The 224,683-nt window shown below is 32.9% G+C and overlaps 3 protein-coding genes across 6 annotated transcripts; 1 reads left to right on the forward strand and 2 right to left on the reverse strand.

The window, feature by feature from the left end:
• Positions 1 to 19,476: 19,476 nt before the first annotated feature.
• On the reverse strand, positions 19,477 to 76,098 carry LOC145286037 (uncharacterized). Of its 4 annotated transcripts, none has more exons than XM_080134661.1 (3): positions 75,905 to 76,098; positions 28,120 to 28,837; positions 19,477 to 20,485 (listed from the first exon to the last, which is right to left on the reverse strand). In XM_080134661.1, exons 1-3 carry the CDS (start codon positions 76,070 to 76,072, stop codon positions 19,491 to 19,493), a joined length of 1,881 nt encoding a protein of 626 aa, XP_079990787.1. In that variant the 5' UTR covers positions 76,073 to 76,098; the 3' UTR covers positions 19,477 to 19,490. The 4 variants fall into 4 exon arrangements, with proteins under 4 accessions (XP_079990787.1, XP_079990790.1, XP_079990789.1 ...); XM_080134664.1 differs by lacking the exon at positions 75,905 to 76,098 and adding an exon at positions 75,433 to 75,600; XM_080134663.1 differs by lacking the exon at positions 75,905 to 76,098 and adding an exon at positions 75,047 to 75,185.
• LOC145286039 (2-oxoglutarate and iron-dependent oxygenase JMJD4-like) lies at positions 75,054 to 122,936 on the forward strand. Its single transcript, XM_080134665.1, has 7 exons — positions 75,054 to 75,312; positions 90,913 to 91,078; positions 104,499 to 104,633; positions 106,288 to 106,373; positions 114,163 to 114,338; positions 118,716 to 118,859; positions 122,477 to 122,936. The coding sequence occupies exons 1-7, from the start codon at positions 75,054 to 75,056 to the stop codon at positions 122,852 to 122,854; spliced, it is 1,344 nt and encodes a 447-aa protein (XP_079990791.1). The 3' UTR covers positions 122,855 to 122,936.
• A 6,216-nt stretch (positions 122,937 to 129,152) lies between these two features.
• Positions 129,153 to 184,410, reverse strand: LOC145286036 (importin subunit beta-1-like). The gene is made up of 25 exons (XM_080134660.1): positions 184,135 to 184,410; positions 183,824 to 183,882; positions 178,249 to 178,431; positions 177,914 to 178,114; positions 177,315 to 177,391; positions 177,107 to 177,182; positions 172,378 to 172,437; positions 168,648 to 168,737; positions 168,042 to 168,152; positions 167,821 to 167,922; positions 163,172 to 163,186; positions 162,667 to 162,835; positions 161,786 to 162,030; positions 160,310 to 160,443; positions 159,458 to 159,533; positions 152,577 to 152,648; positions 152,297 to 152,368; positions 148,388 to 148,535; positions 135,801 to 135,883; positions 135,551 to 135,658; positions 135,242 to 135,385; positions 134,992 to 135,097; positions 134,383 to 134,497; positions 131,638 to 131,799; positions 129,153 to 131,412 (listed from the first exon to the last, which is right to left on the reverse strand). Coding segments are annotated over exons 1-25 (2,649 nt in total). The 5' UTR covers positions 184,175 to 184,410; the 3' UTR covers positions 129,153 to 131,411.
• Between the last annotated feature and the right edge of the window lie 40,273 nt (positions 184,411 to 224,683).

Raw genomic sequence — 224,683 nt, forward strand, 5'->3', positions numbered from 1 at the left:
CTATTATGACTCCTTAAAATTCATTGTCTTGGGCTCAAATCAAGTTATTAAGTTAGACCCATGTCCAAGGAGCCTATATATAAAATTTCAAGTGTTTAAACCCAAAATTCTCGGAGGAGTTTGGTAGAGTTCTCAGAGGTCAAATCGTTGAACTTTGACCCCTTAATCGCCAAATTTCTGCCCGAAAACCGATCACATAGATTTACCAAAATCTCAGTACCCTGTATATCAAATTTCTAGTCTGTAGACTAAAAATTGCAGAGTTACTGCGTAGGGAAATGTACACAGACCGACACACAGACAGACAGATAGATAGGTAGAAAGATTGATAGATTAAACAAAAATATATATGTACTAGCATTTCAGCCTTGCGTTGCCCGGGTGTTTGGATGTGGATGTTGAGCAAAGTGGTAGTAGGAAGGCAGGCTCGAACCTGTACCTCAAAGGAGGAAAAGAACGGGGTAAAACCTAATGTTTATGCTGTTACGACCACCGCCAAACCGGAAGCGACATTTTTCAAAATTAAGGCTAAACAATCTAAAGGAGAGTATAACTTTCAAAAATATTGGCGAAAAAAGTGACCCCCCCCCAGTTTAAGGTGAAGATATTAATGTTTTTAGCCAATTTTTCGATATTTGTCATCTGAAAGGTTGAACTTCAAAACGATACTGATCTTGTAAAAATCCGTCGCCTCTGTCAAAAGTTTTAGACAGACATGCAAATATAAATACATACATTTATATATTGGTAACTAAAAATTTTCAACCCAAACTGATGAAAAAGCTTGCCCTATCTCTGAATACCCTTTATGTAAAATTTCAAATATTTAGACCAGAAAGTGTCTGAGTAATTTGGAAGAGACCGCAGAGGTCAATTTTTTTACACTTTGACCCCTATTATGACCCCTTAAAATTTATTGTTTTGGGCTCAAATCAAGTTATTAAGTTAGATCCATGTCCAAGGAACCTATATATAAAATTTCAAGTGCGTACACCCAAAATTGTCGGAGGAGTTTAATCGCCAAATTTCTGGCCAAAAACCTATCACATCGATTTTCCCAAATCTCAGTACCCTGTATATCAAATTTTGAGTCTGTAGACTAAAAATTGACAGAGTTATTGCGTAGGGAAATGTACACACACACACACACACACACGTTCACTTTTATATATATATATATATATATATATATATATATAGATAGATAGATAGATAGATAGATAGATATACATATAGATAGATAGATAGATAGATAGATAGATAGATAGATAGATTAAACAAAAATACATACGTATACATAAATATATATGGAAACAATTTTGTGTTTACTATAAGCTTTTTTCGCAAATATTATGCAAGTATAAGTCATGTAGAATATCTGCATGAATATAACTACACGTAATCTATTATATATATAAAAGTGAACATGTGTGTGTGTGTGTGTGTGTGTGTGTGTGTGTGTGTACATTTCCCTACGCAATAACTCTGTCAATTTTAAGTGTACAGACTCGAAATTTGATATACAGGGTACTGAGATTTGGGAACATCTTTGTAATCAGTTTTCGGCCGGAAATTTGGCTGTTAAGGGGTCAAAGTTCAACGATTTGATCTTTGAGAAATCTACCAAACTCCTCCGACAATGTTGGGTCTAAACACTTGAAATTTTAGATATAGGTTCCTTGGACATGGATCTAACTTAATAACTTGATTTGAGCCCAAAACAATAAATATTAAGGAGTCATAATAGGGGTCAAAGTTTAAAAAATTGACCATTTTTCTTTTGCTCAACATACACCTCCAAACACCCGGGCAACGCCAGGCTGAAATGCTAGTAGTTAACTAAAGATGATCATCCCATAAGAAAACCGAAAAAAAACTAATAGGGAATTAATTAAAATGACTGTTAAAAAGAATATGGAAATTAGCTAAATCTTTTGCTAGTTAATGCATTTCCACGAGCCATAAATAAGAGAAAAACGAATTTATAGGAGCATAGATATTATATATATGTATGTTTTATGGTTGTACAGATTCGTTTCCAAAATGTAAATCCATTGAAACTCATGTGATTATTAAAGAGTGCTACACGAAGGATAGAGCTGGTCTATAATCTGTTTATTTGGCAAGCATTATTGGTTACATATGTGCATAAATGTTTCAGTGGAATATCAATTCAAAGAAATCACCTCATCAGACTAAAAAAAATTTGATTTGATGAGGTGATTTCTTTGAACTGAGATTCCACTTAAACATGTATGCAAATATGTAACCAATAATGTTTGTATAATAAACTATACATATATATATATATATATATATATATATATATATATATATATATATATATGTATATATATATATGTATATGTGTATATGTATGTATACATATACGTATATGTAAATGTATGTATATATACATGTATATACATACACATATACATGCATATATATATATACATATACATACATGTACACACATACATACATATGCACATATATATATACATACACACATATATACATATACATACATGTACACACATACATACATACATACATATGCATACATATGCACATATATATATACATACACATATATATATACATATACATGCATATATATACATGTACACACATACATACATATGCATACATACATATGCACATATATATATATACATACATACATATATATATATATACACATATATAAATATATACATAAATATATACACAGATATATATACTTCCGCCACAACAACCAAATTGTTCAGAAATCCAAACAGATGATTTGATTATAGTGGTGATGGCTTTATGTAGAATCAACAACACTTTTTTGCTATTAATGCTAATCCTTGTCGGTGCAGATTACTGCCACCTTTTCTCCCAATGAATTAATGCACCTCCAAATACTAGCCTGGACATTTCTACGACTCAGCGTGGTACATACATATATATACATACATTATATATATATATATATATATATATATATATATATATATTTATATATACACACACACACATATATATATATATATATATATATATAGATATATATATATGTATATATCTTATATAGATACTGTTATATTGGTAGAGAGGCTGGTTGATATCGGTTGATAAATTAAGAAATAATCATAACGGAATGAGAAATAGTTTTTTATTTTATCTCTTAGGGAACGCCTACGGCGAACGGTGAATTTAAATTCAAATATAAATATGAAAGTATGCACACACCCCCGCCTTTGGCGAGCGTGAATTTAAATTCAATAAAAAAATAAATAAATAAATAATAACAAATAAATAAACACACTAGCGTTCGAGGCGTACACATACACCCCTCCCTCTCTCTGAAAATGCAATTCGCGAGAGAGCCCACTGTCAGCAAAGCTGATGAAAAGGGAAAGGGAGAGAAAGAAAAAGTGAAATCGACACAGACGAATAAAGAAAGCAGTTTTTGAACTGAGCGTTTTGTCAACGGTGAAAAACGATAGCGTTCGTATAAAAAAATTGAGAGGCAAGAAAAAAAGATAGAAAAGAAAAAAAGACTGGAGAGCAGTGAACGTTGTCAACTGGACCGGTTGTTTTGTTTATGTTTGAGCGAATTATGAATCAAAAAAAAAAAAAACTCGCTATGGTGCTCAGGAATGCCCAAAGCGCAGCGTAAACAGATTTCCCTGAAATAAACAGGAATTGAATTCTTTCGGCTGAGAATGGACATCATGGAAAGTTCATGGCGGAGATATTAAAGATGAATAAGAAGAGGGTTGCAATGAACAAAAATATCGTCATATCTGTTAATGTAGACATTGGTTACCTCCCTTGCTTCAGTTACATGGTTACCTCCCTTGCTTGTGGTGATATAAATAGGAGTCGGCCATCTTGGTTTAGGCAGTTCGTTCGTACAGTTTAGACAGACTACAAGTGTCTCAACAAATGGTAGCAGAGATATCCCTCTGTGTGCGACAAAACGAAAAAAAAAAAAAAAAAAAAAAAAAAAAAATTTTTTTTTTGTACAGCTTGTCTGTAGCACTAGACAGATCGGATATCGGATATGGCAACTTCGAACAAACAACCTCCATTGTTGGAGGGGGAGGATGTTTACGAGAACTGGAAACAAGACGTTGAAATGTGGTCGTTGTTCACGGATCTTTCTGAGGAAAAAAAAGGGCCAGCAGTGTTTTTGACGCTACCACCGAATATTAGAGAATGTGTCCGTGAATTGCCAACAAGTGACATCGGCGGACGAGATGGCTTGAAGATCTTAATAAAGAAACTGGATGACATATATTTAAAGGATGAACACACGCGCGCTTACATGACTTTTAAGGAATTTTACACTTATAAAAGACCGTCAGGTACCAGTATAAATGACTTTCTTGTTCGTTATGAGTTTTTGTACCAAAGATTAAAAAAATTCCACATTATTCTACCGGAAGGAGTGCAAGCTTTTCTTGTTTTGAACGCGGTTAACATATCGGAAGAGAACGAAAAATTAGCGCGGACAACGTGTTCTGTTTTGACGTATCAAAACATGAAGGAATCGATAAAGAAAGTATTTGGTGACATTTATCGTGATGAAAATGTACCGGCAGTGAAATCAGAGCCCGAAATCGTCAACTATAATTATTCTAAACCGGGTAACAACAAAAGGCGTTTTCGTCGAGGACAATCTAATCCATGTGACCGAAGTGGAAACGTGTTGTTGTGTTACAAATGTCAGTCTCCGAACCATCTAATTAGAGAGTGTCCTAGAAATACGCCCAGGTTTACGGAAGCGACAGAACAAATACACATTACGTTGTTCATTCAAGAAAATATTTATTTGAACAGTACAAATGAAAAAATCTCAAATCTTGTAAAGGAAACATTTGGAATGGCAGTCTTGGATTCTGCTTGTACTCGCACACTGGCTGGCGAAGTGTGGCTTGATGTTTATTTAGATACTTTAAATGAAAGTGACCTGCAACTAGTGAAGTATACGAACTCAGACCGGAGTTTTTGTTTTGGTGATGGAGTGGCTGTCACAGCAATTAAAGTTGCTAAATTTCCGGTTACACTCGGAGGTATAAGAGTTTATATCGAAGCAGATATTGTGAAAAACGACTTGCCTCTTCTATTAAGTCAAAAATCAATGAAGACAGCAGGAATAGTGCTAGATTTCCGGAAAGATATATGCTGGATTTTTGATAAATGTATTGAACTAAAGACCACAACTTCAGGGCACTATTGTCTCCCCTTAACAAATAAGTTGTTGGATCATAGTGGTACTAAGAACATTGTATTACATGTTCAGAATTTTGGTCAGTGTTCTTTCACAGAAAAAAAAAAAAAAGCAGAAAAACTTCATCGACAGTTTGCTCATGCCTCGAAGGAAAAACTTGTTTCCTTGGTTAAAAAAAGTGGCAAATTCAATGACAAGGAATTTATAAAGGCGATTGAGGAGGTTTGTGAAAACTGTCAAATTTGCCTTAGATTTAAAAAAGCTCCACTGTGACCGGTTGTGGGATTGCCTCTTGGCAATAGATTTAATCACACAGTTTGCATGGATTTGAAAGAGTTCATCCACAATGAGGTGTGGATACTACATCTCATTGATGCCGCTACCAGGTATTCAGCGGCAACATTGATCAAAACAAAGAAGAAGGAGGAGATCATCAAAAACATCTTTATGATGTGGATTACCTATTTCGGATCTCCTGTTCGTTTTCTGAGTGATAATGGGGGTGAATTCAACAACGAACACTATAGACAGATGAATGAAAAACTCAACATAGAGACCTGTACTACTGCCGCAGAAAGTCCATTCAGCAACGGTACTGTAGAACGTCATAATTTGATAGTTGCTGAGGCAATGAAAAAAACAATTGACGATGAGAAGTGTGAACCTGAAATTGCCTTGGCATGGGCTATTTGTGCAAAAAATGCCCTCCTCAATTACTCTGGACACAGTCCAAATGAACTTGTATTCGGTTTCAATGTAAATACACCCTCAATTCTGACAGACCAGTTACCTGCTATGGAGTCCTCTACTACAAGTGACATGGTGAGAAAAAATTTAAATGCTCTCCATAGTGCAAGGAGAAACTTTTTGGAAGCTGAGTCCAGTGAGAGAATTAGGAGAGCTCTCAGGTCTAATGTCAGAACTTATGCTGATGAAGATTATGCTACCGGAGACCAAATCTATTATCGGAGGCAGGGTTTTAAAGGATGGCGTGGTCCAGCAAAAGTGTTAGGCAGAGAAGGCCAGTTTGTCTTAATCAGACATGGCGGAGCATTTTATAGGATGCATCCGTGCCAATTGATGAAAGTGAATAAAAACAACGAAAAAAGAACAAAAAAAGCTGAAATGCTGGGAAACACTACAGAAGGGAAGAATGAATACCTTTCAGTTGAGGAGGAGGAGTTGCAGAATCAAGTGGTAGAAAGTGAAGATATAGACAGAGAAGAAGTTGTTGATAGTTCTACCAGTTTAAGAGATAAGACTGAAAAACCTGGCCGAAATAAGACCATAACTTATAAAATAAATGGAAGTGAGGAGTGGAAGAAAGGAAAGGTTATGTCAGTACAGCCTAAATCAACTGGCAAATATAGTCATTGGATCAATATAGAACCTGAGGATGAAAACGAGGATCAAGTTTGTATCAACTGGAATCATATTGATCATTGGAGAGAAGTGCCCCAATATACTGAACAGGAAAATGTAGTCCTGCTCACCGCTGAACAAGAGCAGTCGAAAGCTGTAATGGATGCCAAGCATAAAGAAATAAAAAACATGAACACCTATGAAGTATTTGAATGTGTGCCATACACAGGTCAAAAAACAATATCCACAAGATGGGTGATTACTGAAAAATTCAAGGATAATCAGAAAACAATGAAAGCTCGCCTTGTAGCACGAGGCTATGAAGAAAATAGTAATTTGAAAACGGACTCCCCAACATGTAGCCGTGAAGCTATGCGAATGGTCATGCTAACCGCATCAATAAAGAATTGGATGCTACAGACCATAGATTTTACCTCAGCCTTTTTGCAAGGTGGTATTTTAGAGAGAGATGTGTACCTGAGGCCACCATCTGATGTTTGTCCTAAATCTCAAGTGTGGAAATTAAAAAGATGCATCTATGGATTGAATGATGCTCCACGGGCATGGTACAAGAGAGTTACTCAGGCTTTGATTGAATTAAAAGGAGTAGCAAGTGCTTATGATAATGCATTGTTTTTGTGGCATGATATTAAAGGAAATTTGACTGGAATTCTTGCTATGCACGTGGATGATTTTGTTTTCTGTGGAAACACAGAGTTTGAAAGGGATGTGATTGCAACATTGAAAGAAAAATTTAAGGTGGGATCTCATGAAAGTGGAACATTCAAATATGTTGGACTGAATGTTAATCAACAGGAAAATGGGATCACTGTAGAACAAGATCTATATGTATCTTCCATATCTCCAATAGAAATAAGCAAAGGGAGGATACTGAGGAAAAATGATGAACTGAATGAAGAAGAAAAGCATGAGTTGAAGAGACTTGCAGGTCAGATGATGTGGGTTTCAACTCAAACACGCCCTGATATAGCTTTTGATGTGTGTAAAATGGGCAACACTGGAAAGCATCCCAAAGTAAAAGCCTTATTTGAGGCGAATAAAGCCTTATCAAAATTGAAATCCAAGAAGGGTTCTATAACATTTCCAAAATTGGGAAAGCCCTCAGATTTACACATTTTGTGTTATACTGATGCCTCTTATGCCAGTCTGGAAGATGGATCTTCACAGGGTGGTTTTGTTGTCTTTATTGGAGGAAGTACTGACAAAATGGCCCCCATGTGTTGGGCGTCAAAGAAATTGGACAGAGTGACAAAAAGCCCATTGGCCTCAGAGACTCTTGCTCTGAATGAGGGAGCTGATGCTGGTGTTTTGACTGCGGTTATGATACAAGAGGTATTTCAGTTATCTAAATTGCCAGACGTTCTCTGCAAGACAGATAATGCATCACTTGTGGAGACATTGAATTCCAACAATCTGGTAAGCGATCGACGATTGAGAATAGATGTAGCAAGGCTGAAGGAAATGAAGAGTAGAGGGGAGATACAGATAGAATGGATCAAGGGTTGTGATCAGGTCTCTGATTGTTTGACCAAGGCAGGAGCTTCGTCTGAGCTTCTAAGGGACTTGTTAAATCAGAAATAAATTATTCACTTGAGGACAGCAGCAATGTTAATGTAGACATTGGTTACCTCCCTTGCTTCAGTTACATGGTTACCTCCCTTGCTTGTGGTGATATAAATAGGAGTCGGTCATCTTGGTTTAGGCAGTTCGTTTGTACAGTTTAGACAGACTACAAGTGTCTCAACAATATCGACGGGCGTCCCCATCCAAGAAGAAACCAAACAGAAAAAATCTCGCGAATGATGAACTTTGCGGAGACATTATGAAACACGAAAGTCCAATTGGATAAAGTTAAGTGACTATTATGATTTCCCCATCCCAATATCCCCGCTCCTTGTCCTTGGCCGAACTGTCATACCATAATGGAAATGGTATATACATTTTCTCTTATATTATTTTTTTTTGTCCCCTTGTTTTCTTTTCCTTCTTTTATGTTTTTTTTATCATCCGACCTCACCTCAACCTACTGCGGTGTGATATTAAATTTAAGAATGTTTAATAAAATTTGTGTTTTAAGATTCTAGCGTTGTGTCATTCTTGCTTTGAGTTTGAATCGTTCGAAACAAAATGTGCTAATGAGAACCTCAGACAACGTGTCAAATAGGTCACAAATCGTGGCCGACGTTTTACTTGTCATTATTTTATTTTTATTTTTATATTGTGTTACGGACAACGTAGGGTGAAGCCATGGTGATTCTTACCAGGGGACATCCACCCCGACTCAGCTTCATACCGGTCCGTAACAATACACATATATATATGTATATATATATATATATATATATATATATATATATATATATGTATATATATAAATATATACATATATATATATATATGTATATATATAAATATATACATATATATATATATATATATATATATATATAGATAGATAGATAGATACATATATGTGTATATATATACGCATTTATATATACATATATATGTATACATACATATATGTTTATAGTTTATTTATATATATATATATATATATATATATATATATATATACATATATGTTCATAGTTTATTTATATATATATATAAACTATGAACATATATGTATATATACATATATGTTCATAGTTTATATATATATATATATATATACATATATGTTCATAGTTTATTTATATATATATACATATATGTTCATAGTTTATTTATATATATATATATATATATATATATATATATATACATATATGTTCATAGTTTATTTATATATATATATATATGTTCATAGTTTATTTATATATATATATACATATATGTTCATAGTTTATATATATATATATACATATATGTTCATAGTTTATATATATATATATAAACACACACACATATATATGCTCTGTAATTACATTGATATAAATAAATATATATATGCTCTGTAATTACATTGAGCTTCTTAAATAAGGATTGGTATATATAAAAAGGAAATATAAGTGAATAAAGAATATTTTCACAGAAATATATATATATATATATATATATATATATATATATATATATATAAACATACATATATATAAACATATTCAGCCACTCTGATGAGTTGTAGACAACGAAACGCATGTCAGTGGATAATTATATTTTAAAAGCAATATATATGCCGTTCCCCATTTGAGGGTGCCAAATTGGTCAAAGGGAAACTTATTCCCAACATTTAGGAAAAAATGCACTTTCGTATCAATAATTGAATTCATTCAAAACGTATCGCAAAAACAAAAACAAACAAAATAACATCAACATAAATTGCGATATATCCAAACAGTCATGCGAGATTGTGCAGTGGTAAGAGTTTTCACTTTTTTTTAGATTTTTGAATCTCACTAGATTCAGCCACTCTGATGAGTCATAGATGACAAAACATATGTCAGTGGATAATTATATTTTCAAAGCAATATGTATATATATATGTAAAAACCTGCAATCTTACAAGTTAAGAATAACTGCAACCAGTAAAGAAGACTTCATGCAGACTAGACACTCATGAGGCACAATCAGTTTGAGCTCTATGCTGACTTGCTTAACAATAGCAGCAGCTAATAGTAGTAATAGTAGTAGCACTTTCACAGCAAGATCAAGAGATTCTATGAAAATAGCAAGATGACAATAACAGCTCATGCTGTAATCGTCCAACCAAAGATGTCAACTCCCATCATATAAACAGCCGTTTTTCATGACTATCATCACTCTAACTAGTATTTTGGTGTGATTTCTAATCATTAACACAATTACCTCCTGCAGACTGTCTACTGTGAGCCACAAACTACGAGTTGTATTTATTGCAGAAAATAAAAACACCCATTTTATATCTTACTTGTTTTTGTTATTGTTGATACGTTCATTCTATTTTACTTGCTAACGCAGGTCATGGTAGACCAGATGACACATTCTTCATTATCGCAGCTCATGTTACAATCAATCCCACGAGTAGAAGCACATTTTTTGGCATGAAAATTACTTTGCACCATATTCACAGATAGAGAATGAGTTTATATAGTGATGGTGGTGGGAGGTAGAGTTTTACTTCTTACTCTGGAACAGACCATGCTGACCTTAACATAAGTTGAATGATTGTTTTACTTGGGCGTCAAGGTTAATACTGCAAAAAATATGGAAGGAGTGAGGTACAAATTCATTAAAGGATTTTCCCAAGATGTTTTTCATCAGTTCTGATTAGTAATCATTGTCAACTTTATTAGAACTGATACATTATCATAATCCTTCACTCTACGTTTATTACTAACTATAGTATTATGGATTTTTAATCTTTCAAACATTTTCTATAATTATAACTATATTTTCTCAATATGCTTTGTTGAACATAATTTTAGTTTTGTTTCAACAATGAACTCCTGCAGTCTCTTCACTATAATTGTCTCTAGTTTGTTTAATGTGTCTCAACAAACTATTATCAGAAATTGGAATGAAAATTTAATGTAAAAAAACAGACATTTGTAAAGAATTTTTTTTTTTTCAAATATTTAAAATAACAAGTGATTTTGGTAAATCAGGATTGTAGATAGAAGAATTGAGAATATGTTATATTGGTGAAACGACCAAAATTTACCTGTAAGAGATATGTAAATCAGGAAAATATATTTTATACTGTTGAGGATACACTGCAGAAGAATTAATGGACACTGTTTTGACACGATCGAGATACCAGTCCAACAGGTAATTTCTCAAATGCAAACATTAAAAGTGAAAAAGAAAAAGTAAAAAAGAAAACACAGCGACTTCATAGAAGTCAATATCAAAAGAAAAATTTATTGGCTCTTTACTGAATACAGGCTTTAAAAAGGGAGAGGGGTTGCGGTATAAGCTGATATACCTATTTCTGGAATAGTGAGCTTACCCAGAAACTATAAATATAGTTACATCAAACACGTTATGGGATAAAAAAAAAATTGTGGCAGTTATGGCCCCGGAATCATGATGTGTATTTCTGTAACATATTTTTGTTAATACAATTTTTGTTAACTATACCACTGTGTTTTGATTGATTATTACCAACCTGCAAGGCAAGTTACAAACAAAATAAAGTAAAATATTCTTTTTTTTTTTAATTTTCTTATCATTCTGTTCTAGCTGGGGATGGAGCAACCTACTAGATGCCAAATATTCACCCACTATCTCATACATTCACTGAGAGGTCTTTTTAAGATTCTAACCATCCCTTTAAGTTCAATTGTTTGTATTTCTCTTGCACTGAGTTCACCTCGTATATTTTCAGGTAGTTTTTAAAATTCTTTTTCAAGAGTCCAGTTGCTCCTATGATTACTGAAATGATGGAAATCTTCCTACGATTCCAGTTTCTTTTTATGTTGTACATAAGACTTTGATATTTCCTTATCTTTTCCTTCTTAGCTCTGTTTAACCCAGCATCATTGGGAAAACTAACTTCTACTAAGGTTGCTCCTTTATCTTTCTTGTCCCATGTCACTATATCAGGTTTTATGGCTCTGTTTTCTTGATACATAACTGTAGTGATTGCATGGCCAAAATGAATGGTGTATGACTTATTTCCAACTGTTCTTTCTGGTAAACATGTTCCCAGGACTTGCTGTTGCTTCCAATATTCAAGTTTTTCCAGATTGTCAATTGGAGATATTTACACACTCCATTGTATCACATTGCATAGTCGCCATCCCCAATAGAACCTTGTAGCTGGATATCAAGTGGTTCTTCCTGTTTATAGATGTGCAGCATGGACGCAAACTTCACAAATACAAAATTGATGCAATAATTGGATTTTTATTTTAATCGATAAAAGTTGTATTTTATTTTCTTAAAGGACTTCATTTTTTAATTGTATCTCCAGACAGAGTTACCACAAATATAGATTTTAAAAACTTTTATTTAAATCAATGGATTACTGTTAACTATGTGTGCTTCTTACAATTCATGGTCAGCTGAATAAAATAAATCACAAAAATATACATTAAATTTAAGTTGTGAGATGATGCTTGGTTATTCATATTATTTGGATTCTTCGTACTACTCTTCTCATCTTGTCATTTTCACAACGTTTCGGTCACAGGTGTATTGTGTCAAACTTGTGAATCTTTCTGTCAAACTCAGGAATTTGTATGGAAACGTTTATTTAATCCACAATGGTAGCATGTCCTTGTTCCATCAGTCATGGCTGATTAGAAACGCATTTATATTTTTGGTCACCCACAAACCTTTAACCTTGAGAAGAAGGTCACTTTTACAACTGAATTTCTCCAAGTATTCTAACCACTGTGGGCAATTGTAGTATGAATTTTAGGAGCCTAAAACCAATTTTGTTTCTAGATGTAAATATCACTATTTATTACTACATACATACATACGTACGTACATACATATTGAGACTAAAGAAGCTTTGAAGAAAAAATATAAAAATAAAGAATAAAATTTAAATTCATGGAAAACAAAATAAATTTAACCTATATAATATAATAATATAAGAGATATAAGAGTTTTGAATTTTAGAAATTAAACTTTGCCCAAAACTTGTTGGCACTGAAAGGAAATTCCTCCAATTGCCATTAATTTTAATAATATCAATAAATAATTATAACAACTTCTTTTATTTTATCTTAGTCATCATTGAGGCATGGTGGAGGAAGAGAGAGATGACTTCATTTAGTTTTAAGTCCTTGCTTGATAATCTCATTTTATACATTGTTTTGAACTTGTTTCAAGTGAATGTTTCACTTACAAAATCTTCCTTAATTTTATTGATGACTAGCGGGGGTACCCAGCGTTGCCCGGGTGTTTCGACGTGTGTATGTAGGAGAGGGTGACCCTGTTTTAATATTAAAAAAAAACATGATGTTAAAAAAAGTTGGAAAAACCAAAACAAAGCAAAAAGGTGTGAAAGAGGAAAAAAAGTTTAGGTAGGAAGCTAGGCTCGAACCCGAAGCATCGAGGCTAAGGCGGAAAAAAAAAAAAGCCTGACATGTTACCCCTACGTCAAAGAGACATACAATTGAGAACGGATAAAATTAAACCTTTAAAAACACTTGCAGGTGGTTTAAACTAACGTCAATGTTTTCTAGGTCAAACATGACGTCATTGTCATAGTAGCAGGAGGATAGAAAATGAAGGAACGATTTTTTCAGCACCCTTCCTTGTAGAAAAGGATCCAGTTAAGGGTGAAGGAATTAATGTTTTTGGCCAATTTTTTTTATATTTGTCGTCCAAGATGTTGGGCTTCAAAATGATACCAATCTCGTGAAAATCCGTCGCCTCTGTCGAAAGTTTTTGCAAGATATACAAACACGCATACATACAGCCATACATACATACATACATACATACATACATATATACATACATACACACATTTTCGCTTTTATATATATAGACTAGCAGAGGTACCCGGCGTTGCCAGGGTGTTTAGAGGTGTGTGTGTTGGGCGTGGGGGGGGGGGTAAAAACAAAAGTATAAGCAAAGTAACAACCCTGTTTAAATATTACATATGTAAAAAAACACAATGTTAAAACTTCTTTAAAAAAATCGTTGCCTGGGTGTTTGTATTGGGGGGAGGGGCTTAAAAAAAACAGTTTTGGTAAGTAGTTAAGATGGATGAGGCAAAGGTGGAAAATAAAGTGGGCAAAAAACCTGACACGTTACCTGCTCAGCCAGCAAGAAAGAGTAACTGAAACACATTTGAATTTATTTAAGTATTAAAAACAGAATTGACACGTGCCCGCAATAAAAGTTAACTCTGCTACTTCTATTCGACCTCATTAATGAGGTCGAATAGAAGTAGCGGAATTAACTTTTACTGCGGGGGCAGCTTTTGGGTTTGTTTACCCAACTTTGGCTGGTTGTTTCCCCAAGATGTTGGGGAGGGGGAAACCAGCTCCCCATAAAAAGGGGATTGTCTAGATTGAATAGCAATTGCCTGATATAAGGAGTTTGCCCCCCCCCATTGATCAAAGCTGATTGCTTCTGGACGTTCCTCGGTGCGATTGCCGGGAACAGGGCCTTAGCTTTGAATTAGTTTCGGTTTTATACAAAAAAGCTGAACGAACACAAGACAGGCTGAAATAGCAAGAATTTTGTAAAAATTGACATAAATAAATCTAGACGCAACACGCGTTTGCAAATCGTACATATTATGATCTAGGGGATATATAAACACTTCTAAGCATTAGTATACCCCCCCCCTGGGACCGTCGGCGAAAAAAGCCTTTTCGAGACATATAGAAATGCGCACGCGCCCCTTTTATATATATAGACTAGCAGGAGGGTACCCGGCGTTGCCCGGGTGTTTGGAGGTGTGTATGGTTTTGGGTAAATCAAAGCTCCGAGGGGGGGGGGTAAATAAAAAAAAAAATTTTGGTAGGTGAGTATGAGGATCAAACCCGAACCCTTTAGGCGAAATCGGAAATTAAAGTGTGAAAAAAAAGCCTGCGACGTTAACCATCGGCCCACCGCGAGATACTAACGGAAACACGTTTGAATTTATTTAATTACTTAGATTTGGCAGGTGCACGTTTTAATGACTTAATGAGGTCAACTCTGACTGCAGGATAGTATTTCATTTACTGCGGAAAGCTTTTTTATTTTTGTTTCCCCAAGATGTTGGTGGGGGGGGGGACCAGCTCCCCTTGTCCAATTTGAATAGCAATTGTTTGATATAAGGAAAATATTTCCACACTGATCAAATCCGATTGCTTTCAAACATTTCCGCCGATAGATGGAAAATATCGCCAGAATTCGTGTCGCTTTTATTATAGGAAAAAGACTAATCCACATGCGGTGAGCAACAAATGTTGAATATTTATCTTCCCGAAGTCGAGCAAATTAAATAGACAGGCGAGCTCCGTTGTTAATTCGGAGATATAATTTCTATGTGATATAAAAAGTTTTAAGAAGTTGCGAGCCGACCGACTGCTTCTCTGAAAAAAGCCTTTCTTGGACATACACAAAAAGCGAACATACATACATTTTCGCTTTAATATATATAGAAGATGTCACTCCACATGTGATTCTTACTTATACTCTCTTTCTCACATGGTTTGTAAACCTGATCCTCTGACTTCAACAGACAAACATTTGTTACAATTATTCTCCATATACAACATCTCATAAATATGGTGTCATTAATATCTTCCAAATTAAAATCTAAGCTAGATACATGTTCAAAATCTAATTTTAAATTAGTCTTGTTTCTTTTTTCTTCTATAAAAACAATAATGTAATGAATCTGACCTGTTTGAACTGGGATAAAATATCTGTAAGAATTTCTTATGCTATAAGCTGATATTAATATGGCAAGATGTGTGCGCATTCCGACCACTCTGTTGTATCAGTTAAGATAAAAACAAAATGTAATAAGTCCTCAGACGTACCTCTCCATCGTACAGTATATCGATACTCTATGGCTGACTGGGATAGCTTCTGTACATTTATATCAGATCTACCTCATACCCTTGAAAAATTCCAGCAAAAACCTAACAGCCAGCCATGGTTCTCTCTAGAATGTGCTGCTGCCACTGTGCACAAAAATCACTTTTTCCATTGCTTTCAACGTAATAGAAGTATTGAAACTAAAGCCACTTTCAGGACTGCCGGCATCCACTGTAAAAAAGTAATAAAGATAGCGAGAGACTTGTACGTTCAGTCCGTCAAGTCCAAAGTAGCTGAGCAACGGCTTGCTTCCCACCAGTTTTGGCAAATAGCAAACAAGATCCTGAACAGAAGCATGTGCTCTATCCCAACTATCATCTCGTCAGCATCAGACAAAGCCAAAAACTTTGCAGCTAATTCTACCCTATACGACCAAGGCCGCCAACTACCAGTATTTCCTCCTGTATCAGAAAACATGCTCTCGCTCCTAAACAAGGTTCAAAAGAGAGTCGCCAATCTGATAGGCCCTGAACTGGCATCTAAGCTTCAGCCTCTGTCCCATCGACGAAACGTTGCATCCCTCTGCCTGTTCTACAAGTATTTTAATGGTGAATTCTCTGATGAACTGCAGACACTTGTGCCCCCACAACGTAGACACCCTCGACAAACGCGACAGGCAGCTAAATCCAACCCCCACACAGTAGAGATCCCTAGATGTAAAAGATCTTTCTACTCCAGTAGTTTCTTCCCCAGAACCGCTAGACTCTGGAATTCCATTCCAGGTTCCTGCTTCCCTAACTGTACTGACATGCAGAAGTTCAAGTGTAACGTGAACCGACATCTTGCTGCCCAAATCCCAACATAGTGCCCCAGTAGTTGCTGCCTCTGATAATAGCCCCCTACACCAAAGTGGCAATGTGCCTTGTTTGGGGTGAAAATGTAATAAAAAAAAAAAAATTTTTTTTTTAAATATCTGTACATGATGATGCTAAGCTAATCAAAAACCTTTATTCCAGTAAAGCAACTGGCCCTGACAGCATTCCAATTATAGTGCTGAAAAAAGATTCAATGAGAACTAGCTCCCATACTTACAAAGCTGTTTAAACGTTGTCTTAAGGAAAATTGTTTCCCAACATCTTGGAAAATCTCATCAGTATGCCCTGTATTAAAGAATTCAGGTGATCGGTCATTTCCCTCTTAGTCCAGGCCATTAAGTCTTCTATGCGCCATGAGTAAGTTGCTGGAATCTGTGTTAAATAGAGAAGTCATCAACCATCTCAGCAAAAATAACGTTCTTAGTGACATGCAATATGGTTTTCGTTCTGCTAGATCTTCAGCAGATGTGCTTACTGTTATATCTCATAGGATTAGCAAATCTCGATGCAGGCTTCCTTTCTAGGGCAATTGCTCTTGACATATCGAAGGCCTTCAATAGGGTATGGCATAAAGGTCTACTTCACAAGATTTCCAGCTGGAAATGTCTTCTCAATTATTAAATCATTGCTCTCTAATAGGTTCATAAGAGTAGTGGTTGATGGGTAGAAATCAGAAGCTCACAGCATTAATGCCGGAGTCCCTCAGGAGTCCATCCTGGGTCTAACTCTCTTCCTGATTTACATTAATAGTTTCCCAAATCACATCCTAAGATCAATTGTATACATTTATGCTGACAACACTACCATTTATGGCGATACTTCAAAGGTCGTAAATGACCAAGTTCTCTCTGATTCTCTCTTCTCTTATCTTGAGCAGGTCGTACAATGGGGAAAAAGTGGCTGTTTAATTTTAATGCATCTAAAATCAAGCTTCCATCTTTACATCATCAACGCTCTTATCCCCATCTGACATCAATTGAAATGAATGTCTCTCATCTTGAGGAGGCTTCATATTTTGACAAGCTTCTGGGCTTGACCTTTACTCCTGATTTGAAATGGAATACGTACATCAAATCCATTGCCAAGTGCCAAGGTCACTGGAAAAATGGTGGGATCCTTCTATCGATCCAGTAGATATCTCACTGCTGATGAAATTCTCTACCTATATAAGAGCCAGGTACGTCCAAAGATGGAATACTGTTGCCACTGCTTTGATAGAGTTCAAAATAGACTTTGTAGTCTAGTAGGGGACCCTTTTCTTTTCCTTGCAACCTCTTTCCCACAGAAGAGAAGTTACGAGTCTGTCTCTTCATTATCTTATTTTCATGACAAGTGAGCTCCAATCTATGGTCCCACCTCACCAAACTTTCATGCAAAAACACTTGTCTAGTTGAAACCACTATCAATAATTTCCCTCACTCTTAATCGGTGCCTAAATCTAAACATAGATTCCATAAACAAAACTTCTTTCTTAGAACTGCACACCTGTGAAACTCTTTCGTTTCCCTGCTTTCCAACTGACTACAATATGGTCATCTTCAAGTCCAACATAAACAAGTTCTTGATGAGCCATCCCCTTAAGTAATCCAATTTACCAAATTTCTACTACTAATGATTACTACGATATTATCCTATTAACTACTGTACACTTTAACTCTTATCAAGGCCCAGAGGCCACTCGAGGATAAATGGTGATGCCTATGTAAGAAATAAAAATACATATATATGTATTCTTAAGTTGTTATTTACTGCTAAAAGTAGCAACAGTTATACGTTAAATCTATTGCTGTTGTTGTTACCTTATTAACACAGGAACAATGCATTTCATTAGTTTTCAAAACAAATCTGAAAACTCCAAATGTATATTTCTCCTTCACTTGATTAGAGAGTTGAGTTTTATGTGAGAATAAGCCGATCAAAATATAAGTGTTTTTTCAGAATCGGCAATGTGACTAATTAGTTGAGACAGGAGTTTTTTCCACCGTTAGTTGTGTTTAAAAATGTCATGGTAAAAATTTGAAAATGAGTATCAATAATAATAGTTTTAAGAGAAATTTTACAATTGTTAAATTTTTAACCAAATGCATTTTGTATCTTTTCCATGAAAAAAAAAAAAACTGCTTATGTAACTTGAAACAAGATCAGACATTTTCAAAGAAATTCAATGATGATATTCTTTTCTTATTAGATGTTTGGCAATAATATTGTGGGTTCTGCGTTTATGTAGAGCATCCATAAGCATCAAAGAGAACATTTAACTTTATCATTAAAATTATGAGGACTCCAATGATGGTAATTATTAGAGTGCTTGAGTGTCAAGAATGAAAAAGAATAAGAGTGAAAAAGGTTTTGAACTTTTGCAATAATTGCCAAATGTAAATAGCAGGAATATGTTGGAGGAAAAAAGTTCCAGAAAAAGCAATCTAACAACTGGACAAATATTGAAGTCTCCAACCCAACACCACTCACACATTCATGTAACAAAAAAAAGCACATTTGAACAGCAAAAAATGTATGATTCTTTCAAACATGTCAAGCAAACTGAATAATTACAAAAACTTGTAAAGGATTTAAAACTTTTAATAACAACCTGAAAAAATGGCTTCAATTTTAAATTTTTCTTTTAAATAAATAATGCAAATGCCATTTTGAAAGTAGGCAATATCAGAATGATCAGTTGAAATTCTTTCAGACGATTTGCAATCTTTTGATTTTTCCATCTTGAAAATTTGTTCCATTATTTCATCACAGTCTGTTTGATTATAATTTTTTGCCTGAGTTAATAGAATAGTTGCAAACTTTTCTTCATGTGATGTTAAATCATCTATTTCAGTTTGAACATTGTCTTCCTTTTTACAGTCCTCTTTATTTTCTACTCTAAAAGCCCCAATAGAAAAATGAGATTCATTATCATCATCATCATCACCACCACCACCACCACCGCTGCCGTCACTAATATCAGCAGCAGCAGCAGCAGCAGCAGCAGCAGCAGCATCGGTAGTTGACATAACTTGCGAGTTCATTAGGTTTTCATTGGATAATTTTTGTTCAATCTTTTTTGTGTAATCTGCTTCTTTTTCTTTACTGACAGAATGTGATTTGCCAGATGAGTGAGCTGCAACATTTCCTTGGTCCATCCCCATTCCTGGTTTAATCTGTGATAATCTCAACAACAACTGTGCTTCAACTTTGTCCAAACATGATTGATGCAACTCATCATCGTCAGTATAGCCACTCGACATCAATACTGAATCATTTGACTCCTGTTCTTCTCGTGTATCTTTTCCAACAACTTTGTAAATATTTTCCTTGTTTCTTTTCTTACATTTTTCCGTTTCAAATTTGCGATAAAGTGTCATTTGCTGAGAGTCTAGTTCAACACAACAAAACAGAAAATTTGGGGTTACAAGAATTTTTGTGACTTGCAGAACAAAAACTTTACCACAAGAGCTTTGCACATGATCCTGAGAATGAAAGTCAATAGAACCAGGAAATCTACCCTTGGAACAATTCATTACCGTACAAAATAAAGATTCCTTTAGAATACTATCAAAATGATTTTCTGATGCATACTCTGAAATAAAAAATAAAGAATAAAATAACTTATTTGACATAGAAATTCTGCATAAGATGAAATGATACGAATTGGAATATTTTAGTCTTTTGATATGGATTGAAAAAAGTGATGAGAAGTTACAAATTTTCACTTTTCCATTGTTTAATCATCCAAGATAATTTTATTTTGCATCTTTTGATACATGCATCTTTTGCATATGTGATAAAATGACACAGCTTTTGATTAATAGCATATTAACACATGTGATAAAATGACACAGCTTTTAATTAATAGCATATTAACACATGTAATAAAATGGCACAGCTTTTGATTAACAGAATATTAACACATGAAATAAAATGGCACAGCTTTTGATTAATAGCATATTAACACATGTGATAAAATGGCACAGCTTTTGATTAACAGCATATTAACATGTCTGATAAAATGACAGCTTTTGATTAACAGCATATTAACAGGCTGATAAAATGACACAGCTTTTGATTGATAGCATATTGAGATAAAATGGCACAGCTTTTGATTAATAGCATATTAACACATGTAATAAAATGGCACAGCTTTTGACTAACAGCATATTAACACATGTAATAAAATGGCACAGATTTTGATTAACAGCATATTAACACATGTGATAAATGACACAGCTTTTTATTAACAGCATATTAACACATGTGATAAATGACACAGCTTTTGATTAACAGCATATTAACACATGTCATAAAATGACACAGCTTTTGATTTATAGCATATTAACACATGTGATAGAATGGCACAGCTTTTCAAAATTCAAAAATTTACCTATTGTAAAGATATATTAGATGCTATTTCATCTAAAGTTGGAAGAAAACATAAGTTTATACCTTTTCCCAATCATATAAGCAGTGGCATTTCTAGCTATTCAGAAAGGTGGAGAGAAATTGGAGGCGTGAGACTGAAAACTATGTATGTTGAAGGGAGAGGTAAACTGTAAACACGCATGATGAGAATATGTTTATTTTTATACTTCTCTACATTAAATGAGGAAAGGGGTATTTAATCCAATGAGTAGCTGAAATTCCCTCCAACAGAAAATTTTCTCACTATCTACAATAAAAACTTCTGTAGCTACAATTACTTTCAATAATTTCTCTTTCTCCTTTTGTGTACCTAAAACTACACGCAACATTTTTCATTAGCAAAGTTTATTCCCTAGAACTACTCGTCTGTGGAACACTACTTTATGGGGTCAGTTCCCAGTAGACTACATTTTCAAATCCGATGTAAACAAATTCTTGTTGAACCATCCTCTTAAATAATCAAATTTGAAGCAGTTACAACTATCATAACTATTTCTCTCCATATTGTCTTACAGTCCAACTGACAAACTCATTCAACTTTATTTTCAAACAGTCTTTATAAGGAGTGACTTATTAGTACAAATAAAAAATGAAAGTGCATAAGTGAACATAACAGAATTGACAGGAAATGAACTCGACTAATTTTACAGTCAACATCAAAAATCAAGAATGTTACTCAAACTATGGTTTGAAATAATTACAAAACTATTATATCACTCATTACAAAATTATTGTAACAACAATTGTAACAATCATTACAAAACCGTTGTAACAATTATTGCAACAATCATTACAAAAGACTTGTAACAATTATTGTAATAATTATTAAAAAATTATTGTAAGAATAATTACAAAACCATTTTTATCTGATCTACAGTCTATGTCAGATGAGATAACACTCTCCTAGTCATGTCCTCTTACTGCTACCAGAACTCAATAGGAGAAATATTAAATATAAAAAATTCAGCAGCTAAATATGAAACAAAACTTTCTTTTTTTATAATAATATACTAGCGAGACCTGTGAGAATTCCTCAGCGGCATCTTCCATATGCGAGCGTTCAGCATGAATAAAGACACCATCATATTATTCTAGCCCATTTGTTAAACTGTATCGCCACTTCCTTATTACGATACTAACTTTGATATATTGTCTGGGTTGATTATTTCATTACAAACACACCAATCAATTCACTTACATTTCATCATCTTTCATAATTCTTGGATATGTTACTAATTTCGACAATCATTTGTTTAAATTTTGACTGGGATTATTCCCCCCCCCCGTTTTCTAAAATAACTTTGATACATTGTCTGTGCTGATTATTTCATTACAAACACACCAATCAATTAACTCCCATTTCATCATTTTTCATACTTCTTGGATACGTTACTGATTTTGACAATCATTGGTCATAATTTAAACCCACATTATTGGCCCTCCTTACTGAAATAATAAATTGATATATTATCTAGGCTGAATATTACATTACAAATAGACCAATCAATTAAATCACATTTCATCATTTTTCATAATTCTTGGATATGGTACTAATTTCGACGATCATTTTTCATAATTTTAACCCACATTATTGTCTCCCGCCACTTACTAAAATAATTACTTTGATATATTGTCTGGGCTGATTATGTAATTACGAACACAGCAACCAATAAACTAACATTTCATCATTTTTCATAATTCTTGGATATGTTACTAATTTCAACAATAATTTTCATAATTTGAACCCACATTATCGACCCTCCCATTATTAAAACAGAGTTTGATATATTGTCTGGGTTGATAATTCTATTCTGTGATTAGGCAACCATTACTTCAACATGAATTTCTGAGTGTAGTATCAGTCTCAGTATTCCAGTGACTTTAATCCTCCTCTCCTTAAGAAGAATTTTTGCAATTACTGTCCTCATGGACATTAAGGACGAAAAAACTCAGAATTACTTGATATATTTACATGATTTTTTTTTGAAATATTACAAATTAGCTCATAGCATGCACTGATTCATTTACCTGATTTTTTAAATCAGCAGTATATCCATGTGATTTTTAGAATATGACATCTTATGTCAATGTAGTACATGATAAATATATTATATGCATGTTTTTCAATAGAAGATAATGACGTCATCACCGGAAGTAAACACATCAGACTATCATCCCCTCTACTCAAAAAGAAGGAGGAGTTTATGCCTGGGATCTCATTGAACACTCACCAAATCCATTAACTCACATTTAGTATAATCTATATATTAATACGATAGCGTGTGTGTTCTTAAATCTCAACCAATCAAATTTGTCAGAAAGCGTGACACACAAAAGAACCCACACGCTATCGTATTAATATATAAATTACTTCTCAAAACGTTTATATTATTTTATATATTCATACATTCTAATAATTATTCTGTTTCTTTTTTGTTTTGTTTTTTACTATATTTTATCAAAAATATTCCACAAACATCATTATTGTTAACTTGCCTTAAGATATCCTCAATATAGTGGATTGTATTGACATTAATTATTTTCTATCATTTCACAAAAAGAATTCCTTTTTTGGCTGTTCATCTACTTGTATATACTTCTGTCCTCTGAAATGTCTGGTTTGAGAAACAGAGACTCTCTCTCTCTCTGTGTGTGTGTGTGTGTGTGTGTGTGTGTGTGTGTGTGTGTGTGTGTGTCTAGGTCTCATAAAAATAAAATACGATTTTGCAAAAAAATGTTTCCATAAATAATTTGACATTTTTAGTTTATTTTTTGTTTTTAAATGGGTAACCATTTTTATTAATATCTACTGTGAAGCACAAACAGATTGTTTAAACAATACTGTTGAAAAGTTTAACATCACTCTGTACTCTGCGTACCTCAACCCTTGCTATTTTCCTCTTGGGTCGAGGTGTTAACTCGGCTTAAACTGAACTCAGGAGTAATTGGTCATATGCTCCCTGAGTGTCTGCAGTATGTTTATCTGGTCAGTTGGGTTGGATCTGCCCTCTGCCACATTGCGTTATTTTATCATAAAGCAGATTTAACTTCGACTGAGGTGTAGGTATTGTCATCTTCTAATCTTTAATTCTATCACCAATGCCTATAGCCAAGCGGCTATAGGCATTGGTGATAGAATTAAAGATTAGAAGATGACAATAACAAGAAGCAGTATTTTTCAAAAGCTGAACGACAATGAGTGAATTTTGATATGTTTATATAAAAAATTTTCATATGTTTATATAAAAAATTTTCATATGTTTATATAAAAAATTTTCATATGTTTATATAAAAGATTTTGATATGTTTATATAAAAGATTTTGATATGTTTATATAAAATATTTTCATATGTTTATATAAAAAATAATTGTATGTTTATATAAAGAATTTTCATGTTTATATAAAAAATTTTCATATGTTTGTATAAAAAATTTTCATATGTTTATATAAAAAATAATTTTATGTTTATATAAAAAATTTTCATGTTTATATAAAAAATTTTCATATGTTTATATAAAAAATAATTTTATGTTTATATAAAAAATTTTGATATGTTTATATAATAAATTTTCATATGTTTGTATAAAAAATTTTCATATTTTTATATAAAAAATAATTTTATGTATAAATATTTATATAAATAAAGAATTTTGATATGTTTATATAAAAAATTTTCATGTTTATATAAACAATTTTAATATGTTTATATAAATAATTTTAATATGTTTATATAAAAAATTATGATACGTTTATATAAAAAATAATTTTGTTATGTTCATATAAAGAATTTTGATATGTTTATATAAACAATTTTGATATGTTTCTATAAAAAATTTTGGCATGTGTGTTTTAAAACATAAAGCACTTAGGAAACAGTTAAGGCTGATAACTCTGACATGTAACTCTCAACTTCTCTTTTCTCTTGATGTCAATCGCCTCTCACCACTGCAGCTTGCTAACTCCACTCACTGTCTGATCCTTCTCGCGGCTCACAAAGAAAGACTGTTAATTTGGCAAAATCTGTCATGATTATATAACGAATCGATCGGTCAATCAGTTTGCCTTTCAATGTTACATACAGTTACCATGCGTTGTCTAATTATTAACATTTTTCGACCACTGCAACCTGTGACAATTTGCACATATCCTATGTTGAGTACTGCTGACATTGTTTCTAATCTTTTGCTTGTAAACCTTTTTAAAATTTCATTCCTTTTGTTGATTTAATGAAAACATCTTTAGAATTGTAATAAAACTTCTGGGGCTTATCAACTACTTAATTCCATAGTTTCCGGTTCTACTATATTATTCTGTACTGCCTCTGTTGCTATTCCTGTATCAGGGCGATATTTGGTTGCAATCCCTTCCTTGGGCGTTTTTTTGGGGGTGGGGAGGTGGTATGCCAACCTCTGTCACAAAAGGCAATACATATTCATGAAGATACATTATATTTAAATGACATTGTATTTTTCCTTTATATACATTTCCAACTTTTTTAATTTCATTGGAATTTTATGTCCAGTAAATAACTGTATTGTATCATAATATTTGGTTTTACATCTGTTTTACATACTCACATGCATTCAGTGACTTTTAGAAATGTATTTCCAAACTAACCCATCACTGCTTTCTGTGGTCTTTTCCTGCTAGCTAACCCTACTATCTCAGATGTTCTACATCTACTAAACCGAGTTCGCTTTCAATGTGACCATACCAACAAAGTCTCCTGTTCTGGATACATCTCCCTCTATTGTGTACATTTAATCTCCCTCTAAGATTGTCTAAGACTTACATTACAGATCCATTCTCATATCATTTCTATCCATGCAATACATGTCTTCAACCCTTACTAACAAGGTTTCATTTCCATACATAATCACATTATGTGGAAATGTCTGACAGACTCTTCTCTTAATTGACAGTGGTAATACTTTGCTGGTTAGTAATGACAGATATTCCCTGTTCATCTATTCCTGATTCTTGTAATCATACTAGCACCAGCTCCTTTCCATACTCAAATGCTATCACCATGGTAACAAAACTTTTGAACAACGTAAATTCATTGTTTTAAACCTTGTGCACACAAACTGGTTATCATCTCCCAAACTGCCCGTTATGTCATTCATGTACCTATTGCTTACAGGTACTTCAAAAAAATTAGTTACGCCTAACCCCCTTCCCACAAACCGAGCAGAGAAACTTTCATGTTTATTAAGGCTTTCTAACACTCATCATTACACTGATTTCTCAGACGTTTACCCTCCATAGCATTCTTTCAAGTCTTTAAATCTGTCATGAAATGTATATTTTAACACAATTTTGAGAATTTCTTTTCATTATTTTTTTCAGTAAAACATGATTAAAAAAATATATATTTTAGGTTCATTTTTTATGCGACTCTTATTTTGGATGCTTCACTCATCCAAATACTGAAATAATGAGCATTCTGTGTTGTCATATTCTCACAGAGAAAATTATAATGTTGAAATCTATAATATTCTTATAGCAAACAAAAAATTAATTGTTTTTTAATGATATTCTAAAAATTTATTATTATTGGAGCAGCCATTTCAGAAATTAACCGATTTAAATACTAATGAAGTGTTTTTAGTGATAAGATTGTAAAAAAAAAAAAAAAAATGAAGAAATTGTACATTACATTTTTTAATAATTAACTAAAACTAACTTATTATTTTTAATAATTAACTAAAATTAACTTATTGCTCAAAAGTCATTTTAATTTCATTTTTTTATTTGTACAATTTTTTTTTAAATAGGATTTTGAAAGATAAATTTAATTATAGTATCATTTGCTCATTAAACTATTAAATAAACCAAATTGTTATAAAACTATAAGTAATTTTATCATGTTTATTTTGTTTTAATTTTTGCTTATAAAATTACGGGATGTAAATGGTTCCAAAACTTTCAATCAATTAATAATTGAAGATTTCACAAGAGTTTTTAAAGTAGAAATAACATTTTACTCAATAGTTAAAATGCTTTCAAATTTTGAAAGCACAGAATAATTTTTTTCAACTATTAAGAAAAGATTAATATAGCAGATTTCTTTATGATGAAACCAAAATGCATTCTGGTGGATTTAATTTTGTAATATTTCTTTTTAAATACGATTTTCAAATTTTTATTTCATTTATGCTATTACATTTTGTATTTCAATCAATATTCAATTAATAAAAAAATTCAATTCAAAGTTACATTTGTGCGAGAAATACACACATGAATAAATTATATTTCTGAATTTTTGAGATGACCATTGATTATTTATATTATTCGGATTCTTCATATTACTGTTCTCATCTTGAGTGTTATTTTCACAACGTTTCGCTTGATGTAGCCTCTGACCTTCTTCAGGTCTACTGAACTCAGGAATCTTGAACGGAACTTTTTATTTAATCCATGGGAGTAACATGCTCTTGTTCTGTCAGCCATGACTGGGTAGAAATTTTAAAGTAATTCACAATTTTATTTTGAGTATTGTCGTCCGCACTGAGGATTGGACTTTCTACCTCCAGAAGAGTGTAACTTTTACAACTGAATTTTAACAAGTACTTTATACTTGTGGACAAGATACCCCTGAAGAAGGTCAGAGGTTACATCGATTGAAACATTGTGAAAATAACATTGATGATAAGAGTAGTCCGAAGAATCCAAATAATGAACTTATATTTTTATCAATATAGAAATGAGCTCATTACTGTCTGCATATTTGATGCACACATGTTGGTAACGACAAGGATGGCATCAATCAAAAACAAAAGAAAGATACAAACCTTTTTGCTTATTATCCAATTTCTGCTCTTCAAGATGAAGTTTTGATATTTCAACCTTTAACTGTGGAAAATATTTTAAGCAGTCTTGAAAATGTTGAACAGCCAGTGCTGTTAATGCTTTTGCATCCCGATGACCAATAAACCAAGCATAAAACTCAGGAATTATATCTTGGAAGAGTTTTAACTTTATTCTTAAAGACTTCAATGGCACATTGTGTTTTCCATGTTTCTCAAGCTGAACCGGATCAAATCGCCATGGTGTTTGGGGTATTACGAGAATGGTTACATAAGAATATTTTAAAGCAATCTGAAAATAAAATTTAGCTTCAGCCTCAGTGATATTAGTGTTATCAATTATCACCAAGGGACAGTTCATTTCACAGCATTTTTCTGCAAGTTTCATGGAATATTGATGAGCATAATAACGTCTTTCTACTGACCATATGTACTGACCATTCTCTATAAAATAGTCATCTGCTGAACAGATAACTGCATTTTGGTAGATCTTTACAATCTTCTTGACAAGAGTACTTTTACCTGAACCCGGGATTCCTCTCATAATTAACATGACACGGAATTGCTTCTTGATAGAATCAATTGTTTTATTATTCTCCAAAAAAGGAAACAGAAATATCTTTCCTTGTATAGGTTTCTTTGCCTGCTTCTGAAATTTCTTTTTCTTTCCTCTTCTGTGACCCATTTTTGACAAGGGAGATATCTGAATGAAAAAGAATATTATTATCTATAACAATTGCCTTTTTTAGTTGCAAGTTATGTTAAAACATCAATAAAGTGCTCGATTGTAAGAATTCACAAGCTGGAATACAAATCATTTGTTCAAAAACTATATATTCCACAGATTTACTGTGACTTCATTAACACATGTAGGCTTTTACTGTTTAGAAAAGTTCCTTAGGACCTATCTTAATTCTTCAAATGATTCACAGAAAGAAGAAAATTTGAAAAAAGAAAAAAAAAAGAAGAGGTGGCGATGATCATCACTTTTATCATCTAGTGTTTTGTTTTAAGCTTTTGCAGGAAGTACCATGTTTATCATGGATGTTTACATGGTTATTTGGAGCTTAATTATCATTTATTATTATTTAATTACAACTTAATATTCCTAATCACAGAGATTGCATGTTTATCCCTCTTTATAGTGTATTCATATTTAGAGGTTATAGTTTGAACTGTTATTTATAGATCAGTCTGTGCTATATCTATATATCTTTTATTGGATTGTGTTTGTTTGAAACAAAAGGGGTTATTATATTAGAGCTTATTACTTTAGGGTGCATTTTTTTCTATGGTTTGAAGGTTATGCTTGATATTCAATAAAAGAGGGGAATTATTCTTTTCAGTATAGAACACTGGTCTAAAGAGTTATTAAATCAAGTGGATGGATCATTATAGGTTTGCTATCTCCATAATGTTTAAGTTGTGATTCCTGTATGAGATCATGTGGGTCATTGTATTTTATTTAATTCTATAAATTTTGGTCTAATTACGTCTATGTATATATTTATCAGCAGGTCTGTGTGTATTGGTATTTGACTTAATTATTGGTCATATATATCTTTTTATTTTGTTTAAGGGATCTAGATAAATATATTTTCAGATATCTATGTAATAAGATTTCTTTTTATATATTTAAATACTTAAAAATTAGAATATAGTTAAGAGCACATTAATTTATGTTATTTGTGATTAGTTGGAATTGTGGAGATGAGAATGTAAGTTAAGGTGAGGGTATATATATATATATATATATATATATATATATATATATATATATATATATACTTTTTTATTTGTTTTACATAAGCATTAATATATCATTACACATTCATGAGCATGTTTCGGTCAGCAGGTTACAAGTAACGAGACCTCTTCAGGCAATATTGCTTATATAAAAGTTAACTCCATAATCATTATTTCCTTCACACAATGATGCCCCCCCCCCACCCCAAGGGAACTGTATATATATATTTATTGATATAGACAAATTTACATGATCGTAACACTGGACATGCTAATGTTTCAAACAGATGGTTGGTTAAAACCACAAGTCCTCATCAGGCGGCTTGAAAAAGTTTGTCTTCCACAGAATAAAACAGTTTTATGATGTATGGAAATGAAAACGAATGTTAAAATGATGATGATGATGATGATGATGATGATGATGATGATGATGGGTTGATAATAAATGAAAAAATTAGTTATGATTAAATAAAAAAAATAAAAAAATATCTTTTATATGAAAAAGTTTATAAATTCCTTTTGAACACTTGTAATATTTTTTATAATTAATATTGCTCTGGAATAAATGATGACACTTCCCCGATCATGTATACTCTTGATCGCAACCCTGAACCTCAGATTAACATTTTCATTTATTTTTTTAATTTGCATCATTTCAAGGCCTACATAAATCAAGAGAAACACTGTATCTGATGTTTATAGATAGTTGGCACAAACACAGTCCTCACAATATTATTGTAAAATCCCTAATAGAAAATGCATGACAGCATTGGATTTTTGAAAAAGTTGTTTGGTTTTGGTAGAGAACTTTTTTTTTAATTGCATCCCGAACAGAGAGATGGAGAAACAAATAAATCACAGCTTACTTTCTTGTTGGATTAGAATATTTTTTTAGTAACAAAAATCTATTTTAAGTGAGTAAATTTATCAACCACTTTTAAGCTTTTCACACTTTATTTGTTGATCTCGGATAATCCTAATGTTTGCTGATTTCTAATGATTTTAGATGATCCTAATCCTCTTAAAAGAATTAATGGAAATCGTCTATAAAAGATGATTAAAATTAAAGATTAACAAAATATGAGTTGTCTCCCCCTGCAATAATCACAACATGAATAGTTCTTCTCCGTTATTGTACCGTACCTATTTACAATGCCTCCCCACGGGACAGAGTTAGACACCAGGGTCGTTTTTTAACGTGGAGAAAAGGTACAAAAATAAAAATTGTCTCAGTCGTGAAGGATTTCTCCTCCACCGAAAGAGAACAAGAAAATGAAGTGCAGCATCTGAAGAACAGATACTACACTTTGATCTTGCCCAAAAGGCCAATGAACATATTCAACAAAGAAAAAAAGAAAACTAAGTTTAAAAAAAAAAAAAAAAAAAAAAAACAGTTCGAATCGTAACAAAAGAGAGGTAACTCTTTTCTGAAAATCTTTGGCCAATTTAGCAAAACTTAATTTTTGCTAATTGTCTTCAAAAACTGCTTTTATTAATAATTAATTTTCTACTTTATCGTTTTTCATAATTTCTGGATATGTTAATTACTGTGACATGACAATTAAGTGGATCCCATTGAATTTCAATTTTCGAATTTCGCTACAATAATGGAGAAGAACCCTTCTAATTTTGTTGAAGATAGTTTCATTCAATTAGTTATTAGATAATTTGTGGCTGATGAATTGTTAAATTTGTTTGATTATAATGCGTGAATTGTTTGAGGAAGTGTGTGTGTAGTAGGTTATCTTGTTTCCTAAATTGTTATGTTCTCTTTTATAGGTCGAAAGTTACATCTAAGAAATCTGTTTTCACTTTTTATGTCTTTATCGAATCTTTTTTGTTTGAAAATCTTTACAATTTCTTTTCTATTTTTATTTGGTTTGGGTCTGTTAAAACGTTAAAAAGTATAATTAGAATGTTATTCTTTTTAACCTTTTCTATTTACTCTTAAGAAAATATACTGAATGTTACATAAAAGAACTAAACGAGTTTTAGTATTGTAAAAATAAAATAAAAATATAAAACTATTTTTTTTATTTTTCTTCACTGTTAATATTTTAAACTGTTATTTTGTCAAGAATTTGTTGTTTCAGTTTCCAAACACAATTAGTGAAAATTAAGTTTTGCTAAATTGACCAAAGATTTTCAGTTTTCAGAAAAGATTTACCTCCCTTTTGTTACAATTATAACTCTTGGGTCTCTTTTTTTTTCTTTCTTTTTTTTTTTTTTGCAAAACTCAATTTTCACTAATTGTCTTCGAAAAATATTAATAAACAAAGAACCACTTGAAGCATATAAGTAAAACTGTTGATTAATTTGAGGTTAAAATTAATGAATGTTACTAAAAAAATTGTATTGATTTACAATGTGAAGGTCATTTTCAGAACCCTGGAGGACAAACTAAAATTTTCCTGGGTTCATAAATACGATTCATGTAAATAATCATTAAATTTAACTTTTTGTGAATTTTGAGTAAAAATTAAAAAAAAGATTTTTGCAATTTTCATCAATTTGAGTGAAATATTTTTTTTTTCATGGAGTTTGATTTCATGGAGATTGATTTGTGCGAATAAAATGAGCCAAAAATATCAATTAATGATTACTTACAATGGATGCAGAATAGAAAATCTGATTTGATCCAGAATAAACTGAAAATCATCCGAAATAGAAAATAAAATGAGTTTTGGAGGTGTCTGGAGTAACTAATACTCCCAAATTCATTCCAACCGAGATTATTTTGTGAGAAGGGGAAGCGGTAATCTTGAGTCACTCATGCTTTCATGTCCATTCTGACCCAGATAGTTTTTTTTTGTGGGGAGGAGGGGGATCTTGGATAACATGCTTCCAGGTTCATTCTGATCTAGATCGCTTTAGGGAGGATCAAGCTGCCCATACACTCAGGTACATTCTTTCACAATTTGTGTCATATAGGTGACTTGATATACACTAAAGCTGGCCTTATTTTCTATTTGAGGTGATTTTCAGCCTTCTTGGGATAAATCTGCCAGATTCCCAGCTATCGGTTAAATAACATCTATAGTTTACAAACTATCTATTTACATAATTTATACCAACAAAACAAATTAATCTACAAATCATTCAGCTAACATATAAAATTATCTTGGCCAATTTTTAAAGTTAGACCCAAATACCAATGGATTTGACAAAGTGATACTGGATTCTAACTATTTTCTAATTACTTTACAGACTAATAAGTCTCCTGTGCATCATGAGTAAGTTGCTGGAATCTGTATTAAATGAAGAAGTAGTCAACCACCACAACAAAAATAATCTCCTTAGTGACATGCTACAGCAGATGTGCTAACGGTTGTATCTCAGGATTATCTTTGATAGGGTATGGCATAAAGGTCTACTTCACAAGATCTCCAACTGTGGTATAGCTGGAAATGTCTTCTCAATTATTAAATCATAGGTTCATCAAAGATAGGTTCATGAGAGTTGATGGGCAGAAAATCAAAGATAGGTTCATGAGAGTTGATGGGCAGAAATCAGAAGCTCACAGTATTAATGTTGAAGTCCCTCAGGAGTCCATCCTGGGTCCAACTCTCTTCCTGATCTACATCAATGATTTCCCAAATCACATCCTAAGATCAATTGTATACATTTATGCTGACAACACTACCATTTATGGCAAAATTTAAAAGGTTATAAACGACCAAGTTCTCTCTGATTCTCTCTTCTCTGATCTTGAGCACATAGTACAATCGGGGAAAGAGGTGGCTGGTTAATTTTAATGCATCTAAAACCAAGCTTCCATCTTTACATCATCAACATTCTGATCCCCGTCTAGCATCAATTGAAATAAATGGCTCTCGTCTTGTGGAGGCTCCATGTTTTGACAAGGTTTTGGGTCTGACCTTTACTCCTGATCTGAAATGGAACACATACATCAAATCTGTTGCCAAGGTCGCTGGAAAAATGATGGGATCATTCTATTGCTCCAGTAGATATCTCACTCCTGATGCAATTCTCTACCTATATAAGAGCCAAGTACGTCCAAGGATGGAGTACTGTTGCCACATCACAAAAGAGATGTTGCGAGCCTGACTCTGCTTTATCGCTATTTTCATGATATGTGCTCGTCTGAGCTCCAATCTATGGTCTTCCCTCACCAAACTTTCGCAAAAAACACTCATCTAGCTGAAAACACTCTCAATAATTTCCCCCACTCTTTATCTGTGCCTAAAGCTAAACATAGATTCCATGAACAAAGCTTTTTTCTTAGAACTGCACATTTGGGGAATTCTCTTCTGTTTTGCTGCTTTTTAGCTGACTACAATATGGTTGTCTTCAAGTTCAATGTGAACAAATTCTTATTGAGCCGTTCCCTTAAGTAATCCAATTTACCAAATTTTCACTACCAACGATTACATTGACTATTATATACTCATTAACTCTTATCCTTGAGTAGCCTCCAAGCCTTGATAAATAGTAACTCCTTTGTGACTTCTTTTGTTCTTCCACTATTTTATTAACCCAAATATAATTTTGTTTACTTACATTTTTTTCTGATAATAATTACACCAGCTAGGAATTTTGTTAGATTAATACCATTCTCTGCTTGTGCCCTAACTAGCACTGGCTGCTTAAGAAAAAATGTGTTTGTAAACTACTTAGTATATTGTCTCCATTAAATGTTGCAAAGGATTTTGGTTTACACACTTGGTACTTTTCATAGCAAGATTATTCTTATGGTTAACCTATTTAAAATGTTTTCTTTTGATTATATTAAAACAATAAATGTTCACTTTTTAAATTATTTCATTAAAATACTTTGTTTATATACAATACATTTAATAACATACAATTTACTTTTAAACTTTCACAATAAATCGTTCGACCCCTGAGGCACTCTCGCATTAATGTTATGCTGAAACGTCCATCAATGACAATCTGGGTAGTCCTATTATCTAAGAAGGATTTAATTATATTTAGTATTTATTCAGTTATACCATATGATTTAATTTTCATTAGCAGCCATTCATGTCAAAGACCTTGGATATATTGAGGGTTGCAGCTCTGGCTTCATCCACCTTATCCAGTGCACAATATATGCATTCAGAGATGACTGTTAAAATATCTGCAGTAGAACAGCATTGTCTAAATCTGTATTGTTTGTCAGAAGATTAGCTTATGCAAGGTAGTGGATTAGTGTTCAATTGAGGTTTCAAAGTTTTTAACGAAGATGGGGAGGAGACTGATAGAGCGATAATCGAGAAAATCAGTCCTTTCGCCAGAATTCTTGTACTCTGGTACCACAGAAGACATCTTCCAGCTATTAAGGAAGCAAGATTCAGCAAGGCATTTGTTCTAGAGTTTGGAAAGTACAAGGGATAGCTCAGTTGAGTATTTCTTAACAGGCCCACACACCTTCAAGGTGTCTGTTTTATGACATCACAATCATGAGGTGACTTTCATATTATCAATTGTGGCTTCCATCCACATAGGAAATTTGGGAGTTGTTTGTTGGTTCTAGGGTGGAGTTGTTTGTTGGTTCTAGGGTGGAGTTGTTTGTTGGTTCTAGGGTGGAGTTGGAGGTGAATCGCCGAGCAAGCAGTTCCGCCTTTTTGGTTGCCATGGTTGTTGGATAGTGGCAGAATTAGATTGCCCTTTATTCACTATATACCATTATAAATTTTCAGAAATCACGAGTTCCTATCTTCTGCGATTCTATGCGTTCCCTGGTTATTTCATCATGCCTTCTTTTGGCTGTGACTTTTTCTCTCTTACAACGTTTTCTAGCATCTATAAATTTTTGCTTATTCGACTTATGATATACGAACTGGCAGAGTGCATGCTGTCTTTGTGCAATGGCAGCAGCACAATTTGTAATGAACCATGGGGGTGAGTGGGGCTTGCTATAATACTTCCGTGTGGGAACATGTGCTTTAATGCCCACTTTGCACCATTCAGTTGTCTCATTGACACATTGTTCAGCAGGGAGAAAAAAGATATTGGTCCATGAGGCATCTCTGTTTTCTGGTGGCTTCCCAGTCAGCCCTTCTGTAGTACTTTGCCGTTTTGAGCAATGGCTCTTCACTTTGGGGTTGGGATTTAAGTGCGACATCTACTGATATCACTAGGTGGTCTGCATTCCCGAGTGGACTGTGGACATTGATTACACAATCCTCAGGTACTGTGGTAAGGAATGAGTCTAGAAGTGAAGCTTGCTGCTGGTCACTATCTGAGAGGTTGGGAACATGGCTGTCTGTGTGAGGGAATGGGCTATAAAGAAGCTATAAGTAGAGCGTTTAGCTGCATCTGTGCACCCTGAGAAATCAAGCCAATTTTTTAAAGTCACCAAACACGTGTATTTGAGTGTTACTATCTAAGGAGAATGCTGCATTTATACTATCAGAGACATGACCGATTAGGGTACAATCCTGACGAGGGAGAACAGTAGAGAAAACATAACTAACGCAGTGATGAAAGTCGAAAACACATAAAGGCTTGGTCATCTGATTCCAGATGTTGCTCTCCAGTTAAGGAGAGAATGCTTTGAAAATAGACTCCAAGTCCATGCATATATCTATCAGAGTCCTTATGGCAGAGAGGGAGGTATCCTGTCATGTTAAAGTAGTTAGAGGGGATTAAGGAGTATAAGTTTGTTTCACTTAATGCTAAGATATCTGAGGAGTTTACTAAGACGTAAGATTCTACATCATCTAGATTACTTCTAAACCCATGGATATTTGTGAATGCGAGCCTCAAGGGAGGAGGTGAATTAGTTTTGTTTGGGTGGTGGTCTGGTATTTGTTAGGGGTGTCATTTTATTTCATTATGCTTTGTTTCAGGTTAGGGAAAGAGTGATGGGCAACATGGGCCAGTTTTGATGTCAACTATACACGCAAGAGGTCCATTAGTCGAGTCCTGCCAAAGAAGTTGTGGCCTCGTGAAAGCCCACAAGAGATAGCAGCAGGGTCCCTTTCCATGCGTGCGATGGCATTACAACTATCCTGATAGTATACAACTGATGATAGAGCATCCACTATGTGCTACCAAAGAATTAGGGCTCCTGTGCTGTCAGTTGGAAACAGCAGCCAGACAAATTGCCAATCTGGTACCCTCAACGTCCAAGACAAGACCAGCTCAGACCAGTCGAGTGAGCACAAGTGGCATGCAAGCAAACCCAATTTACTCAATTTGTGAAAGAAAGAAAAAATTTGGTGATAGGGGAATGGCATTCAGGACACAAGACCAAGCAGGGTGGCTCCAGTGGGTCCCTGTTATAGTACCTCTGACTAATAAACAAAAAAGTGAAAGCCGGCAATAAGCAATGCCTATCTACTCCTTAAGCAATTTAGGTTTGCAAACCGAAGATTTTATTCGAGTCACCAGCTTTAGGAAGGTTATCGACCATGACTGAAGGGGTCTTTCTCCCCCAGTTTTAATATCAGAGTTTTCTTTCTCCTAGATGGCTAACCTGACAAGATCTATGGGTCCATCACTCCAAGAGGGGTAAACATGTGCCTGGTTTCTACATCAGGTATTTCTACACCCTCCGCATTGATGAGAATATTAAGTATCATACTTTAATAAAGTTTTGCTCTATTCTAATTAAATAAGCATAGAATTAGACAGAGTTTCCTCAAACATTAAGAAACCGTGTATGCAGTAGGTATGATGAGAAAACTAATCTATTTTACTAATTAATTTGTTTTACAATAAATGAATAAAATATTAATTGTATTTAATTGGAAGAATAATTTTCGATTTTTTTTTCTCAAATTAATTTCAAAACATACAAAATCATTTTCCAAAAGTAATGAATGCTAGAAAGCAGATGCACATTTTTCAATTTCTCTGTTGTATAAATACATTGCTAACAAGTTTGACTTGTGAGGCGGAAATTTGGAAACAAAAAGTTTAAGTGAGTGGATAGCATGGAATATTGAAAAAAAAAAATAAATAAATAAATAAGAAAAGAAAAATTAGTCATGTTTACCGGTTCAGAAATTGAATTTTAAGCAATGCATTTTTTTTTATGGCGACGACCAGTTTTAGGGTGGGTGGGTAGACAGCAAACTTACTTTTTATATCTATCAGACTAGTTCATATTGAAAGCTTAAATCTTTTTAATTATACTTCCGTCACATTACAAATATCTTAAAATTTGTTTATTTTAATATCAATATTTTTCAATTCATACAACATTTTGAAAAAGGAGACAAATTACGTGTCATTTTTTATTGTGGCTGTTTGCAGGCTGCCTTTATGGTATAACCTCTCCTGCAAAGAGATTGTAGCGTCTACCCCGGAACTAATTCTGACAGTGACATTGAACATTCACCGTTTCTGGAGAGCTCCAAAAAAAAGACAAAAAAAGCCGTGGCAGTGGGTCGACCGAGATCAGCCCAGTTATATGTAAAGACACCACGGATCCGTATACAGATTTGCTGCGAGGTTTCCCGGAATTAACTCGTCCTACATTTAACGGTGACAAAGTTAAACATGATGTCACTCATCATATCCAAACAAGGGGACCGCCTGTGAGCGCGCGTCCGCGCAGACTTAAACCCGATCGTTTAAGGGCGGCTAAACAAGAAGTTCAGCACATGTTGGATTTAGGCATTATTCGACCCTCTAATAGCAACTGGTCATCGCCACTCCACATGGTGCCAAAAAAATCAGTTGGCGAATGGCGTCCTTGTGGGGATTACCGCGCACTTAACAGTCGCACTACTCCGGACAATTACCCTATTCCGCACCTGCAAGACTTTTCTAACTCGTTTCACGGAAAAACAGTGTTCTCCAAAATCGACCTTGTTCGCGCATACAACCAGATTCCCCTACACCCAGAGGATGTTTCTAAGATTGCGATCACAACTCCTTTCGGCCTTTTCGAATTCTTACGCATGCCCTTTGGATTACGTAATGCAGGGCAATTTTTTCAACGCTTTATCGACGCAGTTTTGCGAAGACTACCGTTCATCTATGCATATATCGACGATTTCCTCGTGGCAAGTGCAACAGAACGTGAACACTTACAGCATCCGCAGCAGTTATTTCACAGATTGACAGATTATGGCGTTATTATTAACCCCCAAAAATGCGAGTTTGGAGTTTTTTCACTTTCGTTTCTCGGCCATTTAATCGACAAAGAAGGTATCCGTCCCCTTCCAGAGAAAGTCCAATCTATAGTCGATTACCAAGCTCCCACTTCACTTCGTAAACTTTGAGAGTTCCTCGGTTTAATTAATTTTTATCGACGTTTCGTGCCCCATTGTGCTGAAATCGTGCAGCCATTAACCGACATACTCAGAAATAAAAACAAAAAAAATTAAACGATTACATTAAGCGAAACGGAATTACGTTCCTTCGATAAGGTCAAGCAGGCATTAACAGAAGCGACAATGTTGGTTTTTCCCCGTCCAGATGCACCCTTAGCTTTATCCGTCGATGCATCCGACGTTGGCATTGGAGGTGCACTGCAACAATTAGTAGATAATACTTGGCAACCACTAGCTTTTTTCTAAAGGCGTCTTCAGCACGCTGAAACCAAATACAGCACTTTCAGCAGGGAACTTTTGGCCGCATACTGCGCAGTTAAACATTTTCGTTACATGTTGGAAGGATCCACTTTCATGCTTTTTACGGATCACAAGCCGTTATCGCATGCTTTACTTGCCAAGCCCGAAAAACATTCACCCAGGGAAGCTCACCATTTGAATTTCATATCACAATTTACTGCGGATATCAAGTATAACGGAAGGAGAACGTAGTTGCCGATGCATTGTCAAGAATGCACATCGATGCCATTCAAGCGATTGACGAGATCGACCTCCACCAGATCGCCATCGATCAACGGGATGACAAAGAACTAAATCGCTTACATCACTCCGAAAATCTAACTTTCAAGCAAGTCCCAGTACCTTGTTTCAACGAGACGATATGGTGCGATGTTTCGAACGGTCATGAACGCCCCTATGTACCCCTTAAGCATAGGCGAGCTGTCTTCTTTCAATTACACAACTTGTCACATCCTGGCATTCGTTCCACGCAGAAGCTGGTGACTTCTCGTTTCATCTGGACAGCCATTAACCGAGACGTTCGCGAATGGACCAAGAGTTGCGTCCCTTGCCAGAAATCGAAAGTACAGAGGCATATTAAAAGTCCCCTTGCTACCTTCGCAACCCCTGAGGCACGATTTCAACACGTTCACATAGATTTAGTGGGTCCACTCCCACATTCGAGAAACTGTACATACTTATTGACTTGCATCGACAGATTCTCTAGATGGCCTGAAGCCATCCCCATCGCAGATATTTCCACAGAAACTGTTGCCCGAGCCCTGGTTACACATTGGATATCGCGTTATGGTGTGCCTCACACCATCACAACCCATAGGGGCAGACAATTCGATTCCTATCTTTTTTCTGAGTTGTCTCGCCTACTGGGAAGCAAACACATAAGGACTACCTCGTACCACCCGGCGGCAAACGGCATGATTGAGCGTCTGCACCGTCAGTTGAAAGCAGCTATTAGAGCACATTCCGACCCTAACAAGTGGACAGAGTACCTCCCCTTCATTCTATTAGGCATCAGATGCACCATAAAAGCAGATATTGGCTTTATGCCTGCCGAAATGATTTACGGAACACAACGCTGACTCTCCCTGGACAGATGGTCGCACCGACCACTCCTACACGCATGCCTGACCCAACAAGTTATACCTCTCGTGTGAGGGAATACTTGGCGAAACCTTTTAACGTTGCCCCGAGAACACAGAACACACGCACTCACATCCCCAAAGACATACAATCGTGGACTCATGTGTTTGTTCGGAGCGATGGAGGCACAGCTCGACAGCAAACACCGTATTCCGGTCCCTTTAAGGTATTGAAACGCTACTCAAAGTTCTTCGTTATCGACATTGACGGAAGACGAGATTCAGTCAGTGTTGATCGCCTGAAGAAAGCTATTCTGGATGACGATGTGCTAGCACGCAAACGGACACAAAACACTGCAGTTCAGAACGGAAACTTCGATTCACCAGTAATTACAACTTCTACCAGATCGGGCAGATCAGTGCAACGTCCTCACCGATTTGCTGTGTATACCCAGTGACTTTTCCACTTTCTTTTGTTCGACATACTGTCTAGTAGGGGGGTATGTAGCGTCTACCCCGAAACTAATTCTGACAGTGAAATTGAACATTCACCGTTTCCGGAGAGCTCCAAAAAAAAGCCGTGGCGCTAAATTCGAGGAGTCTCTCATTCTCTTTTTGCTCGCGAACATCAGAGGAGTAAGACGTGTTACTGCCACACTCTGTCGCTCATGCGTGACACACCCTGTGCCGGTTCCAATGGTGAAACCACACAAAAAAAAAGAAAAACATTCTTCGTATTTATTCACTCTGCTCCTTACCCGAACGGCTTTTCTAAAGAAAATTAATTTATCGTTTCTTTCCAACTTAATGCCAAAAACATTTGACCAGTCAGGAAGGATTTCTTCTTTTTTTTTCGGACTCAAAATAAACACGAGTGTGATACACCAGGGCAAATAAATTTACACCTCTTATAACAAGCCAAGTCTGATTATTTGTTTTTAATTAATTTTTCTAAATATTTGTTTTCTTATTAATGTTTTTGAAAAATTAATTTTAAGTGAGCTGTTTGTTGTTTTGCCCAGCGAGCACCTCACTTCAAGATCTTACTCTTTCTCTATATTAAAACAATTATAAAATCACTTCACATTATTTACCCTTTTAATTTTTTTTTTACAAGGGCTAATCTTTTTTTCCCTTTTAATAAAGAATACAACAGCATAAAATAAAAGGACATTTTAAAATCATATTTAAGCAAAATAATTTAATAACTAAATTAACTTAACCAGAATGCTTTTTGGTTTACAAGCCCGATATTTTCTGCTAATTGTTGAAAAAAAATCCTTTGAAATTTTGAAGTTTTTTTTATAAACATTTCAACTGTTGAATACAAAACAGTTTCTGGCTTTTAAATTTTAAATTCTCAGAAAATCAAAATGTATTAAGTTAAATTATTAAATTCATGCGACAACTTCACATGTGTGTATTTTTGGTATCAACATAATTTTGATAATTATACATCAAATTATTTTTTGTATTATTGAAATAAAAATGCAATAAAATAATTTAATTACAAAATTAAAATTACTAAAATACATTTCATAAATAAATCAACCATTTTAATATTTTGTCAACACTTAAAAAAATAAGAATTAATTACTTTTGTGATCTTTCGAAATTTATAAGGAATTTGAAAGTATTTAAACTGTTGAATAATCATTTAAACTGGCTTTAAAGTCCTTAGCAAATGATCACATATTAAAAGATTGAAAATTTTGGAAGTTACACATTAATAATCTAATAGTAATGTGCTAATAATTAAATTTACTTTCAAAATCTGATTTAAAAAAAGCAACACAAAACTGTAAGTAAAAAGATTCCCGGGCAACACCAGGTAAGTACAACTAGTAAATTATTAAAATTTCGATAAAATAAAAAATAAATGAATAAAATTTTAATAATATAAAATCCGTTGTATTTTATTTTGTGACTAATTTTTTATCAAGCGCTTTATTTTCCTTATTCTGTCTTTGTTTAACCAAGCAAGTAATGATATGTGGGGTAGGGTGGGATAAGTTGATCAGTGCTTAAGTTGGCCTATCCCTGGTATCTAGGCAACAGGACACCTGTGTTGTCCACAAAATCTGCAACCATCCTTCATTGTTATTTATGATATTTATTTGCATATGATAATGTGTTTGTCAAATAAATTTCTGAAACGTTGGTGTATGTTTTATTAGTGTATGTTTTCTTGGACACGCAGAGCAGTCGTATATATGCCAAGCGTGTGAAGGTTGGCAAATAAGAAATGGGGTCAGTAAAAAAAAAAACTACAGCGCATGCTGCAATTTGAGTCAGTGTTTAACTTGACCCTTCATTTTTCTTTGCCTGCGGCCAAGATAAGCACATGATAACGGGCAAAGTTTTTTTTTCTACAGGTCATTTATGATGACAGCAAATTTACGAGGTCTAAAAACATGTAACATACACGTTGATGATTTGCCAACTTATTAAAACATGTCAACAATTTAATATCAATCTGAACTGCATAACTAGGCAAATAAAAGTGGTGGCTGTGGAGTAAAGTGTGCCTTTGTGTCAAAGTCATTTTTGTAACAGGCCAAAAGAAATAACATTTAGGATCTTTTACACAAGGCAAAATTTCCAGTGAGTCAGCAAACATACTTTTATCTAAAAACACTTCACTCTCGTTGATCCAATAAAATTTCATTCTGAAAGAGGATTCTGTTGCGGACCAGAATATAATAATCCTAACTCGCTACAAAAGAAAATAATGAAATGAATGGAAGGAAGGAAACAAAACTCAATTGCTGAATAAATAAACATGTTGTTTATTTTCTGTTGAAAATAAATGGTTTAGGTGGAACACGTGTTCAGTTCAGTTGTTGACGACTACGTGCGTGGAAAAAAGAGGAATAAAGTAGGGGAAAGAGAAAGGGCAGTCCCGCATGTAGAAAAAGAAAGAGAGAAGAGGTTGACCTCAATAAAGCCGTGCGTGCATGGTAGCAGTCGTCCATGTGGAAGTGTCTTTAGACCACAAGCTGTGGACGCGAACTTGTCTGGTTGACGAATCAAGGCAAAAGGGAAGAAAGAGGAAGTTGAACCTTGTTGTTGGCTTTTATACTGGGGTCAGTGTTCTGACTGCGCATGTCTGGATTTCCTTTAAAGGGAAGTGACGTTGCGTATGTGTGCGTACATGTGTGTATGTTAGCGTGTGTGTATGCACGTGAATGTGAGTATATGTACGTGAACGTGAATATATGTACATGTGTGTGTGTGCATGTGTGCGTGCGTACATGTAGGTGTGTGTATGTGAGGAAAAAAACATGTTCGAACAATTCTAACCCACCAAATTTATTTCACCTGAGTTTCTATATTATATCATAAACTAGATGAACCCATGTACTGGCGTTGCCTGGTAGAAAACTGGCACAATCCAGAAGAGATTTGGTGAGCAAATTAAACTAACTTGTAAACAAATTATGATTACCTGGTGCATCATCATATGTAATCACATAAAATACTGACTGTGGATAAATGGCTATAAAATTTTTAATACATAAAGATATCATTTATTGAAAATTTCAAAGCTGAAATAAATGTATGGTTTGTTAAGTTAATCAGAGTATGTAATCTTTAAAAAAATAAATGAAAGTTATTGATGGAATTGTTGTATTAGAGCACTCAAAAACAAATGAAAATAAGAGTAAAACCCTCCACACGAATATTAATATATTAATCTAACTTTATTTAACAGTTCAGCAACATAGGAACACAAGAATGTAAGATAGATTGGTTTGACACATGTTAAAGAAAAGGAATTGAGTCCAGATCTTTTAATCTCAAATGGTATTATTTTGCCTCCTGCCAAGTGATGGCATGAGTTAGGGAAAGCAGCAACATGTTTCATATTGCGTGCAAAATAAACTTTGCTTGGAAAAAGCTAAAAGGTGCCCATATGCAGCGTTCTACTCGTCCCATGTGCTTCTACTAATCATGTTAGTACAGAAGAAAATAGATTTTATTATTTGTGACATTTTATTTTATTGGATTATTTAGTAATATACTGACTGCAAAAATAGATGCAGTGTGATGACCAATAAAAGCATTAATATTACTACGGAGAAAAAAAGGCAAAAAACCCTAGTGTTTTGATGTGATGTTTTGAATATAATAAACTAGTTATGACCAAAGTTTCATTTCATTCAGACAAAACACTAAGAAATGGGGGCCTAATTAGAGTTGGGGCCCGTTTTTTGCGGGGGTCATCCTGTAGTAATAATAACGCAAGATATGGATTTTTTTTTTATTATTACTACTAGTGTTAATTATGTTCATATGGATGACTTCTATATCTCCTATGAATTGAATTTCTTCCCTTTATTTTCACGCACACAAACATAGAAGACTATTATGTTTAATTACTCATTATTTTTGATTCTCTTTTTCCCTTTTGTGATAAACTAAAACTGTATATTGATTTCAAAAAGAAAAAAAAGGAACCATAAAGAGAGTAATTATTTGCTTTGCATTATCATAAAAATAAAAGAAGAAATAATAAAACACAACAATTTGCGATTGTTTATTTTGTAGCTAAAATGAATGTTAATAGATGAAAATAATTGAATCAATCTATTCATACTCATTAGGACATTGTTGTTGTGGTCATTGACATTTAAACAAACAACTAGTTTATTACACCTGCTTCTTGAATAGTGTTCGTACAATACCTTTATCCATTTCTATCTTTGTTCAGCTTCTACTGCTTTATAGCACAAATAAAATAGTTGCAGAATTTTGTAGAAAAAATGTGCAACTTATTATTTGCATGAGAAAGTAAAAATCTCTTATGAATATATTGTTTTTATTGGCCCAAAATATTAGAAATTGTATTTTTAAGATAAAATCATTTATTTTAAACTGATGCTGAATAGCCTTGGTCTTCTTTTTTGCGGATTATCAAAAAAATGTGATGATTATTAAGTGTTATGTTTTGTTAACTTCTTTAAATTTATAAAACATACAAACAGTTCAACAAAATTGTTTTGTTAATTTCTTTAAATTTAATAAATATATATTAAGTTTAAAAAATATGTTTTGTTAATTTCTTTAAATTTATAAAACATACAAACAGTTCAACAAAATTGTTTTGTTAATTTCTTTAAATTTAATAAATATATATTTAGTTTAAAAAAATGTTTTGTTAATTTCTTTAAATTTAATAAATATATATTAAGTTTAAAAAATATGTTTTGTTAATTTCTTTAAATTTAATAAATATATATTAAGTTTAAAAAATATGTTTACTTAATTTCTTTAAATTTAATAAATATATATTAAGTTTAAAAAATATGTTTAGTTAATTTCTTTAAATTTAATAAATATATATTAAGTTAAAAAATATGTTTAGTTAATTTCCTTCGATATACAAAACATAACTGCAGTTAAATGATCATGTTCCATTATTTTTTTTATTTATAAAACATATCCAGTTAAAAAAATTGTTTTGTTAATTTATGATTATATATTTATAATTTAACTTATAACCTGTAAAAACATTGTTTTGTAAATTTCTTTAAATTTATAAAACATATATCCAGTTTTCAAAAATTTTCTTATTAATTTTTTAAAATTTGTAAAACATATATACAGCTAAAAATATGTTTTAATCATTTATTTACATTTATAAAACATGTATCAAGTTTAAAAATTATGTTCTGTGAATTTTTTTTATATTAATTAAGTATATATCCAGTTAAAAATATTATTTTTTGTTAATTTTTTTTTAATTTATAAAACATATATCCAGGTTTAAAAATTTTGTCATATTATGTTTTTGAATTTATAAAACATGTAACCATTTTCAAAAAATGTTTTATACATTTCTTAAAATTTATACAACATATATCAAATTAAAAAAAATTATTTTTTTAATGTTTTAAATTTATAAAATATACAACCAGTTTTAAAAAAATGGTTTGTTAATTTCTTTTTCATTTATTAAGCATATAACCAGGTTCAAAAATGTGTCATTAATGTTTTAATTTATAAAGCATATAACCAGGCTAAAACATGTTTTGTTAATTTTTTTTCATTCATAAAACATATAACTTGTTTTAGAAACATGTTTTGTTACTTTTTTTAATTTATAAAACATATATCTAGTTAAAAAATTATGTTTTGTTAATTTTTTGAACTTATAAACATATAACCAGTTTAAAAAATGTTTTGTTAATGTTTTTATTTATAAAACATATATCCAGTTAAAAATTGTTGTTTATTTTTTTAAATTTATAAAACATATATCCAGTTAAAAATTGTTGTTTATTTTTTTAAATTTATAAAACATATATACAGATAAAAATTATGTTAGTTTTTAAATCTATAAAACATATATACAGATAAAAATTATGTTGCTTATTTTTTAAATCTATAAAACATATATACAGATAAAAATTATGTTTTGTTTATTTTTTAAATTTATAAAACCTATATTAAGATAAAAATTATGTTTTGTTTTTTAAATCTATAAAACATATATACAGATAAAAATTATGTTATGTTTATTTTTTAAATTTATAAAACCTATATTAAGATAAAAATTATGTTTTGTTTTTTAAATCTATAAAACATATATACAGATAAAAATTATGTTATGTTTATTTTTTAAATCTATAAAACATATCTACAGATAAAAATTATGTTTTTTTTTTAAATCTATAAAACATATATACAGATAAAAATTATGTTTTGTTTATTTTTTAAATCTATAAAACATATATACAGATAAAAATTATGTTTTGTTTTTTAAATCTATAAAACATATATACAGATAAAATTATGTTTTGTTTTTTAAATCTATAAAACATATATACAGATAAAAATTATGTTTTGTTTATTTTTTAAATCTATAAAACATATATACAGATAAAAATTATGTTGTTTATTTTTTAAATCTATAAAACATATATACAGATAAAAATTATGTTTTGTTTTTTAAATCTATAAAACATATATACAGATAAAAATTATGTTGTTTATTTTTTAAATCTATAAAACATATATACAGATAAAAATTATGTTTTGTTTATTTTTTAAATTTATAAAACCTATATACAGATAAAAATTATGTTTTTTTTTTTAAATTTATAAAACATATATACCGATAAAAATTATGTTATGTTTATTTTTTAAATCTATAAAACATATATACAGATAAAAATTAGGTTTTGTTTTTTAAATCTATAAAACATATATACAGATAAAAATTATGTTTTGTTTATTTTTTAAATCTATAAAACATATATACAGATAAAAATTTTGTTTATTTTTTAAATCTATAAAACATATATACAGATAAAAATTATGTTTTGTTTATTTTTTAAATCTATAAAACATATATACAGATAAAAATTATGTTGTTTATTTTTTAAATCTATAAAACATATCTACAGATAAAAATTATGTTTTTTTTTTTAAATCTATAAAACATATATACAGATAAAAATTATGTTTTGTTTATTTTTTAAATCTATAAAACATATATACAGATAAAATTATGTTTTGTTTTTTAAATCTATAAAACATATATACAGATAAAAATTATGTTTTGTTTATTTTTTAAATCTATAAAATATATATACAGATAAAAATTATGTTATGTTTATTTCTTAAATCTATAAAACATATATACAGATAAAAATTAGGTTTTGTTTATTTTTTAAATCTATAAAACATATATACAGATAAAAATTATGTTATGTTTATTTTTTAAATCTATAAAACATATATACAGATAAAAATTGTTTTGTTTTTTAAATCTATAAAACATATATACAGATAAAAATTATGTTTTGTTTATTTTTTAAATCTATAAAACATATATACAGATAAAATTATGTTTTGTTTATTTTTTAAATTTATAAAACCTATATACAGATAAAAATTATGTAATGTTTATTTTTAAAATCTATAAAACATATATACAAATAAAAATTATGTTTTGTTTTTTAAATCTATAAAACATATATACAGATAAAAATTATGTTTTGTTTATTTTTTAAATCTATAAAACATATATACAGATAAAAATTATGTTTTGTTTTTTAAATCTATAAAACATATATACAGATAAAAATTATGTTTAGGTCCTGGATATGACCTTAAACTATATCCAGTGGTGAGGCCACAGCTTGTGGGCTTTGGGGAGTGTGGAGCCACCCTTTAATTGCCATTGCTCACAGGTCCACTCTGACCCGGAGTGGTAATACCTGTTAGGGTTCCAACTATGGGTTTATAGAGACTGATTGGAAACAACAAATATATTCTATTAAAAAAATTTTCTTCAAAATCTTTGGATTCGGCATTAAATAACCTGAAAAGGGTTGATATGCCGTAAAACAAAAACAACCAACCAAAAAATTGTTTTGTTTATTTTTTAAATTTCTGAAACATAAGCATTTAAAAATTATGTTTTGTTTATTTTTTTTAAATTTATAAAACATATAAGCAGTTAAAGTCTTCTGAATACATATATGAGAATTAAACTCTACTTTACCCTGGCGGAAAATTCTAGTATGAATTTTATTTCTTGATGTACAATCTTACTACTTATAGCATTACAAGCATATGCTGTATTTTCATGGACATCAGCAATATCACATATCTAATGTGCTTCAACAAGTCATATCTTTTTTATTTGTGAGTCAATTTTTAAAAGAATTACAGTGCTGGAATGAGAATAGAATAAGCATTCCAATGATGTTAATTTATTTTTCTTTTATGCATTCAATGTTTTTATGCTCCAAATTAAAAATGAAAAAAAACGTAAAAAATGACGACAACAAAAAAGGAAACTGTTTTTCCAATGTTTACATTTCATACATTACGTTTGGATACATATGTGCGGGGTTAAATTTGATTAGATATGGCTGAAATTTACAGCGTAGAAGTCCATCTCTACTGGATTTTGATTTATATTTTTACGACCACAGGAAGCAAAGTTACGATCAAGCAAAGTTGACAAAGAATATTTCAAAATTGATAAGATAAATCGGTATATATTATCCATTTTCATATACATAATAGTTTCAGAATTATTTTCATGTATAATATGTAAATATTTGATAATTACTAATTGTGCAGAAATTTCTTTAAAATGTTATCTTTTGTAGAAAAATCAAACCTGCTTGGGGAAAACGGATCGCTATGCACTCAACTGACTAAAGAATAATAAAAAAAAAACTTTTTTCTGCTTTCAAAACGAAAGCAGAAAAATCAGTTTCATTTTTTATTCTGTTTGTCAATTTAAAAAATTATTTTCAAGTTTTTCAAATTTGATTTCCAAACAATATTATTGTGTTGTTTTTATCGCTTTTAGTACACATGTACTAAAAGCGATAAAAACAACAAAACGTACAACGTACATGCGTTTCTGTTATTGTATTTATAACTTATTTCTTGTACTTAAGGTAGAATTGTTTTTAGTGGTAAAAAACGAACACCAAATATATAACAAATAAAAGGTACTTGTACACTTATGCTACCATGTTGAAATAATAATGTTATTAATTAGAAACCCATTCTTAACATGGGGAGGGAAGGGTGTTTCGTTAACTATTCTGTACTCCCACCTAACAATTAAATAAAATATATTGTGAAACTTGAATTTATTTTTAATTCATTTTTCAAATCTGTAAGACAAACCGTTTTTTTTTAACTGAGGATATCTAAATAATAACATAGGCGGTTCGATACAGAATTTTATTGTGATGCATTTTGTAAATTTTTACCTTGTTTCCACCTTAATATTTTTCTTTAAAATGACTACTGTTTAAGGTTTTCGGTATGCTGAAAACGAATATCGCATTTAAATTTTCTGCAAATAAGTAGCTTTCTGGATATTAACCAATGTCATTTCTTATGTTCTTGCTGATGGCCATCTTAGTACACGCGTTTGCATATAGTTTCTCAAGGTTACGTTTAGGTTACGTTTACATGCTCGCGCACACCAAGATGGCCATCAGCGATAACATAAGAAATGGCATTGCTTTATGTTGGAGACGCCCCTCCATGGGATTAATGAACTATCTCATGACGTCATTCCGGTAACGAGTACCAGTGCCCGGCAGTCAGAGATTGGTACGTGGCGAAGCAGGTCATGTGGAAACGCCCAACAGTTTAGGAATGGTATTGCTCAACCCGCCTTGCCTGTAATATATGTGAATACATGTTTGTTTCTAAGAGTCCTGTGTTCCTTTCGTTTTTATTACCATTTAACACTATAACAACTGGCGACAAATGGATTCGACCTTCACGCAGGTTAAACCCACAAAAAAGGAAAAAAATGAAATTAATTTGATTTCAAAAGAACTTCGGATTTACAAGCTAAGGATTCGGCTCGCAATTACTCTCTAAAAACAAAAAAAGAACCGAAGGCAAAGCTCTCAACTCAATTGTAAGTAATCTTTTTGTCTCTATATATAAATTGAAAAGAACTGTACCAAACGCATTTTTGTTAATGCCATAGAAAGTAATTTGGTTGCTTATTGAAAGAAAAAGAAAAGAGAAAAATGTCGACCCAAATTCATTGTGAAACAATTCTAATTGTAACTTGTCTACTGTTCATTCTTATGCAAATTCGGACATTTTTCAAATGAAGAGAAAAGTTTTTTTTGCCTTTTCTTTTTGCTGCTAACTTTATGCAAATTTTTAACAGAAGAGAAATGTTTTTTTTCCCCTTTCCTTTTACTTGGACTAAAGTAGTATTGAAAGGAAAGACTTTTCCATTGAGTCGAAATTTCTAAAATATTCTATTTTTAACTGTCTGTTCTAAAGTGAAAAATTTTTTTCTTCCTCGTGGGGACAAGTCCCACACACACACACACACACACATAAAAAAAAAAAAACCTAGCCGTTTTGGTTAACTTTCGGACACTTCCACAATTATTTTTATTCTTTTACAACTGTATTGTATCACAGTATATATTTTTTTGTTTTGTTTTTTGTTTCGCAAGTAAAATTTTTTTTGTCCACCCTCATATTGGGTTATCTCTAAGGCTTTTATCAAGAAGAATACATTGCTTCCTCCTCATACGCATCCACTCAAGGAAAAGATATTTTCTGTTGTTTTTATTATTTTACCTCTCTTCTCCAGTCAAAAACGGAAATAATTTTTTTTTCTCATGCACTTGGAAAAGCCATTACAAGATGGAGGAGGTTATTAATACAGCTAATAAAGCTCCAGCTACAATTTCAAGAGAGGCAACAAGCGTTGGAGGAGAGAGTGCTACTCCAACGACAGAGACAAGAAGAGCTATTGTTAAAAATATTTGATAGGACAGAACACAGGGACGACAGCTTTGCTTTTTCTCCAAAGTACAAAAGGGAACACTATAGAAACGTTCAACTACCGACCGGAGTTGGATGGGATGTTTAACGCTTTCTATCGGAGATATGAGGACCTATTCACCATGGACTGTCAAGAAAAAAAAGTTCGCCTACTTTTGAGGAAATTAGGGATCACAGAATATAGCAAGTTTGTGGATTATATTCTTCCCAGGAAGGCGAGTGAATTAGAATTTTCTGAAGCGGTTAAACTTTTATCTGAACTGTTCAGCCCGAATACTACACTCTTTCATAAAAGATGGAAGTGCTTTAACCTGCAAAAAAGTGACAACAACGATTACCTGACCTTCGCATCCGTGGTAAATAAACACTGTGATGATTTCCGTCTGTCTGACTTATTGGCAGATGATTTCAAGTGTTAAATTTTTGCGCAGGGCCTAGTCTCATCGAAAAATGCTGAGATTAGACAACGTGTTCTCTCTAGACTTGAGAGCGAACAGGGCCTCACCCTCCAGAAGTTGGCCGAGGATTGTCAATAAGTAGTCTGCATAAGGAACAACTTGAGACACGTCAGGCGCAACATTCATTAGAAAGACGACCTTCAGACCGGAAAAATACTCACTCCGAAAAAGCAAAGCTGGAAGTAAGAAAACTCAGGCTACACCTAATAAGTACCACCGAGTCACAAGACCTAGATCCCCTACAAGCCAGTGATATCGATGTGGCAGGAAACAGTGGTCAAATCAATGTTTTTACAAAGATAACGAATGTGGCAGAAAGGGCCACAAAGCGATCCAGTGCAGGAAGAACAAGGACAAGAACAGCGTCTGACTTGGATTTGGATAAGAACCGGTGCAAATATGTCACAGTTAACATCGCAAATACAACTGTGCATCTACAATTGGATTTTGGATCAGCCCCATCCATCATTAACCTTCAGACGTGGAAAAGGCTAAGGAAGCCAACCATGCGGAAGACGAACAAATCAGCTCGAGCTGTGACAGGCGATAAAGTGGAATTTAAGGGAGAGCTCACACTTCCGGTGACCTTAAATGGTATTATTAAAAGTGAAAGTGTATGTACATAGGACATCCGAAAACCTCTTCAGTACTGACTGGATAGAGTGATTCAAATTGTAGGACCAACCTTTTAAAAGTAAAAAGAGCAAAATACGTTACTTAGGTCACATTATTGATGAAGATGGTAGGCACCCCGATTCTGAGAGGGCAGAAGCCATAAATAACATGTCTGCTCCCAATAACGTGCAAGCACTACAAAGCTTTCTGGGCCTGGCTAATTTCTACCAAGTCTTCATCAAGAAGATGCATGATTTGTGCACCCCACTAAATGAACTGCTAAAGAAAGAGAAAGCCTGGGACTGGACGCCAGAAGGCGTTTGAGAAGATCAAAGAGACGTTAACTTCAGATCATTTTGGCACACTATGATCCAAGGTTGAGAATAATAGTAGCATGTGACGCAAGCTCATTTGGTGTGGGAGCTTGCATACTGCATATAATGCCTGACAGTACCAGGAAACCGATCGCACATGCATCAAGAACGCTACTAACGGCCGAAAGACAGTACTCTCAAATTGAAAAAGAAGCCTTGAGTATTATGTTCACTATGACAAAGTGTCATAGGTATTTACATGTCAGAAAATTTACATTGCAGATGGATCATAAGCCGTTTGGTTTCAAAAAGGCTTACCGACATATATGGCTAAATAGACTGTTGAGATGGGGTACATTATTACTGAATTATGATTTCACCCTGTAGTACTTGTCTTCGAAACAAATAAACCATGTGGATAGCCTATCTAGGCTGATACCATTAAAAAGGGATCCGTTTGAAGATTCCATCATTGCCATGCTTCAGACGGATGGGAAAATGAAAACGATGATGGGCAACACAATCAGAGAACTCTCGGTGTCTCTACCGGAGATTAAAAGGGAAGTAGGCAAGGATGACTTCATCTGTGACATAAAGAACAAAATCGCCATAAAGGGCGATGTTCCGGAAGAATTTTCTCTTTGCGAAGAGGTTTTACTATATGGCGAAAGAGTGGTGATTCTTAAATGTCTCCAAAAACGAATTCTATGGGATTTTCACACAGGACATCCTGGGAAAAATCGTATGAAGAGTTTGATGAGGAGCTATGTCTACTAGCCTAAAATGGACAAGGACATCAATGGGAGAATAGACTCGTGCACAAGCTGTGCCCTTGTGGCTAAATCACCACCGATTACGTTTAAACCTTGGTTGAAGACTGACCAGCCATGGTCTAGGGTGCACATCGATTTTGCGAGGCCGCTCGAGGACAATTATTACTTAGTCGTAGTCGAGAGTTACACCAAGTGGCCTGAGGTATTGAGATGCAGAAGACCGACAACTGGAATGACTATAAATTTCTTACATGAACTGTTCGCACGTTTCGGTGTAGTCGATTGCATTGTAAGTAATAATGGAACTCAGTTTACATCTGCTGAGTTCAAAAGTTTTTGTGATACGTTCCAAGTTAATCATATCACCACTCCTCAATACCATCCTACGTCGAATGGGCAAGTGGAATGCTTTGTGGGCACTCTTAAAAGGGCACTGAAGAAGGCTCAAGAGACCCCAACAGATGAAGCACTTCAATAATTTCTACACGTGTATAGGATTACACCAACCCGAACACACCAACAGCAGTCTCACCTGCAGAAACATTGTTTGTGCGGAAAGTGAGATCCATTTTTGACAAGCTCTTACCCAAACAGTCAAGGCCACTAGTGACCACTTGTGTACCGAGTAAACGTTTCATGTAAGGTGAAAGAGTGTTTCTCAAAAGTTATAAAAACAACACATCATTCTTGGAAGTGGGTACAATTACTAAGAGAGTCGGTGACATGGTATATATCGTCCATGGACCAACATATACCTACAAATGTTACCAACTAAGAAAATGTTGATCTGTTGAAACCAGCGACAGTTTACCATTGGAAGATGAGCAGATAGACACTGCCTTCAAAACTTTTGATCTTGAACCTCCTCAACCAACACCTGAACTATGGTGATCGTTCTGTAAGAGAAAGTTTACCGAGCACTTGATGGTAAACCCTAAAAGGAAGAGGTACTGACAGCTTTTACGAACAAAAAGCTTGGGAGGTGGGGAGAGGGTGGAGACACCCCTCCATGGGATTAATGGATTATCACATGACGTCACTTCCAATAACAAGTACCAGTGCCCGGCAGTCAGAAATTGGTACGTGGCTAAGTAGATCATGTGGAAACGCCCAACAGTTGAGGAATGATGTTGCTCAACCCGCCTTGCCTGTAATATATGTGAATACGTGTTTGTTTCTAAGAGTCCTGTGTTCCTTTCGTTTTTATTACCATTTAACACTATAACACTTAATATCTGGAAAACTATTTATTTGCAGAAAATTTAAATACAATATTCATTTTCAGCATACCCTAAAACGTATAAAAGTAATCATTTTAAATGTTAAGGTGGAAACAAGGTAAAAAATTACCGTTTCATTTCTTTGTTTACGCAGTTGAATTTTCAGTAAAACAACAGAATAGAAATGACCATCAACTGGTGAATATATAGTTGTTGCTTGTCAGGATTCCTGGTATCCTGGTACTGTGAAATCTACATCAAGGATTTATGTAGAGTACGATTTGTGGTTGCATCTCAGAAAATAGGGGCATATTTTGGGCAAAGATAGAGAGGATTTACAAAATTGAAAATTGGACTGGTCCCAAAATGCATAAGTTCTGGTCAACTATGGGAATTTCCATCTTTTACAGAAATCCAAAATCTATATGAAAAATTTTCTTCGATTAATTTCTGAGATTAATTCATATCTACTCAATTTTTTTTTTCTTTGAGGGGAGTAGTAAATACCGGCCATGAATGCTCTTTAGGCATTCAATGGCTACACACCAGACTAAGCTCTCCTTTGGTGAAGGAGCAGGAAAATACCTGCTTTCAATAAAGCTATATTTAAATACGACTATAATACTTAGTTTTGTTCATAAATAGACACCCACTGTATGATGCCATGCGCCAGTTTAAAAAAACAAATGAAATTTGTACATCTGAATTTATAATTCATAGCTTATGGTAAAGAGATACATCAGATTTGACTACATAATCAGAAAGGGCACACAATTTTACATAAGAGTATCAAGTTTCATGAGATTAGCTTGGAAAATAAATAAATGGTGGCGAAATTACAGAATTTCTTGAAATGTTGAGGTCCGTAATTTAGCCCACTTTTTCTAAAGAAAAATGTCCACGAGAAAGCATAAATTTTAGCACTTAAAATTCTCATAACTTTTGAACTACTGATGGTATTTGCATAATTCAAACGGTTTTAAGAATCTTTTACATAGCTCTTTTCATGCAAGTTGATAAAATAACAATCATCTACAAAGAAACAATCAACTTGTAATGCTACTTATTATATAGCAACATTTATTACTACCTAATTATTACTATATATATATATATATATATATATATATATATATATATATATATATATATATATATATATATGGAGGAGTTAAAAGATAAGATAGATACTTTAAAAGGAGACTTATCAGGATAATGCACAGCTTAACAAATTACTTTGGAGCTTATATAGAATATGAAAAATAAAAGAATGACAATATAAAAATATATACTAATGCATATAGATTTAATCATTTATTCAATATGGATGTTACATCAATTAGGGATGTAGGATAAGTGAACTCTTTATACCTAGGTATTTCGAAGCCTAATGCTTCTCATCAGAAGAGAAGATGCTAGGTAACATATTAGAGATGTGATGTCTAATGATAACAACATTAGGAACGAAATAATAGGGCATGCGAAAAAGAGAATAATACATTGAAACTATGGAAGGAGGCAGATAGAACTACAGTGATTTATGTGATAGAGAAGGAGGATTGTTGATATTACAAAGTGGAGACAGGTGGTCTGTAAGGTGGATACTGCGTTTGCCATGGTAGGGTATGAGGTAGGTGTTCAATATATGTGTGCACATTTGCGTCTATACTATTTGGAGAGAACTTGAATGCCTACTAGACACTATCCTCGAGTGTCTAAGGTCTCTCTGTAGAGGGTTTTTTCAGAACAATCTGGCATGAGGATACTTTTTCCATAGAAGTAAACCCTGACCAAATATTCAAAATCACATAGTATTCGCAGCCCAAATAAGATCTCCTCACTACCCCACAGCTTTTCTGAGGAATGGTGCACCTTCTCCAAGTGATATTACCTCAAGTAATAGCACAAAGCTGGATACTCCACCAGACTAGATAAATTCTTGTCCTGGAATCCAGTAAGACCATGAGGCCAACATGAAAGATATACTACAATGTATAAAAATGGTTAATGGGGAGAGGAAAATTATGTTCTCAATTTCTTTACTAACTCAGTACTTGAGAGATAAAGCACTTTAATGGAACATTCGAATATCTATGTATCTCATATAAAGTTCAAGTGTTAGCCCCAGGTTGTGGGCCCCTTGATTTCTGAGAACTTTGACTGAAGTAAAATAAAACAAAAAAAATCAGGAAGAATATAGGAAATGTGATTGTAGATGCTTTTATAATCATATGGAGTTAGGGAGTATAACTAGAAAACGGTTTTCTTGAAATAAAGGACTGATGCTATAGTCGTATATATTAGAAAAGGTATCCGAATTACAACTTAGCATTTAAATGAAGTATAAATTATAAATTATAAAATAATAAATAATAAAAGAATAAAAGTTAAAATATAAAATTATACAAATGAATAAAACAAAGAATAAACAAATGGTTCAATAAAAAATAAAAATATAAAAGAATAAGTAATATAAAAGTATAAAATTATAAAAAATAAAAAAAAATTCAAAATATATTAAATATAAAGAATGAAAATAAAACACCTAGTAAAATAAAATAAACATAAAACTACAAAACAAAAAATTACAATAAGAGAATGTAAGTAGCAAAGGAATAGAGATGTTATTAATTGTTCTGAGGTTGAATATAAAGTAGTCTTGGCTTTTGGTTATTTTGGTTTTGTTAATGAACAGAAGCTTCGTAGTAAGTTAGCAAAGTTCAGTTTCAATAATCCGATTCACGAGGCGGTTCAGAATAGAATCTAGCAGCGGGTGATGGAATGTTCAATTCCTTATAATATAGTGAAGCCGAGGATAATATAGGAGGGCGTCCCCTCCTTGTCACAGAAAATAGTTAGAATTGTAAGTTAAAGTCGAAGTGCTGTATAATTTTTTCAAATTTCGCACATCTGGGGTGGCAACTGGGCTGTGAAGGATTTAAGGAGTCCTGATGTCGAGTTATGGTTCAAAAGAGTCAACGTAATGTTATTTTTTTATTTTGGAGAATAATCCATGAGTAATAAATAGATTTGCACAAATACAGCACTATTCTAAACAAAAATTCCATCAAAATTTCCTACTCTATTATGCCTAACTTATTATAATTATAAACTCTAACAAAAGAAAAAAAAAATTTACACAACAAAATACAAACAACACCTCAAATCTACTTACCCTAACTGTAACTGCCCCTAAAAATTGCCCATTAGATAATGACTGTATACATACATTCAGACATTATCTACTCAGGCAGTCACTGAATTACCCTTACCACAACAGACAACCCTATGACCTGGCAACCCCCAATAACCAGCACTACCCAAATTGATACTCAAAACGTAACAAAAACATGACATAATTACCATACAATCTATCTTGCAGCCAGCAAGAATCGACCTCACAGAATTACCCTATACACAATCCCTTGCACACCAGAACTCAACCACACCCCCTAATCATTATAAGAAAGTTCCTTCGATAAAGATAAAAGTGGAATTTTTGGCAAGTTCATACAATTGTTAGGGTTTAATTTTCTAATTAAAAAGTGTTTGCATTTCCAATTTCACTCAGTAACTGTTTAATGGTTGGTATTTGATAGTGAGTGCGTTTCACTGCTTTATTTGCCATGTGTAAGTTGGCACATATTCTAATTTCTTCATTTAGTTTTGATATTATTACAGAGTGTGTCTTTCCACTCTTTCGATATCATTTTCCAGCATTTCCTTGATTTTTTTCCTCTCTATTGCTTGTTGGATATGAAATGCCAATTGTGCAACACATAATGTTGTCTATTGTAATTATGAGTTGGAAATTTCTCATTCCTCCTAATCCTTCCAACAAGGGTAGGTGTTGATCTAGAATTTCTTTTGTTGATTTTGAGATATTTTTTGCTGTAATTGATTTCATCTGTGGGGTAGTAATAAACCCTAGTTCAATAATGGCCTGCTTACTTAATGTTATCACCTTGATATGGCTTTGTAAAGAATACTTTGTGGACTTTTCTTCTGGAACCATCCGTCAGCATCATGAAAAATTCTCCTCTTAGTTGCATTGGAATATTCTCATAGGCTTTTGGTTTATAATTTGTTTCTTTTAATATTAAGTTTATCCATACTTTAAGGATTTCTTTAAACGTTTTGCCATCGATGGGATTGATGTCTGCTCCAGAATCTATTAATATTCCGACAGGTACATCATCAATATGGACAATTTCGTTATCTTCTGAATAAGTTTCACCTGAAAAACGAATGCCTGAGTGTCTGAATTATTCAGATTCGTCGATATTCGTTGCACATAATTGTGGCTGTCTGATATGTTCATTTTCGCCTTTACCACTGTTCATCTTTTTAAGCATTTTTTTTTCAAAGTGATTTATTACTCCGCAATAGTTACATTTTTTCCAAAATTTTGTTTGACTGTGTATGTAGTTGGAGCCATTACATCCGTAGAATTTTGTAACTGTTTTCAATGGATTGTTGTTTCTGGATTGTTTTCTATACCCACTGTTATCTTGTTGTTGCTTGTAATTTTGTGGATCTCTGGATACTCTCTTTCATTCGCTTCTATTTGCTTATCTTGTGTTTCAGTGGCTTCAAATATGGATGTTCTTTTGAAATATTTCCTCTACTGTTAAATTTCTTTCAAAGAAGCATTGTGTAATTTGACAAGCCTATTTCTACTAATTGGTCTACAATATCCTTATATTTGCAGAAATTGCATTTTGCTCCTTGTATACGTAGATGAGTGACATAATCATTTGCTGACTACCCATTTTCTTGACTAACCAATCTGAATTTATGTTTTTCAATGACTTTATTTGTTTTCTGGATAAAATATTCATCCAGCGCTATTTTTGTTGTTTTGTATGTAGGTTCAACTTGTCCTGGTGGTATTTCTAGTGTTAAATTTTTGAGAATATCTTTAAGTTTCTTTCTCCTGTAAAATTAAAACAGTGATAGTTGTCATTTATCATTTGTTAGATCAAACATAAATGCATCATTGATATGTTCACGCCATTCTCTCCATACTTGCTCCTGGTTGGAGCCAAACCAATTTAGGGGCTCTATTGTTGGCATAGAGGGAGCTATTTATTTCAAAATAATTTATTTACAAAGTTTTACTCGTTTTATTGTTGAATTTGAGTATTCTTTTCTCTTTGTAATATATTATGTATATATATGTAATATATTATGTATATACATGTAATATATTATGTATATATATATATATGTAATATATATATATATATATATGTAATATATATATATATATGTAATATATATATATATATATATGTAATATATTATGTATATATATATATATGTAATATATTATGTATATATATATATATATATGCAATATATTATGTATATATATATATATGTAATATATTATGCATATATATATGTAATATATTATGTATATATATATGTAATATATTATGTATATATATATGTAATATATTATGTATATATATATATATATATATATGTAATATATTATGTATATATATATATATGTAATATATTATTGCTTGTCAAAGTTATTTCCCTTTTTACTACTTAGTGCAATGAGGAAAAAGTGGTTTCTTAGTTTTGACGCCTCCAAACCCTAACCTCCTCTCCTTTTAGTATCAATGCTCAAATCCTTGTTTTGCCTCAGTTGTAATAAATGACTATTTTTTTTAAGGAAGTCTCTTGCTATGACAAGCTCCTAGAACTAACTTTCACCCGTATTTCAACTGGAAGACTTATATAAAATATGTAGCTAAGGGCACTGGGAAAATGGTTTGATCATTTTACCACTCCAGAAAGTATCGTCTTCTGATGCAATTCTTTCCCTATATTATAGTCAAATATGGTATAAGATGGAGTAACTTGACACATTTGAGTAGGTGCTGCTCAGGGCATTATTTTTATTTTTATTTTTTTTTAATTACGTTTTCACCCCAAACAAGGCACATTGTCACTTTGATGTAGAGGGCTACTATCAGGGACATAAGCATCAGAGGTACTGTGTAGGGAGTTGGGCAGCAAGATGTTGGTTCACATTACACTTGAACTTCTGCATGTCAGTATAATTGGGGAAGCAGGAACCCAGAAGGGAATTCCAAAGTCTAGCGGTTCTGGGGAAGAAACTACTGGAGTAGAAGGCTCTCTTACATCTAGGAATCTCAACTGTGAAGGGGTGGGATTTAGCTGCTTGTCAGGTTTGTCGGGGGTATTTACGTAGAGAGGGCACAAGTGCTTGCAGTTCGTCAGAACATTCACCGTTAAAGTACTTGTAGAACAGGCAGAGGGATGCAGCATTTCGTCGATGGGACAGAAGCTGAAGCTTAGATGACAGTTCAGGACCTATCAGATTGGCGACTCTCTTTTGAACCTTGTCTTGGAGCAAGACTAGTGGCAGATGCACCAGCTCAAATACGACAACAATACTCCATACATGGGCGAATGGTGGCCTTATAGAGGTACAGGATATTTTCGGGTGTTAGTAGCTTTCTAGCATGGTAGAAAGAACCCACCTTCTTCGCAGCATCCTGGCAATACTCTCAATGTAATTGTTCCAACTCATGTTTCCTGTGAACGTTAGACCGAGGAGTTTAAAGGATGTACTTTCAGATAAAGAGTCATTGGCCATTGTTATTGGTGGTAGAGAAGGTTTCTTGTAATTATTGAAGGAAACAAGTTTAGTCTTGGCAGCATTGACTGTTACCATCCATTTATGTCCCCATTCCACTACAGATCGGAGGTCATCCTCTAGTGCTTCTGCCATTTCTTTAGATATGTGTTCATTTGTTTTCCTGTCGTGTCTGTCATAGAGTGTGGTGTCATCAGCATATATACCCATCTCACAGGCAATTTTGTCAGGGAGGTCATTTATGAATATTAGGAATAATAGAGGTCCAAAGATAGACCCTTGAGGCACTCCCGCATTTATATCATATTGTTTCGATGTACGACTGTCGAGGACAACTTGGATTTTTCTCTTATCTAAGAAGGATTTAATTATGTTATGTATTCTCCCAGTGGCACTGTATGATCTGGTTTTCCTGAGAAGACCTTCATGTCATACCCTGTCAAAAGCCTTAGATATATCTAGAGCTACCGCTCTACCCTCCCTCGCTTTGTCCAGTGAATGGTATATACGTTCTGAGATTACAGTTAGGATGTCTGCTGTGGAACGGGCTTGCCTAAATCCATATTGTTGGTCATTCAGAAGTTTAGTATCTGTAAGGTGATGGACTAGAGCTTGGTTAATTATGGTTTCAAATATTTTGGCGAAAAGTAGGAGGAGGCTAATGGGCGATAGTTCACGGGTCAGTTCTTTCGCTAAAATTCTTGAAAACTGGTACTACAGAAGCAGTTTTCCAGCAGGCAGGAAAGCAAGATTCATTAAGGCACTTGTTGTAAAGTTTGGAGAGAACTGGAGCTACTTCGGCAGAGCACTTTTTTAATAGCAAAGCCGGAATGAGATCAGGTCCACATGCTTTTGCAGTGTCAAGATTTCTTATGATAGCGTGCACTTGAGAAGGGGTGATTTCCAGATCGTCTAGTGTGGTGTCTGTCCGCAAAGGAAAGTCAGGGAGGGGGTGGTTAGCAGGGTCCAGTGTGGAGTTGGAGGCAAACCGACTGGCAAGCATGTTAGCCTTCTCAGTTGCAGAGCAAACAGCCTCATGGTTGTTGGATAGTGGGGGAAGTGTTGACTTTGCAATCTAGTGAGAGATATGTTTTCTCTTCTTTACCCTAAGCCTTTCTCATAGAAGAGAGGTTAGTCTTTCTTGATTCTATCATTATTTCCATGTTAAGTGCTTGGCTGAACTCAAAACTTTATTTCTCCCCATAAAACCTTCACAGAAATAACTTCTTTCTTCCTTAATATATCTGAAGTCAAATGGAACTTCCATGAACAGTTCTTTTTGAGAATCTTTCCACCCATGGAACATATTACCATGGGACTGCTTCCTTACAGACTACAACATGGTTGTTTTCAAGTCCAATGTTAACAAATTCCTGCTCAGCCATACTCTGAAGTAATCAAAGATCCATAGTATTTTTCCATCATCCAATTGACAATGTCATTAACTCTTATCCTTTAGTGACTTTTGGCCTTGGCAATTGGTGAACCATTAGTATTTAAAAAAAACAGCTTTTATTTTATGAATCTTCTCAGTTGAAAAATTAATTAAAAATTTGCTATTATGTGTTTCATTCATAGATGAAAATATAGAAATTACTAGGTAAAAAAAAAATGAGGTAAAACTAACATAATTTTCGAATCGAGCAAATAGAAGTTAAGTTAGACCTTGTAAACAAGACAGGCCAAAGTAATCATTCATTATATACCAAAAAGGAAATAACAATTTAATCAAATAAATAGTGCACTCACCTTGATACTGGAAAAAAGCATGAGATTGCATAATATGGTGGATTATTAGAAATAGCAGTAGCAAGAGGAAAAGGGGAGGAGGTAGGGGGAGGATCATCACCATTATCATCTTCAGTACATGTGTTGCAAAATGGCTTATAAAGGTTTTTAGTTTTTCCTTTTTCTCTCAAATTCATCTTTTTCACTTCTTCCCATGCTTCCTCTATCAACTGGCCTTGCTACATCAACTGTTCTACTAACAAAAGAATTCTCATTCATTCTTTCACCATGAACATACCATTGAAGTATTTTATTCTGCTCACATCTCCCTATACTATTCAGATTTAATCTTCCTCTGAAGTCAGCAGATCCAAACCTGTCATTAAGACTCACATTAAACACATCCATTGTATTCTTTTCATATCATTTCCATCCATGCAACACATATCCTAAATACTTATTGGCCAGATTTGACTTCGATATATTTGCATAGACATGTCTTTAAGATTCATCTTTTACGAGACATCAGTAATGCTCTGCTCAAGTTCCCTGAAATTACTTCATCAACTCCTAACTCTTGCAATCATATCAACTCCTCCCTATGCACAAATAATATTACCAAAAAAAATAAAACCACACAATAACTTAGCCATCCATACTTTGTCCATACTTTGTCCATACTTGAGTTTTCAGTCATCTCCATTGTTTTACATTTCTTGCACACAAATTAGTTACCATTCCTTAAGCTACCTGTAATTCATGCATATTCAATATTTATAAGTATAACAAAAAAAAACTCAATATTTATGATTATAACAAAAAAAAAAAAAAAACTCTGTTTGCAATAAATTTTGTTTCAACCCAAAATTCTCATATTTTCATTATCACAGACTGTAATAACTGCATTGTTTTGCTTGAAGGAAAGTGACTCATATGGATGACTCTGTATTGTTTTCCCTCAACAAGTAATTTTTATTTTTGAGTGACAAACTTTGGAGAACTGAACTTCATCATAATGCTGTATCTGATAAAGTATGTAGAGTATGAATGAGATCTATTTCTTTTGAACGTACACACAATTCCTTGAATAATGATTAGTTGTGATTCAGTTGGCTAAAACAGGCAAATCCAAACTCATGTAGAAATACACCAATCGATTCAAATACTTCTGTGCATACCTGATTTTCAGCCATTTCTATTCAAACCAGTCCACATGTAATATAATTCAGTTATAGTCGAGACCTCAAGGTAAACCAACATAAATTTCCTCTCATTCTGATGATGAAAAGTGTAAATGAATCTCAGGTGAGTTAGATAACTTGAACTCAATTACTTTCCTGCAGTAATATTCACACATCAAACTAACTTTCCTTACATGTTTTTGTTCCTGTATTCCTATGTTTCTATTAAATAAAGCTGATTTTATTGCAGAGGAGATCCCTGGTCCTTTTAATAAAACTCAAAAACACAATTCCATTTCACAAACACATTCCTGCAGCCTCAACCTGTTATGTATTCCGGTTTTCACAACTCTGTCCTCCCCACTCCTTTCTCTACTCTTCTGTTCATGGAACTTTCCGGATTTCAACAGGAACTTTCAGGTTCAGCAATTTGAAGAGGCACTTATAGAAAAAAATGTGAATACTATTAATAACGTTACTATGCAACTTTCTGCTTCCAAACTTTTGATTTCAACAAAACAAATCAGCACTCAACATTACATATCAGCAAATCAGACACTCTGACATTATTAAAAAAAATACAGTGAAACAAAATGTTGAGTGAATACATTGTCCTTGTATTTATCCTGGCATAATATTCACTGTAAAATAGATTTTTTATCAGATTTTTATCCTTGTACATCTACTCTTAAAAAAAAATTAATTTAATATTTATGGAAAAAGCTTTATGTCCATTATTAAATCCAAAAACGTCTTTCAAATTCAAAATGTCCACCAATTCTAATGTTTTTCCATGTGACCCCCCCACCCCCACCCCCATATCAGTGAGAAAAGCATTATCGCTTTGAAAGTTTGTGGCGTTCAGATCTCATCATATCAGAATAAATAATTTTTTCCTTCTCAAGCCAAGGACTCATTTTTAAACAACATCTAAAACATGTAAATAAAGAAAAGATTTTTTTTTTAACTTTGCCGCATGTAATGAAATTATCATTGAATGATAATTGAAGTCCAATATTTCTTTGTTTCTTTCCTGTTGGAAGGAAAATTTACTTTTTAATAAATTTATGTTTACACTTTAAATTTTTTCATTTATTAAATTTCTTATTTTGTCTAAAAGTCGTTTTTCACAGTTGCTTATTAGAATTACATTTTTTTTTTTTTTTTTTTTTATTACATTTTCACCCCAAACAAGGCAAATTGCCACTTTGGTGTAGGGGGCTACTATCAGGGGCAACAACTACTGGGGTACTATGTAGGGATTTGGGCAGCAAGGTGTCGGTTCACGTTACACTTGAACTTCTGCACGTCAGTACTGTTGGGGAAGCAGGGACCTGGAATGGAATTCCAGAGTCTTGCGGTTCTGGGGAAGAAACTATTGGAGTAAAAAGATCTTTTACATCTAGGGACCTCTACAGTGTGGGGGTGGGATCTAGTAGCCTGTCGGGTTTGTCGAGGGTGCTCGCGTCGTGGGGGCACAAGTGATTGCAGTTCGTCAGAGCATTCACCACTAAAATACTTGTAGAAAAGGCAGAGGGATGCAACATTTCGTCGATGGGACAGAGGCTGAAGCTTAGATGCCAGTTCAGGGCCTATCAGGTTTGCGACTCTCTTTTGAACCTTGTCAAGGAGCGAGAGACTAGTAGCAGATGCACCAGCCCAGATGTGGCAGCAATACTCCATACATGGGCGAATGGTGGCCTTATAGAGGTACAGGATACTTTCGGGTGTTAGTAGTTTTCTAGCACGGTAGAGAGAGCCTACCTTTCTTGCAGCGGCCCTGGCAATGCCTTCAATGTAATTGTTCCAACTCATGTTTCCTGTGAACGTTAGGCCAAGGAGTTTGAAAGATGGACTCTCAGATAAAGAGTCGTTGGCCATTGCTATGGGTGGTAGAGAGGGTTTCTTGTAATTATTGAATGAAACTAGTTTAGTCTTGGTAGCATTGAATGCGACCAACCACTTTTGTCCCCATTCCACTACAGATCGGAGGTCTTCCTCTAGTGTTTCTGCCATTTCTTTAGAAATGTGTTCATTCGTCTTCCTGTCGTGTCTGCCATAGAGTGTAGTGTCATCAGCATATATACCCATCTCAGAGGCAATGTTGTCGGGGAGGTCATTTATGAATATCAGGAACAATAGAGGTCCAAGGATAGAACCCTGGGGCACTCCCGCATTTATATCATATTGTTTAGATGTGCGACCGTCGAGGACTACCTGGATTTTTCTCTTATCTAAGAAGGATTTAATTATGTTAAGTATTCTACCAGTGATACCGTATGATCTGATTTTACTGAGGAGACCCTCATGCCATACCCTGTCAAAAGCCTTAGATATATCTAGAGCTACCGCTCTGCCTTCCCCCGCTTTGTCCAGTGAATGGTATATACGTTCAGAGATCACAGTGAGGATGTCTGCTGTGAAACGGGCTCGTCTAAATCCATATTGTTTGTCAGTCAGTAGTTTAGCATCTGTAAGATGATGATGGACTATTTATTATGAGCCAATATAAAGAGCCATTTGACCCCAGTTATCAGACATTTCTGTCAGCCCAAGCTAAAATGGTAACTTTTTCTTTTTTAAAACCTGTTAAAATTGGAGTTGACTTGGTGGCCTTTTTCTATACATTTAGTTATGTCCCTTGTCTTGAATGTTATGTCCCTTGTCTTGAATGAATATTCAATATGACATCCGACCAACAGTAACATATATTTATGCTACATCATGGGAAGTACTAAGTGAACTAACATTAAAGAGCATATTCTTTCATGTAACAGATATTATATCTGTTCAACTTATGTTGAAACACAATTGAAAGAAATATGACGTCATTTATGAAGCAGCCACCTATTTTGCAGAGTGAAAAATTGTACTTTGAATGGAAACGAGACTTAAGTATATGGTCTATCTTAATGGATTTACCTAAGGAAAAACAGGGCTCAGCCGTATTTTTGTCATTGCCACAAAAGAATGTGTTTAACACTTAGACATCACAGATATCAGATAAATTAATGGATAATAATTACGGACAAGTTGGATGAGATATATTTAAGGAGTAAAAACACAATGGCATACATGTCATTCAAGGAATTTTACTCTTACAAAAGAGCTGCTGAAATAAACATAAACGACTTTTTGAATAATGAATTCTTGTACCAGAAATTATTTAAATACGGAATTTCTCTGCCAGAAAGAGTCCAAGCATTTTGTTTTAAATGCAGCGAATGTATTGGAAAAAACGACAAATTAGAGAGGACAACATGTGGAAGTTAAACTTACAAAGCAATGAAGGATAATTAAAAAAAGTGTCGTCTGATATTTCTTCATTGGAATGAAAAGCAGTTCCCGCTATCAAGGAAGAAATTGAAACTGTAAATTTCAATTAGAACGGAAGCAAAAGGAAACAAAATTCTATCGAGGAAACAAAACAAATCCAACGGATAAACAAGATAGGACAATACATGGTTTCAAATGTGGTTCTATTAGGCATTTTGCTAGAGATTGTACTGGTTTTAGTCCTAGAAATAGTAACACTGTTGTAGATTCAAATCATGTACACCTCTCATTACTTAATTTCGAGTCCTGTTATCGAACACTGATTAAATGATTCTAATATAAAAATGTCCAATCTTGTAAAAGACACTGGCTATGGCAGTGTTGGATTCTGCCTGTTCAAGAACTGTTACTGGAGAACTTTGGTTTAATGTATTTTTTGGTACATTAAATGACAGAGATAAGCAGTTAGTGACGACTTGAACATCCAACAGAATATTTCCCCTCTTTGGTTTCCATACATAAAGTAAATTACACAGTACATAAAGATCATTTGATACTAAAAATATTCATAATTGTATTTCTAAAAGAGAGGAGAAAAAACATGAGAAATATTTGGAATCAAGTCTCCCTTTGCTGTTATTTCAGATCATTTAAAACCATAGTAGCAAGTTTTAGTTTCTCCACTTGTGTCCATCCATAGATTGCAATGTCTTATCAGAACTGTTACTGGAGAACTTTGGTTTAATGTATTTTTTACATTAAATGACAGATATAAGCGATTAGTGAAGACTTTTAAATCCAACAGGACGTTTTATTTTGGTGATGGATGGCAATTAAAAGGTATCAGAGCATACATTTTCATGTATGCTCTGATACCTTTTACAACATCATCAAAAATGATTTATCCTTGTTACTAAGTCATAAACCAATGAAAACTGCTGACTGATACTAGATTTTAAAAGTGACAGATGTATAAAATTGCAAAAGATAACTTCTGGACATCGACAAATATGCTTTTGCAGGCTGAAAAGTCACTAAACTTTGTGTTACATTGTGAAGCCTTAAAAAGATGCTCTAGAATGAAGAAAAGAATGAAAGTTGAGAAATTACATAAACAGTTTGCTCTTGCATCAAAAGAGAAATTGGTATCATTCGCGAGAGGCAGTAGGTTCTTTAAGGATGAGGAGTTTGACTCTTATTAAGGATGTCTGTGATTCATGTTCAGTTTATTTAAGGCTTAAAAGATCCCCTCTTCGTCCGGTGGTGGAGTTGGCTCTTGGAAGCCGGTTTAATGACACTGTATGTATGAACTTGAAATAATTCAGACATAAGCAATGCTGGATTTTACACCTAATTGACACATCCACTAGGTACTCTGCTGCCGGACTGATTTAAAACCAAGAAGAGTGAATAAATTATTCCGAACATACTTTTAATGTGGATAGCAAATTTTGGAGTTCCCAAACGCTTCTTGAGTGATAATATGTGAGAATTTAATAACGATGGTTACAGAGAAATGAATGAAAAACTGAATATTGAAACTACAGCCGCTGAAAGTCCATTCAGACACTGTGGAATGTCACAATCTAATATTGGCTGAAGCAATGGAGAAAATATTGGAAGATGAGACATGTGAATCAGAAATAGCTTTAGCTTGGACTGTTAGTGCCAAAAATGCTCTTCAGAATCATTCTGGACATAGCCCAAATGAGCTTGTTTTGGGATCAGAACATAAATACACCGTCAGTTTTAATAGTTACCCGCATTAGACGCTTCCACAACCAGTGATATGGTTAGAATGAATTTAAATGCTTTACATTCTGTGAGAAAAAGGTTTATGAAGGCTGAATCAAGAGAAAAAATTCAGAGAGCACTGCGTTTTGATATAAGACATTATGCAGATGACGGATTTATGACAGGGACAGTGTTTACTATAGAAGACAAAACTATAAAGGATGGCGTGGCCCTGCCAAAATTTTGGGTAAAGAGGGTCAATGTATATTGATCCGACATGGAGGAGCATTCTACAGGATGCATCGATGTCACTTGATGAAGGTAAACAAAGACCTTGGAAGGCCAAGGAATAAAGAAAATACAATTCCTTTAATGAGATGAATGAAGTCTTGGAAAAGGAAGTTGAAGACCAATATAATGAAAATTCCAATAGTAACAGGGAGGAACTGAAAGGCCGAGTAAAGGGAAAATAGTGGAATATAAAATGATTGGAAGTAATGAGTGGAAAAAAGGAAAGATTATGAGTATGCAACCAAAATCAACTGGAAATTGTGGCCATTGGCGGAATATAGAACCAGCTGCAGAAAATGAATGTCCAGTGTGTATCAATTGGGATAAGGTTGATCAATGGCGAGAGCTTCCCCATGTAACAGGAGATCATGAAGAACATGTTTTCCTCACAACTGAACAAGAAAGAATAAGCAAAAAATGTGATTGATGCAAAAAGAGAAAGAAATAAAAAACATGAAAACTCATGAAGGTCCAAAATGCATATCAACAAAATGGTTGGTAACAGAGAACGTGAAGGATAACAAAAAGATAACGAAGGCTCATCTTGTAGCATGTGGCTATGAGGAAAATTCACATAACCTAAAAACAGACTCTCCAACATGCAGCCGTGAATCTATGCATCTTGTAATGTTAACATCTTGTAACGTTAACAGCTTGTAACGTTAACAGCCTCCGTTAAGAATTGGCAGGTGGAGATCTTTGATTTCACCCCAGCATTTTTTCAAAATAATATGCTTGAGAAAAAAGTATTTCTCAGACTACCATCTGAGGCACAAGTGTGGAAGCTAAAAAGATATATTTCTGCATTGAATGATGCGCCCTGTTCAGGGTACTCAGGAATTAACTAAACTAAAAGGAATGTTTCTTTGGCAGGATTTAATGCAATGTTTCTTTGGCAGGATTTAACCGAGAACTTGATTGGTATTCTGGCAATGCATGTAGATGACTTTATATTTTGTGGACAAGATTATTTTTTTAAAAAATGTGATTTCAGAATTAAAGAAAATATTCAAGGTTGGAATGCATAAAAATGGAACTTTCAAATTTCTGGGATTGTGCGTCAGACAAATGGAAGATGGGATCGTTATAAACCAAAATAATTATGTGTCATTTATTTCTCCAATAGATATAAAGAAAGGAAAATCCTTAACGAAAAATGATAAGCTGAGTGAAGAGGAGACAGATTTAAAAAGAGTAAATGAAGTCAAATGATGTGGGTGTCAAACTCGACCTGATGTATCATTTGATGTGTGTAGGATGAGTAATACTGGAAAATCTCCGAAAGTGAAATTACTTTTTGAAGCCAACAAGTCACTATTAAAGCTTAAATCAAAGACAGGTTCCATATCCTTTCCACAGCTGGGAAATCTTTCAGATTTGAGTATTGTTTGCTATTCTGATGCTACCTATGCCAGCTTGGAGGATGGTTCCTCACAGGATGGATTTATCATCTTTGTTTATGGTAAGATAAATAGACTTACTACTATATGCTGGTCATCAAAAGAACTTGACTGAGTAACAAAGAGCCCATTAGCATCCGAGACTTGTTGATATGCATTTTGGACCTATGTTAGGGACATATTCATACACTTCATAAGTTTTCATGTTTTCTGATGCAGGTCTATTGATAGTTACCATGCTGCAAGAGATTTTCAAACTACCCAACTTGCCTGAAGTACTTTGCAAAACAGACCTTAAAATCATCAAATCTTGTAAGTGACAGACGTTTGAGAGTTGATGCAGTCAGAGTAAAGGAAATGTTGGTAAAGGAAGAAATCCAAATTGAATGAATCAGGGGACAGGAACAGGTTGCAAACTGTTCAACAAAGATGAGAGCCGCTACTGAAATTCTAAGAGACTTGTTGTGTTAATAACCTTTTTTTGTTCGCTGTTTTTTTTTTTATTGTTGGAACTCTGACTTACACCTGAAGACACCAGCAATGTTAAAGTTGGAGTTATCAAACTTGGTGTCCTTCTTCTATATATTTAGTTATGCCCCTTGTCTCGCATGGATATTCAATATGGCGTCCAGCCAGCACGTGTTTATCCTACATCATGAGAAGTACTAAGTGAACTAACAAAACCCACCAAACTAGTTTCTTGTAACATCAGGCAACTATGTGGAAATAACCCTAACCCCACTTCCACCTGGGTTATTATGATTAAATAACTTATCAGCTCATTTTAGCTTTCTTTTCGATATTTTAATTTTTTTCATACCGTTTGGGAAATATTTTTAATAAAAATTTTGACATTTTTTTATGATAAAACTCATCTGTCTTTGCTATTTTATGAAAGTTTAGACATTTTTAGTTCCTCGGTAAAAGGAGGGTGGACGTGTAAATTCACCTTTATCCATTCGTCCATTCATCTGTCTGCACTTTTTTCAATAACTACGCCTTGGACATTTTGCACAAATATTAAACATGATATCAGTAAAAAAGTAAGAGAACGGATTTTCCAGGAAAACTTCGGTTGCCCCCCCCCCCGGGATGCCTTTCGGGTTAAAATGACTAAAATTGACACTTGTATTTATTAAAAATAATTGATGCCTTGGATTTTTATAAAACTTTCTGAAAAGTTATATCTAACTGATTACTGATTTCTATATAATTTTGTTTGTCTATACTTCGCAATAACTTTTGGGTGTGCCCCAGGGGCTCTTTTAGGGCTAATAAAAACACTCCATTTTTAGGACTATTTTACCATATTTGTCCAAAATTCTTTTGTCTATTTAGCAGTTTTGCATGGTGCTGAACTCAAATCTAAATATGTTAAAGCCTTGAGGACTTTCTATAATTTGTTGCCTTTGATAATTTTCATCATTTGTTGCCTTTGATAATAATTTTCATAATTTGTTGCCTTTGATAATTTTCATAATTTGTTGCTTTTGATAATAATTTTCATAATTTGTTGTCATTATGAATCTTACTGGGAATCTTTTTCATAATGAGTTCCTATCAAGCAACTTTACTAGAATTAGAAATCATGTAACAGTGCATATACACATGCATTTTGTTTTATGCACAACAGTACAGACTTCCCTGTGGTGCACCAGTAATACTTCTCAGTGCTTGCAACAGTTCAGATCTACTTGCACTCTATGCTCACAACAGTGCATTGGCTTAAATCACTCTCCCATACCCAATCTTCATTGTCACAAATATACCTACCCAACACTTTTTTAAACTTTCACATTCTCAGCTAGCAATAACTTGGCACATCTCCATTTACTTTCTTAGCTACTACAACGATGCATGGCAGGATATAAAAAAAAAAAGAAAACTGTTATATTTCAGTGCAATTTCTTTAGCTGAAGACAATAACTTTCGTTCAATGGCGTTGGACTAGCCATCAGTAGATAAATATGTTAGCTCTAGAATTTTCGGTACTCATGCAGAGTGATCTGTGCTGAAATAATAACGTTATTATTTAAAAAGCCATTCTTACCATGGGAAGGGGAGGGTGTTTTGTACCTATTCTGTACTTTAACCTTACAATTGAATAAAAAACATATAAAACTTTAATTAAACGTGGAAATACAATTTAAAAAATAGCGCGGATCACTCTCTGCATTAGCACCGAATTTTCTATCTGAAAATAACAGTATATTCCTATCCTTACAACAGATGAACAACTACAAATTAAAAAGTTTATTTAATGATGTTAAAACGTGAGGATCACTTTTAAATTATAACGTTCTATTAAATTGATACCTCACTTTTCGGTCAATCAGCAAAACTGTTTTTATTAAGCTATTTCTGTGGTGTAAAAGAAAAATTGGGTTTGTATTACTGTACACATAGATTCGAAAAAGTTGTCAAAAAAACAAATATATAACAAATAAATGTTATCAAAGGCAAGATAAGTTACTTTTCTACCAAACTGGATATAATTTTCGTGTTTTTATTCAATTTAACATGTTTATTCAGCTCGAAAAGCATACAGTGTTTACTGATGTATTGGAAAATTCAAAATGGCGCCGACTCTCTCCTTAACACGGTAAGTTCGGGAAAAAGTGTTATAAATAATAAACTAGACAAAATACTGTTAGAAATTCGCTCAATATATGTTACCCACCGTGATATAACTTGACATATATTCGGTGGTTTTTTAATAGTATTTTGTCTAGTTTATTATTTATAACACTTTTTCCCAAACTTACCGTGTTAAAGAGAGAGTCGGGCGCCATTTTGAATTTTCCAATACATCGGTAAACAATGTACGTTTTTCAAGCTGAATAAACATGTTACATTGAATAAAAACACAAAAAATATATCCAGTTTGATAGAAAAGTAACTTATCTTGCCTTTGATAACATTTATTTGTTATATCTGTTTTTTGACAACTTTTTCGAATCTATGTGTAAACCCACAGCCTTTGTTTATGCTCGCGCGTAGCGTAAACGACGGCTAGGTTGTGAAATGGAAAATAGTCCCAGAGTTCAGGGATTAACACCATACAAACGGTAAATTTGCGACGGAAACGGTTACCATATTCTTTTAAAGCACACTGAAAACTACAAAAAAAACAAAAAAACTATTGTTTTTCTATACGAATGTGAGACGAGTCTTAAAGTAAAATAATACCGATTTTTCTTCATTTTTTTTTAATTTCCTCGTGTCTTTATTGAAAGATGGAAACAGAAAAAGAAATCGAAAAACCTTTTAGCCAATAAAGACTAAAATGCCCCCTTGGCCAGCAAGTGGGTACTCATTTTAAGTTAAATTTACATACACCCACTTTTCGAAAAAGTAATTTCTTCATATCATGAAAACTATTTTTTGCGAGGGAAACGGTTTTCAGATTCGTTTTTAGCATACCGAAATTTACAAAAAAAATATTTTGTTATATACGGACGTGAGACGGATCTTAATGTAAAATTTTACCAAATATTCTAACATTTCGTAGGCAATCTCATCAAACGTTGCATTTTTTCATCGCCTTGTCCAAATAACACCGTGTGAAGTAAAACAAAAAACAAAAAAAACTTATAAACCTCAATAATGGCCAAATGCGGTCGAAATAATCGTTGTCCCAGTGAACTGAGTTTACAGGATATTCAGGAAAAGAGATGTTTATTCCTGTCTGAATCGATTGATTATATTCGCGATCCCATCTCCTATGAAGAATTTTTTTCGCGTTATCTGCTTCCAAACAAACCGTGTATTTTGTCACCGCAGGTCACACAACTTTGGAAAAGTCGTAATGAATGGGTGACGCATGACGGAAAACCGAATTTCGAGTTCCTAGAGGAAACATTTGGTTTGTATATAAATGATTAAAATAATATGCATGAATGTTAAGTTTTCTATATTTGGTTAGGAACGATGACATTTCTGCTTGACACTAATTTTAAAATGTTGTGAAGAAGACGTGACTGACCTTTTTTTTTTTGTGAGTAACTTTCAAATTTGTGACGAGCGCTTCCGCTTCACATAGACAATTAAATCTGAATCAATTAATTGTATTTATGTTCAATTATCGAATTAGAGAAGGTGATATTTCAACGTACTTTTAAAATAAAATCAAAATATATTATCTAAAATTATCAAGAAAAAAATCAGGGAAAGATAACTCTCATTTAGAAAAAACAAAAACTGGGTTTATATTTTTCAGAATTATATTTCTCGTCAGTTATAAATCACCGGTTGTGCTAGGAAATAACTTTAGTCGCTTCTGGGCCATAACTGCGACTGCGCCCTTCGTGTAAATTAGAAAGGCCACACTATAACGGCTATAAATCTGTCTTAAAAAAAAAAAAAAATTTTTTTTTTTTTTTTTTACATGTATGAATTCTGTTCTCCAGAAATTTTCTGTGCATTATTTTGATAACAGACAATAAGATTTTGCTTACTTTATAATTACGATAATCGTGAAGAAAGAGAGAACCTGTTTCCTCCGTTTGACTATAAGTGGCGTTACTGTCTGTCCATCCAGTTACGGAAGCACAAAATGTATATAATGGCACCCTTGAAATAAAATAAATGGTTTTGTTATATATATTTTTTTGTTTTGCAAACATATTTAAGTTTTATTTTTCCACACATTTACGGTTGTTGTTTTTTTTTTTTTTTTTCAGGCATAAACTAGATATTTTTGAAATATTCTTCTTTTTGAAAAGTTTGCTTATGCACTTATTGTACCGCGCTATTTTTTAATAGTAGTTTCAAGTAAGATTCAGGTTTTACAATATCCTTTTTCAAATATATATATAAATACTCGCGGAAAAGGTAAAATAAGTGCAGAAAAATTTTTAAAAAAGGGCGGGGGGGTCCATAAAAAAAAAAGATAAAAGAAAAAACGTTTTTTTATTATTATTATTATTATTATTATTATTATTATTATTGTGAGAGCGTAAAAAATACTCGCGGAAAAACGGTTGTACCCATAAATATGTTTAAAAGAAAAATATTTCAAAAACATTTAGTTTATGCTTGCAAAAAAAAAACCGTAAATGTTTGAAAATAAACCAGCAACAAAACGTAAATGTTTGGAAAAATAAAACTTACATATGTTTGCAAAAACAAAAACAAAAAACGTAAATATGTTTGAAAAAAAAAAATAAAACTTAAATATGTTTGCAAAAAAAAAAAAAAAAAATGTTTAAAATTAAAATATAAGAAAAGCATTTATTTTTATTTCAAGGGTGCCATCATATACATTTTATGCTTCCATAACTGGGTGAATAGACAGTAACGCCATCTATAGTCAAACGGAGGAAACAGTCTCTCTGTCTTTCTTCGCGGTTACCACTATGGCGATACTTTTGTTTACGACTCTCAATTTTGTAACAATAAAAAAAAACTTGTAAATAATTTATTTAAAAATAAATCAGTATGTTTCGATAACTGGTTTTGTCTTTCCTTTTCTGGACAACGTAGATGTCGCCACTTTTTTTTTTTTTTTTTTTTAATTAAATCTGTTTATAAAACAAAAAGTGAATTTATGCGTCTGTAGTTTATGTTCCTAATACAACCGGTGTTTAGTCAAAATATTTCCCTTTCTAAAATTTGGTATTTGTACAGGTTATTCAAGACATTAAAAAAAATGAAAATATCGAAAAAAAAAAAAAAAAAAGGTTATATTGCACGTATCCGTTATGGAATGAAGTTCTCCGAAAAAAAAATTTCACTTCATTTCATCAAGTAGTTTTTTTTTTTTTTTTTTTTTTACAGCGAAAAACAATTATGATACCGAGCAAAAGGTTAGATTTTTAGGAAGAAAAGCTAGTATTAAAAATGGGGAGGGGGTGTCGGCGCTTTACATTGAGTTATCTCCCCGTAGCGTAGGCACCGCCAAAAATGACCGAAAAATCAAGTTGTTGTTGTTTTTTAAAATGAAATCACATTTATTAAAATCCATTATTTCTGAGTAACTTTTTTTTCCAGAAAGATAAAACCCTGAATTTTATCATATAGAAAGCAGAATAATGTAAAACTTTTTCTATTTTTAATTAAATTTGAAATGTTAAATTTTCCCCAAAAGTTAACAATAGGCGTTTTTTGTTTTGCACAAAAACGTATATAAATAGTTGAAAAAAAAAAAAAAAAAAAAAGGTTTTTGAAAGAATTAATTTGTTTATTTCTTGTCTAACTAAGATTTGGGGTGATTTTCTATGAGAATATGCAAAAATATTATAATATAAGTACCTGGATTTCAAATAATTCCACTTATTCAACCAGTTACTTCGAGTCGATTTGATTACTCTGTTTACATAAAAAAAAATATATATATATAAAAAGCAAACTACGGAAGACCAAAAAGCCAAAAAAAAACTTATTTTTCAGTGACGAAAATTTCTATTCATTATTAACACTGAGGCTGGCCAGTACCAGATGGGTGACCATTTGTATGAGTTTGGTTTTTAATGTGTATGTGTGTGGGGGCCAGGCTCTCAAAAATGGGGAGGGGGGTAATTTAAAGCGGAATAAAAAAAATTATTTCAGAGCGTTTGGTCCACCGTAGTCGAAAGGCGGCAAACGTTTCCAAACTGGATCGAAAAAATTTTGTGATATTTTTAACACAAAGGGCACAATATTTATCGAATTTTTTTTTTTTGTATTGATTCTTCAAAGCATGCCCTGTTTAATAATGGTCATGCATTATTCGGCTCGCTAAAAAGAAATTGTTAATTTATTTATCAAAGATTTTAAAATGGCTTTTTTTCGTATAAATATTAAAAAAAATTTTTTTTTTGTTTTGCTTAACTTAAATTAATTATTTTACTTAACATATTCACCGAATTTCACACTTCAAAACTCAAAAGTGGGATAATTAAACGCAATCGAAGTTCTGATATTCAGACATCAAAATAAGGTATGCAAACAAGTTTTTTTGTTGTTGTTTTTTAAATCTATAATCCCGTCCCTTACAACAACACAATATGTTTTGTTCAGTTTCAGATGATTATTTTAAGCATATTTGGAACCCCCTTAAAGCAAAAAAATATATATATATATAAATATTGTTCATGAAAAATAAGTACACTGTTATAAAGTTCATTCTTCTCTTAATAATCGCTGAAAATTTCGTATTGATTGGATAATTACCTGATTTTTAGTAGATTTTTAAAAAGACGGTCCATCAAAAAGTACTTGCCTGCCCCCCCCCCCAGTTTTGGCAGTGCCTACCGTAGCGAGTTGAACAAATTCTATAATGGCTGACTTCAACGCGCTCTCATAAGAACGTGTTTTTCCGCTGTAAAATAAAAAATACTCGATCAAATTAAATGAAATTTTTTTTCGGAGATCTTCAGTCCAAAACGGATACGTACAATATAACCTTTTTTCGATATTTTCATTTTTGAATGTCTTGATTAAACTGTACAAGTACCTAAAATTTAAATTTTAGAACGGCTGATAATTTTTTTGAATAGATGCCTTAATTAAATTACATATAATGGGCGGATGTACACAAGTGAGCCCCCCCCCCCAAAAAAAATAGGCAATGACTACCATGTTGAATGCAGCGCGTTGCAGGGAGCGTTCGTTAAACCAGAAATGTTTTTTGTTTAACAAACGCTCCCCGCAACGTGCTGCATTCAACATTGTAGTCGGTGCCTATTTCACAATGGGGGCCTCACTCATGTATGTCAGCAACAATTAAATTTATAAATATTTATTCACAGATCAGGCAAAGCCAAACTCTTTGCCAAGAACTTTGCAGCTAATTCTACCCTTTGTGACCAAGGCCGCCAAGTCCCAATATTTCCTCCTGTATCAAAAAACACGCTATGTGACATACAAATATCTGTACATGATGCTGCCAAGCTGATCAAAAACGTCAGCAACTGGCCCTGATGGCATTCCAATTATAGCGTTCAAAAAACTTCAACCAGAACTAGTGCCCATACTTACAAAGTTGTTTAAACGTTGTCTTAAGGAGAATTGCTTTCCATCACTCTGGAAAATCTCATCAGTATGCCCTGTATTTAAGAATTCAGGTGATCGGTCATTTCCCTCTCAGTACAGGCAAATAATTCTTCTATGCATCATGAGTTGCTGGGATCTGTGTTAGAGAAGTAGCAAAAATAACCTCCTCATTGAAATGCAACTACAGCAGATGTGCTAACAGATTTTTCTCATGGGATTAGCAAATCTCTCGACGGAGGTTTCCTTTCTTGGGCAATTGCTCTTGACATATAAAAGGCCTTTGATAGAGCATACTCTATCAAATGTCTTTAAAAGTCTACTGCACAAGATCTCCAGCTATGGTATAAGTGGAAATGTCTTCTCAATTATTAAATCATTTGTCTCTGATAGGTTCATAAGAGTAGTGGTTGATGGGCAGAAATCAGAAGCTCGCAGTATTAATACTGGAATCCCTCAGGGGTCCATCCTGGGCCCAACTCTCTTTCTATCTACATTAACGATCTTTCAAATCACATCCTTACATCATTCGTAGACATTTATGCTGATGATACTACCACCTATCAAAGACCGTAAACAACCAAGTTCTCTCTGATTCCCTCTCCTCTAGTCTTGAGCATGGGATACAATGAGGAAAGGAGTGGCTGGTTACTTTTAATGCATCTAAAACCAAGCTTCTATCTTTACATCATCAACGCTCTGATCCCCATCTGATCCTCATCTGATCCCCATCTGATCCTCATCTGATCCCCATCTGATCCGCATCTGATCCTCATCTGATCCTCATCTGATCCGCATCTGATCCCCATCTGCATCAATTGAAATGAATGGCTCTCATCTTGGAGAGGTTTTGACAAGCTTGATCTTTACTTGATCTGAAATGGAACACATATCAAATCCATTGCCAAGGTCGCTGGAAAAATGGTGGGATCCTTCTATCTATCCAGTAGATATTTCGCTGCTGATGCAATTCTCTACCTATATAAGAGCCAGGTATGTTCAAGGATGGAGTACTGTTGCCACATCTGGGAAGGAGTTGCTAGAAAGGACTTATCCTGCCTTGATAGGGTTCAAAATAGACTTTGTAGCCTCGTAGGAAATGCCCTTTTTTTTTTCCCTGCAACCTCTTTCTCACAGAAGAGATGTTGGGAATCTGTCTCTGCTTTATTGTTATTTTCGTGGCAAGTGCTCGTCTGAGCTCCAATCTATTGTTCCCCCTTGCCAAACTTTCATGAGAAACACTCATCTAACTGAAAACTATCAATAATTTCCCCCACTCTTTATCTGTACCTAAACCTAAACATAGATTCCATGAACAAAGTTTCTTTCTTAGAACTGTACGCCTGTGGAATTGTCTTCTGTTTGCCTGCTTTCCAGCTGACTACAATATGGTTGTCTTCAAGTCCAATGTAAACAAGTTCTTGATGAGTCGTTTCACTTAAGTTAACAAATTTATCGAATTTCCATTACTAATGATTACTATATTGTCCAATTGACTACTTATTTAACCCTTATCCTCGAGTGTCCTCTGGGCCTTGATAAGTGATGATGCGTATGTAAAAAAAAAAAATAGTTTGTCAAAAATGACTGTAATGGGGGGAGAGGTATGAAACATGTAATGTAGTACACCATATAATGCACAAAAGGAAAGATACAGACATGCACAGTAAACAATGAATATATTAAGCTTCCATTACAGTAAGAAAGAACATATGTTGTGAATGGGTTATGAATAAATATATGTTGTGAATGGGTTATGAATAAATATATGTTGTGAATGGGTTATGAATAAATATGCGTATGCAACGAATAAGTAAATATTACTTTGTGTTATGGAATTTTGAGAGTATATGCAACTGCTATCAGAAGACATAATCTAGAGTTAAAACTTTTTTAAATTTTGGAAAACATGTTCATCGGAGTTGTATAAAACGTCTGTTTGCTGTGAAGGACATTTCCGAAAGAAGATAAGATCATGTCTTAAATTCCCCACTTGTGCAGAAGGAGGTGGCAGACTCTTGCATTCAAGAACTCTTTCTCTAATGTTGCAGAGAAATAAATGAAAGGAAGATAACTCAGATAATTCTGGGCCAACACCATATTAAAACATTTAAATTAAACATGGCAGCCTACTTCAGCAAATTAATGCCAGTCTGATTGTTCTTATGTTTCCTAATTTTGCTTATCGTGTTAATTTTGTATCCGTGACGGATGTTTTGTATTATTTGCATTCAGTGGAATACTGTTTTCATCTTGAATGTCATTTTCACAAGCCAATGTAACCTCTGACCTTCTTCAGGTGTATCTTGTCAAATTCGGGAATGTTTCTGTTGAATTTGGGAATTTCGACGGAATTTCAAACAAAACCCTTTATTTACTTCACAAGAGTAGCATGCTCTTGTTCCATCAGCCATGACTGGATAGAAGCCCTTAATAATTTGCAATTGTATTTTTCAGTCACCCACACTGAGAATTGAACCTTCAATCTTCAAGAGAATATCACTTTTTACAACTGATTTTTCCAAATACACTAAGCACTGCGCCACAGGTTCTAGTACAAATGTTAGAAGCCTTAAACCTATTTTATTTCTAGTTGTAAATATCACTACTTATTATCATTACTATATATTGATTATTTATAATAAACGGTTCCCATATCGCGTTAAATTCTATACTAGGTCTATTTAGTGCTTGATTGTCACTCAGCATATGTGCTGCTGCTTTGAGTCGTCTTACTTTCCACCGTTCTTCCGTCTATAATTTTTACTTCATTCTATAATGGTAGATGATTTCCATTTTCCTTCCAAATAAGGTCAGCCATACCTGATTTTTCAATCTCTCGACGTATTACATCTTTTTGATATTCTTCTAACCATACTTTTAGTGGACAACATGTCTTACCTTTCTATAGTTTTCCACATTTACACATACACAGTTCTTAGTCATGATTTTTTCTGTAAGGGGCTTGACTCACACAAGCTGTTTTCAGCGAGTTGAATCACTGCTGAATACTGTCCTGATGTCATATGGATTACATATTCATTGAAGTTCTTTCGACAAGCTCTTCATATATGGTATAAAAACTGTGGTGAGTTCCTGAGTGGTGTCTGTAGTGTTATCATAGAACTACTTTCATACGCGTAACAAGTAAATCATGGCGTATGAATATTGATGTCAACCGCCTAATACATACGTATTCGACAACATGGCATAGACCTCTACACACATACATTCAATCTCTCTTCTTATGTAAATATGTTAATAAAGTTCTATATTAAATAAAACCACAACTTGTTTATCAATTACTTATAACAACAAACTTAAACTAACGACATGGTGGCAGCGAAATGGATACTGAACATTTATAACAGTTAAAAAAAAAAAAAAAACTCACTCAGTTTGATTGACTAGTCACAACCGACAACAGAAAATGAAACAAAAAAAAAAAAATATTCGGCAACAGACCAGAAAGGAAAAACATTTCTTTCACAAACGACAAAACTTCTGCAACAGACACGAGAGGAAAAATACGTTTACAAAAGACAAAACAAGGCATGTAAACCAATTTTCATTAATTTACCCATCTGTGCATTTTATAAAATTTTGCTGTCATTCTCGTATATGCTATAAACACGTGTGAATTTTTGCACAATAGCAGACATTTTGAATTTTTGTCAACTGTTGTTATCGTATATGTCCCCGTAAACACGTGGGGATTTTCGCACACCAGCAGACGTATTGAATTTTCTGTTTAAATACATAGCCGTTAATAATAATGTCTACCAATAATGACATTATTCTGTTTATGGACTGGGAAATGCCAAATCCAGCGGAAACATTTAAACTTTTTAAACAGAGGCTAGAACTATATTTTGCTATAAACAAAATAAAAACTGACCAACAAGTGAATTACATACTGCTAAAGACTGGCAACGAAGGTCTCAAAAAATTTAACACTTGGAAATTGACAGATGAGGAAAAAAGTTCTCCCAACACCATTTTTAATAAATTCTTGGAGCATTTAGAACCTAAAGAAAACTTTAGGATTAACAGACTAAAACTAATGTCTTATAAACCAAAACAAAATGAGACATTAGACGACTTTGTCAATAGATGTCGTCAACTTACGTTAAAATGCTCACTAACCGACACTGAACAAGAACAGCGAATTATAGAACTAATTATTGCAAGTACCCCAATTGTCGAATTCCAGAAAGAACTACTACGAAAAGATAATGCGCTAACACTGGATGAAACCATCCGAATTGGTAAAACGTACGAAGCAACAAACGCACATATTAAACAGCTTAGAGAGATGTTAAACACCAATAATGAGGAGGACAATAGCGCCAATACTGACATACAAGCAATTACAAAATATAAACAAAATAGAAAGACAAACAACTGCCTTAATTGCGGAAAAAGTCACGAACGTCGACATAAAGCATGCCCAGCATTTGGTTCCAAATGCAAAACGTGTGGAAAATATAACCACTGGGCAACAGTATGTTTATATAACAGAAGATCAAGGTCAAGGTCGCAAAACAGAGACCGTGGAAAACAAAAACCATTAAACATGAACCAGACCAAGAAAAAACACTTAATCCAAACTGATATATCATCCAGGAACAACAGTTAGGAACTAAATGAACAATTTGAAAATTTAACTTTTTCCACCATTAACACACCCTCTCAAACACAGAGAGATGAAGCCTTCGCTTATATAAATATAAAATTATCTAATCGAAATGGGACTCACAGATTACGAATTAAAGTCGATACTGGAGCCCAAGGTAATACATTACCAATTTCTACATTCCATAGAATGTTTCCTGAGAAATTAACCACTGATAGCTTCCCAAAACTAAAAAAACAAAGTAAGGACAAAAAATTAATAGCCTACAATGGAACACCGATAAAGTGCTATGGGAATATCCGTATACCATGCAACTACCAAACCTCTGATTGGCACGAAAGCACCTTTTATATAGTAGATATAAATGGACCAGCAATTCTAGGACTACCATCACTGGAAATACTGAAAATGGTCACTCTTCACTGCACGGTGAAAGAACAAAATATAGTCAAACCAATCAACAAAATCGAAGACTTGGTACAGATCTATCCAGATCAATTCGACAAAATAGGCTCTATGCCTGGACATGTCAAGTTAACAACGAGCAAAAACATACAACCTCACATTGACCCACCAAGAAAAACCCCAATTGCCCTAAAGGACAACATAAAACAGGAACTAGACAAAATGGTCAGCAACAAGATCATTAGAAAAGTCACAGAGCCAACAGACTGGGTTTCCAGCCTAGCTTATTCACACAAGAAAGATGGAAGCCTGAGAATCTGTCTAGACCCAAGACGCCTTAACATTGCGCTAAAAAGACCACACCATGCAACCCCTACAGTGGAGGAGCTAACACACCACTTTGCAGGTGCCAAGCTGTTCTCTAAACTTGATGCCAAAGCTGGTTATTGGTCCATACATTTGGATCAGGAATCTCAGCTGCTAACAATATTCCAATCCCCTTTTGGCAGATACTGTTTCCAGAGATTACCATTTGGGTTAAGTGTATCCCAGGACATTTTTCAAATGAAAATGGACCAGATACTCCAACAAGTTGACAGAGCAATTGGAATTACAGACGACATTGTTGTCTATAGTAAAACAGACAAAGAGCATGATAAGATCTTGTACAGGCTCATGCAAGTAGCTGCAAAAAATGGTCTTGTGTTTAATTCAGCAAAATACAAAATAAAATAAAAAAAAATATATCTTTCTTTGAAATGATATATAGTGAAAATGGTGTTAGCCCAGACCCAGAAAAACTTAAAGACTTACAAGACATGCCATATCCAACATGCAAAAAAGAACTACAAGAATTCTTAGGCCTTGTCACATATTTATCACCATTCATCCCAAATTTGGCCGACAAGACACATACATTAAGAGGCTTGTTGAAGAAAGACATACCTTTTCTCTGAGAATGCAAGGTATGCTTTGAAACACTTAAAACAATAATCACCAAAGACTCCACATTAACGTACTTCAACATGAGTGAAGTACCAATGCTACAAACTGAGCAGCATTAATGCAAAACAAAAAACCTATTGCATATGCATCAAAGTCTCTAACAGACGCCGAGCAACGGTATGCATGCATAGAAAGGGAACTTTTAGCAATTGTATTTGGTGTCCACAGATATCATGTCTACCTATATGGACGGAAGTTCAAGGTACACACCGATCATAAACCCTTGGTCATGATACTACAGAAACCACTCACCAGTGCACCTCCTAGGTTACAACGAATGATGACTAAATTACAGGGATACCAGATACAAATAGAATACATACCAGGCAAAGAAATGACTGTAGCTGATACACTAAGTCGCCTCCCCAGTACTCAAAATACTGACATGATCGATATTCGAGTTGACTTGGTGAGATTCAGGAGCGAATGCCTGAATGAAATAAAAAAGGAAACAAAGGCTGATCCAATATTCAACCAATTACATGAAACCATAACAACAGGATGGCCAGACTCAATTAAGGAAGTACCACCGACAATTCGGTCATACTGGTCATACAGAGATGAGTTATCTGTCAGTGATGGCATAATCATGAAAGGCTCAAGGATTATTATCCCTGAAAACCAGCAGAAAACTATCCTGGACCAACTACATTACAGCCATCAAGGTATCGAAAAGACACGTCTGCAAGCTAGAGATACTGTATACTGGGAGCGAATTAACACTGATATTGAGAACATGATCAAAAAGTGTTCAATATGCCAGGAAAACCTCCCAGCACAACCAAAGGAAACTTTACAACCACATGACATCCCTAGCAGAGCATGGGAAGTTGTTGGCACTGACTTGTTCCGCTGTAACGACCAGGAATACCTCATAATTGCTGATTATTATAGTAAATTCCCAATCATACGGAAAATGAATGGCATGACCACAAGCAACATGGTCATATCAACAATGAAGCAGATATTTTCAGAACATGGTATTCCCACCAGAGTTATTAGTGACAACGGACCACAGTACTCCAGTGAAGCATTTAAAGAATTTGCTCAACAATGGCAATTCGATCATATCACATCATCTCCAAGGTTTCCTAAATCAAATGGTTTTATTGAACGACAGATTCAAACCATTAAAAGAACAATAGTCAAAGCAAAGCAAGCAAGAAGAGATGTTAACCTTGCAATGCTGTGTTTAAGAACAACGCCTATCAGCCACAAACTTCCAAGCCCAGCTGAACTTCTAAACAGTCGCATCATGAAATCGAACCTGATTGCAAAAATCACGAATCACAGATTTCCCAACCGTGACCATATCCACAAAGAACTAAAGCACAGACAGGATATACAAAAAACCTATCATGATAAAACAGCCCATGACTTACCAGCACTTGTCCCTGGACAACACATACGTATGTGGGATAACCAAACTGGAAAATGGAAACCAGCAACAATTCTCAGCAAATGTACAGAACCTAGATCGTACATCTTCAAATTGCCAGATGGATCGTCAAAAGACGTAACAGAGTCCATATCAGAGCAGATGGAAAAGCAACCCATAAGCATGTTCACTTCAGTGACCAAACCCAATCTCAATCTGGACTCCCTAACACAAGCATCTCAAACCAAATAAACACTAAGAAACACACACCAAACATAACAAGACATGGCCGTGAAATCCATAGGCCAAACAAATTTAAACAATAAATATCTGAACAATGTGTACTACTTTTCTTCCTTCTGGTAAGGGGGATGTAGTGTTATCATAGAACTACTTTCATACGCGTAACAAGTAAATCATGGCGTATGAATATTGATGTCAACCGCCTAATGCATACGTATTTGACAACATGGCATAGACCTCTACACACATACATTCAATCTCTCTTCTTATGTAAATATGTTAATAAAGTTCTATATTAAATAAAACCACAACTTGTTTATCAATTACTTATAACAACAAACTTAAACTAACGACAGTGTCCTTTCGTGTCTGGTTCAAATTTCTTGGAGCTGATGTCATGCTCTCTGGATAGTTGTTTTGATGGAGGGTTTCTCTCAAACTCTTTATATGCATTGCTGTTACTGCTTTTGCTCGCTGTTGTAGGCAACAGAAAATTCCTTTCTTTACATTATATGGATGGTGGGAGTGGAAAAGTTGGCTTTTGATATACAGATGACATAAACCCCTGACCAGTGCAGGTTATCAGCACATCTTGAACGATAAGTTGTTATGTTCTTTTTCCATTGTGACCTCTGTAGGTGGATGGATAGAGTTCACATGGTCTAATAATGTTTGAACATCTTCCTGGTGTGCTCAGAGTATGAATGTGTCATTTACATATCGCAACCACATTGTTAGCTTTAGTGATTTTAATCTTAATGCCATTTCCTCAAAGTATTCCATGTATGCATTGGCCAATACTTATGAACAATGATGATCTCATCGCCAGACCTTCTTCCTGCCGATATACATCAGATCCCATCACAAAGTTTGTACTTTCTACACAGAAGGTCAACATCTTCATTATATTGTTAATTGGGATGCAAGTTCATTTCTTCAGTGAGGCATCAGGAGTCAGCTTGTCCCGTACCACTGTCAGTTTCATCAGTGGGTACGTTCTTGAACAGACTCACTACATCTAGACTCACCATTTGGTTGGAATGAATGGGAGCATTGTTTATTATTTCCACAAAGTGAGCTGAATTCTTGGATGGATGGCATGTTGAACTTCAGGTGCTGATAATGGAATACCATCCTTATGAATCTTAGGGAGGATGAATAGGTGTGGTAGATTGCTGTAATACTGTACTAGCTGTCTGTATTTTGCAGGTGGTATTAGGTCCTTGTTTTTACTGAGAATAGTATAGAATTTAACACGAAATGGGAACCGTAAATAATAATAGAAAATATATACAGGTAAGAAATAAACAATAATATATATATATATATAGTAATAATTAGTAATATATATAGTAATATGTACAGTAAGAAATAAACAATAATATATATATATAGTAATAATTAGTAATATATATAGTAATATGTACAGTAAGAAATAAACAATAATATATATATATATAGTAATAAATAGTGATATTTATAACTAGAAATAAGGCTCCCAAAATTCATACTAGAAATGTCCACAAGGATTGATGGCGCAGTGGTTAGAGTACTTGGGAAAATCAATTGTAAAATTGATAATCTCCTGAAGGTTGAAGGTTAAGTTTTCCGTGTGAAGTACATGAAGGGTTCCATTCAAAATTCCGTCCAAATTCCCAAGTTCAACAGAAACATTCCAGAGTTCGACAAGATACACCTGAAGAAGGTCGGAGGTTATATCAACCAAAACATTGTGAAAATCACACCCAAGATGAGAACAGTAGTCCACTGAATCCAAATAATACAAATAACCAATCCTCATCTCCAAATTTCAAAAGCGTGGCATATGTTTTCCTATCACTTCTAGTTGAGTTTGCTGATCTGAGTTTTTGTTTGAGTTGATATTTTATTTTGTAGTGAAGTGATCACTATAAAGCTAATTTTGTTATGTTAATTTTTAATCTCTATAAAATTATTTGATGTAAGTAGCTTTCAAAATTTTGCTAAGAATTTCTATTCGTCAGATTAAATCCTTCCAAATTTCTTTCAAATTTCGAGGATGTGAAATTGTTGCTCATATACATAACATCACTAAATCTGCTTATTTTCCCTTAAATTGTGTCTTTTCAACAGTTTAGAGCTATATGCAAAGCAATTAGATTTGGGGAATCATGTTCATCTCTTTAATTGCGTAAGAAAAATTTTCTTGGAATATTGAGTACTTTTTGATCATGTTCTCGATATTGGTATTAATATTTCCTCTGTTCTTCGTATATTTAAATCACTTCGTCTCTCTGATAAGAGAATAAGATAATTTTATGCTACTAATTGTTAAGCTTTTCAAATGTTCCTCTAGTCAGTATTAGTCCTGATGCATTGCCTATTTTTGCATGGGTTCCTCTTGTATTTAGTTTAGTGCTTTTACTCTGCAAATGACCTTTTTTTGTTTTTGTTTATTTTACCAAATATATTGTACATTGATCCAAATATTGAACAGCGAATTGCATGATTTCTCTCACAACTGCAACAATTTTAACTTTCCCAGAATTGCATAACAATGCTTGTAACTTCATTTGTAATTTGATGCATATTACTGTTGGAGGTTTGTACATTTTCTTGATATGAAGTGTTTTTCCAAATGTGAATTTATTGTCTTTCCTTAGCAGTTTTTTTTTTTTTTTCTGAAACTCTGCAATTAGGATCCTAGCAATAGTAAGTTCTATTATTTTCTACTGTTCAGTTTTTGATAGTGAACCACTGGATCAGTTACCTGCAATTAAATAATGCAATTAATAAAATCTAGTGACTATTTTATTTTTTTTTTTTTGTCATACAAGACATTAATTTTAGATGATTCACCAAACAGTTTTCTTTCAGTTATAATTGCTCTGAAAATTTATTGAAAATAATGCCAATCAAACGTTTTTCTTCCTCACTGAGCCTCGAGAAATAATACTTTTTCAATGTTAACTAATTTTAATATATAACTTGTTGATCTGTTTTTATTTTATTCACAATGAAATACAGTTTTTGAACATTAATTGCTATTACTGCTGTCGCTTCTAGTGTGATACTTTTTCTATTGTTTTAGTTTTTTGTTTTGTAGACAATAGTTGATGACCACTTCTTCACTGACCTGTGTGTTCAAATATTTCTTTTGATTAAATTAACTTAATACTGTTATTTTTTTTCTTTCAAAAGCAAAGTTATATTAATGGTTTATTAATATTTATTTATAATTGATTTGCTCTAAGCATTAGTTGAATATTGTGTCAGAAATCTCACTAATATGTTGTTGTATCCTTACGCTAAGGAGTTTGCATCAAATGCAATTCTTATAATAAGTTATAGACAAGTGTCATTAGATACATTATTGTTTTTTTAGATTTACATTTCTTTGCCTGTGTATTCGTTGAATTGTATGAAAATTTAAATAACATATACATGTTAGAAAAGAAAAACGTTTCAATGTGATAATCTGCCATTTACATGATGTCTATGTTTGGTGTTTTTGTGTCGATTATAAATTGACTTGTAAATGTCATTCTCCTTAGCTCAAATCGTACACTTTCATGCACATTCTGGATGGAGAGTGCTTACAAAAGCTGGTATTTTTAAGCTGTCACTCATCTGGAGACAAATTAGCCACGATATTTGAGTTGTAAGAGATTAAAATGATTTGTATAAAAATTTAAAAGAAATCTTTCTTCAGTAAGTTATGATTAAAAATTTCTGCTTTATTTCCAATCAAAAAAAAACTGAGAGTGAAAATTTTGTTTATAATCTATTATGTTAGAATGTTTTTGGTTCATTAATCAAAATTCATTCAATTCATTTCTTTTTTGTAGGGAAAGTTTCTGTTCCTGTTGCGATTTGTGATCAAGAAGAATTTTGTTCCCATCCGAAAATCCAAAAGAATTTTGCTGATTACTTACATTATTGGCAAGAATTTATCTCACGTGATTATCCAAAGTCAATGCAGTGTCTTTACCTCAAAGATTGGCATTTTACCAGGTTCATTCATTTTACACTTTTCTGTTTCACAATTCTTACTTTAAGCAAACTAGCAACAAACAGAATTTTCAAAATAACTTGAGGGAGCAAATTGCAGAACACATGATTTGAAAGTAACATTTTTTTATGTAACACAACACCATCATGATATTCGGTTTAACCCTTCGCACTCCTCCAACGATGTTCAGTGAGTGATGCCACTGAATTCGGTCGTTTTGGGTCCCAGTTGCTCTTTTGATTCTCGGCGGTCACTCTGATGAAGGCCCTGGGTGTTAAAAGATTCTGTCTAGTGAATTATTATTCCCTCACATAGTAAAAAAGTCAAAAAGGCAAATCACTGAGGAGCAAAGTTTTGTATTGCTGAGGAGCAAAGGTCATGTAAGCCAAAAGAAAAACGAATAACACTTTGACGATTGGTCTTTTTGGATAACATAACAATAATTATTCATACAAACAGCCATATACTTTGATTCTTCAAAAGTCTCAACTTAGGCCCTTAAAATTTGTGTGTGGATAGCACCTTCTGGTCAGTCTGTACAATTCTCAAGTTTAGCCATTAACCCTAACAGTCTTTCAACAACGAGCAATCTACTGGGGAGAAAGCAGTGTGTTCTGGGTGTTTAGGCTCAGTCATCAGCCCTAAGTTTGAGGGTCAGACTTTCAGCAATGCACAATCCAGTGAGGAGAAAGCAGAGTCTCTCAGCCCAGCCCAGTCCAGTCAGGTCTCTCTCTCTTCTGATGCTCTTTGTCTGACTGTCTCTAGATCACTGCATTATAGTGAGAACCCTGGGCCATAGCACCACTCCTCTTACCAATAGAATTTAACTCCCAATTACCAATTATCAGTAATACACCATTGGTAATATTCTACAATTTCTAACTCTGGAGAATGCTTTCTCAGACCAAGTGGCCAATGGATTTTTAGGTTCACCCCTCTTTTCCGTTATCTATTTTCCACCTCCCTTGCTACCATGAATAGTTTTTTTTCTCCCCTTTTGAGCTGATTACAAATGTGTTTTATTTGTTTAATTCCTGAATTCAAATTTTCAACTCTAGAAAAAGGGTTAATGGTGATATTTTAATTAACAATCATCGCAGTGTATGGTCCTTTTAGCTTTTCCTTTGATAAGCAATTTTCAACAATTGACATTGTCTTTGGATTGTTAACACCCCTATATCCATACTACCCATAGATATAGGGGTGTTAACTACTATAGGACAGATGTATTTTAGGAAAACCCAAGCAATGGCATCTTATCCTTGATATCGGTCAAGTTCATAATTCGTTTTGGGGGGAAAAAAAAAAGAGGAAAGACAGATAACAAAATCCTCTTATATGTCAAGACCACATTGCCTAAAGAGAGCCTCACATGGCCTAAATAAAAAAAACATTATTGGGTTATAACAAATCCTTAAAATATACTTTTACTACTAAATAAATTGACTTTCCCAAATTTTTGGGAAATTCAATTTATTGTCAAATCTCATCAAGGTCTTTTGGCCAAAAGATAATGTTTCTTTTTTTTGAGAAAATCCAGAATAGTTCTTATCAGCTCTTTTTTATTTTGCAACTTCTGCGAGCAATTAACAATTGTTGCATTCTTTCTCTCCCTTTCTTTTTCTGTCATTTTTTGTTTTCCTTTCTTTTTTACTGTCTGAATTTTGACAGTTGTCTCTGTGGCATCTCAACTCTTTTTATTTCAACCTGCCAATATTATCATTTTTTTTTCCTTTCTTTTTTACTGTCTTAATTTTGACAGTTGTCTCTGTGGCATCTCAACTCGTTTTATTTCAACCTGCCAATATTATCATTTTTTTTTTCTTTTCTTTTTTACTGTCTTAATTTTGACAGTTGTCTCTGTGGCATCTCAACTCTTTTTATTTCAACCTGCCAATATTATCATTTTTTTTTCCTTTCTTTTTTACTGTCTTAATTTTGACAGTTGTCTCTGTGGCATCTCAACTCGTTTTATTTCAACCTGCCAATATTATCATTTTTTTTTTCCTTTCTTTTTTACTGTCTTAATTTTGACAGTTGTCTCTGTGGCATCTCAACTCTTTTTATTTCAACCTGGCAATATTATCATTTTTTTTTACTTTCTTTTTTACTGTCTTAATTTTGACAGTTGTCTCTGTGGCATCTCAACTCTTTTTCTTTCAACCTGCCAATATTATCATTTTTTTTCCTTTCTTTTTTACTGTCTTAATTTTGACAGTTGTCTCAGTGGCATCTCAACTCGTTTTATTTCAACCTGCCAATATTATCATTTTTTTTTTCCTTTCTTTTTTACTGTCTTAATTTTGACAGTTGTCACTGTAGCATCTCAACTCGTTTTATTTCAACCTGTCAATATTGTCATTTTTTTTCCTTTCTTTTTTACTGTCTGAATTTTGACAGTTGTCTCTGTGGCATCTCAACTCGTTTTATTTCAACCTGTCAATATTGTCATTTTTTTCCTTTCTTTTTTACTGTCTTAATTTTGACAGTTGTCTCTGTGGCATCTCAACTCGTTTTATTTCAACCTGTCAATATTATCATTTTTTTTTCCTTTCTTTTTTACTGTCTTAATTTTGACAGTTGTCTCTGTGGCATCTCAACTCGTTTTATTTCAACCTGCCAATATTGTCATTTTTTTCCCTTTCTTTTTTACTGTCTTAATTTTGACAGTTGTCACTGTAGCATCTCAACTCGTTTTATTTCAACCTGCCAATATTGTCATTTTTTTTTCCTTTCTTTTTTACTGTCTTAATTTTGACAGTTGTCTCTGTGGCATCTCAACTCTTTTCATTTCAACCTGCCAATATTATCATTTTTTTTCCCTTTCTTTTTTACTGTCTTAATTTTGACAGTTGTCTCTGTAGCATCTCAACTCGTTTTATTTCAACCTTCCAATATTATCATTTTTTTTTCCTTTCTTTTTTACTGTCTTAATTTTGACAGTTGTCTCTGTGGCATCTCAACTCGTTTTATTTCAACCTGCCAATATTGTCATTTTTTTTCCTTTCTTTTTTACTGTCTTAATTTTGACAGTTGTCTCTGTGGCATCTCAACTCTTTTCATTTCAACCTGCCAATATTATCATTTTTTTCCTTTCTTTTTTACTGTCTTAATTTTGACAGTTGTCTCTGTAGCATCTCGACTCGTTTTATTTCAACCTGCCAATATTATCATTTTTTTTTCCTTTCTTTTTTACTGTCTTAATTTTGACAGTTGTCTCTGTGGCATCTCAACTCTTTTTATTTCAACCTGCCAATATTATCATTTTTTTTCCTTTCTTTTTTACTGTCTGGAGTTTGACAGTTGTCTCTGTGGCATCTCAACTCGTTTTATTTCAACCTGCCAATATTATCATTTTTTTTTTCCTTTCTTTTTTACTGTCTTAATTTTGACAGTTGTCTCTGTGGCATCTCAACTCTTTTTATTTCAACCTGCCAATATTATCATTTTTTTTTTCCTTTCTTTTTTACCGTCTGAATTTTGACAGTTGTCTCTGTGGCATCTCAACTCGTTTTATTTCAACCTGTCAATATTGTCATTTTTTTCCTTTCTTTTTTACTGTCTTAATTTTGACAGTTGTCTCTGTGGCATCTCAACTCGTTTTATTTCAACCTGCCAATATTATCATTTTTTTTTCCTTTCTTTTTTACTGTCTTAATTTTGACAGTTGTCTCTGTGGCATCTCAACTCGTTTTATTTCAACCTGCCAATATTATCATTTTTTTTTCCTTTATTTTTTACTGTCTTAATTTTGACAGTTGTTTCTGTGGCATCTAAACTCGTTTTATTTCAACCTGCCAATATTATCATTTTTTTTTCCTTTCTTTTTTACTGTCTGAATTTTGACAGTTGTCTCTGTGGCATCTCAACTCTTTTTATTTCAACCTGCCAATATTATCATATTTTTTTTCCTTTCTTTTTTACTGTCTGAATTTTGACAGTTGTCTCTGTGGCATCTCAACTCGTTTTATTTCAACCTGTCAATATTGTCATTTTTTTCCTTTCTTTTTTACTGTCTTAATTTTGACAGTTGTTTCTGTGGCATCTAAACTCGTTTTATTTCAACCTGCCAATATTATCATTTTTTTTTTCCTTTCTTTTTTACTGTCTTAATTTTGACAGTTGTTTCTGTGGCATCTCAACTCTTTTTATTTCAACCTGCCAATATTATCATTTTTTTTTTCCTTTCTTTTTTACTGTCTGAATTTTGACAGTTGTCTCTGTGGCATCTCAACTCGTTTTATTTCAACCTGCCAATATTATCATTTTTTTTTCCTTTCTTTTTTACTGTCTTAATTTTGACAGTTGTCTCTGTGGCATCTCAACTCGTTTTATTTCAACCTGTCAATATTGTCATTTTTTTCCTTTCTTTTTTACTGTCTTAATTTTGACAGTTGTCTCTGTGGCATCTCAACTCTTTTTATTTCAACCTGCCAATATTATCATTTTTTTTTTCCTTTCTTTTTTACTGTCTGAATTTTGACAGTTGTCTCTGTGGCATCTCAACTCGTTTTATTTCAACCTGCCAATATTATCATTTTTTTTTTCCTTTCTTTTTTACTGTCTTAATTTTGACAGTTGTCTCTGTGGCATCTCAACTCGTTTTATTTCAACCTGTCAATATTGTCATTTTTTTCCTTTCTTTTTTACTGTCTTAATTTTGACAGTTGTCTCTGTGGCATCTCAACTCGTTTTATTTCAACCTGTCAATATTATCATTTTTTTTTCCTTTCTTTTTTACTGTCTTAATTTTGACAGTTGTCTCTGTGGCATCTCAACTCGTTTTATTTCAACCTGCCAATATTGTCATTTTTTTTCCTTTCTGTTTTACTGTCTTAATTTTGACAGTTGTCACTGTAGCATCTCAACTCGTTTTATTTCAACCTGCCAATATTGTCATTTTTTTTTCCTTTCTTTTTTACTGTCTTAATTTTGACAGTTGTCTCTGTGGCATCTCAACTCTTTTCATTTCAACCTGCCAATATTATCATTTTTTTTCCCTTTCTTTTTTACTGTCTTAATTTTGACAGTTGTCTCTGTAGCATCTCAACTCGTTTTATTTCAACCTTCCAATATTGTCATTTTTTTTTTCCTTTCTTTTTTACTGTCTTAATTTTGACAGTTGTTTCTGTGGCATCTCAACTCGTTTTATTTCAACCTGCCAATATTGTCATTTTTTTTCCTTTCTTTTTTACTGTCTTAATTTTGACAGTTGTCTCTGTGGCATCTCAACTCTTTTCATTTCAACCTGCCAATATTATCATTTTTTTTCCTTTCTTTTTTACTGTCTTAATTTTGACAGTTGTCTCTGTAGCATCTCGACTCGTTTTATTTCAACCTGCCAATATTATCATTTTTTTTTCCTTTCTTTTTTACTGTCTTAATTTTTACAGTTGTCTCTGTGGCATCTCAACTCTTTTTATTTCAACCTGCCAATATTATCATTTTTTTTTCCTTTCTTTTTTACTGTCTGGAGTTTGACAGTTGTCTCTGTGGCATCTCAACTCTTTTTATTTCAACCTGCCAATATTATCATTTTTTTTTTCCTTTCTTTTTTACTGTCTGAATTTTGACAGTTGTCTCTGTGGCATCTCAACTCGTTTTATTTCAACCTGCCAATATTATCATTTTTTTTCCTTTCTTTTTTACTGTCTGAATTTTGACAGTTGTCTCTGTGGCATCTCAACTCGTTTTATTTCAACCTGCCAATATTATCATTTTTTTTTCCTTTCTTTTTTACTGTCTTAATTTTGACAGTTGTCTCTGTGGCATCTCAACTCGTTTTATTTCAACCTGTCAATATTGTCATTTTTTTCCTTTCTTTTTTACTGTCTTAATTTTGACAGTTGTCTCTGTGGCATCTCAACCCGTTTTATTTCAACCTGCCAATATTGTCATTTTTTTTCCTTTCTTTTTTACTGTCTTAATTTTGACAGTTGTCTCTGTGGCATCTCAACTCGTTTTATTTCAACCTGCCCATATTATCATTTTTTTTTCCTTTATTTTATACTGTCTTAATTTTGACAGTTGTTTCTGTGGCATCTAAACTCGTTTTATTTCAACCTTCCAATATTATCATTTTTTTTTCCTTTCTTTTTTACTGTCTGAATTTTGACAGTTGTCTCTGTGGCATCTCAACTCTTTTTATTTCAACCTGCCAATATTATCATATTTTTTTTCCTTTCTTTTTTACTGTCTGAATTTTGACAGTTGTCTCTGTGGCATCTCAACTCGTTTTATTTCAACCTGTCAATATTGTCATTTTTTTCCTTTCTTTTTTACTGTCTTAATTTTGACAGTTGTTTCTGTGGCATCTCAACTCGTTTTATTTCAACCTGCCAATATTATCATTTTTTTTTCCTTTCTTTTTTACTGTCTTAATTTTGACAGTTGTCTCTGTGGCATCTCAACTCGTTTTATTTCAACCTGTCAATATTGTCATTTTTTTCCTTTCTTTTTTACTGTCTTAATTTTGACAGTTGTCTCTGTGGCATCTCAACTCGTTTTATTTCAACCTGCCAATATTATCATTTTTTTTTCCTTTATTTTTTACTGTCTTAATTTTGACAGTTGTTTCTGTGGCATCTAAACTCGTTTTATTTCAACCTGCCAATATTATCATTTTTTTTTCCTTTCTTTTTTACTGTCTGAATTTTGACAGTTGTCTCTGTGGCATCTCAACTCTTTTTATTTCAACCTGCCAATATTATCATATTTTTTTTCCTTTCTTTTTTACTGTCTGAATTTTGACAGTTGTCTCTGTGGCATCTCAACTCGTTTTATTTCAACCTGTCAATATTGTCATTTTTTTCCTTTCTTTTTTACTGTCTTAATTTTGACAGTTGTTTCTGTGGCATCTCAACTCTTTTTATTTCAACCTGCCAATATTATCATTTTTTTTTTCCTTTCTTTTTTACTGTCTTAATTTTGACAGTTGTTTCTGTGGCATCTCAACTCTTTTTATTTCAACCTGCCAATATTATCATTTTTTTTTTCCTTTCTTTTTTACTGTCTGAATTTTGACAGTTGTCTCTGTGGCATCTCAACTCGTTTTATTTCAACCTGCCAATATTATCATTTTTTTTTCCTTTCTTTTTTACTGTCTTAATTTTGACAGTTGTCTCTGTGGCATCTCAACTCGTTTTATTTCAACCTGTCAATATTGTCATTTTTTTCCTTTCTTTTTTACTGTCTTAATTTTGACAGTTGTCTCTGTGGCATCTCAACTCTTTTTATTTCAACCTGCCAATATTATCATTTTTTTTTTCCTTTCTTTTTTACTGTCTGAATTTTGACAGTTGTCTCTGTGGCATCTCAACTCGTTTTATTTCAACCTGCCAATATTATCATTTTTTTTTCCTTTCTTTTTTACTGTCTTAATTTTGACAGTTGTCTCTGTGGCATCTCAACTCGTTTTATTTCAACCTGTCAATATTGTCATTTTTTTCCTTTCTTTTTTACTGTCTTAATTTTGACAGTTGTCTCTGTGGCATCTCAACTCGTTTTATTTCAACCTGTCAATATTATCATTTTTTTTTCCTTTCTTTTTTACTGTCTTAATTTTGACAGTTGTCTCTGTGGCATCTCAACTCGTTTTATTTCAACCTGCCAATATTGTCATTTTTTTCCCTTTCTGTTTTACTGTCTTAATTTTGACAGTTGTCACTGTAGCATCTCAACTCGTTTTATTTCAACCTGCCAATATTGTCATTTTTTTTTCCTTTCTTTTTTACTGTCTTAATTTTGACAGTTGTCTCTGTGGCATCTCAACTCTTTTCATTTCAACCTGCCAATATTATCATTTTTTTTCCCTTTCTTTTTTACTGTCTTAATTTTGACAGTTGTCTCTGTAGCATCTCAACTCGTTTTATTTCAACCTTCCAATATTGTCATTTTTTTTTTCCTTTCTTTTTTACTGTCTTAATTTTGACAGTTGTCTCTGTGGCATCTCAACTCGTTTTATTTCAACCTGCCAATATTGTCATTTTTTTTCCTTTCTTTTTTACTGTCTTAATTTTGACAGTTGTCTCTGTGGCATCTCAACTCTTTTCATTTCAACCTGCCAATATTATCATTTTTTTTCCTTTCTTTTTTACTGTCTTAATTTTGACAGTTGTCTCTGTAGCATCTCGACTCGTTTTATTTCAACCTGCCAATATTATCATTTTTTTTTCCTGTCTTTTTTACTGTCTTAATTTTGACAGTTGTCTCTGTGGCATCTCAACTCTTTTTATTTCAACCTGCCAATATTATCATTTTTTTTTCCTTTCTTTTTTACTGTCTGGAGTTTGACAGTTGTCTCTGTGGCATCTCAACTCTTTTTATTTCAACCTGCCAATATTATCATTTTTTTTTTCCTTTCTTTTTTACTGTCTGAATTTTGACAGTTGTCTCTGTGGCATCTCAACTCGTTTTATTTCAACCTGCCAATATTATCATTTTTTTCCTTTCTTTTTTACTGTCTGAATTTTGACAGTTGTCTCTGTGGCATCTCAACTCGTTTTATTTCAACCTGCCAATATTATCATTTTTTTTTCCTTTCTTTTTTACTGTCTTAATTTTGACAGTTGTCTCTGTGGCATCTCAACTCGTTTTATTTCAACCTGTCAATATTGTCATTTTTTTCCTTTCTTTTTTACTGTCTTAATTTTGACAGTTGTCTCTGTGGCATCTCAACCCGTTTTATTTCAACCTGCCAATATTGTCATTTTTTTTCCTTTCTTTTTTACTGTCTTAATTTTGACAGTTGTCTCTGTGGCATCTCAACTCGTTTTATTTCAACCTGCCAATATTATCATTTTTTTTTCCTTTATTTTTTACTGTCTTAATTTTGACAGTTGTTTCTGTGGCATCTAAACTCGTTTTATTTCAACCTGCCAATATTATCATTTTTTTTTCCTTTCTTTTTTACTGTCTGAATTTTGACAGTTGTCTCTGTGGCATCTCAACTCTTTTTATTTCAACCTGCCAATATTATCATATTTTTTTTCCTTTCTTTTTTACTGTCTGAATTTTGACAGTTGTCTCTGTGGCATCTCAACTCGTTTTATTTCAACCTGTCAATATTGTCATTTTTTTCCTTTCTTTTTTACTGTCTTAATTTTGACAGTTGTTTCTGTGGCATCTAAACTCGTTTTATTTCAACCTGCCAATATTATCATTTTTTTTCCTTTCTTTTTTACTGTCTTAATTTTGACAGTTGTCTCTGTGGCATCTCAACTCGTTTTATTTCAACCTGTCAATATTGTCATTTTTTTCCTTTCTTTTTTACTGTCTTAATTTTGACAGTTGTCTCTGTGGCATCTCAACTCGTTTTATTTCAACCTGCCAATATTATCATTTTTTTTTCCTTTATTTTTTACTGTCTTAATTTTGACAGTTGTTTCTGTGGCATCTAAACTCGTTTTATTTCAACCTGCCAATATTATCATTTTTTTTTCCTTTCTTTTTTACTGTCTGAATTTTGACAGTTGTCTCTGTGGCATCTCAACTCTTTTTATTTCAACCTGCCAATATTATCATATTTTTTTTCCTTTCTTTTTTACTGTCTGAATTTTGACAGTTGTCTCTGTGGCATCTCAACTCGTTTTATTTCAACCTGTCAATATTGTCATTTTTTTCCTTTCTTTTTTACTGTCTTAATTTTGACAGTTGTTTCTGTGGCATCTAAACTCGTTTTATTTCAACCTGCCAATATTATCATTTTTTTTTCCTTTCTTTTTTACTGTCTTAATTTTGACAGTTGTTTCTGTGGCATCTCAACTCTTTTTATTTCAACCTGCCAATATTATCATTTTTTTTTTCCTTTCTTTTTTACTGTCTGAATTTTGACAGTTGTCTCTGTGGCATCTCAACTCGTTTTATTTCAACCTGCCAATATTATCATATTTTTTTCCTTTCTTTTTTACTGTCTTAATTTTGACAGTTGTCTCTGTGGCATCTCAACTCGTTTTATTTCAACCTGTCAATATTGTCATTTTTTTCCTTTCTTTTTTACTGTCTTAATTTTGACAGTTGTCTCTGTGGCATCTCAACTCTTTTTATTTCAACCTGCCAATATTATCATTTTTTTTTTCCTTTCTTTTTTACTGTCTGAATTTTGACAGTTGTCTCTGTGGCATCTCAACTCGTTTTATTTCAACCTGCCAATATTATCATTTTTTTTTTCCTTTCTTTTTTACTGTCTTAATTTTGACAGTTGTCTCTGTGGCATCTCAACTCGTTTTATTTCAACCTGTCAATATTGTCATTTTTTTCCTTTCTTTTTTACTGTCTTAATTTTGACAGTTGTCTCTGTGGCATCTCAACTCGTTTTATTTAAACCTGCCAATATTATCATTTTTTTTTCCTTTCTTTTTTACTGTCTTAATTTTGACAGTTGTCTCTGTGGCATCTCAACTCGTTTTATTTCAACCTGTCAATATTGTCATTTTTTTCCTTTCTTTTTTACTGTCTTAATTTTGACAGTTGTCTCTGTGGCATCTCAACTCGTTTTATTTCAACCTGCCAATATTATCATTTTTTTTTCCTTTCTTTTTTACTGTCTTAATTTTGACAGTTGTCTCTGTGGCATCTCAACTCGTTTTATTTCAACCTGTCAATATTGTCATTTTTTTCCTTTCTTTTTTACTGTCTTAATTTTGACAGTTGTCTCTGTGGCATCTCAACTCGTTTTATTTCAACCTGCCAATATTATCATTTTTTTTTCCTTTCTTTTTTACTGTCTTAATTTTGACAGTTGTCTCTGTAGCATCTCAACTCGTTTTATTTCAACCTGTCAATATTATCATTTTTTTTTCCTTTCTTTTTTACTGTCTTAATTTTGACAGTTGTCACTGTAGCATCTCAACTCGTTTTATTTCAACCTGCCAATATTATCATTTTTTTTTCCTTTCTTTTTTACTGTCTTAATTTTGACAGTTGTCTCTGTGGCATCTCAACTCGTTTTATTTCAACCTTCCAATATTGTCATTTTTTTTTCCTTTCTTTTTTACTGTCTTAATTTTGACAGTTGTCTCTGTGGTATCTCAACTCGTTTTATTTCAACCTGCCAATATTGTCATTTTTTTTCCTTTCTTTTTTACTGTCTTAATTTTGACAGTTGTTTCTGTGGCATCTAAACTCGTTTTATTTCAACCTGCCGATATTGTCATTTTTTTCCCTTTCTTTTTTACTGTCTTAATTTTGACAGTTGTCTCTGTGGCATCTCAACTCGTTTTATTTCAACCTGTCAATATTGTCATTTTTATCCTTTCTTTTTTACTGTCTTAATTTTGACAGTTGTCTCTGTGGCATCTCAACTCGTTTTATTTCATCACACAGGAATGGTTAGCTCTCTTTTCAGGAATGATTTTGTATTGCTTTCTTTATTTTTCTTATTTAAATTGTCTTGTATTCACAATTTTATGCAAATCAGGAATTTTTATTAAAAAACGACCGTGGCACAGCAACGAAGGCAAAAACAGCAGATCAGTATAGAAAAACAAAGCAAGATCCATAAAGAAAATATGCCTTATATAAACCCCAACTAGTAATAAAAACAAAAAAAATGAAAAGTCAATACAAGAATTAAAAATATAATATATACTAATAGTTCTAAAAAGTTTTTTTTAATGGTCTTTTTGATAACATATATTTACATAGTGAACTCAATATTAAGTAACATTAAAAAATGAATGAAAAGAAAATAATTAAATATGGTTAGATAACTCATAGGTGAAAAGTGTAGTACCTGTTCTGATACTTACACTTTATATTTTCGGCACTCGATCAGTGAAAGAGAAATCCTTCAAGACGAAGATAACTTTTATTTTTGTCTCAATCCAAAGTGCCCATTTTTGTAGAGCTCATTAAAACTAACCTTGTGTCTAATTCTGCCCCTGCAGAAGAGGCAAGTGAATAAATTCTTGTTTCAATATCTTTTTTTTTATGATGATCAGTAAAATTATTATTATTATTATTGTGTGTGTGTTTTAATTATTATATATATGTGTGTGAATATTTTTCGAGATTGGTTTTCATAATCTAAGCATATAATCATGAAACAACTTAATATTGTGTCCATAATTTTTTGGTGTAAATATGATGTATACTTACATGATTGAATTATTTTTTTAAATCATAATTTAATAATCAGTAAATATTTATTGAAACCACAAAAACGATAAGAAAATAAATTTCAATTATAATAAATTCTATTTAAAATTAAAAAAATAACCACAATACATTTCATGAGATGCAAATCCTCAAAAATCTTCAAATTTAACATTGATTTTATTGTCAAAACTCTAATCTTTGGTTCATCTTTGTAAGACATTCACAGCAAGAACTTGTTTTGCTATTACATTGAAAAAAGACTTTCCTCTTTCCTTCCATGTGCCTAGCACCAGGTGGAATTTTCATAGACAGAACTTCTTTACAAGAATTTAAGGATTTGTGATAGCCCAATAATGGTTTTTTATTCAGGCCATGTAACACATTACTGCGGGATCTCTTTCAATTCTTGTTGCAACTTCCATTTTCAAATAAACCGTTTATTGATATGAATTAAAACCTGCCTCTAAGTAATAATTCATGCCATTGAACAATGTCAGTTCTCCCATAGTTTTCCTTATCTTTCATCAGACAATCATTTCGATCTCATTAACACTTATAGTCGAGTTCCTCTTGGCCTTGGTTTCAGACAACTAGAAGAAACTATTTCATGTAAATACATATTCCTATGTTCTTAAAAATGATTTGTATTTTGTCCATTAATTTATTCTTTTATATTTTCTTTTATTTTTTTGGAATCCTTTGAGCTGAGGCTTCATAATTTGTGTATTCATTTTTTTGTCGACTGTTATCCTCATCTTCATAATTGTTGTTTAATCACGTTTTGGCCAATTATTCCTCTGGCCTTCAAGTGATTAACTGCAACAAGATAGAAATGCTAAGTCTTGTAACTTATCCCCAGTAATTACTGCCTTCCATAGTTGTTGTTGTCTCACCACGTTTTGGCCAACTAATCCTCTGGCCTGCTTTGGGTAAGATTAAAACCGCTATCTTTAGACAATGCTTACCTGAAACGATAGAGACTCGACGTGTCTATCCACTGTGCCAAGGCTAAATTTTATGGTCTTATAAATCCAATTTTGTGTTCTTATCTGATCTTCCATTCTCAGGTCAATACTGAATGGTATTATATTATTATTTTATCTTTTGGAATTCTTTGGGACCACCTGAAGAAGGCCAGAGGAATAGTTAGCCGAAACGTGGTGAAGCAACAACTATGGAGATGAGGATAACAGTCTACAAAAAATCAATACACAAGTTATTCTTTTAATAATTACCATTGGTCAAACATTGCAAAGGTTATATATATATATATATATATATATATATATATATATATATATATATATATATATATATATATTTTAGAGATTTTCCTGACTACAAAGAAGCTTACATAACACCTGTGTATTTCCAATCTGATTGGCTGAATGAATGTTGGGATTCTGAAGAGAAACAAACCGATGATTATCGTTTTGTTTACATGGGACCGAAAGGAAGTTGGTAAGTTGAATATTTCTAATATTTCTTGTGTTTTTCTAACAATCTTGAGATTGTTTTAGATTTTTATTTGCATGGTTACTCGATATTGCTCATTTGTTATATAACAAATAATATGTATGATGAATGAAATCACCATTATCTTATTAAGATTAGAAAACTTGTTGGAAAATTGTAAATCCCTCCTACCCTCTCCTAGTAATAGTTTCATTTAGAATAAATTATTAATGTCTTTACTAATTATTTAAATATATTTCACATTTACCAACGATTGAAGATATAAAGAGCTTGAAGAAAAAAAAACTTCTACAAAATAACTGAATGTAACTTGAATACTATTTCCAAAATAAATGAATTTGGCATTAAAAAACCTGAGAAGGGTTGATATGCTGTTAAACAACCAAACCAAATCAAAGATTGATTATTGACAATTTATGTATGGACGAACAGAGGTATCTTCGCTTCTCTATATTAATTATGCTACTACTTTTTGTGTGTCTATGTATTAGTGTTTCTTGTTTCTAAGAGACTTATACATTATATTTATTTATTTATTTAAACCAAAAATACTGAAATAAATATTTTAAAATAATCACAAAATTAAATCTACCACAATGCATTTTGGTTTCTTCATAAACAAGTCACTTTAATCATTTATTGAAAAAAAAAATGGTTTACTTAGTGATCTTTAATAGATGACAAAAATTCAAAAATATTTAAATTGTCAAATAGAATGTTATTTAAACTGGCTTTAAATACTTAGCAAATCTTCATGTATTAAAAAACTGAAAGTTTAGCAAGCATTTCAAAACACTGAATCATTTCATAAATAGAAATATATATCTATATAAAAGCCAAGTACGTCCAAGGATGGAGTACTGCTGCCACATCTGAGCAGGAACTGCTAAAAAAAGCCTATCCTGCCTTGACAGAGTACAAAATAGACTTTGTAGCTTCCATGAAAAAAGCTTCTTAGAAGTGCACACATGTGAAACTCTGTTTTGTTTGCCTGTTTCCCCACCTGACTACAACTTGGATGTCTTCAAGTCCAACATAAACAAATTCCTGATAAACTGCCCCTTAAGTAAGACACTTTATCAAGTCTCCATTACTAACGATTACTACGATATTGTCCGAGTGGCTTCCGGGCCTTGATAAGTGGTGACTACCATGTAAAAAAAAAAACGAGATTAAAACATTTTCTTCATAAAAAATAATAGTGCTAAACCTTATATCTAAAATCCTTATTCAGTTTTGATTAAAAGTCATTTTATGATTTTGATTTCAGAAAATGTCTAAAATTTAAGGCTCAAGTTTAAATGGTCCTAAAAAAATTTGAAATTTAGGGAATTTTGCTTAATTGGTGAATTTTCAAATAAGATGCCTATATTTTTAATATCCTCGAAAATACTCTAAAAATGAAATTTGGGGAATATTGTTTTAATTTGAAATTTCACAAAAATCAGACATATTTTCTTATTAATAATTTATCTCTTTTTTTCTTATTAATAATTTATCTCTTTTTTTATCTCCTTTTATATGAAACTAAATTAAACTAAATATAATCCACATTACCATCCTGATGCATAGTAGTTGTGTTCCAAAATTGATTTGTTTAAAAGTTATTTTTGAGCTTTTGTTTATATTTTGTTTTCAGGACATCATTTCATGCAGACGTCTTCCATTCATATAGTTGGTCAGCAAACATTTGCGGACAGAAACGATGGCTACTTTTTCCTCCTGGTAGGCTCAAGTTTTGTGATTTTTATCAAGATCTTTATCCTTACTAGCATGGGTGCCCGGCGTTGCCCGGGTGTTTGGAGGTGTGTGTTGAGCAAAAAAAAAAAGTGGTAGTAGGAAGGCAGGCTCAAATCCGTACTGCGAAGGAGGAAAAAAACGTGACATCTTTGCTGTTACGACCACCACCAAACTGAAAGTGACGTAGGTTTAAATTAAGGCTAGACAATCGAAAAGAGGGGATGACTTTCGAAAATATCGGTGAAAAAAAAGCGACCCCTTCCTGTAGAAAAATGTCTAGTTGAGAGTGAAGAAATTAATGTTTTTAGCTAATTTTTCGGTATTTGGCGTCTGAAGGGGCAAGCTTCAAAACGATACTGATCTTGTGAAAATCCGTCGCCTCTGTCGAAAATTTTGGGCAGACATACAAACATACAAACATGCATACATTTATATATTGGTAACTCAAATTTTCGACCCAAACCGATTGCTTGCCCTATCTCTGAATACCTTTTATGTAAAATTTCAAATGTTTAGACCAGAAATTGTCTGAGTAATTTGGTAGAGACCAGAAGTCAATTTTTTTAAAACTTTGACCCCTATTATGACCCCTTAACATTTATTGTTTGGGGCTCAAATCAAGTTATTAAGTTAGATTCATGTCCAAGGAACCTATATCTAAAATTTCAAGTGTTTAGATCCAAAATTGGCAGAGGAGTTTGGTTGAGTTCTCAAAGGTCAAATCGTTGAACTTTGACCCTTTAACAGCCAAATTTCTGGCCGAAAATGGATTACAAAGATTTTCCCAAATCTCCATACCCTGTATATCAAATTTCGAGTCTGTAGACTGAAAATTAACAGAGTTATTGTGTAGGGAAATGTACACAGACAGACACACACACAGACACGTTCACTTTTATAGATATATAGGTTTAATAATTCTTTGTACATTATACAGGTGAAACTCTGGGAAAGTTTGAATTCTTTTTCAAATTCAAATCTCTTTGCGTAATATGAGTTTATTTTTAAATTTCTGAGTTATTGGAATAAATGATATTAAATACTTAAAAATTATTCTGAAATCGAATGTTATGCTAAAAATATGTATTTTATTTAAATTGAAAAAAAATATTAAATGATTGAATAAGTTTTGCTTAAATAAAAAAGCAAAATCAATTTTACCAATTTTGATCTTTAATTAAATAGAAATTTTTTTTAATTTTAAAAATATCACTTGTAAGAATTAAATGAATTGAAATTTTAATAAACAACAATTATTACTGGAACTAAGATTATCAAGTAGTAATATACATTTTTTGTTAAAACTAACTAGCCAGCATTTCCTTTTCAATTTTTGTCTCAGGATTTTAATATTGCTTCATTATGAAAGATCAATTTTAATTTTTTAATCGTACAAATAAAGCTTATTAATATTCACACACACACACACACGCACACGCACACGCACACACACACACACACACACACACACACACACAATATGATCAGATTAATGGAGAAAAAAATGTAGGATATAAAACTGCTTTTGTTTTTTGATTTAAAAAAAAAAAAATTTGAATTATAGTAGAGAGGTGAACATCTACAAATTTTTTTTTTAATGAAATAATTTATTCATTACATTTTTTTTTAATGAAATAATTTATTCATTACATTTTTTTTTAATGAAATAATTTATTCATTACATTTTTTTTTAATGAAATAATTTATTCATTTTTCATTTAAATTATTGACTTTTTTTCTTATTTAAAAAGGATTTTGTTCATTATATATTTTTTTAAATGTAATCAATTAAAGTTTTTCTCATTTCGGAATATCAGAGAACTTAGTTATTTTAGAAATGGAAAATACTGTATTCTTTTTTTTTACAAGGTGGTCACCACTTATCAAGGCCCGGAAGCCACTTGGGGATAAGGGTTATTGTGTGTACAGTACGTTAGTGTTGAGATTTGATAAAGTGTCTTACTTAAGGGGGGGGGGGCATCAGGAATTTGTTTCTGTTGGACTTGAAGACATCCAGGTTGTAGTCAGGAGGGAAACAGGCAGATGGAACAGAGTCCCACAGGCGTGCACTTCTAAGAAAGAAGCTTTGTTCATGGAATCTACATTTCGGTTTTGGCACAGATAAAGAGTGGGAAAAATTTTTGACAGTGGTTTCAGCTAGACGGGTGTTTTTCGTGAAAGACCAGCGAGGGGGAACCAGGGATTAGAACTCAGACGAGCACTTGCCATGGAAGTAACGATAAAACAAAGACAAGCTTGCAACGTGTCTCCTGTGGGAGAGAGGTTACAGGGAAGAGAAAAGAGCATCCTCCACTAAGCTACGAAGCCTATTTTGTACTCTGTCAAGGCAGGATAGAGTGTTTTTAGCCGCTCCTGTCCAGATTGTGGCAACAGTACTCCATCCTTGGACGTACTTGGCTTTTAGAGAATTGCATCAGCAATGAGATATCTTCTGGAGCGGTAGAAGGATCCTACCATTTTTCCAGCGACCTTGGCTTGACTTGATGTACGTGTTCAATTTCAGGTCAGGAGTAAAGGTCAGGCCCAGAAGCTTATCAAAACATGGAGCTTCCCCTGGTCGAGAGTCATCCATTTCAATTGATGCCAGATGGGGATCAGAGCGTTGATGATGTAAAGATAGGAGCTTGGTTTTAGATGCATTAAATGTAACCAGCCACCTCTTTCCCCACTGTACCACGCGCTCGAGATCAGAGGAGAGAGAATCAGAGAGAACTTTGTCATTTACGGCTTTTGATGTGCTGCCGTAGATGGTCGTGTCATCAGCATAGATGTCAACGAATGATTTAAGTATGTGTTTTGGGAGATCATTGATGTAGATCAGGAAGAGAGTTGGGCCCAGGATGGACCTCTGAGAGACTCCAGCATTAATACTGAGGGCCTCTGATTTCTGCCCGTCAACCACTACTCTTATGAGCCTATCAGAGAGAAATGATTTAATGATCGAGAAAACATTTCCAGTTATACCGTAGCTGGAAATCTTGTGAAGTAGGCCTTTATGCCATACTTTATCAAAGGCCTTTGATATGTCAAGAGCAATTGCCAGAAATAGGAAGCCTTTGTCAAGAGATTCACTAATCCTATGAGATATAACCGTTAGCACATCTGCTGTAGATCGGGCAGAACGGAAACCATATTACATGTTTTAAGGTTATTTCTGCTGAGGTGGTTGACTACTTCTTTATTTAATATGGATTCCAGCAGCTTACTCATGACACACAGGAGACTTATTGGTCTGTACTGAGAAGGAGATGACCTATCACCTGAATTCTTAAATACAGGGCATACTGACAAGGTTTTTCAGGGTGTTGGAAAGCACTTCTTCTTAAGGCAACGCTTAAACAGTTTTGTAAGTATGGGGGCAAGTTCTGGTTGAAGCTTTTTCAGCACTATAATTGGAATGCCGTCAGGGCCAGTTGCTTTACTGGAATCAAGGTTTTGATTAGCTTGGCGACCTCAAGCACAGACATTTGTATCTTGTATAGCATGTTGTCTGTTATAGGAGGAAATACGGAGAGTTGATGGCCTTCGTCGTATAGGGTAGAATTAGCTGCAAAGTTCTTGGCAAATAGTTTGGCTTTGTCTGATGCTGATGAGATGACCTCAGGTCCACTGATGATGGTTGGGATAGAACGCATGCTTCTGTTCAGAATCCTGTTTTCTCTTTGCCAAAATTGGTGGGAACCAAGCCACTGCTCAGCTACTTTGGATTTAACGGACTGAGCATATAGCTCTCTTGCATTTTTTATTACTCTTTTACAGTGGTTTCTGGCAGTCCTGAAAGCAGCTTTAGTCTCCGTGCATTTATTACGTTGGTACCTATGGAAAAAGTGATTTCTGTGCGCGATGGCAGCAGCACATTCTGGGGAGAACCATGGCTGGCTGTTAGGTTTTTGCTGAGATTTTTTGGATGGTATGAATCGGTCTATGCTTACAATTAACCATTCGGTCAGGTCTGATACTATAGAGGACACATCCTTTTTAAGCATGGAGTGTAGGGGTAGATCAGATATAAATGTACGGAAGCTATCCTAGTCAGCCGTAGAGTATCAATATACAGTACGGTGGAGAGGTACGTCTGAAGACTTATTACATTTCATTTTTATCTTTATCTGATACAACCGAGTGGTTGGAAGATCCCAAAGGAGACAGAATGGAACATGAACATAGCTCAAGGGAAGTTGTGAGAAAATGGTCTAGAACGCTAGCGTACTGACCGGAAGTATCAGGCACATGGGTGGGTTCGTGAACAATTTGGGTGAGGTCATAGGCAATGGTGAAATCATGACAAAACCTCCCTTCGTCATCTGTCTTGTTTGAGTGGGTCAGCCATTCCACATTGTGGACATTGAAGTCACCAAAAATGTAGATGTTAGCCGAAGGATGAGCAGACAGGATGTGATTAATTTTCTCAGATATGCTCTTAAAGGGAGTAACCCTGCTGTTGTGGGGGCGATAGAGGGCCAATATAAATGCGGTGGTGTAAGCAAGTGCAACCCGGAAGTACATATAAGGTAAATTAGGGTGTTCACTGGAGATATCCCTACCACACGGAAAGCCATCTTTAATGTAGGCACATATTCCATGCCCATGGCGATCTTGGAGGTCAGATGTTAAGTTAGAGTATCCTTTAATTATGAACTCATCTAGGGAAGTGGTCAGCACTATGCCAATTTCGCTTAGGAAGAATATGTCCAGTTTTGTCTCCTGTAATTGGGTTTCAACCTCTGAAAGGTTGGAACGTAGACCCCTGATGTTGGAGAAGGAGACATGGTAGTAGGGGTTTATGTAGGAGGATGGGGTTCTTGGTTTATTTGTGATTTTTTTCTGGAGATATTTCATGTTGAGGATTTGGGATTTGTGGAACAGATCAACAGACTTGGTTAGAGCAGGACAGAGAGGGAAGCAGGAGAGAAAAAGATAGGATTTTTTTTTTTTTTTGTAGCACATAAGGTAAAGCCGTAACAATTACCCACTAGTATGGCATCAAGAGGCCCCACTAGAAACTACTGCATGGTCCAGAATCCATTCACCAGATGGCAATACAGCAGCCCCAGTACTTTGCACCTGCAGATAGGACAGCCTCCTTAATGGTTAATCCAAGGGTCAGGTCCCTATCAGGCGGATAACGTCAGCCCAGATGAAACATTTACCTCCAGCACCCTTACTAGTGACATGGCCACAAGGATAGACATAGAAACAGAAGATCCGACATCTCAGGCTACTGTTCACGAAGTACTGCCGACCTGGAAAGCAGCTTTTTCTTCACCCTTTGTCAGAAAAAAATCATTCATTCGAAATGCAGACTGAGGGACAAATAAGGAGAAGCAAGAGTAACGAGAGCTGCCACTAACGCATCCACAATGCGTTAGTAAACTAGTGGGACCTGATGAAATTCCACAGGGGACTCATTCATATGTAATATATTGATGTTGCCATTCTGTAGATGTTCAGTGTAAATGGAGACGCTCTGATATTATTGTAGCTTTTTTTGATAAAACTGCAAAAGTATTTATCTAAGCTGGCATGAACGCCCGGCAAAGCCCGGTCGTAAAGTATGCTTAAATATATTTTAATTCCTGCAGATTTCGTATATATTATTATAGAGTTAATGTTCTATCAATTTTTATATATTATAAAGTTGCGATTTCAAAAAAAGAAAAATATATATCCATATGACTGGGTTACATTAGCTTGAACTGAAACCAAAATAAAAACTTATGAAAAAAAATATGTGTATATATATAACTTGAGTTCCTTCAGCCATAATCGAAACCGAAACCATGAAGAATTCTTGGTAAAATTATTTATGACAAGAAATGGAAGTACATAACGATTAAACGACCCGGATGTAAGCGTGACACAGAAAATAACACATGTTATCGTAATTCACAACAAATGAAGCAAATGAAACCATGACAAGAAACTGAAACTTTGAGATCTTCAGTTTGAGGTTCTACCAACTACCCTGTATGAACTTTCTTATAAATAGAGCTTAAAAGATTATCTTAACAAAGTAATAATAGTTTTGGCATGATGTATTTACATCATGATTTCAAGCATAAATGATAAAAAAAAAAAATGAATGGGTAAGCATTAATAATGTCGAAAATTATTTTTAATATTTCCAAAATTTATTTGGCTTTAATTACGTATTGTATATAGTTCTCCTTAATTATTTAATCTTTTTAGCTTAGTAAACATTTTACAAATCAAACCAATATTTTATCAGATAACTTCATTAATTTTGAGTATCTCCTTACCTTTTTTTGATCATCCTGTTTAAAAATGTAACTGAAAAATGTGACATGGCAGCAAATTTTAATGAATTTCAATCTCATATTTTGTCAATTGTTTTAAAGAGAAAGAATAAATGGTTAGAAAATAATAAACTTTATAAATGTTTAACTTTGAAAAACTTTACATTATTTTGCATTTAATTTCAATTTATACTTATCTTTCTATTTGCTAAACTATAAAAATCTGTCTTTATGCTTTACTGATTGTCTGTACTACTGTTTTTACTCTTAGTGCCACTTACCCATTAACACTTACCCATTTTGTAGCAAAGCAAGAAGCTGCTAGTCTATAGACAGATCTGTACTCAACATCCGAACAAAGGGGCTGAAGTTGCTCTATTTGGCACATCATCAACATATCGAAAAACTTATTCCTAAGCCAAATTTTGATAGGAGTCTGCGGTGGGGATCCTGAGGTTGAGAAAGCCTTTCCCAGCCTCATCACTAACCACTTGGTCAAAAGTCAACATAAACCAAGATCCATTCTTAGTGGAGTTGTATTTTCTCTAATCTGGTGATTGATTCGAGGTGCGTTGTCCCTTAATGACAAATGTAAAACAAGACAAAACCCCTTTTTTACCTGCGCTGCATGCATGTTGAGAAAGAAACGGCCAAGCATGCATTCTTCAATTGCATGACTTTTGGAAGTATCTCAACAAAATAACAGCTCACATTGTCCGCAGCAGTTGATACTGATGCTTTCGTAGCCCAGGAAATAAATGGCGGTTCTCACCATCTTAGTTATAAATAAACTAGTATGGAATTTACGCTTAACTATTTGGATTATGCACTTAAAGTGCATAATCAGCTTAAATTAAAATCGAATGTGATAAGAGATTGCACTGTATTATTTAGAAGGAGGTAAATACACACTGCTAGTTTATGTGTGTCTGTTTAAGTACATGTTCTTTGCCTAGACATGGTGCATGCCAACCTAAGGTCTTATCAGACGCTGTGTCAGTTAGCAAAGTTTCTTAGCTTGTGGTACAAATGAGTTTTGCCTCTCCCATTCTTTTTCTTTATTTTCAACATTAAAAAGATCCTCCATGATGACTGCTCCCCATTTTTATTTTGTAGTTCCCTCTCTTCCTAAAAATGCTACTCATCATGGAGGATGCCACACAATCCATGCCCATCTCATCCAGCTTTTCTCTTTTTATCATCCAATAATCCTCCTTAACCTCGACCCCGCCTTCCCCGAAGAACTGTCTTATTTGTTTACAACTCTTGAAAATCTAAGAAAAAAAAGGAAAATGGTAAGAACTCATATCCACAGACAGATTGTGGGAGGATCTTACTAACCACCACACTTAGCATTTTATTTTTCAGCAATCTGTTCCATTGGGTTTTTTTTTAAATTCTTTCCAATATTCAATTAGCAAGCAATACTATTTTTGCTACATGTTTTTTCCATAATACAGTCTACTGTTTTTTTTTTTTTATTTATATACATAAAGGTCAAGAAAACTATTTAAGAGATAAATTTGGTCAACTACCTTTTGATGTGACATCAAGTGACTTGCCTTCTACTTGTCCTGACTACAACAAGTTGACAAAACAATATGAAGTTATCCAAAATCCTGGAGAAATACTTTTTGTTCCTAGTGGATGGCACCACCAAGTTTGGAATATGGTAAGTTCAATTAAAAAAAAAAAAAAAAAAAAAACATTAACACAGTGTAGGATACTCTGCTTTTGCTGGGTAAAAATAGTTGCAAAATAATCTTTTTATTCTTTACATTTTTTTGGTCTTTTGAACATAAGAAAAATATTTGAGGATAAGAATAAAACAAACTATTTCACTATATTGAATAAACTGAGTTTGTGAAAATATTATACTGAGGTTTTGTCACATATGTGTTATGTATATTTTGTATCTTAGCCAAAAGTATTTTATATTTTTCATAAAAATATCATTAATAACTAGCAAGACTCATGTTCCAGCATTGTCCTGGAAAAAATGACAAAAAGAATGAAACAGCTAAGTAGTATACAGATCAACTGCACTATGATGGAATTTAATATTGTAATGAAATAAATATAGGGCTAAGGGATGTTCAGACTTGTTTGTTTTTCCATGGTGTATGTGTTTGTGCTTTCTTTTGTGGAAGGAGTGTATTGAAATGGATTGCAAGAACTAGAAATAAATCGACCAGAAAAAGTTCTAATTTTCCACCCATGATTTAAAAACTAAGTATAAATAGAATTCTGTAATAATAAATTGTTTTCTAATTCAATGACAAATAGTGAATTAATGAGATGTTATTTTGCAAATTAATATTTATGTTGATTGCATGAACAAGCTTAATATATTAAGAAGCCAAACTTCTTGTATTAGTTATCATCAACCAGTGTTTGGTCAGGTCAGATCACAATAATAATACTGATAAATTAGTTTTAACCAGCCAGTGTTTGGTTGGTACCTAAACTAATTAATCGACCATTATGAATGTTATATATGCGTATGTTTATATGCTTGTATGGATATGATTCTTGTTTAAATTAATTAACTGATCATTATGAATGGTTTGTATGTGTATGTTTATGCATTTGTATGGATTAGATTGGCGCTGAAACAACTTAACTAATCATTATAGATTTTTATGTATATTTATATGGATAGGATTTTAGCCAAAACTAATTAACCAATCATTATAAATTGTTTGTATGTGAATATGTTTATATATTTGTATTGATGAAATTTGTGCCTAAACTAATTAATTGATCATTATGAAATGTTTGTACGTTTATGTATTTGTTTCAAGAGGATTCATACCTAAACTAATTAACTGATCATTATTAATATTTGTACGAGTACATCAACATGTATATATCAACATGTATATATCTTGTATGTAGTTTATATATTTGTATAGATAAAATTGATCACTATTAATTCTGTATTTTTTTATATTTGTATGGACCGGATCCACACCTAAACTAATTAACCAACGATTATTAATTTTTTTTGTGTGTGTATATATTTAATTTGTATGGATATGATTCCTGCTTAAACTAATTAACCGATCATAAGTTTTTTGTGTGTGTATATGTTTATATATTTGTGTGGACAAGATCCGTGTCTTAACTAATCATCTCCTATATATAATTTGATGGACCAAATTATGTTAGATTTGCAATAACAGATGCCATACATACAAATTTATTATGTTTAAACTTTTACCCAATATCTTATGTAACTTTTGAATGCCATTACAGACACATTTATTTATTTATAAAATCCTATCTTATTCCTATGAGTGACATCATCATGATTGCTAAAATCTATAGACAAAGTAGTTTGTATTTTCCTCTTTACCTGAAAAGTCCTCCCACTCTCCTAGCAAGAACCAGGTAAATATATAACCATTATAATTATATTGACCTGACACCCTTTATTAACTGGATTAAACACTCAGATACTTACAACTACCATTGCACCTATTCACATCGGCTGCAACCATGAAATTCTATTATTCCGGATTATACGTATATATGTATAAAAAAACAAACACGGCAGCCCTTATTCAATATGGCTGATCAGTCGCTACACATTGTTTTATATCATTTATACTTTACTACAGTCACTTTTCCTTTAATTTTCAGACTGATTTTTACAAAAAATAACCATAACATTTACTTACAAGTTACACATGCCATTACACATTATTTGAATTATTATTTACACATTCTTACATTAAAAAAAAACAAAAAACGTTGCAGCTTTCTTTATATCATATCTGGTTTCCACGTCCCAAATTAACCGATGCTCAAATGAACTGATCTCTTTTTAAATCATTTATACTTTACTATCATGTATTTTACAGATGTTTACAAAAATTAATTGTAACATTTAGTTAAAACTTACACATGCCATTATGCATTATTTGGACTAACATTATTTACTCATTACTGTTCTACTAAATTGAACATGTACTTTGTGACCATCACTGAGAAAAATAATGCGACAATATTTTTCTCGGTGATGGTTCCAAAGTACGTGTTCAATTCAGTAGACGGTTATAATTGAAAACTGATCCCAGATGATAAGTCATAAAAAAAAAAATCTTTTTTTTTTTTTTACACTTTCACTTATCTGAAAGTTAAGTTTTATCGATGAGATTAATGTGAAAAAAGACAGAAAAAAAAAAATGTACATTGTGGAATTGACGGGGTGGGGGATGGGACAATTTCATAAATGTCCGCTGAATCTCATTGATAGAGTTGTAGTAGCCCCCAACATCAAAGTGGCACCGAGCCTAGATTGGGGTGATTAGACAGAAAAAAAAAAATATATATTTTTGACTTTCGAAATCATAAAAACTATTTCTTTTTATATAAAATACATTTTCACACGCTAAGCCTGAATTGTGTGCAGATAAATTATCACTTTCATTACTTTTCATTCAGTTTGTAGTTAACTACATTTAGGCTAATTTTTTATTTATTTTTTTTTTTTTTTACAATTCCTTAGTCTGTGAAATAATTTACGCCACTAAAGTATAAATTTCTCCTTTATTACATTGCCCATGGATATACTTATTTGCTTTATATTGGCTTTTTTTTTTTTTTTTTTTTTTTTTTTGTTCTCTTTCCAGGACTCCTTTTCCACACTGCTCAGACTTTTTTTTTTTAAACCTTACCGACTTTAAACTGATGACTTCTATAGGTTTTAGACGATGCTGAATAAGATGATCTATTTTAACTTTGGTGGAGACAAGTAGTTTTGAGATATAATGACATGCATTATGCACTGTAATTCACTGTTCTACGCATGAGATAAAAAGTATACTTATCACTGCATGACACTGCCACCCACCTCCATTTTTTTTTTTTTTTTTTTTGGTTTATAGTCTTTGCAGGTTGGTATGCTAACAACATATATCAAGGTTGAACTTGAGGCAAATACTTGGACAGTACCCTCCCCCTCATAAAATGGGGTATCTATTCCATATAACATTCTTAACATGAGGTTAGGGGTGTCTATTCCCAAAACCCATGAGGATGTTGGGGATTGGCCACCAACAACAACCGTAGTTTAATTTTTTACGAGTAGGAGGCATGCTTCCATGGGACAACTCCAGTTAACAGGTCCTGCTAGTTAATGCATATATTTAGCTTTTTATCATCATACTAAAACCCTGATTTTGCTTGTTGCGATCTTGAATTTTAATAATTCTAAAAAGATCTGACCAAAGATAATATAGGTGCACATGTCATTTAAGGACATATTTTAACATCTAGTAAAACAAGTAGCAGTGAGGAGTTTTAAATTTGGTTTTATTAATGTTCTGGATGCTTCCATACTATTATTATTTAGTACTTTCCATAGTGCTCTAAAGGACTCTGCTCACTTAAATATTTTCACTTCCTCTAGATGTTGAGTAGAAACTTGCTATTAGTTGTATTCTGGAGGCCTCCTTAATTTAAATTAGTGTTTCTAGTAGCAGTCTGGAAGCCTCTAGAGTTTTATTTTTTTTCACTGATCACATGAAAAAAAAAGTAATTCCTATTCTGGAGGAAGGAGTAAAAACTGGTTTGCTCTGGTAACCTCCTTGCTTTTATTTATATATTTTTAGTAGCGTGCTTACAGTATTTTTTTTTTCAGTTGTTACTTAAAATATTTTCTCTTCTGGGAGGAGTAATTAGTGCTTGCAGTAGTGCTCTGGAAGCCTCTTTAGTTTTATTTAACAAAAACAAACTGTTTTAAAGACAATATAATCTCAAAACCATTTTTTTAGAAAATTTTTTCTCTTACTCTTTAAGGGCCAACGGGTATATAAAACAGTCCTGGTGACTTTGCACACCAAAAATATGTATGCAATCATAAGTCTTGAGAAATTCATTGTAAAAACCAGATACAAATTGATCAAATTCTGAATTGGCAAAAATCAAATGAATTTCTGTAAAAATGATTGTTTTATTTACACAGTGAATTTCTAAAAATATGAACCATCCATTTCCTTTACACCTAAAAATCAAAATATCTCAATTTTCCTTTTCTCTCCAGCAAGATACGATTTCTATCAATCATAATTGGCTGAATGGTTGCTGTATTGATCTCAATTGGAAGTTCCTTCAGAAAAGCCTTGGAGATGTGCAGAAAGAGATCTTTGACTGTAGAGAAATGGATGAATGGCACCAACAATGTCAAGTAAGTCGGATAAATATCAAAATTGGATTCATAGCAAATTGAAATATAAAATAACATCAACTATTCATTCTTGAACATTTTTGGGTTGCGTATGATTACAATGCACATATATAATTCTATTAAAATATAACATGATACTCAAAGAGAAATATACGTTAAAAAAAAGAAAAAAAAAAAACAAAAAAACAGTAAACACTTTACTCAATTTGTAATTTTGTATTTTAACTTAGAATTTATCAAGCAATTTTAACCAAAGTTCCTCACATCTACCTTTTAATAAACTAATTCATTTTTTTTAATATCTATTACACTAAAAGCAGAGTGAAACATCATTTATTTCCTAAAGATATTTCTTTAAATGATAAAAATCAATGGTCAAATACTCTAGTTCTAGGATTGAATTATATTCATTTTAATTTTTCAAATTCGCTGTAATTTATAACAAGCTATGCATCTCATATGTTGATTCAACTAGTTGAACAGTTTTTAATGGATTTAGAGAAAGATTGACTCTTTTCAGTGTTGCTTAATTTTGTCATTTAATTTCCATAATGTGTTCTTAAACATGTAAATTAGCAAAATTAATTTCTATAATGTGTTCTTAAACATGTAAATTAGCAAAATAACCTCTTGCATGTTATCAGTAAGAATAATAGAAACTCATTTTTAATGATGCAATAATGTCAGTTTATGGATTTTCAAATGAAATTATAGAACAAATAATAGTTGTGGCTGTGACCAAAATGGTCATCGGTACATCAAGTATCAATGTATGGAAAAAAAAAAAAAAAAAAAAGTGGGAAATAGAAGAATATTATATTGTAGTCAGTTGGAAAGCAGGGAAACGGAAGAGAGTTCCACAGTTGTGCCCATCAACCACTACTCTTATGAACCTATCAGAGACAAATGATTTAATGATTAAGACATTTCCACTTATACCATAGTTGGAGATCTCGTGCAGTAGACATTTGATAGAGTATGCTCTATCAAAGGCCTTTGATATGTCAAGAGCAATTGCCCAAGAAAGGAAACCTCCATCGAGAGATTTGCTAATCCCATGAGAAAAATCTGTTAGCACATCTGCTGTAGTTGCATTTCAATGAGGAGGTTATTTTTGCTACTTCTCTAACACAGATCCCAGCAACTCATGATGCATAGAAGAATTATTGGCCTGTACTGAGAGGGAAATGATCGATCACCTGAATTCTTAAATACAGGGCATACCGAGGAGTTATTTCTATGCACAACGGCAACAGCACGGCTGGCTGTTAGGTTTTTGCTGAAATCTTTGAAGCTATTAAACAGTCTACATAATTAACCATTCCATCAGGTCTGATACTATAAAGGACATTCTTTTAAACAGAATGCAGACGTAGATCTGCTAGAAATGTACAAAAACTATCCCAATCAGCCATAGAATATCGATATACTGTATGGCCGAGAGGTACATCAGAGGACTTGTTACATTTTGTTTTTATCTTAACGGAGACAAGGTTGGAAGATCCCAGTGGAGACAGAACAGAGAATGAACATTGCTCAAGCAAGTTGTGAGAAAAAGGTCCAGGAGACTTGTATACTAACCATCAGTTGGAAACTCAAGTATATTTGTGATTTTTGTTTAGCATCACAAAACATCAAAAGAGCAATTTTTAGTCTATAGCTAGTGTACATAATGTTCCTATTTACTTGCCTCCCCACAAGAGCAGAGTTAGACACAACGTTAGTTTTTAATGTGGAGAAAATTCAGCTCCCCAAAATGGTGCCCTCTGGATAGGAACAAAAATTGCCTCAATCATTAAGGATTTCTCTTCCACTGACCAAAGAGAAAAGGTGTAGTATACAGCTTTATTCTTAAAGGCAATGTCTTCAAATATTTACGTCTCAGAGACTACATTCCTAGGACTCCAGCCATCATGTTTAGCAGAGATTGGAAGAACCATAAGAGATTTGTCCAACACTCAAATTCAACTTTCAAAAGGTATAAATTAGCAGTTTGTTAGAAAATTTGGGTCATGAGAATATTCATTTGAAACAGCAGAATACACCTAAAAAAACAAGAAAAAAAAACTTGAGTCTTTAGTGGGTACTCAATCACACTTTAACCTAAAACTTTAATAAAAGTATTTAAATCAAACTTTTGCGCATTTTATTTTTTAAGGAAAAACTTGCTTTTCCAATCCACAATGTCCCATTTTGAAAGGAACAAGTTCCCTAAAATGAGACTTAATTGATAATTTTATGTGTAAAAAGTATTCAAATGTACTTTTAAACAAAGCATTGCTCCTTACATTTAGAACTTGTATTTAGCAAAAACACGACATTAAATCATGGTTGTCAGAATTTCATTTTATTTTTGTTTAGGTCATGTGTGAAGGTCAAACTTGTGTCGAGTGAAATCTTTTAGTTTTTTCTCCATCGATTGGGTACTCATTCTTGTCTTGCTTCAGCAATTTATGTTGCATAGTCCTGCTAAGGGTCTTTACCACTCAAAGGCATATCTGTCAATCCCAGAAGCAAAGCTGAATGAAAGGTGCTTGTAAGGATCTAAAACAGTTTCTAACTCTTGGTTAGTTTGCCACTATTTACTTTTCCAAATTGATTGTAGAACAATCAACAGAAGTGTTTTTCAAATCTGTCCCTGCAAATAAAATTTGCTGCCGAGTAATGACTCGACAGCAAATTTTATGAGTTGTGACCACATGAAAACATTGTTTTTCTAAAGATTGTACAACTTTCCAATGTTTTTGTCTATTAAAGAAATTAAATCAAAGAAGCAGCCAAACTGAATGAAGAAATGGATATGAATAAACTTGTTACGATAAAAATCGTGTTTATTCATTTTCACAAACCGTAAAAATGTGACAGAACTCTTCTAGCAAAAGGGAAATAATTTAATAAAAATGATCTCAAAGCCGTGAAATAAGGTTGGAGTATAATTATTAGGGCTATGACAAGAGAATATTCTTATTGTTTTGACTAGAGTATATATCTGACAATCAAGAATCACATCACTCAATCAAAAAAACATAAGATATTAACTGATATATTCTCTTGTCATATATTCACTTTCATCTTGTTTAATCACATGAAATTCAATTCTTCCCATGTGTACAGCTTATAACTGCATTTTATAAAAGTCCACACTTGCTATCAAACAGAATCTTGACTTGTGTTAATGTTTTTATGTTCACAGTGAAAAGTGAACAAGTTTTCACTGTATTCAAACGTGCAAATACATTACAGAGCAGGCCATTTGCATGAGCAAGGCCAATTTGTTTGAATGGACAATTCTGATATCAAATTTATTTCTGCAAACTGAATGATGAGCCAATGTAGAGCAAGCTACATGGATGACAAATACTACAAAAATAAATTCAGCAATGTATTTTCATGGACGACGACAAGTCATCTTCCACAATCCAACATCTCATTTAAAATTTTTGCTATACTATTTGGGCTGGGAAGACAACAGATTGTCACCTTGCTAATTATGATTTTGGAAGTTGTCAAAATTGAATTTAACTACAAAGATACATAGCATGTTATTCCCAAATATTTCATCAGATCAAAAAAACATTTTAAAATTTTTAATCAAATTTTTTTAATTTTTTTTGCAGATAATTCTCAAGTCATTAACTGGTATCAACTATGAAGAGTTTTTCAATCTTTGTAAAACAATTGCTGAAAGTCGTTTTACTGAATTAAAAATATCAAAATATACAGAATTTTCTAATCTTTTTAAGGATCACAGTATGCCAAGCTCCAAACTAGATAAAGAATGTCCCACATCTGTGCAAGAAAAACTTTTATCAAATCATTTTCTACCAATAAAGTCCAACTATTGTCATCAAAAATTTGATTTACACAAATTAAAAGATGTTTTGACAAAAATGCTACAGGATGAAACATTGCAAATAAAGAGTCAAGTAGACAATTTTTTGAAAGATTTTGATGTCCTGGAAATTGAATTGGAATTTGCTAAAGAACACCTTTAGACAATAAATATTACAGTAAAAAAGTTTGCATTTTATTTTTCTGCATTTCATATACACATCACGCAATTCCTAGATCTAGTTATTAAAACAATAACTATTAAGACAAAATCTGATTTTATTAATCAATGTTATCTCTTAAGGTGATATACTGATAGAAATGCTTTAAAACTTTTTTTTTTGATTTGGCTTTGGCCTCAGTTTTCAATATCATTTCTTTGTCGGGGACAAATCTTGAAAGTCTGCAGACAATCAGTAGTTGATAAGGACAATGTCTGGAGAATAAGGTGGATATAAAAGCAATTCAAAGTACAAGTCATGTAGTTTTGCCATCATTGAAATCCATTTGGGTCATGGTGTATCGTCTTTATGAAAACACTCGTTTCATTTGTGGTCGTTTTTGGTGACTCTTAAATACTATTTATAGTAACCGGCAAATTTATGGAGCGTTTTTGATTTTTGTAACAGAGGAGGTCTTTAAAAATCTACAAAAAATCAGTTATCTAATCAGTATAAAACTTTTTGGGGACTTTATGCCCCCCCCCCCTCATTTGACTCAAAAGTCCAAGTGATCCATTAAGCACACACATTTTGTGGTCCGAGGGTGAATGAGTGCAGAAAAACAAAAACAGAACAAACACTTTCAGGGTACCTTCGATATCGAAATCGAAAATTTGAATGTGTTTAATTTTATCTTTTGAAGTGTGAGATTCATTGAATATGTCAGCAATAATTATTATCTTTCAGATGAGGACTTTTTTTTTTTTAAAACGGTGCAAAATTATAGGCATTAATTATATCTGCAAGTGTCGTTTTACCCTCAGATTTTTTCACGATACAGTTTACAAAAAGTGGTTTTCACTTTTTGAAAATTAACAATAACTATGAAGACATCGATTTCCATAGGTGATGGTTGGGATATCCCAATAAGTTACATCGCCAAGAGGGTTACCAAAAACAGCCCTTTAAAAGCCACCAAATTCTAACAAAAGTCTTGGTCAACTGAATTTCTATATTTTTATAAAGTAATAGGGTTCGTGTTTCTGTCTGTGTGTACAGCTCTCCATCATCAACGAAATATAAAGGAGGTAAGAGGGTAGATCTCTCCTGGTAGAGAAACATTAGAACCCATTTTAGGATGTTTCTGTTATAGGAGACATAAGAATCTTTGCCTAATTTCTTTATATACTATTCTACAAACCACCCCCATATCGAATGACTTATGCTCATTTGCATATCACATTATATTAAATCTCTAACTAATTACCTCGACCTTATTACATATTGGAAATATTCTAATCATTTCAACTGTACTATTTACAAAATCTATTTAACATTTAATCTATCTTCTATCTATCTATATCTATCTTCTATATATCTATAAAAACAGATGTGTGTGTGCCACAGACGATTTCTGATTGGTTAATCCAATAATCACATCTAAAAAACAATCGTTTCTACGCTCTTACCTTTACCATAAAATATTATGGCTTTATTTATTGTCCATCTTGGAAGGGTTTAATTTTTTAATAACTTGTTATTTACAAATTAAAAAAATACGAAACTATTATACGAAACTAAACTACACGAAATACGCGCACACACGCACACGTTCACTACCGTCACGTTGTTATGGCAACCAAACCCGCTGACTTTTTCTCATTTCACTCGTGGTCTTAAATTCATTTCGGGTTTGTATTACTGTACACATAGATTCGAATAAGTTGCAAAAAAACAAATATATAACAAATAAATGTTATCAAAAGCAAATTTTTCGTGTTTTTATTCAATTTAACATGTTTATTCAGCTCGAAAAGCATACAGTGTTTACCGATGTATTGGAAAATTCAAGATGGCGGCCGATTCTCTCTTTAACACGGTAAGTTTGGAAAAAGGTGTAATAAATAAAAAACCGGTTAAAATACTGTTAAAAACTCGCTCAATATATGTTACCGTGACATAGGTTGACATATATTCGGCGGGTTTTTAATAGTATTTTGTATAGTTTTTTATTTATAACACCTTTTCCCAAACTTACGGTGTTAAAGAATGTGTGAGACGCCATCTTGAATTTTCCAACACATCGGTAAACACTGTATTCTTTTCGAGCTGAATAAACATGTTAAATTGAATAAAAACACGAAAAATATATCCAGTTTTTATCGGTTTTTTACCTTCTCTGCAGAAGTACAAAAAAAAACAAACAAAAAAAAAAACGGAAGGTACTTTTACAGAATGTTAAACTAACCCTAACCGATGTTTTATGTTTAGTTTAGGAAAAGTCAGAAGAAATAAAAGTCATTATTGCATGAAATCATGAAATATACGTATTTAGTTGAAGTATTGTTTATGTCAATTCTTTCGAAGAAATTTAGCAAGAATACCTGTAAACCAGGAAATCGGTAAAATGTCATCATGGATGAATACTTGTCTATTATAATTTCTACCCTTGACAAAAACTTAGCCATAACAAAAGAGATTTATTGTTCAGATTGTTTTTGAGATCGATTTCTAAAAAGATATTTTATAAATAAAATCGACTTTAAAATTAAAGACTTAAATTACAATAATTGAATTTAAACATTCTTATTTCAATATTTGGCACATAACACCTGCAAAAATGATCACAATGTCAGGATTTCATTTTATTTCAGAATCGATGGCAAATACTAATATTTAACATTAGTTTATCATTTAAGCCGATAAAAAGCCCTTTTTTTTTTCCCCCCCGAGTCATAAAAGGATTTGGAGTTTCCTAATCAACCTTTCGGGTGCAGTTGCACGCTCTCAAAATAACTAAAGTGTTGGCTTTAAAAAAATTGGTTCATTAAAACTAAACAGGTTTAGTTTTAACAAAAAAAAAAAAAAAATTAAAAAAAAATCGCTTTGGTAATTAGATATGTCGTATGGTTATCCCTAATCGCTGAATAAAACCGCTAACGAGTTGAATGATTACGACATAAAATTAAACTCGGGTTCCTGAAACGGAAACTTTGTTTGTTTTTGTTTTTTTCTTATATTTACATTGTTATTTTGTTTTCATTTTCAATCATTCGAACAGTTTTCTTTTTCAAGTAATCCAAGTTACAAAATTCCCACTGTTTACTATGCTAAAATCACAATGACTAATGTATACCTATTAACCCTTATCCTTGAGTGGCCTCTGGGCCTTGATAAGTGGTGACACCCATGTAAAAAAAAAAAAAAAAATCACTCGAACAGTTTTCTTTTTATAATGTACAGTTTTAAAAGTTTAAAAACGATATAGTTTTTACTTCAGGAAAATTAATGGGTCAGTTTTTACGATGTGCCCTGTTAAAATACTGTTAAAAACTCGCTCAATATATGTTACCGTGACATAGGTTGACATATATTCGGCGGGTTTTTAATAGTATTTTGTATAGTTTTTTATTTATAACACCTTTTCCCAAACTTACGGTGTTAAAGAGGGTGTGAGACGCCATCTTGAATTTTCCAACACATCGGTAAACACTGTATGTTTTTCGAGCTGAATAAATATATTACATTGAATAAAAACACAAAAAAGATATCCAGTTAGGTAGAAAAGTAACTTATCTTGCCTTTGATAACATTTATTTATATATTTGTTTTTGACTATTTTTTCGAATCTATGTGTACAGTAATCTTGCCAGGATGCGGAGGAAAATGAATGAAGGGGGAGGGGAATAAAATAAAAACATTTTGGAAACAGTAAGTTTGAAAGAATTGCTTTGCACAGAAAGAAATTAATGAAAAAATAAAATTAAATTTCTTTTCTTTCTTGATTTTTTTTTTAGTTTTTTATGAAAAAGGAAGTCAAAATTAAGACTATAAAAAACAATTTTTATTAAGAGCGAACTTCAGTCGTCAGGTCTGTAAAAAAAAGACGTGGAATAATAAATGTTTTCTAATACAAATTGTTTTTACTTATGTGTTCATTTGTCTCTTTGAAGTTCGTTTGTTTAATATATCGGTTTGCAATATAATTTTGTCATTCTGTCAGACTCAAATTTTAAATCTATATATCTATAAAAGTGAAAGTGTGTGTGTGTGTGTGTGTACATTTCCCTACGAAATAACTGTCAATTTTTAGTCTACAGACTCGAAATTTGATATACAGGGTACTGAGATTTGGAAAAATCTATGTGATCGGTTTTTAGCCAGAAATTTGGCGATTAAGGGGTCAAAGTTCAACGATTTGAGCTTTGAGAACTCTACCAAACTTCTCCGACAATTTTGGGTCTCCACACTTTAAATTTTAGATATAGCTTCCGTGGACATGGATCTAACTTAATAACTTGATTTGAGCCCAAAACAATAAATTTTCAGGGGTCATAATAGGGGTCAAAGTTTAAAAAATTACCCCCTTTTTTTTTGCTCAGCATACACCTCCAAACACCCGGGCAACGCCGGGCACCCATGCTAGTATGTAATAAAGAATTGGGGAAAATACAGTTTATGGAAAAAGGGTGGTGTGGCTCATTGGTTAAATAAGAAATGATTCTAATGATAAAATTAAAACTGACTAAAAGTGATTAAAACTGAGAAATATGTCAAAAATTTATGTTTGATGTAAAAATAGAAAAAAAAAAAAAAAGTTTCAACTGGGAAAAATTTAAACCTGGACTGATCAGTTAAGGAAAAAAAAATTATAAAACTAACATTTTACTATAAAAACTGCATTTGTAATCAAATTTAATTCATTTAAAAAAATATATTTGCCTGTCTAGTTACATCAAGTCATGAAAATGACTAAATATTTAAATGCGATTGGGTTCCCATACCTAAAATCCAAGATGGCAGCGGTAAGTAAAATGTACAAGTTCATGATGAAAAATGGAATTATTTGAATATTTAAGGTAATTATATTCTAATATTTTTGCATATTCTTATAGCCAATCATGTTAAGTTTTATTTAGACATAGAAAAAGTCTATTAAATTGATTCAAAACCCTTAAAAAATGTTTTATTTACATTCTGCAGAGTGAGTTAAACACTTTTTTTAATTTAAAATTCTATTAAAAGTATTATAGTCTGCTTTTAACAATCAACTTCAGGATTTTATCTTTCTGATAAAACCAAAAGTTATTCAGAAGTATTGGATTTGCATAGATTTTAATAAGTTTTAGAAAAAGCAGTTTTCGATTAATTGGTGGTCACTTACGATTCTGCCTTTCTCAAAGTAATCTAAGAAAATACCCTGCACATACCAAAACCTTGCTTGCTGATGTTTGCATTTTGTTGCTTTCACATACTGCTGACTTGACTTTGAATGCAAAATTATTCTTTGCTTCTTTTTTCATACAGATGAAGAGACAGCTAGCAATAAAAGTAGCTTGTCTCCAAAAATGATATCAATGAAAATAGTAACCTAATTTGAAGCCGGATATGCATTATATATGCAACTTATACTTTTTGAAGTTGCTGGTAGTAGTCACTTAAAATTGAAAAGTGGATTTTGAAACCCTAAACAGAAATGTGTATGCTACATGATTACCATGTGTGAGAGGAGGAAGGTCAAAAGAATGACATTTTTCTCCCTTCCCTTACGTTTCGCAAAGAGGTGTTGCTTCAGCAAATTAGATCAGCTACTGCAGTTTTCCTTCTTTTGGGCTATGACAACAGCATATTCTTTTCATTGTTTTGAGCATATATCTGACACAGACAACCGAGAACCACATCATTCTATATAAAAGCATGTAAGATATCAATGTCAAAACAATGAAAAAGAAAATATGCTGTTGTCCTCACCCAAGTCATTATGGGCAAAAGAAAGCAACACACAAGAATAGAGTAAATTTTAATACTCAACATGTTTAAAACTTTACAAAGTCTATCTTCATGAGAAGAAACATTGTTATTTGCCTTGATTTATTTGCTTGGCTAATTATTACCTTGTATCTATTCCATTAACAAATTGTCTTATTTCGTGCACTGTTAAACATGCCTGAATTCACCGAGAGTCAAATTCCAACAAAATATAAGTTAATTTATTGTTCTGGTATTTGCACATCACATTATTGAGGCGTGCATCTGCCTGGTCTATAATATATTTATAGCAACTTATCAGAATTCCATTATGTTATCTGAAGTACTTATTTGAGGTATGGATTTAGGCTATAAAATTTATAAAGAGAAAAGCAAAAAAATATTATTGAAAGGAATTTTACACTAAACTAGGCTGGTTTGTGATAACCATTCAAAGAGATAGTGAAGTATCTTAAAGCAAACATTTAATATAATTCAATATTTAGTATTCCAATAAAGTCAAAAAAAATAAAAAATAAATAAAAACAAGACATAAGAGCCATCTGCGAGTTTATTACAGATATGACACTGCACACAATTGGAGGGGGGTGGGAAGGAACAAAAACAAGGTTAACAGATTAATAATCTTATAAAAGGAAAGGCGGGGATGTGGGTAGGGGTGGGAGGGTGAAAGGGCAGCTGGTACATCATGGGAATTGGCCGTCTTTATTTTTGTTTGTCCTAAAGCGCATTCGACCCTGCGTTTTATTTTGCTTGTCCAGAAATCCTTCAATGATTATGGCTGCTGCGAGGGACACACACAAAAAAAAAAAAAAAAAAAAGAAAAGGCACCAGAACTACATAAGATTTGTCGCAGTGGTAAATAATAACAAGAGAAACGGGGGATGAAGGGGTATCAAAAGAAAACACTTCAGGAGGTGAGGGAAAAGGTGGGTCAGAACATAAGATAAAAAAAACTTTCACAGCTAAAAAGCTTGTGCTGTAGACTTAGGAGAGGCCACATGTACCAGGCTTAATGATTACAAACGAATTGCAGCAGTTTTTTTTTTGTTTTTTTTTATAATTTAAATAACCTTGGACATTTTTTGGTTTTATTAATATCAAAACATGAATAGTTTGAAATCATCAAGCCTGGCACATATAACTTCTAGACACTTGCATACATGCACACATACATGGAAGTCTGGGGTAGTTTCCTCTTATTAAATGGATTTTTCTCCCAGCCCTTAATCCCCGAAGCTCAGAACTGCTAATAAAACTTAATTCTATGCCTTCAACTTTAAGAAACAGTGTGGCAGATAGAATAATATTCCATTAATTGATAGAGGGAAGAAAAGGACAAAGTTTACTTCCCTCTCCAGTAGTCTTGAGGAATCTCAATATGCTCTGGTTGCCTATAAAGACAGGATCGTCTCCTAATACAGTCAAACGGGTTGGCAGGTTGTGGACAATGCACCACAGCAGTATGAAGGCACAAGACGCTAAACTCCTCCACAGAAGGGCTGGGCAGGTATCGTGCTTCTCAAGAATTTACGGTTGATTGGGTGCTTGTAGCTCCTCTTCCTCCTTTTGCCAGACAGGGGGGGTGGGGGGTATGAAGGAGGCTGTACAACAAAACATTCCAGAACAAACTGAAGAAAATGGCAGGCATATATAATAAGCAGCCAAGGATGAAAGACAAACTGTTTTTTTGTTTTTTTTTCAAAAGACAGAAGTTATTGTAAAATTCTGGATATTTTGCGGTCAAACAAAAGAAAATTTATAAAAATAATTTGTAAATTTGACATTTTTGATAATTCAAGATTTGTGTATGAACAGATTTGAGATTAAGAAATTCAAACTAGAAGCCATAAATCAGTAGCAGCAAGTGAGAGCAAATTTCGGCTCACCCACAATAAGAATATGCTAACTGCTGATAACCATGGGTTGGCAGTCTGGAATGTTTATGTTGTCATTAATGATGCCTCTAACAGGAGGAGAAGTGACTGTCAAAAATTGAATTTTCAGTCTGGCCGGATTGTAAGATATGAATCCATTTATGTAAAGCAAGTGAGAATATCTAAAGTGAGTTTCACCATTGGTAACTGATCAACTACCATAGGATAAGACCAATTACTTTTTATACAAGATCATATCAAAATAGGAAATGCCCTCCCAAATGCGCACCTATTTCAGAATACAAATTTTAGTCTCTCAGTGTCTTAGACTTAACAGGACACAGAAAAGTGGGTTAGAAAAAAAAAAAAAAGTCTAAAAGGATGTCAGAAGAGATAAGGTGGGATGAAATCTTGAAAATACAAACAAGTAGAAAAGAAAATCAGTAATTCATTAAAAGAGAACAAAGACAAAACCGGAGTCTAAAAATGATGCATTTCTGTAAACTTCCCAGTCAATTTGAAATCGACCTTTTTATAAATCTTGAGAATGATCCTCCCTTCCCCACAGCCCATATAGAAATTTGCCCCCTTTTGAGAGGAAAAAGGGAGGGAGGAGAATTGTCTGTAGTACTGGAAGTTGTTAATATCACATCTAGATTTGATAGCCAGTAATAGCAGAGGATGGGTAGGAGGAGAGAGGTTTTAATTCTGACTGACCCCCCCACCCTTTCAAATTAGCCGGTCAGGGTTGGGGTGGGAGTGGAGGGGAAGGGGGTGCCTGCCTGCCTGGGATTGTGACAGTTCGATGAGATGATCTCACTCACGCTCACACTCATTCAAACGAGCTGAGACTGCCGCTACCACCGACGACTCAGACCAAAGGTCTCCTTATTTGACCTCGCCTCTTCAGCAGCTCTGAAAAATAAAATTAAATTAGTATGTAGAAAAGAAATAAAAACAAGTTATTATTCAGAAAATAAATATTAGACTATTGTTTACAATATACAAGACAATCTATAAAAAAAAAAAAAAACACTTCAATTTACTTAGAATTTGCTACATAATTTATGTTTTTATTACAAGTTAGCATTTAGATTTAGATTTTTTAAATATATATAAAAAAAATAAATAAAAACCTACCAAGATGATGCATTTTTTAGTTTTCTTATTTCTTTTGAAGCCCAGGTTGCAAGAGTTTTGGCTTTGGTAACTTTAGAACGGCGACCCTTTGTTAACAAAGCCTGTATAGATTCCTTGTCAACATATGGCACCATGGCTGAACCAAATGCAGTACAAAGATCACTTAAGAGAGAAAAAAAAATGCATCAGCAATGCAGATATTTCAAGATTATAAAACAAATTTACAAATAAATTTTTTTTTAATATAAAAAATGGTACCATCAAAGTAAAGTTTTCAAAACTGATTAAATTGACAGGAGAAAAATGATTTAAGCAATTCATTTTAAACAGGAGTAAATTCAGAATAAAGATGGAGTTTGATATTCTGCCATTGTGGTTTCTGGTTAAATACCAGAAGATTGATAAATTCTAGGTTCAAAAGTTAAAACCCAACAAATTTAACAAGGTTTATTCAAGAGTACTCAATAATACATAGAACAAGAGGTACTTTTTATGTTTACATAAGCATTTTAATATCGCTACACGATCATGACAATGTTTTGGTCAATAGTTTATGAATAACAAAAAACCTCACAAAGCAATGTTGCTTAAAAAAAAAAAAAAAAAAAAAAAAAAAAAAAAATTACAATTTTAAAAAATCACCTGGTCTCAAAGTTTAAAAAAAATCTAAAAATAAAAGGATAAGAGAGGAGTAAAATATAACAAAATAAAAAGGAGAGACAAGAAAATCAAAAGGTTGACGTTGGGTACTGTTGGTGTGTTGAAAATTAATACGTATTAGTAGTTGTTTTATGTCTTTTTATGCTGATATGGATGTGGCTGATTACTCAAATTCGGTTTTTACTTCTTCCTCTGTTGCTAATCATAATTTGTAGCTTTGGATCACCCCTTTTGAAAGAGCGAGAGGAAAAAGTCTTTACTTCAAATTGTTTACAAAATCAGTAAATCGTAACCCATGAATAAATATTGAAAAATGTAGAGTAAGGTAGAGACAAAAGTAAAGACTTGGATTTTACTGCTTCTATTGGCAGACCTGCAGAACATGATCTAGCTCTGTAAAGGGTTTATAATACTCTTAGTTGGTGTGTTTCAAGTCAGGAAGCCAGTAGGAAAGTGTGCGTGTGTTGGGGGGGGGCGATTTTTGTTTTTGGCTTTGCAGAACAGGATTTAGTTATGTAAATACAAAGAGAAAAAAAGTGTTAATGTAGGTGTTTTTTAGACAGAAAGTCATCTGATCCGGTTGCACTAGTCAGTCTAAATTAGATTATATATACATTTTTATTTTATGAGTGTAATATTTTGTTCAAGTAATTTATAGCACTTCTGCTTGGTAAGTAGATAGAAATTTTGTGTTCATCAGCTTTTACAAAAATGTTTCAATTTTATTTAATATTATCCAATTATACTATTTAATACTTGATATTTTTTTTAAATTATTTTTTACTATCCCACAATTTATTTCATGATTTAATAAATGTAATTCAATTGTTTTATTATCATATATTTTTGATGACCGCTACTTTTATTACATTTTTCTATAAAACTTTTCTAAATATCAATACAATGTCAATGTGACAACATTTTGTTTCACTATAGTAATATATTTACTTATTCTATAAACATTTTTATATACTTTTAATATATTAATTCAGCACATGAGCATCTTATATTAGACTAACTAGCCGCCGTGTTGACCAGTTATAAAATACTCTTAAATATAATTCATGCAGATTTGAAATTTTATTATAGTAAATTCTCTATTATACCGTACCCAATATATAGTAAAGTTTTTAAAAATAAAAAAACACTTACATGCCATTGGTTAGAATTGAAACCAAGACAGTGTTCCAGCCTTAACCATCAATGTTTAAGCTTTCGTTACATGGATAAGAAATAGTTAAATATGAACAGACTTTAACAATTTTGATACCTTAGTTATTTTTACCGGCTAAAAACCTAGTAAACAAATCTAATCATTTGACCCGCCTCTCGCTGCTCTGTGACCTTGCATATTGGAGATGCACTTTGAAAAAAAATGAGGCTGAGTTTTATAAATTAGATTGTTAAAATATTACCACTGTCATTATGACTCATTAATAATTTACCTTTAGATTTTTTTTTTCATTTTCTTTATTACTTATTACCAACACTATATAGATTTTTTTTAAAAATTAAAATCGTTAAATGATGACATTACTCTTGCATACAGGGTAATTTTATTATAAACCTTCATAAGTATAAAAAAAATATTGTAGGCCCTAGCGGGTCAGACAAAGTAACTACACCTTCATAACTAATATACATTTCAAATGTCACACTAGCCTTGAACGATTAGGAATTAACCAGATTTCAGTCTCAACACCAGCAGAAATATAATACTAATTTTTTTCATGAGTATGTAGAAAATCCATTTTTCTGTTCCTGTTTTAATTTCCTTGTCGCTCCTTTTTTGTTTGTCTTGATTACTTGTTAGTTTTCTTTATTTTAATTTTATATTTTACTTTTTATGCCATCTTTTTTTATTATACTGTATATTTTTTTTATCTTATTATTGAGACCTTGTGATTTGCAATTTTTGAAATTCCTTTTTCAATTTCTTTGAGGACTTAACATTCTTAACAATATTGACTGACGAGGTCTTTAGCTATTCATAACTTATTGTCATGATAGTGAAGCAATATTAAAATTGCTATGTAAATGCACTTATAAAACAGAAAAGTAATTTGTACTTAAAAACATTCTTACCCAATTAAACCACAACAAGCAGCAATGTTACTGTCACTGTGGTCCTCATCTTGAGCTATGTGCTCGATAAACGAAATCATGTGTGCAACATGGGGTTGAAGAAGGTTCACATCAGCTGAAAAAATTTGCAAAGATATTAAAAATTAAATTAGGTGCAGCTAAATTGAAGTGGAAAAATATTGCACTAATAGAAATAATTCCCAATAGAACAAATGACATAACAGGAAAGGAAAACTTTGATATCTTTAGTCTCAGGTTCTACCAACTGACCTATTTAAACTTTATAGATCTTAAAATATTACCATGACAATTACAGCCTTGGCATGATATCAAATCTAGGTTTCCAAACCTAAATTCAAACATAGGCGATAATGGACAAACATTATCAATAGCATTAGAAATTATGTTAATAGTAACAAAATTTATTTTACTTTATATACTAAGTAGTGTTCGTAATGTCAATAAGAAAATTCTAAAGATCTTATGAGAAAAAATATTCATGCTTTTCGTAATAAATATTTTTAATCCTAAATTGATTTCAACTAGAATAGATCCGATAAGGCCCATTTAATTCTAGTTGGCATGAATTCTGAAGAGCATTAAACTTACGATTAATTTGTTCTGCATCTCCCTTCAATCCTTGTACGATGCCAGTGTAAGCTTCCAAACAACCTTCTCTCAATTCGTTCAGATAATCTATCATGTCATAATCAGTCTGGCGGGTTAGAAAAAGAAGAGTTATTAATCTTTACCAAGTATCACAGCAAAAGTAAAACCAATATGGGAGATTCTCACATTGGAAAATACATATATTCAAGGTTTTAAGTTTGTAAAAATTCATGAAGATGTTAATGATTACCTTATCAACCTGAGCTTGAGATGCTTGCTGTAACGTATTCAAAACTACACCTAAATAGTTCTTGAAATAAGAACCTATGGCAAGAGCAATATCACCAAATACAGATAAGATCTGTGGTTTCACAGATCGATGAACAGTTTCATTCTGAAAAGGAGAAAATACAACTTAGACAAAAATACGCAATATTAGAAATAGTTTACAGAATTTTACAACAAAGCGAGTTTATCGAAAATACACAGCTGTTTTACTATTAAATGTTTTCACAAATTTATGCAGTAAAAAAAAAAAAAAAAACTTGAGTTTGCTTACCCCAAGATTCTCCACCAGCATTGTCATTAGTTCATCACAAACAGGCAATATATTATTCCCCACAGCTCTGCATATATCTCCTGTCAGACCAACAGCTGCCTGACATACCTGAGAAGGAGAAAAATGTTTTTATAAGGAATTATTTGATATTAGCACTACACCCTCCTCTCACAGTATCTATGAAGAGCTTTTATTACTTTTCATAAAAAATACTAAATAATCTGAATGTTCAACATTTGTTTATATTTACCTGATATTCAGCATGGTTTTTCAGTCCAAGTGTAAGATAAGGCTTGAATGCTGGCATGTACGGCATAAAATTCTCCCCAAGTACTGAAAGTATAGAGACATTCAAATTTTATGGTTTGGTTTTTATGACAAATCAACACTTAGCTGACAACTGATTACAATTGAAAATATTCGGCTACAAGTCTTTCTTCGCACAAGTTTTCTTATTGCAACTAAAAATGAGGATATCGTATTTTGAGTAATTGATTACTTTACTTCAACGTCTTTGTCACTAACAAATTCAACTTCATATTGAACATGAAGTTGACTAGTTGGCATGATTTTAGTTTTTGATCATCTGAAATGTTTTGTAATGATGGATTTATGGAAATTAGTTATGCCAATCTGGTTATTAAAACTTTTATTATAGACTGGGTTAGTAGACTATGAAAATTTTATAGATCAGTCATCAAGCTAGTTTGTTTTTTGACCAAGTCTGTTAAAACTACTAATTGGTGATATTTCCTTCCAATCTTGAATTGCAGTAGAAATTATCTTATCACTATCTCTTCAGCATAATCACATTGATACACTGATTCTCGTGAGATCACCAAAGTTAAGCAATGTTGAGGCTGATCAGTAGGTGCTGACATCGACACCTCCCTACCAGAACTGCAAAAACCTAATGTCCTTTCCTCCTGATCTGTATACTTGCGACTGGAAGTCCTTGCAGACAATTCTAGTATGAATTTTGGAAGTTACAAATCTGTTTAGATTTACAATCTCACTAGTTATCACTACAGATAATAGTGTGTGTGTGTGTATATATATATATATATATATATATATATATATATTTTTAAATTTGAATAAATTTTCAAAAAGATTTCTTTTGGCCTTTGGGCTGGGATCAAAGTGTAGTATCTGTTCTGCAGATGCTGCACATAAGTTATTTGGTCCTTGGTCTATGTAGAGGAAACCCTTCATACTGAGACAATTACTATTTTTTTGGATACTGCCAGAGTTCCCCCTTTTTACCCTTGTTTTAGGAGAGTTGGTTTAATGGTTACATTAAAAACGACCTTGTATCACATTTTGCTTTGGTTTGGTTTGGTTTTACGGCATATCAACCTTTTTTTTTTTTGATTATTTAATGCCGAATTCAGTTTTGTTTTTTTTTTGGAATAGATATTTTAATTTAATCAGTGAGTCAAATCAGACTTTTTGTATCATTAGGTGATGTGCTTCCTTCCTTTATTTTTTTTTTTGGGGGGGGGGGGTGGGGTGTAAAGTTGGATTGAATTAAAGTTATATTCTTTTATATAGATTTACTTTTTTCAGAAATGTTAGTATTTTGTTGGAGTTTATTTTTTTAAATAGTTCTTTCATATTGTTGACATGGTAATAATTTTGCGGATATGCGCGAGATCGCCACAATCCAAAAGAAAGTGTTTTACTGTAAAAGGTTCTTGGCATGCAAAACATTCTGGAGGGTTTTCTTTTTTTAGCAGGAAGGAGTGGGTTATGTGCGTATGTCCTATGCGAATACGGGACAAAATCACTTCCTCTCTACATGATCTTCTGGCATCTGGTAATCGTTCTATTGTGGGCTTGATCTTGAAAAGTTTATTATTTGGACAGTTATTCCATCTTTCTTGCCATTTCTTCATAATCAGATTATTTATTTGTTGTTTGTAGTCAGAATGTGGAATTTTTATATTGCTTTTAAGGAGTTTTAAAGCATTTTTGGCAGCTATGTCAGCTTTTTCATTGCCCTGAATTCCAGAATGACTGGGGATCCAGCAGAATTTGATACTTTTGTTTTGTGAGAGAGTGTGTATTTTTTGTAGCAGTTTGATGAGTAGTGGGTTATTTAAATTTTTATTCTTTAAGGATTCGAGTACCGATAGGGAGTCTGAAAAAATTATAAATTTGTTGTGGGTAAGGTCAGTGATGAGATCTAGTGCCATATCTAAGGCTGTGGCTTCGGCACTAAAAATTGAGGCATGGTCTGGTAGTCGCTTCTGTAAGGTAATGTTAGTGGATACGACTCCGCATCCGGTTTTGTTGCTGTCTTTGGACCCATCTGTGTATATGTGCTGATGGTTTGGGTATTTTTCCTGAATGATAAGGAGTTTTTCTTGATAGGTTAGTGGATGAGTTTGATTTTTTGGGAGGTTATTTAATTCAAGGATGATTTCAGGGTATTTTAGTAGCCAGGGTGGAAGGCTTAGTTGGTTGATATTATGGATATTGGTGATTGTGATACCTGCATCTTCTACTAGTGGTTTTGTACAGAGCCCAAAAGGTTTTATAGCTTTTACTTTTTGGTAATATAGATTTTGGTAATTTGGATTGAAGGTACAGTTAGAGGTTGGATTTGTTGGCTGTGATTTTTCTCTATCATAGAGCGAGTAATCTAGTGAGTTTGCAATGCAGTTGTAAGCAGGATTTTCTGGGCAAGAGAATTTTGGTCAGGTATTGCAAGGCTAGTTTGTCGCGTCGAATTGATAATGGGGGTTCATTGGCTTCTCCATAGAGACTATTGATGGGGGAAGTTCGGAAGGCTCCCAGCGCAAGTCTGAGGCCCTGATGTTGAACGGTGTCCAATATCTTTATATACGACTTTCTGGTGGCACCGTAAATGAAGCTACCATAGTCTAGTTTCGATCGCACTAGTGATCTATATAACTTTAATAGGGTTTGTCTGTCCGCTCCCCAATCTGTGTGGGCAATGACCCGCATTAGCTGTAGGGTTTTATTACATTTATTTTTAAGATGTTTTATATGAGGGATGAATGTAAGTTTTTTGTCTAGTATTAACCCTAAGAATTTATGTTCATTTACAACAGGAATCGGAATATCATTTAGTTTTAAAAGAGGATCTGGGTGCAGTTTTCTTAGTTGACAAAAGTGCATACATTTTGTTTTGTTAATGGAAAATTTGAAGCCATTCTTAGTTGTCCATTTTTTTATTTTGTCAATGCATTGTTGAAGTTGACACTCAATTATATGGATATGTCTTGAGCTATATGCAATTAAAAAATCATCAACATATAGAGAGCAATCCATGCCTTGGTTTATGCATCCAACAATACTGTTCATTTTTAGGCTGAATAATGTTACCGACAAAATACTTCCCTGTGGAACTCTCGTTTCCTGTTCTTTGATGTCCGATAGGCATGTTCCTACACGGACATTGAATAGTCTATTATTTATGAAGTTGTTGATGAAGATGGGTAGTCTTCCTTTCACTCCAGCTTCTTTGAAATCTTTCATGATGCCATACCTCCATGTGGTATCGTACGCCTTTTCAAGATCAAAGAAAATAGCAGTCATATGCTTTTTTTGTATAAATGAATTTCTGATGAAAGTTTCTAAACGAATTAAATGGTCTGTTGTGCTACGATGTTTTCGGAAGCCACACTGAAAATTAGTTAATATTTTATTTGTTTCCAGAAACCAAATTAACCTGGTGTTGACCATTCTCTCCATGATCTTACACACACAGCTTGTTAGAGCTATGGGGCGATAATTGGAGGGGTCAGATGCATCCTTTCCTGGTTTTGGTATAGGAATGACTGTGGCTTGTTTCCATATGGCTGGAAGATTGCCATTGAGCCAGATGTCATTATAAATAGAAAGTAAATACTTTAATGGTTCATCTGGTAGTTGTTTTAGAAATTCATACGTTATTTTATCAGGTCCCTCAGCCGTGTTGTTGGCTTTTTTTTAATGAATCCTTTAGTTCATGAATGGTAAAAGGTTTGTTGTATTCTTCCTCATTATTACTTTTAAAGTTCAGTTTGTTTTTTTCTGATTCCTGTTTAAAGATCTGGAATTTTTTATCGTAATTTTTAGAAGATGAATTATTTGCAATAGTATCTGCAAGCAGGTTTGCCATGTCCTCTTTTTTAGTTATTTTACTATTGTTTATACAGAGGTGGTTGACAGGGGAACTGGTGTTTTTTCCTGATATTTTCTGAATCATATTCCATACAGTTTTGTCTTTGGTGGTGTTATTGATTTTAGACACAAAATTCTTCCATGATTCCCTTTTGGCTTCGTTTATTGTTCGGCGTGCTTTAGCCCTGCATATTTTAAAGTTGTTTAAATTCTGAGTAGTTGGTTGATTGTTGAATTTTCTTAATGCAGCACATCGTAGCCTGATAGCCTTTTTACAGTCATTATTAAACCAGGGACGATTATACTTGGTTGATGATTTTGTTTTAGGAATACATTTTTCTGCTATTGAGATAATGGTATCTGTAAAGTGAGTGATTGGGTCTTTCTTACATTTTTCAGGTAGGAGTTTGTGTTTGCATAGTAATTTGAATTTATTCCAGTTAGCTTTTTTTAAGGTTCCAGCGAGGAATTTTTGAGATTATTTCAGGACCAAAATGTTCTAAAGTTATCGGGAAGTGGTCACTTCCACAGGTATCTATATGCACTGTCCAATTGTAATCTATAAAGATACTAGGATCACTTATAGAGAGGTCAATTGCTGAGGACGAGTTTGTAGCGGAGTGAATAAACGTTGGTTTTTTGTTGTTATATATGCATAGATTGTTGTTGTTGATAATATTTTCTATAGTGATTCCTTTTCTATCTGTGTTTGAGCATCCCCAACTAACATTATGACTATTAAAGTCGCCTAATAATAAGAAGGGGCGAGGGAGTTGGTTGATGAGTTTTTCTATTTCGGTTTCATCTATGGGGTCATTTGGAGGCAGATAAATGGAGCAAATTGTGACCGTTCTATGTAGGGTGGCTGTGACAGCAATTGCCTGTAAGTTAGTTTGTAGATTTATTTGGCTTTGTGCTGTGTTTTTGTTAATGAGAATGGATGTTCCTCCTGAAGCTCTATTTGGGTTATTTGTTGTATAGTTGTACTCAGTAAAACTTTGAAGATTGATATTTTCAGATGGTTTTAAAATGGTTTCTTGTAGGCATATTATTGTGGGACATAGATCGGATATCAGTAGAAGTAATTCATTCCGGTTGGCTTTTATATCTCTGCAATTCCATTGGATTATTTTGTTGGCCATAGTTTAGATTTTATGTATTTGATTACCCTTTTGTCTTGGGAATAGGGGTGTTTTCTTTTTTATGGGGGTTTAGAAGTTTTGTCTTCTATTTCCATTGTTTCCAAGGAGGTTTTAAATTTATTTTGGTCTGTAGTTCTTGTATTTGAGTCATTGGACTGTTTCATGCGCGTTTGAATATTTGTGAGCTTTTTATCTTTGGTGGATTCGGTTTCTGTTTCCATGGCTTCTGGTTCTTTGTGTTCAATTGGTTTGTTAGCTTTTATGCTTGATTTATCTCTGCTTTTAGATGTTGAGCGAGATCGTGGTTTGGTTTTTGTGGGGCTGGTCTTCTTTGAGGAATTTTTCCCATTTATTGTTCTTGTCTGTTCGGATGTTTTTGGAGAATCTTTATTTTTTTGCTTGTTGATATCTGTTTTTATATTAGAACTCTTGTGGGGAATTAAGGGACTCTCCTTATTGTTGGTATTCTGCTCTTCAGAGTTCTCGATCTCCAATATCTTAAAGCTATTGGAGAGGGGAATTTGTGGGTTTATTTGTAGTTTTTGTTTAGTTAAGTTTGGTTCTGGTTTGTTTTTTTGGATTTGTTTCTGGTCTACTGGGTGTGGCGTTTGGATTTTTGGTTCCAGTGAGTTTTTTTTCATTTCTTCAATTGTATCTATCAATATTTTGATTTGGTTGGTGAGGTCTTGGATTTTAATATCGAGGTTTGTTGTGCAATAATTGTCATCGTGTTTATTCGTGTTGGGAATATTCTTTTTGGTTATTTCGGAATATTTAGCTGTTACTGCCTTTTTCCTTGCTTCTGGGTAGGTGATGTTTAATGAGTGTTTAATTTTAACAATTTCTTTTTCTTTTTTCCAGATTTCACAGTCTTTGGAGTAGGCACTGTGATTTTCTGTACAATTGGCACATTTATAAGTTTTTTGACAGTTGATATGATTGTCGTTTTCTCCACACCTTCCACAAACTGGCTGGCGTGTACATCGGTCCTGATGATGACCAAACTTTTGACATTTAAAGCAACGCAGTGGGTTGGGGATGTATGGTTCGACTCTTAGTTTCTCATAGGCTATTTTTATTTCTTGTGGAATTTTTTGTTGATAAAAGGTTAATATATATGAGTGTGTTTATCATTTCTCCATTTTTTTTAATTTGAATTCTTCTGACATCCGTTACATTTTGTTCTTTTAGATTTGAACGGATTTCGTCGATGGAGCAAAGTGAAAGTTCACGGCTTTTCACAACTCCTTTGCATATGTTTAGTGTTTTGTGAGGGTACGTTTTTATTTTTATATTGTCAAAATGTTTCCATTTTAAAAGTTCATCTGCCTGTGTTTTGGTAAGAATTTCTATCAAAAGATTACCATTTCTTAATTTTTTCACTAGTTTAGGTTTGACCCTTTCTGATAGTATTTTTTTCTATCTTGAAGGGGGAGAGTTTGGTTAAAGACACTTCTCCAATTGACTCCATTACTATTAAGTTTGGATAGTTATCCGATTCCTCATTCGTGTCACTGTCCGAACTGTCTAAAAATCTTTTTTTACTTGGATTTTTATAACTCATATTGGGTTCGTTTTTTTTTAATTCATCATCCCTGCTCCCCACCCACCTTGGAGCCCTACTTAGGATGCGCACAGGGGGGAAGCCCATTCGCCCTGGCTAGAACAGGGTTACAGGTATGATATACTTGTACATAATGTAGGCTTCGAGCACTCGTGTATCTTAATTTCTCCCATCCAAGTAAAATATGGGAAAGATCAGAGAAAAACATCCATGTCTAGTCCTTGTTCACTATATTCAATTGACCCTCAGCCACCGCTTTCACCACTTGTTTGGGGATCAGTATTGATGGGGAAGTGTTGTGTATTATTTAGATTTGGTGTAGATTGTATGCGTATAAGTGGTGAGCTAGACGTGACCAGCCGATTGATCGGATCAGGCCTCTCCGATCGCCCGTCTGGCCCAGTACGAGGCCAAAGTGGGGTGTTGCAACTGATACCTTTATTTCCCTAGGTATCAGTTGCTCAGCCACCAGGATCCTTTTCGTAGACATTACGGGATGCCACCTACGGCCAACAGGTGGCCCCCATTGAGGCAAGGGGGCAGTCAGTGTATTCTAATGCCCCACTGACGAGGTTTGGAAGTAGGAAAAAAAAAAGGGGAAGGGGGCTGTTTTTGTTTTTGCAGAACATAATTAAGTTTTACAAAAGAGAATAGGAAACAAAAACGGAAAATCGATGTAGGTGCATTTTGTCTCAGGAAGCCAATAAACAGCCTGATCTGGTAGCACCAGTTTGCTTTGGTGAGGAAGCAAATATATATATAAAAATCTATTTGAAAATTTATTAAAAAAAAAAAAAAAACCCTTAAGATCTACCAAATTTTAATTATCCGACAAGAAACAAAACCTTATTCTGCGGAGTTTAGAAAAATGCAATTCTTCTCAGATGAAAGAGGTTGACAAAATATACAATAAATTTTGCAGGGTAATGCATTGAAAGAAACTATAAATATGAAATTAATCAAACTTGCAAGTTAAATTAAAGCTTCCAGGAAGAAAAAAAAAAAAAAAAAAAAAAAAAAAAAATCAGATCATGGAGAAGTGAAGTTCCAGTTTTAAAATATAAAATGCTTTTTTAAAAAACGGACAAGGCAAATGAAGCATTGAAGTGAAGATTCAAAAGATAGCAATAAAAGATTGAAATTGAAAAAAGGGGGTGGTGAAAAAAAGAAAAATGTAAAAGATGGACAGAAAAAGGAAGAAAGAATAGTAAGATACCGACAAAGAGACATAGTTGAGAGAAAAGGAGAGTAAGAAAGTGAAAGGGGGTAGATAGAGAATCATTATAAATATATTTTTAGAACAGATAAATATAGATCAGTTGAGGTAAATTTGACCCAGACAGGAAAATAATGGTGTGGAGATGATAATTCATTCATTTATTTTAAATTCGAAAAGTTAAAAGGAATGGGAGGTTTACATATGTATTGGTTTAATAATTTAATGTATAATCATAATTGTATGCATATACACACATAAAAATTGAATAATGTAAAATAATATAGGATAAGAAGTGAGACTAAAGGAGTCAACTCACAACCAATAGGTTTGGTGGCATATCAACTTTTTTTTTGTTATTTAATGCAGAGTCACAATTTTTTTTTTTTTTTTTTTTTGTGGAATAGATATTTTAATTTAATCAGCAATTCAAATCAGACTTTTTGCATCATTAGGTGATGTGCTTCCTTCCTTTATTTTTTTGGGGGGTGGGGGTGTAAACTTGGATTGAATTAAAGTTACATTCTTTTATATAGATTTACTTTTTTCAGAAATGTTAGTATTTTGTTGGAGTTTATTTTTTTTAAATAGTTCTTTCATATTGTTGACAAAATCCAAAAGAAAGTGTTTTACTGTAAAAGGTTCTTGGCATGCAAAACATTCTGGAGGGTCTTTTTTTTTTTAGCAGAAAGGAGTGGGTTATGTGAGTGTGTCCTATGCGAATACGGGGCAAAATCACTCCCTCTCTACATGATCTGGCATCTGGTAATCGTTCTTCTATTGTAAGTTTCTAGTGGCACCATAAATGAAGCTGCCGTAGTCTAGTTTCGATCGCACTAGTGATCTATATAACTTTAATAGGGTTTGTCTGTCCGCTCCCCACTGTGTGGGCAATGACCAGCATTAGCTGGAGAGTTTTATAACATTTATTTTTAAGATGTTTTATATGAGGGATGAATGTAAGTTTTTTGTCTAGTATTAACCCTAAGAATTTATGTTCATTTACAACAGGAATCGGAATATCATTTAGTTTTAAAAGAGGATCTGGGTGCAGTTTTCTTAGTTGACAAAAGTGCATACATTTTGTTTTGTTAATGGAAAATTTGAAGCCATTCTTAGTTGTCCATTTTTTTTATTTTGTCAATGCATTGTTGAAGTTGACACTCAATTATATGGATATGTCTTGAGCTATATGCAATTAAAAAATCGTCAACATATAGAGAGCAATCCACACCTTGGTTTATGCATCCAACAATACTGTTCATTTTTAGGCTGAATAATATTACCGACAATACTTCCCTGTGGAACTCCCGTTTCCTGTTCCTTGATGTCCGATAGGCACGTTCCTACACGGACATTAAATAGTCTATTATTAATGAAGTTGTTGATGAAGATGGGTAGTCTTCCTTTCACTCCAGCTTCTTTGAGATCTTCCATGATGCCATACCTCCATGTGGTATCGTACGCCTTTTCAAGAGCAAAGAAAATAGCAGTCATATGCTTTTTTTTTTTTTTTTTATTATAAATGAATTTCTGATGAAAGTTTCTAAACGAATTAAATGGTCTGTTCTGCTCCGATGTTTTCGGAAGCCACACTGAAAATTAGTATTTTATTTGTTTCCAGAAACCAAATTAACCTGATGTTGACCATTCTCTCCATGATCTTGCACACACAGCTTGTTAGAGCTATAGGGCGATAATTGGAGGGGTCAGATGCATCCTTTCCTGGTTTTGATATAGGAATGATTGTGGCTTGTTTCCATATGGCTGGAAGATTGCCATTGAGCCAGATGTCATTATAAATAGAAAGTAAATACTTTAATGGTTCATCTGGTGGTTGTTTTAGAAATTCATACGTTATCTCATCAGGTCCCTCAGCTGTGTTGTTGGCTTTTTTTAATGAATCCTTTAGTTCATGGATGGTAAAAGGTTTGTTGTATTCTTCCTCATTATTACTTTTAAAGTTCAGTTTATTTTTTTCTGATTCCTGTTTAATGATCTGGAATTTTTTATAATTTTTAGAAGATGAATTATTTGCAATAGTATCTGCAAGCAGGTTTGCCATGTCCTCTTTTTTAGTTATTTTACTATTGTTTATACAGAGGTGGTTGACAGGGGAACTGGTGTTTTTTTCCTGATATTTTCTGAATCATATTCCATACAGTTTTGTCTTTGGTGGTGTTATTGATTTTAGACACAAAATTCTTCCATGATTCCCTTTTGGCTTCGTTTATTGTTCGGCGTGCTTTAGCCCTGCATATTTTAAAGTTGTTTAAATTCTGAGTGTTGGTTGATTGTTGAATTTTCTTAATGCAGCACATGGCTTTTTTACAGTCATTATTAAACCAGGGACGATTATACTTGGTTGATGATTTTGTTTTAGGAACACATTTTTCTGCTATTGAGATAATATTATCTGTAAAGTGACTGATCGGGTCTTTCTCATGTTTTCCAGGTAGGAGTTTGTGTTAGCATAGTAATTTGAATTTATTCCAGTTAGCTTTTTTAAGGTTCCAGCGAGGAATTTGAGGTTATTTCAGGACCAAAGTGTTCTAATGTTATTGGAAGTGGTCACTTCCACAGGTATCCATAGGCACTGTCCACTTGTAATCTATAAAGATACTAGGATCACTTATAGAGAGGTCAATTGCTGAGGACGAGTTTGTAGTGGAGTGAATAAACGTTGGTTTTTTGTTATTATATATGCATAGGTTGTTGTTAATATTTTCTATAGTGATTCCTTTTCTGTCTGTGTTTGAGCATCCCCAACTAACATTATGACTATTAAAGTCGCCTAATAATAAGGGAGTTGGTTGATGAGTTTTTCTATTTCAGTTTCATCTATGGGGTCGTTTGGAGGCAGATAAATGGAGCAAATTGTGACCGTTCTATGTAAGGCGGCTGTGACAGCAATTGCCTGTAAGTTAGTTTGTAGATTTATTTGGCTTTGTGCTGTGTTTTTGTTAATGAGAATGGATGTTCCTCCAGAAGCTCTGTTCGAGTTATTTGTTGTGTAGTTGTATTCAGTAAAACTTTGGAAATTGATATTTTCAGATGGTTTTAAAATGGTTTCTTGTAGGCATATTATTGTGGGACAAATCAGATATTAGAAGTAATTCATTCCGGTTGGCTTTTATATCTCTGCAATTCCATTGGATTATTTTGTTGGCCATAGTTTAGATTTTATGTATTTGATTTCCTTTTGTCTTGAGAATAGGGGTGTTTTCTTTTTTATGGGGGTTTAGAAGTTTTGTCTTCTATTTCCATTGTTTCCAAGGAGGTTTTAAATTTATTTTGGTCTGTAGTTCTTGTATTTGAGTCATTGGACTGTTTCATGCGCGTTTGAATATTTGTGAGCTTTTTATCTTTGGTGGATTCGGTTTCTGTTTCCATGGCTTCTGGTTCTTTGTGTTCAATTGGTTTGTTAGCTTTTATGCTTGATTTATCTCTGCTTTTAGATGTTGAGCGAGATCGTGGTTTGGTTTTTGTGGGGCTGGTCTTCTTTGAGGAATTTTTCCCATTTATTGTTCTTGTCTGTTCTGATGTATTTGGAGAATCTTTATTTTTTTGCTTGTTGTTATCTGTTTTATATTAGAACTTTTGTGGAGGATTAAGGGACTCCTTATTGTTGGTATTCTGCTCCTCAGAGTTCTCGATCTCCAATGTCTTAAAGCTATTGGAGAGGGGAATTTGTGGGTTTATTTGTAGTTTTTGTTTAGTTAAGTTTGGTTCTGGTTTGTATTTTTGGATTTGTTTCTGATCTACTGGGTGCAGCGTTTGGATTTTTGGTTCCAGTGAGGTTTTTTTTTCATTTCCTCAATTGCATTTATCAATATTTTGATTTGGTTGGTGAGGTCTTGAATTTTAGTTGTGCAATAATTGTCATGGTGTTTATTGGTGTTGGAGTATTCTTTTTTGTTATTTCGGAATATTTAGCTGTTACTGCTTTGGGGGGGATTTTTAAAAAATATATTTTTAAATTGTGATTTTATTATAATTAATGGTTCCAATATAGTATTTACTTCTATACTAGGTGATCACCACCCAGCATATCACTTATTTTTTAATCAGTCTTCGTCCCATAAGGATAGATGGTTTCCATTTTTTCTCTAAATGTGATACTACGAAGGCATAGATCTTGCTTACAATTTTTCTTGCATCTAGAAATATACTTCTGGTATATTTTTAGGTATTAATTTTTCTTATTTGAATATATATTTTTAACAAACAGGGTTGTTCTTAACAGTCTGCACATTTAAGTGTCTTGCATCGATTCTCCACATGATTTTAGGTTATTTTTATTTTAAACTAGCTGTATCCGCCAAACCATGTAGTGGGATAGCTAATGCCTTTTACGACATTTCATTGTCAGTAATTTTTTTTTTTTTAACACTTCTATTAATAGGTTTCCATTTAAGTAGTTTTTAAAGACAGGGTTTGACAGTTCAAAATGATTGAAAATGTGAAAGCTAATCAAATTGCTATTTTTCTAGTGACCACAATGAATCCTGAAAATCTAGCAATTTTGGAATCAGGATAGTTTTTGTTATTTTCATAAAAAGATGTTAACTAGTTTTTTGTTCCGCCACTCACCACACTCCAACTTCTATTGCGAATGTACAAAAGGGGAACTCTTTATTTATTCAATAGTTGAAAGACACGGGCACACAACTAACATACTCATAATTGGTCCCAGTTTTAGGATTACATATTTTAAATTAGAGAAATGTCAAGTAGTTGATTCACATACAGAGAAATAAATATAAAAGAATCCTTGTTACCTTCAACAAGTGTTGAAACGCACAAAAGAGCATCTTCTTGAACTCCTCCAGATTTCCCACAAGATGTGTTAAACATTTGTAACAATGCAGTCATGATGGGACTGGAAATTTTAGGGGCATCTTCTGGAGTAACTTTACGTAAAACACTCTAGACAAGAAAAAGATGTATACATGTAAAAAAAGATTAAACATTTGAAATAATAATATTCGATTTTCAATTAAAAATTAGTAATTGTTGAATGTATAATTCAAATATCACCTCTAAAATTGTTGAATGTATAATTCAAATATCACCTCTAAAATTGTTGAATGTATAATTCAAATATCACCTCTAAAATTGTTGAATGTATAATTCAAATATCACCTCTAAAATTGTTGAATGTATAATTCAAATATCACCTCTAAAATTGTTGAATGTATAATTCAAATATCACCTCTAAAATTGTTGAATGTATAATTCAAATATCACCTCTAAAATTGTTGAATGTATAATTCAAATATCACCTCTAAAATTGTTGAATGTATAATTCAAATATCACCTCTAAAATTGTTGAATGTATAATTCAAATATCACCTCTAAAATTGTTGAATGTATAATTCAAATATCACCTCTAAAATTGTTGAATGTATAATTCAAATATCACCTCTAAAATTGTTGAATGTATAATTCAAATATCACCTCTAAAATTGTTGAATGTATAATTCAAATATCACCTCTAAAATTGTTGAATGTATAATTCAAATATCACCTCTAAAATTGTTGAATGTATAATTCAAATATCACCTCTAAAATTGTTGAATGTATAATTCAAATATCACCTCTAAAATTGTTGAATGTATAATTCAAATATCACCTCTAAAATTGTTGAATGTATAATTCAAATATCACCTCTAAAATTGTTGAATGTATAATTCAAATATCACCTCTAAAATTGTTGAATGTATAATTCAAATATCACCTCTAAAATTGTTGAATGTATAATTCAAATATCACCTCTAAAATTGTTGAATGTATAATTCAAATATCACCTCTAAAATTGTTGAATGTATAATTCAAATATCACCTCTAAAATTGTTGAATGTATAATTCAAATATCACCTCTAAAATTGTTGAATGTATAATTCAAATATCACCTCTAAAATTGTTGAATGTATAATTCAAATATCACCTCTAAAATTGTTGAATGTATAATTCAAATATCACCTCTAAAATTGTTGAATGTATAATTCAAATATCACCTCTAAAATTGTTGAATGTATAATTCAAATATCACCTCTAAAATTGTTGAATGTATAATTCAAATATCACCTCTAAAATTGTTGAATGTATAATTCAAATATCACCTCTAAAATTGTTGAATGTATAATTCAAATATCACCTCTAAAATTGTTGAATGTATAATTCAAATATCACCTCTAAAATTGTTGAATGTATAATTCAAATATCACCTCTAAAATTGTTGAATGTATAATTCAAATATCACCTCTAAAATTGTTGAATGTATAATTCAAATATCACCTCTAAAATTGTTGAATGTATAATTCAAATATCACCTCTAAAATTGTTGAATGTATAATTCAAATATCACCTCTAAAATTGTTGAATGTATAATTCAAATATCACCTCTAAAATTGTTGAATGTATAATTCAAATATCACCTCTAAAATTGTTGAATGTATAATTCAAATATCACCTCTAAAATTGTTGAATGTATAATTCAAATATCACCTCTAAAATTGTTGAATGTATAATTCAAATATCACCTCTAAAATTGTTGAATGTATAATTCAAATATCACCTCTAAAATTGTTGAATGTATAATTCAAATATCACCTCTAAAATTGTTGAATGTATAATTCAAATATCACCTCTAAAATTGTTGAATGTATAATTCAAATATCACCTCTAAAATTGTTGAATGTATAATTCAAATATCACCTCTAAAATTGTTGAATGTATAATTCAAATATCACCTCTAAAATTGTTGAATGTATAATTCAAATATCACCTCTAAAATTGTTGAATGTATAATTCAAATATCACCTCTAAAATTGTTGAATGTATAATTCAAATATCACCTCTAAAATTGTTGAATGTATAATTCAAATATCACCTCTAAAATTGTTGAATGTATAATTCAAATATCACCTCTAAAATTGTTGAATGTATAATTCAAATATCACCTCTAAAATTGTTGAATGTATAATTCAAATATCACCTCTAAAATTGTTGAATGTATAATTCAAATATCACCTCTAAAATTGTTGAATGTATAATTCAAATATCACCTCTAAAATTGTTGAATGTATAATTCAAATATCACCTCTAAAATTGTTGAATGTATAATTCAAATATCACCTCTAAAATTGTTGAATGTATAATTCAAATATCACCTCTAAAATTGTTGAATGTATAATTCAAATATCACCTCTAAAATTGTTGAATGTATAATTCAAATATCACCTCTAAAATTGTTGAATGTATAATTCAAATATCACCTCTAAAATTGTTGAATGTATAATTCAAATATCACCTCTAAAATTGTTGAATGTATAATTCAAATATCACCTCTAAAATTGTTGAATGTATAATTCAAATATTACCTCTAAAATTGCAATAAATAAAGATCCAAGTTCTCTTTCACATCTAACTACATCATTTACCAACAGAAACCAAAACCCTGTACCCTCCCTCCAACTAAGAGAATCTTCATAACTGTCATACGTTTTCCATTTCTTACATACAATTACTCATAAACCTGAAGTAAGTACATCAAACCAGAATTATATTTTCTTTATATTCACGGTTTTAATGCAAACACAAGAGAAAATTTTGTCATGTGTATTATTGGCCCAGAAGTAAATTTTCATTAACTAAAACTTCAAGTGTTGCACAGGCGACTCATTTTATGGTTATTAAAGGAAATGAATAGATCAAACTTACATAAACATTATACAATAAGACATTACATGGGTGGGGGTGAAAAAACACACCAAGAGACCAAAGTAAACTTTTCTTTTAATAGTAAATCAATAAAATAAAAACTGGTTTGGGTGGAAAAACAATCCCTTTATTCACGGATTATTTTCATAAAGCTTTATTCATTTTCATGGAAGCATCTAGTTTTCCCTGTTGCAATACATTTGAAACTGGTCCACTAAAGAGAACAGTGCCTATTATCAAATTTACCATTTACAAGGATTTTAAAAAGGTGTTCAATGCGGGGACTGAAGGCAATGGGGGTCTAAAGTTTGTAATCTTATTCGTTTGGCAAAGGACAACTTAAAACTATCATATTGAGGAGTACTTTTGTTTTACAAGATGGGACTTTCTGGCCAGGATCAAACTGTAGTATCTGTTCTGCAGATGCCGCACTTGAGATAATTTGTACCAGTCAATGGAGGAGAAACCCTCTATACTGGGACAATTATTTTTGGTAACCAGAGTGCTCCCTTTTTGCCTACTTTTAGGGGAGTTGGTTTTTACCCCATATTAAAAACGGCCTTGTGCCTAATTTGCTTTGGTGGGGAAGCAAATAAATACATCATATGTAAATATTGTACATTGCCACTAAGGATAATAACCTAAAAGCTATTAATAACAAAGATTTGCACATTTATAAAAAGAAAAGATTACATTTTGTTTACATCAAAATTTATCCGAAATAACCAATATGGCAATTTTCAGTCTGGAATGGAAGTAAAATTTGTAATTTTTTTTTTTTTTTTTTTTTTTTTTAAATATATACAAGTTCAGAAACTTGTCTAAAAAGGTTACAGAAGATTTTATTAAATGGATTGTAAAAATAGAAAGCAAATAAAATATTTTATAATAAATTTGTATTTTAGTTCAGTCCTTTGATTTTACGCTTAAAAAGTTATTGGCTTTGTGAATAGTTCAAAACTTACCTGAAGCGTTGCACAGAGCAAAGACTGTAAATCATTATATTGAACCCGGTCCGACGTCGAATTTATATGACCCTAAAAGTGAAGATGAATTTGAATATAAAATTTAGAAGAAAAAAAAAAAAAAATTCCTCCAGATTCAATTAATTTCACCATTACCGTGCTAATGAGTTATGAAAAATATTTTTGGAAATGCATATTAAAATTAACTTAGGAATTGAGCAAAAATGAAAATGATTTGTTAAAACAAAACTTGTAAAGTGTAAGAAAATATAAAACCTACCTCCATTTGTAAGACTTTCTCAAGCCTTTGTAGAATAATCATGGTAGTCTTTTTCACAGTTTCATAACAGTCCTGAAAGAAAGAAATTTTTTTCAAATTCAATACACAAGATAAATGACTGTATGTATGCAAAACCACCTACCAAACTGTCAATTTTTGGTCTATAGTCTTCATATAAAAGAGATTCAGACCTGTGGAACAAATTAGATTCAGTTTTTAGCCAGTAAAAATAGCTGCTAAAGGGGTCAAATATGAAAAATTAGAACTTTGCAAGCAGAAACAGAATTAATACACTCCTTCATATATGCAAATATTTTTTTTACATTGAACTGCATTAATTTTTTTTCAAGCTTTGATGTCCGTCAATCCACTTCTAGCTGATGGCAGCCAAGTCATTTTTTAAAACTTGAAATCACTACTATATGATAATCAATAGTGAAAAATGACTATAATATAAACTCTGCATAAATTAAAATATATTGAAGCGTATTTATGACCGGGTCATGCCGAGCAGTCTGTTTTATATAATAAAACTTACATTTGAACACCACTCTTATAGAAACAATGTAAAAAAAAAAAAGTGCATTCAAATTTTATATTTTACTCGTGCGGGTCAAAATAGAACATATGTAAATTCATTCCATTTGGGATAATTTTCGGCTTGTAAATTGTACTGGCGAGATATCTTATATTTAAATAACAATTGTAACTTTTTTTAATCATTTGAGGAGGTGCATATGGCAGACAATGAGTACTTTATTGTCACATTAGAAAAGTCAAGGTTTCAATTTAATAGAACATTTTGTCGTTGAGTAATCTTAAACTCCAAAAAATTTGCAAATATTGTTTAAAAAGTTTTTGAAAGCGATTTAATAATACTGTATAAGTATGGGTTGCTCTAAAAACATCTTTGCCTGAGAAGCAGCGTATCTGATTTGCGGGCAGAAGGAAAGCCGCACATAGAAATCCCAATCAATGTCGGATGTTCAAGATCAGTGATTACCAAAGTGCTCCAGAAAGGTGCTGAGGGTGTTTTCAACAGCGGTCGCAAGATGGAAGAAAAGCACCACCGAAAGACAAGTCCGAGCACTGGCAAAGAAAGTCGATTCCAATCAAGTCACATCACTGATGCGTGGAAATCGGCTTCTGGTGCCGACGTTTCGTGAAGCACTATCTACCAAAAACTCCAGCAAGTGGGATACCAAACCACTCCTTAAGAAGCAGATGTTGAAAAGGCTGCGATGGGCAACTGCTCATCAAACCTGGACTGCAGACGAATGGCGGCGTGTGATCTTATCAGATGATCAGATTTTGTATCTCCTTCGGCAACCAAGGGCCACGTGTTTGGCAAAGAACCACGGAATAGTATAACCAAGAATGCGTTCAGAAGTCCGAAGTTCCTGCAGTCTTGCATGGTTTGGGGCTGTATGAGTGCTAAAAGGTGTTGGTAATTTATGCTTCATCAAAGGAACTGTAAATGCAAAAGTGTACCAAGATATTCTGGAAGCTAATTTACTGCCAATGTTGAATAACTAGTTTGACAGGGAGGTTACAAATCATTTAACATAACTTGGCACTGGCACACTCTGCGAAGACCACGTCTTCCTGGCTCCGAGAACGATCGATCCCTGTTCTTGAATGGGTGGCGAATTCGCCAGATTTGAACATTATTGAAGCCTTGTGGGACCAGATGAAGAGGAAGCTCCGCAAAGAAAAACCTACTACCCTTGCAGCCATGAAGATTGCAATCCAGAACACATGGGATTCAGTGTCTACACAGGATTGCGAGAAGCTTGTTGATTCCATGCCCCGGTGACTTGATGCTGTTTTCAACGCAAAAAGGTGCTGCTACTAAATATTGAATAATTTTATTTGTATTTATATTAATAAAAAAAAAAACTATTTTGTTTACTTACTTGCCTTGTTCTATTATTTTGAAACACAAAATTCTAAAACTGACATTGCAATTGATAGGAAAAAAGGATTCTGTCATAAAACAAGTATTTCAGTTTAGCATGATAGGCATATTTTAGCACCAATTACATCTTACAGACCGTCCTCAACAAGAATTTAGTGCTAAAGAAAAAAAAAAAAAAAAAAAAATCTATTTTTTGGCCAGCACGAGTATATCACCCATAAAATAAAATTAATCTATGTTAGAAACATTAGTGGGTTGTTTTTTTTGTTTATTAAACTAAAAAATTAAAATTTTTTAGTGAATCAATTAAAAAAAAAAAAAAAAAAAACCCTCATGTGCTACTTGTGGTGAAAAAAAAAAAAGTGGGGGTGCTTATAGAAGTAAGGAGAGGAGGGGTGCTTATAGAAGTCAGAAAAAAAAAAAAAAAGACAAAAAAACTGACAATTATTTTTCTAAAAATTTGGGAAATGCAAATTGGTTTGGTAGTAAAATCACTGAGGATTTATGACAGCCGAATCATTGCTCTTATTCAGGCAAACAAGGAAAACCAATAGCGGATCATTATTCAGACACCAATTATTGGTAGAACGAGATATGAAGCAGACCGATCGGTGCCATTAACAGAATTCTTAAGTAGGTGAATTGTTTATCAAGAGAGCCGAAAAGGTCACACATATACACTGTGATGATGATTAAATTAAAATAGCTGCTGATAAAAAAAAAAATTTATGATTATGGTGGAAAAAAAAAAAAAAAAAAAAAAAAAAAAAACGAAAAAAGAGCATGTGGTAAATCTGCTAACCATTTCACAAATAAAAAGGCAGATCCTCACATATTAGAATCGGTAAACACATCAAGAACTTAGAAAGATAATAGATTATCGATAATTGGGAGTTAAATTCTATTTGTACAGACAAAGCTGGACAGAGCTGAAAAACTCTGCTTTGCTCCTTACTTGACTGCATGTTGTTGAAAGAGACTCAAAATTAAGGTTGGTGACTAAACTGTATACCACGTTGCTAAGAAACTGACCCTCAGACATAGGGTTAATGATTAAACTTGAAAATCGCAGACTGACAAAAGGGTACTTGTCATCTACACACAAATATTAAGGGTTCAAACTGAAACTTGTGAAGAATTGATGTATGACTTTCTACAAATAATTGTTACATTATCCAAAAAGATCAGTCGAAGTGTTATCCTTAAATAACACTTGCTCCTCAGTGATACAGACTTTGGTGACAGTGCCAGACAATTTGCCCTTTTACAGTCTGAGGAAAGCGGTAGTTCAGACAGAACCTTTTAACAACCAGGGCCTTTGTCAGAGTGACTGCTGAACACCGAGGGATTCAGAATGACATTGTTTGGTGAAGTCACTTGCTGGACATTGTTAGAATGAGGGGGACACAAAATACGGAAGCTGGTTAAAAAAAAAAAAAAAAAAGCCAAATTGCAAAGCTTGGAATACATGAATACATTCGGCCATAGTGCTTAGTCTACATATTTTACAGAGAATGAAGAGGGAAAAAAAAAAAAAAAAAAAAAGTTTAATTATCAATGCAGAAAATAATTTTTTAAAAGTACAGGATTTTATTTTTTAGAATCACACTGAAATCCAAATGTTAGGTTTATTTATCTTTATACACGTCACTTAAAAAAAAAAAAATAAATAAATAAATAAAATGAATAAAAAATTGTTTATACTCCATACATGGTCTGATGGTAGATTTGTAGAGATAGAGAATATCCTCAGGTGTGAGAAAATGTTTAGAACGATAGGGAGAACTGATTTACAAGAAGCAGAAAGAGCAATGGATTTACTATCCAAGAAAGATTTGAAGTTTTTAGAGTCAATTTCTCAGAGAGCAGACCCATAATTTTAGGAAGAAAAGGGACACACCTGTGATTGAAAGACAATAACTGAGTTTTAATAGGATTAAACAAAACAAACCATTTCTAATCCCAATCCATAACTGAACTCAGATCAACTAGGAGAGAAAATGAAGATACTCCAAGAATTACTTTCAAGCTTCAACCAGAAAGAAAAAAAAAACTAAAAATATCAAGTTTACCACCAATACCTTGAAATTTATCTAAAAGTTCAGATTGCTACACTGCATGCCTTCGAAATGTCAAGCGCAATGATCTTAATCTCATCTGAATTATCCATAAACAGACAGATCTGTTCAGTTATAACAGTTAATAGATCAGTTGTTGAATACTGAAGATTACTAAAGAGGTTCAGACTTTCAAGACAATGAATAAGCCCATTGTTGACCAACCTCTTAAAAACTCAACAGAAGACTAACAGGACGATATTTAGTTGAATCAGAAAATAGGAACAAAGGACTTTTTCCAAGAGAAACAAGACCAAGATAAAAACAGTGAATAATTTTGTGAGGATAGAAGAAAGTTCAAGTTAACGTTTGGTAACAGGAATCAAATCAGAACTGGAAGTCTTAGATTTGTCCAGACCAACAAGAATTCTAGCAACCACCTTTGGAGTGATAATTAGATTATCGATTAGTTTTCAAATGAAAATCCGAAAGAATAGCACCAGAATCATCAATAGAAGAATTGTCAGCACAAAGACGAGCAAAAAGATCAGCCTTATCCTTAGAAGATTAAATTACTTGGAAACCATTAAGAGGAAGAATAGCAGACTTGCCACTATTAAATAACAGTATAGATTCTCCAAAAAATCATGAGAGCCAATCTTTTGAGATGAGATTGAGTCGCAAATCCTTTGAGAATAGCTAGACTTAGCTTCTAAAAATTGCTCTCTTGTGCTAGCAAGCTCCTCTGTAGGAATGTCTAGAAGCCTTAAAACCATCTTGACAATACTGGTGGATTGAAGCAATGATTACAATGGGCAATGGCAGAAGCACAAACTGATAAATACCAGGGAGGAGAATTAAGTTTGGTTTGAAACCAATAAAATTTAAGTCCGTAACCTCCTTAGCATCAGCATTCAAAGACATCCCAAAAATAGGACCCCATGGAACATCAAGTGGGAAGCTGTAAAACTCATTCCAATCAGCCCTCCTAGTTAAACATTTTCCTTTAGAAGGGACGATCAATTGAAGACTTAGAAAAATCAATCTCAACATCAGCATGATCAGAAAAACCCAATGGATGAGAAGAGTTAAGAGAACATGATTCAGGAACAGAAGTGAGAAAAATATCAAGTAAAGATGGTTGATGAAGGTCATTATTGGAAAATCACGTAGGGATTTGAATTTGTTTTACTGCTGAGCATTTTAGGTTATGAAAGGAAAATGTTATCAAATTGTAAACTAAAGATGTGATTTGTTTGGAATAGTTACTGGGGGAAAAAAAAAAAAAACTGAAATGACATAATTTATGTAATAAATTAGCAATTTTACATGGATGACAAATTACATTTTTACTGAAAATGTCCACGCAAATGAGAATAGTTTAATCTTAAAAATATTAATTCAAAATTTGAAAAATTTGTCTATATCAGAAATTAACGAAGAGAATCAAAGACTGATTAAAATAATTTGTAAAAAATAATTTGGATAATTATGTTAAAGCAGCAACAAGACTAGATAAATAAACTAATAATTTTTAAGAAATCCTCAAACTTTTATAATTATGTTCACAAAATAATCCAAAGGTTTTGACTGTTTACGAAAATCTAATAAGTTAATACATTTAAAGTAAATAAAATTTATAAATTACAAATATAAAGGATGGAAAAGAAAATTCTGCTTCAGAAAAAAAAAAAAAAAAAAAAAAAAAAAAAAAAAAAAAAAAACGCTCATGCATGGTCCCCCTCTGGTGCTGCATATGAGATGACACCACCAAAAAATAGTGAAGAAATGATGAATGTGAGAAGTGTGAAAGGCCAATGTTGAGTGAGTGATAAGGCAAGTGTTCAGGTATGCGAAGCAGAATTTTTCCAGGGTCAGCAATACTGAATTTATATGAAAAACAATTGCCTTCACATTTTTGCCAAGTTTCAGAAAATCTAATGCATGAGGCAAAAGTTATGGAGTAAAAAAGTGTCATTTTTTTTTTTTTTGCAATTTTGGGGCAATTGTGATCCCCTTTTGAGCTCCTTGAATGCCGAATCCCAATGAAAATGGATAAATTGGTGCAGTTTTATGCCTTAAGACATGTATATTTGAACTCAGCACCATGGAAAACTACTATATATCCAGTTTTTGATTAATATGAAAAAAGAACTCCAAAAAGGCATGTTTTTTTAACCCTAAAAGTTCCAGAGGGATGTGAACCAGAATTTGCCCAGTTTACCAATACTGAATATTAAGAATAATGGCCTCCACATTTTGACAATTTTTTTTTTTACCTCTTGAGCCTCTGGATACGCCGAATCCCAATGTAAATGGAAAACTGGTGCAGTTTCAGGCCTAACATGTATATTTGAGTTGACCACAGTGAAAAATCATTATATAGTCAGACATATCAAATTTTTGGCTGAGAAATATTTGGGGGGGGGGGGGGGGAGAGAGAGAGAGAGAGAGAGAGAGAGAGAGAGAGAGAGAGAGAGAGAGAGAGAGAGAGAGAGAGAGAGAGAGAGACACACACACACACACACACAAAAACGGGTGTTTTTAGCACTATAAATCCCTGGGGACGCAAACCAGAATTTTACCAGGGTCACCCATACTGGATTTATATTAAGAATAGGCTCAATATTTTGGCCAAGTTTCAGAAAAATCTAATGGATAGATCAAAAGTTATGGGGCAAAAACGTCATTTTTGGCCATTTGGGGGCATTTTTTACCTCTTGAGCCCCTGGGGATGCAACGGGTATTTTGACATTTTTTTTTTCTGTGCACATCTGTTTAATGAAATACAATTTGTGGCAAAATTTCAGGAAAAACTAATGGACGGTTATCTGGAAATAGTCTGGACTAATGAACACATGGACGACAAAAAAAAAAAAAAAAAAAAAAAAAAAAAAACAACTTACCTTTGGACTGTTTTTCACAAGTTCCATTAAGGCCTCATATGCAGCATTTCGTAAATTATGTTGATTAGAATCTGCCCTAAATATATAAAAATATGGAATGGTTTAGTTTTTGTTCCAATAAAAATTCTATGAAAAAAATTACAAAATTATCTATTTCAGCTTTTGCAAACAAGTCAATCTTAATTTTTTGTTAATATTTAAAAAAAATAAAAAATTAATGAATTGCTTTATGACCCTTTGAAAGCATTTAAACTAAAAACCTTTTATAAAGAAAAATGTTGAAATTTCAGTTCTTTTCTATCTGCATACTTTACTGTTAACATTTCTCTTAATATTGGCATTTTTTTTTAAGTAAATGTCTTCTGTAAAAAACAAGTTATCAGTTACTTATGATTTAAATGTTTAATTTAATATTTTAACAATTTCTATTTATAAAAATCAAGATATTATACTAAATCTTTTGTCTAGAATCCTTGTATCTAAATACTATCAAAATATAATTTTGATAATGTTAAGAATGTGGTTGAAATTCTGAAAATATTTCTAAATTACAAAACAAATTTAATGTTTAAGTTTCTTAACAGGAATTTGTATCCATACATTCCCCAAAACCCTTTAAATACTCCAGTGAAACTGAAATTTTGGAGAATATTAATTTGTCTTACCTATTGTTAAGTCATATCTTCCATCCTCTTTGCATAAAATTAAGTATAGCCTACATTTTTTAAATTCCAAAATTCATACTATTTCATTAGTTTAAAAGTGAATCCTGGATATACATACAATTCACATGCACACACTAATATATATATATATATATATATATATATATATATATATATAAACAGTTACCTGTCAGTTGTTTCCAGGAGTTTGGTAACAATACCATCAAAATAAAACGAAAGACAATAAGTTTCTGGTTCGACATTCTCATCAGCCGTGTCCGCAGCAATTTCATATGCAGCTTCTGCCAAGCTAGATACAGCCTAAAAAGTAGACACAGTTATTGATATTTTGGATTTTAGAGTACAAATCATTTAAAAACAATGCATTTTTAAAATCAGCATTCGATAAATTGTTTAAATTATATATTGGTTTCTCCTAAAGTAGCTGGAAATGATTTTTTTTTTCAGTTACTTTGTGAATTTACAAACAAAAGGAGTTCTGATTTTTTTGAGCTGATTCAGACTATTTTTCTCATCGTGCGTGTCATTTACACAACATAATTCAATCAATGTAACCTCTGACCTTCAAGTGAATCCTGTAAAATTCAGGAATCTGCATAGAATTTTGAACAGAACCTTTGATTTAATCAAGTTTAGGAACCTTAAATCATTTTTGTTTCTAGATACATGAGCTGTGCGAAGACGAATCAAATAAGCAGCAAATATGCCGGGTTTACGATCAACTACTAAGTAGACCTAGTATAGGAAGTTTAATGATAAATATAAACAAATAGTAATAAAGTAGGTATTAATATATATGCACATATTTAGCCAGCAAGTCATTGTCAAGACATGCCTGGTTGAATATGACACTTCATTTTTATTGATTTTTCTGCTAATTTTCTCAATTGGACGAGCATTTCTTTTGGTTCGTGTAATGTGTTAGCCATTTTCTTTTTTTTTTCAACCATTTTCGATCCATGATAGACATCAAGATTATTATTTTTGTTAAGCTTTTTTGGTTGTTTTATATAGATTTGTTTTGTTGAATTTTATTTAATTCAACTAAGTTGTCTGTCAGGGAGAGAAGGATAAAAAAGGGGTATGGCCAAATATTGTTATCTTCTCTGTATTAAGTGTTATTTAGGTAATTTTGGGATGTATTTTTTTTATTAGGATTGCTTCTAGTAATTTTAATCCAATATATTTCTATTTCGACCGACTTGAGTTTTTTTTATTGAGATAATATGGCATTGAATGGCACCGTTTTCTGATGGGTGATATACAAGACATCTAGAGAAGGTGGTCATGGTATAGCCAATATATGTACTATACGAATTTGCATGCATATATATATATATATATAAAATTAACGGTGATATTTATATCTAGGAACAAATAGGTTTAAAAGATACAATTCGTGCTAGAATTGTCCCCAAGGACCCATGGCACAATCCATAGCGTACTTGTTAAAAAGTTACATTTCTGGAGATTACAGGTTGAATTCTTAGTGTAGGTGGACTTATGACATCTAACCAGTCAGGGTTGATGGAATGATAGCATACTACCCCCCCCCCCCGATCCCGTTCGCAATTCTGTGCAGATTCCAAGTTCGACAGCCTTCTCCTTCACTTACAAAAATCATAAAAAAAGATGAACTTACCCAACATACATTATGAGCTACGCGTGGCTCGGCTTCCAGCCCTTGAACCAAGGCTTCCAACAAAGGAGGGAGGCAGGTATCATTAATAACAGCTTCTGGCAAGATTTCACAAACTCTGCCTACTGCCCATGCTGTGGTGTCCCGCACTACAACACTTGAATCTTTCAATAAGTTTATCAACGTTGGCATGGCCTGTTCCACAATAGGTTTCAACTTGTTACGATCAGGACCTTCAAGGATGGATCCTGAAAGGAAAGGAAAATTACATTCTTAAATTGTTATAAAAAAATAAAAAATGCATAGAACTATTTTCTTCAAAAAGTGACCCTTATATTCAATTAACCAAGCTGATGAATTTTTATTTTTTGCTAGTAACATGTTTATTTTAAATGAGCAAAAAGACTAAATTACCTATCAGTTTTGTTTATTGATTGTAAGCGTATAAGTTTAAGCAGTTTCTGAAAGGCAGAATTAAAAATTCTAATACTGTCATTAAAAAACAAGCACTTTAAGAACCTGACGATAATTCAGTATTTCAAAAGGATATGTTTAAAATAAGCTGATCAGTAGATATTAAAAATATAGTGAAAAGCATAAAACAAAAATGAAATGCCATGACTTTAAAGAATTTCATTTTTTAAGTTGAATATACTTATCACTTTGATTTCAAATAAAATTCTTGTTTTTATCATTTTTATTAATATATGAAAAGAAAAAAAAAAATCCAAAATTTGATTCTTTAATCTTACTTTTGATTAGAAAAAAATTTTTAATTTGTAAAGAAAAGATTAAATTAATTCTAATCATAAAGAAATCTAAAAAGTGGGGAAGGAAAGAAAAATGTCATTACAAGGCTGGAATGGTGAATAAAGGGTGCCTACCAAATGCCATAACAGCAGCATCTCTATTCCGCCAATCAGTATGCACAATATGTTCCTTGACATAAGGAAGTACATGACCTACAACGTCATCTTCACAGCATGTGGCCATCAGCATCAAACATACACCAGCTGCCTTACATGGGTTCCATTCATCATCATCAAACTCTTCCTGCAAACACACACAACAAACTTATAATGAAAAAATCATTCATTCTATGGCAAGCATTATCATTCAGGAGATGAATCGTATTGTCAAGAATCTTAAATATAGAAATGATTCACGGATCAGTAAAACCTGGAAGATTTTATTACCATCATTAGATCGGTTTACAAACGGCTAACAATTTTGAAGGAAATTACAACATATTGAAAACTTTCAGATTTTAAATTAACATTTGTACAATAGTAAGAGGAAAGAAATGATAAACATTTGACCAAAAAGGAAATATGGAGGAAAAAACATAACAGAAAATGGTATTTAGAATTTAATAATTTGTAATCTTACCTCTATTGTACTTAACTGGTTTCAGCAAGTTTCCAGTGAACAGATTTTGATTTAGGAAATAAAAAGAATATTTTTTTAATAATGAGAAAAAAAAAAGCTTCAAATAGTTGAAACTCATTGTTTCACAATTCATGTAAAAATTGTTTAAATAAAAAATATCTTAAAACATGAAAGGTTTCAGGGTTTAATCAGGTGTAAAAGATATTTAATGCTTTAAAACAATTATAGTAAATTAAACAAATATGTATAATTTTTGTTTTAATTCTTTAAAATTAGAAAGATTATACAGTATATTTTCAAATTAAAACTTTGCAATGGTATTTCTAAATAAAATCTGACTAGCCACAGATCAAAAACCCAAAAGTAGGAATATCATTTTATGTTATACATACATGTTATACATAAAACTCAATTTGACAATAGCCTGAAATGCTTAATTGATATTCTAGAGAGGAGGGGAGGGGGATAAAAAAAAAAGTAGGATGTAAATAGTTGCTAGTCTTGCCTGTAAGCTTAAAATCATCTAAATCACAATTATATTACTATCAAAGTGGGTTACTCATTTAAATAACTTTTTTTAAAACAGCTTATAAATTAATGCTTAGTGTTAATGTTCAGTTTTATTTTTAATTCAAGAAAAGAAAAATAAAATACCTAACTGTTCTTACTGCTAAGGTTGTAAGTACATAAGTTACATCTAACCATCCATCTTTTACAAGGATGGAATTTATTCCGCTCCAGCATAGTTTTTATATAGGACATTTTCCATGAAAAATAAGATAATCATGTTACTTGGTACCCAGCACAGAAAAAAAAAAAAAAAAAAAATAGCCAGCACTTTGGTCCAATGTTAACCTGAGAGAAGTAATCTAGCTAATGAAGATTGGCAAATAGTAATTTTTGTTTTAAAATTTACAAAAGAATTGTTTTAATAAAATTTACAAAAGAATTGTTTTAATAAAATTTACAAAAGAATTGTTTTAATAAAATTTACAAAAGAATTGTTTTAATAAAATTTACAAAAGAATTGTTTTAATAAAATTTACAAAAGAATTGTTTTAATAACTTAAAACGTTATCAGTTTGTACAGATTTTCAAATGTTTCTAAGGACTTTTCAAAGATCTTCAAGTTTTCACAACAAAATTTGGGGTTTGTTTTTAATTCAAAGTAGTAAAAAAAAAAAAAAAAATAAAATAAAAAAATAAATGTTACCATCAGCAATCAAAGCTACTTTGAAAGCTACCTATACCATTTTTTGGTGTTTTAAGTAGTTTTAAATGCGTGGCGAAATTAAAAAATCCAAAATTTAATGATAGTTTCTTTGAAACTAAGGTAGCTTTTACATGAATAAATGAAGTCATTTAGTCCTGTAAATTTCCATGTATTTTTAACGTTTGTTTTGACAATTAAGTGAAGAATCAACTTTATAAGGATTTAATTTTTTCATAAGCGATACATATTTGTTGCCTACATAACCCCCAAAGTTAAGCAACAATGAGGCTAGCCAGTAACAGATGGGTGACCATTTTGAGAATGCTAGGCACCATAGGTGTTGGAGAGAACTCCATCTAGTATCACACTTGGTCGTCTTAACCCTATCTTGCCATCAGGACCAAGTGGTTTTCGACAAGAGAGTGTGGTAGATGTAAAAGTCCCCCACACTTTAAAGTCAAGCACAAGTCAAAGCAAAAAGGAAAAGGGAAAGATAAGTGTAAATACAAACAACTGTTTTTAAGCCTTTATGGTCTACAATACGGGAAATTTCCTCACCTAACGACAAATTGACAAAGAAAATTGTATTTTTAACAAAATGCACAGTAACTTATCTGTATTTTCTTTTTTGGTATTTTTCAAAGTATTTCCTATTTAATGCTATATTAGCAATATTGGACTCGGTAAAAGAAAACTATTCCTTCATTTTTCAAATATTTAAAATTGCTTTTCATAAAAAAAATGAAAATATATTTTTTTCTAATCTGAAACCATAACATATTCAACAAATTTCATACTTCAAAATAGAATGGATGAAAAATTAAACCTTCAAAATTTGGATTTTCAACCGTAAAATCGGATATGTACGCAGTTTTATTGCTTTAGCTACAATCCTCACCACAATACAATATATTTTGTTCAGTTTTGGCATTTTAAGCATATTTATAACCCCGAATAAGGGGGGGGGGGGGTATAGACAAAAAAATATATGAAAAATAAACACGTACACCCGCTTTAAAGTTCATTCTTCACTTAATGAAAATTTCATATTGATTTGATGATTTCTTGATTTTTAGTAGATTTTATTTTTAAGATGACTCCGTCAAAATACTTATTTCCTCCTTCCGTTTTGGTAATGTCTATTTAAGATTAATGGTATGACAGGTTCAAGGAAGGTACTTTTAGGTGTGCTCGTCACTCAGACCTAGATTTAGTGGTAGCATAATTTTATATAAATATAAAGCTTTTTTTTTTTTTCAAGTGAAAAAATATCAAAAGAATTTGAAGTACTAAATGGCACTAAAAAGGCAAGAATGGCTGGATAAGCTCTACTTTAAATTTTTGTCATTTTTTCCCCACTAATGTTTTTAGGATATTCACACAATCACCTAAGAGTAGAATATATTTTTTTCTTATTGGCAGCTATAAAGTCATTACTACAATCAGTTTGAAAGTTAAGTATATTTCTTGAAATTTTATATTAAGCCTCAATTTAAACATAAGAAAAGATAAATGAATAAACAATAGCGTTGGAAATTTTGATTTTACTACATATTGTAATCCTCCCAACCTAACAAGGCAATGCAACCAGAGTGAGTATATATTTGATAGTTTTAAATATGAAGAAGGTTTAAAAAGACACCTTGGTAGTGGTGGTTGTCCTCTTCGAATAATCTGGTAGCATTTACAATTTTTTGTAATTAATCAAATTCTTAAAAATGGGATTTATAGTTGACAAATGGTGTAAAAATTTAACCTAAACCATGAATTTGATTAGCAATTTACTTTTAAAGCTTCAAGAAATAACTTTGCAAAATGATAAATAATTGTCACTTGAAGTTATCAACTTGAAACAGATGTTCAGGTGATTTGAATATTTTACTGACAATTATTTTTACAGTAAAACAATTTTTTTAAAGAATTGCTACAATTTTAATTAAAAAGCAACATTTAAGATATTACGCTAACAAGAACTGTAAGTTTTTTTTTCTTAGTATTGATCCTGACATTTAAATTAACAGTACATTATAGAAAATGGTGTAAAAAGCACAGAACTCTCAGTCATGCATAAAATTAACTAAACAAAATTTTAGTTATGAACAGAGAAACACCCTCACTTGGCATTTATCATTGATGCTTAATCAATACAAAAATCAATCAATGTTATAAAATTACAAAGATGCGAAGGAAGTTAAAATTTGGAAAAAGTAATAAAGTTAACGAATAGCTGCATCAAAAATGTTATTGCTGGTCAAAAATCACAGCCAAATAAAAAGGTACTAGGTGTAATATTTGCATTTAAAAACATCCAAATGTTTACAGGGGATATTTATTTTGCAAACAAACCACCATTTATTACAAATACTTGTGTCTCAGAAAGGCATATCTGCTCATACTGTGAATCACCGGCAAAGATTGGAGACCATTTGTTTTTGATATTCCAAAAGTGAATCTCTAGAGAAAACATGATTGTTGCATCCAACACTTTGCAATACCATAAAGGAATTAATAGCAACTCTAGAAATTAAATTTAAAGCAACATTTGATAAATTTATAGAAAAAGAAATTAGTTAATAAAATAGTCAAATTTAGCATATATGATGATACTAGCATTATTGAATTTTCATAAAGGACATTCAGAAATTACAAGGCTGAAAGCCCTTCTAATAATGCCCGACATGGATATTTAAAAAAAAAAAAAACTATGTAAAACTTTGGTCTTAATCGAATAGATCCTGGTCAAGGCTACATACTAACTATGTTCGAACAATTAAGGATTTATTGTCTGTGATAGTTTTACGAAGTTATGAAATATAGGAAACCTATATGCAAAAGCACTATGAACTTCCCATGCAAAAAATCATACACTTGTATCAAATAATGGAATTATGACCAGAGAATTGAGATTTCCACAAAAATATAAACATGAATCATGTGACAACTGCTTTGTTCTCTTCCGATCAAATAGCAAAGTAGAACATTTAATAGAGATGCTGAAGTGAGCATTAAGAAAAATCAATTAAACTAAAAATTGTTAATTTCTTAAATGTATCCGATAATTCCAAACCACTAATACAAAAATTACTCGAGAAACAAATATAAAGCTTATCAAAACATAAAAATTGGTTCGATAAAAGACAATATTGATAAAATTGGGTTAGTGTATATCATTAAATATTCCAAAAAGATTGTTCAAAGACACTAAACAACTGAATAAGCTATAACCTATGATGGTAATATATACATTTGAAATCCCAGCAAAACCAGAATAAAAAGAATGAACTAGTCTGAGAGAAATGTTATTCAGAAATGATTTTTAACATTGAATTCTGCATAATCATTACTGTTTAACTGTACAATTTAAATATTTTGTACAATGAAATATTTACCAAAATTCCAATTTTTTTCTAATCACAAATGAAACAAAAATACTCACTTGTTTTGTAAGAGTTATCAATAATATTGGAACCAAAAACTGTAAAGCTCCTTTTGAATAAAAGCGACTTGTTCTTTCTGGTGGCCTGCCTTCTTCATCTGCCTACAACCAACCAATAATACAAATTAGTTTCTAGAGTCAAAATCAAGTTTTAACTTCATTTGTAAGTAACTTAACATCCATTTGACAAAATCTAAACAAAATTTTTTTTTAAAACTTACTTCAGAAAGTTCTATAGCAAGATCAACCTCTTCATCACAAACTGTTGACCAAAATTCAATTCCTTGTAGAGATACTTCATCTATTTCACTTTTCATTGCTTCCATTGTGATCTAGAAATGAAAAAAAAAAAAAAAAAAAAAAAAAATTAGTTAATGCAACCACATTTAAGAATTCTATATAAGAAAAAATTAAAATGGATCCCCTCTCTCTAACATTCAAAACATTTACCAAAATTATTCTACAAACACCCAGTAAATAAACAGTTCTAAAACCTATTGATATTTATTGACTGGTGTGATAACACTAAAAAGAATTAGAAAGAAAATACTTTAGTAAAAATCGCTTCATAGAATATCAAACCATGTCTTATATCAGACTTGTTTTGCATGAAAAGATCAAATTGCACTTTAGATTTATAAGTGCATAGAAAGTGTGATTACCTGCATTACAAACACTATTGAAATGTTTGCATTGAATGACTATGATGGCTATCAACAAAATGTATTGACTTTACTTTCAATCATACATTCACCGCACTATTAATATTTTCAATTACATTAAATACAATTTCTTTTAATAAACGGAAACAATATAAAAATACTTACAGCAAATAATGCTGGTCCCATATAATGTTCCATGTATTGATAATACAATGACATTATCTTTACTAAACACTGCAAAGCTGCAACACGTACCTACAAAGAAAGTTACTGATTGGAATTAAAGGTTTATTGATTTACAAAAACAAATGTACATTATAAAAATTGTTCTATAATGCGCATTACAACTAGTGCTACTTGGCATTCGACAGAAGAGGATAGTCAGGTAACCAATGACCAAAGATAACAAAACCTATTACATTTACAATCCTACAAGGTCATCTGATAACCTTCAAACTCAAGTTATAATTCAAATTTTTATTAGACAAATATACTAAAAATTTAAATTTAGTAAGGTAGAACAGCATAAAATTTACACAGATACTAGCAGGCCGCCCAGTATTGATCAGTCATAAAATACACTTAAATGATATTGATTAATGCAGATTTTGTATTTTATACTAGCAGTTCAGCTCGGCTTTGCTCGGGCCCTATGTACTGTTCATAACTATGTGCGCATATATATATATTAAAAAGTTTGACTCGTGTTCAGGTAACCTACATCTAAAATTTCAAGTACTTAGACCCAAAATTGGTGGAGGAGTTTCGTAGAGTCTGTAAAGGTCTCTTTCAATTTTGACTTCTTGGCAGCCAAATTTTTGTCCAAACACTGATTAAAAAGCTTGCATGTCTGAATACTCTTTCAGTAAAATTTCAAATTTTTAGATTCAAAATCGGATGAATAGTTTGCTAGAGACGGCAAAGGTCAGATCTTTTGAACTTTGACCCCTTGGCAGCCAGGTTTTATGTCAAGAACTGATTAAAAAGCTTGCCCTATGTCTGAATACCCTTTATGTAAAATTTCAAATGTTTAGACGAAAAATTGGCTGAATAATTTGGTAGGAACCACAGAGGTCCAATTTTTTTTAACTTTAACCCCAATAATATTTGTTTTGGGCTTAAATCAAATTAAAAAGTTTGATCCATATCCAAGAAACCTACATCTAAAATTTCAAGTATTTAGACCCAAAATTGGCGGAAGAGTTCGGTAGAGTTCTCAAAGGTCAAATCGTTGAATTTTGACAGCCAAATTTCTGTCCGAAAATCGATTAAGATTTTCCCAAATTTCAATACCCCTTAGGGAAATGTACACAAAGAAACAATTTCACTTTTGTAGATATATGGATTGGACTCAATATATAGCAATGATTTTAAAAGTTTATAAAAAAAAAAAAAAAAAAAAAAAAAATTGTGCACCACCATTAAGAATCAAAACCAAAATGTTTAGTTTACAATTTACTTTTTCCTTAAACATTAATGCCTGAGCAATGAAGACGTTTGCTGCAAGGCTAAAAATTAAAACAAACTAATAGCCATTACATTATGCATGCATATTCATTTTAATATTCACCTTTGCACCGATTTTCCTCTGGCTAAAAGTTTTGCATATCCTATATATTAAGTTTCATATCTGCAGACCAAAAACTGACAGGAGTTTGATAGGCAACATTTTTTAAACATATATATATATATACACACACACACGCAATATATAGAAAAAGGTGTTTACTATAACCTTTTTACGCAAGTATAAATCATGTAGAATATCTGCATGATAATTACACGTAATAGTTAACTAAAGATGATCCCATAAGAACACCGAAAAATAGGGAATTAATTAAAATGAATATTTAAAATACGCAAATTAGCTATAATTATATAAATAGCTATGGCAATTCCACAACCCATATAACAATTGTAGGGGGGGGGTACTATCGCTTAGAACTGTTTATATAGCCCCTAGATCATAATATGTATGATTTGCAACCGCGTGTTGCGTCTAGATTTATTTACGTCAATTTTTACAAAATTCTTGCTATTTCAGCCCGTCTTGTGTTCGTTCAGCTTTTTTGTATAAAACCGAAACTAATTCAAGCTAAGGCACTGTTCCCGGCAATCGCACCCGGGAACGTCCAGAAACAATCAGCTTTGTGATCAATGTGGGGCCAAACTCTTTATATCAGACAATTGTTATGCAATCTGGACAATGAGGAGCTAGTTTCCCCCTCCCCAACATCTTGGGGAAACAACCAGTCAAAGTTAGGTAAGCAAACCCAAAAGCTGCCCTGCAGCAAAAGTTAACTCCGCTACTTCTATTTGACCTCATTAATGAGGTCAAATAGAAGTAGCAGAGTTAACTTTTATTGCGGGCATGTGTCAATTCTGTTTTTAATACTTAAATAAATTCAAATGTGTTTCAGTTACTCTTTCTTGCTGGCCGAGCAGGTAACGTGTCAGGTTTTTTGCACACTTTATTTTCCACCTTCGTCTCAAGGCTTCGGATTCGATCCTAACTACTTACCAAAACTGTTAGGTTTTTTTGTTTTTTTTTAAATTCAAACATCTTTCCGTTACTATTTCTTGGTCGGCGAACGGTTAACGGCGCACGTTTTTTTTTTCACATTTTATTATTTTCCAACTGCGCCTCAAGGTTTCCACTTCAATTCTTGCTACTTACCTACCAAAACGATTTTTTATTCTTTTGTTTTGATTTACCCAAAATCACACACCTCCAAACACCCGGGCAATGCTGGGTACTCCCTGCTAGTTGGTCTATATAAGCTTTTCATGGGTGTTGTTTGATAGATTCTTAAACAAAAGCCTAATCCTCGATTTTCTATGGTATACTTTTAGCATTATGCCTTGATTTGCTCCCCAGACTAGCTTTTGTATTATCTTTAATAATTTGTGCTTTTAGGCATTTTTGTTAGGTTATCGATGTGAATTAGTTTGTTGTCAAGGGAGATAAATTTTGTGTTTCATGATTCAAATTGTCTTTGTTTATTTTGAGTTGTGGATCAAGGTAATATTTTTGTTTTCTGCAGAAATGTATGCAAACTTTGATAATTTAAAACAATTTTTGTTGGTTCAGTTTGTCTATTGTTGGCATATTTGCTGATGAGTAGACGATTGCAAAGTCATCTACAAATAGTAATTTTTTTTTTTTTTTTTTTTTTTTTTTTTTTTTTAATCCTGGGTTAACTTTTTATGTTATTTTTTATTTTATCAAATAGGGTGATAGATTTGAAACTTCCTTATGGTATTCTGTATTCCTTTTGCATTTGTCTGGTAGAGCGTTTCCTTGTGTTCTGTAGGATCTATAGGATAAGTTATGTATGAATATTGCCATATTTTCTCTTATTCCTATGCTGTACACGTTTTAAGAACCCACGTCTCCATATTGTATCATGTGCTTTTTTAACATAAAAAAATCTTATATTACGGTTCTGCCCATTTGAAAGAAATCAGCCTTTTCTTAAACGTGTAATAAGGGATTCACTTAGGAATGTACAATAATCCTGAACAAACAAGTTTACGATCATTCATCAGATGTGATTTTTTTCTGAAAAGAAAAAATATTGAAAATATAATGGATTTAAAAAGTTCCTGTCAACTTTTGAAAACTTGACATTGAATGTCATTGACATAAAACTTGACATTGAATGTCATTGACATAAAAAGAATCTGTTAAAGAAAATGGGAGTTTCAATATAAATTTCTTCCAATGAGAATTTTAGCTGACATTGCAATTCTTGAACTGAAGAAAAACTTTCACTTAGCATGTCGATCATAGAAACATTGTTTAAAATGTTATAAAAAATAATGTTCAGATTTTCACCAGGTTAATTCTCAGTTTAAATTTTTAGCCGACATAGAAAAATGGCAAAAAACATACCCTTGTGTCATGAGATTGTGTGGCTTCACAAACAACTTGCATGATGAAATGTCTTTCAGGCTGAAAGAAAAATAGTTTGTATTAAACAAATCAATTTGTAAAACTGCATTTAGATTTATCATAAACTGAAAACCATAAGTCATCTTAGTGCTCTTTCAGATGAGATTATTAACATTACTATGTACTATGAAAAAGCATCACTAGTAAACAGGCAAATATATGTAATCCCATTTCGACACAGCATGTGTTGACATGCCACCTTAAATTTCCTGCTCAGTTTTATAATATATACATGCACATCATTGGTTATTTTTCTTTGTCTACAAATACAGAAACAATTTTACTTTTACATTAACAAACCGCGCAAGCGTGGTTCCCCTCTGGTGCCGTGTGTGAGATGACGTCACAAAAAAAAAAAAATAAAAATAAAAAAAAAAATAAATAAATGTATATTTGAATTCAGCACCATGGAAAATCACTAGACATACATATAAATTTTTTGGAGTAATTGGGAAGAAAAAAAAAAAAAAAAAAAAAAAGCCCCCCCCCCAAAAGTATTTTTTTTAGCCTTAAAAGTCTCAGAGGGAGGTGAACCAGAATTTTGCCAGGGTCATCCATAATGAATTTATATTAACAATGGCCTCCACATTTTGGCGAAGTTTAAGGAAAACCTAATGGATGGATCAAACACTAAGGCAAAAAGTGTCATTTTTGGCCATTTTTAAAAAAAATCTTTTTTTACATGGAGTTCACCACTTATCAAGGCCCAATGGCCACTCAGGGATAAGGGTTATTGTGTGTACAGTAATCAGAGGGGATAGTGTAGCAATAGTATTGGAGAATTGGTAAGGTGTCATTACTTGGGGGGGGGGGGTCATCAGGAATTTGTTTGTGTTGGACTTGAAGACATCCAGGTTGAAGTCGGGAGGGAAACAGGCAAGTGGAACAGCGTTCCACAGGCGTGCAGTTCTAAGAAAGAAGCTTTGTTCATGGTATCTACATTTTGATTTAGGTACAGATAGGGAGTGGGGAAAATTATTGACGGTGGTGTCAGCTAGTCGGGTGTTTTTTGAGAAAGATTGGCGAGGGGGGGGGCCAGAGAATGGAGCTCAGACAAGCACCTGCCATGGAAGTAACGATAGAACAACGACAGGCTCGTTATGTCTCTTCTGTGGGAAAGAGATTGCAGGGTAGAGAAAAGGACATCCCCCACCAAGCCACGGAGTCTATTTTGTACTCCGTCAAGGCAGGATAGGCTGTTTTTTGCAGCCCCCGCCCAGATGTGGCAGCAGTACTCCATCTTTGGACGTACTTGGCTCTTATATAGATAGAGAATTGCATCATTGGTGAGATCTTCTGGAGCGGTAGAAGGATCCTACCATTTTCCTAGCGACCTTGGCAACAGACTTGATGTATGTGTTCCATTTAAGATCAGGTGTAAAGGTCAAACCCAGGAGCTTATCAAATCCTGGGGCCTCCCTTAGACGAGAGCCATTCATTTCAATTGTTGCCAGATGGGGATCAGAGCGTTTATGATGTAGAGATAGGAGCTTGGTTTTAGATGCATTAAAGGTAACCAGCCACCTCTTTCCCCACTATACCACGCGCTCAAGATCAGAGGAGAGAGAACATCATCATTTACGGCCTTTGATGTGTTGCCATAGATGGTCGTGTCATCAGCATAGATGTCAACGAAGGATTTTAGTATGTGTTTTGGGAGATCATTGATGTAGATCAGGAAGAGAGTTGGGCCCAGGATGGACCCCTGAGGGACTCCAGCATTAATACTGTGGGCCTCTGATTTCTGCCCATCAACCACTACTCTTATGAGCCTATCAGATAGAAATGATTTAATGATAGAGAAAACATTTCCAGTTATACCGTAGCTGGAAATCTTGTGTAGTAGGCCTTTATGCCAAGCCTTATCGAAGGCCTGTGATATGTCGAGAGCAATTGCCCTGGAAATTAAGCCTTTGTCGAGAGATTCGCTAATCCTATGAGATATAACCGTTAGCACATCTGCTGTAGATCTAGCAGAACGGAAACCATATTGCGTGTCGCTAAGAAGGTTATTTCTGCTGAGGTGGTTGACTACTTTATTTATTGTGGATTCCAGCAACTTACTCATGACACACAGGAGACTTATTGGTCTGTACTGAGAGGGGGATGACTTATCACATGAATTCTTAAATACAGGGCATAATGATGAGGTTTTCCAGGGTGTTGGAAAGCACTTCTCCTTAAGGCAACGCTTAAGCAGTTTGGAAAGTATGGGGGCAAGTTCTGGTTGTAATTTTTTTAACACTATAATTGGAATACCGTCGGGACCAGTTGCTTTACTGGAGTCAATGTTCTTGATTAGCTGGGCGACCTCACGCACAGATATTTGTATGTTGCATAACGTGTTGTCTGTTATAGGAGGGAATATGGGGAGTTGATGGCCTTCGTCACACAGGGTAGAATTTGCCGCAAAGTTTTTGGCAAATAGTTTGGCCTTGTCGGATGCTGTCGAGATGACCTCTGGTCCATTGATAATGGTTGGGATAGAGCGCACGTTTCTGTTCAAGATCCTATTTGCCATTTTTTTACTTTTTGAGCCCCCGGGGACGCAACGGGAATTTTCACAAAAAAAAAATAAAAAAAATAAAATTTTTTCTTTTTTTGACTGCACATCTATTTAAAATCAGGGGACACCAATTTTTTTTTTTTTTTTAAAGTCAAAATCTCAGTCTTAATTTTGAATTCAGCAGCAACAAAAACTGCTGGATGCTGATAACAGCTGGTTAAAAAAAAAAAAAAAAAAAAAAAAAAGTACTTATTTTGTAAGTAAATCAGCCCTATGATGCCTACAGGGTACACTTCCAGTGTTCCATATACCAAGGAGAATTTCTTATCAGGTTAGAGTCTGAGAAATTGACTTAGTGTTGCAGCTAATGGTTTTTCCAGTCATCAGCAGTTCAGCCACCAAGATCATGTAAGACAACCTTTGGGTAACCAGCAAAATACTATAGTTCCAAGGCAAACATTGGGTTGAAGATTTTTAATTCAACTTTCACTTGAAAGGATGTGTGTATAAAGTTTTGTCTTGCCACAACATTGATATTATAAAAGCCTACTTTTTTCTATCTTTAAATTACTAAAAATAACTCAATATACCTAGTTATGGATATTCAAGCAACTACATGAACTTTAATTTGCATATTCCTTTAAAAATTTTTTTTACTTATTTTTATGGTTTCTTAGATGATTAGTTTCACTTCACTATTACACCGAATTCTATTTACGCATAATTTCTACATACTGGATAATTGCATAGAATTTAAGACGAAAATATATTATAACAGAAATTTATTTATTTTATATATATATATATATATATATATATATATATATACATACACACAAGTTTGGTGGTTAAATTTTAAATTCTGAAAGAAAAAAGAAAAAAAAACCCACATACAGACACATTCGAATTAAGAATTTATTGTTTGACAAAAGGAATATATAGAAAGGGTTATGTTAATGTCCTTAATCCATGGATTTTCAATAATGGCTCATATCAGAGGAAATGAAATGCGGTTAGCAAAATGTTCAGCTGTGAATGGACGCTTATTTTGCTTTTCAGCACAATTATTGAAAATAGTTTTTTTGAGTGGTTGTGGATAATTATATGGAAAAAATTATACGAAAAGAGAATTTGATACAACCTGGGCAGTCCATTATCGGAAGGAGTACAATGTCCTTCGGGGTTATAAATCCAGATGGAGAGAAAATAGGTCCAGGGGAGAACGTAATATTCCCATATAGCAAAAGCGTATTGCTCCTTATTGATTTTTCGAAAGGTATACGGGCAGCCATATTCGTTGGTGGATGTAGTCCAAAAGCTTTCTCGGTGTTGACAAAGTGTATATGATGTTTGGTGACTATATCATTCCATTGTAATTATCCCCGTGGGTAATAGAATTTGAGCATTGAATTATGTATGCAATGGACCTAAAAATCAGTAGTATGGGTAGCAAAATAATCTGAGAGATGACATTCAGAACGGTGTGTTGGACGATTAGCTTCTGGTGTGAATCCCGGTAACCACCAAACTTATATATTGCTCTATTCTTAAATATTGAGCTTTTCCTTTTTGGCTAGGATCACCTTGAAAGTATTACTTCAAGTAATATCTATCAGGATTTCTCAGCTGAATTCTATCAGTGTCTCATCTCCCTTAAGTGACCTTGTGTGTGCAAAAAGTTTACCAAAATCTGAATATTTGGTCTACAGAGTTGAAATTTAATATGTAGGGTATTTGGATCTGTAGCACATTTCAGATTTGGTTTTTAGCCAACAAAAATTGCTGCTAATGGGTCAAAATTGAAAAAAAAAAAAAAAAAAAAAAAAAAAAAAGTTGACCATGACAGTAAGTTGAATAAAACATTACTAATTTTGTTACTTTTACATATGCACAAAATTAAATAATCATGGCTTGAAGTTGCTTATGTAAGTAAAGTTTTATTTATGCAATATTCTAAGTGGATTATATAAGTACCTTTAATTAAAAATTGAAATTCAAAAGCTGGAAGTCAGGAGTATTACACCTTCGTGCTCCCATATTTTGTAATCCTCAAAATTACACAATTTATTAGTAAAGTTATCAATTTTTAAATAGCAATAACACATGCATTATCACAAGAATTTCACTTAGATTGTTATGTAATAGCCGAGTTGCAATACTTACATCTTTGTCAAAATTAGATTTTGTAAATTCCAAAGAGTTGAGAAGAGCATTAGTAGCCGCCAATCTCACATGGTTGCTGACAAAAGAAAATGCATTTTACAACATTTTAAATAGAGTCTAATTTTTTTAAAATTCAAAAATATTAATTGCAAATATTTTAAAACAAATATTTTTGGAATAACATCTGTTGTAGAACAAACCAAATTACCTTGATTCTTCTTTCCGCATGCCATTCACAATAGCAGTTAGGATTTCATTGGACTGTGATGCTAGAATCTCTGGCTCCTGAAATAGAAAGTATAAAAAGATGAAATTTATTAAAACTCATGGGGTTTAATTAGTTCAAAATAGATTTTATCATTAAAAATTATATGTAACTACGTTCAAATTAGAACTTGTGGTAATGTTACCCAGAAAAATTAACTGACTCCAACATCAAATTAGTGATTTATTTGTTGCTTATGATATTCAAGCATAATCTCAGACTCCACAATTCAAGGTGCTGATGGTAACTTGCCACCTGGAATGATAAAAGGCATTTTTTTTTTGCCTAGGGTCTGGGACCAATTAAAAGCCAATTTTCTCAAACTAAAAAAAAGCTTAGTTGTCTGGCACAAAAGCACATATCACAATGTAAAAAAAAAAAAATTATATATATATATTTTAGGGTGGGAGGGTATCCAGACTTATGAGATTTTGAATTGGTACCCCCTCCCTTTTTTCTTAAAAAAAGGGCACTATAATTTTTTTTGCACATACCTAAAAGTACATTTCTTGTGAAAAAAAAACAAAAAAAAAACAACTTACTATATCTTGACAGATATAACCAATGGATTCTAAGGTGGCTTCTTTCACGAGTTCTGTGCTGTTGATATTCGTAATATTTTGGGTGAGAAGAGGGATGAGTTCTGGCCACAGATTGTGCGGAAGTTCTGCACAAGCAACGTAAGCAACACACTGCGCAGCCGAGCTTGGACGTATCGTTTCTGTACCCAGCGATTCCAAAATCTGAAGTTATAAAAATAAAAATGCGGATTCTGAAAAAGCATGTAAAACGATAAAGGCAAAAAAGTTTTACTATTATCGTTTAAGAGATAACTACAAAAAATGAAAATTTATAAATATTGAAATTTTCAACTTACATTCTTTTTGATATACATGCGCACATCTTCTCGGAATTGAAGCCATCTGCGCTGGTAATTGGCTCTGTTAGTTGGATCTTTGGAGTATATGGCATTCTTTAATTGGAGGCCGGCTTGCATCCGAGCAACTGGACCATTACCGCCATGTTTCAAGATATCCGATAGTTTTTTCAAAAGCTCTGGCTGTAAAACAGAAATATTTAAAGAAAAGATTTGAAAAAATTTTTCATCCGAAAATTCAATATATCTTTTACAGGATACAGTGATGTTAACTATTAAAAATCATTTTTATTACAAATTTTATTGTTATATTAATATGTCTAAAAATTTTTTAAGTTCATTGTTTGCAAATTAACAAACTTGATCAAATACAAATTTTCAATATCATATCAAAAAAAAATGGAAATTAGATCAATATGTAAAACAAAAAACATTTTTATATTGCAATATGACTAGAATAATTTAAAATTCTATACATTTGAAACATTTTAAAAAATTCTTTGGTAGCTGGCAAATCAAAATGTTCCAATGTTATGTGGAATAAATGCAATCAATTGAAACACTTGGTTAAAGTAACTTATTTTATTTAATCATAAACTAAAAGACATTTACAATATATATTAAGATTTAAAAGAAATTATGGGGAGAACAGTAACACAGATATCAAGGGATTTAAAAATGAAGTAAACCATTTCTTAAAGAAATGTTTATTCATTTTTAATACATACGAATCCTTCCATCAACAAAACGAAAATAACCAGAGTAAAAAAGTAAAAATAGACAATCCAGCAAAGTTTATTTACTTAAACTAACATTACAAGATGCAATTATAGTAAGCATTAAATAGCAAAGCGATATTTCATCTTTTAAAACTCAACTTTTATTTGGTATCTTTGACCTTTTTTTTTTTTTTTTTTTAAATTGTCCTGCCCAAATATTCGGATTACAAAAAATGTTAAATATTTATTAATGATGTGAATTTATCGTAAATCGATCACTTAAATCACAATCTGTGACCATTTTGTTTACACAAAAAGAATCAAAGTATTTCCTGGCATTATTTGATGTATTAGAGCATTTAAGTTTTTTCCATTAATATTATCTACGTTTCACTGTTTTAGGATTAAATTTTTGAAAAAAAAAAAAAAAAAGTTACTTTGTCAACATAAAAGTAAAGGGCCAAATTTGCCTATATATATATATATATATATATATATATATATATATATATAAAATAGAAAAGTTCAAAACTATCTTTCGCCACTATTGTATGAAAAGGCAGTTATAAGAAATGGAAGTTAATTAAATAAAAACTTTATAAAGTACTTACTTCGTATTGAAAATTTTTTTTTTAATCGTCATACAGAAAGTGAGCAATTACAATTTTAAAAAGCATAATTTATATGCAAGATTTTCCAATGAAGAGACACCATTTCTTTTCGTCTGGGTACCAAGAGCGAAATTTGAGAATTACGCATATTTTTTTTTTTTTTTTTTAATGAAAATTGCTTATTTTTTGTAATTTACGGTACAAGCTAAGATTTTTCAATACCAGGTTTGGATTACTATACAGATTCGAAAAAGTTGTCAAAAAATAAATATAGGGTTTGTATTACTGTTCACATAAATTCGAAAAAGTTGTCAAAAAAACAAATATATAACAAATGTTATCAAAAGTTACTTTTCAACCTAACTGGTATTTTTTTTTTTTTTTTTTTTTTTTTTTAAATGTAAAATGTTTATTCAGCTCGAGAAACATCCAGTGTTTACCGATGCGTTGGAAAATTCAAAATGGCGCCGAACTCTGCTAAACACGGTAAGTTTGGGAAAATGAGCTAAAAATAAAAACTATACTACATACTGTTAAAACCCCACCGAATATATGTCAGTGTATGCTACGGTATTGCGCTAGTTTCTAACAGTATTTTGTATATATTTTTATTTTTAACTCATTTTCCCAAACGTACCGTGTTCAGCAGAGAGTTCGGCGACATTTTGAATTTTCCAACACATCAGTAAAGACTGTATGTTTGTCGAGTTGAACAAACATATTAAATTAAATAAAAACATTAAAAAATTATCCAGTTGGGTAGAAAAGTAACTTATTTTGCCTTTGATAACATTTATTTGCTATACATTTGTTTTTTGAAAACGTTTTCGAATCTATGTGTACAGTAAAACAAACCCCAAATATATAACAAATAAATGTCATTAAAGGCAAGATAAGTTGCTTTTCTATCTAACTGGATAATTTTTTTAGAATTTTTATTTAATGTAACAAGTTTATTCAGCTGGAAAAACAGTGTTTACCGATGCATTGGAACATTCAAAATGGCGCCTGCTGTTGAACACGGTAAGTTTGGGAAAAAGGTTTAAAAATAAGAAACTATACAAAATACTGGTAAAAACCCACCAAATATGTCAACCTATGTCACAGTAACATATTGAGCGAGTTTTTAACAGTATTTTGTATAGTTTTTTTTAATTTTTATCTTATTTTCCCAAACTTAGTGTTCAACAGAGAGTCTGGCGCCATTTTGAATTTTCCAATACATCGGTAAACAATGTTTTTCGAACTGAATAAACATTTTACATTATATAAAACACTAAAAGGTATCCAGTTAAGTAGAAAAGTAACTTGTCTTGCCTTTGATAACATTTATTTGTTATATATTTGTTTTTTGACAACTTTTTCGAATCTGTGTACAGTAACACAAACCCCTCTCCTAAACTGAAAACAATTTGCTTGGGGATGCTAAACTGCACTAATGCCTAAAGTTTTGCTGCCATATTTCACAGCCGGTTTTTTTTATACGCAAATGTTATCAAAGATAGTAAGTTTTGGGTTTTAACTTAAAGCGTTTATTTACTTTGAAAACGTCGAGTATTAAGTTAGCATAGCTGACATTAAACGGTTTCGATAATAGCACAGAAATTGAAAATTAGACAAATTACTAGTAGACCAATTTCCGCACAAATAATGTTGCTTATTGGATGGGTTTAAACCAGTATTTTGTTTAATTTTCTGTTTGAGCGATTATCGAGTTATTGGATGACCGTGTAATGTCAGATTTTTTATGTTACCGTGTCTTTTTTTTAAATAGTATCTTTGAGTTAAAATTTTTACAATATTTTCGTTTAAATTGTTTAGTGAAAGTACAAAATAATTACAAAACACTCCCCATGTTAATGGCTTTCCTTTCTAAATAACGTTATTTCAGCGCGGTAACAGATGCTTTTTTTTTAAATTTAAAATGACATAACTTATGTTCTAAAATAAACATTTTCAAATAAGATATATATATATATATATATATATATATATATATATATATATATATAACACTTCTAGATAGAGGAAGAACTTATCTTGACTTTGGTAACATTTGTTATATTTATTTTTGGGTTTGTATTACTGTACACAGATTCGAAAAAGTTGTCAAAAAACAAATATATAACAAATAAATGTTATCAAAGGCAAGATAAGTTACTTTTCTACCAAACTGGATATATTTTTCGTGTTTTTATCCAATGTAACATGTTTATTCAGCTCGAAAACCATAGTGTTTACCGATGTATTGGAACATTCAAGATGGCGTCTTATTCTCTCTTTAACACGGTAAATGTGGGAAAAGATGTTATAAATAAAAAACTGGATAAAATAGTTAAAAACTCGCTCAATATATGTTACCGTGACATAGGTTGACATATATTCGGCGGGTTTTTAATAGTATTTTGTATAGTTTTTTATTTATAACACCTTTTTCCATACTTACGGTGTTAAAGAGGGTGTGAGACGCCATCTTGAATTTTCGAATACATTGGTAAACACTATGTTTTTCGAGCTGAATAAATATGTTACATTGAATAAAAACACAAAAAATATATCCAGTTTGGTAGAAAAGTAACTTATCTTGCCTTTGATAACATTTATTTGTTATATATTTGTTTTTTGACAACTTTTTCGAATCTATGTGTACAGTAATACAAACCCTTATTTTTTTAACCACTTTTTCTTTGTCTTGTCTAAATACAATTTTTATATTAAATTTGATAGGAATACATGTACAGCAAATTTTATGGAGATTCATTTTAGGATGATCGGAATGTAATTGATCAATTATTTACGATAGCACGAGTTTTAAGTTCTATCGAAGAAGAAAAAGTTCCTTCCGATACGAAGCTTAACCGACAAGTTTTTAAGCAATCTAAAAGTTGGGATTGTTTTTCTATTTTTTTTTTTTTAACAGCAACCATTAAGAGAAAAAATATACTAATTTTAACACCTTTGACGGAGGGGGGATATTTTTATACAACCTTGGGATGGGCGGGGAAAATTTACTTTAAAAAATTTTTTTTCCTCCTTTAATTCAAACTAGTAGACAGAATACAACTTGACTTCTAAATTGAGAAAATAAAAAGGGATTTTAACCAAATCCTCCCCACGAAGGTAAAGTTAGAAACAATGTCGGTTTTTTTCATATGAAAAAAAAAAAAGTAAAAAAAAAAAATCTAGCCCCCCCCCAAAAAAAAACTGAATTATAAAGTAAAATTGCTTTAGTCCTGAAAGTATACTATTAGAACAGAAACTACACTTGTTATCAAAAGTGGGGAAAGGTCGGAGGTCATTCTATCCTACTCTTAGAATCGTTGTGGTCAAATTTGTCATACTACTTGAAATTTCTAAAACTGTTGAAGTTTAATATACGTGTACAAATTGTAATATAGACAAAAAGGATAAGTGGAATTTAAGATTTAAAATTGGGTCAAAAAAAATAAAATCTATAAATATAAATAAAATATATAAATCCCTTAAATTTAAAGTAATGGAAAATGGTTTTAATATTAGTTTTTTTACGTCCAAAAAGGCAGTTATAAAAAAAAAAATTGGGAAAGAACGCCTCTAGAATAATCAACTCAAGTAAAAATAGTGAGAAACTTTAGGAAAATTACAATCGAAAGCTATTACAATAGACTTTCATAATGAAAGTATCACCCCCCCCCGAAATGTTAACATTTAATATCATAACTTTATTAGTTGAAATTTAAAAAGAATTTGATTTTAATTTAGCAACTGTACGAAAAGAAAGAATAGTTTTAAAGATGTCTCGTTTTAAGAATTGCGCGGGATTTACATTTTAGATGAAAATGTAATCATTAAAATCAAAGTTATTTAAAATATTTGAATAAAAAAAAAAAATTAAAAAAAAAAAAAGCTGTAAAAATTTAGTATTTGTTTTATTAAATATTTTGAGCAGATATCAAAATTGAGATATTAGTTTTTATGCAAGAATGTCAACGATCAACAGGACTAGATACAAGAAATGGAGTAAATATTTAAATATTTAAGACGAAAAGACAGCAAATTTCAGGTGACTTGCTAAAAGATACCTAAGGTTATTTGAACAACCATTTCGGACGGGATGTTAGTTTTCTCGCGGCCAATATTCAGCTGCTACTGCCTTCAAATGGATCACACGGCTTTTTCGCCGCCATATTGGACGGGCAGCGCACATGCCAGAATTTCTCACATTTCTCGCTTGTCTTTTTTTTGTTTGTTTGTTGTTTAACTTACCAGATTCTGCTGGGCGGCTTGTTCTAGAAATTGCTGGGCAGCTTCGAGTTCACTTGTATCTGAAGAATCAGAAAAATAATACTTTTCGGTGAAAAAAATTATTACGTACAAAGGAAAATCTTAATTATAGCGGCAAAGGCAAGGAGGATTATTAACAACCGGCATACGAGGAGAGAGAAAAAGAGGCAGAATTTTATGATTAAAATCGTTACTTTTGTTAAAGTTAAATTCTACAAAACTAAAAATATAAACTAAAAGCCATATCGCAATTATTATGAATATAATAAATAAGTATTAAAGATTTTTCTTACCAGTTGATACTGTCTTCTCTAACACAGTAATCAAATTCATGGCGGTGTCGGTGTGGTTGCTGTGAAAGGTTTCGAATATCCAAAAGAGTTAAGGTCTTATATTTTTGCCCTTTTAACAACAATAATAAACAATTTTATCAAAAAACAATAAGTACTATTATTATTATTATTGCACATTAAACAAGTAACAACATTAGAGAAATCTTGGGTTAAACCCCCATGTGGGGAACAGTTACAAAAACTTGACGGATAAGGTGAGTTCTTTCAGTCGAAGACGTAGAGTCGTTCAAAACGACTTCTCTGATTGGTTCACATTTATGGCCGTTTTTTTAACTTCCTGAAAATCTAGCCACTTGTTGCGCCTCTTACATCGACTGTAGACATGTACCACTCACTCCTCCTCCTTGTTAACTTGAGTTTTTTTTTAATCCACTCTCACCCCTCCCTTCCTCGACTATTCCCTGCAAACCCCTCTGAATTTTTTCTTTCTTTTTAACTTTCATTCTAACTGATCTTCGCCACCCGAAAATAATGTATTTTATTAATAGTTTGGCATCCTTCTCTTAAACTGTTGGTATTTTCTTTAAAATGTCGAAATCTTTCGAGTACTTTTAAATATTTCATTTTCAGATGTTTTCTTTCTTATCTGTTGCCATTCTTAGCCTGTTCATGTTTTCGCGCCATTAGAAAACGTCACATTTTTATGACATAAAAAAATAAAAATGTCAATCTAGAAAATTTGGAGTTCATACTTTTACTTATTACGTTTTTCATACTCTTATTAGGTTTTTAGAGGAAATTAATTCAAATTCAACAATATTTTTAAGGGCTGTTTTATACGATGTGCCCCTTCCTATTTTTATTAATAAATTAAAAATTGAGTTAAAGCACCTCTTAATGACTTATTTACGACATTTTTATAAATCAAATTATTCGATTTTTCCCCTTCTCCGTTTAGAAAAGTTTAAAACCCGACAGAAAAAGTATACTACATAAAATTTAGATATAATCATCTACTAAAAACTGAACAAGTATTTTTATTTTGTCTTATTGAATGATAAAGGGATGGGAGGGCGTGTCATATTCGTCCGCCAACATTTAAAAAAATTCTTTCACTTTTTCTTTTCAGAACAAACTGATTTCCGTTTCAATTTTTTACAATAATATCAGTTCATTTTTTTTCTTTTAAACACTTTTTTTTTTAAGAAAATGTCTGATTTACGATGCTGCCACTCAAAACATAGCTTGAAAAGTACGGAATATAGTTTTTGTTTGTTTTTGTTTCTTTTTAATTTAAAATATTTCCAAATAAATTCAAATAACATTTTGTGAGCGTTTAAATCGTGGATTAAATTTTGGAGGGTTTAAAAAATAAATTTTATTGATTTCGTATTTTTTGTCTATTTTCGTCATAATTTCTTTTGAAATAATCTTCTTGCGGCAATTGCATTTGTATGTACACAATATCTTGAGTTACGTGGAGTTGCTGTTTGATTTGGCGCATGCACACTGATGTAGACAAAAATACACTTTCAGCACGGACTCAACTTTAAAATTTGTCGCGAAAGAGTTTGGTACCAAAGATGATTCAGTTCCTGGTAAAATTTCGTGATAACAAGACGTCAGTAGAGTGGTGGTGTCTGTTGAAATAAGAAATAGCCATTTTGCTGAGTCGACTGTGATGCATCTTACTTTTGCAAAGTTTGAAGGAAAACACCAGCATCTTCTCTCAAATAATGTCTTTCGTTGTTTTGTAAAAAAAAAAAAAAATGAATAGTTCTCAGCGTTCGGACTACATTTTATGGTCCGACTCAGTTTGGTTCCAAGAACTCGATTCCCCTGCCCTCTTGACTTCAGGTTTTTTATACTGTCTTTTTGTAGACAAAGCCTCATTAATATGCAAATCAATGCATGTCAAACTACATCCTCCCATGATTTTTAAAGATCATTTCATAACCCCATACCCAAATCGGAACTCACATTAACTTCAAACACCGCTATTAGTGTCTACCAGGGTTGGAGAGGCTAGCAGTAGGCATTACTCTCAAACACTGCTAGACACTACTAGTCTCTCAAACATCGCTAGACTTTACTAGCTTCCCAAACATAAAAAAGTTAGTCGAATTGTAATTCTCCATTATATGATAATGATGAGAAAAAGTCTGATTCAAATCACATTTCAATCTCTCTATTTCTCAATGCTTTCAATTTTTGAAGTTCAGTGCAAATTGTTTAATACTGTTACGGGAAAGGGCTGCCCCTTCTCATGTAAGTAAGAAGACATACTAGATAAGTGAAAATGATATTAGGATAAGGTTAGAATCGAACCCTGTAGGCAAGTGTTAAAGATAATAGAAAATGAAATGTTAGAAATTAAGTCCATTGTTAATTCTATTAGAAATAGTTAAATATTGTTTATGTCGGAAAAAGAGTTGATTGTCCATTCTTTTAGAAATCTGAATATTAAATATGTCAGTTAAAAGAATGGACAATGCAAATTAAAAATATATTGTTTAAAAATAGGTTAGAATTAGAATTTAGGATTCTTTTGTTTACCAAAAGTGTGTTTGGGCAAACATATGTAAAGCCACATGAAAATTAGTCACATTTGAAAACCACACTTCTGACATCATAAACAAAAGAGATTTCTCAATATAGAAATCTAAGGGTTCGAAGTTAGAGTTCAGTTGAAAGTCAAGAGTTGATCAATCAAGAGTTGTGAGAGAGAGTCAGTTGGAGAGGAAAACCCCTTAGAAGTGAAGGGAGAAAAAATAGACCATGTAAATCAAAGTTTGAATTCCTGACGACACCGATCGATCGATTCAAGAATAAAGAAACCAACTGTTTGTAACTGTTGTCACGTGTCGTCGTTCTTTACAAAAAAAAGGTAACTGTGTTTTATCATCATCTATAATGAACTCTTGTATAACCCCCTTACAAGTAATGTGCCTCCTCCATCATAAGTGAAGTATCTCCTCCCCTGTATATGTGTATATGAACTGTTGTATTGTATATCTCTCAGTCCGTATTAATATGAAACCTCTAAGAATTGTCACAGTCGTCGTCATGATGTAATATAATGTCTTCCCATCAGAATTGTCATCACCATTGTTATATATGTGCCCCACTACACAACAATACTTCCATTTCTCAACACTTTCAATTTTCAAAGTGCGACATGAATCGCTTAACGCTTCCATTTCTCAACACTTTCAATTTTCAAAGTTCCCACTTTCATCTTGGTTGCATCGACTATATTTCAAGCCGAAATAGCTTGTAATTTAAAAAAAAAAAGAATAGTTCTCAGCGTTTATACTACGTTCTACGGTCCAACTTACTCAATTCAGTTCCAAGAACTCAATTCCCCTGCCCTCTCAACTTCATGATTTTAATAATGTCTTTTTGGGGGTAAAACCTCATTGTTATGCAAATCAATGCATATCAAACTATAAATAGGAATGTAGACATGTAAGCTGAGGGATCATAATAGAAATGTAATATAATTCAAGTTGCTCTTGAGTTTATTCCTGGCCCTCATTGTTGTATATAGTCAAACAAGAGTTATCTCCCTTCCTCACTATTCCTCTTTTGAATGTGCTGCAACCTCCTACTTCCATACTTACCCTAATGATAGCATTTAGTCAATAAAAAATTATTGTTATATACACATGTGTCCACTTATTTCTTATTGTTCGATTATTAACATGTATACTTTTCACAAGTGATGATGATAGCAGCCTTCTGCAATAGTGTTCTGCATCTAGTCTGGTGCACTGCAGCGTCTGCTATGGCTATAAAAGTCAAAGCTGAAGTTGCCTCTCCTGATGTAAGGTGGGTGATAAGGAGACCTATGTTTGCCTAGTTACTGGGGTCCCCCTCTAGTTGTTACAGATAAAATCCAATAAAAAGGCAAGCCAATCATAGTTGCAGGAGTTGCAGGAAAAGTGTTGCAGTACTTCACCATCTGGCTATCAGGATTCCAAACCAGATTTTTGCCAAGATTTAATCCCGCTGCTTTTCACAAGGCAGTGGAACTATTTACCCATAATGATTCAAATTTGAAAATAATGGAGATCCTCATCATAGTTATGGTTGTATCAAAATAAAAGTGAAATCCTTAAGTGAATCTTTTTAAAAAAGACTCGGGTGAAAGAAACACGAATTCCGTAATGATGAAAATTTGAAAATATTTACAAGTGAATACTGTAAAGAATACTAAATGATGTTAGAAGAAACCATGGTAGTCCCTTGACAAAAAATCATAGAATTTTTGCCACACCTGAGGGAACCGACAATTTTGAAGACGTCAATATCATTTCGACTTCGCTATTTGGATTGTACAAGTTTGATTTGTTTGATTTTACTTCAACAAAATGATGCTTTCGTTAATTTTTCAAAACTTTAGCAGCATTTTTGATGTCACTACTTGGATCACCCAAGCTCGATTTCTTTGATTTGATTACCAGAACCTGTTCATATTTTCTGAACTTTGTTTCTTTTTGTTACCTACCTCAACAGTATTATATTCTTCCTGGTCGTTCTTGACACCAAGTCTTTCAGGGTTTTTTTCTATGGCTCTCTTCCCCTGTATTATATTTCTTCCTTACTCTTGACACTGAACCTTCTGAAATGCCATTCTGGTATTTTGACAAAGCCATGTTTAGTTTTTGTTGGAGAGTGATGGTGTGATGATAAAACACTAGTTTATGGTCAACCACATAATTAGTTGAGGAGTAGACATTTTGTTTGCCCTTCCTTCTTTATTGGTCTCCTGAAGGGCTTATCTTTTTAGTTAGCCTGTTTAGAATCGAGGAGATTTTAGTAGTGGGGACTCTTTCAGGCTTTATTTGTTCTGAGGTGAGTCTACCTTTCTCTCTTTTTATTTATTTATTTGTTTTATTATGCCTTCTACAGATCCACACACAAAAGAAAATCACCTTACTATTTCTTAAAGTAACATCAGAGGTTTCAGGTCAAACTTTCCTGATGTTCAGTTCTTTCTTTTGCTCAAATATCCTTTACAGTTTTTGCTCTTTGTGAGACAAATTTAAATTCTTCTATCGATAGAAAGGATCTACATGTTGAGGGTTATTTATTTCTTGTCCATTTAGACTCTTCCATGCATTTGCATGGTCTTGTTATTTTTCTTTGTAAGGATCTCCCCATTGTATGCGTCCTCAGTCTTGAATCTGATGGATATCTTTTTATTAGTTTGAAGTTGTTTTTGCTACACTCCACTTTTTATTTGTCCTTTTTATACCATTCCCTTTCTGACAGTGACTATTCTGTTGTTGATGCTACATCCAACAATATTGATAATGCATTACAATTCATCCGTCAAGCTCTATCTTTGTCTTTGGTGACTTTAATGTTCACCATCCTGACTGGCTTTCTCGCTGTAATCGTGCAGATCTTGTTGGTGAAATCTGTCTTAACTATTCTTTGTCTCATGACTTGTTCCAAATTGTCACCTTCCCTGCATGTTTTCCTGATAATAATCTTCATCAACTTCATCTTTACTTGATCTTTTTCTCACTTCTGTTCTTGAATCTTATTCTGTTTCTTATTTTCCTCCATTACATTCTTCTGATCATGCTGTTGTTGATGTTGAGATTAATTTTGCTGTTAAGTCTTCAATTGATTGTCCTTTCCAAAGGAAGAAGTTTAACTACAAGAAAGCTGATTGAGATGAGTTTCACAGTTTCCCATGTGACGTTCCATGGGGTTCTACTTTTGGTATGTCTCTGAATGTTGCTGCTAAGGAGGTTACTGACTTAATTCTTGTTCTTTATTTCTCATTGTCAGTTTCAAACCAAATCTCATTCTCCTTCCTAATTTTCATCTGTTTGTGCGTCTGCCATTGCCCATCATAATCATTGCTTCAATCAGTATCATGAGATGTTCCTGAGACTTCAAGACAAGAGAGCAATTTTTGGGAGCTAAGTCTAGCTATTTTCGAAGGATTCATAACTCTATCTCGTCTCAAAAGATTGGCTCTCATGATTTTTGGAGAATCTATAATAGGTTTATTAATCGTTGCAAGTCTGTTATTCCTTCTCTTTTTAATGGTTTCCAAGTCATATCATCTTCTAAGGATAAAGCTGATCTCTTTGCTTGTGTTTTTGCTGAGAATTTTTCTATCGATGATTCTGATGCTGTTCTTTCGGATTTGCATTTGAAAACTGATCAGACTCTTGATTTTGTAATTAGCACTCCAAAGATAGTTGCTAGAATTCTTGCTGGTTTTGTCAAATCTAAGGCTTCTGGTCTTGATTTAATTCCTGTTGTTCTCAAATGTTGTTTGCCAGAACTTTCTTCTGTCCTCTTGAAATTATTTAATCTCAGTCCTGTTTCCCCTCTTGTTGGAAGGAGTCCTCTGTTGTCCCTATCTTTAAAATCCAAGTAAATATCATCCTGCTAGTCTTTGTAATGTTATTGTTTAACGGAAGTTATTAGATTAGCAACAAGAACCACACAAATCACATGTTGGCTTTATCTTTTTTATTATTATATATTCCCAAAATCAAGGGAGTGGAATTACCTATATTTTTCATTTATTTAATCATGGTGCCTGTAGGGAGAATAACTCATATTACTACATCCCTCTTTTCCCAAAACAACAAAAGCAATTAAAACACAAAAGAACTATGACATATATAAAAACATAGCCTGATGGTTCGACTAGGGACTGTCCTCATCATAATTGAACTTTTTAGGTTATTTTACTACACAACTGGATCTGGATGTTTTTATGAGTCCCATGATAAGTGTAAGATGTCTTTTGGGATGTGTATCTGAAACAGGTCTGCCATTGGTTGTGGTGGTGCTGGTTTGTTCCATGGGTGTGTGATTTGTTGTTATACCAACTGCTGATTCTCCATGGAATTCTGGGATATCACCAGGGTGGATGCAGATGCTTCTGGGTTCATTGTTGCTGCAGACCTATCTTCCCTCAGATGCTTGTGGTTTCTGCAAAGCGACTTTCCAGATAAAGTCTGCACTATGTAAGATCTGGGTTCAACACATTTCTGTGTGACAACTGTTGGGTATTATTTACTGGAATCTGGATCATATATTCGAATATGTTGTCTTTCTGTCAGGTCTTGGGTGTGCTGATCATGTCAGAACTTTAGGTATGACTGTCTTTGATGCGGGTGAGTTGCTATCTCTTCTTTTTGGATCAAATTGTTAGGTGACTTTACTGGTAAGTTTCCTACAAGCGTTTGGTTAAATTGTAATTCGCCAGGTGACAGAATTACATGGTCGATAGGAGTGAACTGTAAACATAGCTATACCATATCTAAGTCGCGGTTACTTAAGGCAGCTTTTTTAATAGCATTTTATGGCTTGTATGCAGCACTCTACTAAACGATTTGATTGAGAGTATCTAGAAGATGATGTGTAGTTCAAATCCCCGCTCACTTGCAAATTGCTTGAACAGGGTAAAGCTATAGTGAGGCCCGTTGTCACTGATCAATCACTCTGAGATTTCCTGCTCACTGAAGATCTGAATAATAGTCAACTACCAGCATATGATGTGATCTGAAACCTAAAACAAATCTGTGGCTATTATTTCCATAGTTTTACTGAAATTTCACTTATAAGTGTATTATAAGTATAATCATCTGGCCAGTTTTCATTAAAATACTACTTTTGATGGCAAGCTTATCCCAATATGACAAGTTTTGGTGATTTCCTTGAATGTATCAGCTTTTGTTGCTTGTTTTATTTGTGTGAAAATTAGACAAAATCCACTCTTATATTAAGGTTAATCTCCTCTTTGAATTTTTTGTTTGTTAACCGGGACAATCCATCTGCCAAGGTTATCTCTTTGCCTGGGTGATAGATGATACTCAGATGATATTCTTTTAAGCATAACAGCATACGTTGCAAACGAAGTGGAGCTGCAATTAAATTCTTTAAGCTGATCATTTCTAATGGCTTATGATCATTTCTAATGGCTTATGATCATTTATAATGGCTTATGATCGCTTATGATCGCTTTCTATTTGAAATTTACATCCATATAAGTATTCTTGAGTGCTCACGGCCAAAAACAACAGCTAAAAGCTCTCACTCAATGTTTTCATATTTTTGCTCTGTTTCTGTTAGTGGCTTAGAGGCAAATGCAATTGGTTTTCCTTCTTAGAGGAGTACTGCATCTAAACGTTTTTTGGATGCATCCACTTGTAAACATTTCTTTCAACTGGTAAAAATTGGGACATTTCCTGGCAAATCAAGTCTTTGATTTTCTGCAGTATTTGGATTCTTTCTTTAGTAGATATCTTATGGGTGCAGTCAAATCAGATACATGCAGAATGAAGGGTGCCAAATATGTGATAATTCCAAACACTTTTTGCAAATCTGTGATGTTTGTAAGGCTGGGCAGTTGCTTTATCACGTTTACCTTACTTGAATCTGGTTTTATACGATCCTTGTTACAGACAGCACTAAAAATGTATTTGCTTTTGATCTATTGCACATTTTTCACTGTTAAAGCATAACCGTTTGGTTTGTGCTATTTCGTTGTGCAGATTGCGATCATGTTCCTCTTTCATTTTCCTATAAACAATCACTTCATCAAACAGTCCAATTGTACGAGGGCATTTTTCCAGTATCATGTCTATTCTTTGCATGAAAACATCTTTAGACATCATCAGACCAAATGGCATTCTTAGAAAACAGAATCTCCCAAATGATGAGTGAAAAGTCGTCAATAGCTGTGATTTTGCGTCAAGTGGTATGGACCAATACCATTTTTGCCATCTAATTTTGAAAAGTGTTGTACCCTTGACAGCTTGTGTGCTAGCCTCTTCATTGTAGGCATCTTATAATGCCATCTTATGATCACTCGGTTCAGATCCTTTGAGTTTAGGCATAGCCAAAGTTTTCATAGCCAAAGTTTTTCATAGCCAAAGTTTTTCATTCTTCTTTCAAATGTACACTATGTTGCTTCCATAGTCTTCAATTTCTCTTAGATCTCATTTCTCAAATGGATGGGACATTTTCTGGATGCATGAATCACTGGTTGATGATTGTATTTTAGGACTATGTGATAGTCACTTTTGAAGTGTCTTATGCGATTAAACTGATTTGGGTAAGAGTTTCTTAATTCAACAATGGATTTAATTGGACCTTTGGTTTCTCTTATTCTGCAGTGGAGGCTTATTAATTCCAAGTTTCTGAATGAGGGTAGACCTATTATTGTAGGTTCGTCTGTTGTAACCACAAAACATTTAAATATGATCCATTTACCTTTATGTGCACACTGTATGCAAACTGAACCATGCTGTATTATACTTGAGCCATTGTATGCAGTTAGTATTGCATGCTCATTTTTTGTAGAACTTGGGATGAGTTGTCTTAAGTCATCTGCCTTGTCCTATGGAAGATTTGTAAGGGAAATGTATTGCCTTCTGCACCTGTGTCTACTTTTGCCTTTAATATGTAGGTGGCTGGTCTATTAGGAAGCCTTATTTGCAGTTCTGTGAAAATCTCGGTCCGATTGTCTCTTTGCTGTGGAATTGCATCAAACTGTTCAAACTCTCTTGCTACATTCTCTCATGTCTGACTTTATCGAGCAGATTCAGTTGTTGCGCTTTTTACTCTGAATCTCATGCAGTTGTTTATACCTGTATGTTGTACGTACTTAGGTGATTCTTCTCTTGTTTTCATTCTTGTTGGTGCACATCTTTGGCCAATGATTCCTTTTTTTACAAGCTGAAGATATGGTACTCCAGGCTGGGCATTTTCCTTTCTGATAACCATTTATGTTTCCACATCATTTATAGTGACTCTGTTTGATTATGTTTATCTCCTGACTATCTTTTCCCTGAATTTCATCCATTTATCTCATGTGGTTTAGGAACGCTTCATGCATTTGATCACTATTTCAAGTTTCTTGAAATATCAGCTCTATGCTTTTGGATATTAAAAGCTTTTGCAATTCAGGGTGTCTTATACTGGTAATGATTTGTTCTATGAACCATTCTTCAGTTTCTTGGTTGTCTCTAAACCTGCATTTTTAGGTTGTAATTTGCACCTAGCAACAAAATCGTCAACATTTTCTGTGTACTTTTGCTTATGTTCACATAAATCATGCGATATGGAAATTAACTTGAGATTCCAGTCGTTCCTCAAATTTACACCAAATAATTTCTGGATCTCCTCGGTCAGAATAGTTTTTGAACATCTAAGCATTAAATCTTCTGAGTCCTTCCTCGCCAGCCAAGCATAGAATGTGATCAACCTGTTTGTCGGCTGGAACATTTTTAACAAAGAAATAAAGTTCAAATCGCTGCTTAAAAAATCTGAATGAGTCAACCAGATTTTCGGAATCTCAATACATGATTGGTTTCCATGCTTTTGTATCTATTATTTTTTTAGATATTGAATAATAATATAAAATAAATTAAGTGAACTTACTTCACACTTTTGTTCATGATGATTTTCAACAACTTCTTGTTTACACTTTTATTTATATATATATATATATATATATATATATATATATATATATATATATATATATTCAATATGGCACTCGTGTGCAACCCAGTGTATTCCAAAAAATGAAGACTGTCCGATTGGGAGACGTTTTCTTGTCTTATTCATAGTTTCGTCTATGCATTGTGTTTGTGGCCCTTTTTTATAATCCTATTGCTTCCACCATGTTATCATTTGATGATAGCTAATAGATTAGTAATAATAACAACACAAGTCACGATCCAACCATGTTGGCTATATCTTTTTATTATTAAATTTTCCAGAAGTCAAAAGGGGCGAAGTGCATCTAGAGGAATAAATCATATGATGACAGTCTTTTCTGTTGTTAGCAAAGATTTTGAGAGGTTGGTCAATAGCAGACTTGTTCATTAAATAATTTATGCAAGACTAGATCATTGCACTTGACATTTCAAAGGCGTTCAACAAAGAATGGCATCCTGGTCTTCTACACAAACTTCAAAGTTATGGTATTGGTGGTAAAGTTCTTGACATTGTTAGGTTTTTTCTTTCTGAACAAAGCTTGTGAGTTACTCATGATGTCATATTTGGGCTGGTGAATCTGTGTCCCATTTGAAGACTCTTGATAAATTGCAGAATCATACCTGCAATTTGATTGGCCCCACACTTTCTTCTTCACTGTGACCTCTCTCTCTCACAGACGTGATGTTGCTAGTCTCAGTGTTTTCTACAAATACTATTATGGCATGTGTTCCTCAGAAGTGTCTGATCTATTTCCTGCTTCTTTTGTTCCAGCTTATTTGATTTGATGATCTAAGATCTTTATCAATTTGTTGTTTTAATACCTCATTGTAATAAAGCTTTCCATTCCAGTAGCTTCTTTCCAAGAACTGCAAGATTCTGCTCACTGTTTTCCTTCTACCTACAGCTGTGGTGTTTTCAAGACTAATGGCAATAGGCATCTCATGTCTTTGCAATAATCAGCTTTCGTTGTTGCTAGTTCCTTACATTGAGTGGCTTCATGCCTTGTCTCAAGTTATTTCCATAAAAAAAAAAACAATTCATTACATGAATGGGAAACATAGAGAATCAGTTCCAGATATTTCTTCTTGCAATACATCCGACATAAACCAGAAAAAGTTAAAACTTTAATCTTGTTGACTTGTATCAGCGAAAATGGGAGGAATATTTATTCTACATTCACCTTTGGAAACAAAGAGTAGAAATATAAGAGCCAAATGCATCCTAAAATGGAGTACCATTGCCACATTTGGGCAGGAGTTGCTCGGAGGACCCTATTCTGCCTTCACAGTTCAAAACCAGCTTGAAAACCTAATAGGTGATGCTCTTTTGTTCTCCATGAAACCCCTTTCCCACAGAAGATACATTGCGAGCATGTCCCTACTTTATCATTATTTTCATGGCAAGTGCTTATATGAGCTTCAATCTATGCCCCCCCCAAACTTTCACCAAAACACTCGTCCAGCTTCAATCACCATGAACAATTTCCCCCATTCTCTATTTATGTCTAAATTTATATGCAAATTCCATAAACAAAGCTTATTTTCTAGAACTACCCACTTGTGGAACCTTGTTTTGTCAGGCTGCTTTCCGGCTGACTACAATATGGTTCTTTTCAAGTTCAATGTAAAGAAGCTCTTGTTGAGTTGTCATGGGTATGGTTGCGACATTCACCTTGGGTTGGTTGGACCAGCTCTTTTCAACAAGCTCATGATGTCCCGAACACTGGCTGATCAGGCACGGTGATCTAAGGCTGCTTCCGTTATGAGTACAAACCATTCATGGTTTTAATGTGCTTGACTGTCCTGAGCCAGGTTTTGAGTTGACCACCCCAACGTTTCTTACAGTCTGGTGGTGGAGTTAGATTGATGATTTATGGCTGAAGTCATCTGGGTGTTGTTGAACCAGCGAAAGCGTCTGGTAATGAGAGATTTTTGGAGGGAGTGCATCTTGCAATGAGTATGAATTGTACTGTTGGGGACAAACTGTTGCCAGCGAACACAAAGGATACAGTGAAGGCAGTGATGATCGAATACTTCCAGCTTGCATAGGTCACTTGTTAAATAATCAATTTCTACTCAATTTCCATAATTAACAATCACTAAACTGTTGTCTCAATGACTACCGTACACTCATTAACTCTTATCCTTAAGTGATTTTTGGACCTTAATTAGTGGTGACGCCCTTATAAAGAAAAAAAATGAACTGAAAACAATGATTGAAAAATTTGACACATATTACCAACCAAGAAACAACTTGAATTTCCAAACCCATCAATTCCTCGCAGGCAGAAATAAAATCACAGATTTGATGAATACATGAGCAAATTGCGCAAGAAAGCAAATATGAATTTAGACAACTCACACACAGACTGATGAAAGGCACTCTGATATGTGGTATTAAAGATAACTTGCTCAAACGGAGAATTCTTTAAGAAGCATCACTAGATATGGAAAAAATACCTGATTTATGTGCCCTTGATATGAACTGCCTACTTTTGCATTGAGGAAACTACTCCAGCCAAAGGTTAACTGTCATGGCGACTTAACTAAAGGCACTTACACGCATCGTAGGTTAATATTGAAATGTAGTGTCCTGTTGTCATTCCCACACATATATTTTATATTATAATTATACATGGTGTTCAGAAGTGGGATATAATAAATAAATAAATAAATATGAACGTTAATAGAACAGCCCATCCCAAGTCAAGAACAGAGAAACTTACGTGAAGACAACGGATGCACATGAGTGAGTTTGAATACCTCTAAAACTCCTACCCTCATAATTACAGCTAAACTATTCATCCATTAACGCCTCATACATTTTACGCATTTTGACCTTTTATTTACAACAACTACTGAAAATGTCGAACCCATGCAAACCCTCATCAAAACAGACTGAAATTGACTCAGTAGCGTTCAACATGCAAATGCCATATCTCATATACCTGCACCTATCACCAAAGTCAGAGCAGCTGAATCAGACAACATGGAAAAAGCATTGCAAGCTAGAATAGAACCCGACGGTACAACCAGGAAACATCATCCATCAAAATGGCATGCATACAGCAAGAGGCTAAAGTAGATCACCAATACTCGAACCTCGTAAATATGATAGAAAATGGGTTCCCTGAACATAAAGATCATTTAGACCCAAACCTTAAAGAGTTTTAAAATATGAGGAATGACTTGTACATGGTTCAGTCCCTAGTCTTCAAGGAAGGGCATATATTAATATGCCCTTCCTTGAAGACTAAAACTATGCCATGAGCTCATTGATCAGCTTCATATTGGCCACCAAGGAGTCACTAGCTTGATAAGCAATGCTAGACAACGTTTTTTTTTTTTTAGCCTGGTATAGGTGCACAATTGCAAGAAAGATGCAATTAATGCAAACATTGCAACAACATTGCCCCATCAAACCATAAAGAATCCATACTCGCACATGTCCACCCAGATTACTCCTTCTAGTCAACAGTCACAAATATCTTCAACATGGCTGAATGAAAATCTATAATATATGCAGACAGGCTGAACAGAGATAGCTTTGTTACACCGGAATGCCAGAATCTCCACAGTATGTAATATTCTATGCAGGTATTTGTGAGTTATAGTGTGTCGGAGGAAATTGCTTGGGATGGTGAACCTCTGTACAACTTCAGTGAATGGAAAGCATTTCTAAAAACATGGGGCATATCCCTGCGAGTATCATCAGCCTATCATCTGCAAAGCAATGGCAGAGCTGAGGAAGCTGTCAAGCACATGAAATGCATACTCACAACAAACATTGGCCCCAGTGATTCACTGGAGACAGACAAAGTGGCAAAAGCATCATAAAACACCACCACCTAACATAGGTATGTCACCAGAACTTTTATTTACTCATCTCTTGAATGACCACTTACCAAACTCTACAAAATTCTGCCATGAATGGTTGGAACTCATCGACATGCATGAGAGGGCAATCAACCAGCGGTTCATAAACAACACCAAACACACTGAGAACAGGCAACAGCTTGACCCATTTAGTGTTGGGGAACACATGTCTATTCAAATCAATATGGACACAAACCTCTGCATTGAGACAACACTGGCACTGTTGTTAAGACTCTTCCATATATTAGTTGATGGCAGCAGAAGAGCTACACTCTGAATCTGTCATTACCTCCACAGGATAAACCTGACCCAATACGACACCTAACCAAACAAAGATAGACAACCATGTCCCACAAGCCAATACACTTAGACAGCTGACACTCTTAAACACAAATATGCCTACCACACCAAGAACACCAATAGGGAAGAAACATCTGCAGAGACAATACAAAACTGTTATATCGATCAAAGAGGAAAATAACTCTAATAAAGAAAGTAAGAGTTATCGCCCTTTATAGATTCAAGAAAAAGATTGGAGAGTTCTAAGAGAGGAAAAAAAGGTGGACAATATGGCGGCTGGGCTAACACATGCATATCGTTTTGGAAATAATTAATTTTTCTGTCGTGAATAAATTGTCTTTAACTTGCCATCAGCTTGTCTACTTATTACTCGAATATTCAATTATTCCTACGATTTGCGAAGGGACTCTAGATTTATTTTGATCGACTTTTATAAAATTTGTGCTATTCTGTTCTGTTGTGTGTTTGTTGGTGTTTTTCATATAAAAGCGAAACTGAATCGAAATAAAATCTTTTGCTGGCCTTTGTGGCCAGCATGTCTTGAAAGGCAATCAGCTTTTATATATCAGACAATTGCTATTCATTAAGACACTGCCAGAGATTGCGGGTAGCTGAAGTCAAATTTAAGTGCGTGCTTTCATTTCTTTGCCTGCGTGAACTCATTCACTTTCTACATGTCAACTTTTTGATCACTAAATTAGAACGCTTTTCAATCCTTTCCCTTCCTGGCTGAGCAGTAAAATATCACGTTTTTTTCATTTTCTTTTCCGCCATTGCATCAAGGCTTCAGGTTAAAGCATGGCCACTGAGATATAGCCATGGTTCAAGCCTGCCTGCCTACTACAACATTTTTTTCTCAACACACACCTCCAAACACCCAGGCAACGCCAGGCACCCCTGCTAGTCTATTATATAAATCTCAGCTGTCTGTTTGTGTGTTTGTGTGTATGTCTGCAAAAAAACTTTTGACCTATGCGTCAGACCAGGCCGAGACCAGTACCATCTGAAAGAGCAATGTCTCTGTCGAATAACATGTGTGAATTAGAAAAAAATGATTAATTATTTGGTATAGAAATAAACGTTTAAACGAAGGGAGGATCTGAAAAATTGTACCTTTCAAAAACTGCGCATTATTTTTTTGAATTCGTTTAAATAAAAGAATTTCCAATTTTATTTCACTCTCGGCTTCGTGGGGCAGTGAATTAGGAGGTTGCATCATAAGCTATAGTTTTCACATCTGTTATATGCATCAAGTAACACGAGTTATCTCCCCTTGACTAGGATTACTCCCACTATCACCATTGCCTGCAACCTCCCACCACACAATCACATGGTATATCGTAGTAGCAAAAACTACTACTCTTTCACAGTGTTAATAAAGCTTCTGTTCCGTTTGCACGTGTGTCTCTTTATTCTCCCGATGTTATCACTAACCCTTTACTAATTCAGTCCATATAATACAACAACATCCGAGTACACGTAATAGTGTTTTTTTTTTAATGTAATTTAAATAGAAATTTTCTTATTTCGAATTTTTATCACAGGTTTTAAAAGAAAGTTTTAACATTTTAGCAGGGTTAAAAGATTTTTATTTGCCATAACATGTTTCTTATTTCGAGGGTTACATAACGTTATTTTTTTCCTTTTAACTAATCATTTTTATAACGCTTATTTCACTTGAAACAAATTTTACTTTTTTATAACTGATCTTTTTTTTAAGTGTTGTTTTGTAATTTTAAAAACGATTTCCTTATTTCGATTTTTTTATCAGAGGTTTTAAAAGAAAGTTTTAACATTTGGGTTACGTAATATGATTTTTTTCTTTTCTTTTTCATTTTTTTAATGGTTATTTCGCTTAAAAAAGATTCTACTTCTTTAAAACTGAATTATTTTCATTTAGTTTTTAGACTACTTCTTTTTCTGCCTGATGACATTTTCCTGTTTTTATTCGTTCTTTTATTTTTGAGTTGGCAGCTGTGTCTAAACCCAACTTCATCTCCACCCAGGCAACGCTAGGTAACCCTGCTAGTTACTTAATATTGGTTGATGCTTACAATAAGTGGCCAGAAGTCTTCCAGATGAACCATACTACATCAAATGAAACTATAAAGAAATTACAAGAAATGTTCAGCAGATTGGGCATTCTTGAAATTTTAGTTTCTGATAATTGTACTGTATTTATATACTGTATATATTGTTTCAATTCTCACAAGAGAAATACTTGTCCAACATACAATAGAAATTGCAATATATGTGGAAAAAAAGGACATTTCACCAAGATGTGCAGAATGAAAAATAAAAAACTACACAAAATAGACAGATGTAGCAGCAGCAACCCCATAGACTCGGACAAAAATGTGGATAAAATGTATGAATTGAATGCCATATCTAAAAAGAAAATATATACAATGCGGAAAGACATATGGAAAATAGAACTACAAGCCAATGAGACACTAGTAGATTTTAGAATTGACACAGGTGCTGAAGAAAATATACTACCATCAAAAATATATCTATATAAATAAAACAGTAAATGTATATGTGTTTGTGTGTCTGCCTATGTGCATGTCTGTGTGTAAATATTTAACTGATTAACTCTTAAACTACTGGTCATATAACACTGAAATTAACAGGAAACAGTAATCATACACCAAAAATGGTTTACACTGAGTGAAATCTTTGTTTGGATGGATGAATAATGCATATAGACATATATCAGAAAGTAAAATGCAAAAAAAAAAAATTTTTCTGCGCATGCCCAAATTCAATTCATTTCTTCAAGTTGTTTAGTATTAAATCTTTCTTATCTATCTCTTGATATCTTCATCGGTAGGGAGTGTGATTTGAGGGCTAAATGTTTTGGTTCTAGCTGATGGCATGAAAGTTATTTTTTTTAACTTTTGAAGTCAGTACTATACATTAGGTACAATATAATATTAAATAGAGAATTGGCTCTGTAATAATACGAAATCTGCATGAATAAAAATATATTTAAACATATTTTATGACCGGGCAAGGTCAGGCACTTCTTGCTAGTAAAAAGATAAAACTAAAGCTGAAACTAAACATAGCAATTAACTGCATATAACGATATACAGGCTGGGAAGCTGGATCGTAATTCTAAGGAGTAAAAATACAAGAATAAATACTTTATAGTGGTGGGAACCAATTCAGATGCAGTTGTTCATACAAAAACATCAGAAAAACTAAAATTAATAAAACAAATATATAAAATAAACGAGTCGAACATACAAAGATTGGTAGAAAAATATTGTTTTGGCAACATAGGAAATTACACATCATATAAGAATAGACTTAGATGCAAAATCAGTTATAAATCCCCAAGGAACATTCCATTTGGTATGTGAACAAAATTAAAGAAAGAATTAGGATGACAGAAATAAGAATAATATAGTCTCGCCAAAACCAACAGATTAGGTGAACTCTCTCATCATAGTGGAGAAGCAAAATGTCAGCTTAAGACTATGATTAGACCCTAAAGATCTGGACAAAGTGATAAAAAGGGAACGTTTCACACTAACTACTGCTGAAGAAATATTCGCAGGAATGAACAAGTTAAAGTACTTTTTCAAAACTTGACACGTCAAACATAGATTGGCATGTATTGGTAAAGTAAGTTAAAAATTATTAACTTTTAACTTGCGATTTGGCCACTATTGTTTCAATCGTTTACCGTATGGAATACACAACACGTCTGAAGTTTTCCTAGTTAAAATAGCGAACATTATAGAGGGTATAAAAAGAATGAGAAATTCTGAAGACGATATAATAGCATGGTCAGAAATCTTCAAAGAACATATGGAAATATTAGCAAAACTGTTCACCCAGCTATGCAAGACAGATTTGAAACTAAATGTGAATTGGCAATAAAACAACTAACATACCTAATTATAAATCAAGACATAAAACCCTTCGAAAATAAAGGCCATTACACAAATGTTTCTCCCTGAAGATAAAAAAGACATACAAAGATTTCTAGGCATGATGAATTACTTATGTAAATTCATACCGAATTACTCAGAAATAGCCACACTGTTAAGAGAATTACAACATAACAAAATACTGTGCTCATTCGAAAAGCCTCAGAGGAAAGCAGTAGAGATATTGAAAGAAATAATAACAAGTATACCAGTTTTACAATTTTTGATCCAGAGAAAAAAAATCACCACAGATGCAAGTAAAAATAAGCCTTGATGCAATATTACAATTACAATAAAAATATGAAGATAGGTAGTTACCTATATCATATGCATCACATTCAACAATTCTTGCTGAAGAAAACTATTGCCTGATTGAATTAGAAAGACTCAACAAAATTCACAAAAACACAATTCGTTTATAATAAATTTCACCAATGGAAGACATTTTCTAGTGAAAAATGATCATAAACCACTGAGGAAAATTTTTAACAAATCAATAACAAAAAGCCCCATCACCCTCAAGAATACAGAAATTTCTACTAGCATTACAGAAATATGAATTTGAAGTAATGTATCAGGCTTACTAATAGCAGATACACTGTTGCACAGGTGTATTAACACAAGATATCAGACACAGAAATGGATAAACCCATCCATTTAGTTCTAAAAAAGGTATTCAATGAGTGATTATAAACTGGACATGAACATAGAAGTAACCAGATATTTTGATATTCAGTTGTGAAATATGATTGTGAATCACACACGATGATCAAGAAAATAAAATGTACTTTTGCCATGCTAGATATTCTTCAAATCATGATAAATGACAATGGTTCAGAATATGTGTCATCAACATTCAAACAATTCCATAAAGAATGGGGCTTTAAACACATTACAAGCCCGAATTATTAACAGGCGAACGGATTAGTTGAAAAAAATATACAAACCATAAAAAGAACAATGAAAAAACCATTCAAAAGTAAACAATGCTAATACTAAGAACTAATCCTTTAAAAGATCGGTCTTCAGCTCCAGCTCAACAATTAATGAAAAGAACACTCTGCACAATACTTCCTAACATAAGACACAATAAAGTAATGAAAAAGAACCAAGCAGACAAAAATCTAAAAAAACAAAAATCTAAAAAAACGCTAAAAATAGATAACAAAATTCGTATAAGATCCCATAGAAATTGGAAGAGAAAAAGTAGTGTTTAAAAAATTCAAAGAACCTCGTTCATATCTGATATTAGCAGAAGAAAGAAATTGCTTAAGACATAATAGATGTCACTTGTTGAAAACAAAATGAGGAAGAACAATTATGATACCAGTTAGATATGAGGATGAAATAAATAACTCAATAATAAATAAAAAATAAATAAAATAGTCTATCAGGAGTTATCTCCCTTGCCTATCGTTTCTCTTTTGAATGGATCACAAACTCTCACTTCCATACTAACCCTACTAATAACAGCCAGCCAATAAAAGTTCTTGTTCTATGTACACGTGTCCAGTTATTTCTTATCATTTCTATTATTGACATGCATACTCTTGATAAGTGAATGCTATAAAGAATACAAAACTCAACATGATAATAATGATGAGAATGCGAGAGGAAAATGCTATGTTCATCCACATTAAATTTTCAACTGAAATACACATATTCCTGCATAATTTATTTGGCCAATGAACATATCTACGAGAACATGAACAGTAACATGAGTTGGAAGACATTATTTGGCTGTCATTATTGAAGATTCTGTCTCATTTTGGCCAGGAAAAATGAATGGGTGGAATATAGGATTCCTGGGTGTCACCCAAAAATGCTCATTTTAGTTTCTACTGACTACATCTCTTTGGTACTCCCAATGTGCAGAGTAAAAAATTTGTTGTTTCAAGTGAGTACACAATGTGGACTGGAATAAAATGTTGTGAGTGGGGCTTTAACAGAGTCTTTCAGTATAAACAGGTCATGATACCATGTCATTAGGAACAGCTGATTTAATGCCGAGGATTCATGGGTAGCAAACTATTGAAGTAGCATCTGAGCCTGTTAATCAATTACATGAAAATCTGATGGGATGAACATATGACCAGGTAATGTGAATGGGTTTCCATACAGCAGTTCAGCTGGAAAATATCTTTTTAACAGCAGTTTAATAGCCAAGAAGACCAATGGGCACAGATACAGATCTGACAAACATTCGACTGGGGTACATGACTGGGGAAGCAAAATGTGAAGACCAAAATTACTACTAAATAAAAATTACAGAAAAAAGTTTCAGTAAGAAATTTCTTCATAATTAATTTCATAATTAGCAACTATACATATTATGAGGAAGCAATTCACAATAATTGATTTATTTCCATCAAATCATATGTAAAAAATACAAAAATATAAAAACTAAATTCACAAAAAAAAATCAATTTATTCAACATGAATTAGACACATTTTTACGATTTCAAAAATTATGAGTCAATTCGTTTACTTGATTACTTGATTACAGAAAATATGACATCAAAAAATCAGAAAGAAAATTCAACATTTTACAAAATCAAATAATTTATGAACAAAATGTTCAAAGAATTAATTTTGATAATTTTTATAAAAATTTGCGAAGTTTGTTACAAATTTATTTTTTCCAGAATATGAAGAAAATGTTTATTTCTTCATGATACATATTATACACAGTTTTAATAGTAAAGTCAACTTATATAACAAGAACATAAAACCAATGAAAATTTTGTAAAAGTATCTGATAACTTCTTGGAAAATTATGCATCATCAATACTGATTATGTTGTCATGAGAATTGCTTTTTTTATTTTATAAATACTGTTTTAAAATAATTTCAAAACTTTTAGTACTGGTTCTTTTAGTACTGGTTCTTTGTTTCATAATTTTTGAAAAATATTTTTTGCACAATATAAACTCATGCTGTCTTTTCATATTAAAGTTATACCAGAAATTGACATAATGTATTTTGCCAAAGAATATGTGCAAGTGTCAATTAAACACCCACTGGACTGTGATACCCAGCAGAACTTTTATATTACCACAATGTATTTATTAAAAAAAAAATGTATATATTCATAAAAAAAAACTTGCATTATTAAATATTTCTTCATCAGTTAGACAATCTTTTCTTGTAACATGACCAGTTATATCCAAAAACATGTAAACAGTCACATCAGTTGGCTTTAATAATTTAAGAAATTGGTTTTTTCATGTTTGTACATCCTTCCATTTCTTAAACATGGTTTTGCCTTTAGAATCAAATAGGAGAAGCTTCAATAATCCAAATATTTGGAACATTTAAAAAAAAAAGATGTACATCGTAAAAAGGTAAATGTAAACCATTCATGGTTAGCCAAGTTTATCATAAACAGTGTGTTACACATGCAACAAAGAGGGGGGGGTTAAGTAATAAGCAAACGTAGGGGTATGAAAAGAAATTTACGAGAAATGCAAATATATGTATATCTTTGTAACACATTACCAAAGGAGGGGGTGGGGGATAAAAGGGAATTTACGAGAAAACAAAAATAATATATTTATCGCACATGTGACACGGGTAAAAAGAAATGAATAGAGACATGAAGACTGAACACAACAAAAACGCGAGAAAGAACGAAATAACACTTTTCCAAATAATACAAAAATAGGTTTATTGAAGATAAAAAGGGGAAGTTTAACGAAGGAAAAAGAAATGTATTCAATGTTATGGAGTTTGAGATATAGCTAAGCTTATGAACTGAGTGAAAGTCTTTGGGAAGGGTCTAACAGTGTAATTAGGATTTAGGCAATACCACGAGGGAAAATTAAATTGTCAGCTTGGGAAAAGAGGAAACAAAATTTTTACACTCACAGGTCTTTCTCTTCTCTTTTTTTTTTAATCTCTTTTTCTTGTATGTTTTCACAACTTGCTAGCGATGTAGTCAATTCGAGGTAATCCTTTTGGTGAGGGAAAAGTTCAAATAGTAAATTCACAGGTTTCCTTTTCTTATCATCCACGTTTCATACACTGTCTGTTTCATGAAGGGGAGAAGTTGCATCATCCGCATTTCGTATATCTATATCTCTTGCATGAGAGGAAGAAGTCGCGTCATCCGCATTTCATATATCTTTGTCTCTCGCATGAGGGGAAGAAGTCGCCACCCCTCTGACGAGGAGAGTGAATTCTTAGCTGGTCGGCATCCAAGCCGAAAAAGCGTCTGACTTCAGCTAGTATCCACTTAAAGAAAGGTGGGAAGGGGAAACAGGATCACTTCCGGCCCCTTCTCCTTTCTGCTTCACATTCCGGTCTAAAAATTGATTTGATGAAATCTATTTTCCTTCGCGTCTTGGCAAACGAAATATCTCTAGCTGATAAAATATCTGCTAGTTAAATCCTTTGCTTTCCCAGACCGGGTTACAATGTCGTCCTCGTTCTCTTAGACTGACTTTGATTTTAAGTTTTAAAGGAAGAATAGATTAGTAGACTTTTGCTCAGTTCAAAACAAATACTATTGTTTAGCCTCTCTTTTTTTTATAGGTTTATTTTGCTTCAGCAACAAAATATAAAACAACAAAAAAAACCCCGATACATTTCTCGTTGGCCTAAAATTAAATATTTAAATTTTCATTTAAATACATAATCCAATTTTAGGATTATGTCACATCACCCCACCAAAACAAATGAAATCAACTCCCATATGAGACTATTTCACAAATTTTCAGGCAAGTGGCACAGGCAATTATCACAATCCTCATGGTTTCTACCGCCTTGCAAAACACTAAATTGAGTGGGAGTATCTCCAAGTATTTATCTGACAGAAGGCCTTTATACCAATATTTATGTGGGCATAAATTATTTTCTTGACTTTATTCTTATAACTGTCACCGTCTTCATTTTCAATGCTTGGTGTATTTTTATCAACATCATGTTCATCGCTGCTGTCATCATTTTCTTCCCTGTCCTTCTTACTATTGTCATATACTACATCTTCGTCACATGACCCATTCTCACAAGTAACATTATCATCATCTACATCATTTGGTTTATTTTTATCACTATTACTGTCAACATCGTCATAATCATTATTACTATCATCTACACTGTCATAATCAATATCATTTAACTTATTCAGATAACTGTCATCCCTTTGTATTTTAATACGTTATCATGGTCCTCGCCACATTTATCGTTTATTTTCTCCTTACTGTCGTTCTTATCTTTCTCTTTCAATTTATTAACTGAAACTTCCCCTGCTGCTGTGAATATTTTCTCATATATTCTATCGCTGTCACATGGCTCATTCTCACAAGTAACATTATCTTCACCTTCGTCGTTTGTCGTATTTTTATCACCATGATGATGAGATTAAGTCAAAATAAAAGAAACAGATTACGAGGGTGTGGAAAGGGGTATCTTTACCTACTATCTGGAAATTCCGATGAGAAATATATCAATACAAAAAACATACGTCAGTCCAAACAAAAACAATGGCAAAATGAACTCATTGACTTAATATACGAGAGAGATATTCAGAAAGACGACTTACAGTTTTTATTTTTATTTTTCTCTTTTTTTTTTGTTTCTTTTCTATGTGAAGTTTAACCTCCATTTGATTCACTTCAGACGACAGTTCGTAACATGCGGTATTCCTATGTAGCATTCATCCAATGTTTCGGTTATTTTTTGAGTGCTGTGTCCTTCGGTTATTTTTTGAGTACCGTGTCCTTCATCTTCATAGATGCTTTCGCCTCAGCAGAGTGTCCTATACCAAAAATGTCTCTTTTCCTCTCTCTCTCTCTTTACATTTCTTACCCCTCTCTTTTCTTTCTTTATTGCTTAGTAACTCGCAGGGGTCAGGAAGCGTGACGCTTACAGGCCAACTCGCTAGCTTGTCTGCTGAACGTCTTTTTCCTATACTCCCTCTCTTTCTCTCTTTATAGGTTTAACCTCTCTTTCTCTCTCCCTTTTCATTTTTACATTGGCGACAATCAAACAACAAAAAAACTACATTTCTCGTTAGCCTAAAATTAAATATTTAAACTTTCATTTAAATACATAATCCAATTTAAGAATTATGTCACAATTGTTAATTTCAAAATTAAATATTGATTAGTTCTGCTGTTGTCACATATAATTGCAATTACTTGAGTATTTAATTGTTTAATTAAATCAACAATATTTCAAACATTTTCATATAAAAATATTGCTTCTAATTTTGCAGCTGAGATTATTTTAAATAAAAATTTGGATCCACCAAGTAAACATTTTACTATGATCTCCAACACTGTTTTTGCTAATCTTCAGCAAAACCAAATACATTTTTTGTGTGATATTGTATAGAAACTTTTCCATACACTTCATCAACTGTGTTGCGGTTTCCAAATTATCGCCTCCATTTTTCCTTCTTTCTCCCCCCCCCCCCCCCCCGTTGTCTCTTGATCTTCCCTTCCCTTAAACAAAGGACACGACAGGCTAACACGAGTTACACGTATGAACATTATCTGGGTTTAGTGAATACATTCATCTTCCCTTTCTTTTCATCATCAACTACACTATGCACGTCGGAATTCAAATATATCAACAAAACGCCAATAAAACAAATTAATTTAAATGGAATCAACAAACTCCCAAGCTACTTTTGATTGCATAAATTTCGTTCTAGAATTAATTAGAGTTGTTTGTTTGTCTTATTGGGAGTGACACCTCTAAGATCACCAAATGAATACAGCCAGCCACGGCCCACCCAAGCAGTTTTGCCCAGGTGCCAGTCCTGGCAGGGAGGAGGCTCCTGAAGAGATGACTGACGCTACCAGTCACATCATCCAAAGGATTCTCAGCAACACCAGCCGTCTCAGCAGCTAAACAACCAGCCCTTATCAGGACTAATAAGTTTTTCTACTAATGTGATTCACTACTGCTTGCCTCCTGAGACCCACCAGCAGCAACTTCACTCCCAGTCTCCAGCACTTGCAGCTCACTCTAGTGGCTTCCTGCTCATTCCCACAGCCTTTCCAGCTCTTGGTGCATCCAGCTCACTTCTGCAGCCTTCTAGACCTTGGTGCCTTCCAGCTCCTCCTGCAGCTTTCCGGCAACCTCACCTGCACCTTGCTCCTCCGGCTTGCAACCCTGACCTGCACCTCGCTCCTCCAGCCTGCAACTTCGCTTACACCTTGTTCCTCCGGCTTGCAACACATGCTTGCAACTCTCTCCTCCGGCTTGCAACCTTGCCTGCACCTTGCTCCCTACCGACCGTCCGTTCCTTAGCACTGACACTACATTCTCAGTGTCGTCCATTCCTTAACACTGACCCCCATGTTCTCAGTGCCCACCGTCTGTTCCGGATCATGCTGATGGCCAGCCAATCATTCCAGACCCAGCGAGCAACCGCACTACGTCTAGAGTACCTGTTCCAAACCTTAGCTTCCGGTGATGTGCGACCTTCCGGATAACCAGCATCCAGATCATACGATTTTTCGCTTCCTTTGCAAATAAAAGGCGGACCCTTGTCTTTAACCAAACAACCTGTGTCTGTCATCCTTCTTTGCCTTTTTGCTGTTTCACCTTTTGCCCGTGTCTACCTTGTTAGTTGTTGGGTCGATTGTCCCCAGACGACCAGCGCCGCAACAAATGCATCTTTTTTTTTTTTTTTAATTTTCAGAAATTGTCATCCAGAAAATTAAAATCATCTAATTTTGAAACTTTTGATGTCAAAGTTGATAATGTTCTCACACTGAATAATATAAAATCACCCAAAAGTCGTTTATATAATAACATTAACGAGACATTACAAAACATTAGAATCATAATGTTTTGTCCCAATTCTTGATGCGGACATAATATAAATTTGTTTTTTTAAACTATATTGTTTTTATCAATTTCTACTTTGCTGAAAAAAATGAATCACTTAATTGAATAATTAAGTAATTAAGTAATAATTAATTGTATGACCAATGCTGAAACATTGAGATTCAAATTTTTGAAAGAGAACAAATAGTTGCATGTATACCGGCATGTTAGCATTCAAATTTTTAATTTTCAAAAATTTTTATCATAAATATTGCGATACTTCTCATAAAAAATTCAACAGAATGAATCAACAGCTAATTGTTGACTTTATAGAATGTAATTTCTGATACAAATTCCTGTTGATCAATTTTGAAAACTGATAATTGTTTTTCTAAAAACTGATGTTTTTCTAGGAACTCACCATGTCTCACAGAAGCAGAAGGTTTATTTGTTGTTGTAGGTTTTGGTTTAGCACTTTTTAATACACTTGAAGCAAATGATCAAATAGTGATGTAGGGGGGGTTCTTCGGTCATACTTTGCTTTTAATAATTACTGTTTCATCTTACTGGCATGAGAATCTTCCTTTCTGAGACCGTCTCCCGTGATTTAGAAGCACCCTTGCACCAGTGGAAAACATTCACACACCTGAGAATAGGAACAGGATAATCAAATTTTCTATGACCAGATGGAGCTACAAAACTGACTCAACTATTTGTGAATGCAGAATGGATGACTACACGATGCAACACTGCCTTATTTGCCCTCTGCTGTTCAATCAGTGCAGCTTGAAAAATCTTGCAGAACACAACAATAATGCAAAGAACTGCATAAAAAAAAAAGTTGGGAACTATTGTATGACCCAATTCTTCAAAGACACATAAAGAAGATGCCATTCACAAGGTTTTTCAGGGGTGTTGTCTCTACGTATTGTCTTTAATCATTGTTCTTGCTCATTTTGATCTTAGAAGACAAAAAACATTAATCTTATTTTCCTGATCGTAATTGCCATGACAACTCGTTACATGAGATTTTGCAGATTAAAAATTATAAACTAAAGTATTATTTTGTAAACATTACATGTGTATGAATCTTAAATTTTAAGGTCTGAAAGGTTTGAATTTGAAGATTAAAATTTTCTAATTGTATGAAAGTGGAAATTTATATTTTAGTGGATAACATGCAATAAGAATTATTGATGTTAGGACAAAAGAATTTAAGATGGGGACTTTAGGATTTAGAAAATTAAATATATTCTTTATCAAAAATGAGAATCAAGTAGAAATTTAAATTCCATACACAACAATTGAAATACATGGCTCTCGTCTGGGTGAAGCCCCGTGTTTTGACAAGCTTCTGGGTTTGACCTTCACTCCTGATCTGAAATGGAACACGTACATCAAGTCTGTTGCCAAGGTCGCTGGAAAGATGGTGGGATCCTTCTACTGCTTCAGAAGATATCTCACTACTGATGCAATTCTCTATCTATATAAAAGCCAAGTGCATCCAAGGATAGAATATTGCTGCCACATCTGGGCAGGAGCTGCTAAAAACAGCCTATCATGCCTTGACAGAGTACAAAATAGACTTTGTGACTTAGTGGGGAATGCTCTTTTCTCAACCCTGCAACCTCTCTCCCACAGAAGAGACGTTGCGAGCCTATCCTTGTTTTATTGTTATTTCCATGGAAGGTGCTCGTCTGAACTCCAATCTCTGGTCCCCCCTCACCAATCTTTCACGAAAAACACCCGTCTAGCTGAATCCACTGTGAAAATTTCCCCCACTCTTTATTTATCTGTGCGTAAACAAAACGTGGATTCCATGAACAAAGCTTCTTTCTTAGAACTGCATGCCTGTGGAACTCTGTTCCGTCTGCCTGCTTCCCACCGGACTACAACTTGGATGTCTTCAAGTCCAACGTTAACAAATTCCTAATGAACCGCCCCCTTAAGTAAACACTTCATCAAATCTCCACACTAACATACTGTACTTGCAATAATCCTTATCCCTGAGTGGCTTCTGGGCCTTGATAAGTGGTGACCACCGTGTAAAAAAAAAAAAAAAATCTAACACTGAGGATCAGGTGCTGCATGCAAAGTAGTTTTTTTTATTGTCAAATTGAGCACTCAATCATTTCTTTGGAAGCTGGGTGATAAGTAGTAGACTTAATATGTTTGTTATGTGCACTCAGAAATCATTTTAACAGACATGCATCTGGCGACAAATATATAAAATAATTATTCAATGTACCAAAACGACATTTGATTAAAAATTATGAACCTGACATCAGGTTTAATACTCAAGTTGTATTTACCGAGAAATCATTTTGACAAAACTCTGCACCTGGCGACAAATGCAAGAAAAAACATAAAATAATTATTAAATGTACCAAAAGATCATTCGAATAAAAATTATGAACCTGATACTAGGCACCTGTATAGGAAGAAACCACAAATTTGATCGATTGCAAAAAAAAAAAAAAAAAAAAAAAAATGATAAGATAAATGTATCCTATTTGAAAGGTCATTTTGGCAAAAAGTTTACAAGTACAAGGTGTAATCAAGTCAAACCAAAGTTAGGTCAATTCAGTGAAACAACAGCCAAATAAAATGTGTGGGTGTGGCTACAGTGACAAGCTACAATGCTATCCCAAGGGTGCATTTTCGCAAATGTTTATCTTGTATATAATAAAAGAGGCACAATTTTTTTCCCTCTGGAGAAACTACTATAGGTTGACAACAACAGATGGCACATAAAAAAATATTATGTTTATGCTATTAGCCATTACATAATCTAGCTATAGAACACAATTACATACACATTATTTCGTAATATTCAAACATTACATTTATTCCGAGGAGCATCATGATGATCATCATCCTAACCTACAGAGGAAGTAGCTCAAATTTCACTCCCACTTTACCAAGTCCTCTTATGACACCATTCCACACCGAGTGCATTTATATTTTTTCCTACTTTCCTGGGTGTTAGTAATCATTAACTGACTACAAATTTCCTAGACAATCGCATATTCTTATACCCCTACATTCTACACAAATAATGATTTCTCCCATCCATAAATCCGGCCCAGCTGATTGGCTGAGAAGTATGCATTCTACAATTCCACTATTTGGTTATTCCACCACTAAACGAACAGTTCTCAACTATAAAATAGGCCGCCTTTTCTGTATGTACACAATATTCTTACATTTTATTCATATAATTCACAGAATTATTCCACTTAGAAAGTCTTAACTTTTATTGTTTATTTGTGAAAATATTACACTTCAAAAATAAATCATTGACGATGCTATTACATTACGAAATCATAAACAGCTACATGAAACTAAATCTGGTTCCAGTCACTCAGAGGGAGGGATAGTTAGAGAATGTGAAAGGGATTGAAAGAGAAAAAAATAAGCTGTGTTACAGTCAATCACGCATCATAAGTGTTAATTCCAAACCGATTACAGTGACAATTTCTCATGTCCGATTCAGTAAGTTTAACTTTGCCCCCTTACTACTAACCATTCCGTGTTTGAGCCTTGGAACTGCCGGTAACTTTTTTTTTTAATAAATTTTCTTTTTTACTTTGCTCTACCCATGTAGAGCAAAGTAAAAAAGAAAATTTATTAATTTAATTTAATTAAATTTATGAAAATCTAGAACTATTTGCTCTACCCATGCAGAGCAAATGGTTCTAGATGCTATTTTCACTTTTCCATAGGGGGTTGCTTACATTTTTCACTACTTTTTGTAAGCAACAGTTCTTTCAGATTTATCAAAATATATATATATATATATATTATGTTTTCTAACTTCTGTATATGTTGTTTAACATAAACAACAATGTTTAATATTTGAAATACTACGTATTTGCGGAAATTTTATACGCATTATTGTTTCCACCAGATCTGAAAACCAACAATAGTCATCATTTCCAAGGAAAATATTCAGGTGGAAATCAAATAAAAAATTACTGTTTAAAATTATAAAAAAAACATAACATTGTTTCGCAAGCCATTCATAACATGGGTGCGTGTGTCTTGTAACTATTCTGTGCTTCCACCTAACAATTTAATAAAAAAAAAGGTGCTTATGCACTTCATATTAAACATAACCAAAGATTTCTATTGTTTAAAATTATAAAAAGCCCTATTTATATCGTTTAACAATTTTTATAAATTGTTCTATTTACATAATACAATGTTCTGTATATATTGTTTAAAATAAATAAATAAAGTTTTTCTTTTTTCTTTTTTTTTTTTTCATCTAAACTCCAGTATTGCTGATTTAAACTCCTTGGGATATATTGCAGAGAAGTAAAAAGCAAGACAAAAAAAAAAAAACATAAATAAATAAAGGTTACCAATACTAATAAAGGTTGCTTTTCTACTTAAATGGCTCATTATTTTTTAGTTCATTGTGAATTTATTCAAACACTCCTTTGGAAAAAAAAATATGTAAAGTAAAGTGGTGCTTATGCACTAACGTTACCATGCTAATTTTTACAGGTTAAATTCAAGTTTTACAATAAATAAAATTGTTTGGTGAAAGTACAGAATAGTTACAAAACACTTGGCAGTTCGGTAACATAAGTGCACGCAAATGAATATACCATGCTTTTTTCTTACAATTTTAAATTATTGTGAATTTATTCAAGCAGTCCTTTATCTCACTAAGTCAATCCACACACCCCAAAAATAGAATAAAATGATAATAAATATTTTTGTAGGGAGGAAAAGACTTAGCAAGATAAAGGACCGTTTGAATAAATCCACAATAATTTAAATTTGCAATCGGAACAAAAAATATTTTTAGTTGCGTCGTAACTATTCTGTACTTTCACCTAACAATTCAGTAAATGCAAATAAATTGTTGTTAAAACCACACAAATTTTCTGTTGTTAAAACCGCACAAATTTATTTACTTATAAAACTCCTTGGGATTTATTGCAGAGAAGTCAAAAATAAAAATAAAAAAAAACCCAATAAATAAATAAATAATATCTTTTTGCATATTAAATTGTTAGGTGAAAGATTAGTTACTGTCAGTTTGATAACATAAGTGCACGCAACTGAAAATAGCATGAGTTTTTTTTAATTACAAATATAAATCATTGTGAATTTATTCAAAAAGTCCTTTATCTCACTAAGTCAATTGGATTGACTTAGCGAGAAAAAGGACCGTTTGAATAAATTCACAATGATTTACATTTGTAATTAAAAAAAAATTATAAAAAAATATATATAATAAGGTACTTGTACAGTTTAATCAAGACATTAAAAAATGAAAATATCGAAAAAAGGTTATATTGTACGTGTCTGTTATGGAACGAAGTTCTAACAAAAAATTTCATCAGATAGTTTTTTTTTTTTTACAGCGAAAAAACAATTTGTTATGATATCGAGCAAAAGGTTCGATTTCTAGGAAGAAAAGCTAGTATTAAAGATGGGGAGGGAGTGTTAGCGCTTTACATGGAGTTATCTCCCCGTGGCGTGTTAAAAATTTCCATAATGGCTGACTTCAATGCACTCTCAACAACAAAAAAAACCTACTAGATCAAATTAAATAAAAGTTTTTTTCAAAAATCTTCAGTCCAAAACGAATACGTGCAATATAACCTTTTTTTAATACATTTTCATTTTTTGATGTCTTGATTAAACTGTACAAGTACCTATAATAAAATGATTATATATATATATATATATATATATATATATATATATATACATTCAAGTTTTATTATATCTTTTTTTGTTTATTAAATTGTTAGGCGAAAGTACAGAATAGTTACAAAACACCCGCTAGCCTGGTAGCATAAGTGCATAAGTACCCAGAAAGTGATTTTTAATATTTTATTCAACCAAATCCATAACAACCGGCACTTGAATGAATGCTATACCATAATCACGTGATTAAAATTTTAGCAGAGGAAAAATTGAGAAGCAAAAGGGTAAGGAGAACCATGATTTGAATTAATAATATCGTTCGCCCGACAGTCAAAACTTATGAGATGCAAATATGAACGAATCTCTGGCGGACATTTCCGAAATTGACAACCCCCCCAAATTCCACAATTTACACTTTATTCACGTTAATCTCATCTTATTTCAGGTTATAACATTTTCTATGACATTTATCCTAGCAGATCAGTTTTCACTGATAACATTCTACTAAATTGAACACATACTTTGTGATCATCACCAAGAAAAATATTGCGGTGATGGTTACGAATTTACGTGTTCAATTTAGTATAAAACTGATCCACGACAATAAAAGTCATAACATTTTTTTTTTCTTTCAATTTTACTTTTTTTTTTCTGAATCGATGAGATTTAAAAAAAAAATTTTTTTATTACATTTTCACTCCAAACAAGGCATATTGCCACTTTGTTATAGGGGGCTACTATCAGGCACATGGGCATCAAGGGTACTGTGTAGGGAGTTGGGCAGCAAGATGTCGGTTCACATTGCACTTGAACTTTTGCATGTCAGTACAGTTGGGGAAGCAGGGACCCGGCAGGGAATTTCAAAGTCTAGCTGTTCTGGGGAAGAAACTACTGGAGTAGAAGGCTCTCTTAGGGATCTCTACTGTTAAGGGGTGGGATTTAGCTGCTTGTCGGGTTTGTCGGGGGTATTTACGTCGAGGGGGCACAAGTGCTTACAGTTCGTCAAAGCATTCACCGTTAAAGTACTTGTAGAAAAAGCAGAGGGATGCAACATTTTGTCGATGGGACAGGGGCTGAAGTTTAGATGAGAGTTCAGGGCCTATCAGATTGGCGACTCTCTTTTGAACCTTGTCTAGGAGCGAGAGACTAGTGGTAGATGCACCAGCCCAAATATGACAACAATACTCCATACATGGGGCTGGCTATAAAATTTCTGTGTGGGAACAAGTGCTTCAATTGCTGTTTTGAACCATTCAGTGGTCTCATTTGCGCACTGTTCAGCAGAAAGTGAAAAGATATTTTGCCATAGGGCATCCCTGATGGCTTCCCAATCAGCCTTTTTATAAGATCTCGTTGTCTTGAACAGTGGCTATTCAGTTTTGGCTCTAAAGTTTAGGGCTATTTCAACTATTACCACTGCATGATCGGCGTTCCCAAGTGGGCTGTGGGCATTAGTTACACAGTCATTGGGAACTGTGTTCAGAAACAGATCTAGAAATGATGCGTGTTGTTCTTGCTGGTCTGGGAAACGGATTGGAATTGTAACCATCTGTGATAGGGAATGAGATATAGAGAAGTTATATGTAGTCATACCAGCTGCATCTGTGTGAGTAGAAAATCCAAGCCAGTTGCTATGGTGGACATTGAAGTCACCAAACACATGCAGTTGTGCACTAGTGTCGAGGGAAAGTGCTGTATCTATGCTGTCAGTTTATTAGGGTACAGTCCTGGGTCGAGGGAGAGCGGTATAGAAAATAAAAGTAGCTAATGTTATGTTGCATGTTAAGTCTAAAGCACATAAAGGCTTGATCGTCCAATTCTAGTTTAGTTTCTCTAGTCAAGGGGAGGGTGTTCCGAATATATACTCCAAGCCCGTGCATATGTCTGTCAGAGTCCTTACGGCAGAGTGGGAGATATCCAGGCATGTTAAAGTAGTTAAAGAGGATAGAGTGTAGGTTAGTCTCACTTAGTGCTAAGATATCCGGGGTGTTTGTTAGGGGAAATGCTTCAATATCGTTTAAATTAGTTCTAAGCCCACGGATGTTCATAAATGCAAGCCTCACGGGAGAAGGCAGGTTGGTTTTGTTTGAGTTTGGGCCTGATTTTAGCATAATTTTTTATTGTACTGTCATTTTTTATTAAGAGTTTCAGTTTACTAGATTGACGTGACAAAAGAAAAAAATGTAAATTGTGGAATTTACAGTGGGGGAGGGGGAACTTTCATAAACGTCCACTGAATCTCTTAATAAAAGAGAGTTGTAGTAGCCTCCTACAGCAAAGTGGCACCGAACCTATTTTGGGGTGATTAGGCAAAAAAAATTTTTTTTTACAATTTCAAAATCATAAAAACTATTTATTTTTATATAAAACACATTTGTACAATCTAAGCCTGAATTATGTCGAAATAAATTATCATTCAGTTTGTATCGCCCTACATTTATGCAATTTTTTTTTTTTTTTTTTTTTTAACTTTCTTTATCTGTCAAATAATTTACGCCACTAAAGTACAAATTTCCCCTTTATTACATTAGGTACGTTTTTATCTTAACACCTACGAGAATATTTCCTTTAAACTGACGACTTCTATAGGTTTTAGACTATGCTGAATAAGACAATCTATCTTAACTTTGGCAGAAACAAGTAGTTTTTGAGATATAATGACATGCATTATGATGCACTGTAATTCACTGTTCTATGCATGCGCGATAGAAAAAGTGTACTTCTCTCTGCATGACACTAACATGCAAAACACTACCCTGAATTTATATTTTAGTGTGACATCATTCTTTCAAACATCAAAGTAGAAATACAAGATGTTTACTACCTAGGATTTTGAATAGTTCTTGGAATAGGGTTAGGATTCAAATTACCTGCTGTGATCAGTTGTAGTTGTTGCGAAGACACGATAACATAAAATCCAGTTCAATACAGTTTCAGTAAAAATATGATTTAGTGAAATAGTTTCCGGCATCAATACAAATCAGCAAGTAGGAGTAGCCTTGTCCGACCAACCAAATCAAAGTGCATGTGGTTGAATCATGCATCTACTGCAAATTCCGAATGAGGTTTGTACATGTTTATGCAGCTTCAATTTCTTGCAAAGTAAACAGTAACAGATACAAGATATTTTACCAGAAGAAACTGAAATAAGTTTCACTGCGACAGAAATTCCAACATGTACCAGTCTGTGCAAGGAAGAAAAGACAGTTCTGCGATAAGCTTTAGCTGACATTATCTCTTGGTAAATCCAATGATAATATTTTAATGAAAAACACTTAGTTGTGCTGTAACGTTTTTTATTTTTTTATCTTTTTTGTTTTAAAAGGTTTTTGTAGTATCTTTAAACTGCCAAAGAAAATCTTACTCATAGAAAAGAAAAACAAACTTTATTTTTTTATCAAAATGTTGATGTACTTAGCATCAACATTTTGATAAAAAATGTTGAATCAAATTTTGGTGTGTTTACAAAATGTTGGAGGTCATCATTTTATAATGGGATTGTTGGCGTTAGTTGAGTCGGCCACGTAATGGCTGAGTTTTGTTTTTGTTTTTTTTTACTGGAATCTGACTCCTGAGTTTTGCACCTTTTTTGAGCACATTAAAAATTTTTACACCCAAGCAGTGTACTTGGGATATGGCCCATAAGAAAAAGTGCATGGTTATAATATAACTTCTATGGAGACTGTGGCATGCTCAGATTTATAGAAATTTGTTTCCCTGGTTAGAAAAATGAGGGCTTTTTACAACTATGTGCTGCGGCACCAAAACGACTGCGGAAAAAACAGTTCTAGTTTGAGTAGCATTGAGATATCGAACGACTCTGGAATCATTTCCGTGGGGGAGCCATTCTATCATTTAAAATATAGCCGAAGATTGCTTGTGTCTCCTTTTTTGTGTTTTCTAAAATAACAAATTTTGTAATTTTTTATTTTTCATTAAAAAAGGTGTTCCATGGTTTTCTTTAGTGATTAATTTTTAGTTTTCGTGTGTTCAAATGTTGCATTTTTACTGTTTTTAGAAAGTTTGCAGTTAATCTTAATATAAACTTTAAGATTATCTCCTATAATAATCTGCAACAAAAGAAGGATTGCCAAAGAAAAGTAAACAAAGCCCTTCTATAACTAACAACTAATATACACCATTGGGTGTAGGTTGCCAGAAGCTAAATAAAGGAATAGGAATAAGATGATCTGCCCAAACTATTTTCTTGGAGTAATATATCATGAAATGAAAATGGCCTTGCTGGGTGTCTAAACAACAAAAACAGGAGAAATGTGCATTCTGTTTAATCTTATTTGTTTCAACCATAAACGGTGATATTTATTAAGCACAATGTGTGGGTGGTCTCCTCAGGCCTTTTGATAAGCCATTGATCTGCTAGACATATTTTGGGAAACTTTATTAATGACGTCTTGTCCCTGATATCACTAAATTCATAATTCGGCTTATGATGACAACAACAGACTGGCAGCCATATTCTTGGAGACATAAAAGACCACCCTGTCTGAAAGGACCTGACATGCCAACAAAGAGGCATTATTTTGGGTTGTTGCCGAAAATCAATTCCTAATTCTCAAATCTGCAGGAAAATGAATTTATCGCCAAATTCAATTTAGGGTTTATGCTCTAGAAAATAATTCAATAAGTCTTTGAGAAACCCTGAATATTTCTTATCCATTTTCTTTTACAAACTTCTACGAACCATTAACACAGTTTCAGCGCTGTTCTTTCTCCACACTTTTTTTTTCAACCATTTCTTCCTTTTCCACCATCTGAATTTAAACATTTGTCTCCATGGCATAGCAACTTTTTTTATTTTTTTTTTTATAACACATTAATATCGTCACACCTTTTGAATTTGAAGTCAATGTCCCTCAGGGTCAATACTAATAAAACAAACAAATATATATATATACACACACACACACACACACATACACACACGAAATGGCATTTTTATTCCATAAAAATAATTGTCAATGTCAGCTAAATATTCTTTAAATAAATAAAATGTTTCTTCTTTACTTAAAATTGTATTAATTTTTTTTTTTTTAAATTATAAATATTTTGTCTTCTTACCATAAAACTAATTGTTTACATCAATAAAACAAACGTGACATTCTGAAATGTATTTATTTGAAATTGTAATGTTGATGAAACTGTGATGGGATGTGGGGGAGGAAGAGAAAAAGAAGTATGACAAAAGACAATAGAAAATAAGTTTATCTGGAGTTCAAAGGTATGAGACATAATGATTATCAGCAGAACAATGGAGAGGAAGTTGATCACCGGAGTAGACAAAGGTAAGGCTGAGGTGAGGTTGTAATCAAAGTGTGGCAATGACAGTAACAAAAGGATCAAACAATGGATGTAGATATTTTCTGAGTTTGTGTGCACTTTGGGTAGTGCTTATGAGTGTACAATATTAGGAACGGTTTATGGATAGTCTTGAATTTATGATGGTAGAGGACAGTCAGATTTGAGGAATTGCAACTTTGATGCAGTTGAATGCAGATCATGGCTTGGGTCAGGTCAGGAGATAAAAATGAGCTGACATCAATTGATGGACTGCTTCAACAGAAAAACTAAAATATAGGTGTTAACGCTTAGTTTCTTACGATGGTGTCACACACATCCAAAGTGCAACTAATATTTATTTAATAAGAAAGTGTTGGAGTCTGTGTTTTTTTTTTAATTTCACCAATGTTATTTTAATTTGTTATAATTGTAAGCCAGTGCATCCCCTCGACAGTCACCAATACGTGAGAGACGACAACATGGCACACACCATTGCGGTTGACGATTGTTGTCATATATTACAGGATGACAATTTGATTTTGGAATAATTCATTTGAAAACATTTTAAAAGTCAGAATTTTTTTACTATAGCAATACTTCTAACAGATTAATGACATATTCAGAAAGAGAAAGAGAGAAAGGTTTATTAATACCGAATGTATTTCTAAGTTCTTTTAACCTTCACTTTTTTCTTGGCCACAAAAGACTTTTTTGACCAAAGTTTAGGTCTCAATTCTCCAAAATGGCCAAACTTGCCATATATCACTTAAATTCCTCTGATCTCTTCTTGAAGTTCTCTAACTTATAAAAGACAAACTTTTCCATTCTCATGGCTCTCAATTTGATTTAATAATCTTATTACTAATTAGAATCAAAACATTTTGTAGCTGAAAAAAAATTACAATGAACTTCTTATCTTTTGTTTAACTATAAATGACTTTTTACCTATGAAGCCATTTTAATAATTCATATAAAAATGCTTTTAATAAAATTGCAGTTAAAATTTTTTAAAATTTAATTAAGAAATATCATGATTTTTCAGAGTTTTTTTAAAAATTATGCTTTCAACTTAAATATTGTATTACTCATTTATATATTTTTGTTAAAAAAAAAAATAGACAAGTGGGAAAAGCATAATATATATATACACACACCACAAATTACTAGATTAAAACCAAATTTGTCACAGATCCACTTTATGTAGACAATCTAAGTCAACCATAGTAATTAAAGCTGAACATATTAATATAAGCCTTTTCTCATACCACATTAATAAAAATTCTTGTTGATATAAATTTTATGCTAATTGCCAAAAATGTGTGCATTTTATCTATAGTACCTTAGAAAAGTCAGAAGTTACAGTTGACTGCCGAGTAAAAGACCCCCCCCCAAATAACCCAGTATTTCCTCAGAGATTGAATTGCAAATATGGTGGTAGGTCTAATACAAAAGCCCCTTTGTTTGTATCAAACAAACCAAAACTGCTTTGGCAAATAAACATTTGAGAAAACTGAAAAAGAAAGTGCTGCTAAATGAGAAACAATTAAAGCCAATCTTGTAATCCACCTCCCAGATCATGAGGATCAGCAAGCCTCGATCTAGTTTTGACTACAATACCTATGGTGTGTGCGATAAATGCCCATACCTCACTTAGGAATGCTGATCACCTTATTATATTGGTAGATATTACTCTTAACTTTAGACCCCAAGCTGAAAAGCTGTTGCTGAAAACAACTTGATACTTTAGAAAAGCTGATTGGGAAAGCCATCAAAGATGCCATGTTGAACAGTGTATAAATAAGGTATTGAATGGATCCAAGCAGCAATTGAAGCACATGTTCTCACACAAAAATTCTGCAGTAAGCCTGTCTTCAATCGGTGCAGCTGCCATTGTGCAAAAGCAGAAAACGTTCTTCCAATACAGCTTCTATAAGTCAGATATAAATAGGCACAAATTTATAGAAATCATTCTCAGAAATAGCTGTAAGAAATTACCAGAAAATGCATTGAGTTGCGAAAATTTGGAAGACACATCCAAGGCGTATTGGTCTGATCTATCCCTACTATACTAATAAAAAAATGCTGAGCTAAGCTAGCCCCAGTTCTCTCCAATAAATGCCTTGCTAAATCTTGCTTCTCTGATAGCTATAAAACTGCCTCAAGAATTCTAGTGAAAGAACTGATTCACTGAGTTATTGCCCCATTAGTCTTCTCTCCCTCTTCAGTAAAATCTTTGAGTCATTAATCAATCAAGCACTAGTTCACCACTTAAACACTAAACTTCATTCTGACTTAGATTCTACTGCGGATATCTTAACGAACATCTCTGAATATATTTACCATGTACTGGACAAAGCAGGGATAGTTATCTAAAGCAATGAAAATCGTGAAAATTAATTTGTATGTTATTACGGGACAAGTACTCAATATAATCAGATTCTTGTTAGACAAAAGAAAAATCTATATTTTCTTGATATATGTCGTATATCCAAACACCATGGCATTAATGTGGGTATGTCTTGAACCTTTATTGTTTCTGATAATCATAAACAACATCTCTGATGAAATTTTGTAGGAGATGGATATATTTGCTGATGACATTACACTCTATACCAAACATGTGGGAAAAACGGGGAAGGTAGAGCAATAGCCCTAAATATGTCTAAGATTTTTGACAGGGTATGGTATGAGGGTGTTCTCAGGAAAATCAGATTATATAGAATTACTGGACGAATGCATAACATAATTAAATCCTTTTTTTTTTAAGGTCCCAAACTGTCAGCTAGGCTTCAGCCTCTCTCCCACCGACAAAATTTTGCATCCCTCTGCCTGTTTTACAAGTATTTTAATGGTATATGCTCCGACAAACTACAAGCAAAGATCTCCAAAAAGACCCCTACTCTAATAGTTTCTTTCCCAGAACTGTTACTTTGGAATTCCCTCCCAGGTTCCTGCTTCTCCCACTGTACTGACATGCAGAAGTTCAAGTGCAGTGTAAACAGATATCTTGCTGCTTAACTCCCTACATAGTATCTCTGCAATTATGTTCCAGATAGTAGCCCCCTACATCAAAGTGGCATCGAGCCTTGTTTGTGGTGAAAAAAAAAACAAAAAAAAAACAAACAAACATATAAATAAGCCAATGCCTGAAACCTTACAAAATGATCTCTAGCCTGTAATGGAATGGGAGTGTAA

The sequence above is a fragment of the Euprymna scolopes genome, chromosome 10, assembly GCF_053919585.1.
Source record: "Euprymna scolopes isolate OS-2025 chromosome 10, ASM5391958v1, whole genome shotgun sequence".
NCBI lineage: Eukaryota > Metazoa > Mollusca > Cephalopoda > Sepiida > Sepiolidae > Euprymna > Euprymna scolopes.

Excerpts from the sequence above, each read along its gene's own strand:
- LOC145286039 (XM_080134665.1), top strand. The coding sequence starts at position 75,054 with ATGGCCAAATGCGGTCGAAATAATCGTTGTCCCAGTGAACTGAGTTTA. Across the intron at positions 104,634-106,287 it reads ATGGGACCGAAAGGAAGTTG|GACATCATTTCATGCAGACG; the intron begins GTAAGTTGAATA and ends TTTTGTTTTCAG. Across the intron at positions 106,374-114,162 it reads ATGGCTACTTTTTCCTCCTG|GTCAAGAAAACTATTTAAGA; the intron begins GTAGGCTCAAGT and ends ATATACATAAAG.
- LOC145286036 (XM_080134660.1), bottom strand. The coding sequence starts at position 184,174 with ATGAATTTGATTACTGTGTTAGAGAAGACAGTATCAACTG. Across the intron at positions 168,738-172,377 it reads CACAATCTCATGACACAAGG|GTACGTGTTGCAGCTTTGCA; the intron begins GTATGTTTTTTG and ends CTTTCTTTGTAG. Across the intron at positions 135,386-135,550 it reads TGCTGGTGGAGAATCTTGGG|AATGAAACTGTTCATCGATC; the intron begins GTAAGCAAACTC and ends TCTCCTTTTCAG.
- LOC145286037 (XM_080134661.1), bottom strand. The coding sequence starts at position 76,072 with ATGTTTGCAAAACAAAAAAATATATATAACAAAACCATTTATTTTATT. Across the intron at positions 28,838-75,904 it reads ACGATTATCGTAATTATAAA|ATATCTCCCTTGTCAAAAAT; the intron begins GTAAGCAAAATC and ends TTTTTCATTCAG. Across the intron at positions 20,486-28,119 it reads ATTGGATAATAAGCAAAAAG|AGTATGCATCAGAAAATCAT; the intron begins GTTTGTATCTTT and ends TTTTTATTTCAG.